The 288,358-nt window shown below is 40.6% G+C and overlaps 10 protein-coding genes across 18 annotated transcripts in view; 7 read left to right on the top strand and 3 right to left on the bottom strand.

Annotated features, from left to right (window-relative positions):
* Positions 1-6,684: 6,684 nt before the first annotated feature.
* tfap2a (transcription factor AP-2 alpha) lies at positions 6,685-19,321 on the bottom strand. 3 transcript variants are annotated; one of them, XM_073488603.1, is made up of 7 exons: positions 19,289-19,321; positions 14,244-14,663; positions 12,951-13,002; positions 11,138-11,363; positions 10,323-10,441; positions 8,378-8,519; positions 6,685-6,973 (listed from the first exon to the last, which is right to left on the bottom strand). In XM_073488603.1, exons 1-7 carry the CDS (start codon positions 19,319-19,321, stop codon positions 6,685-6,687), a joined length of 1,281 nt encoding a protein of 426 aa, XP_073344704.1. The 3 variants fall into 3 exon arrangements, with proteins under 3 accessions (XP_073344704.1, XP_073344703.1, XP_073344705.1); XM_073488602.1 differs by lacking the exon at positions 19,289-19,321 and adding an exon at positions 17,451-17,501; XM_073488604.1 differs by lacking the exon at positions 19,289-19,321 and adding an exon at positions 15,228-15,254.
* Positions 19,322-22,920: 3,599 nt separating this feature from the next.
* Positions 22,921-24,847, top strand: tmem14ca (transmembrane protein 14Ca). 3 transcript variants are annotated; one of them, XM_073488368.1, is made up of 5 exons: positions 22,921-23,002; positions 23,485-23,569; positions 24,250-24,351; positions 24,462-24,549; positions 24,634-24,847. In XM_073488368.1, the coding sequence occupies exons 2-5, from the start codon at positions 23,494-23,496 to the stop codon at positions 24,689-24,691; spliced, it is 324 nt and encodes a 107-aa protein (XP_073344469.1). In that variant the 5' UTR covers positions 22,921-23,002; positions 23,485-23,493; the 3' UTR covers positions 24,692-24,847. The 3 variants fall into 3 exon arrangements, with proteins under 3 accessions (XP_073344469.1, XP_073344467.1, XP_073344466.1); XM_073488366.1 differs by having other exon boundaries at positions 22,926-22,999; XM_073488365.1 differs by lacking the exon at positions 22,921-23,002 and adding an exon at positions 23,095-23,386.
* Positions 24,848-24,898: 51 nt separating this feature from the next.
* Positions 24,899-37,308, bottom strand: mak (male germ cell-associated kinase). Of its 3 annotated transcripts, XM_073488487.1 has the most exons (15): positions 37,213-37,308; positions 35,033-35,456; positions 33,697-33,751; positions 33,296-33,417; positions 32,637-32,716; positions 31,214-31,346; positions 30,886-31,057; positions 30,520-30,687; positions 29,623-29,892; positions 29,160-29,374; positions 28,683-28,822; positions 28,356-28,502; positions 26,402-26,521; positions 26,015-26,107; positions 24,899-25,733 (listed from the first exon to the last, which is right to left on the bottom strand). In XM_073488487.1, the coding sequence occupies exons 2-15, from the start codon at positions 35,134-35,136 to the stop codon at positions 25,573-25,575; spliced, it is 1,980 nt and encodes a 659-aa protein (XP_073344588.1). In that variant the 5' UTR covers positions 35,137-35,456; positions 37,213-37,308; the 3' UTR covers positions 24,899-25,572. The 3 variants fall into 3 exon arrangements, with proteins under 3 accessions (XP_073344588.1, XP_073344589.1, XP_073344590.1); XM_073488488.1 differs by lacking the exon at positions 26,015-26,107; XM_073488489.1 differs by lacking the exons at positions 32,637-32,716; positions 33,697-33,751; positions 35,033-35,456; positions 37,213-37,308 and having other exon boundaries at positions 33,296-33,372.
* A 903-nt stretch (positions 37,309-38,211) lies between these two features.
* plcxd2 (phosphatidylinositol-specific phospholipase C, X domain containing 2) lies at positions 38,212-46,373 on the top strand. Its single transcript, XM_073487793.1, has 8 exons — positions 38,212-38,757; positions 39,054-39,190; positions 39,377-39,496; positions 40,078-40,131; positions 40,242-40,397; positions 41,726-41,836; positions 42,082-42,212; positions 44,202-46,373. The coding sequence occupies exons 1-8, from the start codon at positions 38,655-38,657 to the stop codon at positions 44,359-44,361; spliced, it is 972 nt and encodes a 323-aa protein (XP_073343894.1). The 5' UTR covers positions 38,212-38,654; the 3' UTR covers positions 44,362-46,373.
* Positions 46,374-50,882: 4,509 nt separating this feature from the next.
* Positions 50,883-94,169, top strand: phldb2b (pleckstrin homology-like domain, family B, member 2b). 2 transcript variants are annotated; one of them, XM_073488733.1, is made up of 26 exons: positions 50,883-50,930; positions 60,073-60,129; positions 60,316-60,439; positions 62,280-62,378; positions 63,096-63,179; positions 70,889-71,008; positions 74,023-74,207; positions 74,594-75,829; positions 79,102-79,482; positions 80,278-80,439; positions 80,589-80,726; positions 81,952-82,080; positions 83,373-83,528; positions 83,756-83,866; positions 83,994-84,068; positions 84,195-84,335; positions 84,774-84,926; positions 85,079-85,279; positions 85,645-85,788; positions 86,015-86,114; positions 87,614-87,752; positions 90,418-90,508; positions 90,753-90,899; positions 91,276-91,495; positions 91,656-91,741; positions 91,829-94,169. In XM_073488733.1, exons 1-26 carry the CDS (start codon positions 50,898-50,900, stop codon positions 91,967-91,969), a joined length of 4,653 nt encoding a protein of 1,550 aa, XP_073344834.1. In that variant the 5' UTR covers positions 50,883-50,897; the 3' UTR covers positions 91,970-94,169. The 2 variants fall into 2 exon arrangements, with proteins under 2 accessions (XP_073344834.1, XP_073344833.1); XM_073488732.1 differs by lacking the exons at positions 50,883-50,930; positions 60,073-60,129; positions 60,316-60,439; ... (2 more) ...; positions 84,195-84,335; positions 85,079-85,279 and adding an exon at positions 65,516-65,720.
* A 2,140-nt stretch (positions 94,170-96,309) lies between these two features.
* Positions 96,310-113,788, top strand: tlcd4a (TLC domain containing 4a). The gene is made up of 7 exons (XM_073487920.1): positions 96,310-96,689; positions 100,002-100,171; positions 102,354-102,443; positions 103,645-103,703; positions 103,912-104,006; positions 109,907-109,980; positions 110,309-113,788. The coding sequence occupies exons 2-7, from the start codon at positions 100,017-100,019 to the stop codon at positions 110,625-110,627; spliced, it is 792 nt and encodes a 263-aa protein (XP_073344021.1). The 5' UTR covers positions 96,310-96,689; positions 100,002-100,016; the 3' UTR covers positions 110,628-113,788.
* A 4,172-nt stretch (positions 113,789-117,960) lies between these two features.
* bco1 (beta-carotene oxygenase 1) lies at positions 117,961-123,773 on the top strand. The gene is made up of 11 exons (XM_073488588.1): positions 117,961-118,018; positions 118,114-118,242; positions 118,408-118,537; positions 118,907-119,054; positions 119,163-119,313; positions 119,723-119,943; positions 120,066-120,317; positions 120,407-120,512; positions 121,119-121,213; positions 123,029-123,140; positions 123,354-123,773. The coding sequence occupies exons 1-11, from the start codon at positions 117,961-117,963 to the stop codon at positions 123,500-123,502; spliced, it is 1,551 nt and encodes a 516-aa protein (XP_073344689.1). The 3' UTR covers positions 123,503-123,773.
* Positions 123,774-126,864: 3,091 nt separating this feature from the next.
* pkia (cAMP-dependent protein kinase inhibitor alpha) lies at positions 126,865-130,636 on the bottom strand. The gene is made up of 3 exons (XM_073488895.1): positions 130,586-130,636; positions 128,131-128,308; positions 126,865-127,569 (listed from the first exon to the last, which is right to left on the bottom strand). Exons 2-3 carry the CDS (start codon positions 128,279-128,281, stop codon positions 127,493-127,495), a joined length of 228 nt encoding a protein of 75 aa, XP_073344996.1. The 5' UTR covers positions 128,282-128,308; positions 130,586-130,636; the 3' UTR covers positions 126,865-127,492.
* Positions 130,637-132,350: 1,714 nt separating this feature from the next.
* Positions 132,351-143,907, top strand: zc2hc1a (zinc finger, C2HC-type containing 1A). 2 transcript variants are annotated; one of them, XM_073488329.1, is made up of 10 exons: positions 132,354-132,422; positions 133,065-133,138; positions 134,350-134,466; positions 135,102-135,128; positions 138,012-138,153; positions 138,482-138,624; positions 139,835-139,940; positions 140,094-140,169; positions 140,636-140,740; positions 142,235-143,907. In XM_073488329.1, exons 1-10 carry the CDS (start codon positions 132,404-132,406, stop codon positions 142,368-142,370), a joined length of 945 nt encoding a protein of 314 aa, XP_073344430.1. In that variant the 5' UTR covers positions 132,354-132,403; the 3' UTR covers positions 142,371-143,907. The 2 variants fall into 2 exon arrangements, with proteins under 2 accessions (XP_073344431.1, XP_073344430.1); XM_073488330.1 differs by lacking the exon at positions 135,102-135,128 and having other exon boundaries at positions 132,351-132,422; positions 142,235-142,466.
* Positions 143,908-162,839: 18,932 nt separating this feature from the next.
* The window catches only part of ctnnd2a (catenin (cadherin-associated protein), delta 2a), a 252,245-nt gene continuing 126,726 nt past the window's right edge, over positions 162,840-288,358 (top strand). The window contains exons 1-6 of the mRNA XM_073488891.1: positions 162,840-162,994; positions 200,211-200,341; positions 246,885-246,997; positions 277,803-277,837; positions 278,612-278,716; positions 283,062-283,234. Of these exons, the coding sequence (XP_073344992.1) occupies positions 200,213-200,341; positions 246,885-246,997; positions 277,803-277,837; positions 278,612-278,716; positions 283,062-283,234 (555 nt within the window). The 5' untranslated portion in view covers positions 162,840-162,994; positions 200,211-200,212. The remainder of the gene's footprint in view (positions 162,995-200,210; positions 200,342-246,884; positions 246,998-277,802; positions 277,838-278,611; positions 278,717-283,061; positions 283,235-288,358) is intronic.

The raw sequence follows: 288,358 nt of genomic DNA on the forward strand, positions 1-288,358 counted from the left end.
TTCTTTGCGCACAGACTGAGTATAAGTCCTTTATCATGGGGAGGCACCGGCGTGGCCCCGAGCTATTGCTGGCCTGAAGCGAAGTACCAGAGAGAAGAAAAAAAGAGAGGGAGAAAAAGAAAGGGGAGGGGTGGGGGGTCTATCATCAAACTTCATAATAACGCTTGGGGTTTGCCACAGCTGCGCAGTGACCCTTTTATTTTGCTGTGATGGAACAGATAGCTCACTATGAAATAGTGTGAAATTATCATGTCTATTAATTCAGTCAGACATCCACGGCTCTCCGCTGCTACCCCCCCTCCATGTCCCCCCTCTCTCTGTCTTATCCCCTATCCGTGGAAATATGTGATTTCCCAGCAAATGCTACATTTTACTCGAGTGATTTTTCATCGTTGATTCGCAGAAAATAAGACAAAGGATGACATGGGGTGTCGGAGCGGCGGGTGGCCGCGTGTGTACAGAACACAGGCCGATGTGCACTTTCATCCGCTTGGTGCACTTGCAGGAGGAAACTGTGCGTGAGTGTGTGTTTGTGAATTCATCACAGGGACGGAGAGACTTTGTTTTGTTTTTTTTGTTCGCTTATCGAATCACCTTTGGTTATGAATCCAATCATTTAAAGTCGGATAGTAACAGTTGGCACAGAGAGAGAAGCTGTTTGTCCACCTGCTGTTTGAGATAATATTTCTCATTGGGCCCAGAATGACTTTTTCACACACTTTCAATCGATATTAAATTATTATTATTATTATCCAATCATTATTATTATTATTATTATTATTATTATTATTATTATTAGTATCATTGTTTCTTTAAATTGGCCCTCATCAGTTTAGATTCCTGCACAGCCTCCAGCTTTAACTGTGACTCTGTATATCATGCCATTTATCTAACCACATATGCACTGCAAAAAAAAAAAAATGTAAACAAAATAAAATAAAAGCAAGTTATCATCATACGTCAACTTTCTGATTCCGACTGATTAATGCGTGGTGCTCGGGAATCTGTGTTTGGGGGGGAATAAACACCTAAAACAGTCTGAGGCGCCGACAGAAAAGTCACCAAAAAGTCATTCCCATTCGTAAAGTCATTGCTCATGCGACCGTTTTGCCAATAAAGCCTGCCAACGTGCTGCACTGTCAATATTAATGAAGATGGTGCTCCAAATATGATGACCTGACAGCAACAAACAACACGAGGGAGGGAAGGGGGGATTTAAAAAAAGAAAGAAACGCTTTTTAAAGGATGTGTGCTGTGTGCTTATGAAGCGTGAGGGTCTGGTTTGATAAAAGGTCTGGGGTTTGATACAGAGAGAGAGAGAGAGAGAGAGAGAGAGAGAGGGAGAGAGTTGATTGAAATGGCGTGTGCCTGGCTGACGGGAGCCAGTGAGGGACAAAGCCCCTGCGAAGCCACGGCCACTCGAGCAATTATTCCTCCACGCTGCATTTGGATTAGTGCAATGGAAAGAAGCATATGTTTGGCCCGGGGCGACACTCCCCCCCTGGCTGACTGCAGAGGATGCAGGGAGAGACACACAGAGAGAGAGAGGGAGAGAGACAGGCAGAGAGAGAATGACTAAAACTAGAATATAAACTGCATTAACCAAGTGGGGAAACATTAACACAATTTTAATCCGCCCTTTTTTTTTTTCTTCATATATTTAGGGGCACACAGGCCCATGAAATTGGCAGACCTCAGCGCTTGATAGGTGGCCGGAGGACAGCAATGATTCCTGATAAGTGATGTCACAGCTCACAAACGTTGTTTATTGTTAAGGGTTTTAAATAGAGACGAAATAAAATTTTAAAAAGTAATAATTTCACAAATATAAATATGCTAAACAGGTGAAACACCTCCTCTCATTTTTGTGAATGAGAGTGTGAGTGCTGCTCCTCTGTTTATTCAAAGTCACTTAATGTTTTCTAATCGATTACCTAATGTCTCCAGTAATCAGGGCTGATCTGATGATTTGGTGGAGTCATTGACCTCTCTTGGCTTCTGAGCCCTGGCTCGCAGAGTGGGCAGAGGGGGCCCATAGGGGGTCAGAGGCGGGGAGGGGGGGGGGCCAGAGCCCCAAATGAGGGCTCATGTCAGAGTTGAGGACAATTAGCCATTTTGCGCTTCACTGCAAACTTTAAAGTCACATAATTCGATTGCACCGATAACCGTATCAAATGTCATTTAGAGGAACCCTGCGTCTTGTCCGAGCCACTTATTATTAAGCGCCCTCCGTAAAACATTTGCTACTAGAAGCTAAATTGACAGGAGTGTGTCTGCAGAAATTTTATCGATAAAGAACCATCTGCTCTCTGTCATTTAAGAATTTGTCCATCTTAGTGTTTCAGGAACATCAACATCTTTACTCCATCAAAAAAAAAAAAAGTCAGGTCAGTCAGGAAAAACTTTCCAGCCTTATGTGGACACTAATCCATTTCTTTTTCTTTTTTTAATTCAAAGTGCTGCGCAATGACTGCTCATCTTTAACCAATCACTCCAATCTCCATCAGATCCCTCTGTTTAAATGTCAGGGGGACAGCTGCGCTTAAATCAAATTCCAGTCATACCAGTGTAGCATTCGTGGCAGCGCAGCGAACAAATCTGGGCCTTGTAGCCTCTGTCGCCCTATATCTTCCCATGCAGCAGCGCCAAAGCTTTGCCTGCGAGCGTTCACAGCGCAGACTGTTGCAGCGATGGTGCCACAGGGTAATTAGGCCACGCAGACACTCTCCTCTCACCAAGCAATGACCTCAGCATCATCCACTGAATACTTTTCTGACCACAAACACTGCTGCTGGCGCGCGGGGCGAGATGGGACACATTTTGGACAGGAGCGGTGACGCGCAGCTGGTTGGAGATGAGAAGTTGAGAGAGTGATCAATAAAGGGCATGCAAAATAAACATGGTTTGGAGTATTAGCACGCAAGTATGAATCTATCCTGCATGCATGCACCGTTTCTTTAAATGTGCTGCTGCAGCTTTTTGATTTAGAGATTTGTGTCAGACTCCAGTGCGCGCGCACTCTATCTATCCACAGAGGTGCTTTAACCGAGTCTGTCTGTGTTTGTCCTTCATTACATCTCTGCTGCAAACTATAAATATCAACAGAGCCAGCGCCAGCCCACTGAACCTCACCAGCAGACAAATACAGTATGAAATAAACAGATATAGAGAAGCAACACCATCCACCTGAAGACGCTCAGACGCGCCACTTTCACCCCTCTTATATATTTTATTTCCGCGCGTTCTCCAGAATATTTGATAACAACAGGCCTCACACTTATTAATTACTATACGGGAATCAGCTGTAATTGCTTTAGTTGAGACAAGCAGCAGTTATGGATTGAATTAGACAAATTCAGCTGGGTATTGCTGACTGGCTCTTCAAATTTCAGACCTTTTTTTTTTCCTTTTTCTTTTTTGCAAATGACTTTCGCTGTGAGGCATTATGAGGAACCGGCTCTACCTGTTTAAGATCAAATTGGGGGTAAAATTACAATTTTGTATTAAAAAAGGTATGCAAATTATATGGGCTGGTATCGGTGTAAACAAAACGACAGACAATGGGATTTGGAGTTTCTTTAACACTCCAATTCCATTACACAGGAAGGGGGGAGAAAAAAAGGGCACAATTACAGGCCTCCCTCTCGATCCTCCTCATCTCACACTAATAATAACACGCACAAATATATCCACCATTGTGGCGGATACCACTATTTCTAATGCGTTCGTCTCACCCTCCAAAACCTGTTTTCATTCAAGCAAACCCCGATAAATTTATTAAATAACATTAGCATTAATGACACACGTGAGGGGCTTCCTTTCTCGCTAATACCGATGAATGCTGCTTTAATACGATTGTTTTCCCTTAAAGTGACTATTTATGCTTTTTTTTTTTTTCTTTCTTCCCCCCCTCCTCTCACATCCAACCATAGCAGAGCAGCCGGGTAGTCTCTCCCCTTTATGAGTGAGCTATTGTGCCTGAGGACAGGATCCCACACACAATCTGAAGACTGAGCCAACAAAAACAGGGCTGACAGACAATGCCTCGCTTCACCTGCTCCAGCACTGTGCATCGCAATTATGCCAAGGACATGTACAGTTAGGCTTCATTCACCCTCCTGCAAAAACAAGCGCCTCAGAATTAAACCAGGGGGCCCGAACGAAAAAATCATGCAGATAATAAATATGGCTGCAGAGGAGATTGGAGAGAGAGAGAGAGAGAGAGAGAAGGGAGAGGGAGGAAAGAGGGGGAGGAGGGGGAGGGGAGTGAGTCGCCCAGTGCTCATCCAGTGTTACAATATTTTAAACTGCATGGTTGCCAGACAGTGAAATGGGGAAAAAGCGAGAAACAATACCAGGATGCATATATCACCAGACTGATTCATGCTCCAGACGAGATTGATTCCGAGCTATAGGTGCGCCCCTCCATCAACATAGCTACAATCAAACTCAAATGTTATGCAACGGCCTGCTCTTTCCCATCCTCTCCTCTCCTCTCCCATCCTCTCCCCTCTCACTCTCTCTCTCTCTCTCTCTGCACGCAAAATAAAGCAAAGGGGTAGCGTGGTAGCCACATTCACAGACTCAGTCAGCCAAACACAACGAAATGGGACTAAATACCAGTAAGAGGCAGGAGATTCGTTATGAAAGTGTCGGGATTGTATCACGAAATGTGCGTTGTGTTAAAAAAACAACAACAACAAAAGGCACACTGAAGGCTGATTGTTCATTGATTACACTGAAAGGCAAATATCATAACAAATATTTGATGCATGTCTTTGAATAAGGCTCCAGCACAGAATAAACGGGAAGTGGGGGGGTGGCTGGGTGGGGGGGAGCCAAATATAGCCTATAACAACCAAACATTGCACACCAGGCCTATATACATCTCAGAGGGTTTTAGCTGGAGGGGTGGCGCTGCACACTTCAAACGCGAATATATCCATTGTTGTGAGCCATTTGGCCTGCATAAGATCCTGTGCTCTGAACTAGGGGAGTTTAAAGTAAGATTTTTTTTATTTTTTTTTATTATACTTGAGGGAAACAATGAGTTCAGCTGCTTATTGCAAGGAGCAATCGTCAGGGGAGACTTAAACTCAATTACTGTAGCCGTTCAGAATGGGAAAAAAATACTAAGAGCAAGAAAAAAAAACAGAAAAGAAAAAAAAATAACAGCCGGGCGAATCAAGCAAGCGAATAAAAAATTAAAAGATATGAATAAAAATCGAGATGAAGCGTATCAAATATTTATTTTTTTTCTGGGCAACAAAGGACTATAATACATTGACAGGCATGGGAACTATTGCCAGCACATGTCTATACAATACAGCTAAAACCGCCTCCAATTTTGGACATTATCGGACATAACAAGATATCAGGTGGTCCCAAAAAAATGTTTTTCTGAATGTCTTCCAACATTTAAAAAAAGACAATATTCCATTTATTGCTTTTATGGTGCTTCAAGGAGAGAACAAGAGGTGAAACGTATTCTGATTGGCACAACACATAAAAGCTTGTATAAAAACGAAAAATAGAAACACAACAAAAAAAAAAAACAGTTCTCCTCAGGGTCTCACTTATGCTCTGTCTCAAATTTAAAAATAAAAAACTGAATAAGGATGATATATATAGAGAGAAATGGAAGTTTATTTCTATTCAATTTGTTCACTTGCTTCAATGTCGCCTCAACATGCTACAAGAGGGCTGAATTGAAAATATCCCAGAGAAATAAAAAATACCCCAAAACTTCTGTTTTTCTAAGAACCATAAAATCACATGAAGAACTAACCGAATATTCAAAACCCACTAAAACAGGAGGCACCAGATAAATAAAAAAAAAAAGAAGTTTCAACAGACGCACCATATTTACAATTCCCATTAAATTACACATAAATAAATATATACATACATGAACACTGATTCCCTTATATAACCGTGAATCGTGTTGAAATTTCAAAAAGTTCAAGTTGGTCGCTTGGAGAGAGAGAGAGAGAGAAGTGAGAGAGAGTCTACAACTGAAGTCATGACATGGAGAGCTCTGTGGAAATTTCTCTTTGTTTTTCAAGTTTATTATTCACAATACTGATAAGAATTCATCCTCTTTTAGCTTCGCTTTTTTTTTCCTCTGTGTGTGTGTGTGTGTGTGTGTGTGTGTGTGCGCGTGTGTGTGTGTGTCACAATCGTAAAATTGAGATAGAGAGGGGTCGCTGGATTTCAGTCCATTCGTTGCAGCTCATAAAAAATAAGGGGAGTACATAAAAAGTCCTCTGGCTGAGGCAGTACACCTTTTTCCTCGCCCCTGGAGCTGTTCCTCTGCAGCTTTTTTTTTTCTTTTCTTTTCTTTTTTTTTTTAAAATAACATTTCGTATGGTTCAGGTGTTGTTGGAAGAAGAAGAAGAAGTAGAAGTAGAAGTAGAAGGAGAAGAAGAAGAAGAAGAAGAAGAAGATTCTTGCGTCGTTTTCCCCCGTGAATCCAAAGTGGGATGTAGAAACAAAAACAAAACAAAAAACGTGTAAAACCGCGCAAGATCAGGAAGTGGCACGTTTAACTTTATCAATAGTATTTATAAGGTATTTATAATATTTATATTGGATGGGTGGGGGCCGGGGCGAGGCGGAGGAGTGTGGGTCGGTGTAGAGGAAGGGCCCTGGGCTTTGGCCCCCGGTGAAGGTGGGATGGAAACATCACTTTCTGTGCTTCTCGTCTTTGTCTCCGCCTTTAGTGCCGTTATCTGAGTGACTGTTGGGGTTGTTGTTGAGGTACATTTTGTCCATGGCTTTGATAGCCTCGGTCAGATAGTTCTGCAGGGCCGTGACGGCCGCGCACAGTGCCGGGGTCCCGAAACCGTGCGAGATTAGACTGAAGTGGGTCAAACAGCTCTGGATTCCCGGTTCAAGAATGGGCTGCGGCCGTGAGTTTCCCAGCGGCGAGCGGTCCTGGGACAGCAGGTCCGTGAACTCTTTGCAGACTTGCCTAAAAACAGAGACAGAAATGTATTAATAACCGAGCTGAAACACCGCAAATCCCTTCCTGTTTTTTTAATGTCCGGATGAAAATAAATCAAACTAGGCACACTGCGAAAATATTCTAAAAATCAGACAACCCTGCTGCAAGGAAGGAGGAGGAGGAGGAGGGGAGCTGAGCTGTACATTTCTGAATCTGCTTAAAGCGAGCGTAAAGTGTCCATCCAGTGAGGTGAGACAAGTTTCTCTCTGCAAATCAACTTCTTTCAATCAGCTCTCCATGTATTAGTGAGCTCAGACCGTCCTGCTCCTGCTGCTTTGTTTTCAGAAAATTAACACTTGGCTGGAGAAAATGTCCTGCAGCTACAAACAGGTGGAAATTAATCTCTGAGCTCAGTGGCAGGATATTCTACTTTTTATTAACAAAAATTTAAAAAATGTAAGAGAAAAACATCCAAATGACTTCGATGCTGAGCGATTTTTTTCTCTCAGAGGAATCAAAACAGGAAACACCAACCAATGAAGCAACTGAGCTCAACTCCATGCAGCGTACATGTTACTTATGTGCAGTCCACTACGAGTTCATGTCACATATTTTTACAACATTGCATTCTACCGTTAAAAAAATGGGAGTCAAGGCGGGTTTACTCTCCGTTTCACGCCATGGGTATTTTAATAAGACTCAAGCAGCCTGTAATAAGCGGTTATAGCTGACAGCTGTTTGATTATAGCGACCCATCATCAATATTAAATGCGGGCTGCTGCGCCTTTATAAGGAATGCCCATGTCTCAGTTGACGCATTGTTAAAAAAATGTTTAAAAAATTAAAAAATAACCACCAATAGAAGCGCTGGCTGTGCACCAGCTATGTGTCAAAGTGACTGAAATCACAAACTAAATACTGCTGTGTGTGTGTGTGTGAGAGAGAGAGAGAGAGAGAGAGAGAGAGAGAGAGAGAGAGAGAGAGAGAGTGTGTGTGTGTGGACGAGGGAGAGGCCAGTCAACAAACAAACAGCTGTGTGTGTGTATTTAATTATAACATATATATAATATATAATATAATTATAATAACGTGTTTAAATGGAAAGAATAATCATGAGAGGTGGTCGGTAGCAGACCATTGAGAGTGTGCAATAATATTAATTATTAGCTGTTAGCTTAGCTCATAGCGTCAGTGGGCTGGTGTTGACATGGAGGAATGCTGACAACGTATTTTATCATGACATCTGACTATGTGAAAAAAAAATAATTGTGTATTTGTTTCAAAATGTCAAACATGTGATGAGCGTGAAAACATTTTAATAAAGTTGTCTCCGTGTGTGTGAGCTGTCAAATCAACACAAACAGTGACACACACGCACACACTGGCATGCATTTGCTGTGACACCCAGTGAAATGTGATAATAGCACTTACTTCGTGGCCAATAGCATGTTTTTTCTTTGGACTTGTTCGTTTGGGTCGGAATGCTGACGGTTTACATATTCAGCTACTGCCTTGGCTGGAAACTCGGTCTCGCATACATAACCGAAATCCCTGGCAAGATGTACCGCTTCGCCTGAGAGGAGAGGAAGAAGAGGAAGAGGAGGAGGGGGGGAAAAATTGTTTGCTTATTAAATATGGTTACATCAAATTCAGAGCAGTTCACACTCCCTTGCTTGGACTAAACACGTGATTAATCTGATGTGAGCAGTGGGGATGAGGAGGGGGTGATGGCACCTGTGCCCTCCCGACAACACTAATGATGATGATAGCAACAATCATAGCCCAGATATAATAATAATAATAATAATAAAGCAGCCCTGCGAGCTGTCAATACGCGTCTGGCTCTCTCCTCCATACCGTGAGAACTGTTAAATAGGCTGTGGAGGAGAAACAATAAGTGGATATGAAATATAGACGGAGCGTCATGCTTAACACCATGTCATTGATTACCAATGCCTGCACATTATTGAAAGTCCAGCGAGATCACACGGGGCATGGGGAAGCAATTTTAAAGGGCTATACCCAAATCTCACTCTCTCTCTCTTTTTCTGCATACTTGAGCGATGAGAATTACAGGTTTCATTCCGTCCGAGTCTCAGCTCGCCTCTCTTGTTGGTTGACATTTTTCCCCCCTCTAAAAGTCTTTGGTTTTAATTTCCTGAAGCAGTTGAGTTCTTCTTTTTTTTTTTTACTGCGGGGCTTCCTGCCCATAAGCCTCTGCTCCGGAAGAACGCATGCGCCAATTAGCATCAAAGCTCAAGTCCAGTAAACTCGTTTCCATAAAATGGAGCGGATCGTAAACAATGACAGCACTTCAGAAAACGCAGTGTCCCTTCACTAAACAACCGGCTGCCATCCACCACCACCACCACCACCTCCTCCACCACCACACACACGTGCCACCACCCCCTTATTACCCGGAATCATACATTTCTCCAGGCTCATTACAATACAGCGCCAAATCTCTCCGAAGCACAATGAACACTCGGCCCCTCTCTCCTGCAATAATGATTAACAGGGACCAATGAACCGTCGCACGCTTTCACCTTTGGAAAACGCGCTGCACACCAAATACCACTGCACTGAATAATACGCTTCAACTCTGCAAGCAAAATGGATTTATCCGGCGTAAAAGGCGTCTCCTCAGCGCGCCATAATTGACTAATTTATTCTTTAATAGGCCCAAAAACATATAGCTCCCAATAGGTCAGCAGCGCCGCGCCATTTGCATGCAGCGAAAAAAAAAACCGAGCATGGGAAGCTATTAACGCGAGAATTAAGTCACCATTAAAATAAATAAATAAATTTTAAAAAGTCAGCCCTTGCGCCGCCACATTGGCGTGTTTGAAACAACGCAGGGTTAATAAATCAATCGACTTCTCATCCGTGAGGTGAAACAGCTCAGCGGTGCCCAATAAACAAGCAGCACTCAATAATTAACTGGACTTCAACACAAATTCATCCAGTGTATAAACTAGGCCAGGCGTGGACCTGTAAGTGCGCTCCTGAAAGCGGAGGCCAACGCTGCAAAGCCACTAGAATCACCAGCACCTCTCTCTCTCTCCCTCTCTCTCTCTCTCTCTCTCTCTCTCTCTCTCTCTCTCTCTCCCTCTCTCCTCTCAGACACACACACACACACACACACACACACACATCCTTCATGCTTTATTACTTGCGAGGCAAAGTCGGTCCACATTACACGGATGAGCGCATATGCTGATTTCCAACACAGAGAAAGAAAGACAGAAAGAAAGAGAGTGAGTGAGTGAGAGAGAGAGAGAGAGGAGAGAGAGGAAAGAAGAAAAAAAAACTCCAAGCACCTGATATCGCGCGAGCAGCGAGGGTGGGAACGTGATTTAACGGCGACCAGACTTACCTTCGACTAGTGACGTCAACAAGGTGACGTTGGCCGCCTTGCGTCTGCCCGCAGGTAGATTCAAGCCGATTTTATCCAACTTCTCCCTTAAGGATCTTCCTCCATTCTTGGATTTGGCCCTGTGAGCGAGCAAAAACAGAGCGGAAACTCAAAAACAATGGATTTCAAAATAATGCACAGGCAAAAATATTTCTTTTCAAACGATTTGACGACACTTTCCATGATGCAGACTCCGATATGAAGCTAGGTGCGCCAATTTAAAAAGGTGAATGTGGCTGATGGGGTATGGCTGCCTCTACCCCTCCAATACAAGCTATAAATAAAAACCAAAGGAGCCCCAGCCTGTTCTCCAGCAGACAAATACTGTACAAAATGAATAAATAAAGCCCTACTTAATAGGCAGCACTATTACTGGCTGCGTGTCTGCAGCACTTCAGTAGACAGTTCACTGGAGACCAATGTTTTCATGTGTAATGCCTTCACTGGGCCTATAGAGCTGGGGTTGAAACAGACTAGGCCTACATTAATTTGAGAGAGAGAGGGGAAGAGAGAGAGAGATCCAGTGCGCTGGGGAAGTTAATATGGAATTTAACAGACCCCTCCTGCTTTAAATGCAGGAGCTAGGTGTCATGGTTGGTCGATTTTAATTATTCTTGGTACAGAGGAGAGAGAGAGAGAGACAGAGGGAGAGATGCACGCACGCACAGAGAGAGAGAGAGAGAGAGAGAGAGAGAGAATGGCTTGGAGTGGAGTGAGAGAGTTCACGCAGACGCAAACACGCACAGGTAACAACAGAGTGAGATTTCTTTGCTCACCTCCTCAGCACCCCGCCCAGCAGGGAGGCGTTGAGGCACTCGGGCGGCGAGAGGCGTCTCTGCACCTCCGCCACCGTGACCTTGTACTTTGATGTGGAGCTGAGGAGGGACAGGCGACCCGGAACCGAGCAGAACACCTCGTTGGGGTTTACCACCCCTCCGAAAAGACCGTCCTTATTTACGGGGATGGCGGAGATGTTGTTGTTCTTGGATAAAGACACTGGACCTAGCAAGGGGGGAGAGAGAGGGGGGGGGGGAGAGGAGGAGGGGGAGAGAGAGGGAAAGAGAGAGAGAGAGACCGTGCTCAGTGAATTTCATGCAATGCAGAGCCTTAACTAAATGAGAAGGGGGGATTTAGGCCCCGGATTTAGAGTTTAGCACCACATGTGTACACTTTCAGCAGGGAAGGGTGTGCAGAGAAAAGCGAGTAATGGAGGCCTATACATGGCAGCAGCAGTAATAATAATAATAATAATAATAATAATAATAATAATAATAATAATGTGTGTGTGTGTGTGTGTGTGTGTGTGTGTGTGTGTGTGTGTGTGTGTGTGTGCGTGTTAGAATCAGTCATTTTGGGCCATGATTCTCGCTCAACTCCAGATGTTCAACATTCAGAATATTTCCACTCGCCTGTTCTTTATTTAAAAAAAACACCGGTCAACATCTATATGTAGAGATCACAGCAGCAGACAGCGAGGAGCTCCTCTATCCCAGCGCCCCTACAGCCTATATATTTTATTTATTTATTCCTTTGCGCTATGGATCCACTCTGCACCGAGCAAAACCACCCCAACCGAGAGATTTAGGTTAAGTCTACCTATTTTGACATATCCTCGGTATCCAGCAAAACACCGTCGCCCGTGTGTGATTTCACACCGAGGAGGAGGAGGTGGTGGTGGTGGAGAGGTGGGGGTGGTGGTGGGGTGGCTCAGCACTACTGGGCTTTACACCGTTTTGGTGTGCAGTAACCGGAGACAAAGGGGACTGTGCGCCTTTGGATAGATCACTTGTGACATTAATGGCTCAGGGGAGCCTAATAGAGACAATAGGAGTTAAACGAACTCTTGAGATTACTAATATAAGAAGCCAATTATCATGTTGATACGCAGATAGGCAGACTCGAAAAAAGGAAAGAATGGGGGGAAAACGACAGAAAGGGAAAGAAAGGAAGCTCCATGTCTTATCGAGCGAGCTTTGATTTGACCTGACAAAACGCTTTGGGGGAAGAAAAGAAAAAGGGGCCTCGTCGTGATTTAATAATATAAATCACCTGATTTTTTCACAGCAGATCAAATACAAACACATCATCCAACAACCTCCACTGATTTTTTTGCGTTTTGATTCCCTTCTCCAAATGACAGGCTATCACCCTGCGCACACCAGGCCCGAGCTCCAGCTTCCATTTTAAAAAGGTTTGACCATGCAGTCTGATTGCAGCTATTGCCTTTCACCACTCAAGAGCCAGGACCCGTCTATAAGGCCTGCATCTTTGACCATCAATACCACGGGGCCTACAAAGCCCCACCAGCTCCACTCATCTTCTCCCCGCTGCCGTGAAACGCTGACAGTAAATTCCATCAGCGAGGGAGAGAGGAGAGGAAAAAAAAGGTGCAGCCAGTTTGATGCACTTGGAAACCATGTAATGAAAAATAGGCTACCGCGTATTAGGATCAGTCAGGCATTACCGCATTGCATCGAGTTCTCTCGAGCAGAATGGTGAATGGTGTGTGTGCGTGTGTGTGTGGTGTGTGTGTGCAGTGTGCGTACAGCTTGCAGAAACATGCATGATATCTCGGAGGAAATTGCTTACCTTTTTTAATTACAGTCTGGTCGGGAATGTGAACTCCTTGATCCTCAACAGGCTGTGACACAAATGCAAAAAAAAAGGACAATTTTAGCACAAAGGCACCTAAAAAAAAAAAAAAAGAGAGAGAGAGAAATACCAGTCCTCGGTGCTGTGTACGTGAACGCAACCCGGGGATGCTGCATGTGCACGAACAAAAGCCTGACACAATTAGCCCACAATCAGCCCAACATGGAGGCTCTCGGAGGCCCCATATACCTGTTATTATTGTCCACGAGTGGTTTTCAGCCGGGTCGCACGCTGACGGACGCGTTTACAGGCAGATCACCAACTCAGACTTAAATAACGAAGCTGTGTCGCCCCATAATCCTGACCTAATTTCGCCCTCAGATTGGCTCTACTCACAAGGAAACTTCTAATCTAGATTGGATAGTAATTACGGCAGCGCAGCCTATTAAAGGCCTATGAACTAATTAGAGGATTATTGGTGTTTGTTTCTGATTAAAAACTGGGGGGGAACACACTCCCGAAGAAGGACTGAAGGGGGGTTATTGGCAATTTTTAGCGCTCGTTCTTCATCACACCTGAACACAATCCACCAAACTCAGCAGCTCTCTCCTGTTTTGGTGCTCATGCAGTGTGTTCCAGTGTTGCAGAGAGCGGCGAGCCTCATCCGTTTTTATTTTATTTTTTAATATATCAAATAAAGTCAGCGGACGTGGAGAAATTTGTGGCACTACAGGCGCTTTGTTTACTTTTTTTCCACCCCCCCTTTTTAAATCTATTTCATTTAACTGGATTGGAGCGGTGATCTTAAGCAAAGGCACGTCCAATTGCTCGTTCATGAAAAATACATTTCATAAATTCAATCAAAGATGCGGAAAAATGGAGCAGATTCGTTCACAATAATCGGGACAACGCTGCAAACATTTTCTCCATGCCACAGTGAAATAAAGAAATGGCTGCGTTAGTGAGAGACTCGTTTAATGCGTCTCATCCTTCTGGCGTTTATGACACAATAGCATTCACAATAACACTTTCACACTAATGCTTAATAATATGAAAACAAATAGCAATTATAGAAAGCAGGCTGCTTCAACACATTGCAATAATAATTCCATTAATATAAAAAATAGCAGAATTAACCTCATTAGCATGAATGGTGAGATAATATTAGTTTTAAAATATATAGTCATGCTAAACAACAGTGCCAACAGCTATGGATGGAATGAATGTTAACCTTTCATTATGAACAGAGTAAAGCCCATAAAAAGAGACACGTACATAGGTAAACCTCACCTGAACGTCTTCTAAAGAGTGAGGTATTCCATGGATAGGGATAGAGTCCGAGAGTCCCGTGTCGATGCCGTGGCCGGACGGTAGGAGCACTTCCCTGCGGTACTCCCGGCACAGCTGGTGGGGCAGGCTGCGGTGCTGGTGCAGCAGGCCGCTCTCCTGACCCTGCCTCTGGCCCGGCCAGCCCGGGTGCTGCGGCTGCGGCTGGGCGTGCAGGGAGTTGAGGGAGTACGGGTCGTTGACGTGCGAGTAAGGGTCCTGAGACTGCGGGTAGATGGGCTGGTAGGGCGGGGGGAAGTACGGGGGCTGGAAGTCCGAGTTCGGTGTGTGGGAGAGCGGAGGGGCGCTCGTGTAGGGACTCTGGCCCACGCCGCCCAGCTGAGGTAGCCTGGCTGTCCCATTGCTGGTCCCGTCGTGACGGTCCTGGTGGAGAAGAACAGAGAGAAGAGTGTGTTTTAGATGAAATGTATTTTTTTTAATTTAATAATAATAAAAAAAAGACACAACTATAAATGAACGTGTTTCCTTTCTTTGTTTTAACTGCAGGATGCTCTGCGGGCATGAGCGAATATGGCCTGAGTGGATGACAGGAATTAGACCTGAAGTGTGGATTATTAAATTAAAATCACTCGCGCTGATTGCTTTTAAACAATAAAGGCAACAATTCAACGCAAACACTGCTCGTCCGTGAAGTCTTAGAAATAAAAATAAAAAATAACGTGATAATAATTTGACAAAAGTAAATAATCAAATTAAAACATCGAAATTCCGGAGGTGGAAATGCCCTCAGATAAATAACCGAGCCTCGCAGGATTTCGGCTTTTTTTTTTTTTTCTTTTTTTTTCTCCAAGGTGTCCCAGAATCTTTACGCATGCAAGCTTGTTTTACAAAACATTATTCAGCGAGGAACAAAAAAACAAATAAGAACAAAATCTGATGTGCAAACAAATTCGAAGTGTCTGACACGGTGAGGCTCCAGCAACTTACCATCGCGGAAAAACTGTGCACTAACATCTGAGAGGATTTTTGTATTTTCTTTTTTTGGTGCGACTCGAGAAAATAATCAGTTCGGGAAACACTTGGCGTGTTTGAGGGGGCGAGCGGAGGAAAATTAACCAGCAAAACAAAACAAAAAAAAAATGTTGAGCCCCCCAGAAAAAAAGACTCTTCTCTTCTCTCCTGCAAGCTCGCGATGGCCCCGGCGATCAGATATGTGCCACAGCAGCAGCAGGACGATAATCCATCAGAAATAAACGGTTAGATCCCCGCTGCCCTTCATCTGGGTCTAAAAATGTAGATATTCGGCGGTGCTGGCGGATTTGGGTCGAAAAGTTTCTCTTGGAGGAAGAAAAAAAAAAGCCCTCTTTTCTCCCTGCTCTCCTGGCTTCTATCACAGTGCTGCCGTCCCCTCGCTTGAGCTCATATTAGCAAAAGAGCCGCTTCTTCGTCTCCCTCTTGGACTCCTAATGGAACGCATTCATGACTATTAATATTACAGGAATACTTAATAATAAGGAAAGAATGGTCGGAAATCGGGCGTGAAGCGGAGGACGCAACTCAAGGCAGGAGTCTGCGCTTAAATGACGTCCATTGAAAGGAGGAATCAGTATATCTAATCAGAGATGGGGAGAGAGAGAGGGAGGGAGAGAGAGAGAAAGAGGGAGTGAGAGACTGTGGAGGGAGTGGAGAGAGAGAGAGACAAAAAGAGGGACATTCACTCTCGTCTGACGAATCAGAGCGAGAGGGGAGGAGGAGGAGGGGGGCATTTTAAAAGGGTCCCAGGGCCAAAGCGCAAAAGTGAAAGAAAGACATAGGAATGAAGGGAGGTGGACCACAGACAGGCGAAGAAGAAGAAGGAGAAGGAGAAGCAGCCATGGAAGGAAACAATGTGCACCTCTGAACTGGGTGAAAATCCAGCAGGCGACGCGATGGGCTCGTTTCTACCACTCGTCCCTTTGTTTTCCAGCTCAGACTCCGACAGCGAGCTGTCCTCCATGGGTCTCCTTTCTCTCCTCTGTCTCCGCCGAATTAATCCACCGGTTCCTCCTCGACTCCAAACCCAGAGTCACACCGGCTAACTTTTAACTTTGACCCGGAAAGACGGAGGAATAAAATAAAATAAAATTCCCAAAAAGTCTGTATCAGGGCCGCTCGGATCCGGCGCTCTAACCAACTTTTTACGCGCGGCTCAAACAGCTCCACTCCCCTTCCTGCTCAATCACGCATTTAAAAAAAAAGAAAAATATTACGAAACAGCGGGGCTGTGACCGGATTTCGATTGCGAATTTCATTTCCTTGCATCGACGCCAACGAGGAGAAAACATTAGCCTGTAAATTAAAACAAGCACCACAACATGAACACGGAGGTGGACAGCTTTTTGTTTTCCTGTTCTCGGCCGTCCCCATCCTCCCAGGACGCGGGCGAAAAACACGTCCGACTGGCTTCTCCACTCCTAAACAAGTCCCTGATATTACTGCCAAACTTTGCCTGTGCCCATAACAACAGTCACTCAGTGTATGCAGTCCACACACACCGCGCACACACGCACAATCTCACGGCTCAAATTGCAGAGATATTAAAATTGAAGGATGAATGTCCATGCCATGAATAAAAGGCGGCTGTTTGAGCGCTTACGTCTGCTATTTAGTTAAAATATTTATTTTTAATTAAATGCGTGGTAAGTGTGTGTTATTACCATCTTAATGTTTTCACGTGCCATTTAAAATTTGACTGTATTTTTTTAAAATGTGAATTTACAGAGAAAAAGAATAAATCACAGGTGTGATTTCACTCGTGCAGCTGACAAATCCATATTTTTATCTACTGTATATAATTATTAAACACAGCTGTTGTTACCTGAGTGCTATATAATAATGTTAATAACAATAATAATTATTATTGATGTTGGAACTATTGCCATTATCAAAATAATTTATTATCATCCTCTAATTTCACTCCACAAAAATACACCAGCAAAGAAGAAGCCTTTAAAAATGAATATAAAATAAAAAGCCATGGATCTGTTCATGCTGCAGTGGAACCACACGTGTTCACTAACAGTTGTCAGAAGAATGACACATTTGGATCAAAACAATACATCACATCCCTGAAAATAATTATCTGAGCAGTACTTTTCTTTTTTTTCTTCTTCTTCTTTTTTCAAGAAAATGAAATCAAATTAAAACAAATCAAAAGAGGAAGCCCCTTACCTCGCAATCTTCATATTTAATGTTATCAGTTAATTTCCAAAGCATTTTCATGGGTTGCTGAGGTGGATATTGAGTATAGGTATCGCCTTAGTTCTTGTTTTCACTCACTGAATTGTGCTCCCCCGCTCAGAAAAACTACTTTTATTGAAGCTGTGGGCTGCCTGTCTGTCTTGCGCTCTGAGGTCTCCCTCTAATGGTGGAAGTGAAGGGCTGGAGCAGCTCTGTAATAACACTGGCACAGGGCCTCATTAGCATATCAACAGCCGTTTGATTCCCCCCATCTGCTCCACACACACACACACACACACACACTCACACGCACAACACACGCAAAAAAAAAAAAAGCACAACACCAATGGACAGCAGCGCACAGGTAAAAAACTAAAGCAGCGAGACGCTACACATGCTTATAATTTCTACTGTTCACTGGGGTGTGTTTGTTGACGGGAGGGTACAGAGTCATGCATGGGGACCTTTTGCGCACCTGGGACGCTGTCTTCTCTCATTTCTACGCGTCTTCTCCAATGCTACAGGAAGACACGGCACACTTAACGAACAACTGCAATTTTAATTCTAAAAATCAGCGCGCGTATTTGCTCGGAAATAACTTTTTTTTGTATTGAATCGTGTGTGAGAACAGCATGTCTATGCAAATACGACCCTGTCACACACTATTTCTTCTTCTTTTTTTTTTTCTCACCACCCTTGATTTTTCTCCCAAACTGTTATTTTAATCCCATTGAGAGTGGAGACCTTGAGAGGCTATTCTCTCAGTGTTATGTTAAAAAGGTGAGCCATTGGAAGCGGCTCTACAGGTCCACCGGCTACCTGTGAGGGCGCAGGGGTTCTGGAAGGGGGGGGATGTAAATAATTAACACAACAACATGGCCTTGTTTCATCTGAATGAGCGGCTATGAGGGCCTGGCTCTGCCCTGTCGCCGGCCGAGCCTTCACCTCAGCAGGTCGTGGGTCAGCAGACAGGTCGCCAGCTCTTTAAGGCGTTGGCCCCTCTCGTTCCTTTTTTTTTTTTTTTTTTGTGAAACCCTGGATTACCATTTTTGGTGGAGTGGCCTTTTTTCGAGAGCGGTTGTTATTAATGAGAATGGAGCGATGAAACTGGCTGACAATGACAGCTACATGTATGCATGCCGTGTGTGTGTGTGTGTGTGTGTGTGTGTGTGTGTCTTCTGGAGGTTTTGGCCTGGTTGTGTGTGTGTGTGTAAGCTGCCTGACGAGTGAAACTAAAGTGTTAGTTTCAGCAAAGATCGTCTCCTAAATCACCCACAGCTCACAAAACAAGGCCAGTTTCTCAGAGAAGCGCAGACAGTCTCTTGGAGCGAGACTGTGGAGAAAGTCAGGATGGGATGCTCATAAGTTTAAAAACATGTAATCCCAATTCGGGAGCAGATATAAATATAGTTAATGCGATTTTTTTTTTTTACTTTAGAGACGCAACACAGGCTGCGTTTTTACACCACACCACCTCCTGTTTGTGATCACACACATCTGTATGTATGTATCTGAAATGCATATGCCTACAACAGCCTCCTCACGTTTTCATATCAAAACAACGAGGTGCACAATTTGACATGTAAGCTCGCATCACCGCAGAAGGGAAAAAAAAGACTTTCCAAAATAAAATATCCTCAACTTCTTCGTGTGATCTCCTGACGGATAAAAATCCATAAGCTTTAACACAGGAGTCCCTCCACAAGCTCCCTTATGCCAAAGATTGTACGGTGCCTGTGCAGCCTCATCCTACAACAAGTCGACACTTTGACAGTTTTCAAGGATTTTTTCCACAGCCGTCTCTTTGTCTTAAAGTAAGCAGCACGTACCTGCCATTCCCCCATTTTGCCCATAATTGACATTCTTTGTCTTCTGCTGCCTTTTGGTGGGGTTTTTTTTTTCCTTCGTGGTCGATCCCGATGCCGTGTCCTATCTCATCGAGCCTTCGGTCCCAGAGTAAACCTTTTGCTCTTTACCTGGACCGGATCGCCTCACCTGGCCATAAAAGCGGTGTGGGGCCACCTGGTGACGCATGCGCACTGCTCCGGGCGTGGACGGGAAAGGAGAGACTACCTGGGAAAAAAGTGAAATAGGCGATTTGTCTGAGGCCTGAGCTGCCATACTTTGGTCTCTAATGTCAGTGAGATGTGATTTAATCAAAGAAAAATAATAAAAATGAACAAACAAAAAAATATGATTTATTCTGGTCGCTTATTTGAGGAAAATGAAACATCCAGCACTCATCACAGCCATTGTTATAAATAAAACAATATCCAACAGTAATTATATTTGCAGGTAATTGTCTTTATAATCGTATAACATATAAAATACATATATTATATAGTGGCGAATTATGTGCATCAGCTGAATAACCATTAAAAATAATTAGTTATATAGAAAAAGTGGGAAAAGTGTATTGTGCACACTGAAAGACAGGTGAGTTGTGATGCTGTTTTCTCCACAATTCCTTGCAAACATATAATTATTATAATAAAGATAACAAAGATGACTTGTTAGATAATATCACTGCCTTTAACTGAAATTAAAGAGCGAAACCTAAATTGTTTAATTATTTGTTTGTCTTCAACAAATATCTGTTAGTCCTGTGGGTCAATTAACCTTTTTTTTTTCTTCTTCACTTTTTTGTCTTTTAAAAAACAACAACATGAATGCTCACTGCGAATGAAAGTGTGTCAAGTTAAAAAAAATAATAAAAAAACTTGAAGGTTAACTGCCAACATCATTACTTCTACACAGAGAGCTACCCCACTATTGTGAGGCTCATTATTTATTTATCCACTGTTTATTTCTAATACATACTTATGTAGACCCCTCCGGCCAGGAGCGAATGAGCTCCCCCTCTCTCCCTCTCCCTCTCTCTCTCTCACACACACACACAGAGAGAGAGAGAGAGAGAGAGAGAGAGAGAGAGAGAGAGAGAGAGAGAGAGAGCAACACGTGCGCTCACAGAGGTGATAATGGTCAAATCTTTAGTCTAAAGCCTCTTTTTCCTCCTCTCCTAAGTTTCTGACGCACATGCAGACTGCAGACAGAGTTGCGCTGCGTGGTTCTGTCACTACACCACACACTTACTTCAAACATATGCTTTTTAATGCACTCAGAATACTGGGCAAACTTTTGACTCTCCATTTTGCATTTCCTCCAATAAATCCTTCCCTACTTTTGTTTCTCTTTTTTTGTTTGCTGTTTTTTTTTTGCAATTGCATAATTCCACACAGAATCTATAGATTTTTTCCTGCTGTTAATATTTAAAACAAGCCTTCATGTTTTGAACTTCAAAGGCGAACACATTTTAACTGCACACACAATACCTGCAGCTATACAGACCTCACCAGGAACTGGACAAAGGAGAGGGAGGTGGTGGTGGTGGTGGTGGTGGTGATGGGGGATCAGAAATATTGTTTGGGGCTCTGCGCACTAAGGGAGGAGTAAGTTTTTAAAGCAGAGCTGTCTGAGAGTGGGTTACTCTCAGACAAGAGCGGGGTCCCTTTTGAATATCCAGCCTGTTTGTCTAGGGCTTGGTTTCAACCACTTCCACCAGAGCACCGGGCCTCCGGCAACGTTCAGCTTCCTAAAACTGCGAGCTCTCTTTAATAGGCGTCGGCAACGGCTGTACCTCAGGCCAATCCTGAGCAGCCGCTCATGTGGAGAAAAAATATTATTATTATTATTATTATTATTATTATTATTATTATTAATAATAATAATAATAATAATAATAATAATAATAATAATTTGGTGGTAGTGGTGTGTGTTTATATGTGGTACTGGTCACCAAGTGAAATTGCCGAGACACAAACAGACCTCCGTGCGTAATTTACGCGTCCCTGTCTTTGCCAAAAATGTTGTGAAACATTCAAGGAAGCTTTTCCTTGTTGTTTTCTAATATTGATCGGTGAGGGGGTTTATTCGGGTTTATTCGGCCCACAACTTATAGAGAAGTTGGACAATCATCACTGAAGAGAGGCCCCGATTGATTCGCAGCAAAGAATCCTGTCTGCAGACTCGCACCAGCTGGACGCGTCTGACTGCTGAAGACAGAAACTATCCCGTCACCAATGAAAGGAACAGAAGCCCTGTGTGGCTGCGTGATATTCATGACAGTGGTGTCTGTTTAGTGAGAAGTGGGTTTCAGGCCCATTTGAAACGAGGCTCTCCAGAGGGAGATAACTTGTGTTCTAGCGCCACCTTCCTTCAGGATGAGAGTCAGGACGCGCCGCCGGTGGGTTTAAGACAATATTGCAGGTAATTAAAACCAAATGAGAGCGTGTGAGCTGTGAGAATTCCTCAAAGTGAAACCGCCAAACCGATGCCAGTCAACAAAGCAGGTGTTCAGAAGTGCCATGTGGAAATTTGGCAAATAAAAATATCTGGCCCCTCGGGTCGAAACTGAGGAGAGTGTCAGGTTTGTTTATCACTTGACCATTACACAATTAGACGTCTCTCTTCAGCCCCTCTTCTTGACTGTTACCCCTCTTTACTTTCTCATAAACTTTAATCACACTTTCGAAAACTAAACCCGATCATTTTCATTGTAATGAAATAAAGGCTGAAAGCCTAGATCACATATTCCGATGCAGCGAGAGGCGAGACCGTGCATTTTTTCCTGCTTCTGTGCAGACTTTTTCTGAATGTGAAGCAAAATAAAAAAAAATAAAATGAAATAAAGCCAAGTTAAAGCTTTAAGATCGTCGGCACGTTTTAAAACAGTTTAATTATCCTGTGGTGCCATCTTGTGGTCGTAAAAAAAAAAAAAATCCAGTTCCTACTCTGGTGTCTGGTCCCTGAGGTGTTTATAGGCCATCAGTAAATTGAGTTTGAATCTCACAGCTATGTCGTGACTCTGGAGTTTGCAGGTGGGCGTGATGATGACTTTTTGGTAAACAGGGTTCATTGTCACCACTGGCCGTTCATCTCCAAACGACACAAGTCGTCATAGATGAGAAGCAAGTTACTTTTCTTTTTTCTGATGGGGATGGGAGACGGGGAAGCTTTGCTCAAGGGCACCTAATCAGTTTTTAGGAAGTGAGTGTCAAAAATAGAATGATCATTTCAAATGTTGGAATTAATTGATAAACGTTCACAGAAAACAAACTGTTCCTGACATAAAACATGTATCAAACACTACGTTTTATAATGAAATGTATCTTTTTTTAAATATAAACGATAATACAAATAATATAATGTAGGAATAAGAATAAGAACACAAGGAATCTGCTCTGTTGTCTACATTAAGAGCAAATGTGCACATATTTGTAACCTTTTTCTTTTTTAAATTAAAAACAATGAAGCTTTTATTTCCCCTTGCTTCTATGCTTTATTTACTATTATTATGTAGTAATTGTAATTATTATATTTGTAGAAATTCCGCCTCTCATGAACGCAGCACCTTGCTCCCGAACATTGGCGCCTACATTTCCCATCGGGCACCCCGCCGCCTGTTCTGTGCGCCAGTAATCTCTGCCCGGTGAGGAACAAGCTGCCGTCGCTCGTGACAGAGGACAAACTGACAGAGCAAGGTTGTATGTATCTACGTTTGTACATCAGGTTTTCATATTAGAGAGTTTAAGACGTTTAAAGCTGTTATTCTTACTCAAACAATGGCGTTTATTTCCTTAACTCGAGTATATAAATGCAGCAGTAGGTCCTTAAAGCGTCCTGCGTGTGTTGTGATGCTAGTCGTGCTCATGCTAAGGCTCTTGCCATCAGTTAGTCTTATCTAATAAACCAGACACAGACACACCCCCCTCACTGTGGCCACAATGTAACGATATATATTCAAAAACAGACCAGACGAGCTTTGTGACGGCGGGAAAATGTTTCTGTATCTTCTGTTGCCTCAGCTAGTTTTCTGTAACAGCTCTGTGCTGCAGCAGCCAGGCAGCCCTTTTGGTTTTTTTGCACCTGTAAGTAATATTAAGTCCATGACAGGAAGCTGTGTGGATTAAACAGGACTCTGTTCACGTTGAGTTTGTACCACACTCACACGCTGTGACCCTGACAGGTGTCCAACATGTCTGTGGATTGGGTCGGGTATGGATACGCAGCCCTCATCGCATCCGGGGGAGCCATCGGCTATGTGAAAGCAGGTATGTGTTGCGTCAGGTCGGTGTGAAAGGTTATGATGTCATGGTACCTGAAATCTTCAGTTAGTTCACATGTGTTGAGATCACAATGATATTGCCGTGGTGTTTGCTTTCTTGCCTCCTTTTCTTTTAAACATCACTGCATCCCTGATACAAATAAACTCATCCCCTTTAGAAATCTTCAGTAAGTGCAATTAGCATGATAACCTTAGTTTTTCAAAATGACATCATTGGCCTTCTTATTGGGCTGAAACTAACATTTACTTCCATTAATAATCTGCTGATTATTCGCATGATTAATTGTCAAAAAACTTTTTGAAAAATGCTCATCACGATACCCCAGAGCCCAAAGAGACATCTTCAAATTTGCTCCTTTTTGTCCAACTAACAGCCCAAAACCTAAAGATTCTTCATTTCCTGTCATAGATGTGAAAGAAATGCAGCAAATCCTCACATTTAACAAGCTGGAACCAGCAAATATTTGACCTTTTTTGCTTGACTGAAACGAGTTATTGATTATCAAAATAGTTGGCAAGCTGTTGGCAGCTATAATCTGAAGTATCCATGTTCGTCAAATTATTTTTCATGCACTTCTAACCTAAAATGTCACTCCCATAACACACAAGTCTATGTGCTCTTCATTCTTGTGGAGGTGTTGACCTGCTGTGTGTCGTTTCTTCCAGGCAGTGTCCCCTCGCTCGCTGCTGGTCTTCTCTTCGGCGGCCTCGCAGGTTTTGGCGCCTACCAGATCTCCAACGACCCCAAAAATATTTGGGTGTCCCTCGGTCGGTATACTAAGACTGTACTGTGTTTGCATGGGGATACACTAGGTAAAGGTTTCCTAATTAGAACAATAATGTGTCTCTTGGGTTAACATTTTCTCGGTGTCTTGCAGCTACATCAGGAGCACTGACCGGCGTCATGGGAAAGAGGTTCTACGGATCCAGGAAGTTCATGCCAGCTGGCTTGATGGCTGGAGCAAGGTATCCGTCTCCTTTTTCTTTTTTGGTTGGTGTACAATCTCAAGTGTTGTGTTCATGTAGTCTGATATTATTGTTCTGTTCCAGTCTCCTGATGGTGGGAAAGCTCAGCATGGCATTGCTCCAGAAACCCCAGGAGTCTTAACAGAGTGAAGATTCTGATGTGAGCACCCATCTTCTGTTTCAGGAGCTTCTTGTCAACGTTCGTCATTCACTGTTGAACATTAATCAGTGATTTTGTAAAAAAAACAAAAGTGTATATTTAAGGATGAAATACAGTACCTTGTTTATATAATAGGAATGGCTGTCTTGTCTTTTTTTGAATGAATGCAATAACAACTTTCAAGTATTTATTTGTATAAAATGTTTACAAAATGTTCAGTTATTTCATTGCATAATACAAAGAGGTGTACAGTTGTCCTACATCATCAGAATAAGTTGAAGTGATCCTTTTTATAGACATTACACAGATGTTTGTTTTTTTCATGAGTGACCCATGTTGAACAAAAGCAGAGGGATTAATGCATTGAAGGAGCTGTTAATAAATGACTATCATCAGTAGTAAAACAATACTTGACAATAAAAACTAGAGTAAAAAAAATGCTCGTATACTACATTTAAATCTGAATCAGAATATCCCAACACTAATTGGCTCACACTGGTTCCTTCAGGAACACAGTGGGATTGTCTTGCAGACAGAATCTTGGTTCAGCATCGTGGCAACAGTCATGAAAACATAGAGACTCCTTACACAATTACAGTTACATCCTACTTCTCTCAGGCTCTCTGGGAAGAAAACTATCCAACTGTGGCATAAAAACATCTCCTAAAAATAATTACACATCGTCATGTACTACATCTTTTGTGACCTTACTACCAGCCACCTTAATATTTTCTGAAGATGTCATTATTTTCAGGGAACATAGACTTTGAGTGTGGTTAAAACTCTGTTTGTCGTCCTCAGTCAGTGACATGTACTACTAGGTGACACAGTTCATACACACTTCGTACCATCTCCTTTCTGAACTACCGATTTCCACTATATTTGGATGTCCAGTCCACCCTGCCGTGGACTGGCTGTGCGGCAGGAGGTCTGGTCAGGAGATTCCCAGAGGTTTTCCCCAGGGCTGAGTAGCTGCTCCCCTTCATCTGAGTCCTGTCTGCCCTCCTCTTCCAGCCCTCGTAATCTGGAGGAACATGCCAGTCAGTCTGTTAATCTATCTCCAATACATCTATCTATATACAACCATGTGTCTGTCTTTATTTAGAGCTTTATTTGTATGCGATGCAGGACACCTTCACACCAGCTAAAAAATAGATAACTTTTCAAGTATCAAGATAAAACTGGTAGTGTAAGACAGAAAGCAATGGCCAAGGAAAGAAAATACAGAAGGATAGCTTTTCTTCTTTTAAAATATGAACACACAACTCAAAACCCCTAATAATGACTATTAGAAAATGCCAATACCTTCATTAGCTTCACTCAAAGATGAGCTGGATACGGACTTGGCCTTTGCAGATTTTGATTTGTCTTTTTTATTATCAGGAGAAGAAAGATTAGCTGAAAGAGTGAAGAAAGAGAAGAGACAGGCCCGGTGAGTTAGAGTTTGGATGGAAATATTGCAAGTCAGAAAATAAACGGAAGAGAGGAAAAGGGACTTAAGTAGTGGGAACGGTCGAGCACGGGATGACCATACAAGAGAGCGGCGATTCTGACTGGGTATAAAAACTGTGTTTGGTGAAGATGAAGATTTGGGGATAAGTGTGGCCTTTTGAGCCGGATAAGTGAGGATGTAGGGAGGCTATCTGTGATCTTAATTACTTTGGGCTTTACATGGATGGAATAAAATCTTACTTGTGTGCTGGCCAGCCAGAGGAGCGAGCTGGATTCTCTGTCCCACCGAGCCCACCTCTTTCTTTTGGAATGAGGGCATGTAAGCGCTGGAGAGGTTGTATTTGGTGCTTACAAAGTTCCCTAAAAGAGAAGGCATACATAGTTTATTATGTTTATTATTTATTTTGTTATGTGTTTCACTGTTACGCCCTCAAGACACCCAAACAGAATGGGCTTGTAGCTATGTGATAAAAGCTGAAATAATGTGCACCTTTTAAAACACAAAAACATACAAATGAAGAAAACTTCAGTAAACACACCTAATAGAAGTTCTCACACTTGGCTTTATTGTTTCTAATTATTTGTGTGTGTGGTAGCTGCTGCATATGCAACAGCTACTGAGGGCCCAAACAGATGACTAAGATCGAGTGATTGAAGTCATTCAACTTTCCCGGCGACACCATCGGTCTGCTCCACCAGCAGCCACAGATGGTTATCAGTATAATTAGTGAAAAGCCTCATTGTTCCCTCGTGAAGATGTTGTGGTTGTAGTGCAATTTACCATCTATTTAGCAACTGGAGTCCTTAGTTCTCTGCCTAAACTGTGTATTTGTACCCTTGTCTCCTGCAGAGCCTTAAGCAGCGGGTTGCTTTCACATGTTAAGTCGCTGGCTGAATACGTGAAGCAGCCACACTAACTACAGCCACAATGTTTACACACAAAAGAGCTTTAGCATGACAAGTAACTTACAGCGGAGGGGTCAGAGATACCTAAACATACATCATTGCTTCAAACTGTTAAACACAAGCAAACAGTTCACATGAAGCCATCTAAATGAAATACCTTTGGAGAGATCAATTTTCTCCAGTATTCTTTCTTTTACAACAGTTTTCTCTGGAGGGCTATCCTCAGATTTAGAGGCGTTCTCTTCTAGGCTCACAGCGAAAAAGCAGAAGACACGTGCAAGCAAGCAATCAGAGAGAAAGGAAAAAGAGAAAACAAAGAAATGGATGAGAAAATTGAGAGAAAAACATAAGCTGCAAAAAAAGAAAAAGTTATATTCATGAGTAACAGGTGAGTAGTATCAAAACAAACATGGGTGTGAGTGCTGGGACAAATGAGCAGGGGGTGCAGTTGAGGGGCCATTTAAGAAACACTTGATCTTACACCGATGGTCTTAATCTCATGAATAAGCAATGGAGAGAGAGAGACAAGGTGAAAGAAAGAGACGGAAGGAGGGAGCACAGCGGGGACCCATATTGTGTGTCTGTCTACATGACAAATGATTTATAGAGGTGTCCCATTTCTAAAGTCGCAGACGCTTAGGCTCACTCCTAGCAAGGCTTTGGTCAACGGCCCCATAACTACTGATCAGGAGGCATTAGGTGCATCATTAGCATGTGCGTCCCGTCGAAGAGGACAGGTCATATTATGTAACAGTGGGTGACACTGACAGTTGCCAGGTTTCCACTGCACAGCAAAATGAGGCGAGTCACACTGTCGTGATGGTTTGTGTCTCTGGATAAGCAGGTTATTGTCTAATTTTATTGCCAAATACAGTTTAATGTGCTGGTATGGATTCTCAAAAAGATGGAATTTTTTGCTGGAAGGCTGGAGGAGTTCTGTTTTGTTTTGGACACTGCAAGTCCGCATGTTTTATGTGCGATTCAGAAACTGTGCAAATCCACAGTGGGTACAAAGGGTTATTATGATGGAACATTTTGGTTCAGTAAAGGGTAAAAGAAACTTTGAAAAAGAGTTAATTATTCACTGAAAAATCAATACACAAAGACTGGTTAATATAACAGGACACTTGCACTCGTCTTTTTCTTTTCTTATGACAAATTGCTTTTGGATGTCATTTGCAATTCTCTATTAATCACATCTCATTTCGTTAACACGTGGAAAAAAACTAAATTCGATTCGCACTCTATCAAACCTCTTAACACCTCTTCATTAGACATCAGTCCTTACCTGCGTTGGCTCTGGTGACAGATAATCCGCCTCCAATAGGAGCTAGTGGTTTGTTTACAGTATTGGAGGAGTTCTCCCACAGGTCGCGCAGCGTCATACCACTCATCTCTTTATCTCCAGAAGAAGTTGGATTCTTGCTGATCAGCCCTAAAGGAATCGGAAAATCTGTGATTAAAAATCAAGAGTACGAAATACGAAAAAATCACCATGTTGCAATTTTATGAATGATACAATGACTTATTGCATTAGTTTGTATAACTCTACATTGTGGTGACCGCTGTCCAATGATAAAGATAACCCGATTGGCTGTTAGCCATGTAGTCTTACCTGGTAAGTATCGTGATTGGCTCAGATAGTGTTGCCGTGCAGCAGATCCTGGGAGATTGGAGTCCATTTGGCCAATTTTAACATTGTTGGGTAACTTGGTAACTGTGCTGAAGGAGTACAGGGGTTTCTGCTCCTTGGGCCTGAAAAGAGAAACCAGACACTTAGAGGTCCGTGCCAAAAAAAAAAATCATACAAATTCTTGAATGTTTTTCCTACTCCTGCTGATGCCTTGAGACAGATACGGCAGACAATACTGCATGTACATTCACATATGATTTTATAAACTGACAATGATAAAATGCTTCATGACTCAAATAACCTATTGTCATCTTAAATAATGCATGATGCATGAGACAGCTACATTTAACACACATTTTTAGTACTCTGCAATGCAGTAAAAAAATAAAAACTCAGTGTCAATGCTTAAATCTTTGTCAAATTGCCAATCCATTTCTGTTCAGACATTGCAGCACTTACTGTGGGCGGTGCTCCTTCGGGCTCCTCTCCTCCTCTGCGTTCCCCAGGCTGGGTTTCTTGGAGTTGGATGCGGCGGTTTCTGAAGGGTCAGATTCCTCCCAGCTGTCTGTGGTCTTGGCCACCGTCTGGCCCCAGCGACGACGGCCACTCTTCAGTGCCCCCATCCCACCACCACCACCACCAACTGTGTTCTCACCACCTAGCGATGTTGCCTTCTGCAGAAGACAATACAACAGCCGCCCACACAAACTGTTATAATTGATAAAATCTGTCTTGCTAACTTAACTCCAGCTTTCTGCTACTTATTGTCCTAATAGTTGAACTCCTTGAAAGACGAGTCTATTATTAAAAAAATAGGGGACATAGGGACTCCTTATTATATATATAAATATAAGTAAAGATGGCCTTCCTGTATAATATGGAATACAATAAAAAAGGTTCTGATTTGCATAAAGACACTCACTGCATGGCTGTGGCCTCCTGGTTTACTCTCAGTTTGAGGAAGGGGGATCTGCTGAAGAGGCTGATGCTGATGCTGATGCTGATGCTGCTGCTGCTGGTTTCTGGAGGAGGATGTGGAGGCTTTGGACTCAGAGGAAGACTGCTGGGGATCAATTTTGGGCTCTGAGGACTGCTTCTGGGCCTGAGGCCTGGTCTGGACCTTCTTCACCTCCTGGCTCTGAGGTCGAGGCCCTAAGATCTGGCCTACCTGGAAGTACGGGTAACGTAGGGCCTAAAGAGGGAGAAGACAGGAATGCAGATTATTATTCAGAATTTTCTGGAAACTTTCTCTCGTACTTTCTCTATGACCATATATACTCCGTAACACTTAAGTCAAGGAATTTAAGCCTTGTAAAAGCTCAAATCTTAGTTTTTTTTATTCCATTCAAATAATTACACATTTTTGATGAGTATGTGAAAGTAATCCAAACTCCACATGTGCATCCCACACCTGGGAGTTGTGTAAGCAGAGGATGGAAAAGCTTTGTCACTCGTGCCGGGAAGTTGTTTCCTACGCAGGGCCCACAGGGTGATTCATCCCTCTCACCTGGGTGTAAATTATATCTAACTACCTGGTGGCCACATGTTGTACATTGACATAGAGCACACCAGCAGAGGTAAAACATTTATCCATGGCAAAGGGAATGAAGCACTACTAAAAATAACTAGGATTATAATGCAATCTTTGTACTCGAACTGACTTGAACTCGAACTCGAACTCACTTGAGTGCTGCACTGTCATGGAAATTGCTTCTCTCGGGAAAGGTAAGCCTTTTTAGGTTTAAACTAAATATAGAGTCCAAGTACCAGCCTTGACCTCAGATCTTTAGACTCCACCTCGAGGCTCAATCTTGCCTACCTGTACAGCAGTCGGTCTTTTCTTCGGGTCCCACTGCAGCAGGTCCCTCATCAGGGCGATTGCTTCGTTGCTGGCATTAGGGATGAGGGTCTTCAGATGGGTCGGCACACACTGGGGGAAGCGGAAGTTCATGGCAGAAGCCAGTTGGTAACCCTCTGGCCAATCCGTCTAAGGGGAGAGACAATGACATGGTTATTCATGACTGTGTTTATTGATCAGGTCAACAGACTTTAAATAATCAGATTGTTGAGGATATCATTTCAATCAATTTCAGCACCTGACAAGTTTTGGGTAATAACAGTTAAAACCCTGAATAATGAGTAAAGTTGAATCATTTCCACCTCTCTACATTCAGTTCCTTCTCACCTTTTTGACAGTGCCCAGGACTTGACAGATCTTAAAGATCTCGTCCACCTCACTGTTCCCAGGGAAAAGAGGTCTGAGAGTGTAAAGTTCTGCCATGATGCAGCCCACGGCCCACAAGTCAATAGGAGAGCTGTAGGTAGACGACCTGAGCAGGACCTCTGGAGCTCGGTACCTGGACAGAGAACACACTCAAATAAACAAGCTAAGAACTCATACTGTGCAGTTAGATTGTGAATGTTACAGGACAAGCAATCAAGTGCACTGTTACTGATGCATAGGCGTTCTTCTGTGTTTTAGATGGCTGTTGATGCCTGGCTAATGCTCTCACCATCTAGTTGATACGTAGTCCGTGTAGGGAGGTTTGGAGCGGATCTCTCTGGCCAGTCCAAAATCTGCTATTTTGACCAGTTCTGGGCCCATGCACAGGAGATTCTCTGGCTTCATGTCTCGATGAAAGAAACCTGTGGAGAGGTTAATATCAAGCTGATGCCACCTTTTAATGGGGACTCTGAATGGCTATTGGCATATGGCAACTACTCTACATTAGTATTTAATGTACATTCAGTGCAAATGTTGCTTAGCGCAGCATTCAGATACTACGAGAGAAGAGAAACTGAGGAGCTGGTGAATGGATGTAAAGTATATTTGCCTTCCACAGCAGTGGCCCAGGTTTGAAGGTCTGTGTATTCAAGGCCTGACTATTCGACATTGACATTTTAATGATTTAACCATGGCCACATTGTTTTTCTAACCTTAAACAAGCTGTTTTATTTACCTGATCCTACATGTACTGTATTTTTTTCTAAATAAAAATGTAAGCAATGCATTTAGCGGTTGCAGTATTAACATTCTTGTTATATTTTGATTTAAAAAAAGTAATCCAGGTGGCATTATATTTCTCTAAAAATGTATTCTGCTGATTAAAAGTAGTTGCGCAAGAAGAAATTTGTAGATACAGCTTTAATGTTACATGATGAAGAGACTTAAAAACAACAGACTGCATCTTTCTTTCTTAGTGAAATGAAAGTTAAACATCTCTGTATATACAGTATAATAATGCTTAGATGTTTAAAGCTATTATAAAATAATATATCTAATAACTACTCCAGTAGGCACGCAGAAAGAAACAAGACTTTTTACAATATCAAACACACTCACACCAACAACTGGACGGTCATGCAACTTTTAAGCAGGTAAAGAATGATAGAGTAGAGCCTCTTACCATGCTTATGTACAAAAACCAACCCAGATAGCACTTGAAACAAGATGTTCCTAATTTCGTTCTCTGAGAACATCTTATTCTCTCTAGCAGCAGAGCAAAGAAGAGACAGAAAAGGAGGGGAAGAGGGGTGAAAGAGAAATGAAAGAAAAGCAGTTAAAATAAAGAGAAAGTCCTGGAAAGGACATGCGTTCTGGATGTGTGGAAGCATGGGTGGGTTCTGTGCATTTAAACATGCTCAAGTATGTATGATTGAGTTCCTGTAAGATTTTTCAAACACGCATCCCTACATATGAGTCATCCACACATCCGTTAATTATAGAAATGCAGACAATGAGTTACAGTAGATGAGGCAGGTATGAAAGGTTCACAAACTACAAGATTCGTTTCAATTCATTTGACTTTGGTTGCAATATTCCATCCTTCACAACTTTACAGTGTTCTCATTACTTGAATAATCATTCAGTGAATCTTGCAGCATGCAACCACTAGCATGCAGTTCCAAGGCTTGAAGGGAACACGGCACACCTACCATGTTTGTGAATAAATGATAGGCCTTGTAAAATCTGAAAGCTTATGTTTCGTATAGCTGATTCAGGGAACAACTTTTTTCTGTAAACATAGAATTGATAGAATTCTCATGAGCCTGCTAATGTTAGCATCGATTACATAAACAGCATTATGTTTTGTCTTTGTACACATACACTTAACGTCATGTTATTCTAAAAAACAAAGCACTCTTATAGTCACTAAACTGACTGGCTATAAAACATCGGAGCTTCCTCGACTTGTCTGCTTTCTGTCTTTCACATAAGACAAACTCAGGTGCGTGCAAGTGCAGTGCACACACCTGGGGTTTCTAAACTAGCAAAAACATTAGAGCTTCCCCCAGAGATGGTGTTTTTCAATGGCAGCTAGGTACAAGGGAGAGCCTGATGGAGGTGCAAGTGCAATCTTTTGAGAGCATGGTGACAGAAATATGATATATTTCACTGAAAACCATTGGATCCAATCAGATCATTCAAATTATATCAGAATATTACGTGTCTAACCTGGCCATGTTTCAAGGGGGAAGGCTCCTGTCCAGATGCTAACATCTGGAAACTTTGTGTTGTGGTAATGACATCAAACTTAACCACAGTGTTGTACACCTAGTCGAACATTTGCGTTATAAAGTATTAAGCGTCTCACCTGTCCTTCATAAGTTGGTAGAGGTTCTCCTTCATATACTCAAAGACAAAGTAGAGGTGATCGTTCTCCCTGATTACTTCCTTCAGCTTCACCACATTCGCATGGTTCAGCTTCTTCAGTGACTGGTGTGACAAATCATGGGAAAAAGTGTAATGTAATAACAGGAATACATAATTATGAATCAGGCAGTGCCAGAGAGCAGGAATACTGATAAGTTAGTTACCTTCAGTTTGTAAGAGGCATATTTGTAAGGTGCACATTGTTGCTTAAATCACACAGCATTACCTTCTCAAGGAAAATTTAAATTGATTTTCATCTCATGTCTCTTGTTGTTGCCAATTACTGGAGGTACTGCTGCAAAAAAACGTCCCATAACCTGCCCATAGTATCGCCATCCTTACCTTCACCTCTCTTAGGTTCATACATTCTTCCCATGAATAAAACTTCCTCTTCATTCTGCAAATGAAAAATCAAAACCACACATTCATTTGGAGCAAAGATCATAAATGCATCAACCAAAGAATAGAAGACAGCCCATTTGCAGGCCTCATATATCACCCCTTACATACAGCAGAGTCGCTATCTTTGCAAAAATTCCTTTGCGTCTCCATCAATAATTCAGTTTTTTATGAGGCGTCTCTAATTTCAGCTCATTTCATTAGAAGAACAAAACCAGCCCAAGCTGTAGATTTCAAACTGATAGAAGTTAATATTCTAAACTGGACAGGTTTTACAACTGTTTTTTCCTACTGGAATCAAGTAACATACATCTTGACTCAGCTGATGTATTAAACTGTCAGTTTTATCACAGTATGTGCTGCTACATGCGTTAAAACCACACGCCGGCTGGTATATGAACACCTTTAGGATAGCTTATCTTCTCTGATCGGCGTTACGTCTCCCTCCAGCTGGAATTATGAGTTAGAGAACTTGCACATATCTGTTTCTCCTCTCCGGGCTCTTGCCAGTTTTCAGTCGTACCTTCCACAATGTCAGCAACCCGACACACTCCTTCTACTTTCACTCCCTTTCACCGTCACCGCGTGTATTGTCTTGCATGGTAACCAAATGATCAACCAGTGGACGCATCTCCCCGGTTTCTCATCTATTATTGAGCCCTGCTGCCATGCTGCTGAAACAAAGGCGTGTAAGCTAGTTTGTTTGCCCTGGTGATGGCCGGAAACCAGGAGCCTTTAGTCCTATTTTCTTTTTTATTAGTATGATCTTTATCCAGTGCAACCACTAGATGCCACCCAATACCACACAATGGACCCTAAAAGACATGATATACTCTCTGCAGCAGAATTTTTGTTAATGTTGTCAAATACCAATAATCACAATATTTTTATATTATATTTTTATATTAAAGCATGTTTGTATTTTTATATTTTCTTGCCCTCAATAATGAGATGATATTTTGGGGATAATTATTGGTGCTTTTATATTAAGCCAGACCAACATACTGTTTGTCAGCTATTGGATTGGATCATAGAGATATCAGTATCAGTGTATATGCTGTCCAATATGGGCAGGTATGAAAACCTTTCTTCAGAAAGATTTAAATTCAGTATTAAATTCGAATGTAATGTAAATTGGCCTATAAAACTAGAGAAAGATGACATTGAAGCTACATCACAATATTAATATGATATCAGTATTTTGCTATACTCTAACAATGAGATACAATATTTTAAATCTTTAAGACAAAACAATTTTAAAAAATATCAATATCCTCACCTCTTTATAGCCACAAACTCTCCAGATTCGTTGCTTCTCCCCATAAGCACACTGCCATAGGTGCCATCACCCAGCTGCTTCAGGGTGGTGTAACGATTCATCATCTCTCAAGACGGTTTCATCAGCTTGTTAACTTTCCTTATTCATAAAAAGAGTTTTGGAAACACAGCGCTGATTCATCGATCAATTATCTTTCCTGTTTCCTGTCCTCTTCTGCTGAAGAGATGTCCTTGTTTCACCAGCCTCTCAGGAAGAGTTCAGTCCTTCTTTTCCCAGGAGGAAATCTTTTCAGCCGGCCAGTATGTGACGACGCTCACCAATTCTTGAAGTTCAAAACTCATCTTGAAGCAACTGATCCCTTGTTAGAAAGGTTGGATCCTGGTGATGTAGGTCAGCCAACAGCTGACACTGTGCCTTTGAAATCCTTTGGTGACAGAAAAGAAATACAGATCAGCGGCAGCAACTTCAAATACAATCAATCGGACAGCCTTTAGAAGCTTCACCCACTCCTGAAAATCCCCAAAAAGATTTCTAAGAGATCTGAGAGCAAAGATAAGCGAGGACCACTTCTTGTTTTTCCGTCAGTGAGGAGGATTAGGTGTGTGTCTCACTAGTAGGAGGCTCCAACATGACCACCCAAGGGAGATGACACAGCCAGCCTTAGGCAGATTAGGCCAACAGGGATGTAAATAGGATGTTACATCACCATCATGCTGACCGTCATCCACTACCTGCCTGGTGTTGGCAAGAGGATCTGCCTCAGGCCACAGCCATCACATTATTACATTGTACATTCAGCCAAAGTACTTCTTAAGAAATTATAGAAACAAAAACAAAGCAGTTGTCATACTTACTGGTATACTTGATTTTCCTAAATACATGGCTGTCCACTGTTTTGTTTTAGATTGCAACATGCTGCTCTAAATGTTTTCCTAAATTATACTGTATCATATCAACATATATCTCACATCGTGTTCATGTCTAATAGCCAGAGAGAGACAACAAGGTAAACTGAGAAGCCTTCCTGAAACCTTTTTAAGCTTTATCCTTTTGCATGGAGGATTAATGTTGGGTTGTCCAGTGCCTGTGCAGTTTCTGGAAGACCCAGAGAAAGAATGGGCCAAAAAATATGTATCATAATATTCAAGTAATTGAATATAAATCAATATACAGCTTTTTCCACATTCAGAGTTCCAATGGTAAAATCAATAACTGTATCCAAATGTACTCCATCCATTATATTTCATTATTCGTTCAGGTAAAATCTCATTCAATTCAATGTGAGCTAGTGTCAGCTATTTCCATGAGTGAGGTGAGTCAGTAGAATCTGTATCATTGAGTGTTGACCTGCTGTATTTAGGTTAAAGGAAATGCCGCTGCAGGTAAGCCAAGGGCTGCTAAACAAAATGAGATTAGTGTTTATATCACCAAACGGGGGCCAGGAACTCCCATCCAAAGACAATGTCCAGCTCCATGACTCCGACGTAATGAACGATTAATCAGTACAATTACAAATATGTAAATGTTTAAAGATTTGCCATCCTTTCTGCAAACTGTTTATAGACTTGTCTTTCTTTCCCCTCTCCTGCAAAGTAAAAATGATTTCTCTATACAAAACCCTTCTTGACTGATATCCAAGTCTCACTGAAACAATAAGCAACAGGACAAGTGGAGAGGCCGGCCAGCGGACTGCTGGCCTGCTCTCAGCTTTCACATATGGCAATCTGTTGTGGAGGGATTTAAAGGGAATTAAGATGCGGCCAGGCCACATGACATTAGGAAGCCATCCAAGGTTAATTAAATTGAAAACACACGTGGACACTAACCTGAGAGTGGAAAAACACAAAGTAAGATAAGTGCATCATCATCATTTATCAATGTAAATGTGAACTTAGTTACCTTATGAGAACTTATGAGTCTACTGTCATACACATTCAACACACAGCAGGCTATATCCATGAAATACAAGCAGTGACGAACCTAACTGTGAAAAAAACAGTTTTGGTGAACTAGCTTAGCTTCTATCAAACACACAGTGTAGTTTATCAGAAAAGTGAGATGAAACAGAGAAACATTTGTTGTTGACATGTCAGCTTTGACAGTTCAGCTCCTCAACAATGTTCGTCCAGACCTCCGTTTCACCCTTTTTTCCCGTCTTTCTCTTAAAGTTTTAAACTCACCATTTAGGTGTATAGCTCCTTTCCTCGTCTTGTGTCTGGGCCAGCTGACAGCGCGACGTTTGTTCCGATAAAACTCGCGTAATATCTGAACCCAGAGGCGTGTGTGTGTGTGTGTGTGTGGCTGCTCCCCATGGAAACGTACACACAAACGCGACGCTCGCCAGGTGACAAGCGGTGCGTGCGGGCGCAATGCTTTGTGGGAGTGCGGAAGTGTAAAACCTGCATTCAGTTGAGGCGAATTGAGGTTGAAATTTGAATTAATTCGAAGCTTTATTGACAATAGCATTGTATTCAGTAATTTTGCGCAGCTCCTTCAATATTTTCCTATAATATCCCAACCCCAAATAGACTGAAATTACAGCTGCAAGTGAGATTTTTTTTTCTTCCTTATGCTATTTTGCTAGTATGCTATAATACGGCAAGTTTGACATTTTTTATGAATAGTTGCTTGAATTTAAAGACGTCTGGCAACGTAGGTGTCTGTCACTTGTTTCCCACAGCATCCACAACTTGTTCAGGATGACAAAAAAAGTGACGGAGTGTGAGCTCTGTACTTCACAACCTCTTTGGACACAGTGGCAGTTCAGGTGCTGCACCGGTAGATGGAGCCATTGAGCTATGCATTTTTTTTAATATGTCGACCAAGAACCAGCTGTGGAGACACAAACACATCTCAGGTATTTTTTTGTTTTAAAAAAACGTTACTTGACTGTTATAATATGATTTAATGTAAGTGAATATGTGTAATAGGGAGCTCAAGTCTATAAAGTAGCTCCAACGTGCGTAATAAAAGTAATGAACTCACCAATTGGGTTTATCAAAGCACCTGACTGGACACGCAGGGGTTTTTGGAATCAGCCTTCTTGGAAAGCACTGACAGATAGTTGTGTCATTCCATCACATGGCTGAGATGATTCACATGAGCTGATTAATGCATCATAGGCATTCATCCGTACACTCTACACGTGACGGTTTGCTGACTGTAAGGCACAACAAAAGTGCAATTAAGACAACTTTGAGACAACGCTGTTATTTTTGTGTGTGTGTGTGTGTCCAGTGGGTGGTCTTCACACACACATGAGGCAGGTTAAGCCAAGAAGCAGCAGAAGGGGGAGATAACAAGTAGAATTGTGCTCTAAGAGGATTATCAGTGTCGTTAGTCACCCGCCGGTCTTGTCGATGGATGCCGGTTGGAGGGCAGCGCACCGCGACGCCGTGCAATAACCTACCAGTAACCGGGCGAGGCAACGGGTCACACTCGATCTGGTAGTCGGAGGGCCTTTTGAACCGGTGGTGTCTTATATGTAGATCAACAGCGACATTATAAGATGATCCGTGGTAGTTTTTGCCTGCTGGGAGCGCACGGGAATCTGGCACCGGGACTGCGTCTGCACCAGAGGGCAGTTTCCTGAGGGGGTGGTTGGTGACAGGCTGTTTCTGACATGAAGACCCGACCGGCGGGGATCGGCAATGTTAATGCAGACTGGATGGGTTCGCTCCCCTCCAAGCTCAGTGCCATGCCCCTCAAGCACCTCGCCGTGCCAGGTGAGGACGTCGCGCGTAAAGATGTTTGGCCTCTCCGCTGCGCATTCATCTGTCCATCACACCTGGATTTATACCACTGAAGGGATAACATATCTACAATTCTGGGAAGAATGTGATATTAATACTGCCATATATTGTACATGCAATTCTAAAAAAAATAGGCTACATATATTACTTTCTTCCGTACAGATCGAGCTCTTTATTGTCTTTTCCCACTGACCCCTTCCTTTCCTTTACTCTTATTATCCTTTATTTATTTATTTTTTCACTTGTCATCACCATCCTCTTTCTTCCAGGTTCTCACGATTCTTTTACCTACTGGGTGGACGTGAATGCTCCTGTGGGCCCCGATCAGAAGCCATATGTGAAGTACCTGGCCACCATGTTCAGCGTCGTGGCCAAGAAAGTCATGGTGAAGTGGTCCATGACCCAGGTACTGAGTTCAGATCAGTGCTGTGTCCAAACCCAACCATCTGGGGAGCCAGGCAGTTTAAAGATCACATATAAAATGACATATTCTGGGCAGATTGTTAATGTATGCGCATTTTGCACAGTAATAGAAGTGTTGGGTTTTGTAGCCAGTTGTAATGTATAATACACAATGTGTGTGTGTTCCTAGAATCTGACATTTAAAGAGCAGCTGGATGCAGGAATCCGCTACTTTGATCTCAGGGTCTCCTCCAAACCAGGCGAGGCTGGAAATGAGATCTACTTCATCCACGGCCTGTTCGGCCACAAGGTGAGAGAAAAATACTCTCTGACATTTAAATGCTTATCATTGTGGCTACGGTGCATGCCTGTCTGTACTTTATTATTGTGTATTGCAACCTACTGCTACAGTCTGACATCAATGGTGAATGTTCCTGTCTTTCTAGATCAGATGTCTCTTGTCCTGAAATGATCAAAATGTTGCTTCACATACTTCAGCGTGTTCAGCTGTTTCTACTTTAATTCGTCTCGTATAACAGCATGAACTTGAACAGTGATTTTGTTTGCTCAGTATTGTGTTCGTAGTCCCTGGCTGATGTTAGTCGTGGGGCGGAGGCGGCCGTGCACAGGGATCAAAGGTTGTGAGTTTAGTTGTTAACATCCCTCTTCTGAAATGGGTCATTCTGACATGCTCTTGTCTCTTAAATGACACAGTTTTTGACTGCACGTGTCGTGAGTTATTTCATGGCTGCACTGTGATGGGGTTTTGAATTCCACTAGTCAGTGAGGCATTTGGGGCTCTAAAATCGTGACGTGCATCAGTACATGAGCAGTAGACCTTTAGGTATAAAGCAAGTGACCTCCAACTTTTCTATCTGTTCTCCCCCAAAGGTTCGGGACGGTTTGTTAGAAATTAACTCCTTCTTAAGCAGACACAAGAAAGAGGTGGGAAGCCATTTTAAAAGTATTTTTTGGAAGAATAGATCCATGAGTGTTATTATAGATGGATCATTTTGGCCCACTAACTGATTGATTTGGATGTTTGATTGATTTAGATAGTGTTTCTAGACTTCAACCACCACTATGCAATGGACACACAGCATCATGTGTACCTCATCAGCATGCTCCAGGAGGTGTTTGGCAGCAAGCTTTGTCACAACTGTATGGTGGAGGCCATCACTCTGGACTACCTCTGGGACAAGAAATATCAGGTGACATCAGAATGCACGGATGAAAGTGGACTAACTTCAAATACTGCTCATAAAAATGTGTGTTTTAAGAGACTCCAGTGATCTCAGACCAATACAAGCTCATTAATCATTCCAGAGAAAGCTATTTCCATCTGGATTTTTAAGTCTTTGTAGGAGATAGAAGATTATAATCAGCATCTAGGGACTGCTCTCTATTGATTATGCAGCATATGTGCATATACATACTGTACACACAAGGCAAGTAAAAGCAATGCCGGTATGGGTTTATCCGGAGGCCCACTTAACTCCTGTGGTCAGGTAATCCCTGTCACCTGTGACTCTCCTGGACAGGAATTAGTGGTGAGCATCATCCCATTAACACCGATCCGCCTCCCTTCTTTCATGGTGTTTACCTTTTGTGCTTTGTTTTCTCTTGCTTTCCTTTTCTCTTTCCAATATATTTCTCTCTCTGTGCTTGAACTGTCTCTCTCATTTTCTGCCCTTCCATTACATTTCTTATCATCCCCTTATGTCCTGCTCTGATCTCACAGTCTTCATTTTGTTCTTTCTTCATCCTTCTCCTGTTACATAAACACATACTCACAAGATGCAAGATCTTTATTGTTCTTATACAACCTGTGAGAAATTATTTGGCAGGGAGGCTCAAAAATAGTAATAAAATAGTAATTAGGTAGGCCTGTATATAAGGCATAAAGATCTAGAAACCGAGTACAATAGCAGTAAAAGGTATAAAGCAATACAATATATGAACAGGAACATAGACATAGAATGTAAAAGAAATAAAAGGTATAAAGGAAATAAGGGTAAAAAGGAAAAAATCGTTAAAAAAGTACAACAGAATATATATAGTGCTATATTACATTACATTACATATAGTCAGAGAATCCCATGCTGACATGCATCTTGATGTTGCGGCTGCATGGTTCTAGGTTACTTGCCTGTGTCGATACTATCAGTTGAAGTCCTGTTCCTATGACCCTAATCTGTGACTGGCTTAGTTGGCAAGGGAGAAGGAGAGGGAGAGAGACTGCGTACAGTGCACTGAAACCCAGAGTCACTTCTCTCATTGTTTCACCGCTAAATACTGTGATAGAGAGTGGATGAATCAAATGTGTTTATCGGATTTAAGGAAAATCGTCACACTTACTTTATTGGGATCTTCAACATTGATGAAGAAGCTGAAAAGTCTGTGTTTCCACTTAGACAATACTGTTAAAATGCGTAGATATTACTGTAAATACTGCGCTGTGGATAATTCTACAGTGAGCTTTCATTTTTGCCTTTTGAATATATCTACTCACCATTTTTCATTATTCTTCGCTCCTCAGGTGATTGTGTTCTACCATCATCCATCAGCTCAGGACATCTCCGTCATGTGGCCTGGCAACAAGATCCCCGCTCCCTGGGCCAACACTACCGAACCTAACAAGCTCCTACAGGTCAGAAACATTCAAACCCCGGCTGTGATAACGTCTTACATACATGCATCTTTTATCTAATTCACTTCATTTCATTATCTCTGTCTCTTTATGCAGCCTATCCTTCCCTTTACCCTTTTTCCTCTTTGTCTTTCTCTTCTGTCTGAGACATCTCATTTAAAAAGTTATGTCTCCAAAGATTATCACACATTAAGTAGTGATTTACATTAGACTGGTGTGTTTGTGTTTGACATTCTACTGTCTAGTTCCTGGAATCTACACTGAAGCAAAGAGCTAAGCAGGGCTCCTTCCATGTGTCTCAGGCCATCCTCACACCAAGGGTTAACACCGTGGCCAAGGGCCTGGTCTGGGGGCTACGTAACTACCTGGTGGAAAGGTCAGTGACTAAGTATGGGTGTTTTATGGGGAGGTTTTGTCTGAGGAGGGTGTGGTGGAATATTGTAGATATATGGATATAGTTAGATAGTTAGTATGTCAACGTCTTTGGTGGTTTTAAAACATCAGTTTTACATACAACATGCTTTGAAACACATGTCTACGGTTTAGAGGGATCCAGCCCAAGTGTGTGAGAGTGCATGTGCTTATGCATCTTTAAATCTTGCCCTCTACTTTCATGCTCAACTCTCAAATCTGTGGCCAGTAGAGGGCAGTACAGTTAATGCAGCAAATGTCTGCAGGGTTGCCAGATTTGCTTATGCCCATGACAGGGGAAAAGGACAATTTGGGGACCTGTTTTCATGCCAGTGCTGAATGCACAGTAATAACAAAATAGGGCTTGCAATAAAAACAAGCCATTTTACCTGAAACTAAGAATCATCGTGTTTTATTACTTTATAATGAGCCTTTAATTTCTACAAAGGGAGTGGGTCCTCTTCCACAATGTCTGCCATGTTGCACTGCCATGCTTCCATGGTAGGCCAGAACAGACAAACCAAGCACTGGCTCCAGAGAGGGCCTTTTGGGCCTTTTTGTTGGTGGCCACCATAGGGGAGGGTGAGATGAGGGGTATTCAGTCGTTTGCAATCTGCAACCATGCCACTAGATGCCACTAAATCCTACACACTGGACCTTTAAATCCCTGCAGCCATCCGAAGCAAACAAGACAGTTGTTGATAAATCGGAAAACCATGATTAAGATGTGCCGCACTACAGCGCAGTGCCATTTCGCATAGCCACCCACTGTGTTTACCTTCATTAAATCATGTGTAAATAACACCTTGCTGCTACAGAATAACCCCATACACAACTACATACAACAGACTGGTCGGTTATGACTCTTTATTCTGTTGTACGTCAGAGTGAAGCATCACATCAGTGTCATTAACTGTCATAACACGAGTTACGCTTTGAACAACTTAAACCTACGAGAATGTTTTGTTGTAGCAAAACCAATGTGGATGAGTGTGTTTCATCTATCTATAACTTAACAGAACTACAACCTCTACAAAAAATGCCTAAGCATGCCTTATGTCTATCTTCTCTGTGACAATATTCTATCACTTTACTTCATTTCAGTAAGGATTAGCTTTAATCCTCTTTATCCATATCCAAACTATAGGGGATCAAACAGAAACACATTTCATCTCACAGATAAGAGATCTTATTTCCTAAGAAAGGACTAAATTATTTGCACAAACGTTAGCAGCCATCTAGCTTGCTGAGCCTAAGATTGAAGTGGAAATTGACAGCGGAAATCCTGACTTAGAGTACATACCCACCGAGCCCTTACATGTGCTGGAAACAGCCACCGATGCTGGGGTATAAAACTTGTGAAGGGGACACTCTGGCGAGACAGGAGGTGGCCTAATTTTGCACTTCCAAGGAAATGGGATTGTTTATCACCGCTGGGTAAACATTCTGACTTCCTGGTTTTGTTCTGCTGCCGGCTCAAGCATAGTGGAGAATTTTAGGGTGTTGGAAGTGATACAGCGACAGAGTCATGGCGTGTGTGTTCGCCAGCGTGTGTGTGCGTCTATGCCAAGAACCAAAAACAGAAAGTGTTTTGAATGCAAAGCAATGATTTTGAGACAATAGTGGTGAACCAGTCGACCGCTGACAGACAGACACAAACATCACTCCCGTTCACTTTTTTCCATCGGATCTGTTTTCTCCAACATCAAGATGCTGTATCTGAAAACCTTATCAGCATCTTTTCATGAAATTTGGTGGACAGATAGATAATCAGCCAAGGAACAACTGAGCAGAGTTTGGCAACGTTATAGCCATAACTATAAACCTCACAGAGACAGAAACTTGGCTTGGGATATTTCGCTCGCGAGGTCAGGGAATCAGTTCAAATTAAAATCAAAGTAACAAGATGTTCGTTTCATCGTCTAATCCAAACTTTCTTCCCTTTTGGCTCCAGAAACCTGCCAACCATCATGTCATGGGTCGAGACCCAGAGGCCGGGGGTGGACGGAGTCAACATCATCACCTCTGACTTTGTGGATCTCACTGACTTTGCCAACATTGTCATCAAACTGAACAACTTGCTGTTGTCTGAACAGGGCCACAAAGCAAGATGACACATGTTGGCACGACAGGACTAAAGTGTGCTGACCTTCGGATGGCAGATTCTTCCACCATTGTTGGGTTAGAGTTGTTACATAATGCTGGAGTACTGGGATTTGGTTTCTGGAAACATTCTATGAAGTTTGTTTTGATAATAATATATGACATGACATGACATTAATTTTACTGTGAACTCAGACAAAACATCAGGAAGTTTAGCTTTTTTAATTGAAAAAGTTGTACTTGAATGTTCAAGAGTTTTGTCTACATCTAACCTTTCCTAAGCAAGTTCCACGCATTTATTATAGGCGTTTTTCAGTGATAGCCCAGAGGAAGAAAACTACATGAGTTTTCTAGATGAATCGCTGCTACAGAACGTGATGATTTAATGATACAGAGCCCCTGAATGCCCAAACAAGACGTGTGATACCAAGCTGAGAAACTCCACTTGGCATGAGTTTTAAAGCACATGGATAGGATTAGCAGTTCAAAAGTTATTAAACATTTTAGAACAAGAGCTACTTTTAGCCACCTTCTGCTGTCTAGGTCTGTGAGGGTAGGTGTAGAGATAAACACTATATGACTGATAATTTACTGGATTTTATAGCTGCATACTGCAAAATGTCATGCTCCAAGAACGAATCAATCAATCAATCAATTTTTTTTAACTGTTCATTAGAAAATGGTTGGTGGGCCACCTAGCTCTCTTTTGTGGGCCAAATTTGGCCCACGGGCCATATGTTGAGCACCCCTGCTCTAGACACTTGAATTATAGGAGCTCATCAATTAACTCAGTCTCTCAGCCACAGCATCATGCACAACATTAAGAAGACGGAAAGAAGCTGCAGCTGAGATCACAGACCGCAGGGCATTCCCAGTGGCATTTTTTTGACCGCTGGGTATTTTTAAGGTCACATCAATCATACCACAGCCATGGCTTCATTTCTGGATTCCTTTTCCTACATTCACGTTTGGGTGAAATCTGGAAATATATCACATTGCTTCTGTCTAATTACAATTCAACACAGGTTAATCACAGCTGCCACAGCCCCAGGGATTTAACTTCTATGGTTTCAACATCAGATATAATAAAAGTTGAAGCCAGGATCACATATTGCACATTTTTTTCCTTTTGCTTTGTGAAATACTCTATGTACTGTACAGGTATTTAAGGTATCGCCTTCATTGGAACTTGCCTACACTATAGGTATTATAAAGAAAGGTGATTGGGACAAATCATTGGTGTACAGACTCCTAATAAATGCAATATTTTGTTCAAGAATTTGAAAGCTTGTACCAGAAAATATGCTAAATGAGCGAAAGCTGGGCTTTTAACTCTCGCACTCCAATAATTAAATGAACATAAGGGAACAGTATGGGCTGCAGTATTTTTGTTTCTATCTTAAGCAAAGTCAAGCGCCGTGAAAGAGGAGTGCCAACACTGTCTCTGTACTCATAGTCGGGTTGTATACTTTGAAACAGTGGCACCTTTAGGAGGAAATTGCAGAGTGAAAGCCAAATATGTGTGGAACTTGTGCCACAAATCCCATAAAACACATGCACCCATACATTTACGCGCTATGAATGTTTATGTTCACAGTATTTTTGCTCAGTATTTTTTCACTTCCATTGTTATCCAGAAATAGAAACCAGTAAAAAGTATGTGTGGGAATGTATAGAAGAGCATTCACAGTACAGTATATGAGCATGTGTGGCATGTGTCAAGTCTGCACCGACTCTTTAAACTCTGCATCAGTGTGTGTTCCTGTGTTTGTGGCTCCTCGTGGACCCAGTGATTACTATGCATGACACAAACAGTAGCGCAGTGACAGTCGCTGCTGCATTCCTGTGGTTGGGAGTGGAACGGGAGGGGACAGCAGAAGAAATGATTTACACAGGAGGGAAGAAAGAAAGAGAAAATTCAGCTAGAATCATAGAAAATAGAGAATGTAGGGAGAGAGTTATCTGAACAGCTGATTTATTTTTTTTCCTTCAGGAGAATAAAAATGTTTTCTTTTCATATCAACTCTGCCCTCTGCCTTTTTTCTCACTCCCTGACTCACTTGTGTGAAATTGACCGTTCCTTCCAGGCCACATTGTTGACATGGTTGAGCGTGGTCACCAAGCACACACACACACACATATACCAACACACACAGTAACAGGCACTTTAATTGTCGAGTAATTACACATACCACAGCAGGCAAGTGGGAGAGCGGAGAGCAGGAGCTCCTAGTGATGGAGAGCATTCCTTTGTTGTTTGGATTGGTCCTCTCTCTCTCTCTCTCTCTCTCTCTCTCTGTCTCTGTCCACTGTATCCCTGTTGGCTTCCCAGGTTTCGAAGGAGAAGACGACAACTCAAGCATGCTCTCTTCCAGATGTCAACAAGGTCATAAAGTCATAAAGCTGCTGATTCTGTTAATATTCCTCAAACACTCTCTGCCGAAAAATGGTGCAAATATTAACCAACAGCTCTCTAAAACTATTTTTGCTCCTGTTGGTCACCACACTCTAAATAGATCTATGACTGCACCTAATTTTTTCAACCTTTGTGATTTCTCTCCCCCTTAATTCAACACGTCACTCCCCTCCGCAGTTATAGCAAACGGTCCATGCACCGGGGATATTTTTTTGCTACATAAATCAGAGGCAGACTTCACTTGGCTGCATCACAGCCCAAAACACATGCTGCAGTTTCCAGTCTCTAATAAGGGAAAACATGTTTTGACATTTTATTGGCAGGACTGTCGTCTCACACACACTTGTGCTTCGCTTGCGTGGTGTGCTGGTGGTAAATAAAGATGTGCAACCTCTTGGAAAAACATTTATCACTGCTACTATTCTGCAAACACACTTGTGAGTAAACTGAGTTTGAGTTCATCTAACCACTGCTATATCCCTGCGTGTTAAGTGATGTCAGTGACCATAGTCGTCTAGGTCAACAACATCCATTACAGACAGATTAGTTAGTGCTCTCTTTTAGACTATGATGACTACGGCATTGACACAGCTGTAAAAACACATTACACTGTATCTTATGACTGTCCTACCTCTGCAAGAATGATGGGGGTGAGCAAAGAACAAGAAAGCGTGTCGAGGCACTGCACCAGACCACTGCAAAACAGATGAAAGAGCACCTTGCAAACCACAAACAGTGTCAATGTCCTCCAATTATCTGTCATTAAGATGTTACTAAAAGCGTGTGGGTTTGTAGTTTTATCATCTAGAATCCTCAAAGCCCTACATCAGTAATGATCCCAGAGATTCTCCTGAGATTAAACGAGCTGTCGTGTTGGTGTCAAGTGGTTCAGATACTGTTTCATTGGTTTTTGTTCTGAAGTAGTCTGGAATAATTACATTAAACCCGTAAAAAATTAGGCTATTAAAAACCTATTAGAAAAAGTAAGATGCAGGCTTAATCTTTTATGTCTTACACCAGGTGGGCTCCCTCTCCAAACAGCTCCAGAGTTCCCGCTCAGCCTCCTGGGATCACATGGGAGTTGCGGAATTCACCCGGGGAATGCTGTCAAACACTCGCCGGGCCCTCTGAAAAACCCACGGGCTCTGGGATGATGTCATTGGGAAAGCTTAGCAGTGCTCTCATGCTAGCAAGCAACCCATGGCGGCATAATAGCTTTATAGCTCCTGGAAACGGTTGACAAGAAAGGAGGTTAAAAGGAACAGCGAGACAATTTTCTGGGAAAATTATCCTGATAACATTTAGTGGTTTTCTTCTGAAGGCTTTTGGCTCCAGTGATGCATCTGTAAATGTTGAGTCAAGACCTAAAACCAGGAAAAAGCCCCTCAGATAAGGACCTGTTGGTTGCATTGGTTGACAGTAATGATAAAAACAAATGTATCATAATGGACAGCATTTGTTCAGCTTATTCCACCATGGGTCTGGCCTCTAACGCACGTCATCTCATTTTCCATTCCTGCCAAGCTTGAATGTTTATCCTTATGATAACAGAGTATAGACAGCTGGGTTTGTGATCTTGATGCAATTGGAAGATTCCCACTTCAAAACCTCTACTGACTAGCTTGGCTAGTAGATAACCACACATACCGGGTGTCATGGAGAGCTGAGGAGCGGTGGAGAAAGTGCACAGTCTCTCTTCCTGTTTATCCACAAGGAGATCCTTGCGGTGCCTGAGAGATAAGATAATCCTGCTGCCATGGATATGCATGTGTTCGCATGTGCTTTTATGCGTGTGGGTACACAAACCCTCCTTGACCTCAGTCCTTTACCAGAGGACCATTTTTTCAAGTGTCATACATAATTTTCCAGCCATAAGAAGACATCATGCATTACTCTTCAGTTGTGCTCAGTGTGCATAGCCTAAACAGAACTATGCATGAATAAGGCTGTTTTTTATAGCTCTGCATAATGTGTGTTGTTGTTTTGTGCAACCTCTGTTATGAGCTGTGGAGAATGCATGAACCCCTGCCAAATAAAATAACCCACCGATGCAGAACCACTGGCATCTACCGTCACAATGTCTTCAGACTGATGCATGACCATACACGCATGTAGCTGAGATTTTTCAGATGGTGCACATAACTCATGCAAAGAGCAGCTTGCCACTTTGTTCAGATACCCACAGTTCTACACGCACAGCATTAGAAAGAGCAACATTTTAAAGGATAAGCATATATAAGCATATATAAGTACTGCAGTATAACGGTGTACAAATCTTAATTTGTTTTCATGTACAACTAATCAACTTCACACTCTCGTGGGCAAATTGGTGTGTTCACGCTGGGTCTGTCAAGTTGCCCCTGGGGCTCTGAGGTATGCTGTAGGATATAATTACATAAATAGCTCATCCCGTAGAAATATAAAGGCTTTGCTTGAGGGAATTAAGTTATAAATTGCCATCCTGGTAAATAGTTGTGTTTTTATGTGTAGGTTGTTTATGACAGTCAATTAAATGAGAACCTAACTAGAACCGTGTTCTTACACTAATTCACTCTCAAATCCAATATTCTTTTGGAGCATATCCTTCTGCATTGGGTAGAGTTTTCATCTACTCCTGTTTATTACAAAACAACTGTTGGCTGTGGGTTTAACTACTCATTTATCAATCATCATAATAATCCCAGGGTTCTTTTAAAGTGTGGCTCTAATAGTGACATTTTTACTTGTTCGTGCAGGCACGGGCAAGTAATCTCCTGCCATCAAAGGATAAGGTCACGCAAAAATGAAAATTCAGTATCTACTCACCCACACGCTGATGGAAAGTCGTTTGAAGTTTTTTTAGTCCACAAAACATTTCTGGAGCTTCACAGCAAAACAGCGTTGCAGCATTCTCCTAAACAACTGAAGTAGATGGGGACTTGTTTTAAAACGAAAAATGACAAGGAAAAAAACATAAAATGGCTCCATACAGCTTGTCCGACCTAATCCAAGTCTCCAGAAGCTCCAAGATCCCGAATTAATTTGAAAAGACGATATTTACACCCTTTATGCGTGGTCGAGCTTGTGCACCCACTTCAGACATAGGGCATGCTAACACCATTAGCTTAAAAAATGTATTGAATAACTGCTTTTCAAATCACCTTTGGATCTCAGGGCTTACAGAAACTGAATTACTCTGAATGAGATACATGGAGCAAGATGTTTTTGTACGTTGTAAAACAAGTCCCCATCTACTTCAGTTGTTTGGGAGAATGCTGCAGCGCTGTTTTGCTGTGAAGCCCCAGAAATGTTTTGTGGACTACGAACGTTCACACGACTTTCCATCGGCATAAGGGTGAGAAGATATTGACTGAATTGTCATTTTTGGGTGAACTTATCCTTTAACCACCTACAGGTAGGCTCACTGTAATACTGTAGACTGATCACATACGGTCAGCTACATATCCTTTGAATAGCATCACAGGATTTGTTTTTTTTTCTCACAATGGAAGCTAAATACTTCTCCATAAACCCAATCATTCAAAACCTACAGTGTCAGGACTTGTCTGCATTCCTGTTGTAATATCATTAGCTAAACATGCTTCTTATCTGGTGTCTTATCACTGCTGCCAAGTGGGCCTGAAAGAATGCTCTCTTTCTCTCTTTGTCCGTCTCTCCCATTTTCTCTCTCTCTTTGCCACCCTAAAGGCTTCTTCTCTTTGAGCCGGTTAGAATGAGGGGTCAAGTGTAGGGTGGTCTGTACACACCTGCGCATTAGGCCCTCTGTGTGTATGTGTGTGTGTGTGTGTGTGCGTGTGTGTGTTTGAGAGAGTGAGTAAGAGAGAGAGAGAGAGAGAGGGAGGGAGAGAGAGACTCCCTCCCCTCATCCAGTCTCCAGCTCCAGGTCCAGCTGTTGCCACATTCCTCCACACGTCGCGATTGGCTGAGGCCGCCGGCTTTTTGTGTACGTTTGGAGTGTATGTGTGCGTCTGTGTGTGTGTGAATGTGACAGAGGGCTATAAGTCTTATACCCAGGCGTCCTCATGCTGCACAGGGAAATGTCAAGGAAGAGGCTGTGATCACAACACAGGGAGAAGTGACAGAAGATTTCCGGGATTTTCAGGATCTTAGCTGCGTCCTCTGTCCTGCACGATGACAGAAGTGGCCTGTCCCGCTTCAATAATGGTGAGCACGCTTGTCTTTGTATTCGGGTACATGTACAGCATTCCTATTTTTTATGATACAAACGCGCGTTGCTCCATTAGGACGTTTACTTAAAGTCTTGAGCGGTGTTTAATCCCCAGCTCAGGCTGTTCTTTGCTGTGTTTGTTTCTCAAGTGAGCTGTTTAACGAGAAGCTCAATCTGATCCGACTTTAATTCCAGATTTTCTTCTCAGTGAATGAAACACAGACAGTTCTGTTGGTTCTGGGCTACCCATGTAAAGCCCCCTGTATAGAAGTATAGACGTTTTATACTGTAAGTAAGGTTGGAAAATTACATATTTATTATTAAATTATGTACTTTATTCTGGTTATCATAATATTGCCCATTTGACCCAAGCATTCCCCATTCCAGGTACTTGTACTTTACTTGAATATTTCCATTTTAAGAAACTTTGTACTTCTACTCCACCACAGTTTAGAGAGAAGTATTGTTCTTTTTACTCCACTACATTTGTCTGACAGCTTTACTGACTTACTCAGATTACTTTTTGTCATACTGCTCAGTAAAAGCCATGTCTCTCCAAACTTGGTCATTTAAAAATTGAATAGTCCTTATGAACTGAAGGATTACAGTTCCATTATGGGTTGAGAAAATGATCCTAAAGTGAATAAACTACTTAAACAAAGCTTGGATTAGCTGGAAAATGCATGAAAGCAGGCGGTTTTTCCATTTCTTTTAATTTAAAGTGAACTTTTTAGAGATACATGGTAGAAAATGATGCACTGCTGTAGATACAACTACCTACTACTTTGTTAGCTATAGCTTGCAAAGTATTTAAAATGAGTGCAACCTTATGCACCAGTAATATGTATCCAAAAACATGATATAATTGTAAAAATCTACTAAGGATCTGAATACTTCTTCCACCACCGACCCAAAACAAACTGTAAAGTTTTATGAATGAGTAATGTCTTTCTAGTTGAATCAATGTTTCCAAGTAAATGATATCCAGATTATAACTTCTGGGTGTACAGAGGGACACAGTGTCTTAACAACATCAACGTTACAATGTTAGGCAAGGTTTTTCAAGATGGCAGCAAGCCAAATAAAGTAAAATAAAGGAGCCAAACTGACAATTAATTCACAAAGCTTTAGAGAACCCAGATTTCTTCACAGCGTTGTGAAAGAAGTCTTTGTTTTGTGTCCTTTAGTAGAGGCAGTTTGGCATGTCATTGTTAGCTGAGATAAAACTAATGATTAAATTAAGTTAACTTGAATATATTTTTGGTATATTTACTGAATCAAAGACTTATCTTGACTTAAATATTCTCCAGTAATCAGTTATGACAACAATCTTTGACCTTTTGAACTTGCTTGGTTTTACAGTGCACCAGCATAGTCAGTAGTGAGCACAACAGGGATGTTATACGGCCCATTTGAAGACAAATCAGAGGATTGTTTCGGTTGATTATGTGTGGTAGGATATTGTATGTAGGTGTGTGAATAAGAATGAGCCTCATCCCTCATTTGACACAAACTGAGAGAATATCTGTGGTATAAGTGGATCAGTCTGGTCCAGACAGTGCGCCTAAATTATTCCATGACTCAGATTTGGAATCTGCATTATCATTCCTGCAGCCAATGACGAACAAACTGAAGAAACCACACCGAGCGGCAACATCGGACATTTTAGCCGTACCACCTCCCACCTCTTTAACATCTCACCAATTCAAACTGGTTTCATGACAGCAATACTTCCATCAGAATGCTAAGCTAATGTTAAAACCATTATGCCTGTCAAGTTGGCTCGGGTCGTGATGTGGAAACCAGGAGGATGCAACTGCTCTGTCACGAGGACTCATCATACCAAAACTGTTATCAGCTACTAGACTCGTACCATAACGAAAACATTATGATATACAGTATGTGAGCATACACATGGATTTAGATAAGGGTTTTTTTTTTTTCACTGTGCAGAAGTTAATTTTATTTCTACTCTGTTGTCAAGATATCCATGTATATGTCCTTCCAGAGTGCGTACTGTTTATGTGTTTACCAGGTATATGTCAGCTGAAAAAGGTAAAGGAAGAAGTCTGGCTCTGTCACTGGTGGAGTATAGGATCACATTTTGTTTTGAGGCCAGTGGTAGGGAACTTTTTTCTGGTCCACCATTAATCTCTTTTCCTTCATCTCTGGATTCTTTAGTCTGCGTTTTTATCCATTTCCTTTTCTTTTGTCTCCTGTTTCCCCCCACACGCTCAGTTTGTCTCTCTTGTTATCTCAAAGCCCATCTCTCTGCCTTCCTCTTTTCTTGTCTATCCAGCAGCCACAGTTCAGTTAACCCCTGTGAGCTTTGTTTCTAATGTGGGTTTTATGTCCCTCTAACAATTCACCGTCCCTCCTTGTCTCTCTGTCATATCCGGCCCCTCAGAAACCCAAACATCAGTTGATCCCCTGCATCTGGCGGTGAAGGTAATCTGGGCTTTTCCGAAGACACACACACCCTAGATAGAAATTCAACTTAGATTTCCTCCAACTTTGAGTCAGCTGCAATAACAATAGACTTTCTTTCCTGTAAGGATCTTGCATTTCGGCAAATGAAAAAAAGGAGTGTGAGAGAGTTAGAGTTGGAGAACAATGCTGGTGGATGTTTGTTGTGTTTGAGCGAAGGTTTCAAGGCCAAGTTGTGTTAATCAGCTTGCAGAGTTTTCACCAAAACACACACACGACGCACATACACCCTGGTGTCTTATGTAGACCAGTGACAGAGAAGAACTGTATGTCCGAAAGCATAGCACTGCATGTGTGTGTGGGGAAATGGTGACGTCTATGGTGTGTGTGCATCCTTAAAGCTTGTATTAAACTAATTAAAGCTCTGTTGGAGACTTTATTGGACACAGCGTGGTGAAGAGAAGCGAGGAAGATAACCCCATTAAGCCATATGAATTGCTCTATAAGAGGGACACAGAGAGAGGGACTCCATATTAAACAGCATCTGTGATACAATGCTGGCTTTGTCAGGTGGGAGGAGGAGAGGGTAACGCTGGAATGTAAGGGGAGGGGATGTTAGTGAGAGACAGAGGGATGGAGGAAGAGAGAGATAAAGATGAAGAGAGAAGAACAGCGAGGCGAAGACAGATAGACTTCTTCAGTCAGTTCTTTATGCTGCAACTTTACATTTCTTTAGGTTCCATTTTTAATTTTATGTTGCAACATTGCTGTGCTGACAGCCTGGTTAGGTTTGGGCACAAAAAGCAGTTGGTTAGGGGCGGCTCACCTGGTTCCGTCACAACAAACACAGCTGGAAATTGTCCAGGCAATCTCGCCATAAATACCCAGTGGCCTCACGCTTACGAATATTGAAACACAACCTCAAACTATCTGGCTTGGCAGCCGACACCAGTAACGCCACCTTCATCCAGCCCACCTCACGACATGAAAGTCAGCTCATACACATGTAATAAGACACGTACGGTAGAAATGTTGATATGGTGCATATTTGAGCGTATCCATGGTTTGCAGAAATGTAAAATGCCGACATTTTATCCTGGCGACTGTGCTGTTGACGAACAAGTGACTCGATTTGGTCCAGATTGAAGAGCATTGTGTTATTCTTAACAGTGTGGGTAGTCAGATTACTGATTAATGAAGGACCTGACATGTCCAAACAAGTGCATTTACTCTTAATTAATCTTAATTAATTAATCCTCTACAAGCACGTATTTTGTACTGCATCACAAACAAAACATGGTAAACACTTCCCAAAACAGCATTTTGGAAATCATTTTGTTAGGCGATGCATATAGATGGAAAAAATATGCAACTGGAACCGGAAATATAAAAACATATTCAGCAATTCCAGCCTATGACTGTCCAAAGAAATGGACCAGACCAATATACCTGCACACACCCCAGCACCTGGAACTCATGTGGTGCTCTGTTGTATTTGCAAAAGTGTCTTTTGTGCATGAAACTGGCCAAATTTTACTACTGCCAGCTCAATAGTCACCTTGACTACAGCTAGATGCACCAGCTTCCCCACCCTTATCTACATTAGTTGGTTAATACCACAGTTCATATCATTTTGAGGAGCTGCATGCCTTGAAACATTCTCAAGCCTAAGGCCAGTGTAAGATATTTTAATAAAGCAGCCACATGCACTCAAGAAGCAGATGGCCAATATTTAATATATGCATTAAAAGTAAAAAAGGACAATCCTGATAATGTTATCTTAAATTTTAAATATCTTAAAGAATATCTCAAGCATTGCAAATGAGAGGATTCTGAATTTTAATTTGAAAAACTGACATATTGAAGATTTAATCCAGGTTTTGTTGCATCAAAATGGACATATGCAAGTGACGTAACCATCCCAACTAGCACCAACAAAATCTGTTCCAAATCAAATGCATTCAAAGCTGTTGGACATATGGTTATGAGAATGCAGACTGCAACAGAAACAGACAGAACCAATAATGTAGAGGATAATTGAAACAGAGAGAAAGACAAAACAGATGTAGAGGAAATACAAAAAGAGAAGGGACTCGACAGAGGGATGAAAGGCGAGGGTGAAGAAAACAAAAGGATGAGATCAAAAAGTCAGAGAACGAACGCAGGACATGTCCTTCTGGTTTTATGAGTCCTCTCTCCATCTTCCATCATTCTGTCTCTCTCATGTTTCTCTCTCCTTCTCTGTAGCTCCATGTCTGGCTCCAGATGCAGTGAAAACTGCGCATTTTGGGGGGACTCAGCTGTTCTACAGATGGGATCAAAGAGAGCGTGTAGTGCTTGTGTTTTCTTTTTATTGTGTCCTTGTGATTTTGAAAACATTGTGTTTTTATGACATTGTTTCAGCTAATCGTCAATTATTTAAAGGGCTTAGGACAACAGGTTTAGGGCAACAGATTTAGAATCAAAGTTACAGGCCTGCCCATGAGGGTTATCTTTCCATTGGTCAACTTTCCCATAAAAGGAAAAAAATACCTCTGAAAACTGTCCCACTCTTTCATATCATTCCATTTCAGGAGTTAGTTTGTGATGAAATGCTGAAGTGTACTTCCCCTCTCTCACTCAGTCTGCCTCATTTTTTTGATCACCTACTGTATATTTCCCAGACTGACAGAGACAGAGTTTTGTCTATTTTGTATTTAGATTTATTGTTTGGTGATAGTTCAGTCCTTGCTCTTTGCAGGTTAACAGCAGAACCTCATACTAATTATTCATGTAGATTACGTAATATTCTGACATCAAACTCCACTGTCTGCAATGGAAAAGTGACGTCCTGTTTACTTAATGTTATTCCACAAACACACTGTACACCAGGAGACCTGAAAAATACAAAACAACAACCTGCATTATTGTAAAAAATTTAGAAATGAAAAGAAAATCAGTACTCTTCTTACTTTTTAAAATCTAATTCTATACAGTTTCCATTCATTTTAGCATGCTAAAATGCTATTATTAGATGCCAGATGAATAATCTACCTGATTCATATGCACAGTTGTCTGGGATATGTAGCTTTTCTTACTCTCAATGGGCTGTCAGTCAAAACCTGCTTTACTGGATTGGGCAATCCGACAAACTATAAATACAATTTTAACATATTATCTTATTACCTCATACAGTTGTTATTATGAACATGTTAGCACACGTTACCTGTTTACACAGCGAGCAAACACAGAGCATTATTAGCATTCATGTGGAGTCCTGTTTCTGGCCACCTGATGAATACAAGTTTAGTATTTGCTCTCTTTTAGCTCAGTTTTGGTCTCCACCAACTCTTTAAAAAATATGTGACACTGCCTGATGTCAGTGAGCTGAAAGATGCAAAAAGCCTCCATGGAGCTGAGATGTATCGTAGAGTTAAGTGATAATTCTCTGTGGGTTTGCCACGACAAGCGAGCCCTTTCATATCAAACATAGTCATTCCATCCTCTATAAATATTAAGATATTGAAAAGAGCAGCCATAAAGGCTAGGGAAATAAAAGCATCTTTCTCTAAACTTTCTCTAAACCTGCAAACCTACCAAGACCATCCAGTAATCTCATACTTGAGCACTCTAGTCCAGAGGCCCTGATAGCATCAGTTTTGATGATTGGCGATTGTGTAGACCCCTCAGGATACCAGAGCTGAAATCTGAAAATCTAGATGGGGGTTGACACAGCTCACTGCTCTGCTTAAACTGGAGCACAACAAGGCCAAAGACTTGTCTTGGCCTGCCCAGACTGGAGCTCACCTGCTGAAAGAAGGAGAGGAAGGGGGGCTATGGAGAAAAAATGGGCGACAGAGTGAGACAATGAGAAGGAACAATGGGGGAAATAAAAAATAAACTATGTATGTGTATGGTGGAAGTGAGAGCCAAGGAGATGGGAAAGGACATACAGGAAGAAAGCAGGGTGGGAAAGAGAGAATAGTCTTGTGATTAAACTCAAAACAATCCTTCTCAGCTTTGAAATAAGACTTTGACCTCCTTTTTTCCTCTGAGCTCTGGAGCACCTTTGCATTTGTCCATCTGATGTTGTCATCATACACCGTGTGTTTGCTTTGTCTACACTAGTGTTGAAAAAAATCAGAGGAATGTGGGGCCTCATATCTTTGTGTGATAACAAAAAGAGCTGATGCGTGACTTTATTTGTGGATGTTTGTGTGTTCGTAGGGGTTACAGAGGTGACTGAATTGCAAATAATAGCAAGTGTGTGTGTGTGTGTGTGTGTGTGTTTGTGTGTGTGTGTGAGAGAGAGAGAGAGAGAGAGAGAGAGAGAGAGAGAGAGCGTGTTTAAAGGCACTAAGGGTGTTAAAGCAGCAAAGGAAGTGACCTCAGAGAGGAAGTTGGCGCTGAATTCGAGGAAATGGTATATGAGGAAATGGGCTGGCTTTGATTTGCGCTTCCTCTGCGGGTGACTTGAGGAAGAAATGAAAACAGAGGAGAGTGAGATTGAAAAGGCAGAAGGATGGGAAAGGAGAAATGAAGGAAAGACAGGCTGAAGAGAGGGAAGAAGAGAAAACAAGGAGGTTATAGAGCTGGAAAACAGTTGAAGAAGCAGAAGTGAGCTCTTTAGAGGAAGGAAGTGAAAAGTATGAAAAACAAATACGATACTTGTGGTAAAAACTGTGTGAGGTGGATCATGATTACAGGATTATAACAGGATAACATAAAGGTGGGGGGGTATAACAAGAAGAGAGAGGAGGAAGAGAGGAAGGAGATGACAGAATGTGGAAAAGGAAATGTGGTTGAGGTGGTTTCCCAAATACTGTAATCATCTCTGCTTTAGTGAGAAGCATTTCACTCATCCAGCTGGGTGTGTGTGCATGTGTTTGTGCCTTTGAATGTGTGTGTGCACACGTAAATAGAAGCGAGACTGTTTTTCCTGTATTGAATTGTAGGGTACTGCAGGGGTTGTCCTTGGCACTGGATCTGAGTGTGTTTACTCAAACAAACAGGCATCTTTAAAACATTTTTGATTTTGCTGCTTGTTATCTCACTCATTCCTCTTTGTAGTTTCTCATGGCTTCCTACTTATACCCGCCCTTCAAACAATTTTGACTTGATTTTTTTATCTCTATCTTGGACTCCACTGTCAACTACTAAGATGAGTCATCCCCAAGCTGCAACTTCTGGGTCTGAAAAATGAAGCCAACAAAGAGCCAAAAGCTGCAGTTCCGCTAATGGCCACTTGAAGCTCTCACTCTAAAAGCAAGTCAATCCCCATAGACTCCCATATTAAAATGTCCAACTTTACAGCTGAAATAAACATGTTTATAGCCTAGCTAGCTGCGAGCTGTCAAGCTAATTGTCAGCAACCAGACGTCATTCGGCTCAGTTCAGCTCAACCCACGTTCCACCTCTTTGCCCATTTTTCCATGAGCCGTGAGTAAGCGGAGCCAGGCACTGACAGGATGTACAGATATGACAGCTGGCGGAGCCGCCCCACTGACCTTAACAATGGGTCTTTAGAAACCCTTAGGTAATTTCAAAAAGTATACGTCCATGTTTTATAAAGTGTGTGGTCATCTCACTTAATCCTCACAGTTGATCATTTTTGCTATTTCTCCTGAGGTAGACACTTAATGCTAATGCTAAATGCTAAACCAAAGGGCTTAATGTCTTTGGGAGCATGACATATCTTTGACATTTAACCAATGGCACAAGATGAGCGCTGATGGAGTCTCCAAAGTGGAAAGGACACATCCTCTGGGAAGCATGAATGAACCCAGTGAACTTCATCAACTGCTGTCTATTAGATTTGGCCCTATGGTTGCACTAGAGGAGAGGTCAGAGGGGCTATCAAAATATTAGGAACCATCATCTGGGTACCATGAATGTCTAATTTCTGGGTAATCTGGAATAGTTGTCAAGATAGTATCTTACTCTGGACCAAAATATTGGACATAAAAGTCAAGTTAAGTCTACTTATTTTTTCGAGCCAAAAATCACAATCACATTGCCTTAGTGGGCTTTACAATCTCTACAGTGTACAACATCCTCTGTTCTCAGACCCATGATTCGAGTGAGGAAAAACCCCCATGCATATCATGCAACTGATGTTGACCGCTGTCAACTGCTGTCATTTAAAAAAAACACACGCGCACACACACTTTCAAAGCACCAGGCAGTGCGATCATTACCAACAAGTCGTGGGAACTCTGTTTTCATGGAACATTCCTCCCAGTTCCTCCCACTGCAAACCAGCTTGTGTGTGTGTGTGTGTGTGTGTGTGTGTGTGTGTGTGTGTGTGTGTGTGTGTGTGTGTGTGTGTGTGTGTCTGCGTGTATTTTTTCCTCCCAAGTGGTATTTTCCCCTTGGAACACTTTCACACGGAGAGTTCCTCTCATGTGGCAGCAGCTGGGCATGCAATGCACAGTCGATTTTTTTTTCTTTGTGTGCATTTGTTGATGTTTATGTGTGTGTGTTCGTATTTGAGTGTAGCTATACATATGAGGCGTAGTCATTTGTAGTCTGTTTTTTCATATTTAGCTTTTATTGAATACGTCAAGTAACGTCAAGATTCAAATCCCATTTTTATTGGAGACCTGAGTACATATAAAATTATACAAGATGCTAAAAAGCAATTATATATATTTGATACAATCAAATCATTTAAAGAATATTATTATATGTGTGGTCTGAGGTGAATTTCCCTTCTCTCCATCTTAACTACAGGACTCTGAGATGATGTTCCAACCAGAGTCAGATCAGATGTCTCCAATTGAACCCAAGGTGAGAGGTCTGAGCACAGTATTTCAAAACTCTTTATTTCAAGGTAATTATAAATTGGCCATATAAATCCAAATCAATTCAACATTCAAGGGTCAGCTTTTTCTAGATTTACCAGAATGAAGAATATACTTATATTAAACAGATTGTGTGTGAAAATGACCTTTCAACTCTGACTGATGCTTGCAGTCTCCGCCTCTGGACCTGATTGACACAGGGAAGGGGCTGAAGGTCCAGACTGCCGCGCCTCATCTGGTGAGCCTGGGCAGCGGGAGGCTGAGTGTGGCAATCACCCTGCTGCCATTGAAAGAAGGTAACACACACAGACACACACATGTATTCCATGGGTTAGGATTACCAGGTCATACAGTCACTATTCATCTTCCCCTCCCTTCCCAATGCCCAGGATCAAGGATGTAATTTCTCTCAGGTCATGTAAAACCGTCACCTGTTGAAAGCAGACCTTTGCAGTCTCCTCCCTCCCTTCCTCATCCCTCCCCGATTGCTTTGTTTCCCCCGCCTTTCCCCGCTCTACTTCTCCACCCTCTCACTCATGGCTTCATTTCCATGGTTACTGGAGAGGTGGGGGAGTGTGATAGGGGAAAGTGATACTCTAGGCTTGGTCACAATAGAGTCAAGACAAGGAGCCAACATTACTTCCTCCCACAGGACTCCTTCGAGCTGAAAACATATTCATAAAAGTGACTCGTCCACATCGTTGGTTATTTATTTTTATTTTCATCGGGGATTGAATGTATCCTTCTTATTGGCTAATGCACGGACTGACTGCGAAGTTAACCCTACAAAAATGAGGACAACACTGCGCCAACCCAAACAGCTATAAAACAGGAATGACGACTCACACAGCATGGTCTCATGATGCTGTCTACTACAACAGACAGAAAGCCACAATTCCATTAAACTGAAATCCACACTATTCCTTGGAGAAGCAGTTTTCAAATCAGTCCAAGATGTTTTTTCATTCAACAAATTGTATCCAGCAAACATTGGCATAAATGATGCACTGCATGTGTCCGCACACAGACACGGGATGATTATGGTGACATAATGTCAGTGTATTTATAGTTATTATTTATAGTTTCTCTATCATCAGCCACCCACAGGTGTCCTTCTCCCTCAGTCACTCTCTCCTTCTCTCTTATACACACACACACACACACATATGCACACACACATACATTCATCAGATCAGCAAACCACAGGCGCCATAGCTTGATTATTATTCCACTTAGTTGGCCAAACACATGATAGCGAAGAAATGGCAGCAAAGATAGAAAGATTTTACAACATGATAAAGTGAGACATGCTTGTACAACTGATTATAATTCAATAGCCTGCAGATAGTAGATGGAATACTAATACAAACGGACTGACATTAGATTAAAGGCAGTAAAAGTTGGTGAGTATCTGTCCTTTGCGGAAAAACACTGGCGACTCTCGCACACACTTGTAGAGTTAACATGTCCTGTGAAATTCACAGAGCTCTCATTATGCAGAAAGACAGGCACTTTTTTGTTTTGCCTCCTCTCAGCCATGAGAACAGTGCAGTGAAAAAATGTACTGGCCTTTAACTGGATGGATTTATTTGCTTTTTAAATTAGGCTCTGGTCAGTATAACAAATTGCAGACAAACTGCTTAGTTTCTCCTTTAGGTATAAGAGTGTTTTCAACCACTTATGAACACCATGTTTTACAGAATAACACAGTGGATGGCATTAAAATGATAGGTAAGCCTTTGGACTGACCTGGATTTTTCTAAAAGCAGCCCAAATGCCTATTATAGTTGACATTATTACTATTCTTTGCATAACCCGTAACACATTGCCACGCACTTTCACAATCTCCCAGCTTGGTGTGTCTTTCCATGAGGAATGCCAACAATGTGTACAAGCCAATTTAGCAGAACTGAGGGCCTATTTTTCTTCACAATGTGTCTACTGAAGAGGAAAGACCAGTTAGAATTCATAAAACTGAAGTTGTCCTTTAAAGTGTGGATCATAGACCACACATATGGTTCAAACAGACAGTTTAATCAGGTTTCCACAGCGACATGTAGATCAGTCTATGGTGCAATATATTTACTACACTTTCCTTTTTAATGATGATCACATCTGTATTGCTTGACGTTCCAGGGGTGACCCGCATAGGCCGAGAAGATGCTCCTATTCCACAAGATATCACTATCCAGGGGCCTGGCATCGAGGCAGAGCACTGTCTCATCTTCAATGAAGGTTGATGTCAGTTCACTTTTTACACAATGAATACATAATATTGTGAAGCCTCTGAATTAACAGTTATCTCATCTTTTTCACATTGAAGTGTTCCTTTAATCAACAAGGCTTTTAACCTTAGTTTGGTGTATAATCTAGCCAAAAATAACATAATTCTACTGCTAGCAAATCTGCCAGTGAAGTGAGATTACAATATTTGAAATCATTTTTCAAACTCCTACAGATTGGATCTGCTAGATTTCATCAGTACGTAATGAGTCTTTTGTTTTGTTTGGGAGTATTATTATAACAAAATGTCAACAGAGTCAGTTAGAATTACCAAATTAATCTTTCAATTGTTTCAATCAAAACAAAGTTTCGAGATAAATATGGAACTGATCCATTAAGCTGGAAATCTTCCGGTGCACTGTCAGTGTATTGTGTGAACGATAGAAAAAGATCTTTGAAGAGACAGAGAGAAGCTGAGTGATTGATTACGCTCTTGAGGTTGTTTTTGTTCCTGTGTGATTCAGCACATGTAATTACTACGCTAAGCATCCAGACCAAAGCCTTGTAGTGACGACAGGAATAGCACGGTTTTATGTGCATGTTATGTTTAAAATCTATTTTGTAGTTAATTAGTTCTTTGAATAGGGAGACTCTTTCCTTTAAGTGATGATGTAGCAAATCATAAGGGTATACTGATCCCATACTTTGTCATCATTACCTCCGACACAGGAGGGGTGGTGACCCTGGACCCCTGTGATCACCTCTGCAGTCTGGATGGAGTACAGGTCACTGTGCCCACACCGCTCACACAGGGTAAGATACACACAAACTCTCTCCAACACAAGCTTTGATATATTGCCACCTACTGGTCAATAAAAGAAGTGGAATGAAAGTTGATTTAATTGCATGGAGTGAGCATATTTTCACTATTTCATAACTCAAGTGTTTGTGTCTGTGTGTGTGTGTCTGTCTGTGTGTGTGTGTGTGTGTATGTGAAAAATAGATAGATAGAGAGAGAGAGAGAGAGAGAGAGAGAGAGTGGTTAGTTTGCGGTTTGGTTAACTTGCATTCCTTTCAGTGTGTGTATGAGTCATATGGGTACAGTTAACATTGTGCTGACGTTTTCCATAGAAACGACAGGGTGCGCAGTATGTTTGTGTGTGTGTATTTTCACATAAATGTACAGGTCTACTTGTGTGTGTGTGTGTATGAGCACTTCCACATGTTTGTGTATGTGTTTCAATGATGCAGTGCTCTGGTTCGGTTTAATTCGTAGTGGTTTTGGAACAGCGAGCTGCAAGTGAGTCACAGCTTCCAGCAACTGCAGAGGATACACTACTCATGGAGTCCTGTTATAGTCAGATACAAACAGAATAGCCTCCCAAACTCTCTTTCTTTTCTTATCTTTCTGTCCACCCCTGTCCACGTGCCTGTCTGCTCTCTGTCTGCCAATACCTTGATCTGTTTATCTCCTGTCTGTGTCTCCTCTCTTTTCTTCTCTCTTCTCCCAAATTCCCTTTTTTCAGTTGCAGAGCTCTCCCAGTTTCTCCTCGGTGTTCCTTCCTTTTTCTTCCCGTCAACTTGCGCTACAGTGGCTTTTCCTTCTCCGTGGGTCCAGCTTTCTCTGTGTACGCTTTTCTCCCTTTCATTGAGCCCTGTGTGGCCTGGCCATTTTAAGTTAAATATTGACAGGCCTATTTATCTTCCAGCTGTGCCTGGCTGATTCAAATATTGACCACGTTTGTTTGTGTCTACACACACGAGGCCGGGACATTGTGAAGTAGCAGGGGTTGGAGAAAAGGAGTGAAAGACAAAAAGGGGTTAAAAAAAGTCAAAAGGGCATGGTTTGGAAAATTATGGAGAGAAAGAGAGAGAGAGCGAACATCTTTCAAGAATATCCACTGGCCTCGGATGCTCTGGGTTGAGTTAGTCTAACCACACACACACTGTAAGGCAGCCTGGAGATGATTAGCTATGTTTAGGAAGTGATCTGTTCTGTATTTGGGACTTTTGAGCTTGACCTGGAATCACATCAGCGTCACTGTTAGCTCGCCAGAACAGATGGAAGTCACTTGTTGAATAGTAATATGTTCATACAGCGTAATAACAGCGATGATGACAGTATAAATCATTGTGTGGCAACAAGGGCAATGAGAAACAAGCAGTATAAGGACTGCAGGCTTTCTCATTCATTCTTCTTCTTACAAAAACAATTAATGGGATAACATCTGACTCTGCTCTTCAGTTCGCATTTTAATGGAGTCTGCATGTAAAACTCCCATGTCCCAGCATTCACACCAGTCTGAAGCAAATGCAAATCTTGCTGCCAAACAAAACAGAGCCACTATAACCACTCTCCCTCTCTCTTTCTCTATCACACACACATCAGCAAACATGATAAAAGACAAAGTAGCTGTAAGAGGGTTCATGTTGTGTTGAAAATGTCTGCAGTTGACAAAGCATCTGAAAGAAGCAGCCAGACAGACTGCCCCTGATTTAAGCTAAGGGGGCAAAGTATCACAGATTTTTTTTTTTCTTATTTGCTTAACAGTGATATCTTTCCTTTCCAAAGTCTTCTACGTTGTCTTTAGCAAGCCAGTCTGTCTGGCGTACCTCAAATCCCCTTCCCTCCCCTTTTCTATTGTTGTTTTGTCTCAGAAGTCAAATTAAATGCTTCCTAAATGAATTAGGTTGTCATTTCTATATAATGAAATCACCAGTTTTACAAGGTTTTTGAGTCAGCCCCTATATCCCTACTGGTTTGGGGTTTAACTGGTCCAAAACATTTCAAAGAAAGGAGAAGGAAAATAGGTAGGTAGACAAAGAAAAGCTAAGGGGGCGTCTACCAAATACCTCACCGTCTAATAGCCTTTGAACCTACCATCTGCAGATAGGGGTGATGCAGTTCAGCGCGGTTGGTTTACATTCGTTTTATTAATTAGTTGCACGTGTGTTTTTCCGTTTTCATTACTTTTGTGAAGCTATAAACCGTAAGTAGCGGCTTAACGTTTTCTGACAGTATTTAAGGTCGTTCGCCGTCGCAAATGTTGCCCCTTTTCACCCCTTTTTACCGGCAGTTGGTACAGTCCGGCACTCAGACTTGTGGATGGTAATTCAGGCAACTTTCTTCCACACGGAGTGAAGACGAGAGAGGAGGCTTCCCAGTGAGGAGGAGGAAGGAAAACAACAACACAGACACTGGCAGAAGTGTAGCTAGATAAATAAAAGTACTTTTTTTATTTTTGTTTTTTTAGGCGCCTTTTTTAGCCAGAGTTCTTGTCATGATAATTTGTCAGACGTTAAGAAGAAGACAACACAAGTCGTGATAAGTGCTCACTGAATGGGACTCAAAAGGTTTGTAACGGCTTTTTAAAATGTTTTTAAATTAAGCTAGCTCTTCTGGCCAAAGTAACATTAGCGTTGCATTTAACTTCCTCAGGCAGTCTGTAACTCTGTGATGTGAGTGTGTTTGGTAAGCTCCCTCCTCTCCCTCTTTCTTTCTGTCCCTCTTCCCTCTGATGCTAGTGATGGCCGATTCACCTTTAAACCGGTGTCCCTTACCTCTCTTGTGTGTTTTATGAACACATGCTCTTTGAACAGGTTGGCCAATGTTCCCAATCTTGGATTTGGTAGTTATCGCCATCAATCGATACATCTGTCTGCCGGTATTTTAAGCTTTGTCGTATTTGACATTTAAATGAGCAGATAGGGCTACTTTTGCATAAACAGCATATGATCATCAGCTGATATTGAGTTTCCTTTTAAAAAAAAAAAAAACACAAACCCCTCTGATCGGCTGCAATGGGGTCCACCAGAAATACTAATGAAGTGCCATCTGTTACTATAGATCAGTCAAGAATACTAATGCACTAGGCTGATATCACTGAACTGACATATCCTCTTTGCTTTTTTTTTTTTTTTTTTTTTTAAATAGTAGAAAACTAAAGCACAGCTCCACATGACTTAGTGTCAGCAGGATAGCAGATGTGAAATCAGTGCCTCCTCTCAATGCAGTCCAAGCCACTGAGTGGTGAAAGTTACATTCTTACATGCAGCCAAATGGTGAAGGCGTTCCAGCACAGCCTGTTTGTTTTAGCATATTGCCTGCACCTTTTTAGATGTAAATAACCTTGGTGTGCATGCCTCAGGGTCATACATTTTGCTGTCAAGTTCACAGACTGGTGTGATTGCATGAGACAAAAAGAACTAGCCCATGGCTATGAGGACAGGCAGGATACCTGACACCTGGACACAAAACCTGCTTCATTGTCCTGGATGTTATTGTGTTCACAAGCCTCTCTTCTGCCTGCCTCCAGCACATTTGGGCTTAGAAAAAAATCTTACACTATAAACCAGAGAAATAAGACATATGTCCTTTGTTATCAGTTTATATGGTGTTTGTCTTAAGCTTTCTTTCCTTTCTTCCTGGTAGATTAGAGCTTGCTGATTGTTTATACCCATTGTTGTCCCCAGGCTCGCAAACCTTCACTTGAGAGAAGTGGTGTGGGGGTTGATGAAATGATGCTTTGTGGATGAGGTTTGATTTATAGAGCAGAGAGAAGATATCTACTGACTGAGCTTCTGGTCTGGAGCCAGATTTTGCATATGGATTAGTGAAGCATGATGTATATTGTGCCGATAAATTATAGGAATTTTCTAAGTTATTTATTGTATCGGGAAATCAGAGCTGATAAATGGAGACAATAATACAAAGCCAAATTGCTTTCATTGACTCAAAGGGGCTCTCTGTAACAATTTGTTTTACATATGTTAATCACTTTTTTATTGGCCATTTTTTATGAGACCTTCTCTTTGTTGTCTGTACAAGCCTCTAGATGATTTGTTGAAGTTGTTTAATGCTGATGGATTGTGGATTTCTTCAGAATTTCTGCAACAGTGATGTCATGTGACTTTATGCAAGTTCTCGAGTGCCTCATCTCAGTGCGTCTCTCTGCTTTGCTAACAGACGGCAACAGTAGCTAACGTTATTTTAGAAATGGAGTCCGCTAACATAAACTAACGACTGGCTTCAAGCACAACACAGAAGTTCCACAAAGTGCTGCATCTACACACCTGGATACAGTAGGTGGCGGTATACACCTTTACCTTTAGTCGGTATGTGATTTCCGAATAAACGCAGAAGAGAGGAAGAACAAGAACAAGTGCAACACAGATCTTCATCAACTTGTGGAACATTATCTGTCTTTGCTCACTAAATCTTAGACTTTCTTACCCTTGTGTGTGCTAAAACTACAAGTTAGGAACAAAAATGTGAAGTTAATGGTTATCTTAATGGTATCAGCCTTGCGAAGAAGGTAATTATCTGTTATCTGTATCGGCTGAAAAAAATCCATATTGTGCGTCCCACCGTTTTCTCTACATTCATTCAAGAGTGGTGGACCGATACAGTAAGGATATTACCACTGCAGCAAGCTAAAATGGGCAATTATATATTTTAATCTTTTATTCATGATCAAATAACTAAATATAAACAATATTGTTGCAATCACTGTTAGCACTTTAACCATACCAGCAGACATGGACACAGAACAAATACCAAAAATTACGCCCTGCCACCACTGCTACAAAACTACTACAGAGGAAGCACTGCATCTCTAATCTGAATGTGTGTGTGTTTGTTCCTGTGTATGATATAGAGAGAAAGTGTGTGTGAGTGACTGAAACAATCTGCACCGACTCCCTTGAGAAAGACCAGTCTGTTTTTTCATGATGTGACTGCTGGACCCTTGTGCCCCAGAGAGGGTAATTTGTGGTTTTTGAGGCCAATTTACACTCCCACTGGGACGTGTGTGTGTATGCATCTTTTCATGAATGAGTAAATTCAGCTACTAGTACTTAGCATATTTAAGGGATCAAAGCAACAATTTGAAGGCAACCAGTTAAATAATTAGACATTTTGATAAAAACAAATGGGGAATCTTTTACCTGACTGTTTTAGATTGTGATTACTTGTCAAAACCTGACTACTTAGCAGATAAGTGCGTTTCATCGACACGGGATCCTTGTAATTGGTTTATTTTTCATTCTAACCTAACGCTCTCAATTTGGCAATTCCTCCACTTATGCTAACCAAATAAAGAAACAGTTTTGAGTTTCCTCTTCCATAACATTGTGGTAAGAGTGTAGTTTGGTTCGCTCAGATCTACATGGGAACAGAAATTGGCTCCAGACGTGATACAGGCTCCTACATCTGTGTCCTCAAAGGCTCTGAGGTCTGACTTTGTAGATGGCAAACTTTAAATTATCCTATAAATGTATATACAGACTAATTTCCAGCTTTGTTGCTGTTCTAGAGGGTCTGTCCATATGTGTGTGTGTGTGTGTGTTGGGGGGGGGTAGACCTTCGACATGGGAGGCAAACTCAATTTGCTGGTAAACAAGTAAACACGTGAATGAAATTAAATGTTTTTTGTTGTGGATGGTGTGTGGGGAGTGGGCATGTGTTTGTGTGCAAGTATTTAGGACAGCAGACTTAAATTTGGTTTGTGTGCAAGCAGTTAAGATTAGACATTTCTGATGGGATGTGGAGGATGCTGTGTGTTCCTTTGTATTTGTATCACAGATGGATTTAAGGAGAAAGGGTCAGGAAAAGGTTAGTCCTTTTCTTTAGAACTGTAATAACCGAGCCAGAGGAAGTTGAATCACCAGATCTTATCTCTTAAAACACAGTTTCTGACATTTCTCAATCTTTGTTTCTTTTTTCGCATCCTTTCTGTAAAAAAGGGCTTTCCCTGTCACATATGCTCACATTGTGCTTGTGTTTGTTTACGGTGAAGATGGAAGGAGGAGAGGATTAGCTCGTAGTTATTTGTTAGCTGCATGAGGAGCCCTGAGAGGAAATTAGAAAGAGGGAGGGGGTGGGCGCTGTGAACAAATCAGGCCGACACACTTTACCCTCCACTTTAAAGGTGGCACATGGTGAGGCTATTGAGGGTAGGAAATTAGATTTTTACAAGAGCTGACTGCTGCTTGCAAAGTGTGTGTGTGCATGCCTTTGTGTTCGCTGTTGTGCTAAATACTGAGTGTTACTGTGAGTCATTAGACAGACACTGTTACAAGACATGTCCCTCCACACAGAGATACAGTATGCACAAACTTTTGAAGAAATACACACACATTACTCATGTCTGGCAATGAGGAACACATATTATTAGCTCTTGCTCATGCTTGCCTTCATTTTGACCTTTGTGTCTGTGTGTTTGTGTATTTCTCTCCTTTTACACATAACTTTTGGTCTCTCTGTCTTGATGCCACTGCTTCACAGTTTGCGCCCAAACCTGCAAGATAGTGTTTACATGAGTATATATTTGAGAAGTTCAAAGTCCAGCTGTGTAGACTAAACATTTCTTACACTGTTTTCATGTGTGTGGTTTTCACTACACTTCACAGCCTCACTCCGGTCCCCCCCTGTGCTGAGAAATTACAGCTTTGAAGGCAAAAAAAAACCTCTGCTCTCTAGGCACTCTAAGGCAATGTCTAGACAGGTATGACACCTCTCTAAGATCAACCATAATCTCCAATTTGGCTATTAGAGTGACTTTTTAGTGGAGATGTTTGTGAAACTGGACTTTAGGTGAAGATTGAGTAAGAAAAGGGCAGAAAGAGAGATGCGAATTAGAGAGAAGGGAAAAGAAAGAAAAACAGTTTTGACATTTTTCCATTCAGTCTTTTTCCATTCGCCCTCTTGCTATCCCCCCTCTTGCCTCAGTGGTTGTGTGTCTCTGACTTCAGGTCCAAGGAATCTGATGGAGCTGTAATGGAGCTATTAAGGAGGTGCTTTTTTAGTCTTTTACACACATGCTAACATTGTGGGGGGGTTACTGTAACGTGTATCTGAACCTTCTGCCTGATGGAGGTCGAAGGGAAGGAGAGAGCAAAGATATGGTACATCAATAAGACAGAAAAATGAGTGGGGATCTCCTGGTTTTCCATCCGGTTCTCAAAATGTACATCAGTGTGGTGTTTTCATTTCTTGTCCTGCATCAGATGTCCCGTGTGTGTCAGCAGCAGCACTGCTGTCTCTCTCCCTTCCCTTCTGAGGTATTTGGACAGCTGTGGCTGGCTGTGTGTATTACAGAGGTTGTGACCCTGACATCTTGTTTAATACCTGGCCCTCTCAGCCTAATTGATGGCCAGAGCAAACACTGTGGTCTGGCTGTGCATGAGCTTGTGCAAGTGTGTGTCTGGCTGTGAATAAATATCCCAGGCTCATACCAATATGAAGCTGTACTTACTGCCTCTTCACACAATAGCTTATGATCTATTCCTAATATGTATACCTCAGTGGACTAGTTGTTTTTCTGCTCAGCAAGATCTGTTTTTCTGATGTTTGTGCCGCACTCACACAAATGCCAAGGAGTACTTCTTACAATTACTTTTTGATCCATGAGTAAGTCTATACTACTCTCCTTATGCTATACTCTACCCAGCTGTAGATTACTTACCCTCTACTGTTATACATATCAGTTTCATCTCTAATTTTATGTGTGTTTTCTTCCCAGGTTATTCCCTGTGTTTGGGTAAGTCCTATTTCTTCCGGTTTAACCATCCCGAGGAGGCCAGCAGAATGAAGAGCATGCTTCCTCAAAAGAGCCCCGTGTCCGCTTTGGCCTACAACACAGGTACACACAAAGGGGTTTGTGTGGGAGCTGGAAATCCTTGAAAACTATTCAATTTTAATTCGGTGTTTTCAGCATTTGAAAAGTGCTTACATTTTGGGGATGGTGTGCTTGAAACAGCTTGAAATTGTAACTACATTACTTTCAGAATAAATTGGATTTATACTGGCTCAGGCACTTTGTATAGGATGTCAAGTCTACTTACTGGTCACACATTCTGAAACATGAACCCCTTTTTTTGTTTAGTTTTTTATTTGACAGCCCTCTGTAGAATGCTTTCACAAAGCATAAATGCAGTTGTTTATAGCACAATAACATTGGATTTAACATGATGAAGTGAAATAATCTTATTGAGTTACATGTGCATATAAATATGTAACTTACCACATATGTAAGTTGGCGAAAAGCTTGAAAATGCACCCTGAAAATGCTTAAATTTGACTTTGAAAAAGGTGTTGGAACCCTGACACACACACACACACTCACTCACACAAGGTCCGGTGGTAAACCCCTTTCCTGACCCCTGAACTGCACTTGATCCCTGCCCTTTTTTCTTTGTTCCTACTCTCTGCCTTTGTTCTGCCACGTCACCACCTCCTCTTCTTCCTCCCTCCCTGCTCTTTCAGCGTTTCACCTATTCCCCTTCTATAATTCTTCATCAGCCTATTCCCTCGATGTAACATCTGTCCGGGTGAAAATATTTGCTCCTATCCCCTGATGGGGGATCTCAGGGTAAAGTTACCGGTAGATAACATGACCCAGACAGGTGTGTGAGATTTGGGTGTTAGTCTTGAGTGTGTGTCAGTGAGACTGAAGTGGAGGTTGGGGGCAGGTATTTCTTTCAGGCCTCTCATATGTCTTTCCTAAACATACGTTCTCACTGTCACACACATGCTAAAGCTTAAATTTGAAGCATAATGGAATGTTTTTGTCATCTGGTGCCTTGGTGATACAGCTGGACTCTTCTTTGTGATTGATCGGGCTCTGAGCAAGGTGTGTGTGTGTGTGTGTGTGTGTGTGTGTGTGTGTGTGTGTGGGTGTGGGTGTGGGTGTGTGTGTGCCATAAAACATAACATAATACCATAATGAGTGGAATCCTTGCTCTTTAAACTTCTAGACATAAGGAATGCACTCCTCTCTTTTCCAGCTTCTCTGATGTTTTTGTAGAAATTACTTTCATCTCTCGCGCACTCACATTCAAACACACACTCTCAGCAAACTCTCCATAACAGGCAGCCAAAATCTTTACCGTTATCCTCCCGATTGCCAAGACTCACACTCTGAAACACGCACCTAAAGTGAGGACTCCCACACAAAGTGAAAGGAGCGGGGCATAGAAGAGAATAGTCAGAGCACTTCAGGCCTCCGGTATAAATCTGCCCATGTATGGACACAAACACCCTGCATGTGTGTGTCTGTGTGAGTGCTTCTGGATCTTATGATGTCTTTAATTTTCTGCCCCATTTCTCTCCACCATGTAAGGTTTGACATTTACTCACACAGGCTTTGTTCAGCTATGACGTGCGCTGTTAGTTACTCTACTTTCTTTTATAATGTGCAGCTGAATATTCTCACTTATGCTTATATTCTTTAGCACATATGTACACTCTCGGCACATGTACACATGTGTGTGCTTCTCTCAGGCGGGCCCGCAGTTGTCAGTTATATGGAAAGCTTTTGTGCGTGTGTGTGGGTGTGTTTGACAGTTAAACACTGGGTGGTCTAAGCTGGAACATTGTAATAGCTTCTTTTCCACATAAAGCCACAGATGAATTAAAAAAAGGGTATGTTTCTCCCACATTGCTTTCTCCTAAGTGTTTTTACCTGTATTTTTGAACACAGGATAACATTTAGGGAGGGTTTTTTTTTTTTGGGAATTCTGCACAGCAAATTGGAACCAGTGCTATTTGTCAAATATAGTGCTGCCAACCTCAGCAATATTTAACCAAGTAAAAATAGTTTTGGGTCATTTGTTTTGGTAAGATTTAGCAGGAAGGAAGTCAAACCTGACTCAGTTGAGGTTTAAAAAAGAGACCCCCTTACTGCTGAAACTGCTTTAAATAAAGGCTTTAGAGAGGGCGGGGGGCCTCTCGAGGGTATTCCAGAATATCATGTGGTCTTTTTCATTTCCCCAAATCCTACTCTGAGGAGCTGAGCTAGAATTGGAGTTAAAATGTTTGTCTTGGATCTAATGGATGGTTTTGTGCAAGAGTGTATTTGCAAGCAGTGTGTGTTTGTGTGTAAGTTGAAGCCTATTCTTGGTGATTTGCTGCCAGTTGTGGATTGCTTGGGCTGGGTTTGTCCTGCCAAGGACCTAATCTATGAATAGCTGCAGCTTCAGGTACATACACAACTTCTCACTTTCTCTCCTCTGCCACCATTTATGACTCTATGCCCCTCCATTTTTTGCATCTTTTCCCTTCTTTTCCTGTTACTGATCTTTGTTGTTTTATACGAACAGAACTTAAAAAATGACATGCCCCGCCATCGCTTATCCTAGTTATACTGCTTCCCTCTTATTTTTCTTTCTCTTTACACACGGTTCCCTACATATTAGGGCTTAACAATTATGCAATATGGCCAAGTGTAATATCCAAATCACAGGAGCAGCATTTTTTTGATAAGGACAAATTTTTCACAATACATCATTATAAATAAAGCATTGTGGTGCTACATAGACCCCCGGCCTACAAATCAAATTTTCTAGACATAAGGAAACGTGTGTGTAATACCCCAACAAAAAGAATCACTCAATAATATTTTTTATATAAACCTAAATAATGCAAAATTATTGTATACACTAAAATCGTGACTCATTTCACCATCACAATATCCGTCAGATTAATTGTAATATGATTGTTGGCATATCGTTCACCCTACTCCATATCCCTCTTTGTTTCCCCATATATACTGTATATTTCGCTGTTTCTCTTAATGTTCACCTGTATTTGTGTGTCTGCACTTTCCAAAATTATCTATTTTATTTCTGCTCCATTTTTTCTGTTTCCCATCTCCAGACTACCTGAAGTTTAGCAGTGACTATAGCCATGCAGTGGTGGGCGGCACCAGCAGTGCTCGGGGCATGCGATCAGCCTCTGAGCTCCGGGACTTGATGGACACCCTGCAGCGCAAGAAGATTGCCCTGGAGAACAGCCTGAGAGCCAACGGGAATGCCAACCCCTCCTACTTCACTGTGACACAGGTCAGCTATCATTTTAAGATTTATTACTCTGCTCTAACACGGCTTGCAGAGTCTGTATTGTTAGCTAGAATGTTTGTCTTGGGCTCAACAGAGCTAATCAGAGTTTACTCATTATCCACAAGACCAACCATAGCTAACTAGGGTTTATCCATTATCTTGGGCTACTGCAGTGTTTAACTGGCAACATAAGATTTACTCAATACTCTTGTTTCTGTCACAACAGGAGTGGAGGAGTGCTTATGTGCTAAAGCCTCACTAGGCTCATTATTTTCTCCATATATTTCTCTCTGTATCTACCTCTGTCATATTTTGTATTGCATTAGATATGATGATAAGATAACACATTTAAGTATTTGAAGTTGTAATATATTTTTGTCCATTCTCAGTCTCCACCAACCACGCCTATCACAAGTCCTGCCATATCCTCGTCAGCCTACCAAGAACAGGCACGGCGTTTCTATGGCACAGATCGTCCGCCCATGTCTTTGAAATCTGCTCCCCCTCTTTCCCCTGGACGACGATCCGACCCTTCCTCCTCTATGTCCTCCCGCACCTCCACAGGTCGCAACCAGGACAACTTTAGCGATAGCCGACGGATGCACAACCCGGGCTCCTCTTCTTTACTGTCCACGTGGAATGGTGGAGGCTCCTCTGTTTCCGTTGATGGTAGCAGTAGCTACCTCCTCTCTCTTCCTCCTCCCTCCTCCTCCTCATCCCGCGCTCCCTCAGGTGGAGGTGCGGCCAGCATGCCATCAAGCCCCCGTCTTGGCCGTCGTAGCTTTGGCAACCAAGAGCCATTGCCCAGCAGTCGAACCAGGAAATACTCAGCAGGCTCGCTGAGCGGGATGACGGGAGGAGGCCACAGCCGCTCGCTGCCGCGCCTCTGCCCTTCTCCATCTCCCCGTGACAACAACAACGGAATCATGACTTTGTCTACGCTGCCCCCGCGACGGTCTGACATTGCTGGGAGTTACAAATATAGCAAAGATCATTACAACAGCCAGAATGCCAGCCCTGACCTCAACCACAACTCCAGTAACTCCAGCCAGCTCTCCTCCAACAGGAATCAAATCCAGGCCACAACCCAGGGAGAAGGTGTTCTGTCTATCTCCCTCTCCACCCCTAAGAACTTGCCCCCCACCACCCCCCCAATCTCTTCCACAACCGCCCCACCTGATGTGACCATCCCATCCAGGGCAGGAGGCTCCTCTTCACCCCGTGTGGCCAAAAAACTCAGCCTGACCTCCACTAGCTCAATGGGCTCCATCAGCTCCACAAGTTCCAGCCCCCCAGAAATGGAACGGCTAGCCAGCCGTGGAGTCTCCTCTGGAATGGAGCTGTATTTAGGGGAGAAGGAGAGGCGAGGGGTCGGCCTAGAACTCACCGCTGCCCCAGGGCTTGGACTTGGAGAAAGGAGGTCTTCATTTGGGAAGGCCGGGCTGGAACCTGGGATGGGGCTGGGCGAGAGGAGGCAGTCATTTGGAAAAGCAGGAGTTACCCCACCGGGGGGTTTCAGGGAAAGAAGAGGGAGTATCAGCTCACTGAGTGGGAAGGAGGAGCTGACTGACTACCACCACCGCCAAAAAGAGGAGAGACTCCGTGAGCAGGAGGTGGAGAGACTGGTGAGTTTTAGTGTGTTTGCACATGGGGGTTAAACAGAGGACATCAATTATCTTGCATGTCCTCAGCATCAGCTTATTTAGATTATAGCAACATATTGTCATTTATATCAAATGACACTGTATACATGTGTAAATATAACCTGTGATACTGACTGCATCCCGTGGTGTTATGTGTAAATTAGTTAAATATGCAGATAGACTATTGACAGGTTAACTTTTGGTCGCTGTTCAGATTACTGAAAGCAGACAGGTATATAAGTTTTTATTTGCAGTTGAAGATGGCTGTTGTTTTGCATAGACAAGCAATTACATAAGTACATACAAGAAATGGAATGAGTTAAGGAATGCCTCACACTCACTCAGTGAAAGTGAGGTTCACCATTAAACAGATGGTTCTGGCAGTTAGCCCGTACTAACAGGACTATTCTTAACCCCGCGCTTGGATAGTGTGTGTTTGTGTAAGTGTGCTGTGTGTTTATGTCAGTCATCTGGAGGTCCGCCCAGTGCGGTACGGGCCGCTGAGGAGCCACAGAACACATCAGTCAGATGTTGGTTACAGAAACCAAGAAGATTAGAGAGCAGACTCATAGTGTAGCAGGTGGATAAACACACAGATGCTCAACATATAATGACGACTGGACTCATAATCCCACAATCCTTCTCTCTTTATTTGTCTCTTTGTCACGCAGCCATGTTCTGCAAAGTGAACTGGTGGTGTAACTGTGAGAAATAGTTTTCTGGATGATGTACAAACCAAACTGTTTCCCAAGCTTCACTGTGGCTTTCAGCTAGCCTCCACATATTTTGGATTGCAGTTACATTTTCAAAGTGGAATATTGTGGACCTGCCTCTCCTGCTTTGATCAGAGAGCCAATCTTTTTACTCAACATGGAACATTGATTTAACCCAAGCAGTGTTGCATTTAATGTGGTTTGATTTACAACAAGTTTTATTTGTTTTTTGTTTTTTTGGTCAATCAGACATTGATTTAAGCATCTATAATTAATTGTCAAAGTAATTGTTTTGTGTTGTTCTGAATAATACATAACAAAACTATGGACTACTTTTAGCTGGACTTCATAAGTTAGTCACTAGCAGTATCTCCTAAATCCATGGCACAAGCTCTGGAAAACCTTGTCTTAACCTTGTCTGCCCTCTAGTGGTAGTACAGGAAACATGTAGTCTCATCGTGCCAAATTGCTGTTTGGTTGTGTGCATAAACAGCTATTTGGGGATGTTTCCAGCAACAAAAAGAAGAGAGATACAAAAATAATAGAGATTACCATTACATCTTTACTTTAGGATTTACAGCTTAGATGCATTTGGTGGGGTTTGGTTAAGTGTTGGTTATTATATTCCATCAGTCCACGTTTGCAAGTCTTTTTAGTATAAATAATTTGGAATCTGCAGCTGTAATGGTTGCTACTTATAAGAGACTGAGAAATCATAGTTATAGAGATAGAGAGGTCAGACTACTTTAATTTCATTGATTTTCTTTTTCTTCACAATGTGTCAGGCCAAAGTACCAGCTCCTATTACCCTTCTAGTTTCCGCTCTTCTATTTCCTCACACTCATTTCCACTGTTTTGTCTTTTCCTGGTTTTCTCTCTGTCTCTCCCACTGTTCTTCTTCGATGTGTCTTTTGTCTCCCTTTCCCTGTCTCTCTCTCCATCTGTCTCTCTCTAGTTGACAGCTGATTACTATAAGGGCTCCACAGAGGCTTGTGGCTATTAGAATAGAACAAGGTGACAAACTGACACAGGCTTGATTTGCCTCAGCCCCTGGTTCAAATTACACACTATAGATCGGGCGTGTATATTTGTTTGTGTTTATTCACACACATACAAAAGATCATTCCACTGATAGGCACTTTGCATAGGGATTAATTATTTATATATATTTAAATAAATAGCTTTTTTATATATTTTGATTTCCCCACACCTAGATTATCCTGCATTATATTTGATTTCTGAAATAATGGATTAAATAATAGGCAAAATATTGTATGTGTCATGCTCTGAGGCTTTTCCTAAATAGGATGTCTCTCTTCAGCCTTTTTAAACAGGCAGATTACTGTCTCGAGACTTTCATAGTCCAAACTTCACCTGGTTCAGATTCCTTCCTGGAGCACTATTCCCTGGAAAGTGTCTTGTTTCCGCAGTGGCAGTACACACAGACACATTCCTGTGTTTGAAGTCATGGCCTGTTCTCGTGCACACTTCCGATCATAGTTGACAGCTGTCCACCATCTCATTAGCTTACTGCCTCTCTTTCTCACTCACACACACAAACACATACACACCTCTGTCCCTCCTCTCCCTCTCTAATATTACTTACACAGGCTTGCTGTGCAGCTTACATACCTCTCACTACAGAGAAGTTACTGCTGAATCTATGAGAGGGTATTTTGACTCTGCGTAGCCTCCGTAGCTCTCCATATAGCTGTGGTCAGGCAGGCAGAACTGTGGAAAGGGGAACTCTTGCTCCAGGGATTTTTAGTGAGAAGAAATGTTCTTTCTAGATTACTCAAATGGTATCTAACCTGGAGCATGTTAATTCCCTACAAGCGAGGATGGTACAGAGAGTATTTTAGAACAAGGACATTTTAACTCGAGGGATTGACTTCTGCAATGCTTCCTCAGGTAACCTGAGCATTGGAAACTAGATTTTATGATGGAAAGAAATAATACTAGCTGAGCTGTTGTGTTCATTTCTTTCTAGTATGGAACATAACACAACATTTGATTTGTGCAATTATTTTAACCAACTAGAAAAAAAACACATGGATCTATGTGAAGACATAGAATGATAGAATAAGTATAAAAAATGTATTTACTGGTTTTGAATAGGTAGTGTGAATGATCTGTTTGTGGTCTGTTTAATATTATATCACCTTATAATGTTGTTATATATTCCGTAAACGTATCCAGCACCACTGTAGGGCTTAATAGAAATGTCAGGGTTTTATTAAAAAACTTAGGGTTGGACTGTATTTGTGTAGCACCCTGACACTTGTGTCAAAGAGGCAGTGGATTGACTGAGTTTAGACTAAAATAGTGGGGACTTTTGTGTTTGTTAGTCAGAGTTACTAGATTTACCCCTCTTTGAAGTAAAATCACAACCTGCTCACAAAGATAACTACACAACCTAAATTACTGCTCTTTTTAAATAACCACAAGATAACTCAAGAAAACAACATAAAGAATGCCACCTCTACATGATATAACTCATACATGTATGTGTGTGTTCCTATGCATTTGCGCTTACCACAGGAGCGACAGCGGCTGGAGACCATCCTGTCCTTGTGTTCAGAGCTTGGCCGGGCTGACAGAGATGGAGATGGCACGGCCACGAGTCCCAATTCAGCTGTGGCCGATCTCCAAAAGATCAACCAGGAGCTCGAGAAGCTTCAACTTAATGACGACGACGATGATGACACACCATCTGTCTTTTCGGACTCTTCAGCCATCAATGGAACAATGGGGAATGGTCACATGGCCTCCCCCGGATCAGAGAATGGTTACTACGATGATGATCTACAGGTACGACGGAGGCGTAGCAGCGGCCACCGAGACAACAGGGCAGAATCACCCGCTGTCAGTCTGCGAAGCTTCGCCCCCTCACCTTCTCCACGCACACAAAGGACCAATGAGGTACAAAAGAGTGCTCTTACTAATGTCACATCTTTAGTTGTTGTCAAGCATGTAACAGGGTACCGACTCTGTCACTTTTTTGGTAACCTGGGAATGAGACTCAACAGTTACATATCTCTCCAGAATGTCGGATGTCCGGGAAAGTCCCAAACACAGCAAAATACTTTATTAAAATAATAAATACAGTCCAAATGCAAAGTCTCTGCAGATACAGGCTCTGTCATACACTTCTATTAGGTCATAAGTGATTATTCATGTATGAGTCTATACGTTGTTTTGTAGGAAAATCCTGCACAGTAAACCTCTTTCAAATGTGCATCATATACATCTCCTGAATGAAAAGAGTACAAGACTCATATAGTAGCACCTTTGACTTTGGTCAGCTTCTTAAAAGATAAATCAGGATTAATGTGCGAAGTGTTTATGCTCCCAGTTTTTTTTTGGAAAATATGAGAGTGACAAGGATATACACATCCTTCACATACACAGATGGGAGATATTTACAGCCCATTTATTAGATTAGTGCAGGCAAGTGTTACCATTTAGAATCAACAGCTGCTGTTTGTGTGTGTGGGTGTATGTGTGCTTGTGTCTGCTCATGATTTGTCAGTGTAAAATAACAGAAATTTGCATATATGCAAATATTAGGAGGCTAGAATATAAGATTTAGATTTCATTCGATAAAAATGTCCAGCAGGGAACGAATGATGGAAGTGAATCTCCAGTGTAAGCTTTAACTACATCTTAACAGTGGTTCAATCTTTGATTATCTGTGTTGATTGACGTCGTTACCAGGCTTTAGATGATGCAGCTCGTCGTCGTGGACAGGAAGTAAGGCCTTCGGAGGAGGAAGTGAGGCGTGTGGAAGAGGAGAGGATCCAGGTGCTGAACAACATGGAGGAGGTGGAGCAAAAGATCAAAGAGCTGGACAACCAAGTGGAGGAATCTGCCCGAGAGGTAAAGAGAAGACAGACAGAAGCAGCAACAAAAATGTTAAAATCTCAACAATTTTGTAGGCTAAAATCGGACATTATTAAGTAGTGTTATGTATAGGTTTAAATAAAACTAAGTAAATGGCTTACTCATTGGTGTGTATTTTATTTTAGGTGGAGGTTGAGCAAGCTCTGGTGGAGGCTGAGATGGAGTCAGAGGTTGCTGCTCTCCAACAGGAAAAAGATGCTCTGGAAGCACTTCACAACAAGATGGCTGACCTAGAGACCAAGTCCCAACAGGAAAAAGAGAAGGTATTTAACAGGCTCCGCTTCAACGAGAAACAATGAGAGTGAGAGGGAAACCTCACAGGGATTCATAATGGCTGACACAGAGACTGACACTTAATAAACTTGTGGGTCAAAAAATGAGATGACACTTGAAATGCAGAGAGCATTAATTCACAGACCAAGAGGCTTTATGATGCATCTTCTGCAAATTGTTTGAGGTTCTTTGCTGAGGGGCTGGGAAGTGATATTGATATAGGGAAGAGTGGAGAAACGTACTGTGTACTCTTATAATATCCTCTTCAAACGTAAACACTGGGTTTCACCAGCAACATGCATTTCCCCTCCAAAGGTGTATGTGAGCATATGGTATTGAAAATACATACGCTGCTCTGAGACTGTCAAACATTTACGGGTCATGTGACTCACTGGTAGGTGTTAATCCTTCTCATGCTGTCTCTGGTCCAAATATATATCTGTTAATACTGCTCGGGGTATAGCGGTCACCAAGTGATCCTATCTTACACACACTCCTGCGGGAGGACCGTGGTTGTGGGAAAGTGTGTGTGTATGTGTATATATTTAAACCAATATATGGTATCATCGACAGGGTGGAAAGTGTAAGTGGATAAACAGACTGAATTTGTTCTGTGTATGTGTGTTTGCGTGCGCACACTTTGGTTGCGTATCAGGATGTTCTCATCTGGAGTGTACAAGATAAAACCGCATCATGATACTGAACGAAACAGAGGGAAAGAGAGACAGAACGATCAGATTGTTAAGTGTTGCCCTTAATGTTGAAATAGTCTGTTGAAGAGCAGGTGTAGTTGAGTGCTTGCACAGATTTTGGGTGTCTGTATTTGTTGAGGACCATTAATCTACTTGGCCATCCCTTCTCACCCATTCCCTCAATCATTTCCATTCAAACAGACAGAGGACGAAAGGCAGGAGAAGGAACTCATTCATACTACCTTCATGCCTCCTTTTCTACTTAATTCCTCCCCAGTTCTCCATCCCTTTTGATAGATTTTTTTCTCCAGCTTTGTCTCCTCCCCCCTCCCTCCATGCTAATCTTGCTGGTCGCCGTAGTGACTAACTGTGGCACCCCAGTCCCACTAACGCTGCCATCCTCTCTCTGTCCTGTATGTGTGTGTGCGTGTGTGCATTGTATGTACACACAAACAAACGTGTACATGCGTGTTTCTGTGGGCATGTATGTGCGTCTATGTGTATGCACATGTGTGTATGCCAGGCGTGTGAGTTGCTGCAGGCAGAAAGGGGCAGAGTAGAGAGGTTGGCTCAGATTGTGTGTGAGCAGCGCTCCCAGCTGGACAGCTGCCCTGAGGCCACCAAGGAGCCCCTGCAGGAGCAGCTGGCCAGGGTCAGTACACACACACACACACACACACACACACACACACACACACACACACACTTCACAGACACACACACAGGAAGATACAGTATGTACTTGAGTGTGTAAACCAATGAATCCATGATGACTAAATGCAACATGTAGACAAGCCTAGAAGCAAGTTTGCTCAACATAACAACAACAAATTTGCAAAGATACACTGATAGAGGAAATCCAGGACTAAAGCAGATATATGTGCACATATTTACATTGACACTCAAAACATACAATATATGTAGACGGGTGTTCGCCTAAACATGAACAGACTCACATAGAAAGAGACATGCGATGCTCGCATACTTGGACTTGCATGTGAACACATTTTCTGTCCTGAGCTCTCTGCCCCTTTGCCACCTTTGATCTTTACCTGGTTCATGTTCTCTCATGTCTATGTCTAGCTCTGCACATCTCTTAATTTCATCAGAATGGTTGAGCCTGTAGTATTTGGGATGCGCACTGCCATGTAGAGATGGACAACTATTCACGCTCAAAATCACACCCACGGGCAATTCAGAGACTCAAGTTAACCTAACATGCATGGGTTTTCTCTGGGTGCTCTGGTGTCGTCCAACAAAACATTATGTTTATTATTTGAGGAGGAAACACTTAAATCATTTGTATTTTGGGGGAATGCTTACAGTATGCAACATGTTGCATGTTTATTCGGATCCTGGTTATGCATTGGTGGAACAGTCCGCATGACGTTTAAGTGGTGTCGAAACATCAGGGAACTGTGTGTCTGGTTTGCTTTGTCTATGTCGGTGTATTCTGGGATGACCAAGTGTCTTTGATACATAATTGCTTGCATATTTCTGAATTTTTACAATGTTATTGTCACCATACTGGAAATAATGTGCAGGTTGCTCATGAACACTTGCATGTACACGTTATCTATTAAATGTTGTCTATTGATTGTTTGTTTGTTTAATTAATTGATCAATTAAGCATCAATCACCATATGTTTGAACCAAATTACCTAATATATTACTATGTCATTTTGATGTAAATCTTTATGTTTTGTTAAACTGGTGCATTTGCATGCATTTAACTGCAATTCATTCCCTGTGTATGCTCTGAGTACAAATCCTCTGGTCTTGTATACTGGTATTTTCTTACCTCCATGTCTGCATCTTGCATGTTTCTGAAGTGTATGACCTGTAAAAAGTATGTGTAGATAAATCTGTCCTGTATACATGCAGTCCTTTGTCCTGCTCGTTTACCTGGGCATTGTTTCTTGTGTTCGTGTGTTTGTTTGTCAGGACTGTGAGGTGCTTGAGACGGAGACGAAGCGTTTTGAGGACCTGGAGTTCCAGCAGCTGGAGCGAGAGAGCAGGCAGGACGAGGAGAAAGAGACCCACACGCAGCAGCTTCTCCGGGAGACCGCAGACTACCAGCGGAGCACCGTCACTCGCAAGGTAAAAGCCTGGAGCAGTATATTTTGCATACAGTATGTGCAGCCTAAGAGGTACTGGTTTATGGTGAAACAAACCCTATTTTATCTGCTACTTCAGTTGATTCACTGCTTAAAATGGTCGAAAAGGATGTAAACGTTATTCTCTTAGTAGCTTTTGCACTAGTGTTATCCTCATGATCAATAAGTGAGACAGAAACATGTAGTAAGCTTGTTTTGCATTTTCTTCAGGAGCGACTCTTAACTCTAAAGAAGCAGGCAGCACAGATTACCCAGCAGGCTCAGCGGGAGAAGGAGAGCTTCCTGAAGGAGAGGAGCAACCTCGAAGCAATGCTGCAGAGGGTACGTGGATATTCATGTTTGCATGTGTGTGCATGTGGCCAACCTTGCTTCTGTGTACGAAGCCGACACAAGAGGTTAATTCTAATTTTTAATATTGTGTTTCATTCATTTCTTTTCCGTCTCGTAGGAGAAAGAAAACCTCACCATGCTGGAAAGAAAATATGCTGACCTCACTGGTGGACGGGGTTTCACTTTAAGAGAGGTAGGTTTGATTGACAGCTTTCAGGTAACAACATCAGAGCTGTCCTCCTCTTTGAACTCCTTTAGACTGATGTGGGCAGGATTTTCATCATTCTTAATCGCTGGGGTTTCCTTCTCTGCTCACTAGGATGCAGCCTCTCTGGCTGATGTATGTCAGTCTTTAAGCGATCGTTGCCATGACTCTACCTCTGCCACAATTTCTCCTCCTCCAGTCAACTTGTGCGCCCTCTCCTCCTTCTTTTCCTCTGTTTTTCTCAAGAATGCTGAGGTACTCTTGTCTTGTTTTACTAAAACATCCCTTTCTGTTTTCCTCTTTGTCCAGATAGTCTGTTTCAAATCCATCTCATCCTTCCTTCCTGTCCTTCGTTCCTCCTCTCCTCTTCAGTTTCTTGTTGTAACTACCAGTCCCTTGGACTTAGACTTAATTGCAAAGCTTACACTCACATATATTAATACTGAGGTAACATTTTAAGAATGTCTATTGTCTTGTGTACTTCACTCATTGAATGATAACAGTGCACCGTCTGAGTAACTTGTGTATATGTGAAGACTTTTTTTGCTTTGAAACTTATTAAAATCACCAGATGTTGCATCATTCTAACAACTAATTCTCAAGTTTGTCATAACATCTTCGTATGGCTGACTCATTTCATGCTATGCCTCACCCCTTTCTCTCTCCCCCATTTCTCCACATGATACTTTCCAGGGCTATGTCACAGTCAGTGAAATCAATGAGCTTTACTCACAGCTTAGGGGGGAGCCTAAACCCACCCCTCGCCTCACCCTGGTCAATGCCTCTCCTGAGTCCGAGACAAACCCCTCCCCTGACGGCGACAAACCCAAACCACCAGAGGATGAGGTGTGTGCGTATAGTGGTGTTAAGGGATTGCGTGTGTAGTTTAGCAAAGTGTATGTGTGTGAGGAAGAGTGTTCTTATTTTCTCTCCTTTTCCCTCCTTCCTATTGCACTATTTCCCGTTTTCTGACAATGTTCCTTTCTTTCTTTTTTAAGCTCTGTCATTCTTCTTCACCTGCCGACTGTCACTCCTCTTCCTCCTCTTCTTCTTACTCCCACCTTAATCCCCGCCCCCTCCCCAAAACACCCTCTGTGCATTGGCCAGAGAACATGGTGTCATATCGAGACCCCTCTCCTCTCCCTGACTCTCCCCCACCTCCCCTTCCTGTCAAAAAACACCATCACCGACACAGGCAGGTAATGTGTGCGTGCGTGTATCAGCAACTATGTGCTTGTCTATTTTTATGTGACGAACACATTATGTAGAAACCAGATACACATTTCACACAATTGCTTTTATTGACTGTGTTAATTAGAATAAATAATATATAAATAAATATTGACTTATATGACTGATCTTAATGTAAAGGCTAATTAATAAACATAGATAAAATTAATACATTTAATATGCGTAGGCACGTCAAGTCATTACATTTTCCTTAAAGAAATGGGACAGTGTTATATGATTTTAATTGGATCATTTTGATGAATGTTTATGTAATGAATAATCAATTAACTGTCTATATCCTTTGACCCTGTTTTGGCGTTTGTGTTTTTTTCAGCAATTCCGCTTGCTGGAAGAGAGGAGGAGGTCTGAGAGAGATGGTGGCTCCCATCTAAGTGACACATTACCCAGGAAGAAAACCACACCTGCCATGACCCCTCAGTTCATGTGTGCAACACTTGGACGCAGCTATCCCAACAAGGTACACACATGTAGATGGTCATGAATGAATGAGTGACACAAATCAATACAAATAATGTAATGTGATACTATTGTTGGTTTAGAGTAGACATTTAATTGTATTGTATATTATAAATTTTATATTAATAGTATACATTGCTTTAGTTTAAAAAATCACGTCAGAGTCTTTTTTTTAATTATTAAAACGTGGGAGTAAAATGATTTGGTCTCTTCTTGGTCGTTTACAGTCCCATCAGCCGCTGGTACAGAGCACAAGTTGTGGCAGCATTCTTCCAAGAATTTTCTCCTTATCCAACAAGGACACTGAACCTCGACGTTTGCATAAAGGTACAAACACACACACTCACACTCATCTCTGGACTGTAACGTGAAAATACACCTCATTTACTACAGGTTTGTATGGGTCATTGAAATCATTGAAATTTAGTGAAATTGAGGGTAAAAAATCAAGCCATTTTTGAAAATAGACATAAATAGACTTTGGTCATTGAAAGTTCTAATGATATTGTACATTCTGCTGTCTGCATGTGAGTCTCCCATAGTTTCCTGCCATCACTGTAGCACAGCACAGTTCACACATTCAAGCCTCTTTCTCTTTTTTTAATAGTTGTTTGAGAGCTTCTGTAAAGCTTCTGCTCTTTCTCATTCTAAAAATTCTCAGTGTTGTAAGTAATTGACTTTGACCTGTGCCTTAAACTAAGCAGTGTTGGGTTCTTGAATTTAAGGGAACTGGACCTGGAAAGTCACTGTAATTGATGTTTAAGAAGGCGTGGGAACACTGATGCTAACATCTGTCCTTGTTAGAGGTTTGGTGTGTGTGTTTCCCATTTGTTTATCTGGTAGTACAGATAGTACAGGAATGTAAGTGGAGGAGGGCTGCTCCATCAAATGCTGTAGAGTATTGTGTGTGTGTCTGAGTATTTGGCAGAGGTGCTGGTTTGAGTATGAACAAGTTGAAAATTGGTTCGTTAGTTGGTAAAAGTATTGTTCCGAAAAAAAACACTTAGAAGTAAAAAATGTTCAGCTTCCTATCACAAACGGCAAGAAATCTGCTCTTTACTCAGCACTGACTATAATCCTTTTGCCCTCTGTTTGGGTCTTTGCTGACATGTGGTTCTGAATGTAGATTTAGCTGAAAGATGAAGAACGGAATTATTTCAAGGATGCTCAGCCTTTTTTCCATGTGTGTGGTCTTTTTTGAATGAATAAATAAAATGTAATCACTTATGTGCAGACTAATCTTTCATATCTAACTGTTGCACTTTTAAACAGTTAAACTCAGTATTCTGAATATTGTGCGCCCTGTGTTGTGATAGCACTGCAGTTTTCCCGGACACTGGCACGTGTATCTGGTCCCTCAGTCCCTTTGGTCCCTTGATCTGGCTCATCAGATGGGTGGGTCTGCTGTGTGGGGCAGATGGTATCAGGGTTTTTTGTATGTTTCTTCCTGTACCCAGAGGCTCGGTTAAGTCTCTCTTTTAAGTATCTGCACTGCAATTTTGTCAACATTCCTTCTACTTCTGAGAACATCTTTGGACTCTATCGTGCTACGTGTACTCATTTTGTGGAGCATTGTTTGAAAGCACTACTATTTGGACACGTTTTTAACGAGAGTCGGCGTGGATTTATTTTCACTGAGCGTGTAAGAGCGTTTCACAGTGGCGGGGGTTTGTGATCCAAAACTGAAGCCCCCTGGGCAAACTGTTGTCCCAGATGGAGCGACACAGACAGGTACAACACAACTGTGCACATGTGGATAAGAAGAAGAAGTAACGTTAGTCGTTATTGAAGCTCTATTCTCTTTCTGTGTGTGCTTGTGTTTCTAGGTCAGCCCGGCTCCAGAGCAGCCTCCCAGACCAACGTCTACCTCGATTACCGTGACCAGGCCTTTGACACAATGAGTGTGGACAGCACTGACTCCATTGAAACCAGTGTTTCTGCTTGCTCACCTGACAATGTCTCCAGGTAAGCACCGCCAGCATTTGCATCTACACATGTGTTTTGTGTTTCCTACTTAAGTATACAATTTGTTTAGCTTGAATATTTCTATGTGAAGTATGTGCTTGTGAACATTACTCAGTGCTACTTTCATCACTCCTTTAGATTGATTTGAAAAAGGAGTGAGAGAAAACTGACAGACAAATAAAAAAGCAAATGAAAGAAAGGTTGAAAAGTTGAAATGTGACAGGAGACAGACAACTCGAAAACCCACAAATGTCCCTTTGTGTTCATAATATGAAACATTGACTGTAAGGAAGGGGATGTGGAGGGGGAAACAAAGAGAGTAGAAAGTAACTTAATGTAAAAAGTGTGTGGAGGTTTCCCGCCTTTCATGCTCCCTCCTTGGAGAATAAGATGTGTAGAACTGTGTGTGTTATATGAGTTAAGGGGGACTGTTGATTAGTGTTGTAAGGGTCAGGTTACGGAAGACTTGTGTGCATGTGAGCGCATATGTTCACAGTCAATCCCCTCAGGTTCATATGACCTGAGCAAAGCGGTAAGAGTGCAGAGGTACATTTGGGGGTCCACCCCCCGTCCAGACTGAAACCATGTGTGCTCACTTTCCTTTTTCCCCTTTTTTCCAGTGGTTGCATCTGTCTTTTGTCTCCCCTCCTCTTGTTTCTCTGAATGGTATGGTCTTGTTTCTGCAGTACCAAACCATTTGCAGATTGACCTCTCTGCAGTGCAAGTTTTCCTGGAAACAGACTCTCGCCTCTCTGATCCTCAGTATGGATCCAGTTGGATTGTGTTGTACCGGCTCAGATTTGATTGGAAGGCGCATGTGGTGGAAGCTGGATCAAGTGCAGGACAAATGTAGTTTTATAATGGAGCTGGATTTTTTTGTCATCTTGTGAGCAATGTGTCCTGTTTTCAGGAGATGCAAGTGTTGGAGAAAGATCAGTACAGTTCTTCCTAAGTAAAACTTGAATAGATAGATTTGTGCTGGGCTGGTCTACAATGACTATGAGTGCGATTCCCTCTCGTCGATTGAGGTAAGATAATGGCAGAGAGAAAAGGATGGATGTTTCAATGAGGTTGGAGCTAGGCTGGAGTAATGTTTATGTGAGTAATCTAATGTTAGTGTGGTGCAAGATTAGCCCTAGTCTAAATTAGAGCTGCAGTGATTCTTCAATTAATCAATGAGTCGATCAAGAGAAAAATTAGTTTCAAACTAATTTGATGATCACTTAAATGTTTCATAAGGGTTTTCAAGCAAAAAAGTCAAGTATTTGCTGATTCCAGCTTCTTAATTGTGAGGATTTGCTGCTTTTCTTTGTTATTTATGATAGTAAATGAGTAGTCTTTGGACTTTGGACTGTTTGTTAGACAAATGAATGAATTACATGACGTGCCCTTGGGCTCTGGGAAATTGGGATACAAAAAGATGAATAGATTTAATAATGAAAATAATCAGTCAGGTAATCAATAATGATCTGTTGTGATACCCACCTGTTAAGTTGGATGGCATGTTGATTTTCATCTCTGCCTGGGGCTTTTATAATAAAAATGACAAACCACTAGTATGTAAACTGATAATATTCTGTTACAAAATATGGCAGAATATTGAGTGAGAGATGGGGTGTGATTTTACACTCCAGAGAGCGGGAAAGCATTTCCACTCCTCTGTTTTCTCTTGTTTCTTCATCTTTTCATACCCTCCCTCCCAATCCTTTTTTTCTCTTTTTGATTACCCGGGATACCGTACCTCTTTCTCGCGCACCCCCTTCCTTCCTGATTTGTTTAGACTGAGTCTAATGTGTACCATTCATGTTAACAATGTTGTGACATCATCACAGATCACCACTGGGTATCCATTTCCTCCTGGCTCCGGATAAGAGAGAATTTTTGTCTGTGCCTGCCTGCATTTCAGGGGGAAAGATAGAAAGGAAAACTGAGCAAGAAACATTTGAAAAAAAACATGACAAACATATCCACAAGTCTCGTCCATGCGATGTCAGTAAAGAATGCATATCATGTGTAGACCATCTGCAGTCTGGGAGACCTGAAGTTTAACTAGACCTGCTGCTCAAACTGAAGACAGGCAGTGATACAGCAGAGAGGGAGGAAAGAGAGATGGTCCGATCCTTATATTGGCTTCCTTTCCTAATGTGTTTCCTCTTTGATTCAGTCAACACACACAGGCATAAACAGTGTATAATTAGGAGTATCCTCAGGAGAGTGTAGCCTTTTTGTTGGAATGCTAAACAGAACACTTAAAGGCAGGACTGTGTGCATATCTTCTCTGTTTACACTTAACACTCATGAGAGGCTTGTTTCTCAAACATGGATTAATTTTAGACGATTTACTCCACCACCTCAGCAATAGCTCTAGTACAAAGTACATGTATACATCCATTACTGTGGTGGCACTGACTGATTTTCCCGAAGATGTAACACCTGCAAAACATATGGACAAATCTGGATGAATTCAGTTTGTCATGCTAGCTGACCCTTGTAGCAGGTTTAATTGATTAACTTGGCAGCTGCTCACTTTTATTACATTTTCCGTTTATTTGAAGCTCAGCCACATGACAGTTGATATGGTGTTTGTTTCCAAAACTGTGTGCCAAGTGGTTCTTTGCGCGAAAGAAAACATGTGATGTGTGTTGTGTGTGTTTGTGCTCTGCAGTGCCAGTACTTCAAATGTGGCCAAGCTAGAGGAGATGGAGCGTCTGCTGAGGGAAGCCCAGATAGAGAAGAGAAGTCTCCTCGAACACAAGGTCTCTACGAAATTAAATCATAATCACAGTGATTTTGTCCTTTTTATCCACTGTTTGTACAGTTTATTAACAGTTAACACAGACCAAATGTATAAAACAATGATTGGTGTGATGAATCCCCAAAACTAAAGAAACAGAGACACAAATTTAGCAAGAAAAATTGGCAAACAATAAAACACATTAATTTCCACTTTTCTATGAGTGTGTGTTTTAAAACTTTGCAACAATTGCAATGATTCCACAGGAGCGAGAGATGGACATGCGAAAGCAGGCGCTGGAGGATGAGCGGAGAAGAAGGGAGGAACTGGAGAAAAGGCTACAGGAGGAGACGAGCAGACGTCAGAAACTCATCGAGCGCGAGGTGAAACTGCGAGAAAAACAGAGGGCACAGGTAGGACAGAAAAAATCTTTCTCTCAACGAAAACAAAAATTTGATATGGAGTAATTTTTATTGAAAAAAAATTGAACTTTATGTCACCTTTCACTTTTTTGCCAAAGCACTTCATCTTGTTCCTGTAGCTTATGTGTACATTTCATGCGTACTTCCCTGCATGGTTTCCATCATGACTGTGCTGACTGTTCTAAGTATAAGCTTCATCCATCAACTTTTGTTCCCCTGCCTGCTCCATCAACTGTTGGCAGCTGAAGAAAGAATCTTGAATCTATTTTAACATATGATATACATCTGCATGATTATATAAACACAGAAGAAATTATAAATACATTCCCTCTTCAGTGAACCCATTCGCTCTTTTTGTTCTCTCCAGTCCCGGCCACTGACACGGTACCTGCCGGTGCGAAAGGACGACTTTGACTTGCGGGCTCACATTGAGTCGGCGGGCCACAGCACAGACACGTGCTTCCATTTGTCCATCTCTGAAAAGACTTGCCGTGGCTACTTGGTCAAAATGGGAGGCAAAATCAAAACCTGGAAGAAGCGCTGGTTTGTCTTCGACCGCAACCGACGCACACTCTCCTACTACGCAGGTAGGGCAAACATACGTATATATTTAAGATTATTTAATATGTTAATTTCCTATGTTATACATGTATTTAAAATATAAATTAATGAATATAAATAAAAGAGAGCATACAACAGTACATTTAAACACATTTGTATAAATAACTTCTGTTATATCTTCTGCAGATAAGCATGAAGCCAAGCTGAAAGGAGTCATCTACTTCCAAGCTATTGAAGAAGTGTATTATGATCACTTGAAGAATGCACATAAGGCATGTAAACAACTCCTGTCTTGAAAGTATGATTTTATTATCTTCAAATTGAATATCCTCATTTCTAAAATTCCTCTGTCTCCTCAGAGCCCAAACCCCTCCCTGACCTTCAGTGTGAAGACTCATGACAGGGTCTACTACATGGTTGCTCCCTCTCCTGAGGCCATGAGGATCTGGATGGATGTGATCGTCACAGGTGCTGAGGGATACACCCAGTTCATGGTGTAGAGAAGAGGCAGGATTTGCCGCCGTGCTTCGACTCTTTGTGGCTCTAAAGACTACATTTTCTATTCCTTCTTTCTCTTTGGACTTTTTTAATGTCTGGTGGGATGTTATCGCCATCTGTGCTGAAGAATGAACTTGGTTCCTGTTGTTTAGGGACAGCCACTTTCATATAACTTTGTAACCATTTATCTGCGTCATTTGCAAGAAGGGCAGGTTTTACAATCATACATGGCACGTTCATGTAAAATTGTCAGCAAATAAAAGATAATAATTTTGATCCAAGAGAAGTAATGAAGTTGGTAAGATCTGAAACATACTATGGTGCACCACTGTGCCCTGGAGTGAGCTCTGGTGCACCTCATGGGTTTTGCTCAAGTGTAAAAGGACATAAATGTTTTTTAAAAATGTTTACTTGACTTTAATTTTATGTGAGCAGAGAGAAGAGCATGATCCAGCAGCGCACCTCTAGACATAAGAAGCTTTTTACAAATGATTTTTTTTATGTGGAGGAAACTCTTTCTATGTCATTAACATGTCATGATAAACATCAACTAAGAATACATAACAGTGGATCAGTAGTTGGGTTTAAGTGGCATACAAAGCCTAAACAGTTTATACATGTCATGAATGAACTTTAATTATTTTTAGACCATTTCCTGTGTACAGAATAAATAATGTATATTATTAATTTAGTAAAGGTAGTTAGGCAAATACATTTTAATTTTCTTTCTTTTTTTCATCTTCATTTACAACCCGATTCCAAGAAAGGCTGTGTAAAAAGTAAAACAGGATGTGATCATTTTCGAATCCTTTTTCATATTTACTGAAAACAATAGGAAGACAACATATTAAAAGAAAACACCTGAATTGGTTAATTGGTAGTAGGGAATAGTATCAAGATTGGTTATGAAAGGGGCATCCACCTTGTGAAACACATGATTGTATAAAGGATATTATTACATGGGTTTGGGAACACTTTTTGTAAAACAAGAGTTTGCAAATGATTGCATTTTGTTTTTATTCATGTTTAACGCAGCGTCCCAACTTTTTTGGAATCCGGGTTGTAATTTCATGTATCATTACTGTGGCATTCTCAGGTCTTAAGTGTGTGCATGGATGTGCATGCATGCATCCAATGATCACGTGTGAATTTAGACACATATGTGCCGAAGAAGTGCCTGTTTTGTGTGCATGCTCTGTACCCATCTATTTACTGTGAGCTTCCAATGTAGCTCCGAGGTGCTATTCTTACATGGTGATTGACACTAATAAGCCAAGCCACACCTGTCATGTAAATCTTTTAAATGCAGTGTAATAATACACTCCATCATCAGTGAGTATTCAGTCATTTTTTAAAAATGTTTTACTGGTCTGGGTTTACAATGGTGTCACCTCAGGCTTGCAACTGTGCAGACATGGTCAGTGCCAGGCGACTTGTTATTTTCCAATGTAAGGAGTGAAGTAAGCACGAGGAAAAATGGCTAAAGGCACAGAATCGTGATATTGTACATTTTGTCTCTAAGCTGTTAGTTTTAAAATAGCTCTGACAGTTATGGTCTATTATCAACTCCAAAACTCCTGTTCGTGCCTTTATATCATATTTTGTGTGACAGTATTTTGACATGCATATTATCTATATTTTTAAGAGCTATGTGTATCTATGTTCTACATACCAAACTGTCTGTCTGTGGTGAGTGAACACTAATGTGGTCCTGGGTGGTTTATGAGAAAGAGGATTAAGTTGTCTTTTAAGGTGTCAAGAGGAAAAAAATCTATGGTACACACGCTCACTTAAGAGGCCTTTAGTCACCAAAACTGACTGATTATTGTGCTGCTTTGGTCCACTAGCTTTCATTGTATTGCTTGTATTACCACTAATTCAGTACTGACTATCACTAAAGCTGCTTTTATATTGTATATCCACACTACGTCTGAATAATTCAGTCCACTGATCAGTGCATTTATCATCTTGTTTTTAGTTTTGTTTTATTGACCAAAGTACGTGTTTATGTGGTATAATGTATATGTGGTTTTCTTTGCTTTGACCTCTCTTTGTTCAGTACAGTAAGATCAAAATTAAAATCTTTTTTTATATATAATTAATTTTTTATGTTGATCCTACTGTATTTATGCCATTACCAATGCATGTATCTTAATTTTGTATTTCCATATGAACAATAAAAATATATTTTACCTTTCATAATGTTTGTGTTTTGACTACGTTCTGTCACATGCTCTGGTTGTTACATTTCAACTGTTGTGCCAGACCTGTAACATCTGCAACAACACAACAGCAACATGGAGACGTGGCACCGCTGTGTGGCAGAAGGGAGTATTGTCAGCCGGCTCAGATGTCACACTGCAACCTGTTCTAGCTGTCGCACGTTGCTACTGTATATGTGCAATGTCATGCATAGATACGGTTGGATGTTTCAATGACGCGAATGACAAAGACACGATAGAAAGTGACTCCTCCTTGGATTGGGCGGATTCATATGCTGGCTGGTATATCCCGTCATGCCTTGCGGTTTTTAGTAAATAAAATATTTATTGGAGAATAAAGGGTGGGGAGCTGGGGGGCACATTCAAATATAAACCACAACGAAATTTTAATTAAAGTTGTATTAACAAAAAAGAGGCCACTTATAATGCAAACATAAACGAAATTAGACCCCAATTAGACGACATTTATCCAAGTAAACGGACAAATAATACCCAAATAACACTCATAACTACCACGCTTTCATAATTCATTAATAATAGACCTCATACAGCTTTTATTCATTGAAAAACGTGTCGTTTCTGCGTAGGTTGCTCCTCTGACTGCTCTGAAGAGCTCACATTTTACCCAGAATGCACTCCGAGGACAGAATAGGACGGAGGGGCGGTCAAAGTGACAAGCAAGTGTTTGTTGCAACTTTTCCCAGTGCGGTTAGCAAGTACATACGTTTTTGGAGTCCTCTACGACACATTTAATGTAGATAAAATTTGCCAACACCCTTACTGAAGGTCATATGCTGATGAGGTGCTTCATATAACTTGTGGCACAGATGATTTCACCGGCTGGTCCGATGACAGTGAGGTTTCAAACAAATGCTTCAGACAGTCACAGTACTCCTGTTTCTCCTCCCTCTCTCACTGTCGGCCACGACTAGCCTTTTTCTCAGCTTAACAAACTTAACAGAGAGTTCAACAGGTTGTCACTTTTTGGATGTATCGATAAAAAAAAGATGAATTCATTAAATTGTATGTGATGGTCATTTATGGTAAGCTTTTATTTTGAAATTTAGACAGTCAATGATTTAGGCAATCAATGCTCTGTAAATATACTGTATGTTTTGAGTCATGCTTGCTTAGCTGCCAGAGCAATGTTTGCCAGCAGTGAGGAGCTCAAGGTTAAAGGGTAACTCCACCAGTTTTACACATTAAAGTGTGTTTACAGGTCTTGGGATGTACTACTGCATAATATGTGGGGCGAAAAAAGTTGTATAAGACTTTTGTGGCTTCTGCGAAGGCTGCATGTTATCTGATAAATTTACCTCCAGTGATGTCACTCAGTGGCGAAGTTGCGTTGTGGGAAATGTTTGATGCATATAAAGCCATACAGCATTAGTCTGCAAATCAGCTCATAATGATTTACATCTCTGTGCTGCAAATACGCCGGCCTTGCACATTCAATTTATAGGAGATGTAATTTTATATTGTAGCCACTGGTCATTTGATCTATCATCTGCCCTCTGGGAGGGTTCATGGGTGGACATTGCACTATCTAAGGAAGGGCTAAGCGCCATGCTGTCTTTTTTTTCTTTTCTGCTATCTGATTTGTTTTATTTTATTTCCTTTTACTGAACCCAATGAGCATGTTTACAGCCTCTGATGCTTACTCACCGCTTCTTATAGTAGCCTAATAATCTTGTGCATCTGGGAGAATAAGCTGTGCAGAATGTGTGTGTGTGTGTGTGTGTGTGTGTGTGTGTGTGTGTGTGTGTGTGTGTGTGACACATATTACATATGGCTAAAAAAAAAAAAAAAAAAGATTAATGCAAAGAGGGAGACAGAGAGGGATTCATTCATACAGTATGAGACCAGTGGGCTGCAGTGTGGGCCTCGCTCACTGGCTATCTTGTCTGATTTAGCCTGGATCAGTTCAACAAGCCTCGGCTATAAATAGACACAGGCGAGTGGTTCTTGGGCAGACCACTGTGGTGTGTGTGTGTGTGTGTGTGTGTGTGTGTGTGTGTGTGTGTGTGTGTGTGTATCTTTAAGAATTCAGCTGTAATTTGAGCCCTATAGGAAAGAGAGAGAGGGGGTGGAGAGAGAGAGAGAGAGAGAGAGAGAGAGAGAGAGAGTCAGCTCACACACCAACAACACCCCCCTCTCTCTCCATCATCCCTGTAATCGAGCGTCGAGCTGCACGATCTGACTGCACCTCTGCAATTATGCACGTTCGGCGTTGGATGGGATTCTCGGTAAACGCCGCAAAGCAGCTGGCACAGGCACAGAGCTCCAGCCCCGCTGCATCCCCCACAACTTGTTAGCGTGCGTGTGTGTGTGTGTGTGAGTTGAGCAAGCAAGCAAGAGGCGGGCTGTCTTCTTGTTTATCCAAAAATGACTCGACATGGCCGTGGCTCCGGCTCAACGTACGCGGCGTTGCGAGCGACCCCTGCCAACCACAACCAGCTGAGGGAGTGAGGGCGCAAATCATCTTAATGAAAGTCATAAGGTGAGTGCATCTGGTGAGCTTGGATCGTCTCTGCGTTCACAGCCGCGGCTGGCACACACAAACACGAGCAGGCCAGTGTTGTTTTTTTTGTATTTTTTGACCCCCCCTCCTCCTTCAACACATTTCACAGCAGCTGGCTTAGCACTGCGGCGTGAACTGGCCTTGCGTGCGCCGTTATATTCCTCATGGCTCTCGGTTGGTAACATGTTTGCTTCGGCGCATCTCTAAAACGCTGTCCGGTGATGCACATAGCGAAGTTATTTTCGTGGGGAGGGGGTGGGTATCGTTTCCCTCGGTGTAAAAACAAAAAAAGGAGAAAAAAAAAAAAAAAGAGGTCCACCCGTTTTACGCAAGCGCGTTTTATCCTAACGTGCCACTGGTTATGGAAACATAAGCTGGCAAAACAATCTGAAACCTGTTTCAGCTCAGCTCTGTGGAAATGGACTCCACTTCCTAGAAAAATTAAGACCGGGCCTATCCTTAAGGCGGGCCCAAACATGCTGCTCTCAATCTGAATGGTTGGGGCCATAATAAATCAATGGGGGTCTGGATGACACTGGAGTTAGAGCTCAATCTTTCCACCTTGTAATTGCCATTTACTTTCACAGGCTGGCATCTGCTTTTATGCCTCATGAAAAATGTGTTTTTCAAAATAATTGCATGTGTTTTGGGTGGAGCTTTACGTTGTCTTTATCAGCAAAGATCTGTAACAGCCAGACATCTTAAAGCTTAACAGGTTTGCCAGGAAGTGTGTGAGCAGGTTGTTGTGTTTTACCTCCTGCTCTGTGGTTTCACCTACACTGACTTCATGTCACGTCCCATTCAGCCTTCACTTCGACTTTCTCAGCTCATTAGAACCATGGCGAATCCGCTGTTTATTACAAGGTGTTTAAAATTCATAAATATCTGCAAAAGAAACACACCCAACTCGACAAGTGTGTATGATTTTCATGCGAGCAGTAGTGCTTTGTTCTCATTTATGCTTCAGCTGTTTCCTCTCTGTATCCTTAAGTCGACCTTTGTAACCATTTGCCCTTGGCAACAGGGTCCGTCATGGGTCGAACAGCACGCAAACGTGTGTGTGTGTGTGTGTACCTAAAACAATCCTACACTGTGCTTTGTAAGAATGGCTAAAGGCAGCCCCTGGCAATCTCCACAGTCAAAGTCATGGTATGGACTCTTTGAGTGTCCCTCTACTCACAAAAAGTCTTTTTGCCTTTCAGCATGCTACATTAAAGTACTGGTGCTCATTGCCCACTAATGCATCACAGGCAGGACTCTGTAGAATTGGCCTTTTTGTTCCCTGGTGACTCTTTCTTGGCTACAGTGCTTTAGTGAAGTGCGCTGTTTGTCCTCAAGCATTTCTGTGGCGCAACAGAGGAACAAAGGCAAGGTATAAAATCACCAAGGCCACAGCTCCAGGGACTGTGTGGTTTTTGTGTGCATGTGCTGGGAGACCGATCTATTGCTCAGGAGATGTAAATATGCCGTTAAAGTAAACTGAGTTTGCCTCTTACACAGTCAAATCAGGTCAATATGCAAATAACTCATAAAACAGTTCAGTGGTGTGTGCTGCAGTGAACCTCTGTCTCTGACATACATTTACTGGCTGCATGCCGACGTGCACGCAGAGCCAATCATTTTGGATCTTCTCTTGTCTCACAGAGAACACTCACTTTTCAGTTGTAATTAATATTGATATGACAAATGGATTTTTGGGAACAGGACTGTAGCACAGTACCGGGGCCTAGATGTTGGATTATATTGTGCACATATATGAAATGGATTTTATTGAACCATTCCATGCTGATCACCCTTCATACCGTGTGCCCATGCTCCACTTTCATTTTCCAACACAAGGCTGACCCGTGCCCATTTGGGATGCTCTAACAACAAAGCTGTGATACCAGTCTCCCACAACCCCCTTAAAATAGAAAAAGTAACTGAAATGTTCGCCTTTTATTATAGCTGTGCAATAAATCGACTTATATCGTCGTCGTTAAATCACACACAAACTGGACAATTTAACAGAAGTAAACACAGGGTAGGGTGAAAAGCACATTCTTCTGTTGCAGTTAACTGGGTCTCTATGGTGAGCATAGATACAATAGATAACGGTTTTTGTTGCAGAGCTTCCTGGGAAAGTAGGTGTGTGTGGTTTTTTTAGAAGCTGTGTGAGCTGAAACCACAATAACTAGTCCCAGCAAACATATTGACACTTGATACTTTTTTTCTGTCAGAAGAGCCTCATTTCCTGTCACATCGACCCAGGAAACGATACGTTTACAGGACAATGTTTAACTCCAGTCAGACAGTGGAGTTAAAAATTGACTGAGCCGTTTGTGGCAGGTGTGTTTTTTCCTGACGGATTGTAGTTGTTGTCAGAGGTCGCCGGATAGCTATGACACCAGCTGGTTTGGTTTGGCTGACCTGAAAGTGTCAAGTGATACCGAAGGAATATGGAATCCGTGAGTTTGTCTTTGTGTTATAATTGCAGAGTAGACTGAATCTACGCTTATGTGATTGGCTTAAATGAAAGGAGACGTCTGATAGGTGACAAAAAAAACGCATTTGAGCATCTAGTAGGGCTGCAAATTATGAGAAATGTCTGCGATTTTCAATATTGTTCAATATTGTGATGAAGATATGACTAGCAATAAATAAACATGAATTGAAGTGCCCATTTTAGCTCTTCACTCCTTCCTCAGCCATCGTGCTGGCTAGCCTAGCAGTCACAAGCCCAGTTAATCAGAGTGTAGCTGATGGCTAGCTGGGGCTTCGTTTGATTGGCTAAACGTGTCCATCTGAGTGTGAGTAGATGGTGTGCAAAAATGAATAGACTTTTCTTATGCGTCGCATTTCAGGCAGGCTTTTGCAGTGTGTCAGTCGCACTGAAAGATGAAAATGCAATTTATCGCTCAACACAAGCGTCAAGCTGTGGCAGGAAGTCTCATGAAAACCCACACGTAAATGCAATAAGGTTTGTGAATGCAGGTTCAACAGTCTGTGTATAAATGTAACACCATAATGAAAAAACATTTAAATTCATATATTTGAGAATTTGTATCACATTTGTTTAAAACAACAAATATTTCTGTGTATTTTCTGTGCATTGAAAAATATTTTTGTGCAGTCACCTATATATAAATCACAAAATGCGTTTATAAATCTTTCTGTGCGCCTTCATTAATATGGAGACCCATCGGATTCCATAAAGTAAAAAACTACAAAATGTTGTGAATCTGGATATTGAGCTTCTTTGTTGTTGTCTTCTTTCTAACCTTTCCCCTCCTTCTCTCCATCCTCTCACAGTGGGGTTGGGTGGCCATGGACCCATTCAGCCAGCTTATCCTCACCATCTCGGTGACCAGTTTCTTCACCTTCCAGTGGCTCTTCCACAAAGTCAGCCCCTGGATGTCCACGCGCATTAGCCCCGGCTTCCTCGGCCTCAGTGACAAGCAGAAGGTGGAATGGAACTCAAGGTGACCTGAAACGAACTTAAAATCACGACAAGTCTGAATCTCTACATGCTTATGTACAGCAGGGAGTGTGACGCTGGTGTTGCCCGGAGGGGCATTGTTTCAGCTGGCTCCAAAGATATGCACTGACAGTCAGCCCACATATTTCCTGTGACACTAGTATCTGACTCACTAGTCGGTTGTGTTGTGTATTTTGCAATGTTTGTGCCAGCAGCATGGTGGAAACTGAATGGAATGATGTTTTTCTTTTCAAGCCTTTTTATCATTTTATTATAAGAGGTACTGTGTCTCTGGCTGACATATTAAACCTTGTTTAGTTTTTACATATTGTAAACCATCAGAAAATCCTGGACTCAAAACTGTTCATCTATATTCCTGTACTTAAAAAAAAAAAAACACCTGGCCGACAGTTGGCTGTCTGCCATAGTCGGGGCCGTCGGTGAGCGTTTATGAGTCTAGTTGTTGAGGTGTGTCCCGATCCTTTAGCATTAGTTGCCCCCCTTGGCTTTTAAGCTGATTAAACGTAGCCCAGAACCCATCTGAGAGAGAAATCTCTCTGATTGGCTGTTCAGCTAAGCAAATCAGTTAATGAGAAGAGAAACCTAAAAAGAAAGGGAAAGCGCCTGAGCCGGTTGCTGTATTATCCATGATTTCACTCGTACAGTGCGGTTTCTCCTTATTTTATGCATCCGCCTTTTCACTTGACATATTCTCTATTAAAAGTGGCTGTATCAGCGAAAGACGTGTCAAAAAATGCCGCTTTATTAAAACAACGGTTTGTATATCCGCAGTCGTGAGTCTTCCGGTCTTCCCTTTTGAACAGTGACTATACACTATCACTACCTGGTGGTATGGAGAGTTATTATAAGTGCAGAACATATGAGTTGGCCATCGGCTGCAGTCTTTGGGATGTGTTCAAGTGCAGCTTTTTGGCCGGGAGCCTTCGTCGCCATTTGATATCAGCATGTTGTTCACAACTCCATTTTCATGCCTGTTGCCGTCATTCCTCTTTAGTATGGTGTCATCTTAACCACCAGCTTCATATCTGACATCATGTTGCACAAGCAGTCAGACTAGTATAAAACAGATCCCCAGTTTAAAGTTGTAAGAGTGAAGATATCGTCGTTTTTTAGCAAATTATTCGATTTATTTGCTCTTCATATGCTCTTCTCCTCTGATTGTGGCCAGTGCAGGACATTGCAGGATACAGCTCATGTCAATCTGCAACAATGATACGTTTATAAAAAGTAAAGTTATCTAACCTCAACCTTTAACAGTCACATTATCCTTGTCACATTTAATCAACTGTATGTTTTGTCATCACAGTTTATCAGTCAAAATGAACAGACGAGCAGGAATTCTTCAGGGCCACCGTGTTCGTGCCGATGACTAGACCGTTTGATCAGACAACAAGCAAGTGTCATCTGCTGTCATCTGCGAACTTGTTGTGGGAATAGCGCAGATACTGGCAAGAACAACTAGATCGGAACAAAACGATGGAGTGTGTTTGTGTCGTCGGAGGGACAGACAGGCTGCTGTGATCTTTAAGCACCAGGGGAATGGTGAACGCTGTAGTGTAGATTGAAGGCCATTGGATGTCCAGTGGGAGAGAGTGTTCAGAGAGATCCAGCCCGGTCCAACTCGCATCAATCGCTCATTTTCATTTTCTCTCATATTCCATTTATTACTCACGAGAGCACTTGTGAAATTGAAATGGTCGTATGGTTTATGAGCAAATGAAAATTGACGGTGGAGATGGATCCAGGCTATGTGGCTTCCTGTTGAGGCCGGTGACTTTACGGATTCTGTTTAAACAGTCTTACAGTCAGTGTGGCTGTCATTCTGTCTTCCTGACTGATCGCTGAGAACTGTTGGACTGTCTCGCTGCCTTAATGACTGACTGGGACTCTGTGCCGCTCTGCCTGACCCTTCAGCAGTGTTTAATCTCTTAGTCTAATTGGTCTGAATCTGTGTGCCTCCCTGACAGGCAATCAGTTGATTCACTGCGAGTGCTAAAAATCCAGAGCAGCTCCAAGGCACTTTTCATGAATAAAGATAAATGTCCTCTAGTCCTTTTTAGCATGCTTATCATACAGAAAAATCTCTGACATGTGTCAGCATCTGCTGTTGCATGACAGGAACAGATCGTCACAGCTGTGTTTTGTTTTTTGCGTTTTCATTCCAGGACGGTGTCGACGTTTCACGCACTGCTGGTGGGAATCTTCTGTCTCCACATCTTGTTGTTTGATGATGCCGTCAATGAAGACCCCGTCTGGTGAGAGCTTGGTTACAACGCATGTTTTTAACCTTTACTTTCAGTACTTTCGGTTCATTTAGTACAGCATGACAAGTCTAACCTAGCATTACTTCCAAGGCCAGGGTAAATGCTAGATGGTAACTTTAGATTTGGAAATCTCTTGTTAGACATGTACATGTTTTTTTTCTTCTTTATCGTGCATATCGTACAAACTTATTATGTTTTATAATGTGAGAGCTAACGTTAGCATATAGCTATCTTCGTTATTATGTGGGTTTAGAGGGCATACTAGTAAAAAAAACCCAGTTTAGAGCCGACATTCACCGTGTGGGGGCCGGGACTTGTCTCTATCAGTGTTGAGGATCACAACAGCAGCCCTGTCCTGCTCTTTATCAGATTTAGGGAACTTTACATTCCATCAACTCCAGCAAAGCCTGTTATCAGAGGTAGTGTTACTTTTTTTTTTTTTTGTCAAAGCTCACATCAAAGCTTGTTCCCTTGTAAAGTGAAACAAACATGTAATAGTTATATATGAGATAACATTTTAACTCATTTTTTGTAAAGAATACTTTCCTTACATCACTACAGCTACAGTACAAGAAGAGTGCTGCTCTTCATTCCCATGTCATCCTATGGGGATGTTGACATGTAGCTTTAGCCTCTACATCATACCTGTAGGCTCGCCAACAAGTGCATAATTAAAATCCCTTTATCGTTTTCATTTTAAAACAGGTTAACTGGGAATATTATGAGTTTTCAGCTCACTTGAGGAGTTACCTTCAGCTGGTGTAAAATCACCTGGAAATGAGAAACCTGCTTGTGTGATTCAAACAACCACTGTTTCAAAAATTACCAAGGATTTTGAGCAGTAAATGTTCCACAGTTGTCAGTTTAAACTGCTGATGTGCTGGGCTAGAACGCTACAATGGAGAGATTGACAGGAACAACCAAGAGCACCAGGACGTTAGTGACAAGTGCATTTGGCCAATTCTGGGACAAATTTTGGCACATTTGGCTCTCGGCGTCTTCTTGACGTGAATGGGAAATCCCCTGGTAGCTTGGAAGCGCTCTACTCATTCAGGTGCTGTCTACCTCAGTTTCCGTTTTGATACCAACACTCATCACTGACGTCAGAAACCATCAACACCTACACTTAAGGACTTAATTTAATCACACAAACCAGTCAAACCAAATGTGCTATTTTCTTTTTTTTCAACAGGGGAGATCCTACACTGGTGAAGACTAATGTTGCCATCACAACAGGCTACCTCATATCTGGTAAGAAAAACGCACTGTTAACACAAGTGATGTTTGTGAAAGTGAGGCCATTAGGACACACATGTAACTGGTAACAAAATGTGCTTATCTTGATGCTTGGATGACTAACTTTGATTTGGGACACTCTGACCTTCTTATTTGTGCTTTAATTGTTTTGATTGCAGCAATAACATGTTATCTCTCTTTCCTCTGTACTTTTGTTTTCCAGATCTGCTGCTAATATTTTACTATTGGAAGGCGATAGGCGACAAGTTTTTTGTAATTCACCATCTGGCAGCGTTGTATGCTTACTACTATGTACTGGTGAGTGCCCTATTGTCCAATAGCAGAACGTGCAGGCAAGATGGGAAGGAGACAACCAAGGGTGAACAGCTGTGTCCTGTCAAGTTGAGTTTTTTTAACTAATGCAAGTGTCCTTGACTGTCCCCCTGCAGCCATGCTGCTCATATATACTGTAGGCAACGTAAATATGCACAAGACAAGGTCAGCAAACACAGCAGGGAAGGAAACCTTATGGGTGTTTAAAATCCACTCTTTTTGAGTTGATTGCTTTCAGTAATAGCAGGAAAAAAGCTACATTTAGTGAGTGATCAGTGTCCATAAAAGATTGTACATTCCAGCAGGTGTCATTGTTTGCCTGCCCAGTTTTAGCATCACCTACATGTATAAGTATCACTTGGTTGTATTTTTTTAATTTTATAAGTCTCAATGGTGTGGTCATGATTGCGGTAACAACGTTGGTAAATGTAGGTTTCAAGTAAGTTTGTCATTTCACTCAGGTTTAGAGCTGCCCTGCAAAGGCCCTGTCACCATAAAACATGGTCACTGACCCTCTGAAGACACCAACTCAGCTTCTAGGTTTGAAAGCTGTGGTGGTGGCCTGTATAATTTTTGCAAAAATCATCTGAGATATGGCCTGATTCTAATTTTGCAACTGAACTGACGTACCAATTAGTGACTGATTACTTATTGCTGCACCGCTTTTATACAGTTGGCTCTTATCTTTGTATGGACATAGTTTAATGTACTCAGCGTTTATGGGCAGTGCTGTTCACTCTTGGTTTAATCTGAAACCCTCTAGGTCGCCAGGATCTGTGGATAATTATTATGGAAATGAATGACTATGGTATTTTTTGCATGGAATGCTCAATGATGGTACTGGCTGAGAAACCCCTCCCTCCCCCCTCACCTTGCCCTTACAATTTCTGTGCTTTCTGTTTGTTCTACTGACCCCCTTCAATGTTGTGTGAATCTGACGTAAGCTGAACCTCTCCAAGCTTAGCGCAGCTGAATGCCTAACTGTAACCACTGTGTGCATGCTGGCAGTTCTACACAGACAGGGTTCCTTTTCTTGTTACTGTGCATGCCAACAAACAGTTCTAATTACTTACCTGCCTATCTACAGTACCTTCCACCTGTCTGTTTTTGTGCCAAATTCTAGTTTTGCCTCCTCTTTCTCCTCCTTACACTTGTCCTGACACTCATCGATGAGGGAAAACTGACAAAGCCACTCAGATAATGTCAACCACATGAGCCCAGGTGCATCACCAAATAGCCAGGCCCTTGTTGAATGTACTCTAGACTTACTGCTGTTAATGCCCTCAAAGTCAGTTTTTATTTTAGTTAAGCAAACTGAACTCCCTACAACACATGTTCTGTATTTTCTATAAAGAAAGAAAATGCTAAAGGACATACAGTGTGCGTTGCTCTGCCTCCGAGTCCCCATACTGAAACTGATCTTGGATTGTTTTTTAAAAAATGCTTCCCACTGACATGCCAATACTCTGGCAAATTATTACACAATCTTGGCAAACAGCTGTAAAGCACTTTGGACGTTTCGTTCAACTACATATTTAGTGTTAACCACTTGCTGCCCAGATTTACATCTTACCCCATCTACATCCCTGTTACTGGCTGGATTTACGGATTTGTTTTTCTCCTTTTATTGTGACACAAAATCATGTTGGCATCCATTATTATGTCTGTCTTCATTGCTTTGTTAATGAGGTCCACCTTTTCTGTGTCTAAACAAAAATGATAAGATTAAAGCAGTGTCACATCTTTGTAAATAAAGCTATGGATTATAACTGACTGTAAATCCAGCCTTTCAGTGAGAGAACCAGAGCAAGCACCTGTATCGAACATGTTATATTAGGTAAATGAGACGAAGTAGGCCATACTGTTACTGGACACTCACGACTGTTTCCTCAGACTAGATGTGAATTTCATGTGGGATAACAGAATGATTGCTCCTCGTTAGTCACCTGTGGTAGGAATAAGAAGGCCACGTTACTGTAGCCACCTTACATCTGCGGTGAAAACAATCAAATTGGCTAACCCTTGATGTCATTTTTCATTTGATTTAGTCTTGTACCCAGTCGAATTTTGTCGTATGTTGTCAAAGTCTCTTATTAGTTAATGTGTTGAGTGTGTTTATGTGGAAGTATTCATGTCAAATACACAATGAATTCTACTTACTCGATATTAAACACTGAGGCACGCAGCCAAATTAAGAATTACATTTACTCAGATTCCGTGTTTTTAAAAAAATAAATGCAAATCAGCTTAATTTCGTGAGCTTGTTGGTATGTTTTGATTAATGATTAGTCAGTCACTAATGTCTTGGCGAAAACAGTGTTCAAGTCAGTGTCTGATTTTTTTTTAACAGAACAGTAATATGTCTTTTGTGTGTGTTTTAACCGTCAAGTATAGATTAATCAAAAAAGAATGGAAGCGTAATGTAATAACTGCTGTGTAAATACTAGATGCATGCTCTCTTCTAAGTGTTGTAAGTGTTGCTTCTTATTTGCTTCCAATCGTGGTGGCATCTTTTATTTTGTTTTCTTCTAATATATCTGTCTGTCTGTCTCTGTGTCCTCTGCTGACTTTAACATAAATAGCCCCTTCTTCAAACCCTACATGCAAAAACTACCAACATCAAGTCGGGTTCTGTCATGCAAAAACTACCAAAAGGGTTGTGTGTCATTTAAGAAAACCCAGAGCAGGTCTCGATCTAGATGGGGAACTTCTTTATTCCTGTCTTGTCTGCTGCTATTGCTGTTGTGTTGCACTGAGCAGATATGATGCCCAGTCACAGTATGGACTTACCAGTTCCTAGGGGTACTAGCATGCTCATGCTAGGTGTTCACATCATATGGTAGAAAAAGTGAAATGCAGATGTACCCTGTTTGTATCACATAGTAAGTATGTTACAATGACCAGCTCTTGTTTCAGCTCTGACGGTAAGTCTTCTCTCACATGCTGTAAAAGTCAGGCCACTAACCAAATAACCTTGAATTATAGTGAAGTTGAATACTGTGATTTTTATCTTAATTTTGAGTTTGACTGAAGTTCTGATGGTCTGGGCTTAAACACAAGATCAGTTTTCGAACACATGAGTCAAACTACCTCATTGCAGTTAAAATTAAGATAAACATCTTAGCACTCTGACTCTCTGTGAGGCTCTTTTTACAGAGAACACTTAATTGAAATTTATTTGGCTAATGGCAATTTTAACACCATTATTTCAGTCTGAGTGCTTGATGTTCAAAGCTGATTTAGCAAGGCTGGCTAGGTCAACAGTGTTTAAGATGGGGTGTCCTGAAAACGTCTTGGTCATAAGATCATCTTCACTGTATTTAGCAGAAGCTGAATAACGTGCGGTTTTGTAAAGCAGAATGGAAATAAAGCCATGGCTGCTTATCTTGTTGTAGGATCACTTAAAGGCTCCAAAGTGGCTTCTATCAAGGTCCAAAATTACTATCAGTGGTCTCTACATTTTAAAACTGACCAGGCAGTATTACAGACATTGTTAGTTGCATTATTGTTTCAAGCACCCATGATTCAGCTCTGACTTCAAGGTGGGAAAACCTGCTGAAGATGATCTCACACCTAAAACAACATGGTGTTCAGGCCCCGATCTTCTAAACAATTACTGGTCTTGCAGTTAAACACTGTGCTTTTTATTCTGCATGGCTTTTGATTGCCCCTTTAAATAGTGGCTGGCTGAATGTATGTATGGTTGTACAGTATGTATAAGCCTGTGCTGTGTTGGTATTTGCTCAATTACCTTGCTATAGTATATTGTCTAACAGTATGTTTTGGGTTTTTTTCAAAGTGTGAGATAGCAGTAGTTTGTATATAGTGTGTTGTAAGGATGCATTAGTGATTATTACCTTAACACTTGGGTGAAGTGATTATTATATTAATAACTGCAAAAATGCTTCATGTTATGGGACATTTTTGCACGTTGCCTCTTGTGTTTTGGGGTTTTTTTAAGAGGTAGATGAGAAAAGATGTTCTTGCCATTTACTGTAGTATTTAGACACCTTATGTGAGGCGAAGCCATTTACTGTCTCACCAGAAGTCTGCCTTGTGTGTCGCCAAGATAAAACGTTGGCAGTTTAAGCTTCTGCAAGCCTGCGTATGTTCAAATTTGTATGTGTCATAGGCTACGTACCAAATTGACCTGCCAAGCCAGTGACCGCAGTTCGAGACTGCATTTCATGCGACAAAGCCACGTGTTATTAAGGAGACCTCAACATCTCCAGCCATGTTTGTGGTGAGCAAAATGGGTATTGCCACAACATGATGTTTCAGGCCTACAGGGTGCTACTATTGCGATCGACATGCACCCAAAAATAAAGTTTGAAGTGTAACTCAACATCAACAACATTTCATTTGTTGCATCAGGGCACCTCAAGTTCAGCAGTTTATTTTTTAAACATGACGAAAAACATGTATTTGCACCTTTTATACCTGTTTACAATCATTTACATAATGTTTTAAAGAGGTCATATTATGCTTTTTGGGTTTTTGCCTTGCAAATTGAAAAAGCCCAAAATCCACGCCAAAGGGAGTTTCTCTCTCCCACAGAAAACACTGCTCCTGCACTGTGTAAAACGCCTGGTTTGCAGTCAAGCCTTTACTTCCCCAACTTATGTTCATCACTATGTAACAGGAGTTATATAAATATACATATTTGTATATATATTATTAAATATATATATGGCTCTACTGCAACCATGCTTACCAGCTGTAGCAATGTTGTTTTGGATTAATTATAAGGTCCTTGGATCACACTACCTTGCTTGGCATGAATATGCACATGTGCAACTCTCATCAAAGATTGAACAGAGGCGAGATGTCCCACTCCACAGCTAAAAACGGAGCATTCAAGACACAGTGTGAAAAGATGCTGAAGCAATGCACCATATAAGAAAACCAGTGCACCAGTGTTATTTATTTGTCTAAACCTAACCAAACTATGATCACCGCATTGTCACAACGTAAGATTGAAAATTTCACCCAAATAGATATTAAGTTTGAACATACCTGTGTTTTACAGAAAAATCCATTGCTAACATTTATTCTGGTGCCGGGGCAGGTTTTTGTCTGTCAAGTGCTGAGAGTTACTGGTCGTATAGCCATTAAATTTGATGTTGATACTCGTGGTTCCCAGAGCATGATTTCTTGAGATTTTTGTAAATATTCACACCTTATTCTGTAACAAAATACTTAAGCTTAAAAAATCTAAAGTTTGATTTCCATTAAATTTGCTGTAGATAGTCATGGTCTCCAGAGGATAAAGAGGGCTGTGTGCCATACTTGAGCCAAAATTTCAACATACAATATATCAGATAATCAAACTGATTTATTTGTGGTCAGCATATTCATGCTCCCCAGAGAATGAACCCTTTTGATTTAAAGTCAAATATGTCAACAAGCCTTAAAGGTGAACAAATGGCTTTGATTAAAAACATTCTCAGGCAATACACCTGCTCTTTTACACATCACCAGTTCTTTATGCTCTTCCCATGGTGAGGATGAGTCTCTGCTCCCGATAAATGAAGAGAATGAATCATTAGGAAGTCATATTAAAGACCAGGCTAATTTTGGCCCAAAAAACATGAAGGAATAATTGTGTGCCCTGAAGGAGAAGGCTCTTTTGTTAAATCTGCCAAATAGGTCTATATTTGGTGAGGACCTAATCTAATTTTAGACCTGAAATCCCCACACTGTAAAAGCATTTCTTGAAAAATGAAGTGTCATTCAGTTATGTCCAAAGATGCTTTTGAATTGTAGACATACTGTACTTTAGTTACCTAGTTACTCCGAGGAGCAGGCGGATCTAAATGACTTGGTGTCTTGTTTTTGTCCCTTTCATGTTTTGTGGTCTTCCTGTTCTTACCTTGTTCTTCCAGGGCCAAGGAATGTTGCCTTATTTTGCTAACTTCCGTCTGCTTGCTGAGTTTTCTACACCATGTGTGAACCAGCGGTACGTACCTGCTTACGGATGAGCCGGGCTTGGGGTCTTTAATTTCAGGGTTGAAGCTCAATTTACAACATTTCTTAAGATTATATGTCAGAATGTGTTGTTAGGAATTTTAATCACACAATGAATCCACTGCTTGATGCATGTTCTCTTTGTGTTAAACTGGTTCTGGGAGATTATTTTAAGCCGTTTATCTTGATATAGCTGAAGTTGAACATATCTTAGAGAACAGTCACGTAACAGCTTTCAAGTGTCAAGTTACTCGTGATTGGCTTCAGCTTTTCCTTTAATGCTGCTAGACCCTGTTTCTTAACTATGTTTTGTGTTTCAGCTGGTTCTTCGAGGTACTGGGTTACCCCAAGTCCTCCCGGCCCAACATGGCAAATGGGGTTGCCATGGCAGTCGTTTTTTTCATGGTCCGCATCGCTGTCATGCCAGTCTACTACACTCGTATGTACGCGGTCTATGGCACTGAAGCCTTCTACCTGGTGCCCTGGGGTGGCCGTGTAGCCTGGATCTGCTCCAGTATCTGCTTGGACATCATGAACGTCATGTGGATGCATAAGATTGCCCGCGGCTGCTACAGAGTGCTTCGCTCGGCACGCCGGAGCAAAGCCGGCACACCTCAGGAGAATGGGAAGACGGATTAAGGGAACCAGGGTGTCAGTGGTGAGGAAATGCCACAACAGAGACAAAATGATGTCACTCTCAGTGCGTTGGCGAGCAGCAGCTCGGACAATTGCCTGTCAGACGTGGGACGAGTGATATCACAGGACCGAATGTAATGAGGGAAATTGAGAATTTTTTTTTGGAAGCGGGCACAGTCACTGAAATGTACAGATGGACCGTTTAACAGGCCATCCCTAAGCCATGAAATGACCTCTTAGCAATACTCTGTGTGCATGGCCAATTATTTTTCTCTCGAACAATTTATCACTACACAAAAGAGGTCGTCCTGGGACAATGGACTGTTAGCCCAACCACAAATTGTCAAAAAGTTTACCTTTCTTTACATACTTAGTGCTCAGCAAAAGACTTTAAAATGTTTTTTATTCTATTATTACTGTTGCCTGAGTCCCGGAATAAAAAGTGATGAAATATGATGTTGATGACGCAGCAAAGACCTCGAAAGCATTCAGTGATCCATTGATGGTCAGTGCCATAAAATCATTGTCACATGCCTGTTGAGGAGAGCGTTTTTTCCTCAGTAGATCTTGAGCTAAATTTGCAGGGATTGATTGACACAAGATGAGATTACATTAAGTGCAATCACAGAGAAGAACAAGTACAGATAAATCAGTTCAACACTCACCCGCTGTCATTCAGTTAAGAGGTTCATTTAAAAAGCCAGCCTTTTAAGACGTTTATCAGAATATTGTGATTCTTGGTTTCCTTTGCATTTGAATGATTAACTTAGATAATGTAGGGTTGAACGGGCATCAGTTGGCTGCATGTAGTCCTTTTTCTTTTGTCTCGCTGGCGTCGAGGCAAATAGATTTTTAAAGATACAAACTATTAAAGATACTTGTGTACAGAGTACCTTAGACATGCTAAAAGGGAAACTGAATGTCAATGCTGTGTGTCCACTGACATTAAACAATGCAAGAACGTTAATTTTCCTCAGAGAAATATTGAGGCGACGGATGGCAATAGCTTTTTAAGTCCCCCGTTAGTTAATGTGTATACAACCTGATATTTTACAGAATGGGGAAAAATGTTGCAAAGAGATGTTGATGCTGTTTGATGGGAGCTGGCATTATATTTATTTCACATTGTGCAATGTTTGTTAAGGGGTGAAAGTGACCTGAAGACAGAGTTCAGACAAAGAGCAGCTGCTTTGAAATGTGTATTTATACAGGGTTGATGGGAGATGTTAATAGGATTCGGACACTCATCTAGTTTTTGCAGCATCAGCTGTTGACCTTAGGTTCATAGAATATCCACAATATTTCTATTTATGATATCTTTTCAGTCACAAACTGTCAAATTTTACCCCTGGGCAACATTTGCCAACCAGCTGCATGCTGCTATGTGTGTTTTCAGTGAAGGAATTTTAGCCAGCCAGTTCAATTCAGTACAAGTTTTGAGTACTTTCATTTGAAAATAAAATGAGTTCGTTTTCTGCAGGTTTGAGTTTAATGTCAAATCAAAGATAATAACCAGTGTTTCAGATGGTAATAGTTCTCTATCTGTTCAAAATACTGTGTAACTGTTTGAGAGCATTGTGACAGATTCCGTCTCATATTACGTATGATTTCCAGCCAGCTGTTAAACGGAGCACTCTCCCATATTTATTCATCAGATGGATGTGAGAGTACTGTAGGTGGACAGTGGATGTGACAAAGCAGTCACGATCTAAAAGTTCAGAGGTTTTTAAAGACAAATATATCACTTGATCAAATTAAAAGTCACAATTCATCAATGATTTATGAAACATCTACTTGAATTTTCATTGTAAATGTATCTTTTGAGCTGTACATCAAAAGCTTCTGTCAAATGTTTTGTGAAACAGAAACGGGGATGGCTAGTTTTTGAGAGTACGCCTTTCTACGTTCAGCATTTGATTTTGTTGCCTTTTTAAAAAAAAAAAAACAACAACTAATGACTGCACAGTGAATATTTTGTTAAAACTCCTCACTGCACTGAAAAATGTGTCATTTTTCGGTGATTTACTTTGTGTGTTTTTCCATGTCTGATGCCTGTCTAACGTGATAGTTTGGCCTTTGTGATAGATCAGTTTCAAATGTAAAACCAAGAGGCTTTCTAAGGCTGGTTGTTTTAGTGCTTTTGTTTTGTTATGGCTTTAAAATGTCAAAGATTTATGTATTTGTGCCAGTGCTTAAGCCATTACTTCCATTTTTAAATCCACAAGCATTTTGCATACAACAGTGCCAACTTGCAGCTATGATTTGATGGTTTAGATGGATTCTGTTCGCATTCACGCTGTGGCTAGTCACTGCTCAGCTTAGTTTGGCCTGGTCACACAGTGTGAAAGACTGTTTTCAGTTACACCTTTGACTACAGGCAGTATGCTTGACACAGGGTGGACCTGACATGGGTGCATGTCATCTACATTACATGTGGATATCACTATCTCACACCTTAGAAACGAGTCAGGATGTTATATTGTATTGATGTAATATTTCACTGGAGTTAAATGGAAATCATGTGATGGTGTCAGGACAGCAGGCCACTTCTGGTAGAACCAGGGGGGGCTCTGTGTGCAAGGTCATGCATGGTCAATATTCTTCTTCATGCACCCTCTATAATTGCATGTGGTATTGCATGGGGATTGCACTGTAAACAAAAAAGCATATACATTTTGCAAGACAAATTTTGTTCTCTGTTTTTCTTTTTCTTAGTACACGTACATAATGTTTACATAAACGTTATTCTTGTACTATGCCACATAATGTAACCCACAGATGATGATGATGTGATGTGAACATCATAAAAGCAGATAATAGTATAATATCCAGCACAGAAATAATCAGTAAGGGAATACTTGAATACTAATCAACACAGTTTGCCACAGTACGAGCATCTTGCGTTATATGCGTACCATTGTCTTTAATTTATTAATCAAAAAGAGGCAGACATAAAACAAAGCAGATGCTAAGGTAACGGAGAGAGCACGGTGCTGCTGTCAGCTAGTTAAACTGCTGTTGGTGTTTCTGTTCTGAATGTTGTATGGTGGAGAGATGTGAGTCGGTGGAGTGTTAAGTGACATTCTATGAATGTAATGGAGAAGAGCAAATATTTGTCATTTACATTTACATTTGTTCTTTACAATAAATGCCAAATTAACTCATGTGGTGGGCATCATTCGGGCTCTGACTTGTTTCGCTCATTCAATCAGCCTTCAATGTCTTAAATATGGATTTCTTTATGCTCTCAACCAGGTGGAACAACCAATTTTGGGTTACAGTATCTTGTCCAAGGATACTTTGAAATGCGTATCCTTGGATATCCTTGGATCCTTGGTCCAAGGAGATCGAACCGTCAAGCTTCTGATTAGTGGATGACCTTCTAATCTGTGGCTCTACATCCTGAGCCACCACTGGAGACAATAATCAAACTGCCACTTTACATGGTTACATTGTTTTCACAAAGTGTGTTTTCCCAGTTGTCCAGAAAAGTAAAACATATTCAACTAACACTCAAAAGCTTTGGTTAACAAAAGACAAAGCATTCATGACTGCACACTGTAACCAGTGCAGTCTTGTCCAACAAACTGTTATTTCAGTCAACAAGTTCAACTTTCAGTCAGTTGAAGGTGTTTGAATTGTTTGAATGTTTCAATAATTGGCTTGTATTCCAGCTGCTCACAGTTCCTGCCCACAGATATGTAAGTGCTGAGTGGAAGTGCTTAAGCCTTCAAATGATCAACAGTTATTTTATTTTTGTCATAATTAACTAGTTATATAAAACGAACAAGAACACTTTAGCATGACTTTCAATCTCTATGAGATTTTTCATAACCATAACAGGTAATGCCTTACATCAGCCACTAGAGGGCAGTGTTATCACGTACGGATTCTCTGGCTCTGCTTTGCAGGTCTGACTTGACAAAGAAAAAATAAACACTCAGATTGAATCTTCATTTAAAAAAACAGGTCACAAGCCAAACACAGTCCTTATGGACACAGTGGAGGAAGTCCCAAACCCCAGCCACAAACTCTTCTGCCCTGCTGGAGCTTTCAAGCGAATCAATCTGACATGTTTTGACACCGCTATCCCCTGACTTGACTTCCTGTCTAGATTCCTGTTCTCACACGTCCATAATCTAGTCTACATTACAGTTGTTTCATTTTATCATAAGTGTACAGCTGCCTACCACAGTGTTATATTTTGTATTTAATTTTATTATATTTTACTTTAAATATATTACATTCTTTTATGTCTTGTGTCTTAGAATCTCATTTTTTTTCTTTTGTGAATTTAATGTTGAAATGTAACAACCTTTTTTCATTCGAGTTATTTTAACATTAATCTTGTTAATACATTTTAACAGTCACAGTGTTAGTCAGGAATATTGTGAATAGTGTGATAGAATCCAAGCCGTGGCTATGTGAGTGCATGCTGTGGTTATTTAACTGTAGCAGGGGACTTTGGATTCAGTGTCTGATTGTCAGTCACAGACAGCCAGGCTCTTTATCTAATTGAGTTTCAAATACTTTATAATGAGAAAGTATTTTTTCATAACTTTGCCGGTCGGACTCCACAGAGTGATCAAAGTGCAAAACTATTATCAGAGCAGATGCTTGCTCTCTGCTCTGTCATCTCTGGTTGAAGGGCACTTTTGTCGTCAAGGCTCCCTTATCTACCTGTGGACAAAATCCTCTCACTCTCTCTTTCACACACAGACCCACACTCACACACACATACACCAAGAGAGGTAATTTTATTAAACATTGTTTTACTGTCCCCCTTAAACATTTAATTGAAATATTATCCACTAATACTTTGTGACGCCATACTTATAAATTGTTCCTGCCACTAGAGTTGTGTTTTCCCTGTTGATATCTTGTGTGCTTGCTGAAAAAGTTGTCAGTGGACATAACACACAACTTTTGATTGTGGAACAAGACAGGGCAGTAACTTTTCAACAAGCCTGAGAGGGACATGTCTGGGACTGAAATGTTCTCATTGCAACAGTCAAGTACTAATTTCAAAGAATCTCAGACAGGCTTTGAACAAACATGCCACTGCAGTAATCATAAAAAGGTGAGCATCTGTTGTTTAACAAGTTGTTGATGACATAGAAGAAATTAATGTTTAGTGAAATTCTCACAAGTGTCATGTCTTGATAGTTGAGTGGGTGGAGATTTGAGTTCTGAAAAGTGCTGCTGTTATTGTCAATGCTTGAAGATGATTTGATGGAACGTGTGTGGTGTTGATAAGAAAACTGAACCATGAGAGCAGCACTGACTAGATTTAAGATAAGAGGTGAGACGTGACCTGCAAATTGCCTCTGGCCATCTCAGGACAGGCACACTTACGTCAAGGTTATGCTGGCTATTCTAGGAAACAAACAGACTCTACCCCGCCACCGCTACATTTACATCCCACATCTTTCCAAGAAAAATAATTCAGCACAATAAAACACCTGTACTTGATAGTGAAGGATATAAAGCAGAGGGTTAAATTAGGTTAGCATGCTATCCAGTGATGTAAGTCTATAAAGTAACATTAAAACCTCGATCACCAAAGCAGATAAGAGAAATTACTCAAGATCTCAGATCAGGTCAGTTACAATTTTTCACGTTATGTATTACCAGGCTGTTCAACAACACAATATCTATGCAGTATTCAACTCAACAAAACTGATACACATCAATAAAAGTGAATTGCACATTATAAAATGTAGTCAGAGAAGCCAAAGGTGCAGGAAGTAGTAAACACAAAGCAAAAGTAGTTCAAACTATTTTGTAAAAAAATCCAAGACATTAATTTGACAATGTATGTGTAATATACAATTATACAAAAACTCGATACCCCGCTATTCATGGCATAATGCAGAGAATATTTGCATTCCAGAAACTTTCAGGTGGGGCTTATGCACCGAGGGGGATTATGTCCTGTAGGCCTGAGTGATGAATGCCTGGGCATGCCTTCACAGCAATCAGTGTCTTACATGCTGGGTTGGCACAATGGGTACCGTTTTAGATTGTTTTTTTTAATACCTTTTGAGCTCATAGAAAGTTCTGTGTGACCATTGGTGATTTTAGATCTTCCACCTCCCATTTTTCTTGTGGTGTACCTCAAGGCCGAGTCATTGGCACATTATTATTCTCCAGTTATATGCTACATCTAGGTCAGATCTTTTAAAGGGAACAATAGTTTCACTTTTATGCAGATGACTCCCAGATTAATTTCTCATCTGATTCCAACAACATAGCACAATTGGTGACCATACAATCCTGTCTTACAGATGTAAGAAACTGGCTCTCTCAAAACTTTCTTCAGCTAAACGCAGATAAATCAGAATCCATTATCATAGCTCCAGACCCCTCAAGCAAACTTCTCACTTCTCACTTAGGTTCTCTGTCCAGTTGCATCAAATCCAACAACCTGTAAAGCATTCTAACTTATTTTTGAAAAGTGTAACTAAATAAAGTGATTATTATTATTATTATTATTATTATTATTCAAAAAGGGTAATCATGTTTCTTAACCATATTTTCCAAGCACAAATTTACATATGAAAACTAAGATATTAAAGAAAAAAACAAAATAATTCTATGAGATCCCAACCAACAGACAAGGGCCACAATAAAAGCAATGGTATCTAAACTAAAACAAAACTAACAGGAGAAAGTACAGTTGGTGAAGTAAACCCATGTAGCCCCTAAAATCAGACCAGCATGTATTACAGATGTGGTTTGTTATGAGATGGAACATATTTTTTCTGTTGCCATGTACAAGGAGATTCATGGAGACTGGTAGAAGCTCTGCACTTTTCCAGGGCAAGACAAAAGGTTTCAGCAAACCATGACCAGTTTGATAAACCACACATTCTGTCTTTTGTTTGCTACAAATTATGACAGATTTGGAGCGTAGTTTAGCTGAACAGGGCGAGGCTGATCCTATTTTTTGTAAAATGGCTCACACAAAACGTGATTTTGGTGAAAAGTCAGTTTTCATCTCCTGAATAAATTAAATTGCCAAGTAACCTCGCAATCTTTAAGAAATTATCAGTCAGCAGATGACTCAAATTACGACTGTCAAAGTTGAACCTTTTTCTCTGAATTGAGCTGAGCTGCATAATTTCAATGAAATCTTCACAGGGAACAGTCACCTCTGTGAACAGAGAGATATGTTAATATGAGAGATAAGATACTAACTACTCTGTGACCCTCCCCCTTCCTTCTCTAAGAAACAGAAGAACTATAAGGGGAGTGGTTTCCACTGTTGTCGGCCTGCAGTATTTATTCAGACACCTTCTGCTTGTTCCTCACAACTCAGTCTGCAACCATAGCCATGGACTTTTCCAAGAACGCAGAGGAGAGGCCAGAGCCCTCTAAGGCAGATGTAAAAGGTAGGTCGAGTTTTTACTATTGATTGAACAAGAAATGCACTGACTTGATAACATAGCTGAATGTTTTATGGTTTTCTATGTTTCTTCTCACATAGGGAATATTCCTAGCTGGCTGCAAGGCACACTGCTGCGTAATGGCCCCGGCATCTTTTCAGTGGGGGACACCAGCTACGACCACTGGTTCGATGGGATGGCCATCATGCACAGCTTCAACTTTAAAGACGGTTGGTTTTGTATTTCTAACTTCTACCTTTTCTCACAAAAATAAAGAAACTGACTGTTACTATAACATTAGGTCTGTTACAGTGTCAGTGAACAGAGCATGCTAAAAGACAACTTATACACATAGAAATTTAAAGAAATTTAAATGGTTTTATTTTTCTTTACAGGTGAAGTGATCCACAGGAGCAGATTTCTCAGAAGTGACACCTATAAAGCTAACATGGCTGCAAACAGGATAGTGGTGTCGGAAATGGGGACAATGGCATACCCAGACCCGAGCAAGAACTTCATTGTCAAGTAAGCACGCTCTTCATTTTATTCAGACCAGCTCTTTCATATTATATATTATATGTTATTTATAATTATTTTATTCCTCTTATTTAATCACTTAGATTCACTTAGATTCACTTAGCAAACTTAGAGTTGCAGTATTTGCAAAACAGTTCTTTACACAAAAAAAATGTTAGTCAATTAACTTTTCAACAAGTTTCTCTAGGTGTTCTAGTATTAGCATAATCAGTCTTTTGTGATGGACTACCCCCCCTGCTGTTTACCTTCCTGACTGCTGTGGCTTTACAAATGACCCACACATTTCTAGGGGACTCTGACTGTGAGTAAGTCATGTTGTTTGTGTCTATATTATTCCTAAAACTGTCTTCTTCTTAGGGCTATAACCTTTCTCAACCACACGGTGCCTGACTTCACTGACAACGGGGCAAGCAATTTCATGAAATATGGAAACGACTATTTTGCCACCTCTGAAACCAACTACATCCGCAAAATTGATCCTGTGACCCTCGAAACTCAGGACAAGGTAACGTCTTCTGCCGATCTTGATCACTCGCCAGTGATCCTATTGACACACATCCAAATGAAACATTTTCATTTTAGAACTCATGAGTTGCTGAATTGTTTCACACAGGTGGACTACTTGAAGTACCTGCCGGTAAACTTGGCTTCATCCCATCCACACTATGACAAAGAAGGCAATGCCTACAACATGGGAACTTCAATTGCAGAGAAGGGCAAGACGAAATACCTGCTGTTCAAAGTCCCTGCTGTTGCAGAGAAAGGTATAAACCCCATGACCTGCTCTACTTTGCCCCCTGAGAGCTCTCTTCTCCAATCAGCTGTACTTTGTAAAAAAACACAGCACAGGATTATGCAAATGTAGGTGAACCACAGCTGGGCCATGATAAAATGTGCCTGTTGCCATTGGTTCCTTCTGTGAATGTGAATAGAAATATATAAATGCATCTTCATAACAGTATACTTTTCAGACACTGACACATGTTGCATACCCTTTAGGTTTTAAATAGTCTAAGTTTTTATAGAGGGACAGAGTGCCCTGTATTAATGATTAACTGAACCATTAAATGCATTTTCTTTATATTTACCACAAATTAATAAAATGCTTTGACAAAATAAGTGTTTCTTTTCTTTAACTGATGTCTTGTGTTGTTATTTTCTTTAAACCTTCAGACAAAGGCAAGAATGTGCCTGTGCTGAAGAACGTGGAGGTGGTCTGCTCCATTCCCTGCCGCTCGCTGCTCACACCCAGCTACTATCACAGCTTCGGCATGACTGACAACTACTTCATCTTCATCGAGCAGCCTTTGAAACTGGACATCCTCAAGATGGCCACTGCATACATGAGGGGGGTCAACTGGGCGAGCTGCCTGAAATTCTGCCCTGATGAAAATGTGAGGGGTCACTGCTGTCTGTTTCTGTTTCTGAGTCTACCAATGTGATGGACTGTAGATTTTAATTTCTTCTTCTGGCATCACACTGTGCTGTCTTTCTTAATGCTTTATTTCTTCAACAGACTCTGATCCACCTGATCGACAGAAAGACGGGCAAAGAGGTCGAGACAAAGTACTACACTGGAGCAATGGTCGTCTACCATCACGTGAACGCTTTCGAGGATGACGGTCACGTGGTCTTCGATGTCATCGCCTACAAGGATAACAGCCTCTATGATATGTTCTTCATGAGCAAGTTGAATGAAAACACCCAGGATGATGCCTACTCTAAACCAGGCTACAAAAGATTTGCACTTCCCATCCACTCAGACAAGGTAGGATTTTTTTTTTTTTATGAATTTATTCTCCTTGAAATTCGAGAAGATGTTCCCTTCAATGCTTAATATTTCCTTTTTGTCTGTAGGGCATTGCTGTTGGAGAGGACCTGGTGAAACTCAAATACACAACAGCCAGTGCTGTGAAAGAGAAAGAAGGCAAACTAATGTGCCAGGCAGAGGTGCTCTGTGAAGGTAAAACCAATGCCACTCAAACAGGAAGAGATATCTACTGAAGATAGCATGCTAACCAGCTAGCCACAGGCCTGAAAACCTCTCTCTCCCACTGGTCCAAAGCTCTTGTGCAAGTGGTGTAAATTTCAACACTCCCTTGGAAGTCCAGCTAGCTGCCTGGCTAACTTAGCTAAGAAGCTAAAAGTAGCTACGTTCACGGATGTATAAAGTGGATATTCATACTCAAAACAAATAGGAGGTAGCATATTAAGGTTAAACGCTAACTGCAGCCAACTATAGGTGTCGTTAACTAGTTAGCTCAGTCAGCCATGCAGCCAGCAGTATGGACTGGGAGCTCGGAGCACCAGAGAAGTACAGGTGTTTACACTTCTAGTACAGGATATTTGGACCGGGACAGGTTGTGGCTAGCTGGTTAGCATGCTAACATGATGCGCAATACAATACATGGATATCATTATATCAAAACTGTTAGTTCTTCACATGCTGTCATTAATTTTAGTTGAGTTTTGACTGTTTTCAACCAAAATTCTTACATATTGCACCTTTAAGAGTAATTGATTTGTTTGTGCACACACAAAACCTGTCTTTTTTTTTAATGTCCATCAGGTTTTGAACTACCCAGAATAAATTATGACTTCAACGGCAAGAGGCACCGGTTTGTCTACGGGAGCAGTGTGGAGGACTCTGCACTGTCAAAGCTGGTAAGATTACCTATTGTTTTAAATCTGGCTTTTGCAAAAGAGAATTAGTGGAAACATCCGTCCTGTGATTTCTTACAGTCTCATTATGGTTATTAGCCAAGAGAGACCCGAAACGTGCAGACTGTTGAAGAACAGATCGTTCAGATGCAGGGCTATTGGGAAACAGATGTTCCTGGTTGCATTGTTTTTTACGGAGGTAGGAAGCAAATTGCAGAACTGAGAATTACCAGTTGGCAAAACAGAAGGACACTTTGTTAATGTCTGAATCACTAATTGCACCAACAATCCATTGTATGGCTCTGGCTCTAACACCCACACATCCTTTCCATTGGGTACACTTATACATTAAGGGATCGGAAACAATTCAAAGAAGCAATAAGTTAAGTGAAGCTTCAAAGTATTGAGCGACAAAGCTCTCTTACTTAAAAAGAAAGAAAGAGAGCTTCCTTTGCATCTCACGGCATCCGGTCCAGAAGTGCTGGCAAAGAGGAAGGAAAAAGGAAACATCTTGGTTTAAACAATTAGATATTGTTATTTATTTCCACTTGACACAGAATCCCGACAACATAAGAGAGCTTTGAAATTTTTAATGGTGTTTGGATGTGCGCTTTACGCAGTTTTATACCCATGTGAATAAAAGGCAGGATGAGCAAAAGGAAAAGGTAAACATCATGCTGAGGAAAGTTATTGCTAGGATATCCTTTAGGAAGATGAGACCTTGCACATTTACGCCTGGCCTAGAGCATGTTTATTGTTTATTTCCTCAACAACAAATTAAGTTTGAAGTAGATCCTGCTTGAGGGGACACCCTGACCTTATTTTGAGCCCAGACATTTGCTATAGGAGCTAAAATATTGTTTTTCATACATGCTTACATACACAATAATGTCACCCACCACTTATTATACTTCTCCTTTCAGCCGCACCAATGAGGAACATAAATATGACTGTAATGTGATCAAATGTGCTGAAAAAGTAAAACTGCAGTCATTTGATGATTAAATTTAGCAAAGTGTGGAGTCTGCATGTTATCCCTGTTCCTGTGTGGGTTTTTTTCTTTTCAAAGAAGTGCATCTTATATTGATTGACAACTCTAAGTGGTACTGGGAAGCACTGGGATCCTTCTGATAAAAAATTCCTTGATTACCTAATGAGCTGACCCAACACTTCGACTAAAGCCAGCCAACCTAATACTAAGAAAAGAGGTGGCACCAGTTCCTGAATTACCACAGCTGACTGACAAGACTGTTTTACAACGTCATAACTCTATTCCAAGTATATAGTGTGCAGATTACTGAAATTACTGCACGGGCAATTGACATCTACAAGATAAGCTCTTTACATGCCTTACTCATTTGTTTTTCTCACACTGTCCATTGCTGCTGGACCTCTATTCACCCTCATCTGAGCGTTCCTGTCTCCTTAAGGCCCCTTTTCTGAAAAGCTCAGTCTGCTCTGATTGGCCAGCTCTGACAGGCCTGAGCAGGCAGCACCTATCATGTTTTGCATCAACTCATTTGGGGTTTTTGCAACCAAGGCTGTGCTGGGGAATGGCAGAGGGCGGTGACTATATAGTTGGGACATAACAACCTTACAGAAGTCTTGGCACTGCATTAAAAAGTACAGTTTCTGAATGAGGGTATCAGCATTTCTCCATTGACTGAGCATTATGATACCCTCAGAGTGTTTATATAACACCTAAGATGTCTCACTTTCTACAACATGGGACCCTTAATGCTTTGTTATGACCTGTTTGTACAGACTAAGTTTAAACATTTCTTAATTTTTTTCCCCCAATCTATTTGGTTACTGTAGGTTGCAAAGTTGGACACAGAAACCAAGGAAAGGGTTTACTGGAGTGAGGACAACTGCTGGCCATCAGAGCCGATGTTCATCCCCAGACCAAATGGAGAGTCAGAGGATGATGGTGAGAATACCGTGTGGTGTGCATGCACAATGTATGACATGTACATGTACGATACTATATACCAGCTAGGCTACAAACTCGCAGGAATCTTTAATGATAAGACAGTATGTTTCATTGTGTATTTTTAGAGAGCGTTTGATCTGACAACTTGCTGTGATCTGATGTGATTTTACTTTGCACTCTAAACAGTAATCTCTTCCTTTCCATTTGCAGGTGTGGTTTTAGCATCAGTTGTCAACCCAGGCCAGCCTGGTTTCGTCCTGGTTCTTGATGGCAGAACATTTAAAGAAGTAGGACGAGCATACATTAAGGCTGAGCTGCAAAATAGCGTGCATGGATTTTTTATCCCACAAGGAAATTAGCTAGTTGTGTGTACGTAACATCTTCCCAAAAAACTGTGCTGTCTGGCACGGGAAGCTGTTTGAACAGTTTTAGACAAAAGCGCGATGAGGGTGTGCATGGATTCATGGATGTCTCCTCATCTCTTTCATAGTGATTGTATCCTAACAAATTTTTCTTGGAATGTTTATTAAGAAGCATGCAGATTTATTGATTTCATATGGATCAAAATGTTGCTTAAGCTTGTATATATATACGACTGTTATGTACTCTCCATTATTCTATTGTACTGCTCTGGTCATTATTGTACCTGTGCACCTCCTTTTCATTAAAAAAAAAATGTAACTTGAAGATGTATTCCAGTTCTTAAATTAGACAGGATTATAAGAATGACTCAAAAGATGTTATGATAACCAATCATGGTTATAGTATGTAAGTGAGACACATGAATGTAAAATGTCTTTCAGTTCATTTTATCATCTGTTGGTAAAGCACGTGGACACGTGTGTCCTCTTATCACTCTTAACGTATTTATATAAGTAAGTTCACTCTTAAGCAAAGTCTATTTGATACGCTCCTGCGTTATCTTAGGCACATTACAGCTTTGTGAGCTTTGTGATGAAAGATTATACAATACACACATGCGCAATATACTATCATTTACATCATATAGACCTATAACCACAGTATCTATTTTAATCAGGAAAGGCTTGATAAAAACAGATTTAAAGAATGATCAGAATACATTTTTTGTCGTGCTCAAAACGTATGTGAATATATCAATGGTGACCTGGTGCAGTCAGAACAACTTGGAGGTCATTGCTATAAAAACACATTAGTAGAGATTATATGTATTTCTTTGATCATACTTCATTGTCAGTTTTCATTTTTTAACTTTTCTTGCATTTTCATTTTTATTCTATATTTTCTACTCGCTATCCCACATGACGAAATTGCTCTGGCCCAGTGACAAGCCACACAGCCTACTTACATTTGGCATTGAGCAATGAGTTACAGTCCACAGATGGTCCAGATCTGGTAGCCAGAACACGGGACACATATAGCCCATGACATTGCCATATCTCAGTCAGCTGTATGACCATAGCTGTCCCTATCATGTCCGTTCTATGTTGGAGGCAAGACTCATTTTAGTTTATTTAGAGAAAAATGAAGAAATTGAGAACGGCTGGTTTCTTTAAAGGACAACTCCACAAAAATGGTTGTTTACTGTTCTGCACCAAAACACCAGGTCAAATTCCATGAGGCAATAAACCTGATATGATGTAAGGCTGCCCTACATGCTAGAAAATGAGTTAGCCTCATTGTGCCTCTAAATGGGTAACTAGCTTGTTTTGTACTAGTTATACTTTAAATATGGGTCACGTAATAAAATAATTTTAATCTTATCCAACGTTTGGGAATGTCTGCAACTGGATGAGACTGTATGAGCAGAAAAAATGAATAAGAGCTATTATAACTTATTATTTCATTGTATTTAGTGTGTATTTGTTATAGTGTGAATCTTTTCTAATATGGTTTTGAAAAGTGTTACATAAAAATGAATAGTTACTTACCATCATCTTCAGACAAACAGTAGGTCTCTAATGACAGTATTTATCGTCTGTCATAGGCCTAATCACTATCTAATCACCAACACGGGCATAATCACTACCTTTTGTATAACATCGGCCTATAATTGTAGCGCACCAATCTTATCATATGGGTCAACATTACCAGTATATATCCCATCCAGCAGTAAAGAGCAGGAATGACCTAACAGTGTCTATTAACTAACAGTTAATTACCTATCATTTCAAAATTCAAATTTGATGAGTACTTCTAATGTCGTAGGTTTACTGTTGACCACTAGAGGGAGACAATGACCTTGTTTACGCAGCCCTATCCTCTGTCGACAGAACACCATGCATGTCCTGACTCGATTTTCATTTTTCACAGGTGAGATTTAATTGCACATCAACACTTACAAAGATCACAAAACTTAATATGGGGACATTATATAGCAAAGTCATTGACAACAGGGTGGCATGACTCATGAATGAGCTGCAGAAAATAACAACGATACAACATAAGATACAACATGATCGTTGGTGCTCTAGGTCACCTACAGTGCAAATAGTACTGGTCATTAAATCACACTGTACCTGATTCAGTGTATGAGTTCTTCTGGACCTCTAACTACAGTGTAGAAAAGCCCATTACACCTTTACTTTCAATGTGCCATTATGCCAGTGTTATATGAATCCCAGATTGTCCCAGTTTTAGAGTGCATTTCCATATATTTGACTGGTACGACAGGAACAGGCAGTGTAACATAGCAACCATTATAGTAGAGGGGTGGTTCTTTGTGAGGTTTAAAAGGGAAAGGTTGACTGACAAGAGAAATGGGAAATGCAAATTCATTCTAATGGACACCCCATAACACAGAGACGTATAAACACACCTCTGATAAGAAAAAATATCATTAATAACACACTAGTGTACTTGAGTGCAATCAGTTCTCATTTCCAAAAGCAAATCAATTATTTACCTCAATATCCGCTGTAAACTAATTAACATTTGAACCATATCTTCACACACACACACACCACACACACACTCAGACACACATTTGGATAAGCTGAACGGTAGTGCATCGATCTAGGATAACCAGGAAACCGTACAATATGGACACTTTTGAGTTATCTGAAAACTTTACATCTTGCACTTGAAGAGAACTCCAGCGTCCCATCTCCATCACACACTACAAAGGCTGAAGACTTCCACATGTCGCCAGCTGCAGACGAGTGGAATGTTTAAAGGTGAAATATGTAAGAGTTGGCCACCTTGAATTCATCCTCCACTCAAATAGGGGCAGCATATCACCAGAGAAACGTGTTTGTTTTACACATCCATGTCTGTAGCTTGTTAGCTCAGTTAGCCGTGCAGCTAGCTGGCCTACGAGGGGAGTGTTGGTGTTTACACCACTTGCACAGGAGCTTTGGGCCGGTGGGAGAAAGAGGTTTTCAGGCCCGCGGCTAGCTGGTTAGCATGCAAACAATATATAGATGTTATTCTATTGATTGAAATACATTTTTGAATGTTCTGAACTAAAAAACTGTACATATTGCACCTTTAAATATGATTTACGATAATATAACCAAACAGATTTAGTTCCTGAATAACTGCAAGAGTGAAAGTCAACCTCATAATGAAGGTTTAAATTATTAATTTAATGACTTACTACATACAAAGTTACAAAACGTTCACATTGTAAATCAAGCAGTACGACGCAAATCTGCTATATCTCACCTGACAGTATAAACAAAACATACAATGCCATCCTCCCGCCGGATGTTCAGTTTCACTTTAAAAACAGTGGAGTGCAGTTGTGAGATAATGTCCAGCAAGCTCACACAAAAACCAATAGATGGATAGAGCTAGATCCAAAGGGGATATTGAAAAAAGTGAGCACTGATTGATGTAAGAGGAGCAGAGGGAGGGTAGGTATCCAATCACTGTCCCCAGTTCCCTGGAAGTGTTTCAGCCACATCAGTGGAGATTGATTCAAGGCGAGGATGGCAGGGGGGGAGACCAAATCTTAACTCAGTGGATACACTTAAGCTTGCCCCAAAAACTCTGAACGGCCTCTTTTCCCTCCTCTCCTTTCCTCTCAGGACCAGTCAGTCAAACAAGGCTGGTTGTGGTTGTTGACATCAAGCCGCGTTCATCGTGCATCACACCCAATCCCGTGTCAGCAGCCATGACGGAAAGTCAGCAAGAAAAGGAGGCTTTTTAAAGAAATTGGAACAACCCCAAGTGCAGAAGGGAAACTGCGCTGCGGTTGCCATAGGGATGACTTCCTGATGGCTGGATGGTGGCAGGAGAGGATTTTGCTGTGTCTGTTCACAGTGATTAGATTAAACCGGCCGGTCAGAGAGGCCTAGCATCCAGGGATCAGGTGGAGGAGAAGAAGGGGCTGTTTGAGTTCACAAATGTCAGCAGCCCGTTGCTGCTTAGCTACCCTCAGCTTGAGTCTCCTTTTCTTCAGCTGGAGAGTCCTGGCTCTTCTCAGCGTCTTCACTCTCATCACCTGACATAAAAGAGAGAGGCAGACAGTCAGTTTAATGCACAAGTTACTGTGTACAAAGTCAGCGATGCAAAAGAGGACGGTTGATTCAGCGAGTAAGTCACCAGGAAAACAGCATGAACGGAAGTCACCAAGGTGGAAGAAGAAGAACCATAAACTGATGGTTTTCAGACATGTTTTAAGAGAAATAAAAATATCAGTTTATAAACAATTAGTCTGCTTTTAGTGCACGTACATGACTCTGGACAGCGAAAAGAATTAATATTAAGCAAAACATATTTTTGAGTGAAGTTGAACTCATTTTCAGTATACCTTTTCTCCCTTGGTGGCGATTAAGAACATTTTTTGACTTCATACAATAAGTAGTTGTTTTAAAGTAACAACATGCAGACATTAAAACTTTCTGAGTTTGGCACCCCCTGGTGGTAGTATTACAAAAGACAACGCACTGTCCACTGTCCATCCACACTCCATAGTCTACATAGATGTAGACACCAGACAATATTAAGCTGTTTGCCGTGGCACTGTGAAAATATGTGCTGTTATTACCATGATGCCTCTCACCTGACTTGTTGATGTTGAGCTGTGCCAGACTCTGTGACAGGTCAGCTGGCTCCTGCCCTCCAGGGCCTGCTTGGATGTCATGGATGGCATTCCTGCGGCCGGACCGTCGAGAGGCGATGAAGTCCTCATAGGTCGCCTCCACATCCGTCATCGCTAACACACCTCACCATAGCAGGGCCTGGCACACACAGCGGCACACACTTACCACAAGTGCACACAGACACACATGGACACAAATGAACACATTCGCCACATTTTTTTTAAAGGAAAATGACAGAAACGCTGAGAATTTGTGCGATTTGTCCAAGGCAGCTTCACACACATGGATGCATCTGCAGTTTGTGTTGATGTGAAGAAAGTGACACATGCACTCATTCAATACATCCCTCCCTCCTCTTATCTTATGACCTAATCCCCGATTAATCTATTTTAATCTCAGTCTAGGGTACAGGCGACACCAGTGACACGGAGGAAACAAAATTCTGCAGGAGGAATACTGGGCAATGGAATGAAAGCACAAATGAGGGTGCTGTTGAACTGATGCAATACAGCAGCCAAAAACACACACTCAAAGGGGTAATTATGGCACAAGGGAGGACAGTGCTGTATTCAAATGTCATCCCACTTAGAGCAAGCATGGAGCGTGATCAGAGCTGTGTTGCCGCAGAGATTTAGGTTAAACCCCTCTGTTGACATTTAACACTCTGTATCAATCTGCCCTTCAGCACTGAGCAGGTTCTGACTTCCCTGCCCCATTTTCACTAATTAAAATCCATCAGGCAGAGATTTTTCACAAACTTTATCCATTTTAAATATGTGCACTTGTATAATGTAGAAGAATACAAAGAAAAACAAGCCTCTCTGAAACTCAAAAGTCTAAATTTGGGGAATTTTATAGGGAAATTTGTAAAAATGACCTCAACTCCCACATGCATCTATAGTTATTTCCAGAGCTGTGCAAGCTGTGATTGACCGCGGCTATTTTTGGACTCCTGCTCTGTCATCATCTGAGCACGCTCCCACTCAGCTGTCATTCTCAAAATGGTGTCAAGACGGGCAAGACCCAACAGATGTTGTCCATGCACGATTGTCAGACTCAACATGGGGGAGCAAGAGACACAAGATGACTGTTTTCCAATATGAAAACGTAGAATGAGTGTTATCATCTCAGAGTCAAACAGTGATGCTGAGTCATCGTCAATAATGTGTTGCTGGGATTTGAAAGTGCCCTTACAAGCACTCCAAGTCATGTGTCAACAGACATATGAGGCACAAAATCTTTTATATGGAACATTTGCAGCTGAAAGTGACAGAAGATTCTTGACATGTGTTTCCTGTGCTCATATTCTATGAAATATTAATTTGACTGTTTACATAATTTAGTCACACTGTTGCACCCATGATGTGGAACATCAGCAGTGCGTGTGTGCATGTGTGTGTCAGTGTGTGTGTGTGCATGTGTGAGTACATGTCCTGCTCTTGTAGAGGCATGCTCGAGCTGTCCTTGTGGCTTTGCTCCCATGTGGGAACCAGAGCTCAGCTGGCCTGAACAACAAAACATCTAGCACACAGACTGCAAGCAAACAAATGATCAAATCGCTGAATTATACATCAGGCCAGGGGGCTCTGCCCTCTCTGTCAATGACTAAAAAGTGAAAAGAAAAAAAAGCAAACTAGGCCGCTCCTGGTCTGCAACCATTTGATTTGTTGTGCTGCCAAACAGAAAATTAGCAGTGAGTGTGGCAGCGGTGAGAGGAGTGCAGGAATGGAATCCAGTAAACTTATGCCAATGTTATTCTAGGTGGCCGGGGCGTAACTGGGAATGATGCCCAACACCCTCTCTGTTTCTCTCTAATGCACAAACAAACACTCCTTCACATCCATATAGCAAAAAGTACAAAAAATATTCTTAAATATAACATTACCAATATTTCAAAACCATTTCTATGTGAGTGTTATGATTTGTGTTATTTCCACAGCACCCTTAATCTATGGGCTACGGGATTATGACAGGATTAGTTAAGCAATTTATTAAACGCCCTTGCCTTGTGTCTGTATGAGCTGTCATTAGTCCACTGAAAACCTTTATTAGAGAACAGTCTTAATAATTGATGTCCTCTTGCATTTATCATATATTAAGTGCAAAGTGGAGGCTCTACAGCGCATCAAGTATGTAATCGTGCGCAATGGAGTCCTCTAATAATTTTCTTTTGTTGACACAGTAAAGACCCAGCCTAGTCTTTAAGACATGCCATTAATGGTGCAGTAGGATCGACATGCTCACACTGATTGCAATGATAAATCAACAGCCATACTGTATGCCTCTCTCTCTTGACAGACCCCCACAGAGCTCAGTCAGTGCCAGTAAACGCAGCCTGCATGGATATTACACAGAATTATGCTACCAGACACGCACACTCTAGTCCTACAGTTATTATTATAATCAGCAGGGTACCTGTTTGGGTTTAAGGGCTTCCGTACATTCGCAGGGGTCAATCACATCAGCTTGAATGCTACTTCGGTATTCCCCGTTGCACTCACGAAAGAGGATTTACCAACATCAAGCTCATGCCAGAATAGGCTACTACAGCTTCCGGGTACACATTTCAAAATAAAGCCCTTATTTGTGAACTAATACAGTTTGTCACTTATGTCAGCGTTTGAAATGAACTTTTTGCTTATTCAGCTTTTGATTTATTTAGTTTAATATTATAAATCAGATTGGTACTTGCATTGTTTCAATATATTTATTGGTGAAAATAAAAGAACTAGGATAGTAAAATACATATGTCGCAGTGGTATCCAGAAACTGTAGTGCCAACTGCACAGTTTGCATATAAGAAAGATAATAGGCTATTATCATTTCGTTATATTAAAGCTGCCAATCACGTGGTTGAGGAAAACATTAGACTGTTGAATAAGAAGTCTAAAAGGAGCTTCCTCATTCAGATAAACCCAGAAGGAATACTACCCTAACAATTTTCAATGAAAGCTAAAAGGACAGATGAACAGACAGGGCAGTTGTTGTTTATGTCTGCTCTGTGTGTGTGTGTGTGTGTGTGTGTGTGTGTGTGAGTGTGTGAGAGAGAGAGAGAGAGAGAGAGAGAGATCACAGACTCAGTGTGAGAACAGTGTTCTTGTTGTGATGAAGGCAAAGAGGCTATCCATTCCCACATTCACTGTGGTCTCATAGCATCTGGCTGTGAATTACTCCATTCAGAAGACACATGTGCTCAATATGCCAAACTGGGAACTTCCTCTGGGCTAGTGTTTGAGCAAACAAAGGCAACAAGGGGGCACACTCTAGTTAAATTGTTGTCAAAGTTGAAATAGAAAGTAAAAAGTCCTTATTTGATTGGCCACTCCTTGTATTGTGGGCGGAAAGTATACATACTGACTTTACTAAACTCAATAATACCATCATAAGTAGGATAAAATGTGTTTGTTATCTGTTTCATCAGGAAAATCATAAATCATTACTCGTTTTTATCTGGGGATGATAGGCTATTACTTCATTTTCTATTAATTTCACTATCTGTTAGACCCTTGAAACACCTGAATTGACTAGATTTCCCTAAAATGATGTAAGAGTACTTATTAATAATATCAAAATGGCAAAAGTGATGTCCTTATTGGCCATATTGGGAGATCATGATGTGAATGGGAAAACAGGGGTTGCCTCCCATGCCCCACCACTGTTCAAAGTACACACTGCACTGACACGACCCGCGCAGTAACAACCAATGAAATGCTCGGATGTTAGGACATGAAGCGGCATCAGACAATCAAGTTGCTATTGGTTGCCAAAGATCAGTAATGTCAAGATAAGTCATTTTCAATCCCAGCCTACGAAAACCCTTTGTCTGTTAGACCTGAATTATAACGTCGCACGAATACAGGAGCCTACAAACAGAATGTGAATCGTTCATTATTTAGAATAGCAAAAAGCTGATGCATTAATGAGGGAAATGCGTGAGAAAATGCTCGTAATATAAAGCATATAATATAAAACATAGCAACATTGCGTACATAAGTAAAAAACCTGCCAAGCAAAGTGTGTACTTGTCACAACACTATCAGAGAGCCTAGATATTGCTGCCTTCTATGGGTTTTGTAATGTTTTTTAAGAAATAGAGGAAATGCCACAGATTTTGAGACCTTCTCGTTTGTGTTTTTGCGAAGCCGGAAGTGCACAGCGATGAGTGCTCTCACTTCCTCTGTCATGTTTTGCCGTCTGTAACAACAGCAGCAGCATCAGACAAGAGATAACCTAATGATGGAAGAATTTGAAGGTGAGAGAAATAACTGTTCAGGCGTTCATTTGAGCTGTTTTGTAGCCACGTCGGGCTCACAACTTCTCTGTATTTATCTTTACAATTTGGCGGAATCATGTACTGTTTTAGCTAACCAGTTTTTGTCAGCGACCTCCCTTTTTGTTTGGGATTTAGCTTAAGTAATGCTAGGTAACGTCAGGGCCAAGGATGAAGCTAGCCGCTGACTGTATGGGTGTGATCTCTGCGTTAGCCATAGAAGCTATCCAGTGTTAGCATGCTGCTATCGAAAGAACATGATTTAGCTTCACGTTAGGACGGCAAGGAACAGTTGGATATTATTTGTTTTGAATAATGCCTGTGGACACGAATATTTGAATATCTAAAATTAGCTCACATAATGTTGACTGACTTGCATGTTTCCAGCATTTGGAAATTATTGGTGGAATCCGTGTAAAATTAACTAATTTGATGACATTAACGTTCGGCCATTGTCCCAACAATGCATAAACATAGTTCGTGAGAGCATTGTTTCATGCATGTTTGACTAAATACGACAACTGTATCAGTATGACAGGGGTAGTCAGCTGATGTCTGACTTTTCTGCTTTCCGTGACTTAACCTCCTTCACTAATATCAGAATTTCATCTCTTATTATTGCAGAGGGCGAGGCTCCTCCTGCTGAGGATCTGATTCAATGCCACATCTGTAAAAGATCTTTCTTCCCCAAAGTCCTGGTAAAAAAAAAAATCTCTCCTCTGTCATTTCTAACGTATCTTAATTGAGATATGAAGGGATATACTGTGGTAACCAGAAGAAACGTACAGGGTTGTATGAGCAGATGCGTTTTGAAGATGATTTAGTTCAACTAAAACCTGAGACTTGATGGCCAATATTGTTCGCTAATATAGTGGCTTTGTCGTGTTAAGCATGCACTAAGACTTTACTGAGGTTGCTGTGGTGGCAGTATTTCCCACAGTTACTGTCAGCTGACATGATATCAGCTGTTTGGTTGTGTCATTGACTAAAATCAAAATAGCCAGTAGGGCATTGTGATGAGACATTTGTGAAAGGTAATGTGAAAGATTTTAGACTACCTGATTTAAAAACCGTGCTGTTGGACTGAAATGTGTTCTTAAATTTAAACCTGGGAATGCAGATTGTAGATAATGTTTGCTATATAATAGAATCTATTACCAGGGTATGAAACTGAAAACAAATGCTAGGTTTGTGCATTTGAAGCTATTTCAAAGGAGCCTCTTATAACACTGAGATACACTGTTGCACTATTGACTTATTTATAATTGATTGATAATGGAGTAAGGCATTTTGTACAAGGGGTTGCCAATGTAGTAATATTACAGATGGATAAAAACGATTATAACGCATATTTTTATTAGAAACAATGTATTCCCCATCATCACAACGTTACTATTTTAACATGACTAAACGTAATGCAGAGTTGGGTTTTGCCACATCAAAGCTACATTGATTTCAATAACTGGAACATATTGTTTTACAGTAATGCAAATACACACATTAATGATTTTATGTAAGTACTCATTAGTTGACAATGGCTACATTGATGTAGGAGCATTATTTTGCTAGCGTCTGTGTATTATGTGGGTATATGTACTTGTGTCTACATTAGGAGGTTTGAAACAATTGGATGCAACATTCAGTAGATTACTGAAAGTAGTTTCTCAGTTAGATTTCAGTTGAAAGAAGGGTTTGCATTCTTTACTTTGCAGCTGAAGCCACAGAAAGTGTGTTTTTCATGCTATCTGCCCCTTACAAAAACAACATTTTTGAAACGTGATTGAATGTAAATGAGAGCCACGATATTGGCAATAGGATGACGGCAAGTGTTTCCAAAACATGTGGAATTAGATAAGGTTTTATGGTGTATAGTCCTTGTGCATTGCATATTGTTTTGCTCTTTTTACAGGAGAAGCATGCTAAAATTTGCCAAAAGACAGTGACCAAAAGGAGGAGAGTTTTTGATTCCAGTAGACAGAGAGCTGAGGGCACAGACATCCCCACACTCAAGCCCATCAAACCAAAGGTAAGACTACACCTTTGGAGGGGGTTGGAAATCCAACACGAAATTCCAAGAGAGTTCAATTTGACTATTAATGGGAGGAAAAAACTGCTCAAAGTTATACATGTCAGTCTGGTAATTCTGTTGGAAGATTTGATGAATTTAAGATGCATTTTACATGTTGTCCAAAACATTGTTGTCACTAAACATTTTTATACACTTATGGTACTTTTCATCCACTTTCATGATAAAAATAGCCCATCTACCTTTAATCTGAAACCATTAATCCATTCATCTATTCACTATACATATCTACACTAAAAGACTTTGAGTAATGCTTTGGACAGTGCTATTTAGAAATAAATATTACCTATCACAATTGACAAGGCTGTAGATTTTTAGGCCACACAGCTCAGAACAGCAGAGCTACTGCCATATTTATGGCCTTGTTTATCATCAATCATCTGAACAATCGCTATAATTAAATTCAACTTAAGTCACTGGAACCCAGAAGAGAATCAGCTGTTAAAATATACTCAAGCCTATGATCATTACTGTGGTGAACAGCTCATGTTTTCTTTGCTGTTCCATTTAGGTAATTTAGTGTTCTGTGTTGGCAGATTATTCTCAAATGTGAAACACTCTTAATTGTATTTCAGTCACAAAGTTCATCTTCTTCAGAGAAAGTAAGTTGATTCGACTTTTTTTCATTTGTCCTTTCTTTCTGTATACATGATTTTTAGTTGGCACAGTTAAACCACTGATGCCCAACAGGCACTCTCTCACTGTTTCTGGCTTTATAAATACTGATTTTCCTTGCTTTGAATCATTGGCTCAAATAGTCTGGAGGTGGTATTAGTTTAAAAGTCACTGAAGCTGTGTTTTTTTCCTTATCTTCCCACAATATACAACTGACAATAATCAGTTGTTCCCTATTGTAATTGTATTTTCATTTTCTTTAACCACTGTCTATCGTCGAAAGCTGCATGGATTCTTTTGAACCTGTCGTAGACTCTCTTGCTCTTTGGCAATTCATCTTAAAATCACAGAGCTTTATTAATGGCACCACCTTCATATAGGTTGTCAAGAAGTCTCACAGCACTTTAGGTGACTCTGAGTAACCAAGACTTGCTCATCCTTTTTGTGCCCACTTCGAAGTTCGTTGCCAGGCAGTAGTTGAAGGGTGATTAGGCTATTTTTTTAAACCTGGGCCCTATGTTCATATATTTTGATATGAAAATGACTAATATACAAAAAGTTTTGGAATTGGTCCAGGTGATCGCTCAGCCAACAGTCGCAACACTGGCTGCAATGGCTGCAATGCAGTGAGGGCAATTTTAAGCACCAAAGTATGTCCAATAAAAGTGTTTTTTTTTTTTTTTTTGCCACTGACAGGCTCAGACTGTTATTCTGAGTGTCTGACACAATTACAGAAACGATTCTCTCACAGATAGACCTTTTTTGTTGAAGAGTAAGATCCCTTTTTGTTTAACCAACAGCTCCTATTTAACCAAATCCAACAGACTCCATTTATATAAAGTCATTTTATCATTGTCAAACACACTCAATTCAAACCCAATAGAAACAAAAAAACACCTGAGAAAGAATGTCTTTGTTCGTCTTTCCAGTGTTTTCACAATCAGCTCTGGTATGGTCAAAATAAACCCTTAATCCACTGTGTTAGATGCGAAAATATTCTGGCTTTACACGCTGTTCTCCCTGCTGGTTCTCTGATGTCCGCACCTCTCTCAATGTTTTCATGTCTAATACTATAAGCCAAACCAGAGTTGGTGATTGTTGGAACAGTTTGAAGACGAACAAGCATGGTTTTGGTGAGTTTTATTTTGTTTCTGTCAAGTTGGAATGAAGTACATGATAAAGTTATTGTTTCTGTAAATGGAGTCTGGTGGATCTGACTGCCAGCAGCTGAGGATATCTGCTTTAACAATACTGGAATTCCCCCCTAAGAAAATACAACCAGAAAAATAGATATAATCTTTCTTTTTCTTGGCTTCAAGTAACTGCAGCACAGTCACTTTATCCTCTCACTGGAGGCATTCACAGAACATACATCAAGTTGTTTTATGATACTCTCCGTATCACATCATTGACATCATTAGGATTTAATATTCTGTGTATGTGTGTGTATTTATTGTAGCATGCAGTCAAGGTCTTGGAGAATGAGGAATATACAGTAGATAGTGTGTGGTTAGAGGGAATAAAATAAATAAGTTTGAGTACACTCAAAATGATCTGTGTTTGCCAGACAAATGGTCTCAATGAACTTGAGACCAAACTGAAGACGGTAACCGTATATCGGAGGAAGTAGGAAGTAAGCAGGGTTATCATGTTGCCACAGGAGCAGCTCAGCGGACATGCAGTGAACTAATTCTGTCAGAAGTCATCAGCTTTAGATGACACACAGACTGCCACAATGGAAAGACAGGGGGCTTGTTTTGTTTTTGTTTTTGTTTTTTTCAACATATCAAGGCTGAACAGAAATAAAGTTCATTAGTTATGAAGCAATGACTTCAATAATAGGAATTTCCAGGCCCTAATAATGGAGAAATAAGAAAATAAACAATAATGTTTTGGAGCTTTAGAGGCACTGAGAGGGGAAGTGACCTCAGTTGATATTTGTGTTTTTTTTTAAGGCGTTTCTCAGACTACAAAGCCAAAGCCGTCATCTCCTTGAACGGTCACCAAAACCCGTAACTTAAACATTGTAGAGCTGGTCCTGTATATTAGCAGCTCACAAAACTGACTAACTACCCTTTCACATAACTGCAGTTGTCAATATGACCAGATTTATTGTGATTTGTTGGTGTTGAGCAAGACGAGTGGTTTAACACAAAACTAGATGGTGTTTTACTTTATTTACGACGAACTGTGACTTTCTTGACGTGAAAAAAATATCTTTTAAATTGAAAAACATCATATGTGTTGTTCATGGCACAATTCAAGCGGGATCAAAAAAATGTTTGTTTTTTTCTCCATTCACTACCATACATATTTTTTCTAAAATAAGGTCCCATGAGGGACACCGGAAGAGGGGTAACTTCAGCACTCTGTAACGGTCTCTGTCTGGCTCTCACTCGTGGAGAGGGATCGGAGAGGAGAGCTATGACTGCTACCACATTACTGTTGTTTGGTCCTGTTATGTTGCTTTGTGGGTTGAAGTGTGGGACATTTCTCTTTTATTTGATAAGTGAAGGATCTGTTTATTTGTCAGACTGTACGCCATCAGACCGACACACCCGTCCCACGCTTCTGGTTTACACTTTCACACGAGTCAGCTCGCCTCTGTTTAGGCTCTGTTACTACCTCTGCTGGTGGATCAGAGGCGGAACGAAACTGTCCCATCATTCATTCATTCATTCATTCATTCATTCATTCATTCATTCATTCATTCTTTCATAAATACGACGAGGCGGAATATCAGCACAAGCATCCTGCTTTGAAAAAGCAGTGTGAATCGGGGTAGTGACAGCGGCAACAGCTGTCCAAAATTTGTTTAAAAAAAACAGGCTGGTGTAACAGGGCTTCTCCTCTGTGTTACCTCCTGCCAGGCAGAACCTCCTAAGAAGCAATCCAACTGGCGCAAGAAACATGAGGACTTCATCGCTACCATCCGGGCTGCCAAGGTAGTCACTCAGGTCATTAAGGATGGAGGACCATTACCCCCACCCCCTCCTCCTACTTATGACCCAGGTAATGGGTAGCTCTATAGAAAAGTGGAAACAAGAACCAAAAGAATGTATGAATGTAGAAATACAGAAAGAATGTAGAAAAAACTACTACTGTATTATGAGTACTGTTAAGAAATGTATTCATTTTATTGTGTTACAAAACAGCTGTTTACAAGGGCCACAGTTAAGTAAAAGTAGAAAACATTATTTACAAAAAGGAAATGGTATAGTCAAATCTTCCTTATGCAACAATACTTCAAATTGTCTATATGCAGGATTTGTGTCACTGTAGCAGTTTTACAGTAGATGCAGTTCCCGGTATATTTTCTCACCACCTGTTTTGTCTCTAGACTATGTCCAGTGCCCCTACTGTCAGCGGAGGTTCAACGAGAATGCAGCTGACAGACACATCAAGTTCTGCCAGGAGCAGGCTGCCCGTATGCCCAGCAAGGGCAAGACAGGAGATTTAAAAAAGCAACCTGCTCGCACACAGGTACACACATGCACAGGTGGTGACTGTATGTGTACACTAACAGACAATTTGTGTTTTTGTGGAAACATAATCTGTGAGTTGACTTTGGTTGAACATTTGAGGGCTGACCACAACCCTCATTTAAATCTGGTTGTCTTTTGAACATAAGACACTTTAACAGTGTTAGCACTTGATAGTATGAAAAGATTATTTATGATATGTTGAGTACACGCACACACATACGTTTTTGGTTCTAGCTTCCCTCCAATCATGAAAACAGCTTTGTTAATCTACAGTTTTCATAACTGAGTGTATGTATAGATAGATACACAGCCACTCTCACCCAAGTACTGTACTTGGCCAGGCAATTCTTAATTCCATGTAATGCCAATTCTTTATGGTTAAGAAGCATTGTTTTTAATCCATGACACTTCCTTGTCTGTTATTACCATGGTGAGACACCTACTTTGCAGCAGGCATAGAATTACCACCGTCACTTAGCAACAGTTAATTAGGCAACCAATAAAAGCAGCAGGGTCCAAATGATTTTGGTTTTAGACGTCTGCTTTTTCCAATTTGATGAGAAAAACATTTTCCATTGCCAATTTCCCAGTGTGCCATGTAGGAGTACATTTTTATATTTGCTATGGATCAGTCAGTTTTTTTTTCTATTTTCGTTTGTAAAGCCAAACCACGTTTGGGCATTCACACACACACACACACACAAACACACACACACATACAGCTACGAGCCATATTTGTTAATGCTTTGCATCTCATGCTATGAGCACTTGTTTAGTGTTATATACTTATTAATTATTTATTTTCAAATCAAATCAAATCAATCTTTATTTATATGGCACTTTTCATGCAGTTTTGCAGCACAAAGTGCCTCACAGAGGGTAAAAACAAACAAACAGTGCAAGACAACATCATAAAAAACCCCAAGCCTCCCACACCCATAAACATACACACAGATACACAGTTACATACACACTCACGTACATACATAGACATACTGACATACATACACCCCCACACACACAAACATACACACACCCACAGACATACACTAGTTATTGCTAAGGAGACATGGCTCGGCACAAAGATCAGAGGTGAGGAACAGCTACCTTTGGGGGCCGTGCACACCGAGAGGAATCAAGGTCCATGACTGCAGGGGCGCCACCAAAAGGACCGCCCCAGCCCACTCTCTCTCTCTCTCTGTCTTCAGTTCAAGCCTTCTACTCCTGCAAAGAAGGCTGACGCTCCTGCTGTGTCAACCATCCCTTCAGCCTCCTCTCGTTTACCCCAGAGATCAGGCCTTGGACAGCCCAGTGGTGAGGCCACAGCTGTGCTGATTGTGCATTCTGTGTATTTGTGCCAGATTTTTTTGAATCATGCAACACTGGTTGTGCTACAATTATACATGGACCACAGTGACATGTGTATGTATGACTTGCTAATTTTTTTTTTTCTCTTTCTTGCTCTAGGAATCCCATCTAGTAAGACCTCTTCTGCAGGTTCAATGAGGAGTAATCCCTCCGGCCTCACAAGCCCTCCATCAGGGTCATTACACGCACACGCACACATACACTACAATGCCAGATAGCCGTACAGACAAGTCATAGGCATTTTTGTTTGCTGCATTTGCACATTATTGAGGAAAGTATAATGTTATATGTATATATGTTTGAGTCACTGTAGCCCTGTTATGATCTCATAATTACATTTCAAAGTCCTACTAACTGTATATTAGGAGGGGGAGAAATGTATATTAATGTAGTATCCCCAAGCCATTTTATATGTAGTTTCTGTGTTTCTTGTATTCAATAGCGACTACTTTATGATAGAAAGACATTATCATAAAACATTAACACTATATTTGACTTAACTGATGGCATTATAAACATGTCACATCTGTGAATATCATGGGTCAGTGGCAGCTTAAAATTTCTGTCTATGAACCCAATCCTCCAAGTGGTTTGCATTTGACACGTACTTGTCTGGATTCTCCCCACATTTTTGCCCTCAGTGTGGGAAATAAGACCCGAGCAGTGAGCTCTGGCTATGGCTCTGTGAGGAATGCTCAGTCTGGAATAGGTCTCAACAAGAAGAAAGTAGACACCTACATATCTAGGTAAGCCACTTCACTCACACATTTGCTCCAAAAAACGCAATACTGCAAGAATGAATGAAAAGCACAATACAAGCACCATACAGTCTAACTAAACTAACCTGACCTCTTGTGGTTTGTTGGTGTATTACATACACTTTCTGCTCCCATTCTGTAAGCTGTTGTGTAACTGTATGCAGTTTTACAAAATTCAGCTCTAATTTGACTTACAGATATTGTAAATTTGGCTATAGTTGATTTGAATTTGCTTTCTTAGTTTCTTATGTGCATGGTCTAGCAGAATGATGCCTTAAACAAAAGAAACTATGCAGCTTGCATAATTATTATGTAAAACATTATGCAAGCTGTACAGCTTAAGGTTCTGATTAACATAGGTGATACTAAGAAAACACTCTGATTAGTGTCACATACAATCATCATTGATGTGGAAAAATGTGTACACCTGGTCAGTCCTCACTTGGATGAATAAGGGTGATTTCACACCTGTACTTCGGTTCATTTGGTCCAGACGAAGGGAAAAATATTTTATTTGTATCATAACATATGTTGTTTCTCAAAAATGTGTAACTCTAAAAATGTATACGTATGGACTCTCAGAGTTGTGTTTTACAAGTTTCAGTTGTTAAAACTGTGTTGAAAAAATAAGATTGCCTTCTGAAAGGTTCACGATCACCAGATTAATTTATTATTATTGATTTAACCCTATGAAATCGTGCCAAAATCACATATCTATTATCAAAAATCCTGTGGTTGCTCAGCCTGTGTAAGAGTCACCTTTTTGAAGCGGTTTCGGTTCGGTGGGCACCAGTCCTATTCCACTTTCACATCTGTCTAAACAATCTGCGCTAATCAGGAACATGCACCAAGGTCTGTTTTATCCAAACCAAACATGTTAGGTGTGAAAGCACCCTAAGAACATATTATCATATATATATAGCTTGTATACATGGACACAGTCAAACTTTACCTAAACGTAATTGCTTTTACTCAACTTTATACAGCATATCCCAGGTCTTACAGAGTCACGTATAATCTCACCACTTGGCAGGAGGCAAACTGAATAACTCTCAGTCAGTGTTGTTTCTTATTTAATATAATCAAGGGAGAGAAACATTTCCAAGGTCCCATCTTATCTTTAACCCTGAGCACCACAGCTTTCCAAAACAAAGCATGCCAACTACCACAACCATGAATGAATGAAGAGCTTGAAGTATCCCTTGTAGGACAGCTTGAAGTACTTAATCATTAAACTGAAATCCCTACCTACTATTATCACAAAAGTAAAACATTTACTTCCATCCATTTTAAGGGGTTTGAGGTAATTTTTTGTTTGCATGTTTTATCACTGTCTTATATTGACTTATATGATACACTAATAATAGTGAGGTGTAAAGAATCTATTAAAATCATCAACACTGCACTGTAATATCATTAATAACAACTCAATGTACGTTTTTCTTAAGCTTGCTGCTTGGTCAACTTTGTTACATTTCTCAGGAATGATGTCGATAGCGTGAACGAAGTTGGAAACGGCGGGATGAAGAGCAAGTTCTGTCATGCTTGTGGGACCAAGTACCCTGTTGAATCCGCCAAATTCTGCTGTGAGTGTGGGATCCGGAGGATGTGTATCTGATGGAGGTCGGAAGGAGGAGAAACCAGAAGAACGTAGGGATGCTCCAGTACTCAAACTAGCATCAGAGGGTTTCACAAAGCGCTATTAAGAATTTTTAAAAAGTCATATACATCTGTACTTTCACACTTGGGTCTAATTTCACGGCAGTAAAGTGGTTTAATCGGCAGGAAACCCTATGATGCTGTGTTTTCTTCTTCTGCTTCTTCTTCTTCGAAATGTTTGTTTAGCTGTTTAATTGCTGTACAATTTCGGAGTAGTACAAATTGATGGATCTCAGCTGTGAACTGATCTGGTATAAAGTTATGCGAAACTGTGTGATATGGTTGACACAGGAACAACCCATCCAGTTAGCTTTTAATTAGCTTCCTTCTTATTGCTGAAATTGCCCACATCGCTGCTGTTTTCACCATCTCAGACACATGAACATCATTGCCGTGAAATGAGTCTGTTTTATTACAAAAACTTAATTTAATATTGTCACTGGACAACAATTAATATTAATAATCCTATAGAGCAGAGACAATATCAGCAAGGGAAAGCTATTGAGGCATCTTTAGACAAGGTTAGGGAAGAGAGTAGATACAGGCTCAGAGGTGGGTTGTAAAAGAGTGAAAAATGTAAGATGACTCATTAGCGGTGCATGCCATATCTCCCCTATATCTCAGTCCCTAGTCAGACGTGACCTGAAATGCATTCCCGAATCATGTTGGCTTCCGCTTAGTCACAAACAGAATCTGTTCCCGATGATGTGCAATATGATAGACTACTGAAGAAAACAGTGTGGTTTCTAAAATTAAATGTTTTGGAATTTTTGGAAAGATTGTCATCTTGTTTTGACAGGGACCAGTCCAAAAACGAACTAGCTGTCAAAAGGTCAGTGCTCCCTTTAAGGTCACTTTACAGTCAAAGTTTGTAACTATCATAGGCCTGACTTTTCTAGACAAATGTAGCATTTGCTCAAACCTTTTTAATCCCATATACAGTGTAATGAGTTATTTATTTTCTTATGCCCTTTTTACTCAATGAACAATGACTGCACCTTTTTTTGTTAATGCTCTACAGAATTACAATGTTTTTATTTGGATTTGCATGAAAACCTAAATGCACCTGGATGTGTTGCAGTTGCTTTTTCCATGTCAGTGTTTCTATTGAGTCAGTATTCAATGCATTACGATATTTAAAGTCAATAGTACAGGAACACTGACCTAATTTTACATGCTCTGTAAGGGGAATGGTTTATTTCTCTGCTTGATATAACAGACACTATTTGTGACCCCACACAGTTCAGTTACAGGTGGAACACTAAGAGGTAAACCGTTAATGTTCATTAACAGTGATTTTGTTTGATAATCTTTAAGGTGTAAGGGTTTTGTTTCAAGTTCCATGAAGCAAACTGTATTTATTTTACATGGCAAGAAATGTTGAAACAGACTGTATTGGTGTGTTTTCCTCTACTGATTGCAACATTTGTTAGCCTGGATACGGTTGTGCACTTAATTCCATGTATATCCAACATCAATAAATTTCTATGACAACAGCTGTGACAGAGTTGTGAGAGTGTCTGTTGAAGAGAGAGGAAGTATACAGTCGTGTAATCGCATATCTGCAGGTCCTTTTAAGTCTTAAATTAAATTTAAAAAATATTAAATCTGACGTAACTCACTGTAATAAACATAAAAACTTACCTCTGCACAGAACCACATATATACCACTTATGTACATTTTTACATAGCTGCAATGCTTTAGTAAGAAAAAGATGGATTTGTCTAAAAATTAATTGTCTTAAATTTGGTTAAAATGATCTTAAAAAGCATTTAAGTGTCTGCTAACTGTAGATGACCTGGTAATACTTTCAATCACATAAAAAACTACGCCTTTGCTTTGTTATCATATAAATACATTTGCAATATGTATGCCATGGGTCATAAACATTTATAGTTGCTTTATGTGCTTAAAAGCAAATATACATTTAACAAAAGAAAATTAAACACACTATAATGCATGTATGTATTTGTGATAGGAAGAGAAAATGGCTGCTACACTGAACGTGGTAGCTGGAACCAGAGAATTGGGAACCAGGAGTCAAAGGCTGCAAGCTTATGTGTTTGTGTTTTTTTGTGTTTCTGGTTCACAAACCAACAAATGGAATTATAAAAATGAAATAATGTAAAAACAAAAAATGTGGCTTTCTTTGGCTCACCACGCTACAGTACATTCCCCATAAGATCTTTCTTTTATAATTAGGCAGGCATCATTCATCAAAACCCCACCTGAATGCTTCTCAGATGTATCCCAGAAAGGAGTCACTTGTGCAAGCTAAACTCAACCATCTGTGACAGAATATGCTTTCAAAGTATCAATCATGCTCAATGATTAATCAGCATAATGTCCTCTAAAAGAGATGACTTGACACAGAGCCTAAAACAACTCCCAGAAAAAGAAAAGAAAAAAGAGCTCTAGATAACTAAGATAACAACGATGTGCCAGGGCTAGTCATTCTCATCCAAAGTGAAAGCAAAACTCTATTTGAGCACCTCAATATTTCCTGTTCATGCTTGAGCAGTCGTCACTAAGTGCAAGTAATGTCGAAACAAATTTTTTTCACAATCTAACCGCTTTAAAAAAAAAAAAAGTTTGCAACTTAAAACCTTAAACAGTTTCCCTTTTTAAATACACCTTCCCAAAGAGCTTCTTTGCATTGTACCGTGTGCACCTTTTATGTCCATAAGAGATTCCTGTGAAATCTGCATTGTAGTGGGTGATATATGCTGCACAGCACTGTGTGAGAGTCAAGTTCGTTCGGCAGCCTTGGAACTTTTCCAGTTGGCTTAGTAGCTTGTGTCTGTGTAGCTTGGAAACTTATCTGAAGAGTCAGTAGTCATACAACACCAAAAACAGCTGCAAGAGATATATACTGGTACTTGACAGGATAGCTTAAATGAAGTGGAAGCTACCTCTTGCTTAATCCGATGAAGGACTACATAGGAGAGACAGGATGTGTAAGTTTTTTTGCTTCACAACGTGCTGGAGCTTGGTCTCAGGTCGCCAATAGTGTATTCAGCATCTGGTAGCATCCATTCATGGTAGACACGATTGCCTTAGCTTTGCAAAGTTCCTTCCTGATTGTTTTCCGTTCGTTCCTCTTTTGTCTCTTTGCCATCCTCTTCGTCTTCAACCTCACCTTGGGTTCTGTAGTCTAGTCAACAGTAGTCAACAAACAAACACAATGTACCAATTAGTGTTGTGTTTAGTTTTGTAATCTCATGAACATCAGTTAGGTTAAAGTGCATATTTATCCCTTATCAATTTAAGGTCAAACAAGGCCCACTCCTTTTTCAAAATCTGACTGAATTCATCTGAAGGTTCAAAACAAACCATGCGTGAGACAGTATTTTAAATCTATGCTGGTCTGGTGAGGCCTGAGGCCCTACAGTGGTGCTGGTTTGCTCTGCTGTATGACTCAGACCTCAACTATGAGCATGAATCATCAAATTTGATTCTGATCCGAAACTGTTCAAAATTAAATATGTCACTGAACCAGGATTGGAGTAGAGTGTGGCATCCTGTGAAATCTTTGGAAAATACTCATCACTTAAATTCCAATTTGTTTCATTTCTACAGCATGTTACAGAGCTAACAAGCAAATATGGAAACATTATGTCTGCACAGTTTATGACATTTCAGTGTGACTCAGAAAGAAACTTGAAAACCTTGAGGGGAATATGTTACCAAAACCAAAAGGCTTCCAAATGACTATGTTGATTTCTAGTTCCTCGTTCCGATAGTCCCTTCACAAATGTTTTGTTCCTTACAGTGCACAGAGGCATAAAGTCGACCTCCTGTTTTCTGTTGTAGCTTGCCTCGCACCAAGTTGTCTTGTGTGAAACAAATAGACTAATGTTTGGATACTCACACAATCGACCGGCTATGTTCAGTGAGTCACCCACTACAACAGCCTGCCAACATTCCACTGATCTCCCAAATAATGCCAAAGTCTCTCACATAGAAAGTAAAATAATTTCATAAGAAAAGTACAAAGAAGAAACTACAACTACACATTTAGATTTATATTAACATGCTCAGACTTACCGGCCTCTTAGGACAAGGGCAACGTATTGAGTTTAGGACGGATCTGGCCAGTGTTTCTGTGTTGGGAAGCCCTAAATTCTTCATTTTGCACGATAGGCTGTGCAGGTTGCTCACAATAACCTGAAAAACATCGGTATATGAGTCATTTGCAACATGTCACTCAGAGTCTACACCCTTTGTGACCACAAAAATTCGACCCTATGATTAGTGGCACAGTCAATGATCTCTATAAACAGATATCTGCGCATGAATGTAGAAAATATGTTGGTATCAGAAGTGTTCTGTTCCCGCGTGTAGTCTGAGTTGTATTGACCAATCATGTTTGAGCTGGTTTTGGCTGCATGCAGGTAAACAGATGAATACAGAGCTAAAGAGGTGGCTGACTGTGTGGAAGACAGTGTTTCACTGGACGAACTTGGCCAAATGATGGATGGATGCTCCAGGGTAGGCTTGCTGTCTCAAGCAAATCCATCACACAGGTGTTGAATGAGATTAATATGTGCTTTTCTTGTGGTCTGGAACAGTGAGATCGTTGGACTTGCCAACCCTTATGGGCCCCTTTGAGGTTTTGAATCTGCCTATGTGTAAAGAAGTTTTGGAAATGGAGTTGCTGCTGCATATACAGCGATGAACCCCAACATTAACAACACTGACAGGTGGAGTGAAAAACTGGATGATTTCGTCACAATGCAATGTGCTCCTGAGAAACTTTTGAGAAACTTCCTACTGAACATCCTCAGGATGTGTCAGAACAAGTCCGGTCCATGGAGGCCCCACCTGGCTACCCACAGGACTCAAATGATCCACCGCCAGACACCACAGGACACCCACAGAGTCCTGTTGCCATGCCTCAATGAGTCAGACTCAAGTCTGATCCATGGATTGGACTTGTTCCAGCACATCCCAGAGGTGGTCAACTGGGTTGAGAACTGGGGAAATTGGGGGGCCTTGAGCTCTGAACTCAAGGACTCCCCCCCCAACTGAACAGTTTTTGCAGTGTGGCAGGGCACATTGTCCTTCTGGGGTGGGTAGTGCCATCAGGGAACGCTATTGCCACAAGGTAATGAACTACCACAAGTATTTGGGTAGGTGGTGCCAAGACCCAAGCTTTCCCAATGAAACATTTTATTGGATCAAGATGATCAATGTTAATCATTTGACTTGTCAGTGTTTGTAATGTTGTGGCTGTGTATGTACATGCCAAATAAAGAGCAGGGGAAGGGTCTCTGTTTTTATGGTCACCTAGTATAAATCTTTGATAACATTTTAGGCTCAAAAGCATTAGAAATGATACCAAGCAAATGACTTAATAAAAAGGAAAGGAAATACATGTACATAAAAAACATTTTAGCTTACATCTACAGAATAATTATTACTCACCACCACATCGTTGGACGTGCAGTTCTGTAGCCTGTATATCTTCTTAGGGCAGGATATGGTTTGCAGCAAGGTTGTGATATTTTCTCTCTTGAATGAATGGAAGTATTACAGTGGTAGATATTAGTCACACAAATACAGATTTTACAGAATAGGGCAGCTAGTTTCAAGTCTAAACTTTTGTTAATTATTAAATTGTCACCCACCATCCACTATCCACTATCAGTTTTAATCTGATTTACTTTTGTTTGTTTGCTTGATGTCTCTGTTTATACTCAGTATCACTGAAAATAAGGACCTCCCTCAACTGGTTCCCAGAGTCTTTGAGGTCCTATCTGTACGAAGGCTGATTGTTGAATCTCACTCCCAACTTGTCAAATATTGACACTTTGGAATGACGCCCGACCCGACCTACAATCCCAAAGCGTGGGTATTTGACCCGTTGGGAATGAGACACAAAAATCAACTGTCTTACAAATTGGACCTTTAAATAAAGGTTTGAATGAATGAATTATCTTTGAGAAATCATTTTAATGTTTTGAGGTCATGTTGAAGGTGTTAGGTGCTCTCTCTCACAAGTTTAGCTTAAACCTGCATGTTGATGGGAATGATTCCCCATGAGAGTATCTTTTTCTGACTTCATGTAAACGTGCAAACCAGCTTGTTTCTTTGTTTTGCTTTAGTTTCCCTTGAAAAAATGTTCAAAAAAAAAAAAAACTAAGGAAGGGGAAAAAGTTAACTAAATGCACAAAAACTGGTAAACATTTAATACCTAATATTAGGTTGCAGCTGCTTTTGCATGATGCTGCTCTAACTTGTCTGCTTCTTTTTACAGTATTTACGTCCCCTCCTTTAATGATGAGATTTCAAACCAGACATGATTCTGAATCTATTCTCTGCTCAAAGTCTGTGGTGCATCTTGTTCTCCAGTAGATTGGATTGATCCCATGAGCTGTCATTTCCTGGCCATAATCCCTGCCTCTTCTCGATAACAATAAACGATAACAATAAAAGTAGATTTCCCTAGATGGCAAATTAAATATATAAATGAACTTTATTGGTGTCTTACTTACGGTGTTTTCAAGATCAGTGTGGACGGTTGCCATGTAATCTTTCTTAACGTCAGTCGGTGGCCTTATGGTGTCACAGGACAGAGACAGAGATAGAGGTAGAAGCAGAAAAGCAAGAAGACTGATGCGAAGAAGAGGCTGACAGTTTGTGGTCAGGGAGAGAGAGAGAGAGAGAGAGAGAGAGAGAGAGAGAGACAGAGAGGTCAGTCAGCGGATCCAAAACATCTTTGCATTTAATACAGTCTAACTTTTTTTTCATGTAATGAACTCTAATAACACTTGGGTTCTTAACATCCATTCATTCCAGTGCAACTTAGTTCCTGTGGACTGCATGGCAGCATGATCAGAGCAGTCTAAACCTCCCTCTCTCCACTCCCACTCACTCTATTGCTGAGACAGTTCTAATTATTTTTTTGATGATCTCTGCCCACGTAACAGCTAAAAGGAAATTACAATGTTTTTCACTTTGTCAACTAAGTCAGTGCCCCTGCCATGTCACAATGCTATATGTAACTCTAGTGATGGAAAGTAACTTAGTACATTCATTGAAGTACTTGTACTTTAAACAGGGATGATTGAAATTTAACATACAAAACACATTATCAATTTATAAAATGTGATGCATGATTAGAGAACAAAGCACCATGCAGTGCGTAAAGTCATTGGAAACTATGTTGCTTACACGTGAACGCATCAGCAATTATAATCCAATAATAGTCTAAACTATAACACCCTGAAAGTGACTGTTTGTGTGTTGCACTATCACCTCTGCACCTCAACATTACAAGTACATTACAAGTGGAACTCAAAGCAGTCTCCAACACGGATGTTTCTATTCCTGTAAACCAGAAGCCAATTCCCGTAAATCTCAAACCTATTTCAGTTTCCATCTGACTGGGAATTATTTACGCGGAATTCCCCTACTTGGAAAACCATTTAAGTCTCCGACATACAGCAAATCAGCCAGTCGCTCGGCGGAGAAGGCAGTGGGACGGATGCGTGTGGAGTCGACTCCGCGGTAAGTTTGGAAAACACTGCGTTAGACAGTACAGACCGTGCATGTGTGCTTTATCCGTCCAACTCTTACACTGACTGGACTTTGGCTTTAATTCGGCGCGTATTTGGTGTCGTTAAAATCAGTCTAATTCGGTGCGTCACCGCTGTTAGGCCACTTGAGTTAACCTACGGGCAGCACTCTCACTGTACTCACCATTGGTCATTCTTCATTCATATTGACCGCGGGCTGGAGCTGGAAACCTCGCGCGTGTCTTCATGGCTGCCCAGGTGCTCGGTCAGCTCGGCTTCCCACCGTGGAGACAAACACACTGGTCCTCTCACTGTCGGTGCGGTTCTGGTGGCTTTTCGAGCTCGGGCATTACAGTCCTTTCCCCACGTCCTGCGTAACACAGCCGTGCAACCACAGCATGTGATTTTTACTTCCGTCCTCCCCACCAGAGGTTTCGCTTTACATCCAGATGAACTAACGTGTGAAACGTGTTACACCTGTGGTCAACCCTGAGATTGGATTTTTTTTTAATTATTATTATTCTTTTGCTGGCATCCCTGGTTGTTGTGATGGACACTTGTACCTCACAAGTGTTTTGTGGCTCATGTGGTGGGCACCATGTGGTGAGCATATATCAAATGCCCTCAGTGAGTTTAATTCATTCATTCATTCTCAGTGCCCACAGCCTCATTTTGTGGACCTTGGATTGTTCTTTTAACTAGGAAGGTAGTGAGTCAGTGTGGATGTGTCACTGATCACATTACTGATTTGCTCCATGTTTGGAAATGGATGAGTTTGAAGACAGCCCATGGTGCGTCACAGCTAGTACGGTCAATAATGAAAAATGCCAGTATTGAAATGTAACTCAGTAGATCTCCTCAAGTTTTGTACTAAAGTACCACTTTGACGAGATACTTTTACTACATTTCCATTTTATGCAACTTTATACTTCTACTCCACTACATTTCCGAGGCAAATATTGTGCTTTTTACCCTTCCTGTCCAGTGAGAACATGTATTGTTGAATGTTTGTGATGAGCTGAAGGATGAAGTGTTCCTTTATGGGTTGAGAAAATTCTCCTCCTTCTAAAGCTAAATAATCTATTTAGAAACCATCTTGAATTAGCTGGATTTGCATCGTCACAAAGCCGAAAACAATGTGAGAGCCTCACATGACAGTGAATCTTTGTACAGTATGATTATTTTACAGAATACGATGCATTGCTTTAGATTAAACTACACAACAGTCAAGTAGTTAGCTCAACTATAAACGACTTCAGCAGTAAAATGCAACATACACATGAATGCAGCAGGAATATTAATCCAGAAACATCAGAGGTAATAGTAAAACACTGACAGGGACTAAGTACTTTTACTTTTGAAACTTTAAGCATTCTCCCAACGTGTTATTGCTACTGTTACTTAAGTAAAGGATCTGAATACTTCTTCACTTCCACAATTAAAAATAACCCCTCAGATTTTCACTCTGCTTTTTGGAGCAGTTCTGTCACTGAAACACTTTTACAAGACAAGAGTCTGATTTCCTCAGTATGTCACCACCTTCTGAAATACAAACCAGTTTCAGGGACACATCAACCTAATGGACCTTTTCGGTAAATGTTCGGCTGTAGTTGTGTTTTTTGTCGTACCTGCCTTTTGAAAAAAATAAACAAAATAAGGATTTTTTGAACTTTCAAATGTTCAATTACATCCTCAACTTTATCTACATACATACACGCACACGACAAACGTTCAGTCACCTTTAGTCTTTAATTTGTCCTTTGGAGCAATTAAATAGTTTTGTCTCGCCAGTCTAGTACCACACCTATGCACATATGAAGATAACAGCTCAAGCAATAAAGGTCATTAAGAAACATTAAACACACTCTCTAGGCAGAGGCTCAGCTTATGCATGCAGGCTACTGGCATCATTAAGATTTAGCAGCAAGTGCAACTGTGCATTCAGTGAAACCGGACTAGAATGAGGAAGTATATCGAGAGGAAGCATTAAAAAAGAGAAGAGAATGCAAATGAAGACAGTATTGATGTAATTTATGAGTTCACATCTGGACTGAACATTGATGGTTCGTCACTACCGCTGTAGATAAAATCAAATGTTTTTCAGTAGGCTTTCCTGTCTAAAATCCTAAATTTCTTTGTCCAGTGTCAATTAACCTTGTAAAGGTGTAAATTCTTCAGATATTATCCACCCAGAATGTTATTTTCTATTCGAAACAGGACAGGTGGGGGACGAGCAGGACAGAACATCTGTAGCTGAGGCACAGATGATAAATATTAGAACCATGCATTTCACTCACACCTACAGATAACAGACTGTCACTGTTTGCTGCCAACTTTGAATTCACACACAATAAACTCAACTTTTTGCTGCGTAATCTGCATAGTTGCTGTGCTACAGCTGATCCAAGGGGCTTTAGGTAGTTTATTAAGCTTGAGAAGAAGGAAACATTTCTAAACCCATACAGGAACACTTAATCCCTCAGTATATCAGAAAAACAGTCAACAAATTTGGAGATACATTTTTTTCTCTCCACTAGACGGGAACAACTGTACTACTGCTTGTATCCTTAAATTTGAGTCTGTATCGTCTAGTATTGATCCTCTGCTGGCATGTTTAAAAATCTGCATAGCAATAAAAGTATTAAAACATGTGTGTGTGCATGTGTGTGTGTGTTACAGTGCTGGAGCCCACAGTTATTAAAGACATCCATCAGATTATGACAGTGGTGTCAGGAAGCAGTGCGGCGTGGGACCCAGAACGTGATCTGATTAACCATGACAACAGCAATCAAACACACAGATGATGTTTCTGAGCAAGATTCCTCTTGTTTCCTGGTGCTTAGTGATTCACTTACAAAGTATGTGTCAGGTGTACTGAGACGCAGATCATGGAAGGTGGTAAAGTTATTACATTATTTTTCAGTGTGACTGTGATTCATACTTTTCCAATTTTTGTATTATTCTGTAACGTTGAGGACACATGTAAATCATCGGAACAAGTGCACGAAACACCGCAAATGGTCATCATTGTTTGTTTGTTTGTTGTGGCAAGGGTTCCAGTTGGGCGATGTTTGCTATGTGCTGACAGGAATGTAGTCAAGTATTTCTGGGTTGCGGTACGTACAGTACTTTGTGTCTTCTTTCTCAAGACAAAGAAAGGTACAACCACCAATCATAGGATAGATACTGGAATGCCTTTGAAAGTTTTATTTGACCTCAGGTATTACAGTAAATGTAAATGTAACATGACAGATACTGTAACCTGTCACTCTAAACAGGTTGAGAATACATTTTTTACTAAAACCTGAATAATAAAATAAGTAGTAACTTTATTTATAAGTTTTTAAAAAAGACAAATAAATTAATCAAGGCACAGACCAAGCAACAAGAGAAAGAAAAAGCTGTGCTGACTCAGGTTGCATTTTTGCTCAAGGTCGTTCATTTACTCATTTGACAAAAAATAGACTAAAATAAACATTTTGAGGATAGTTGGATGTGGTTTGGCCAGTGATGAGAGGAGGCATTGATGACAGCTGCTGATGGGAAACAGGTCTTTCATAATGCTGGGAGGAGATTCAGTGCTGGAGGGTTTTTCAGTGAGAAAAACCATCTCCTCTCCAAAATAATAGGTGACAAGTCAGACAATGGTCAGATAGATTTGTGGTTCGTTGTTGTTGAGTTTTCTTGGATCATTAAATGGCCACATCTGTGTTTTGGCTTGTTTTGGCTCAAGTCATGTTTACTTACATGAAACGTGCTGACCATGATGAATGTGTTTTCTCAACTATCCATCCTGGTCAGCGGCAGCGTCTAGCAGATAAATCTGTCGAAAGAAAATGAATCGCCAACAGTTTTGGCAATTGGTTAACCATTTCAGTAATTTTTCAAGCAAAAACATCCAACTTTTGAACAGGCTCCAGCTTCTTGAGGTGGAAACAGTCAGCTTTTAGACTCAGTGCTATGATGAAGGCAGAAACAGCTGGAAGCTTTAATGAGTAGCCATGTTTTGGTACTTACTGATCTCGTTGAAGGAATGCAAACTGAATGTCTGGTTTGAACCCTCTGAAGTCCTGTTGGTAAGGGGAAACACATATTGACGGGGGGAACAGACTTCAACAAAATGTGGATAAAGGAGTTCTCCACTGCCGCCCAAACAGCTGAATACCAGTTGAAGTCAAGCCGGCTACATTATTATGCTCATTTGTGATTCTAATAAAATATTCTAAGCGCTGTATCGTAGGCCACTGGACTTGAGAGGAGTTGCAGGCTTTTAAAACTCTGCTGTGCGCTCTGCTATGATTGGCTGTCACTCATCAGTTGCCTCCTATGAAGAGTTTCTGCTGACGTATTCAGATCGTTTACTTGAGTCAAAGTACTAATACATGGGAACGTCCGGTCCAACTGATGAGGACGTGTGTCTGGTACTTCCTCTACATAAACAGAAGTGGCAGTCACACTCTCGATTCCCTGCCATAACTGATTTTGCCTTGCCCAACTCAGGAACCATACCAACCATAATGATAGACACTGGGGCCTTAAACAGCTAATTTTTCACCATGCTCCTCCAATCCGACTTAAACACACAGTGTTTTTGTGACCAGAGCTGCAACAATAGAGAGACACACAGCATCTGAGTTGTCAACAAGTCAGTAACACACCCTCTGAATGGTTAAAGGCTGAAGTTGGCTAAGCTCCGGAAACCTAACCGGCAAGTTTTTCCTTGTCCTTGTGAAAAGCCCCGATGGGAGCTCTCGCCATCAGGTGACTCCCCGTCCGTTCACTCCTGTTTTACCTGGGTTTCTATCACCCTCCGTCTTTGCCTTTTTCGTCAGCAGGGTTCCTTCTCTTCTGCAGGTAGAGCTTCCACAGTTACTACAGTTGTTACTAATAGCAAACATGGAAAACAGATTATCTTCCTGTTTTGGTTGCGCAAATGCAGGCGCACTTCCTTTGTGCTGTAAGTGAATTCTAATTTTTTTCTGGGGAAGAATCTGAGATGGTAGCAAGCAGAATGGCACAGTGGAAGCAAAACTTATAGGGAAACCATCTTGATGCATGTAAGCAAAAAATTTAGTCAGTTTCCACTTTAAAAGTAAGGATTTGCTGGTATTCTTTGTCATTTATGATGGTAAATGAAGAGTCTTTAGGTTTTGGATTGTTGGCTGGACAAACGAAGCAATCGTAAGATGTCTCTATGGACTACCAAAAGAGCAGTCAGTTTATCAGGAAAGTAATCGGCGAGATCAATCGATTATGAAAACAATCGTTAGCTGAAGCCCTTCTTTTCAGGCTGTCAGTGGTTTCCCTTTTTTGTCAATGCAGTATAAAACTCCAATCCATCACAATGACCATACAAATGGAGCAATGCACTGGAAATCATGGATTGTTTATTCTTGAAAGATATACAAAGGAAACACCAGCACACTGACTCCATGCTACAAGAGTTTAATAATGACAACATTTCACTTGTACTTGGAGCTTTATCAGATCAGAATTTTTCTTTGACAGCCTTGCACCTACGTGATGTGAATATAATTATTTGTGTAATTGTTGTAGAAAGGAAGCAGCATGACTGTACCTGTCTCAGTGCATTTGATGGATATGTTGTTTAAGTAATAAAAAAATCAATATAGATAATTCTGCCTGTGTGTCCCTTCATTGTTGGCTAGTGAGCCGGTCATAATACTCCTTACCTATTTATATAACAATTTCATTAATCACATGGCCTGTGCATTTTACATTATTGTACATAATTTTACATATTATGTGACTTGTTACATATAATTTTATAATTCTAATAAACACTTGTGTGTTTTTGCGGTGAAAACTTCTGATGACATCGTGGAGGGTCTAACTGAAGTAGGAAACATGACAGTTAGTCATTTGTACAATTTTGCTTTTGTAGTCAAGTTTGGTTTTGGGACACAGCCAAATACTGTGCAGCTTCACATATTCACAGACAGACATGAGGGTGTGACTTTGAAACACATCCTGGAATAGATTGTTGCTTCATGTTCTTGTGTGAAAACTGAATTACTGAAATAATTTCCCATAAACTGAGTTGCAACACATTTTTTGAATGGGAAGGTTTTGACATTTGGTAGGAATTTGCTTTAACCTCATGTAATGTCACACATTTTTGGAGAAGTTGTGGCGTTGAATGGAACGGACTTGTTTCGTCAGCACAGTCCGCATTTTTTCGATGGGGTTCAAGTCTCTTTGGAAGATCATTCCAAAACCTCAATTCTAGCATGATTTAGCCATTCATTTACCACTTCTGGTGTGTGTTTGGGATAATTGTCCTGCTGGGAAACCCAACAGCCCCCAAGAGCCAATCTTCTGGCTGATGATTTTAGGTTTTCCTTGTGAATTTTGATGTAATCCTCCTTCTTCATTATTCCATTTACTTTCTTTAGAGCACCAGATCCACTGGCAGCAAAACAGCCCCACAGCATAGTACTACCAGCACCATGCCTGACAGTGGGTCTGGTGTTTTGGGGGTTAAAGGCCTCACCTTCTCCCCTCCAAACATATTGCTGGTCATTGTGGCCAAACGACTAATTTTTTGTTTCATCTGACCACAGTTTTCCAGAAGGTTTTTTCTTTGTCCATGTGATCAGCAGAAACTTCAGTCGAGCTTTACGGTGCCGCTTCTGGAGCAAATTCTTTTTTCTTTCACAGCAGCCTCTCAGGCCATGTTGATGCAAAACACACTGGACTGTGGACACCGTCACCTGTCTTCCAGCAGCTTCTAATTCATCGCACACTTGCTTTTTGGTTGACTCTTGACCATCCTGACCAATTTTCTCTCAGCAGTAGGTGATAGTTTGCATTTCCTGATCGTGACAGTGACACAACTGTGCCATGCACTTTATACTTACAAACAGTTATTTGCACAGTTGATCCTGGGACCTGTAACTGCTTTGAAATGGCTCCGAGTGACTGTCCTGACTTATTGAAATCAATAATGTGCTCTTTCAATGATGAGCTCTTCTACGCTACGCTAAGTCTAGTGGGTGTATCAAACAAGCCCTATTTAAATTGGCCCAGGAGAGCTATCAGCCATTATCAATCATAATCAGTCAGAAGAAGTTAAGAGGCCATGCTACAAAGTGAATTTGATTCACACAACTTTCTATAATCACCTAAATTGATTGTTCAAGTTACTGTATGTATATTTCTGACCAAGCAGATTTGGTCACATTGTCAGAAGACCCATAATAAATTCAGATTTGAACCAAACTTCATGAACGTTTTTTGTGACAAAGTGGTTTGTGTTCCACTCACTCCATCACAGAAAAATGAGAGCTGTACAAAGCATTGGAAGTGAAGTCTGCCATGATATACATTTGCTTTACAAGTGTATGTAAACGTTTGACCGCGACTGTACCATATGACCTAAAGTATGTAGAGTATGTGCTACAGTATAAAGTTATATTTTAGACAATAGTGCACTCCCAACTCTGTTTATTGTACTTTGTCTGGCCTGGACTGAGCGCTGACGTTCACCCTATCTAAACCTCACTGATGCTTTATTTATGGCTGAACGGGAGGAAATATCTGGAGCCAGGTGCCAAAATATGCTGGAAATCCCCTCCATTGTTATGTAACAATTTACACCCATGGTTTTGGGATGAGTTGTTTAACAGTCACATGTGTATCATGCGTTGTCCAAATACTTTGGTCAGGTATCAACATACCTTTGGCCATGAGATGTTCATCTATTACCCTGACAGTTTACTGTAAATGTATCCGCTGGGCTTTCCCCTGCAGCTTGGTGCTTCATGCTCATTAATTAAATCGATGGCTGTGAGATGGTTTTATTTCTTGCTAGCTAATACACACAACTCTTCCACCTGCCCAGCATCCACCTGTAGGCTCCATTTTTAAAATATCTCAAGGGGGATCGTTGCATCTGCTGCTCAGTATGTTTGCATAGGGAGTTACAGGACACAAAACCAAATAGCTTTTATCTGTTTGTTCAAGAAGGTGATGCACAAATCACTCTCATAACTCAGCCCAGACCACCTCCGCTCTTGTATTCCTTCCAAGGTCATCAAGTCAGAAATACACTGTCTTCTTTCAGCTGTCTGAAACTATTTCTCTGCAGCTCACTCGATGAAAACCTCGCATGAATTAGACCAAACTTTGTTTTCCTCACCCGATGCTGTAACAATATCTGTTGCCATATTTTTGTGTAAATGAGACATAAAGAGCCAGTAATGTACTGTGACTTGTTTTGTATATTTTCACAAAACGGTTGCCAAATGAGGCGCCGCATCGGATGAAAGTTCCATTTTATGTGTGTGAGTGTGTTTGAGGGGGAGTCTGGAGTGACCTACCCCATCTTCTGAAAAACACCCAAGTCATTGGTCAACCATATTACATAAACATGCAATTAAACAGAATGAAACGGTCTCACACAAGTAAAGTGTCCAAGTTCAGCATGTGTGTTTAAGAAAAAACCTCCACAGGCATGCCAATGAAGTGACTGCACAATGTAGCAGCCCAGAGGGAGGAAACAATGATATAAGACATTATGTAAAACATCTCAAAGGACAGACTTCATCACAACTGTTTTTATTTTATTTTTAAAGATATACTGGTGCCTTTAAATCTGGATGGTTTTATCAACTGTTTCCATAAGTTGAATCTCAGCTCAGTGGCACCATCTAGTGGTTATTCTTCAGACATGCACGCTCACACCCTTACATACACCACATGTGCTGAGGGCAGGAGGAAGAAACAACTTCAACTACTACTTTTATGATAAGAAAATCATACACAGTGTTTTTACAGAGGACAAATCATTTTCATTACAATTCACTCACTTCACTTTAATTTTTGTTCTGGCTTTTATTACACTAGTATGAAATAAGTTCCCAGTCTCTAAAGAGGAGAATAAGCTCAATTCATCTGCAATATGGGAGAGATTTTAGTTTGTGTCTTTTTTAAATTCCCTTTTGGCTGTGATGCTATTAGAATGTGGGATGATGGAATAATTAAGTGAAAATATGTCTGTTTTGTCCATATGTGCAAGATGAAACAGCAAATACAAACAATTCCATATGAAATTACACTGAAGGAAAAATAAACAAAAAGAAAATTAGTCAAATGGGCAGTGATAAGCAGACTGCAAAACCTCCTGCTGTATATGAATAAAACTGAGAGACAGATGAACGGGGATAACTAATGAGATTCTTGATTTCGGTGCATTCTCCAGCAGCCATGTTTCGAACAGTGTCAATAGAGACTCTGGCAATAGAGGGTGGACGGTATAGTTCCAAAACCAACTTAATTATAAGCCACTGATGATTGAGACTGGCTGATGACTATGGTAATGTTGATTTCTTTTCTTTTCTTTTCTTTTCTTTTCTTTTCTTTTCTTTTCTTTTCTTTTCTTTTCTTTTCTTTTCTTTTCCAGTATCCTGTTGATCATTCCTTTTGCTCAGACGACCAATGTTTTGGAAGTCTTTTTAAAGCAACCTTTATTACCATTATTCAATCTATTTTAGTTGAGGGCCACAGTCTCAGCTGGTAAAAATATTATGTTTTGTGCACAAAAGGGGATTCACCATTTCACCACAGCATGTTACAAGTATGGTAAAGATACCAGTGTACACAAACATAGCTGAATAAAAGATAATCAAACATTTCAGTGTGCTATATACTTTGAGAGATTAAAAAAATAACTTTGTAAAACTGCATGTGCTCCTTCACCCTCATGTCTTTCCTAACAGATGCAAGCATGCGCAGTAAATCCAGAAAGGTTCTAGTGACTTTTGAGTTTCCCTGCAGCCACACTGGCTCTACCTGATTCTGCTCTTTACTCCAAACACACAGCTGTTTCTTTCATAACGTTGCTTTAGATTAAATTCCACTTAATGTGGCATTCATTTGCCAAACATAAATTAAAAACGTGTATACATGAATCACAGAATGGACATAGAGCTAATTCTTGTGACTGAGTGGAACAGGTGATTCACTTCTGCTAGCTCACGCATCTGATTAAGTTATGTGATGCACACTCGGTGAAAGGTGACACCGGTACCATAAATAACTGTGTGTACAAGTGAGGGTGAAGGAAGGTGACACGGCAGATTGAAAGAGTGTTGCTGGTATCAGTGGATCTAACACATCAGCAAACCTGACGATACTCAACCTGTGTTACTTTTATTAAATTAAATTTAAGCCATTTCATGTTCTACCTACTCATATTTATTTATCAACTTATTGTTTCTCCTGCTCAGTCCATTTCTAGTCTGTACGAATACAATGAAGTCCTGATTGCAATGCAGTCCTTCTATCCCATTCTATCAGTTTTGGTGCTATGGTGCAACATGGCATCAATACCACATTTGGAGACATTAATATAAATGTTATAATCAAACAAAGGGAGGTCATGTAATGTCACAAAAGAAATAGCAATTTGTCTTATACATGTCATTCTTTGTTAGAATTGAGGATAGTGCAATGATGGAAACGGTACAAGACGGGGTGTCACTCTAGGAACAGTTCTGGGCATACATTAAGATGGAATATATCCTCCTGTGACTATGCGATCCTGTAGTATGACTCAAGATATACTGTATATAGGGCATGTTTTCCCTCTGTTGTGAGTTTTTTTTTTAATATTTTCCCTCTGGATTTATTCATCTACATGTTTACTAGATTTCGGTACTGGAATCCTTCACCAAAATATACGATAGTGTGCCATGTGTTTCTGTATCCTAACCTTTGTGAGGCGGATGAATTTGCAAGATCATGTGATCATCAGGCGCATCAGGTTTCCTACATCCTGGATAGAGAAAGATATGTATTGCCATGTACCAGGCCCTTGGAAAAAAAGTATGAATTAAAACTGAAAAGAAGTGAGTGCAAAAATGTGTGAGGAAATATTTGATGAAAGAAGAAATGATCCTTTTTGACAGTCAAGATAAAAAGGAGACAGAAGGGACACAGTGAGCACAATGGCCATATTTCAACGTAATGAAGATGTTTAAATGTGTGCAAGGAGAGAGGGATTTCAATAAAGACAGAAAAAAGAAAGAAATACGTTCGAGCCAGCAGAACTGACTGTGCAGAACATATGACACAGGCACGTATCTGACATACTCAGCAGTTCTTGACCTTGGGAAAGCAGGTGTGTGTGTGTGTGTGTGTGTGTGTGTGTGTGTGTGTGTGTGAGAAAAGTGAAGGGAATAGGGGGTTGGAAAGATGATGGAGTGCAGGTCAGGTGATATTATCATCACCATAACCCAGTGGGGATATGGTTGCCATGGAGTGTATACTGTTTGAGTGTGCAGAAAGGGGAGCTGGGGGGATGGGGGACAACATGGGCTGGGTTGGTGGCGTTTGTATTGAGGGGAAGAATGTGTTCACACAGTCACATATGGGGACTCAGCTAGATCCCTAGAAAGTCAACTAAACTGAATCATTGGATTAGGACAGATTGAGGGTAAGAGTTAGAGTTAGGTGTGTTGTTTGGTCTCAAGGGTTGTGAAGAACTTAGGGTCATGCAATAAGGCGTTAAAATAATATTGCAATATTCTTAGGCTACATCGGGATACACATTCTAGTCTTATCTTGATGCTTTGAAGTCTTCTCATAAGCTCTTCATACATGCTTGGACTGGGTGACAAAATACAATATAATGATATTTTAGACCAAATGCCTCGGTATGGATATGGCGTCAAAATTCCAGAGATGACTATTGGTACTTTCACAAAATGTGAACACAATGACATTTTTGATAAATATTCATCAGTAGTGTGGACATGATGACTAAGTGGGTATGGGCAAGTATTAGAACAAGCATAAGGGTCTGGTCAATTCAGAAAATTACACCACTTCACTGTAATGCAGCCTTTAAAAACAAGAAAAGACAACACTTATTCCATATCAAGACATACTAATATCTGAAATCTATCTTCTTCAAGCAAAAATGGCCAACATTTGCTGTTCCGAGCGTCTTGATTTGAAAGATTTGCTGCTTTTCCTCATCCTGCATAACATCAAATGAAGAGTGTTTGAGTTTTGGACTGCTGGTTGGACAAATGAAGCAACTGGAAGACGTCACTTTGGGCTCTGGGAGATTGTGGTGAGCATTCTTTACTTTTTTTTTGACATTGTATAGTCTAAATGATTACTCATGAAAATTAACAGCAGCTCAATCAATCATTGGTCGCAAGCTTATCTTTGAGGTCAAGGAAATTGTGTATTTTTCACATTTATTTATTTTTTACATTTTAAACTAAACGATTAATCGATTAATTGTAAAAAAAAAAAAACCAAAATAAAATAAGAAAAAAATTATTGGCAGATTAATCAATAATGAAAATAATATAATAAATATTGGTGTGCATAGAAGGGGGGGTGTTACAAGGGACTCGAGTAATTGGTGTCATGGATGACTGTGGAAACTGAGGATTCAATAAGCCCCAAGGTTTCCCTACACAACTAATCTCACACTCTGTCAAAGTCAGAAATCACAACGTGAATATGCACATATGACACACATTAAACATCTGGGACAGCTCCCAACCTGCCGCATACCACCTGAAGATGGCGCTCCGTATCCTTGTATGATGGCGATGACGCACGCGCGCATGTGCGTGAATGTGCGTGAGAGAGAGGGAGAGAGAGAGAGAGAGAGAGCGAGGGATGCTGTCTGCCTCCTCTCTGGCGGTGTTGCCTCCCCGTCGCTGCAGTGCTGCTCTCCCTTCTTTCTCTCTCTCTCTCTTTCTCTCCCTCCTTCTTTCTGTCTCGCTTTCGTACCCAGCGCCTCGCCTCTTCCTCCTCCGTCTCCTCCACATCCTTCTGCTCCTCCTCCTCCTCCTCCTCCCCTGCGGATGCCTCAGCCTCGCAACCCCGTCCCAGCACACCGGCAAATGGTCGCTCCATCCCCGGCAACTCTGGACGCAGGACGCAGCGAGAAGGCGCACCGCTCAGTTCTGATCTGATCTCAGCGCGCTGCGGATTGACTTGAAGGAGAGGCGGACCAGGAGGCAGAAGGGAAACAAGGGGAAGCCGGTCGCTGGCAGTGGCCAGGATCTAATTTCGGTAAGTCATCGCGTTGTTTTAACCCTGCTGTAGACTTGCTATGATCGGACAGAGAGTTAGAAGGTGACAGGTCTTCAAAACGCCTGTGTTTTCAGTTGTCTGAACATGACTTCTGGATCGTGCATGGTGGATGGTTCTGGGAAAGTGCTGCTTTAAAATATGATGCCCCGCTTTTGCTGCGAAGCTCCTCTCAGAAACAGGCGTCCAACACACACAACAGATATTTGGCCCCAGCTGACTGCTGACCCAAATTCAGCATTGGTTGTGCGTAAAAGTGCTCCAAAGGTGTGAAAAGCACCTTGTAAACAAAAGGTGTATGGCTGCTCTTCCTCGCCAGCTGATGATTACTTTGTTTTGACAACTCCATTCACAACCAGAAGTGAAGTTGTAATATCCCTAAACATATCTGGACATGATGTTATGGTACAGCATGATATATGATTTATTACTGAGCCTCGGCTATATCAGAGTTTATTGCTTATAAATCTCATTGTCCACTGATGCCCATTAAGTTTTATGGAATTGCCTTTTGTCTGCGAGGCTGTGGAGTATGAGAGGTGACACAAGGATAAGAGTATGGGTAAGACTCCATACCTTTCCCACAGCCGTACTTGTGCTTTGATCAATAGACATTTGCAGGAGGGGGATTGTGCGCTGGCAGTTTGTCAAGGGCGCACAATATATCCAGCAGATGATGTGCTGGAGGAGAGGAGGAGGAGGAGGAGGAGGGCTGCTGTAAGGCATGCTGTGGCTTCATGTTCAGCCTTACTAACATGTCAGCACTTGGAGCAGATGCATGATGGACAGTCGTGCAGAGAGGGAAAGGGTATTAGTGTAAACCCTTTGTCTTTTGGTCCGCGTTGCTTCCAAACTCTAAAACTTGGGAATGAGATTTGCAGGTCTGCAGGCGGCTTCCTCTGTGGGCAGGTAAGCAGCCGTGTAACAAGGAGAACACAATCCCCTCTAATTCCCCTCAAACTGACCTCTGGTGCAGGAATATGGGCATATAGATTTTCCTCCCTCCCATGTCCTCCACACACAACCACTGCTCAGCATGTTATTCACTTTTTTTTTCTCCAAGCACTTGAAGTGATGACGGTACAACACTCTCCCGGCCCATCAGCCACACATCTTCAGGCACTCCAATAGATGTATTTTATTGTTGAAGGATAAGCAGCATTAGTAAAGACCTATCACTGTGGGAACTGTGTCATACACACACACATACACTTACTCCATCTCACTCTCTCTAAATTTCCTAAAGATTAGCTTCTTTTATGTCCAGTGAATGTCTCCAGTGGGCATGAAAAGCCTCGTCCTTCATCGCGGACACAGATTAAGCTAATTCACACAGCAGCACAGGCCTAATGCCTAATCACTATGCTGCGCCGGCAGAACAGAACAGTCTTTATACTGTGGTAGCCGAGAGAGGGAGAGAGAGCAAAGGGGGGAAAGCTAGCCGCCGGTGCCTATTGATCGGACGGAGGGACTACTGGCAGGCGTCCACAGGATGGAGTGCTGACGACAGTCCAAAGAGCTGCCGGGATGAGCTGGCCAGGCAGTCGCCTTATAGAGTAATGCTGATGAAGGGAGGGGAGAGTTTGAATTCTAGTTATCCTCGCTGGGTCAGGATGGATTTAAAATATACTGTAACTGTTATGAATTTTATTTTCATCCCAGAGTGAGAGCGGGGTGTGGTTTCCGTGCATTGTTAGCGTAACAGATCTAATACCATTCTGTGACTGTCAAACTTTGATGTTCATATTGTAGTGTGTATCTGATACAGCATGCTGTACCCCAGGCCACACATTCTTGACATGTGAAATGAGGAAAGACTGAGATCAAGAGGGGCTGGAGCTCCCCTGTCAAATGTCTGCTTTGAAGTTTGGGGTGTTTGGCCAGTCGTGTGCTGAGAGGATCAACGTCAGAATCATCTCTGCAGACTGTAAAGTAGCTCCATTCATTGTAGGGCTGCAACTAACAATCACTATTTATTATTGATCAATCGTTTGATTATTTCTTTGATTCATCGGTTAGTTTTTCTTTTGATAAAATGTCAGAAAATGGTAAAACGAAAATGTCCAATGTCCTTTTGTTTTGTCTGCAGCCTAAACCCATCCCGTCCAGATATCCAGATATCCATCTATCCAGTTTTTTACTTTAAAAAATGACTCAAACCCATTAATCGATTATCACAGTTGGCATTTAAATTGAAAAATCTAACTGTTGCAGCTCGTGTTGACAATGTTCATGTCAGAAATGAAATTCGAGCTTCTGATTTCCCTTTATCTTATGCTTGAAATAACAAAGACAGAAATCCTTCAATGGGATGAGACTATTTCCATCCCAGTAATTTTCATAATTCATGTGACATGTAAGACAGCGTAGTGAGCAGGGAGTCCTACACCAGCAGTACCTGGAGCAAGACACTGAATGAGCAAGACACTGATATATCTCTATCCCTATCTGTCCTACAATGAAACTGACCTTTGACCCTGCATCAAAGTCGACAGTGCCAAATAGTTCTTCCCCATACTGACACACTATGAATTTATTATTTTTAACGTGGGCACAATTAGATGACTGTTGGAAATGCACAAATGGCTTTCCTCCAGAGGAGCTGTGAAGCCTGGTGGCAAATATGGCGCCTCTTTGAGGTCTGAGACAAGCCCAGAGGCAACATCTGATGCTGCTCATTTGTCAGCATGAGGTGGAAGAAGAGCTATTGTTGTGTTGACTGTGTACTGTATCTTTTCAAGTAGTCCAGTCATCAGCTGATATGAACTTAAGCTCTATTTATGACTCTTTCTCCTTGAAAACACAAAAAAAGCTAGTTTCTTTAAATGAGAAGGATCTGTATGTAGGTCCATTCATGTGATTTGCTTCTACTCGACTCAGAGAAGAAGAAAAAATGCCAACTGTAGAGCATGAAGTGCCATGAAGATGAAAAACATTTTTATGTCCTTGAGCTGTGTTAGCTGCTGTATGCTGTTGATGTTTTCTTCTATACGTTCACAATAATGCAATGTGAATGGGCCTCAGGCAGCCGGCGGACATTTGATCCATACTCGCCGATCGCATTGATTGCATATGCATGGACACGGGGGAGGTGCTAATTGGCAGCTTCAGTGTGCTCATCAATCAGCTGACTTGATGCTTCTGTTGGTGACTAGATGCTTATGAGCTTGTTTAATGACATAAAAAACACTGATGCGCCGCTGCTAATGGACAATTTTACAATATCCCCCATTACTGTGGAATTGTTACAAGATTACAGACATGTTCTGCACCATTAAACCCGTAGTGTCACCCTCCTTAACCCCTCAAGGGTGCTGTGCAGTGCCCCCAACATGGCTATCTTATGGGTCCAGGTAATATTCTCTAGATGTTGTACTTTGTGCTTAAGTGTGAGTCAGGGTGAGAATGAACTGCATTAGCAGCTTTCCCCATCAGGAACATATTAACCCCTGCTGATCGTCGAGTCTTCATCATTTCTTATTTCATATCTGGCAGCGTTAAAGAGAAATAGTGGACCGGCAGTATGTTCCCAAAGAAGAGTTTGCAAACTCTTTCTGTGAACATAATTCACATTGCATGAGTGCGTTACCAGTGCTACTCCTCTCCAGTGTAAGGCAGGAAATTTAATCAATTTCTCCTTGAATTTCTCATTGAATCTTCATCATTGAAAAGTAATTACACTCCTGTAATTATTATTCATTATCAAAACTAATTGGTTACATTACTTATTTATTTACCTTTGTTACTCAGCACAGCCCTGTTATGTGCTTTGAAATGACCCCAAGGCCGCCGTGCCAGAGGTGGGAAGTAATAAAATACTGTACTTAAGTAGATTTTTCAGGTATCATTACCTTACTTGAGTATTCATTTTTCCAACAACTTGAGTGAAGAAATAAGTAAGTGCCTCCACCTACTTCCAGCCTTGAGCCAAGCTAAGCCATCCCAGACCAGTCTGTCTCCTAAATGGACAGTTTTGTAATTGTAAGCAACCCTCCATCAATCTCATGGTAGTACCGCAACCCCCAAAATGTCAACATGATGGAGCATTATTGGGATTTGGAGCATGTAATGCAGTCACTTTATTGCCCAACAGTGCTCCTAACAAGGCTGTATTGTGTCACAATATTCCAATGCACCACTTCATGATTTGATCTTATTGAATATTAAGTATGTATATGCAAAAATACTGCATATGTGATCAATTTTCATATGTAGACACAACTGATTGAGCACCATTTTGCTGGCTCTTCATAACCCACTCAGTGTGGTATCGTTGTTAGAGGGGCCCATTCTTCAACCGAAAGGTCTGGCGTCAAGGCCCCATTTTATTGCTGGGGAGTCCTTGAGCAGGACGCAGATTTCCTCGCAGCTCAGAGGTTGGCTTGCTGTTGGTTTGTCACTGACCCTTTGGCCTCTTTATGTGGAAGGGAAAGAAATGACAGATTTTCCTTTTCGGGGATCAGTATTAAAAAAAAATGTTATTAGGGCAGCACCTAACAATTATGTCTTCAGATTGCTTCCCCTGTCCAACCAACAGTCTAAAGACTCTTCATTTAATATCATATGTGACAGAACAGCAGCAGATCCGTCCATTTAAGAACCTGGACCCAGCCAGTGCTGGACATTTTAGCTTGAAAAGCGACTGAAACAATTCACGAGTAGTTGGGGATTGATTTTTTTCCCATTGACTAATCAATTGATTAACTAATCATTGCAGCTCTGCCATTTAATAACAAGAAAGTGGACACAGAGGGGAATAGCACTTGGAATGCTGCACAATGAACCTTCTAAGATAGTATCGCCAGACTTTCTGCTGATATGACACAACCTCTTTCATGCTTCTCAGCACCATCAGTGTATCATCACCATCTGCTGACCTTCACATTAAAGCCAGAGAAAATATTTGTAGTTTAGAGGTGAAAGGGGCGGACAGTGTGATCACATTACAGCAGCTCTAGTTTGCCTGTTTCAACCTGCACTTTAACCTGACAACAATGGCAGCTGAGTTTGATTTTGGTGAATAAGGTTAATGTACAATGACTCAGAGTAGTATGCTTCTTTTCCCCCACTTTGGGAGACAGACAGATGTTAAGACTGAAGGCACAACTGTACGTTTCTGTAAAACCCCTGATATGATGAAATTTTACATTTCCTTATGTTGCAACTTCACGTTTCTTTGGGTTCAATTCTCAGTTTTATCTTGTGACAATGCTGTGCTTTGGTCTGGTTAGGTTTAGGCACAAAGACCATATGGTAAGGATTAGGAAAAGATCATGTTTTGGGCTTAAAGTACTTGTTTTGGTCGCCACAAACATGGCTGGAAAATGTTCCTTTTCATCTTCATGCTTACAAACATTGAAACGCAGTGGTTGCCACTATTGTCGCCTGTAACTCCACCACCATCCCCTCCACTTTAAGACATAAAAGTTAGAAAAAAAGTTGTGATAAAGTTATGGTAATTAGCCTACAACACATACAAATGTGAGTGTATCAGCGGTTCGCAGGGACGTGAAGTGCCAACATTTTGTGTTGGCGACTGGGCTGCTTTGCGCGTCTCCAAAAGTAGGGTCAAGCTCAGGTAGCAGTTAGGGATTTAGCCTTCAGAAGTTTCCTTGAGCATTTAATCCATCTATCAGTGCTGTATCACTCTCCTTCTTCAAAGAAAGAATAGAAAGTGAAGAAGAAAAGTTGCCGAGCTTTAACAATGCTTTGGATTTATGGCTCGATTTCCACTGATGCCACATGTAGTAAAAATATATGGCCCCATTGTTCTGGGAGGTGGTAAAAGGTATAACCATTCAGCAATTGCTGTGTATTGTATATTGTTGTGATTAATGAGAGCAGGACTTTGAGGAGCGCAGCAGAAGGAAGACAGGGCGGGAGAGAGAGAGCGATGTGTCAGTGTTGGAATGAGTCCAGCGAGGCAGCAATATGTGTGAGGGAGAGACAGACAGAGGGAGAGGGCTCTGTGGATGCCTACTAGTGTGTTTCTGCCGCCGATTCTCCTCCCATCTTCTAATGAGCTCACTGCAGATGGGACTCCCTCTGTCAGCCCGCTGCTCACCTCCTCTCCCCCCACTCCATTATCTTCCCTCCTTCCCTTCAGTCTTTAGTGCAAGGGAAAACAAAGAACGGGGGGAAAAAAAATAAGGAACGGAGAGGAAATGAGGGATGTGATGAAGAAAGAGAGGGGTTAAGGAGGCAGGTTGGTGAAGAGGGGATTCACAGGAAGGGGTTAATGGTGAAAAAGCTTGTTGGGGAGTAAGAATGGCTCATAGGCGGAGAGAGAAGGAAGAGTGAGTGAGCGACCAGGAAGCATCAAAAGCGAGAAGTGACAGAAAAGTGTGAAGAAGAAACACAGAATGTGATGAGGAAGAGCACAGAGCGGAACCATGCTACATTTACCGGTGTCAAAAAGGAAAAGGCTGCCCATTAAAACCTAATGGTATGTATTTAGTGCAGGGCCCTACAGTGAGAGGAGGATGTCTGTGGTTGCCTAGCCATGACATCACTTCTGCGCCTGCCTCAATGTACTCGCTAAGCTGAATTAATAATTGGCTCAGCTAGCCAGGTCTGCCTGAGTTAATTGAGCATCAAAGAGAAGCCATAGCCGGAGCACAGATCATCTTGATTTCCCAGGGTGAAAATGAAGCCCAGAGTTGGCTTGAGCATGGCTGAGTGTGGAAGCGTGCCTACGTGTTCATCTTGTGGTGTGTGTGTGATTGTGACCTTTATTACATGTAAGGGGGTGTTTCATCAGAATTCATGCATCCACCTGCATATCACAACTTCGAGGTTCTTGTTCTTGCTTGAGTATTTCATGTTTATGCCACTTTTTACTCTACTGCAAACATTTACTTTGCAGATTGCATGCTGTATCAGACCCAAAGCAGCACATTTTTAAATGAACTTATTTTATCTGCAATCGGATAAAAAGAAACACTGATTCTGATAATAAGTAAAATGCTTAATAACAGATCCGATAATTGGCCAGGGCGATAACGGCACACCAAGTTAACAGTTAGTATACAGTTTACTAGTGCTAATCCTTTGAATACTTAAGTACATGTCATATCAGATACTTTAAGGGTGTTTTCACATTAGGTACGATTGTACCTACCATTGTACCATCGTACCATCGTACCGTGCCAGTGTTAATCATATGGGTGACTTCTACTTTTACCAAGGTAATATTTTAAAACGATATCTTTACTCAAGTATGACTTCTTGACGCTTTTTACAGCACGGCTTTTAGAGCGATTTTATGAACAATTGGAACACTGACAGCCAATCAAAAGCCATCTGAATCATCAGGGCGTCACATGCACAACTTATTTAATTCTTATCCAAGCTATTATTAGTGTTTGATTCTCCTAACTCCTAACATCTTTTTCGTTTTGAATTTTGTGAACCCACATCCCTCTGACCCTTTGTGGGATGTCTGAGAAAGTAAAGATGCTAAAAAGGGATTTGCAACAGGCACTTTCCTGCAGATGTGAGGACGTTAAATGTTGCCAGAAAGGAGAAATTGTTGAAGCTGCAGCGAAAGTGCGCACAAGAGAGAGAGAGAGAGAGAGAGAGAGAGAGAGAGAGAGAGAGAGAAGGTTCGCCATAATGACATGTTATGTGGTAGGAAGCAGGGAGGTATATTGTTGTTGGCCTCATCTATAGTCTATTTGCACAGCAACATGCTATTATCTTTCTGACTGATCAAGTGGGAAATAACATGTTTGGTAGGATATGAACACCTGCGCTTGGATGTGAGCGTGGGCAAGTATGTGTGTGTTCTTCTTTTGTTTGTTCTTTTGACGCTCACATCATTGTTTTTCTCTGTCAACACAAGGACACACATTGTCACTGATGTGAAGAACCTGAAATCAGGTCCAGATAGCATCATCCAACACTGCATCCATACAGCTCTTGTGTGCCGTCTACAAGGCAAGGGAAACACTAGTTGATTAAACTTTGACACTTGCTAGAAATGAGTTTTATAACTGCAGTTGTCATTGCTGCTGTTTGTGTGTGTTTTTTAAGGTTTCACTTGTCACTTTAAAGTCAAGTTTGAAGAAATGCCATCCAACACGCAAATGTTGAAATCTATTCAGACACACGCTACCTCGCTAAATCTTAAACTACGCGGTAGAAATGACGTGATTCCCTTCACTCGCAGATCCTCTGCTGCTTCACTTGAGTGACAAATTAAAGTTACTGTGAGGCAGCTGCATTTTAAATCACAGCTCAAAGCATTACCATTTTCCATATTTTTTTTCCATCTGTGGTGTTGAAGACAAAATCCTTCCACGCTTTGCTTCTTAGACAGTTTGGTGTCATGATTATCAGTTCAGCATGGGTCGCTGGTTTTCTCCATTTTGTGATTGCAAAGTGCGCAACATTAGCCTAGTTTGCGAGACAGGCAGTGGGTCAGAGAGAAAGCACATCTTGAGGTCACGCTCTCTGCCAAACAATGCACAATGCATGACCTGTTGCATTTAAACACCAATTTTGAGGTCAAAAAGTCAGCACAGATCAATTCAATTTTTCCACACTTTTGAATTTAAATATTATTCTTTGCACAGCAAGAGAGGTTTTGACCTGGAACTGTACACATGTCAGTGTTGTCTCCTACGGGCAAAGTGGGTCTGAGTGTTTATGTGAAAAGGAAATGTGAGCATTGATATTGGCGACAATAATGGCCTCGAGAAAACAATTATTTGCAAATAGAGGTTTTGTAGGTCATGTTGTCTGGCTGTATAGCAGAGTTTTTCGTCAGTGTACCAGAAGTGTTCACATGTTGTGGACTCGCCATGCAGCAAGAGGTAATTGAACTGAATTGAACTGTAATTCCTTGGAATTAGAGCATTTGCAGCTGGTAACCTGCACAGCATGCTCACAATCACCACCTGCCTTACAGTCAATACAATTTTCACTCAGAGCTTGTCATAAAGGGCAGCTTGGTCAGTTGCCTTGAACTTCAAAATATGACGCTCTACTTACCTCTTGTGTCAATTTTTTTTACGTGAAGGGCTCTGTCATCAAGTAAGCGATAATACATGTGCAACGTCTGGTTCGTCTTTTGTTTTTTTTGTTCAGGAAAAATCCTCACATTTGGTCACACAGGACTCAAAGTGCGCTCTCCTGGGGAAAAGTCCTGTTTATGACCCATCCAACCACCCTATCTGCTGCCTGACTCCTTGTTCTGCTCCACCAGAGGGGTCCTAATGTAGAAATGCTTCATGTGTGAAATATTTGCGCATCACAACAGACATCTGTGATTGGCAGCTACTTTACTTGCAGTAATTATCTTTACACTCCTAACATCTACTGTACAAAACCAACCACAGTTTTTTCAAGGCTAATACCCATGCAACTTATTAGTTGTCAAAGAGATCCAGAACAGATATTTTGAACCGATATATGTTTGCCGTAAAAATGAATCTCAGTGACAAACTTTAGAATATCCAGTTCACTTGACTGCAGATGTGGCCAAGTGTGACTCCAGAAAGCAGGCCTGCAGTACACCCTAAAGTTTGTGGAACATGTCACCATTATTCTTCAAAAATAAATGGGTTCATATATAAAACATAATCTATGCTTTCTGTGTATCAGTTTCTGTCCCAAACTCTTATTGCTTTTTCTTACTTTTCTCATTCGCTAGATCTTGGGTAATCCTTGATCCCCAACTGATACACACACACACAAACACACACACACACAGACCCACACGCACACACGCACACACACACACACACGGTGGTGTTTCTATCTTAAAAGCTTGAGGCCAGCCAAGTGGTATAAATGCCATACCCACTGCCTGTGGTCGGCTCAGCAGACAGGCCATAAGCAGCACACACTGATCCTTATCAGATGTGTATTGCTGTGGCTACTTCCACCTGTCAATCAAATGCCCTCTCACATCTGCAGAGAAGGATTTGATGGAAATGATGGCAAAGACAGAAACAGACAGAGATAGGGATCAGACCAATATGGCCCGTGTATGGATGGAGCCACCGTATTTTATTGCCATGGTGTGTGGGTGGATTTTTGTCCACCTCGATCAATGGAAAACGAATGAAGAAGGTATAGAGACAGAGAGGGACATCAGAGATCAGAAGCTGCAAAAAGAAGAGGGCAATATGAGAGGAACTTACAGCAACCACCTGTAGGACACAAACCACATTGTACGATATGTAAGGAAGAAGCTGAGTGAGGATTTTGCTGCAAGTGTATTCAGCGTGTCTGAAAGAAAAACGGCAGCTGAAATAATGTTGTGACCACGGGGCTTTTTATTAGGTTGTTTATTGATGTGTGTTGACACTGGAGAGCTGCATCCACAGTCGTGCCTCGGCTCCCGCTGTCCACATTATTCGATTTCATTTCACAGTCCCTGAGCTAACAAAGGCAGGTTTTTCTGTCTAGCTACACATTGTGCTTGTACCAAGTAAAGCTCATGTCAGTGCGGGCTGCATACGCTCTTTCCCGAAATTCAGCATTTTTTTATTTGTGCCCAGTTCTTCCTCAGGCATCCTTTGTTATGCCGCATCGCTGACAACAAAATGCTTTCTTTTAACGTAACAGGTTTCTTCTATTGGATGTCTTCAGATTAAAATATAAGTGGAACTCCCGTGGACTGTTGTGCTGCAGAGAGCCACAGAAATGTGCGGCTATACTGGAATAAAGAGTGATAAATATGAAGGTGCATGTTTTGTTGTGAAGCTGCTGGTGTGCCATGAATAATATATCACTGACATCAGGAAGAGGAATGCTTCATGTTAAGATCCGTAAGCATGCAGTGGATGCTGACGGTGCTTGGCAATGAAATTCTACAACCTAGATGGCGGGGGAATAAAACTTTTTTTTTCGTATTTTACTTTTGACAGCATGTGAGGTGTTACTGCATAACTCTTTCAGAAATGTTATTTTAGTGTTAGGGGTTTTTTTGTCGTTGTTTTTTCCCTTCGGGAGGGGAGGTCCATTCTATAAGCCTGTTGCTTCTTGACTTTTCCTGACATAGCTCTTATTTTTTCATGATCTGGATTTTATAAAATCCAGTGTTTGCAAAAAAATATAACGTCAAATTATAAATCATTCCTTTAAATTACTAATGATGACCTCTGTATGCTTTTTTTTGGTTCCCTTAGTTCAGTGATTTTTACCTTTAAAGCAGCTGCAAGGAACTTACATTAATGTTGGCGGCCCCTGTGGACAAATGCACCATCTCCACCTGTTGTGAAGATCTTGATCTGGATAGCTTGTGCATTTATTATGAAATTATGAAAGGTAAGCATCTATCTGCAGCTATGTAAGAATAATAACTGCTTAAGATTAAGAACAACTTCTTTCCTCAGGTTGGGAGAAACCTCAAATCATCCTCAGCACTCCACCATACATTTTTTTTATTTTATTTTATGATTTATCCAACCTGGATCTTCTTGCTTGCCTATGTAGATTGTATATAGGCACCAGTGTTAAACAGAGACTGTTTCATAACCACTTAAAAGTTACATGTAGCTCAGTTTGATTATTTAATTGTGTCCTGAAATGGCTTAATTAGTTTTTTTTAAGCCTAAGGGCTTATAAAAAACAGCAATATGCCCTCTCAAAGAGATGCTTAATACAACAGTGTTGTCTTCGACAACCAAAATATGTCCATATATCTGAGCCCAAGATCATAGTAAAACTATATTAACAGAAGAACAATTCAACAGTATTAATTTGAGGCCACATACAAACCCTTTGAGGGTATGAATCGTTAAACTATGGGAACACAATAACTATATTGAGCACACTAATTAGTCCTTTGGTTGAATTATGATCTTAAAGGAATTATTTATTTAAAACTCACCCTGTAATTTTCTCTAATTTTCTTTGGATGTTCATTTGCAAACAGGAGAATTCCTAACCCAACCCTGTCTCCTGTTAGAGCTCTGAAGTCAGTGTCTTGCTCAAGGATGCTCATGTTGATCGGAGGCACAGTGTTATACATGTATACTACATCATGCTGCAGTTAAATTCATGCTGAAACCTTGTTTTCCCCAGCTTTCTTCAAAATGTATAGTTTTTAATAGGGAACCACAGAATTCTGACATTTCTGTCAGCAAACAGAATGTTGTGGTTGCTCATTTGGTGTGAAAATGCCTCATAAATAGCACTTGGTGTTTCATCTTGATTGTCTGTGATACCTTCTGCATGTGTATACTGTAGGGATCCAAACTGAGGGCCAGGATCTAGAGCTGCGAGTGCACATTAATTTCACTCATCTGTCTTCTGTGGGTTGCATCTGCTATGTATAATTCATCAAGCAACTCTCTGTTGATATCCGCATATAAATTAAGTTAGATATTGTGCAGCTCATGAATTTCTAAAGGCGTATGTACACAGTGGCACCACAGTGGTACATCAGCTCTGCCGTCTCTTGCTTAGGAGAGGGAAAAAGACTTTGTGTTTTGGAATTTTTTCAATTGTGAAATGGGTAAAAGGAAAGAGGTAAAAAAAAAAAAAGTGGCCCGAAGGCTTTTCATGAAAAATGCTGGTGAAGCTGAGCCACCCCTCACGTTTGTGCGTACCAATTATGGCTGGAATCTGCTGGGTCCATTGGATATATGTGGGGTATTTTAGTGGCAGAATAGAGCTGCCTGGGCGTGTCTGTGTCGCAGAAGGTGCACGAACAAAGAGAAGATCAGAAAAGCGGAGGAGGTTTGATCGTTTTCACCAACAACTGGCTACACACAGAAAAGGAGACTGAAAAAACAGGTCATGCGTGGGTAACTGACAATGCTCCATTAAAATAAAAAATGAGCAAATTGATGGTGACTTGGTATTTTCAAATGCCATCCTGGTCTTTAACTTTAACTGACTTTAACTGTCATTTATTTCATAATTATGGTTAATTCATCTTGGGTTGTAAAGTATGTGCCGTATCTGCATGTGCTACTTGGATAATTTTGAGGTTCAGTTGTATTCGATGAAGGTTTTAAACAAACCAAACAAACGCTCCTCGCACATTCCTTACAAAATGCTACAGTCATTTGCAAAGACAAGATACCCCTCGCTGTTGTTTAGGCCAATTAGGCTCGAAATCTGCCGGCTTTGGGCCTGTGCCAGAGATTTGGAGTCAAAGTCTTTATGTTTCAGAGCGATGCCTTTGAATGGGATTGAGAAAAAGAGACTCGCCGATTCCCAGAAATGCACAGAAATCGCACACAGACGCACGCGCACCATTTCTGTCACTCTCGTCTCTCTTTTCTCCCCTCGCTTTCTCTCTGTGGACTGTAGATAGACAAGACGACACATATTCTAAAACCAAGAGACAAACAATTGATTATATACGCTGTAGTTGCAACAAAAATCCACTTTGCAGCCAGGGAATCTTACACACATACACATACACACAACACAGACACATAGACTGCAGGAAAGAGTGAGCTATTGCCAGAAAAGTGTGGAGGTGGGGGGGCTGAGTTAGTAGCTCCCTGCTGCACTGCTACCACCAGTTTGCTTATGTTTAATTCAACTAATTTGACCTGCACTGCAGACACGGAATGATGGAAGAGGTTTTCTCAGTGTGGCTCTGCACAGGAACCTTTGGCTCAGAGAGTATTTTATACTGAAATGGACTATATGGGTCTCTCCAATGGATAAAATAAAAAGATATTGATTTCACAGGCATAGCAAGCAAAGCTGGAGATTGCATTTACTGCAGGCAGGTTACCCTTTCTGCACCCTTATTTTTGGAAGGTGGTCAATGTTAGTGTTTCCAGATTCAAAAGGTCACATTCAAATGACATAGTTGTCCATTAAACTGGATGGCATTTATGAATCCCATTGTGTGCTGGGTCAGGGATAACTCAAAGGTGCTACATTTTTTTCACCAGGTAGATACAGTTTCCCGTGAGTTGGGTAGCCCAATCCCAGGAATACAATATTGGCATTTTACGCTTTTGGAAACCACGGATATGTTCAAATTGTGTACATGTCGTACGTATCATCAACATTTACTAAAAATGTACTTAACTCATAAATGTCATGATTCTGGTTATTGGTAAGATATTTCCTGTCTTATTTTGAAGTTATATCCACTTGTGTCTTGTTGTCATTTTCCCCTTCCTGGTCAACTGTGTTCCCAGTGTTCTGTTTGCATCCTGTGCTCCTCCCCCCACACCTGTCTCACATCATCCTCTTTAACATTGCCCTGTTCCCAGTGCCTTTAGTTTGTGTTTAAGCATCTGTTGTTCCCTCACTCTTTGTATGTTCGTCAGTCCCATGTCTCCTGTGTTCCTTGTGTACCAACCTGTGTTTCTACCTGTGTTCCCCAAGCTTCTGGTTTGTTCATCTTTTGGTTTTTGTGGATTTGCCCTGTTTTTTTGTTGTTGTTGTTATTTTTAGCTTTGTTGCTTGCTTTTAGGACTTTAGTTTTCAGGATTTTAGGAGTCTTGGACTTTTTGTTTCTACCTGGCTGCCTGTTTGTCTGCATTTGGGTGCTCATCATTTGACAGACCTTGACAACATCATGGTCACACTACATGTACTGTATATGAGCTGGCTTTCATGTCAGGCGGTGGTGGGGATGGTGGTTTTGTGACAGCAGGACTAGATGGCTGTCAAGCCTGAAGCTGCTGTTTCAATATTAATAAGCAAAAAACCACTGGATATTTTTGACCAGATGTCCATGCAGGCCAAAACATGATCTTTTAACCCCAACCAAGCTGTTTTTGTGCCTAAACCTAAGCAGACCTTAAACATAGCATTGTTGATTTGGTTTGAGCTGAGAGGCATCCAGCATCATTATCAAACTCACTTCAAAGGTGTGTACAGTTCATTTTTTTTGGAGTTTGAGCCCCTTTCAAGAAGGAGTTTCAGAAAGAGCGTCTCCCAATTTACCTGGAACCCCTTTATCGTTTCTCCAACACAAGCACCAAGTGTGCATTCATAAGGGAAAGCTGTCTTCTTTCCAAAATAAGAAATAAAGGCGTATTTCAGGGTTTAAAATTGGAACACTGATTTCAACCGCTTCTTTACAGGCGCGTGACAAGTTTGTTGAACTGTTGAATAATCTGGGATCACAAGTTCTAATGAAACCAAAGGCACACAGTGAGGTGTCTCGCTTTGATCTACTGGAGGTTCTCAGCCCGCCAGCACGCCAAGCCTTAAACTGTTATGACGAGGGCGCGAGCGTGGGGTGGAAGTTTTTAGATCCCGTCAAGTGTTTCAGAGCGTTACATCATTTCCATGTCTTCCACCAGGAGAGTATTGCAACTGTTTTAGAAGGAGTCAATACCTTTTTCCCCCCATACAGTGTGACGGGTCAGTGAAGTAACTTTAGTGATGCGACCACACACACAGGGATGTTTTATAGAAGCACACTTTAGTTTTGTATACAGTGTAGGATGTTCTGCAGTCATACTGTGTAGCAAATTGAATGTCCATTGGTGGTTAGTCAGTCCATGTTACTCTTTCTCCCATTATGGCACATTCACTAAGACAGCAGGAGGCCAGAAAGAGTGCAGAGGTCTCCACCAGCTTCTCCAGCAGAAGCTCAACGCCCTCAGCCTCATGCCCAGCGGTGGACACATTTTCTCAGCCAGCCCATCGGAGACGGCTCCATACTGTGTCGGGCTTGTGCACATACTGTAGGTGTACACTTAATGCACACACATACACACACACACACACTCACATGGCGAATGTATCCCAGTGCACATACTGTAAGGAGAAAACATACACCCACTGTCTTGTTTTTCTGTCTTTGTTACATACACTGCAGGATAAATCGAGGGTCAGCAGGTTACCGGCAAGAGTCCAGGGGGCCATCGAGGTCCGGTTGTAGAGAAGCCATGGTAGCTGTTAGCCTGGATGCTTGGTTGCTATGACAGCACAGAGATCACCTGTTCGCTGCAGTGATGGAGTGATATAATGGGCCAGCAGAGGGAGGGGGTTAGACTTTGTGTGGTGTACATCAAAGTACAGCAAGGAGAAGTACTGATTCTGTTTGATCAATAATAGACTAACATGATTGTAGATACTGTATGCAGCTGCAGTGCAAGTGTGAAAAATTGGCATGCTGTCATTCTGACAATACTAATAATGACTGCATTTTTTAAACTTTTTTTTGTTCCAAAAAATGCTATGATGTGATATCCTTGGAAGCTTCATGGCGCTCTAACTGTGTGAATTTGGGTTACTGAAGAAAAGGCACAAAGAAGGGATAGGTAGCTGTTCAAAGTAGTGTTAATAGCGTGTACCACAAGGAAATAGGGTAAAAAGGATCACCCTACAAAGGAACAATGTATAGAAATAGCAGAGGAAATCTACAAAATAGAAAAAAACAAAAAAGACACATAGTTTCAGATCACAAAAAGCACAGGAAGAAAAAGTGTGAGAAATGGACATCATTCAGGACACAAAACACGGTGAGTCTGTGAGAATGGATAGAAAAGGTAACTCCCAAAGGAAAACCTAATTTCATATTTTGTTTTTAGGTTTGCGTGTTTGTTCACATCTTAAGCTTTTGGTTTTACGTGTTTATAAATGAGAGACATTTTCTATCTATTGTATGTGTACTGTATCTGATTCTCATGGCTTGCCTCTAATCTATTTTTCATATCCATTGATCAAACATATTCATTTCTTTTTTTTCCACATTTATTTATTAATGTGACAAAGGCATGTGTAGGAATACCCAGACAGGCAAGATCTCATTACCTGTGGCCTCATGAGGAGGGAACTCATCTATCATTAAAGCAGGATCATTATGAGCCGTTTGGAGGGGAAATATGAATCTGAAATTCAAATTTTTATTGTAGCAGCCTGTTGTACCAGTGAGGGTATGACTGAATGGAAAATATAACAGAGTTAATTGCAGTTGCTATAATCTCTGAAGCAAACCTGCAGTCAAAGCAAAATCAATCACATTAAATATAAGGATACCAATGTAACAGTAACCCAACGATGAACCTCCTATTGTGGGCTGACCGTTGGACCAACGGACTGAATTTAGCAGTTGCATTCATTCAGACGTATCTCATTTCACTTGATGTTAAACAGATATAATGAACATCCTCCGGCCAGTCGCAATCGATTCCGCGCCGAGGAAAATACTTAGATATTTATCACTCCAAAAATGAACATGAAGGATACGTGTTAGAGGTTTAAATTAGTGCGTCAAACTAATCATGTTGTTTAATATTTTGCTATTGATTGATCATGCTGCAAAATGTTTTTCTGCAGTAATTCAGTCAGTGCATAGCTTTATGCTTGAGGGTGTGATGCAGTGTGTTCTACTCTTCTTATTTTTCCTCTTTATTCTCTGTGCAAACACACTGTGCAGCTGCAGTTTTGTTGACAAGAAAGAGCAAAAAAACAAGGACAAGTGGCTGAAAAAAAAAAAATGTTGGCAATCTGGATCTGCTTGTTTGAATCTCTCCCATCAATCAAACAGCCCTCTGATGGTAGCTGGCCAGTTCTCACCCTCACAGTCTGACGAGTTCGGTTCATGTGACAGACTGACGTACTGTTGGCATAAAAAAAGTGTTTGGGGTGATCCATATTGAGGCTTTTTGGAGAGTTGCAAACATTTATCAGGATAAGTAGCTTCAGACTGTGATTTATTAGTTTATTCGTTTCTTTTTTGTTGATTTATTCTTAATGCCACTTCACGACTGTATGATTTTACTTGTACAATTATTATTGTTTCTATCTCCAAGCTTATTTAACTTTTACGTTTTTTCATTCCTCCTTACGTCTGAGCCTGATTTGTTGTCTGTTTCTTTGGAAACATTGGTCACCAAATACAACTACTTACCGCCTGCAGTATATCAAGGCCATCACATGGGGGTGGCATGTTTTGTCAGTCTTTGTGTTGAACCCCTTTGTGTTAAAGCACTTAAAGAGACTCAAATGTGTTAGACTTAACCAGCCCACAAATAACCTTGATATCTCGGTTCTCTTACTTAGGCAGGAGGCCGAGCTGTACAATAGCTCCTAGGTGAAGTACATCAGAGAACGATTAGATAACGACACCTTAACTTTTCCCCTCCAAATCAAGCAATGTATCTCTCTGTTGGTCTCTGTCCATCTATCACACGCACACACACTGGAGGGCACAGTAAAGCCAGAAGGTTAACAGCTCACTGAGGTCCCATATGTCTCTAACAGCAATATAGCAGATAAGAGTCTGATCACACCTCTGAGGAAAGGAGGGCATGAAAGAGAAAGAATATCCTGACAGCTTTTTAATGAGCGACAATGGAGTAGCAGTGACTGGAATTGACACAGCATCTCCAAAAGTCACGCCACAAACAATACGCTCTGATCGTCTCTCTGTGTTTTGAATTTATGATGAATTGCTTTCGTGTGTCTTTGTTTTTGTGGAAAATTGTGTAGAAAGCGCGAGTCAAGATTCAAGCAGGGACACCTCCTAACCTTGATCCCTTTACTAAGATCAGACAGAGCGCTCAATGTCTGGATTTCAATTTTCAGACACACACACATACACACATTTTCTCCTCACACAGTTAGACAGACTAACCAGCTGCCCCAAGGCCCTTTGGCTTGTGAAAGGGGACAGAGAGCTCTATTGTTTTCTCTGTGATTCAGTTATTACACAGAGATTAACACAGTGGAACTCTTCTGTGACACCCAAGGGCTTTGGACCCAGAGAGAGCGAGCACTGAATGCCTTTATCTCTCTCCCTCTTTCTCTCTCGGTTACCCTATCTCCCTCTATTTAACCGTCTCTCTGACAGACACACACATACTTGCACATGATGTTATGCACTTATTCAGGCATTGCCAAACAAACACTCACAATTATGGCTAAAAAGGGTGAACACGCACACACACACACACACACACACACACACACACACACACACACACACACACTCTGCTTGTGCATTTGTCTGGAGGAATGTGTTTAGCGGCTGATAAGGAGGAGAACAGGACAACAACATTGGAACAGAAATGCTAGCACAGCGACAATTCTTTCACACACACACCTGCCGCACACATCTGCACACTGCATTCACATGCACACACACACACCTACACACACACACACACACACAAAGAAATATAGAATCCTGTTATTATATTACTGGTAATGATGGGACAGATGCTGCACGACGGGTGCAGCAGCAGTAAACAAGAAGATGTTATAGAGCAACGAGACAAATTAGAACTTTGATGCCCGTTGATTTACATCACAAACCGGCAAAAGCCATTCAAATACTGCACTTCAGCAGATCTACAGAGGATGATTATCTCCAAAGCAAACATATAACAACAGCACATGAAAGAGACGAACAAAGAGAGGAGAAGGAGAAGGAAAAGGAAAGATGGGAGGGAGGGAGGGAGGGAGAGAGGGAGGGAGATAATGACAGCGAGAGAGAGAAAGAGAGAGAGGATGACATCATGCTGCTTTGGTCCCAGTGGGGTCTCCCTTCCTCTGACAGATGTACGGCATCTCAGTGGGATCAAACACTACCAGCAGGAAGACGTTCTGCTCCGAGCAGCTGGAAGAGCATGAAAATAACATCCAAGCGCCCCGTGTCTGTGCCTTCACCTCCGTGTGTGCTCCTTCACATGGATGTCAACTGTTCAGCAGCACACATGACACATCAGATGGTAGCAGAATGTTTTGTATCTGTGTCAGTTCCCTTCACGACACGTCGAACAGTGTATATTCTTTCTGTTTGCACATACTGTATAAGAAAGTGACACTACTGTGGTACTACTACATTTGTATAAGGCCTTCTGTGGCTCTAGAGGAAGTTGCATTGTGGGTAATTTAGGTGCCAGGTTTTGAGGAGGAAGAAGAAAGTGAATCCATAAAATCCACTGTATGGACTTGTGACTTTTGTGGACTGCTTTTCAAAACCTGCTGTCTACATTACCCACAATGCAACTTTGTCACTGAGTGACTTCACTGGTGGCAATTTATCAGATTACGCACCGCTTCCTCTGGAGCCACAAAAGGCTTTATTCTGCCTTTTTTCACATATGCCATAGTACTCCGCAAGACCTGCAAACACACTTTAACGTGTAAATTAGTGGAGTTACCCTTTAAGAAGTGAGATCCCTAATGATCATCCATGCATTTACACTTTCTTCTTTATGTGGTTAGTTCAATTAGACCTATGATATGGCACGGTTAACTCTTTTGACAGCTTATAAGATTATTAATGTAATGCAAGCAGTTGATAAAGCCAGGTAGAGGCTCCTGATATATTTGAAAGCCAGTGATTTAGTCTGTCTCTCTTATCTTTACTTACAGGTGGTTTCACAGCTCTTATATGTAAATGCAGAATAGCTGTCATGTGTGCGTATGAGTGCTCGCGAGAGCTGTCACCTTATGTAAATTATATATGTATTAAATGTCAAGGCTGTGAAGGATAGGGATGGGTGGATGTGTGCTGATATAGCCATGTTCCCAACAGCTCCCTGGCCTCTTTCATCCAACTCTCAGGGGTATACTCTTCCTGTCATGCCACAGCTCAGCCTCTACACTGTGGCTTTATAGGCTTCATGCTGTGGTGAGCTCCACAGCCAACAGCCAGCCTTGGCTATAGATGGAAATAATAAAACTTTATATTGTGGTAAGCTACATTATAAATGGGAATGGAGTGAGGAGGCAATATGGGCATCTTCGGAGTCCCAGGCGAGGCTGTTGTGTACTTACAGTATCCTTTATATGAAGGTTTGATGTGTTATTTTCATCTTAAAATTAATCAGTGAGTTTTAAAATACCACAGATAATATTCGTCTTGGGAAAAAAATGTAAGTGAAATTGAATTTTAACAGAGTAATCTTTAGTGTGCACACCATTTCCTCTGACAGTAATTTCCTTTTATAAAATTGGATGTCAGTTTACAGTCTTTGCAAGAAAACTCATCTTGTTTCCTAGTAGTAGCTGTCTTTTTGTGATACTGGTCACTAGGAGGTATCACCAAGGAACTGATAAAGCAGCGTTTGGGGGGAGGGACAATGCTATGAATTTACTTTCCCACCCAGCATTTCCCCAGCTGGTCGCTGGATTCAAACTAGTGAGGCGGTCTATTTATACTGTATGTATCTATTTTGGTTTGTAGAACAGCTAGTTATGTAACCAATTTAAATACACCCTGTGTGTTTATGTGTGTACGCGTGAGCAGATTGTGTTTGAAACTCACGGAGGCTCACATGATTATCAGACTGCAGCGGGGCATGTGTGAAGTCCTCGCTCTCCCTCACTCCCTTTCCTTTTATCTCTGTCTTCTCCTTTCCTGCCTCTTTCCATACTTCCTTCTTTTTCTCCATGTCTATCTATCCGGCACACTTTGAATACCGACCCCTGTCAGTTTTGATCTCCTACTCTCCAAGTAGATGCCCTACTTATTTAGTGTGGGTGGGGGTGGAGGGTGGGGGCGGGGCGACATCACACTGTAGATTGGAGTGTGAAACGCAAACAAGAACAAAAACAACTGGAAGCGATCTCACGACGAGTCAGAAATTAGTCAAGAGGACAGGTTTATCGAAGATTCGGTTGGTGTGGAACAATTTCTGCTTGAATATTAACACTCTCACGTTTACTACAGCATGCAAAACGATAGAAATAGAAAAAACAGTCAGATATTAAATGACCACCCATATTTCTTTGGTCCTCCATCTCATTTTCCCCTCTTTGGTCCTGCCACAGAGGAATGCCCTCTGTCATTAGATCACAGACCGACTCAGGCCTGCCGTCTCAGAGATAACACCCAGGTAAATGTTGGGCCCCCATCCCCTTTGAATGCCAATCATATCTTCACTACAAGACAGCTCGTGATGACTATCACGGTCAAGGTTATCAACTGAACCCACTACACCCTCATTGCTCTCTGTCTGTAACGTCTTGTGATCCGTCACACACGTTCTCCCTCCTCCTCTCTTCCTCCCTGTCTCTCCAATAAGTGTTTAAGATGGGTGCTGCTTTTAGAAGCACTCCTTCTCTCAGTCCAGTCACGCTATCCCTCCAGTCAGAGGTGCTGGAAACGCACGTCACCTAATGCAGTAACAGGTTAGCGCTTGTCAAAAAGTCCGTGGCTCAGTTAATTATGGAAGCATCGCTGAGCATTTCCCTTGAATTCCAAGCACTTTAGAGGGGAAAACGTGCTAATATGATTTGTCTGGAGGTGCACAAAACTGACTGGTAGCAGGTTCCCTTTACTTAATTTGAGTTAATAGACATAACAAAAATGATAGAGTCATGAATAAGCTTCACAAGTGTACAGTGCTGATGTACTCTGAGTTTCTTTATTCACTAATTCAAAGGCTGAAGCTTAACTGAACATATCTCTGTCTCATGAGTGCAGGCAGAAAAACATTGGGGTAGTAGTGTGTTTCAGCACCACGGACAGCTCCAGGATGTCCCTTCATAACAAGTATCTGGTGTCTGCAGTTATATTTGGAGCTTTTATGTCGAGCGTTGGCTATCACCCGCCTGATTTCCACTACGGGGTCTCAAAGAGCCAGCCAAAGCCCACTCATTATTAGTGTCAATCAATTTTCCAAAGAGCAGAATTACCAAGGTTTGGTTTGGAACTGGATGCCCACAGCAGTGAAGCCAGACTCTAGCTGACATTAAAGGAGGTGTTTGAGGTGGCTCTAGCTTGATTTGGCAGTGCTTTCAGGCAAAGGGGTAATGATGCTTAATTTTTTCCAAAATGGCCAGCAGTATTGTCCTGAGGCATGATAATAATAATAATAATAATAAATGCCACAAAGACAAGAGCACTATCATGTTACTTAAACAGTAATGATCTCTTTTGTATCTCGTCCGTGAAGAGAGTCATAAAAGTGTAGACTGTTGCACTGGAAGACAGAAAGAAGCTGTTCAGTGTCACAACTGCTGCTGTGTAATTAGTATATTGTAAAGCAAGTGCGTCAGAGTCACGCTGACCGTGTTCCCTGCGGCTTGCTACTTAGTGTTAAGTTTTACTTTCACCCTGTTGGGACTGGGAAAAACCTTTACTTTGATAGAATCTTGGCACAAAGTATATCTAATTGGAGCAAACTGGGATGCCACATCTCAGGGACTAGATAAAGAACAGATATTCCTTTTTCTTGCAAGGTTGACCCTCCCCAAAGTCAGTGCATTAAAGGCAGTCGCAACAGATTCTTTATAGTGGTAAGTCTTAAAAGGTTTGCAGGCACTGTGAAATGCATATTGCCTTGTGTTCCCTCACAGGATTGTAAGTCAAGGACAATGTTTCTGAGACTTAAAGGAAGCTCTCAGTGACTGTAAAGAAACATTGGGAGCTATTAGTAGTCTTCCCTCAGGCGGCTGCTAGCTGTTAGCATTAACTCCCTGACAGACTTTACTTTCATTGCTATAAATGGATTTGGGGATACTGCACATCATTACGTGCATTTCCGTGCTTCGGGGAATGTATATGCTATTGTTACCATATGAAATGGGGTTGTGCTCATGCAATATGTCATTGCAAATACTGCGGTCCCTGCTTCACAAGAACATATAGCAAGAGTTTCTGTCCATAACATGTAAGTCAGACAGTGAGTCAGGATGCAGGATACCTATATGTGATATTTCTTTGAAGTAGAGAGGCAATGCAAGAAAATCGGTAATGTATTGTACATATGTGTGTGTGTGCATGAGTAAATGTGATTGAATTTCAGAGGAGGTCAGGAGATACATTTAAAAAGTAAGACAGAAAAAGACAAACAGAGTGGACTAATGCCTGGGCTGCTGGCTGACTTAGCTGAGGTTACATGAACAATATTTCTTCAGTCTAATTGAAGTCATTCTGTTTTCATTCTTACTCTGAGAGTCTAACTTAACTTTTCACACGGATGCTTAATAAAGTGGTCGGATATTTGCCTTAACATTCTCCAAAGCATAACTCGTGTAACTTCTAATCTGCCAAAAATAAAGAAGAAGAAGAAGAGATTTTCCTGTTGAACAGATTATGAAAGGTTTACACCACACTTCTCAACCCAAGTGAAAATTCCTTTCTGATCGGACAGGATCGTGACAGTCTCTTTTGATTGAGGTGGTTAAATGAGACATTTATATTCTATCATTGTGATTATTAGTGGGATATTTAGGTCCATGTAAATGCAGCCAGTGACAGATGTTGAGACAAATGATCATGGCTGATGTAAGTGTGACATGGCTGAAAAAACCCAACCCAACAATCAACAATATTTCACTGACAAATTGTTATATCTGAACACAGGAAACCAATGAGACTGTTTCATAACATGCAGACCACATTTCCCATAAACCGTGTCGCTTATTGTCACAAACACAATGCTGTCAATGCGCTTGTCTGTGCAAGATTTTCCGCTTGGTTGAAAAATCACTTTGGTTAGTGTCAGTCTGCAAAAGCAAGGAAGACTGTTTGTTTGTATCCTGTGTGTAGTCGGCAGCATGGTGATTATAAGGAGATTATCAGGTGCACATTGTTCTGACAGGTGTGAAGGGAGTCAGAGGGAGGTGTGAGACAAAAGAGAGAACTGAGACACAGGAAAAGGCCCGATTTCTTCCTACCTTCTCTCCTACTCTTTCCTTTGTCTCAGTGCTACCCTTTCCTTCTCTGTCCCCGTCTACTCTTTTCTTGTATCCTCCTCATCACTTGACCTCTCTTGCTCACATTCTCCACACTGCATAGTCTCCATCTTCGTTGCCGTGAGGGGGGAGCTGCTGTGGCTTCCTGCCTGTCTCCAATCTTTGGTTCCAGAGGTGACAGTGTCTGTATCTGTGGCACGCTGCCTTCCTGCTGACAGCTCTGGCTTTGGGAGGCGACAGCATTATTTCAGACGTGTTAATGAGCCACAGCATCAGTATTGGTGTGCCAGTCAAAGTGAGGAAACCTGCTTATTGTTTCCCAGGCACAAGGCACAGTGTTGCATTTGTAATCACCAAAAGTCACATCCTCATTTCATCCCCATCACCGGTGCTGCTTTGTTTCGGTTAAGTCACAGCTTGCATTGACCTGTCTTTGACTGCGAGGTTTGGAAGTCTGTGTTATTGCCAGAGGACTAATAAGGGTGCCATGATTTAAGGTCAAAATTTGTAAGTCAAATCTAGCGTCTCAGATCCCATTGGCCCAAATGTGGTGAAGCTTGAGAGAGATGATGCATCATGACACTGTGATTGGCCCAAGAAGTGTCTGCTGTTATGGAGAATGACACACTTCACAGCAATTTGGCAGTTACAGCACATTCAAGATCCAACTTCTTATTTTCATAACATCAAATTGATTTGCAAACAGATCTTTTTTTTTTTTTGTCAGATTGATGTGCGTTCTGCTTGTCTATGAAGCAACACATTCCTAATTGCCATTCAGACGTGTCTCTCCTGTACCTGTAGAGACTGTATAGTGGGTCTCGGATCAAATAACACCCCGGTGGCCTCCTCAGTCTGTCTGTATATCCCTCATTCCTGTCTCCTGTCCATCTCCTTCTCCCACTCTGCTTCTCTCTGCCTTTCTAACGTCAAAAAACAAGAATTTAAAGAAAAGACTATGGGGGGAAAGTTTACAATATTCTGTAGCAGAAAAAAAAAAGTTGGAATACTTTCTACCTCTCCATGGTTTCTCTGACTGTGGGAATAGAGATTTCTGACTTTGTATGCAGATGGTTCCTCCTGCATGTCTTCAAACCCTGCACCCAATCTAGGTCAACCATCTCACTGCTTCCCTGCTGCCTGACTGAGCTGTGTGCATATATGTGTGTGCGTGCAAACGCGTGCGCGTGTGTCTGTATGTGCTGCACTCTCAGTGCTCCAGGCTACAACAACAACAAGAAAAATTGGAAATATATTAGCTTTTTTTTCCTTTAAGAGAAACCTATTAAATATTAATGTTTGCCATGTAGAGGACTTCCAAATAATTGGTGTATTTAGAGTAATACAGTAGAGTATATCATAGAAATGCAACAGTCGCAATAGCTGGGGGTATTGATTGAAATAATCAATGCTGCTGTCTCTGTTGACTGCTTGCGCCCGGGCTTTTGAAAGCGAGCAAAACAGGCCTGAGGCATCAGATCACAGTAGTCTGTGACCAGCCTCCTGAATCACTGAAGCTGCTGGAGACATGAGCCACACCCAGCTCCAGTCTCACTTTGTGCTCTGGTGACGCCTCGTCTGGGGTTATCTGAGTTTGTTCATTTCTCCGAGGGGACATAAGTTTGAAAAACCACTAATACGCATTTTTAAGCCCCGTATATGGAAGTTCACACTTTTATTCCTTTTAGCACATTTATGAGCTCTGGGGCTACGGGACTACATGAGCACCAAAATGCTTAAAAATAACACAAAATTCATATTTGGGTATATTTGCAGTTATTTGTAAATTTGCACGAATTTGCACACATGCATGAATTTATGAATGATTTATATTTGTGGTGAACATGTGTTCTGTGCCAGAAGTGTACTGGTGATGTACTCACACAGATATGGAGATTATTTCTGATGGATTATTTTTTTATATTTAATCAATATGATAACATACTAGAACACTTGCTATAGTACTGCACCATGGTTTCAAATATCATATGAAAGATTAAGCCATGGATGTACCATCTTATATTTGTGATTGACATCATCATACAAAGACAATGCAATGCAATGACACCCTTTGTTGTAACATCTTTGAACTTTGACCACAGGAAAGGTTTGAACTTCCAGGAATGGTTGTCAAATATGGAGAGAGTGTTAAGGCTTTTATATCCCACTTATAATATCTGTCTTAGTTGTTATAGTGTTCTTCTTTTCAGATTTAATGTGCTTCATTTCAGTTCATGAAAATCACACATGCACATTAGAAATACTGTATCTATTTTTGGTTGTGGGTGTGTTTGCATACTTAAAAATGTTTTGTCCGCACAGGCGTCTGTTGTAAATTGTGATGTGGTGTGCGTGTTTCTCTCTCTGTGTCATTGTGTGTGTGTCCATGCCGCCTCGCCATCTCTCAGCAGTGCCGACTGAATTATGCATTATTCAGAGTTTAATATTACTTTACATGGAGGTAAATTGGAGCTATCAATCATCTCAGACATTCATATGTGGCAGACTCTGGGAATAATTTTTGAAAGGCAAAGCAGTCTTTGGAAATCAGGGGTGATTGGCTGGGGAAATTGGGTGTGGAAATTCTAATTATTATTTCTTCATTTTCCAAGCTTTGCCTCATTCTGATGACATTAGCATTATTAGCCTTATGTTAGGGATAATTATTATTTGAGCTCCTGAGGATGCTGATGAAGTGAACTCGGTTAATGAGTTACAATATATTCAAAACTCAGAAAGTCAGACGTTTCTATCAAGTCTAATTTGCATGTCCTTCATTTTGAGTTTCGAAAACAGGAGAACATTAAATATGAGTTACCATATCAAATGGAATTATACAGGTTTGATAGCTATCAAATTGTATTTGAAATTTTAATTAAATGAACATATTGACATGAGTCAATTTCAATAATCTATCCCAGCAATAGATAGACTACACTTAGGAATATGTCATTAACAGCTCCGCGCCATGTCACACTGAGCCATTTTAGAGGCACTTGCCTTGAAATGTGATACAGTGCATTAGTTCCCAGCCTATTTAAGCATGTCAAAAGAAAATACTGACTGAATACCGACTGTATACTGTGCATAACAGGATTTCTTTTATGTGTTTTTCTTAATAAAGCACATCTACAGAATATAGAAGTCCTACAACAAGGGCTGAGCTCAAGATCCAGCTCTGATTCTCAACTTATTCCAAATTTATGAGAAGTGGATATGAGATTTACACTTACTGATGCCTGAAACAGAATTTTTGACTATAGCCAGCTGCCATGCACACGCACACAAATGTATAGTGCTTACAATATGCCGACCAAAGCTAGTGCTGTCTTTCGTGTGGCAAAACACACGAAAGACAGCAGTGATACAGAAAACTGTAAGCACTGTGCAAGACAGGAAGTCTTCAGAATTAGCAAACAATATTCCTACTTGTGTATGGCAAGATAGGGAATATTCAAAACACTCACAAAATAACTAGTCAGTAATGAAAAATCATGATTTATGAAAGACTAAAGCTATCTTTTCTTTTTGTAAAATTGTTGCTAAATGTCTGTTTTTGCACTAATGGCCCATCTTGATTAATAGTTATGGGTTACATTTACATTCCTTCTGATTTCATCTGGAAAAGAGCCACAGCTTAATGATATACAACACTCCTAAAACACTCTTTGCAATTTAGCATGCATTTCTGGGCCGCAGCACAATGCTTGCTTTAAAACACTGCTACACAAAAACTGGCTGAAATGACAAGCCTCATATATCTAGCTCCATAGAGTCGAGTTTGATAGCAGAAAAAAAAAATCAGCAATCTGAAAACATCAGTGGTAAACGTCAGATTTTGGTGACAGCCTCTCAGGAGTAATCTGTTATAAAAGGCCTCCTGCCTCAACAGTTTAATGCAGCCTCAAGCATGTTACATTATAAGCAAAAAGACTGACTCTGGCTCATCCTTGAACATGAACCTCTATTTCTGCTATCCACGGACATGAATAACTCACAAATGAATACAAAAAGTGACCACATGTCGTCAGCCCAGACTCTTTCTGGATAATATATACTGTGTATACATGTTATTACATTATGTTAAGTGTTGTGTTTGCCAAATGCCTACCACACAGTGCAACTGAATAGGAATGGGTCCCTGCAATGGCCTTCACTCAAATTGCCACCATCATGTGATGGTCTTTAGTTGCTTCCTTGATTATAGTTGTTGCCTTTGTTGCAGGTTAAGAGAACTCCACAGCCTTCTACGCCTATGTGGCATTACACAGTCTAGTCAATAGATGGCGCTCATTCTTGGACAGTGTTGCCAGATTGGGCGTTTTTCCACCGACTTGGGTGATTTGGGCAAGATAAGATGAGACAGAATTTTGGTCTGTGGACCATATTAAAAAAAAAAAAAAACATAAATAAAAAGATACAGTGTATATACAAATACATTCATAAATTAAATAGGTTAGTTATGTGAGCACATCCAGTCTGTCAACACAATGACATATTTGTTGTTTGAGCTGCCCCTTTATTTTTTCTTCATTTTCAAGGCAGACGGCAGAAATGGAAATTAGTTATTTTGTTGCATTGTAAGATGAATTTCCTTAATTAGCCCTTTTATGTCATATTGAAAAACTGTGATGAACCACAATATTGTTGCTACTGTTTATGAATGCATTTGTTATTGTAGATAATAGTTGTGCAGTTTTTTTTTTGTTTTTTTTAAAAATTAATTTGGGCGGATTTTGGGCTGAAAAACATAAAACCAATCTGGCAACACTGTCCGTGGGTGGACAGGACGTCGCTAACTCTCCTGCATAAATGAACAGTTGAGTTTTGAGCAGGACAGCTACACCCGATCATCTTCATTAATCCACAGGTAGTTTAAAATTTATATTTGACTATTGTAGTCTTTCTGAACATGGCTTTTAACGATGTACGATGTGTTTTTCAGTGTTATATATGATGAAATGGAACAGTCTCTAGTTGCCTGTTTTAGCTAACTTTCTGAGGGTCATCTCGGCAAACAGGAAACGGACAATATGACTCTTGTAAGTGTTAATAAACGGTCTTAATGTTTCAAAGGTTGGGAATGTAGGTTTCTAGTGGTTATAACTGCATTAACCAGGCCAAATTTGACCAAGGTTTCGGGATTTTTAGGGATGTTATCTTATCATTAGCTTGCTGGAGTCATATTTTTTTTAGTGCCACCATGTGTAATAATTAGCCTTGTGTGAGTGCAGGTGTGAGAGCTAGCTAGCTGGCTAGCTAGCTAGTGTAGAGTCAGAGTTTTTCTTGGCCCTTCTTCTAATTATTTGTTAAAAACTGGCTTCTTCAGTGGGTAGTGAAAGGTTTGTATTCAGTATTATGTCAGGTGATTGTATTTTGGTTTAAATACAATATATTATATAGGCTGTATGTTATGTACAATTATATTTGAATAGGAGGTTTGATGAAATGCCAACATTTAATATTCTGATATGTCAGCGAAAAAGGAGGACAGGCTTGAGTGACACACTCTTTATTGATCCACAGTGCTGTCTAGCCTGTGTATCCCTTCCTGACGGTCAGGATATCCCCTTGGTCTGGAGAAGGTAAGACATTTTCACCTGTCACAGTAGGAAAAGCACAGGTGCTACTCATAACATTAGCGAGGGCTCAGCATGACAGTGATCCAGCATTCACAATAACAGGACCCTGAAACTGAAACAACTAAATTGAATTCAGCTGTCATTCATTTTATTATGTACACCTGTGCTTTTCCAGTGTGGCATGCCAAAATGTCTTTTGTGATGAATGCCAGTTGTGTGATAGCATACAGTAGACGTACACAGGGATTCAAGCCCACCTACAGTATATCACATCCCATAGGAACCTCCTCCTTTTTGTACATGCATTCCATCTTTGCAACTTAGATTGCATTTCAAAGCATTGTAAATATTTCAACATTGTCATTTCATGTGAAGGGAAGAGGCATGCTTTTGATTGTATACCTTGGAGAAGCCACCCACTCAAACGTGTCAAGGACAATGGCTTCCTGATCACGCCATACTTAGGATGTGGCCTGGGTTTGGACCAGGAGAAAAAAGTAGCAGCTAAAATGAATGAATTTAGAAAAGTCTTTGTTGAACATCAATGCACATATACAGTTTGAAGTCCTAAACAGCCCACACAACCTTGATGTATCTTCTGAAGACTACAGTGCTAGGGGCATTTAAAATCAGGTCACTTACTACTTTTCTTCAGGAGACACTTAACGCATTATTATTTAACCTGTAGATTCTCTTAAATAGATCAAAATGAATGATTAACCTGTTAGCATCATGTATTTACAAGCAAGGGACACAGCTCGCTGAAAACTGCTGGCCAGATTATCAGACCAGTTAGATTTTTAAAAACTTGAACAGTTAGAAAAAAATTGGGATGAAAAGGGGATAAAAATGGAATATAAGGTTAGAGGGGAGGGCAGGGCAATGCAGTTGAGCCAACAAGGCATGGAGTCAGACAGCTGACGGGTCATAGGGTAAAGGAATGGGAAGCACCAGTGGACCTCAGAGGAAGGTGTGTGTACTGAATGTGTATTTCTGTGTGTGTGTGTGTTTGTGTCAGACGCACATTTTCATGTAGGTGTTTTCTGCAGGAATGGGCAGGTGCAGAGTCCTGTCGGGTCATGGTGTGAGCATGGGTCAGAAGTGCTCATCCTGCCAAATCCTATGACTCAGGGTGTGAGTAACCCCTGTGCTTGTACGTGCATGCATGTGTCTTGGCCTGTGTGTGGAGCTGAATTACCTTTTCGGAAACTGTGAGCAAAACCCAAATAAAAAAAAAAAACTGATGAGGGAACGAGAAGTGCAAAAATGCTCATTCTTGGTTTTAGGGCTCATTCCTACAGCACTGTATAGAGTATGTGTCCATACCAAGTCTGATCTGATGGGTATTTTTTATAAAACTGTTAATTGAATAAACTGCTGAATGCTCCTAATGAAGAGGGAAGGTGCATCACTCTACTGGAGTTGTTGGGACTACAGAAGTCCATGTGGTTGTACGGTGTATTTACAGAATGATGCTTCTCTTCCCTAATAGACAGTCTTTGGCTGAGTACACATACTACTGGCTTGCATTGCAGAGAGCACAAAAACTAAACAAAACCTTAATTTTGGCCTGCAGAGTTACTCATAGAATTAATGTTAATTGGTAACAGCTGATGTGACCTGCCGCTGCTGTGGTTTGTAATTCTAACCAGTGAATGCAGTCTCAGATGAGAAGCTGCTAGCTGAATGTTTTTACACTGCTCTTTTAAGAGAGGAGAGATAACAACTCTGTACTGTTGGAGCTTAATGAGTTCATGTATTTTTCCAACCAGGGTGTCAATACAGAGTCCTCTAATTTTCACTTGCATATGTGAGTGTAATGCTGTACTGTAAAACACAGCATTACAGCAAGTCTCTCCGGTCATTAAGGAAAGCCGTGCTGCAGCATTAGCAGGCTGAGGTCGACAAAGTACAGTAGAGTATTGGATTTTGATCAGCTTTATTTTATCAGATACCAATCAATGAAAATATGCCCAGATCTGCCTGGATATTGATCTTAGGATTGGCTCGGGACATCCCTGTCAAAGAAAATAGACCACTGTGAAAAATCAACACTTAATACTCAACAGCATAATTCCACCGTGCAAATGCCAAGACAATTGTTCTGTAATTGAATTGTTTTCACATTGCTCCTAAAAATACTGTAGAATGCGACATATAACAGATACATAAACACAAATGCATTGAAGCATCGATGCAGGAGGTGGATAATGGATTAAATGATGGGAACGCTTCAGAAAGATACATATTAACAGCATAAGAAGCAGACGTATGAACAAAAAAATAGCCCCAGTTATTCTTAAACTTAAGCTTTGTCTCAGTTGGTAGAGTGCGTCGTCCACTAATCAGAAAGTTGGAAGTTTCTCCAGTCTGCACATAGAACTGTCCTGAGCCCCAAATTGTGTGCGAATGATGAGATGTCTGTCATTTAATTGTTTAAATTTATCTTGAGCATAGAAATATAGTGGGGCGCTTTGGGTAGAGAGGTCGGCACCTTGCACGACAACCTCAGCTATCTATGCATGAGTGTGTTTAATTGGGTAAATGTGGCATGTGTTGTAAAGGGCTTCGAGTGGTTGGTAGAGTGCATCATGTACGAGTACATTGTATTGTACATATAACAGATATAGCTCCTCTTCAAGGAGTACAGAGAAAGACACAGTATTCCTTGATTCTCCTTTGTAACTGTAAACTTGTGAAGAAAATAGTCATAGTAAAACTTCAAACTAGGATGTGCAGTTTTTCTTCTGTTGTTTACTCTTTGTTCCCCAAGGAACCCCCCTAAATGCTGCGTCCTCTACTATTCTGTCAAAAACAGGAGGCTTTGTCTGAGCTTTTCATGTCTTATCTTGGCCTGAGCCAAATGAAATGTCAGGCCATCATTCCTCCTCAGTTCAATTGGAAGCTGCACACAACTCAAATCAGCAAGAATGCGCTGCAATTAAATGTGTCCCCAGAGCTACAAAAGCCCCATCTAGGCGCATGTTCCTGTTATATTGTATACTGCAGGATGTAACACATCTATTCAATAGCAGCTCAACTCTGCCTGCTGACAATAGCCCAGGAAGAACATTTGGGTGGTGGAGTATTGTGACTTTTGATGACAAATGTGTTGGTACTGGGATTATCTCTAAAGCAGCCAATATACAGTGAGCCACCTTTGCAATTTTCTGAACACAGCACCTGTCTGGACACTAATCACAAAAGGTTTGTGCCTTCTCTATACATGATCACTGGTTTCCTCGGACAATAAACGGTGCACAATGATGTGTATTGTTGTATGCAGAGGCTCAAAAGTTGCATTGCTGCTGGGTTTGGATTCAGATTTATTTTCTTTTCAGGTGATTCCGTCTTTGACTACAGGACTGCATTTACCAAAATCACTCAAACCCTGCTTAGCTCCCTGATTGTAATTGCATTCATGCTTGTATTTGTCAGTTTACTGGATAATGTGAATATTGTGTCAGAAAGCAGTGGGATAATAGATTATTTGATGAGCCAATGCCAAAAAGCACTGTTCTTCAATGACAGTAAATGCAAAACAGCCACTTAGAGGGCAATGAGGAATCAAATGTTCCTCTACGTTTATTCAGACGGGGATTTAAAAAAGCGCACATCCAGTGGGTACGGACATTGTGACTTGTGAAAACGGGTGTATCTAATAATGGCTGCATTTCATTGAGGTGTGCCAGTGCAGGGTGCAGGGCATTGTGCAGGTTGGCACGCTGGCTTGGCTTAGTGGCACGGTTATATGGACTGACGCCATCATTAATGTTATTAGTCACACCTGTGAGTTTCCTGCCATGAGAAAGAACTGTCATGCCTATTTCATAATACAGTAGGTATTAGTGCTACGAACGTAACTGAGTGGTGTGTGGAAACAAACCCAAACAACCACAGCACACAACTACAGTATTGCGAAGGAGCCACAGATTAAATTATTGATGTAGCACATGTTTACGTAGATTCATTCTGTTGTGGCAGTTCGGGGCTCTAGTTCATTGCTGGAGGTGTTTACTGTAGACAACAATTGCAGGACTCCACAAAGAAGGTGAGGCAAGTCTTCCCTCTGCCCACTGACTTGCACATTTGGCTGTCTCATTCAAGAGAAATGCGGCAGTCAGCCAGCTGGTGTAATATGGTCTTTGCTGGGGTTCTGGTTGCTCAGGAGCCAAACTGTGGTGACTCATCTCTACTCAGGAGGGGAGATGCCAGACACAGTAGTGGTGTTTGTCAGTGAGAGTGAAAATAACCATCTGCGGGCCATCTCGCTAGCATCTTTTATTTACCGACACCACCCTGTCTGGCCTGCTGTCTGTCTGGTGGTGAGCTGACTGGCTGATAGACTGACTGGATGTTTGATTTGCAGGCTGTCTGGATCCTAAGTGACTTTGTAAGCTCACTTGCTTGATACTAATGGCTCACTTACCCTCAACGTCTGTCTGATCGACTCTCTAAATGACATTACTTTAAATAAATACTTGCTCTCAAAAACCCTGCTTGGAACTGTAAAACACTCATAAATATATGTCTGTACTTGCACTGCAGAAGTTTACATGCACCAGTATAAATATGTGTGTCAGTTTAACCTAAGCTAAACCAGATTTGCATCTCCACATCAAATGTTAAAACTGAAGGGCTGAGACAAGCAGCAAATTGTAAAGCAGAAGACTCCATGATAAAATTCCACACTCCATCAGTTCATTATTTAGTCTTTTACTGAAGTCAGGGCCGCTGTATTGACAAAATCCTGTCCCCATGGTCTGTTCTCTGTAAAACTTGCAGACACACTTCCTGATTTCTCATACTTTTTATTACTCTCTGTCTGTGCTCTTAGCTCAGACAGGAAAGAGGAACGTAGATTTTTTTTTCTGTCGATTTAAAACGATCTCAATTAATATAACAAAAGGATAAAGTTCTACATAATGTTACATTTTATAAGTGTCAAAAATGCATCTTTTTTCACTTCCACTGGTTCCATGTTCTATGATAAATTGTAGGAAAAACAAAAGTCAGACTTTACATGGAGGACTGTTAATTGTTACACTTGACAAGGTGGTATTCAAAGCAGTTCAAAGACCCAAATGTTAAGTGTTTTTATAAGACAAACTATAATAATTGAGCGAGAGTCTCTTCGCTTTGAAATTAACAAGTCAGTTAGAAACGTGTCACTTTCCTGTACTCTGAATAATGTAATTAAAATCACGAGATTTTTTACATCACAGTTTAACGAGTCTACAAAGACCCTATTTGTGAAGTGACATATTGGCAGTTACACAGGTGACAAGTGTGAGTCTGTGTGTGTTGCAGACGTATTGCTGTTTCTATTTAGAATCCAGGTTTTGGTATTAATTCACATGCCACAAGCGCCCATTATATCCACAGTACTGTAGACTCAGGTTTTTTTTGGCCCACCGACTGTCTGACGTGCTGAAAGGATTGGTTCCACCTGATATTAATTGTCTTTTTCTACTCAGTCTCTTATCAGTCAAACTTAACTTTGTATGAGATACTGGCATTTTGGAATAATGTAAAAAAATTACTTGCTGTGCAAGCTGTATTTTCTGCTTTATTAGACAATTCAATCATAATTTTTCCGTAATAGCACTACCCAGTGAGCAAAAAGTGGTCTAGATCACATCTTTTAGACGTCATTTATGGACATCCAAGACGTCTAAAAGACGTCCTCTGGGGAGCCAGAATGAAAGTTTTTTATACGTCTTTTCTGGATGTTGTATAGACGTTTATATATTGTTTATCGACTAATTCTGGCTGTCAGTGGACATCCAGATCATAGCCAGTATGAACGTCTATTCTCAACTAACTCTGGATGTCAGTGGATGTCTAGATTATGGCCTGACTGGACATCTTTTCTCATCGTCATTTATCGACTAATTCTGGCTGTTAATGGACGTCCAGATCATGGCCAGTATGAACTTCTATTCTCAACTAATTCTGGATGTCAGTGGATGTCTAGATTATGGCCTGACTATTGACATGGCCAGGCCATGATCTGGACGTCCATTGACAGCCAGAATTAGTCGATAAATGACGTTGAGAAAAGACGTCCAGTCAGGCCATAATCTAGACATCCACTGACATCCAGAATTAGTTGAGAATAGACGTTCATACTGGCTATGATCTGGACGTCCACTGACAGCCAGAATAAGTCAATAAACGATATATATAACGTCTACACAACGTCCAGAAAAGACGTATAAAAAACTTGCATTCTAGACGTCTTGGATGTCCGTAAATGATGTCTAAAAGACGTGATCTAGACCACTTTTTGCTCACTGGGTATTCCCCACAGCATAAAAGGTAACACATTGCAACAGAAATGGATCTTGTGCTTAGTAGGAGAAATACAAATTATATCATGAATAGAAATTGGTCATCAAATCAGGATATTGTTATGATCAGTGTCTTCCTCCCCCTTATGATTTTTAAGCTTTATTTGCCCATCAGAAATATTAATATTATACAATTATGTGTATTGCTTTTGTGTGTTCACATTTGACTCCTTGCACCTCATCTGCACTTCCCTGGGAGCCTTGAAAACCTTGAAAGAATCAGTACCAATCAGTTCATTTACAATATTTTAATCTGTATCTAAATTGTGGAAAACTGAATTTGTAGTTGCTTGATCTGGAATTCATTCAGTTGAATGAGAAATACACTGAGTGGGAGTAACTACATCAGAGAGGTGAACATTTAAATTCTTTTTATGGAGCTACAAGCAACAGTTTGCTAACAGTTAGCAAACTGTTGCTTTTAAGCACACGATTATTATGTAAGTGATGCGCCATGTGAGTAATAGACCATATGATAGTGATGCAATCATTGAAGAAGTCACAAGTCCTGCAACAATACTACTTTTTTGTTTCTCGAAAGTGTAAATGATTGACTAACCTTGCATAGATCTAAAGTAACGGCCTTCTGAACAATGTAGATTTCTAGAGCTGACTTTAGGCTTTAAAACAGGATCGGCACACATTGATTTGACACATTTTTACCTGCCCCTTGTACTTTTTTAACTGCAGACAGCTTCATTGTGTTTCTTCTTCTCATATTAGCGATGCCAGTGCCAGAGCAGCCTGCGGAGCAGGAGAAGGGGGCCATGGTTGCCCCTGTGATGCCAGCCTCCAATGGCGACAGATCTGAGGCAGAGACGACCTCTTCCATCCTCGCCTCTGTCAAAGAGCAGGTAGGAGCTCCCCCTTGTACATGTGTGTTGTACATGTGCCAAATCTGTATTGTGTTTAACTTTGATAAGACAGGGACATTTTTGATTTTGGTTACCTCTCTTTCTTGTGCTCGTGCCTCTTCTCTCCCCTCATAGCCCTTGAACAGCTTGCTATGATGCGGGTCAGAAGGTTGTCATTGTTATTCAGGAAAAAGGCGCTCCGCTGCTTTAATGTATTTAAAAGAAACCAAAAATTGATTGGCGCCAAGGGAATTCAAGAGTGTAATGGATGGAAATGATGGAGATTAAGGGGCAAGAGCTGTAGCCAAGTAGACATAATTGAAAAAGTCATTAAAATCAAGGCAATTACTCGACAGGGAGCATTGGAAGGTAGCTGCAGTGCCTCAAGAATGTCCATGATGCTGCCTGGGTTCAGGTTAGGGGACGAATGGGAATTAGAGAAGGAATGGTGGACATAGAGGGTAGCGTGGAAGAAGCAGATGGGATGTAAGTCAGGACAGGTAGGTTTCCTTTGTGTGAGTAAGGAGCGAGATGGGTGTAGGACAATAATAATTGACACGTTTTCTTTTGAAAGCTACTGAGATAAAAATGTCGGACTGTTAAAGGGAGGAAGAGAAAGCCAAGAAGTAGCTTTGTGGGTTTGATTATTACAGTTGTATGTGTCCAAGTGGGAGTAATGTAGAAAAACATCACATTCAACAGCCTTGGTTACTACAGGGCATGCAGTGTGTTGTGTAAGCTTGCCCAATTAAATCAGTAAATTTTGCTGTGTGTGTATCTTTACTTTATTGAAGTATAAAACAAACAAATCTCACACACGAACATGTGCACGACCCTTGCATGCACGATGAAAAGACATTCTCATGAATTGCATTTGGTGATTTGTGTTTAGCCTGGGACTTATTCCTTTGTGTAATGGAATGCTGTTTCATTGGGATTGAGCTCATCAACAAGTGCAATACACCATAGATATATCATTTTGCCAATCTAGAATGACTCTGAAGTTCTCCTTGATTTAATACCACAAAATATTCCATTTACCCTTACCGAGTGAAGGACAAGTGCTGCTGGCAATTTAAGCTTTTTTACCCCTGCAAATGGCATTCATTTGTGTGTTTTTCCTTCACCAGAGAAGCTCTCAGAGCTCTCACATTACTGAATCTCTGAAGCATGCTGTATTTAGTTAGATCCATGCTTTGGACCAGATTTGCACCTGCAGCCCTAAACCCCCTTCCGTTGGGAGAGAAAATGTACAGGAGTGGCTTGAAAGGGAAAACATCACAGATATGTAGCTATTGTTGAAGTCATATTTTCTCTGTCTGCTCTGCAATAGCTCTAAAAACTCCTCTCTTGAGAAAAAATGTTTTGAAAATTCAAAATGAGTTCCGTGTTTAGTCATCAGAAGGCAGGTTTTCGAGCAACATGAGTCTTATGTTGAGTCTTGCAATAAGCCTAATCAGCTCTACATAGCAGTGCTGTGGAGGGAAAAGGCTGCAGTGACTGCTGGAATGTATTTTTCCCCATCAGAAAATGTCATTACTGGATCACTGAAGCGTAGCTGATTTAGTGAGATCCATGCAGCTTTACTGATCCACACCATACTAATGCAACATTGATACAAGGTAGTGAGTTGAAAAAATAACCCCCACCGTATACTACTCTTTCATCCTTGGGGTTTTCATCCAAGTCCTTCAACATTTTTACATACTGTTCAAATGTAAGAGACACTTCATTTTCCTTTTTATTCTTTGGTGACATGCAGAATGCAGTGAGGAGATAAACAAGCCATCCTTGCTGACATATCTTTGATAAAGGTATTTGACCTCCAGCTGCTCTGTTGAAGCTGATTTGTTTTTGTTATTTATTCCCCGTTTTGTGCCAGGGAAACAAAGATCTTTTTTTATAATAAAAAATAAGTAAACATTTTTAAAGTCATTCTGCCATTCATGCCACTGTCTTTGAAAAAGTGCAAATTTGATCATACAAGTTTATGAAAAAATGTCTTATATAACCTTTTTTTCTTATGAAAAGTAACTGCTGCAAAAAGCCTTCTATACAATTACCTATTTAATGAGTAGAAGTAGAATTTTTCATCTCATCTCAAGAATTTTTCAGTACTTACATAGTCTTACAAACTGATGGCAGGGATGTTATGAGCTAGTGGCTCATGAATGTGAGAGCACAAAATTGATGTGACACAACAGATAAATATAGGCCACTGCTATTGGTGAATGGCATCTTATTTGCTGATAGGTCGACAGCAGTCAACAAGTTGAGTATTGGTTGATACCCAGCACTCCTGATTTTCACGGGAATCTCCTCATTTTCACTCTTTCTCCTGTTGTGCTACAGATTGGTAATTTCTCCATCTAATCTCACAATTTCAGAGTGATACAAATCAATTGGATGTTTTTCAGTTGGGTGGGAAATGTGTCCTGGAACCTGTTGTGCGTTTAATCACAAGTTGCAAAGAGACAATTTTTTTCCCAGTATGTCCTTTTACAGTTCTCCACCTGCACTCCCTATAGTATTTTTTCTCTGTCTCTCGTGGACCTACAGAGTTGCATGTAGATACGGTAGTGTATATGTATGTATATGATACACTTGCCTTCAGCAGGTTTATTTGCACGATATCACATGAATAATACATTTCCACACCAGGTACACATTAAAGTCTGCACGTAATAATTTATGATGTGTACCACACAGAAATGTGCTATTATGTGATACTTTTCATGTCTACACAGTGTATAAGAACATCTTATAAATAGAACTTATTTTTCATGATTTCTAGCCAGTCTACAATTTGTGACTTTTTTGTGCACAAAATATGTGTGCGTGTTATAGATGAATGATGTGAATGTGTAATAAAAGGTTGATTCTAAATATAGCTCTCACAATCTCTCTGCCTCACATTGGCTTTCTCTGTCCAGGTGTGTATGCCTCTGAGTGCTTGTCCCTTCATATGAACATATCGTTCCAGTAACCCAGCAAGCACACTCCCATTGCAGCACATCATCATGTGTAACACACACTGTGATGTCCACACATGTGAGGATACACACGTGGCTTGGATCCCATTTACTAGACACCATCTGTCTGCTTGTGAGTGGGTGTGTTTATGTCAGTGAAATCATTTCCTACCACGGTTAGCCCTGGGGTTTATTAAAGGATTTCAAGAATGAGGCAAATTAAAAATGGGAAGTAGTTTGACAATTAATACATGCAGTGTTCAGTAAGGAGAAGAAGGTGGTACTGTAGGTGACTGTCTCTGAGTTAGGCTTACTTGCTGCTGTCTTTGCCAGTTAGTGCACCAGAAAATCCACATTTGTGAAACAAGATTGATGTTAAGCATAGCTGAGGTGATAAAAGCTTGTTGCTTCTTGTGAAGATTACATTTTTATATCTGCACCCTTCTTTTATCTGAACTTGGCAGATGTATTGCCAGAAGAACAGGCATCAGATTTGCCCTGTCCATATTCACATAACAGTTGCTGATATGAGCATCAGCTACTTATTAATACCATGAGATAAGGCACAGCATTGAAAACATGACAAGACAACAGTAATTATACTTGCAGCTTAATTCTTGCTGTTTGCAGCAAAAACAAATGTCCAGATATTTGGCTGCAAAGATGTTTCATTCATGAGTAGGCTGCCCCTACTGTATATGTTAACACAGGACTGACAGTAAAATTAACTAATTTATCACTCTCAGGGAAACAGCAAATACACTCAACATTTAATGCCATTGTAAAGCCTAATTATAACTGACAGCATTAAGCACCTCTCTGAAAATACTTCTAAGTTTTTACACGACCTGCTATTTATCAATCAGAACTAATCAGAGCCTGCCAGGCTGTTCTACAACTGAACCAGGGTTACATTAACACACAGTAAGAATGAACTGTTTAACCATAAACAGATTTTGTCTCCCCATCCTCTGTGCATCCACTGTTTTATTGAAAGCCAAACTGTTTAATTTTCAATATCATAGACCTGAACATTTTCCTGATTATCTGGGACCTCAGCTTTGAAAAAACAAGCATTCTCCTTTTATAATTTCAATGACCATTAAGTATCTAAAAACTCACTGGTTTAGAAAAATGTGTTTGTGTAGCTTAAGCGTAACTTACTAGCCTGCTGAAATTCATTCTCTTCTGTATGCTGTCTGTTTATTCTGTGTTTTTGTGGAAAAACATTGGGTGGCCATTAGCTAACATCCTGTGGAGACCAGCCCAGTTGTCCTCATCCGCTCTGATCACAGAGAAAAATTGGAGTGACTCTCTGCACGTGGACCCAATCTAACAGCCACAGCAGCAACCTGCTAGAGGGCGCAAATACACTGCTATTCCAATGAGTTCCCTGAGATTTGATAAAGATACATGACATTGAGCAGCATATAGCCTGCAGTCATGTTACTTTTTTGTTTTGGTGGGCACAACACTCAGGCTTGGTGATCGTGGCCTCCTGGGGCATGCCTGTAACAACTCGGCATGGCCAGTTCTCTGTGTACTACACTCATCATTGCTGCTAACTCCCTTTGTCCGCCAAGGGTTGCTGAAGTTGTGCCATGTTTCTCCTCCAAAGCACATGAAGACCCAAGTTATTTTTTCCCCCAGTTGTTTTTGAGGACCCTCACCAGATAGGCACACAATATGAAGTCGTACTGTGCTTTGAAACTCAAATAAGTATGAACCTAACTGCAAAAATGTGTGACTAAAGTTGAAAATACAATATTTATATGTTCAAATGTATCATTTTATTACTGTCACACATTCTTTAGATTTAGATTGTTCTGTGCGAGTTATCCATTTAGATCGAAAAAAAGCTAGCGGTCAAATTTTATGTATAAAACTCAACAGGAAATCTGTTTCATGCTAAATCTCCTCATTCTAAGAGAAATGTCAACTGGCTATCTCTCTTGCTAGATTTCTCATATTTAACAGCTGTAATGCTACAGAAGGAACCATTTGAGTTTCTGAAGATGCTTTGCAGTATGTTGCATCATGTCTCAACTTGCCTCAGGAGAGCTCCACAGAGACCAATTTAACCAGGGCTGATATGCTTTACAATCTCAGTTTTCTGCATATTTTCATTTAGCAGGAGTTAATGTCCTGCTCTGTCTTTCTTGCTAAATCATAATCTGCATTTTATTTCATGTTTCCCTGATTGATAGTGTGATGTAATGATTTCACCTGTAATGAATTTAATGAAACCTGTTGTATGTGCTTTTCTAAACACCTAGCAGGCAGTTAATCTTTCCTGAGAAAAATACCCTGGCTTAAAAGAGGTGATGCATTACTTTGTATTCTTTATCTCCGCATTTTAGCATCTAGCCAATTTGTTTTCAGATTCCATTCTATTATTGATAAATCATGGTTGCCTTTAGAGCCAGAAACACACAAATAAACAGAGAGAACAAAGGCTTCAGTATAAAAAATGTAAAAATCGAAAAAAATATTTTGAAGGAAGAATATTTTTAGGATGCTTAAAAATTCTAGTCTGTTATTTTCTCTAAGAACCTGCTGACTGACTGACTGACTGACTGAGTGAAGATGTGACCAGAGCTCCAAATTTCTAGATACTGTGTTTTAAATAAAATTAACATTAGCCATGTGATTATTTTTTGGTTTTATTAGATCTTAATTATTCTTGCTGAAAAGGACTGACTGATTTTATCACTATATTTCTGAATGCCTCTACACAATATACATGGCGAAGCACAGTTTAAGATCTGGTGGGAATGAATTGAAGTGCGTCAGTACAATGTGTATTCTACTGGGCTGGGGAAGTGGTGTGCAGATGGACAGGGAAAGTCATGTGATGGGGAATGGGGTACTGTAGGGCAGGTGGGAGTGGGAGGGTCAGTGCATGGCAGGGGAAGAACATTTAACTTGTACAATATACACATAAAATCACACTTTGCATTAAATATTGTGATGAACCTTTTACTGGCAAGTTGCAACATAATTCAACACATACATGTTCAGTGTATCACTTTACAATACTCATGCTTGTGTGTGAATTTGTGTTTTATTTTGCCCGCATGATGGTGTCACCACTGTGAAGTGAAGTGAATTGGGGTAGGTGGAAGTAATAGAATGTATGAATGCGTCTACAGGGATGACTCATGCTAGGGAAAAAAAAACAAACAAAAAAACAGCCTTTCTTTGCATTTAAGAAAGTGGAACATGCAAATGTCTGACATATTTGTCTGAAAATGACAGAAACGATTAAACATTTAACAAAATAGTTAGAAATCAACTTTTATTTGATGAACTCATCGATTAATATCACCGTTGTGATCAGGGTCATAGTCAGAGTTGTAGTTGTGGCTATCACCGTCATCATTATTATCATTTCATCATATATTTCCTCTGCTCCTACTACATGTTGTTGAACTACTGTACCCTGTGTTCATCCACCTTCGTGTTTGTTGCATGTGAGCTGAAAGTATCCATAAAGCACTCAAGTTATCAAGGGTTCACATCTGATGGAGGCTCTTACTTTGGGTATTTGAAAGGAGCAAGGTCTTTTTCAGAGCAGAGAGGGTAATGTATTCTGTCCTCTAGCCGGCCGATGTATTCTCTAGACTCCGGAGCTTCATTGGCCTTTACAGTGAGCTGAAAACTTTCCTTTTGCTAATATGCTCTCACTAAGCTTGACTACTATTCTGGGCCTTTACTGTGTGCTTATTCTCAACACTTTGACACTAGTCTCTAACACTTATATACGTTGCTTTAAAAGTGATTTATAGGTGTCTCTGTGTCATTTACAACTTGCATTGAAACTCCATTTGTGTACATGTGTGTCATTTGTGTGTGTGTATGTATACTAATAGACTTTTCTGCTTCCCTGCTTCACCGTCCATCTCTGCCTCTCCTATTCTCTCCCCTTTATCGATACCCTGTCTATTGCTGGGGTTGACAGCTGTGTTTTGTAGCTGGTATAAATGAACTCTGTCTCAGGGTCAGAATGATGGCTAAGAAATGATTCCTCCCACACACACCCATGACTATCAAATACAGCAGCTGATGAAAAACCTTGTGACTCCTGAGATTAAACATGTCACAAACAGTAAAATTAAATATTTCCAAAACTTATTTTCCAGTTGATAGAAATCGTGAAATTATTGACAATGTTTTCAAGGGGTTCAAAGGTTTGTGAAACCTGAAATCAATGTAAGCCAGTTTATGCAAAAGCAATTGGAAATTGTAAGGTTCCTCGCTGCTATAACAGCATAATGCATACTCTTTTTACTATGGCAGCGGTTAACTCTGAAATGACACACCATCTTACAGTTTGAACTTTGAAAGCACATTCAGTGAGTGGATATGCTGGTTCTCTTCTGCCAGCCCCTCTGCTGGCGGTTTTTTAGACTGAAATTTGGGTTTGGTGCCTCTTTCACTCTGTGTGTGTCCTCAGTGTCCTTCAACATTGTCCCTTACATTTTGCCAGTGTGGGAACAGATCATTTAGCCGACAGGCATTCTGAACTTTGTGCGTATGGCAGGATTAATTACACATAATGTGTTGTATGTACATAATATGCTCATTCAGTGTAGCTGTGCGATATGACCAAAATCTCATATCCCGACAAAACAGAAGTGTTGTCAAGAATAGCAACAACTCAACAATTTTGAATATATAAAATAGTTTCAATACTGATTTTCTGCATTATTGATACACTAGCACTAGATGTACTTTCTCGCTCTCTCTTCTCTCTGACAGTGAGTTGACACACACTAGGGCTGGGTGATATAGTATGTCTTTAAATGAATAGCGCAATATTTTTGGGCAAATATACACAATATATAACTCACTATTTTGAAATGTTCTCAAAAGCATTTCATAAATGTTAGGACTGAGCAACAAAATCAAATATATTTTTTGACCAAATACCTCCATATCAATATTGTAGGGATGTCTGTTGGTACTCTCTTTGATAAATAATCATCACTAATCGGCAGTGATAGGTGGGTGAAGGTATGTATTAGAACAAATAGAACAGTATGGTAAGTTCAGAAAATGACATCAATTTACTGTAATGCAGCCTTTAAACCCGGGACAAGTAAACATTTATACAGGCCATATCACGATGTAATTGAAAAATGCTAGAAAATGATTATAATAAATAGTTTGCATTAAATGAGCACACGAAAAGGTCTATGTCTTATTACATTTTTGAATTATAATTTTTTGATTATTTAATTTTATTTCAATTTGATTATTTTCTCCTTTATTTTGAACCTTTGTGCAAATTTTGAATGAAGCATGTAAGAGATAAAAATATATAAAATATAAAAAGGTGAATAGAAAACCCTTTTTAACATTAGTTGAGAACAAAATAGATATAGGCCTAAAATGTGAATATGGGCAGAAATGTCAAAACCCAACACATCTCTAACAGTAGAATGTCTGAAAGTCAAAATTACCCTATTATCTCTGTATCATGTTTACTCTCCTTCTTGTTTGTTTGTGTTACCTTCGTGGGCGGGAAAATGCAAAGCATTGTCTAAATAATGAAAACTGTTACTGAAATCAATGTGATTTGTGACCCAACAAATTAATCGATAGAGCATAATATGAAATGACAGACATTTTTCCATTGTCACACGATATGTATCGCCATATCCTAAAGCCCTAGCATGCAGTATGGCTGTGGATGAGCCTGTGCCTGCTTCGGTACATGTGTGTGCAAGTCATGTGGATAAGTACGCTGTAATCTAAGAGATGGGTGTCTGTTTGGTAGGGAAGAAATTGCTCCGCTCTGCCAGTAAACACCCTCAGCAGGAAAGAATGGGAGACACGGATGCTTGTTACACACATGTGCACACATACACGCATAGAGACAGATATCAGATAACACTGTGAAGCCATACCTGTCTTACTGCAATAAAGCAGTTGCCCTCTCAGTCATTCATTAATTTCTGCTGCTGTTAGCTCACCTGATCCACTCAGAAATGCCAGGTGTAGTTTGAATGTCAGGGTCCTATTCCTGTTGAAGACTCGTGGCTTTTAGATGAAGCTAAAGACATCCAAGGTGACTCGTAAAGACTTTTTATACAAGCCTGTGTGGGAGATATGTCACTGTAGCAGTGGTATCCCCTTGCCATTTACTCACGGAGAGAGCATCTGTTGGAGACTGGGGCAGAAAAGGGTGGTGTTCAGCTGCCTCACCCTGGCTGTGGCTGGGGAAGAATTATTAGTTGGCCTGAAGGCTGTTGTGCTCTTTGGCACTGTTGTTGTCTGTGTGTGTGTGTGTGTGTGTGTGTGTGTGTGTGTGTGTGTGTGCGTGCGTGCATGTGCTCTGCCAGTGGTGCTGCAATGTTCCATTTAGTCAACATCACCCAGCCAGCACCCCCACTGTACTGTCACCATCATCATAACTGGCAGCTGGCAGGCTACATGCTACTGCAGCTGCCATGCTTTGGGCCAAAGTGAGAGAGGGCAGGAAGTGAGAGAAAGTGCAAGAGAGATGAGATGAAACATGAAAATCACGCATAGTACATGTGTGCGTAAGAGAGGGGAAAGGACAGAGGGCACAGGTAGATGCAGAGATTTGGAGAAGTTATTGGTTGTTGAGTAAAGTAAATAAAAATAAGGGAAAGAAAAAGAAGTAGAGAGGACATGAGTGAGATAGTGAAAAGAGGGAGCGAGAGTTTCAGTGGCAGCCATCCAAAACCCAGCGCTCTGAGACAACTACCAAACCAGACTTGCCAATTACCGTTTGAAGGTCAATCAGTGAAAGTGGAATCACAGTACAATGCTGTTTGTACACTCTCTGTGGCAGGGATAAATGATCCAATACAAACACTCTAAGACTGCTGGGAAGCTCACCAAAAAACTCAAACTTTCCCTGGGAAAAACAACCACAAAGAGAAAAGTTTTTCATCAAAGCTGCTGGAAAGTATACAGCTCTCTTGAAATAGTGCTCCTTCATCTGCAGTTTGTGCTGATAATTTAAGGGAAAGCCAGTTGCAGAACATGCTCTTTGCTTCTGTAATGACCTGCTGCAGGTCATTACATAAGGGAATGCCAGTTGCAGGACATGCCCTTTGCTTCTGTAATGACCTACTGCAGGTGCTGCCTCTGTCAGCAGTCAGGACTTAGGCACAGCTCTCGCACACTGGTGGAAACTCCCCGAAGTCAATTTATGTACTCATTATTGATTCTTTACTGTATGATCAAACTAACAATTGCGGCTAACTTTTCTTCCACTACTGTACATACGCCTTTTTCATTATGGATGTTGTTGTAAACTTTCTGTTGCTAATGTGCCAAAAACGTTATATTTGAATTGGTTGTTAAGCATTCTACATAACCTAAAAAGGAATCTGCTCCCAATTAGGGAATTGAATTGTTTTTTGCTGAAATGCCAATATTTTCCATCTCGTTTAGGCTGTTTGCTGGTACCAATATTGGCACATATTTTCTGTTACACCTAATTGCAGAGAACATCAGGTTACCTGGGAGCCCCTAGTCATTTGCAATATAAATTGCAGAGGTAGTCAGTGATCTTAATCGTGTATGAATCTGGCATGTCCATAATTTTGAAAATTAAAATTCCACCATATATTACCCACCAAATTTTACAAACTTGGTGGTCATGTTAAAATATTAGTCCCATGTGAACTGGCTTGTTGGCGATTTAAGGTTGTTGTTTTTTAAACATCTGTTAGATATCTGACCATGCCTCATAATATGTTTAAAAGTAGCCAACAGCTGTGCTGTAAGATCAGCTATATTGCGTTTAGAAGTGAAGACGGAGAAGGTCAGGAGCAACAAAAGGTTGTCATATATTTACCTACAGCCATAAAGCATCTGTCACTTGATCTAAATACATGTAGAAAGTGTGCATACCAACTCTTAAATATATTAATGATGTGGCTGCTAAAGAACAGACGCCTAGCTTTTAAATGTTGATGTTACATGAAGCCTTGACATCATATGCAGGAGATAATGCCAGTAAATATGAGTAAAATAAAGACTTTGCTAATCCCATGTGATTGCTCCACACGAAACACAAACATGGACAGTTCCCTGGTTATGTGCGAATAGGGGTAAAGAATGCTTTTTCAAAATGTACACATTTACTTGTCAAAATAAGAAAACTTGATGCCTTTATTTTATTGAAAGCCTGGCCTGCCTTGGCTGATATTGATACTGATATCGGGCCTCTGTTGTTTTACTGGGGTATGATGACTTCCATCAAAAAACTGAACGCAAGGCAAGTAAAGTAAAATAACTTTCTAAGTACTTGCTTTGAAAAATTTGCCTATTCCAAAATGGGAGCAACTGTTTGTCTATAGCAAATACAAACATCTGAAAACTAGGTTAAAAGTCTGCAGCCTGTCAAGGTTTCCCCCATGATGCAACGACAAGCCCAGACCCAATATTAATGTGTTCATTTGTTATGTGTCCACCGTCCCCTCCCAGAGTTATACCTGGTCATTTCTGAACGATGCAAAATCCTGTAGAACCAGGAAAAACAATGACATTGTTGGACAGAAAGTCTAATGAGGTGTGAAATCAATATGTACAATCCTGCCGCACCCGGGGCATGCTGGGTAATGGAGTGTCAGGAGCGCTTTGGAGCTGTTTTAATCACAGGGACCTCGGTTTATCCACTCGTAAACAGGCTGGTTACTGCCAAAATACCACAACCCCCTGAGATGTGTGTGGCTGTGTGTGTGCATCTGTGATGACTTTTTCCATAATTGAAGTAAACTGTGCGTCCATATGCCCGTACCTACATGAAACAAAAGCATAGCAGTGTATTTGTGCATCTCTGCTTGGATTTAGTGTGAGTAAGACTGTGAGACCCCCTTTCTAAGTATGTGATCATGCTGTAAGGATCACAAGTCCCCCCCATTCCTTCTTCCACACTCGAGTTCTGTTTCATTAGCCTTTACTGCTGTGACAGAGCCCGACGCTGATCCTGCATGTGAAGTAACAGCTCTTCCTGCTAATCACTTAGCCTGCATCCTTCTCCATCCCCACCACAAAGTTCCTCAACCATCTGCATGCTAATGCTACCTGAGCCTCTAGCTTGGGCTTGAATTTGCCTGCATGCTAATGAACTTGTTAGCAATATCTTGAATGCTAATATTGCAATAGCCAAAGGGCTAATGTGCAGCCTGAATACTAATAATATATTGAATTGGAATACCTACAGGTAGCACTGTAACTTTGATGCTAATAGCAATGATTTGCAGATAGCCTTTGTTAACGCTTCCTCCTTGAGCAATAACGATCTGTTGGATAGCTGCCAGCATGAGACAATAAACAATACTTTTTCTGATTCTGTAAAACCTAGCCCCAGCCAATGTAGTAAATAGTGTAAGATTGACTTAAAATCAGTTTAACTGCATCAATATTAATTTATCCTTCATTATTACTCTAACTGTCTATGGTGTGATGTGCTCTCTAGGGCACAGCAGGTCTGAGGCGGTACAGCCATGCGCTCTGGTAACGTTTGGCATAAGCTAGCACCCTGGGGCTATGATCGAGGCTTGGAAAACTGCACCGTGATGTGTGAAAAAAGCATTGATTAATTGAACGTGTCTGTCAGGGCCCTTTGTTTACAGGCAAAGCTAAGCGTTGGGGTCCGACACGGGGGAGATGTTCGTGTTGGTTAGAGGTGGAGGAGCATTTTTGCTAAGTCCTTAAGTTGCACCCGTTCTCTCCCCATTACAGAGAACCACTGCAGACGCAGCAGATGCTGTTGAGTGGGTGTTTGAAGGGTACCTTTCCCATACAGGTTCCACACTGCTTTCACTTTTCATGCTCCATTGTTTCCATCAGTTTGTGTGGGTTACTACTTCACAGAAGGTACTCTCTCTGTTGACTGTCCCTCCCACTCTGCCTTTGAATTTGCTCTGTGCTAATGATACAATGTTATTTATATCCCTTAAACAACGATGGCTCTTCTTTTTTTAGCAGACTGGAATCATTTTAACTTTAGTCTGTGTACTACAATTCAAAGATTGACTTTTTCTTTGAACTTGATGCCACTTCATCTGGTCCTGTAGTCTGGCTGACATGATTAGAAAACATGAGACGGCCTCATGTGGTTAAGCTTTATCCCTATTTGAGAGGAAATAGGCCTTTCATTCTCCCTGAGTCCCTATCGATCTGAAAATGAGAAAATGGAAAGATTACTGTGTGATGGAAAGAGCCATTAAAGAACTGGGGAGGCAAAGTGCTCAGAAAATGCCCAAGTATTTATCAGTTCACTGGCATTTTTTACCTTATTTATCCAGGGAATTCCTGCTGATTGTGCAAGGTCTTTTGAACAGTGCTCAAATATAGTCACTGTTTTCTAGTTCAGGTGCTGGATCCTTCAAAGGCTGCAGTTGTACAGACCAGATATGTCATAATGAGCTGACAAGGCCTGAGAGAAAAATCCTTCTTTTTTCTAAATTTGGAGGACTTTCTTGGTATATCATTTGCAGACAAGTGATTTTTTTCAATCAATTGTGCACCAGTTAGTTCCAAACTTGTAGAGCTGGTAAATGTAATGAAACTGTGTCATACTTGCCAGGTATTTTCAGTAACTTGTAAATATATCACTCTCTTCAGACCAATTTAAAAGCCACTGCAGGGTGTAAATAATTGCAGTTTACCATTCCTGTTGACATCCTGGGCATGTTGCTAATCACAGGAACCACAGAGAAATGAAAGTTAAATTGATGTATTTACCATTCATTTTGTGCTCTATCTATCATTTTGCAATAGTTATTATTTTTTCTCAACTTTCCTAGTGGTATGGTAACTTTGGCCATTTAAGGGTAACATTGTTTCATAAACTCTGAAATATTTGGCTCAATGAGGAGGCAGAGGAGCTTGAGTGCACCGATTTCAGCTGTTTTAGTGTCTGTGAGTATAGACCATCTCATTGAGATGGACCCAAATTGTGGACCTCCAGCCTTTGAATTGGGACACAGAGTCACACCTGGGAGTTCTACAGTACAAACAGTCCTCTACAGCTGGATACTGAGCAGATCCACTGGGCGAGCTGGGGATCAAGTACCTCGCTTAAGGGCACTTCTGTGATGATTAGGGATGCCCAATCTTTTTCTTTCTTACACCGATAACCCGGTAATTGCCTGCTTCTCATGGCCAATGCTGAAAAGATAACCAATAATTCCTATTTTTGTATTTTTAAAAGATCTTCATAAACTGTAGTTTATGCACACCTGAGGGTAAGAGAGTCTAAGATGTAGTAAGTAAACATGGATGATTTTATATTCCATAGCTCAAATGAGATTTATCATGTTAAAACTCTTGACTCTCTAGTCTGCACTGCGTGGCTCTACACAGGTACAGTAGTTTCACATCATGAGCCTGACAGCCTGCTGTTCTTCTTCTCCTTCGCCTTTTCTGTGATAACTCATAAACCAACTTAAAAGGTGCAAAATGCCATCCACTGTATTGGAGTGTGTAGATGCTGTGCTTATTAAGCTGTTGAAAGCAATTGGGCTTCGTATTATTGGCTCTTTTTATTTGTTATGATAAAATTATAGCAATATGTATCAGGCCAATAACTTATCCTAAATGATAGTTGTTTAGGGAGCATTGAGCCTTGTTCATTTGCTTTCTCGTGTCAAACCTGTTTATGAAAACCCTTTTTTTGACTCCAATGTGCTGAATTTAATGTGGAGGATACACTTGAAGGGGTCTGTGATCCTGCCTGTGGATCGCAATCATCATTTACTGGCCATTTTAATTCAGTACTATTGTAAATAAATATTTTGCCCCACAGCCTATAGGAGTAGTTGCTGTCAGTGTACTGTCCAGTGAGTTACTGCTGCACAACATGCTACAACATGGTGACTGTTCAGACTCATAGCAATCTCTCTTGAATTAATTCTTGAGGTCAGACTAAGTTGATGACTCTTTTCTTTATTTGTCACATTTTCCATTAACTTATTGAATGAAAAAATACATCAGTACACACTTTAATGATTGAAGCACAGTCGTGGTGATTTTTTTTAATTGCAAAGGACTTTTATCAATGTTATTTTAACATAAAGAAATTGTAAAATCTAGCTTACTTTTATCAGCAATTTCATATTTGAGAAATAAAAAAAAAATACCACTGGTAATATGTTAATTTTCTAGCTTCCAAACTTTCTATCTCCTACATTAATTATCTGTGGCAGCAGTCAAACACAGTTGAAAGAATTGTATTCACTGCAGGAGTATATCTCTTGCACTGGAGCTGTTTTTATGAAGGATACATATGCCCATATTCCTGGTGTATTATATAGCATTATGTCCCCCAGCATATGATGTATGGCTTTGTGCCTACTATATGCAACATTACATCTCCATATGCTGTTCTGTGAAGTTTATTTTTGACTTCAGTTATCTCAGTAGTCCCATTCAGTGTAATATGTCACTGCACTACACTGCACAGCGCAGCAGGAAAGCTCAGCTAACAGCTTTGTACGGCACCGCAGCCTTCTCCCCTCGGCATTCTAAATAGATAAATTATGATCACACTTCTCTGCAGTTGTCTGGCCGCCAGGGTTGACATATACACTGTAAAGAGACTGGCTAATGAAGAATGGCTGTGTCATTGGAGTTGTCTCGGAAATAAGGCAGATCACTCCATCTCTCTTCCTCTCTCCCATTCTCTCAGTCTTTCCTGTTGTTTTCTCACTCTTTCTTCCTTTATTCCCTTATTGCTCCATTGCACCTCCACCCATCATTCATTCCTTTGTTTCATTCTCTCATTGCATTCTGTCTGCATGGAACAAATGAGGTTTTGGTGTTGCAAATGCATCAAACCCCTTCCCCCTCCTCACCCATCCCCACTACCCACAGTGCTTTGCGGCAGTTGGAGATGTGCATCTAACCATCTCTAATGAGTTCGCTTGCGTTCGTCACTGTCGTTGTTGTTGTTGTTTATGGTGAAGTAATTTGTGGTTGCCATAGAAATTGTCTCTGCTAAATGTGCCCATCATTACTTTGTGCTTAAATCCATCATTGCCAGTAGCCTGGAGGCGGGCAGGCGAATGAAATTTGATTAATATGATTTGATATCATTTTTCCATTAACTTCAGGAGGAAACTGGGTATTGGATGTCTGTTGTTTCTGTTAGTATCAGTATTTTTTAAACTCACATTCAGTGTTAAAGTCCTCTGATCCCAGAAGATATGCAGTTCAATTTTCACTATTTTTCACTATGTAAAGTTATGAAATGAATTGAGTTTGATTCTTACGTACTACATTGATTAACAAGATTAAAAGAGTTACCTTTTTCCAAAGGTACAGTTTATTTCCATACTCCTAGTCTGTGCGTGGGCAGCTGAGTTTTGACAAGCCGTGTCATCATACAGGAATTCCCTTTGAACTCTGTTTCTGGACTGACTCTTGAATATTTTAGTGGTGGTCGGGGGTGAAACCTCATTTGCTCTTTTTTCCTCTTCTTTGCTACCAATTTGGGGTGGAAATGTCACATTGTCAGTGGGATATGCCCATGGTAGCAGCTCTAACCAGTCTGGCCTAAATGTAAATGTCAGTAGAGATGTTCTAAAAAATGTGCCTTTCTATCTCTCACTTTTTTCACCCTCCTCTTGGGTATCTCTGATTCTTTCTCCTCTTCTCAACTCTTCATCTTTATTCTCTTCCTGCTTGTTTTTACTCTCCCTACCCATACTTATTTCATCCTTTCATCCCCTATTGCATTCCACCATCTATCTCTGTCCAGTCTCCATTCCATATAGTTTACTTTTCTACCATTTATTGTCCATGTTTTCCCTCTCTCTTTCTTCCTTTTTCTCATCTTTCCTTCCATTTTGTATCTTCACCCCCACATCCCCATTTGTAATGTACTGCTCTCCATCTGTCTTATGTCTCCTTGGTACAAGTCTGCCTGAGTGAGCTGCCAGAAACATGTCAATCATCAGTTTTGATGCTTTTTTCTTTAACTTAACCTAATTTCTATTTCTACTCCTTTATTTGCTTAATTTTGCACCATGCTGTGGAATGAGTTTTGGAGACTTTTCTGTACTTGCTTCCATGACCTTATCAAACTCTGCATTCCTAACCATTCTCCGCTACTTCCTCATCCTCATCTTTTCCAGCCTCTTCTTTCCTACACACTTCCTTCTTTCCATTCTCCTTTCATCTGTCTCAGTCTGTTCTTTTCGGGGCTTCCTTTGTTGCCATTCATCAGTCTCTTTTTCCATCTTTTTTCTCTCCTGCTCTATCTACCCACCACAGTGCTTTTCTGTCATTTTACCTTCCCCTGTTGCTTTGCACTCCCTCCCTCAGGTGGCACAGACCAACTTTGCCCCTTCACCTTGCGGTTTGGGGTGTAAAGGCTAACACAGCCTTCCTGTCAGGGGAGATTTATTTCCTCACCTTTTGAGCTCTCGATCAGGGTCTGTGTGCATCTGTAATCTGCCTCTGAAAGGTGAGGCATTCACCCTGCACCAGCTTCCAATGGCCCTCCCGGATGGATGGCTGGGGACTGGGTCTGTCAACGCGGCATTAAACATTTAAAACTCGGTCTGCAGATCACTCAAAGCATAGCAATGGAGCCAGCAGTCTCGGGTCTGAAACCACAGGGGGAAGTAGACAAGGCAAAGAGAGAAATAGAGGGAATGAGAGAAAGCTAGAGTGTCAGGGGATACTGATAGAGAGAAGAAAATTTCTTCCTGTCATTTTCTGGGAGACAGTGAGACAGAAGACTCGTAGTAGCTATCACTGTAGAGGAGGTGCACGGAGCAGAGACAATACCCTCTTTTGCTGCTCTGGGCCAAGCCAACCTATTTCAAACAGGTGTGAACACCTATTGTGGCAATACTTTTGTCTCCATCTCAATAACCGAGTGGCATAACTCTGTAACAAAATTCATAGATACATCTTCCAGGTGCTACTTGTTGTTTTGTTGTCAGAGGGTGTCCCCTGGCTTCTCATGGATAAAAAACAAAATCTGTCCCTAGAAAACAGTGGGCCGTATAATAATCTTCCCTTAATCCAGTAGACCACCAGACTCTATCCAATAGGCAGAATTGTGCCAACATGTAGCATTGCCATGCTGAGCCAGAAAAGCTTGACATGTATTGCTGCCAAAGTCAATCACAGTGCAACAATTTTTTGAAAGAACGGTCAGGTAAATGAAATAAGGGATTCCGAGTGAGAAGATCACATCAAAAGAAATTGCTCTAAACAGAATTGGAATAAGGCATCGCAGTTATTGTTAGTGTTAAGATTTCTTGCAATCAAAGATGGACATTTCAGAAATGTGTAATTTTCCTCCAAAAGAGTCCACAAATACATTGGTTTCAACAAGTGTCCGTCACAGCTGGATTATGCATACAACTGGTCCTGTCAGGACAAGCAGCGCTGAGTTGTTAATTGGCTTTCAATGCTGCCCAGGACTGATGATTTCAACAAGCTGTTGAAACTATGGCTGTGCTTTCAGACAGCTGTCTCTCAAGTTAAATAGTTCTGGTTAACAGGTGGGATGACATCTCTAACATTTTCTCACATTTTGTTTGTGTAAACCATGCAGAATAAAGGAGCTTTATTGTCAGATGGCATACTTTGCTGATGATACAGCTGTAATTGGAGGTCTGCCACTGATCAGTCAATAATAATTAACTCCAACTTAGAATTTCCACTGACATTTGCTCATTGAAACAGCCAATTATGGCACATTGAGGCAGTAGAGCAATCAATGGCATACACATTCCCTGACCATATGTGCCCATGCATACAAACACAAAAACGCACACAGATTGAGATGCAGAAAAAAGAGTGCAGGAGCATTAGCTGCGTGACCAACTTGACAAAGATACCGTTGATCCTAAAATGAGCTGAGGTCTTTTTCCAGCGGGGATGCTAGAATGGTGCTGTAACACCTGAGCTCAGTGTCAGCACTCTTTGCCTTCTCCTCGCCTTTCCTCACCTCTCATCCCGTCGCATTTCCTCACCTTTGCTCCCAAACTACTGCCTCTCCCTCTCTCCTTCCCTCATTTCCATCCTTCTCTTTCCTTCTCTATTTTTGTTAGTTTCTTTCTGCCTCAGTTCTGTCACGCACAAAGAGCAACGCCATGCTGTTACATGACATAAATACAGGCAGGGTCATAAAGCATTTTTTATTACAACCAGATCATTGCACAGACACAAAGAGTGCTGTAGGGATAATTAGAGGACACCGGCGCAGAGACAGAAACAGTGGCCCCCATAAGAAGAGTAGTGAAAGATAACTAAAAAGAAACAAAGGAGTTGAGAAGAGCATAGAGTAGAATAGGAAATTAGGCTATGACAAAGTTGAGAAAAGGACACAGTAGAGCATGATGTGATAGCTCTGATGTGAGGAGGGGTAGATAGATGAAGAATGAGGGAGTGAGGAGCTAAGGAGAAGGAAACAGGAGAAGAATGACAGAGTGTGACGCAGAAACAGAGACAGAGAGATGGGGTGGAGGTGCAGACTGAGTGTTTGCCCCGTGGGCCCAGCTGGCCAAAGGTAAGCCAGCAGACAGCACGACGTGTCACTCTACATTTTGTCAACAACATAGCAAGTTATTTCTGGAGGATCGGAGCTTCAACATGAGTGGCTTGGGATTAGTTTCTTCTCTTATATGTGCCTGTGTGTGTTTGTCAAGAGCGCATGGATGCACTCAGCTACCCACAGTGCCCTGCTGAATTATATCTCCCAGAAGGCCTTGTTGACATTTCTTTTGGTCTTTCAATTCTCAGTGTTGGATTTGCTGTATAAGAATGTTGCATGTGTGTGAGTTTGTATCCAGTTGTGAAATGATGCTGCTAACATTTTTGTGTGTGTGGAAAGGAAATGGGTTGCATGTCATCTTCCTCTTTCTGTTACACCCTAATGAAGCATCTGACTTCTATGGCTCATGCACTCTCAGGAGTCCCTGCTAATGTGCACAGTGATTGACACTTGCACACATACAGTATACATGCACACATGCTCTCTCTCTCACACAGACACATACACACGCACTATATTTCTCTGTCTAGAAGGCTTAGCCCCATTGTTTACATATGGATAATCCCCAGCACAAACTCTAGGAGGAAAACCTTTCAGGGACTGTATAGCTCATCTACTGCAGCATAGTGACATCTGGACCCAAGCATATTCTATCATTTTATAATTGGCCTCACAAAATAGTGGTGGTTTAGGATTAAAGAAGCAGTCCAATCTCGAAACAGTCCAAAGGGATTTAAAAAAAAAAAAAAAAGTTTTTACTGTTGCTGAGCAAAGACAAGAGCAATAAAAAAAAAAAGCCCAATAGGTTGGGTGGAAGGTCCAAAGAAGTGTGAAACAGAGGGAGGAAGATCAGGAAAAGATCCATGGATGGATGTATGGTAAGGAAATAAGGGTGGTCAGAAGGGAAATTAGTAGGAAGTGCCGGAAGAAGGAGCTCAGGACTTAAGATGGATAGAAAGTCGAAAGAAGTGTGACAGAAATAGAAAGCAGTTCTCAAGAGAAAAAACTATCTGAAGACAGGAAATAGAAGAGTGAATGACATGTAAAGGAGGCAAGGATGAATTTTGGAAGGAATGACAGATTGAGGGAAAGAAGGAAAGAAAGAAAAAACAAAGAAGGAAAAATGATGGAAACCAAGGATGGAAACCAAGGAGGGAAATAAAGAGCAACTGTTGCTAAAGCAAAAACAAAAAAGCAAAGATCAGTAGGCCTACTGCATTGTAAGCGGGTGACAAGTAATGTCGTAGGCCACCTCCTCTGTTCAAAGACAGTCGTTCCAGTTGCCTACGATACAGCACTTAGAACTACAAATAATTAATGTTTTTTTTGTATTTGTTGCATTTGCCATAAAAATACACTTTCTACAAGACAGATGGCACATTGCAAGGCAAAGAAAATGTTAAATATTTCAATACTTCATTTAAATAATGACAAAACAGAGTACGGAGGACTGTGAATGAATTTTATGTCCAATTGCTCTGTTATATTATGTGCAAAGACATGCACACACACATGCTCCAACCCTTATTGTCTACTCCCATGTCCTCTCCCATTATGTAGCTAATGCTAAAAGCTAAAGTGCTTTCTATCCAGCCGTCAATTAGATAACAGAGGTCTTAAAAAGCTGCTCTTTGCACCTAACACCACCTAACATGAAATTTAGGCGCTTAGTAGGAAAGGAGACGGGGTGGGGCATGGGATAATCACATCAGCCAACTCTTTAACTACTTTTTGCTCTTCAATAGGCGTCTTTTATCTATAATTTGAAACTGTGGCTTTGACCCTTAACCCCCATAGTTTTGATCTAAAAATATGACCAAGGAGTGTAATTTTATCACACTGTTATGTTAATTTAAAATTCAATAGAGGAAACAGAGTGAAGCACCTTCTCTGATATCGAATCAGATATTATACCATTTTCGAATAATTCCTAGAGCTCAATTTTATCCATAGTCAGCAGAAGAATAGATACCAGCACAGTACCGTTACGGTTGTCTTTGGTAATTTTGTGGTTCAAAACAACCCTCCTTGTGTGAATTTGGATGGAGTGTGCAGCAGAAGGATCATTATATGGAGCTATCAGTTTATGCAGTGGAACGGCTTGAAAAGACAATTGCTTTTTTGCAGCCTTTATTGTGTGCATCTAAATGTACCCAAACAAGACTAAGTGAATGCAACTTCTTAATAACTTTAGTAAACAAATCCACAAGCAAGTCACAGTAATATTGGAAACACGTCTTTGTATGGCAAGTTACTATAGCTGTAGCCTAGTTGCATAGATATTATTATCTAATTGTCTAAGACAACTTAGACAATAAACAGGTGTAATAATGTCACCTCAAATGTGTATTAATTTAAAGAATCATCATCATCTGCTCATTCTAGCGTATTTGGAATGCTGTATGTTAATATATGGGGTGATTCACAAAATCGGTACCCTCTGCTTCCAAATGCTCCGCTGGTTTTAAGTGGGAGAAAACAAACTGATTTGGTTGGACAGTTTGGACGGATGTGTTTAATGTATTCTTGCATCCCATCAGCTACTGCCAAGGAGACATTCAGATAACGGATGTCTGGACCAAGACTTACTTTTCCATGTACCAGTCATTGTTTACAGTCCAATTAACTACTTGAGATGCAAAAATGGAGTTGGAGTTGAGAAACGATTTCTAATTTATCTGCATATGAATGTGGATAAATAAAAAGAAGTGAATAAAATCGCCATCCGACAATGGCTGATGGGTTCAGAGATTGCATTATAGCTGGTGTGTTCCACCTCTTTTGCTCCTCACACGGACTGTTTACCTGCATGCAGCCAGAGCCTGCTCAGATATTATTGTTCAATACTACTTGGACTACAGACGGACAACAAGCGGAAACCAGAACACTGGTTCCAATACCAAAATCTTGTCCCTTACCCATAGATTCTGCATTCATACCCCGTGAATTATTTCCAGACAAAAACAAAAGGACCAAAAAATCAACACTAAAGATCAGAAGAAAACAGAACAGAAAACTGAAGGAATATAAGGTTATCTATAGTAGGCATGGCTCCTCATGAAAAACAGCATAGATCACAAGTTCATTCTCCTTGACAGGTGTTTTCCTTGCTATATAGGTGTTATGAGATATAAAGTTTATGATGTCCAGAAAGAAGTATTTCCAGGCTTCAGTTGTGGAGGACTGAGCATGGTTGAATATAACCATTAGGACAAGGAAATAGAGATGTTTTTCCCCAGGGCAGCATAAACAATCATGTGTTATTTTGAGGCACAGTAGTAGGCCACGGTTCAAGTCTGAAGCAAATATACTGTATATTGTACTTTCCTATATATGTTGTATTCCTGTCATCTTGCTTTATAAGATTCTTTAAAACCATCACTATGAATCATGTGTAAATTTCACTTTGCCCAGACATGCACATGAAATTGGTGTACGTACAGTACGTACAAACACGCACAATTAAGCCAAGTCATCTTACACACCTCTGTGTGGACACACAGAGAGTGTGTTCACATTCACAACTCACTGTGACATTTCAATAAACCTATCATTGACCTCACTCCAACTATTTCCATCCATTCCATACATCAGCTGCAAGGGTTTGCAAAGTAATAACCCAGCACATAGCACCAGACTCAACCATCCTCTCAGAATAAAACTGATTTTTTGCATTGCCTTTTGTTTTCTCTTATTTTTTTTCTCTCATGGAGCTACAGTATGCTTGAAGGTCATTTATTGGCTCATGAATGTTATTCTGTATTCATAAAGCTTTAGGATACTACATTTTAAAAAGCCAAAGGGGAAGAGAGTAACGTGAAAAAACACATCACCTGAGAGAGCCTTGCATCAGTTTTCAGGGTGTATGTGTTAGTGTGTGCATCTTTTTTATATCTATCTATAGTATACATACTTTATGTGTTCATATTTATGCAGTATTTTACCTCATTTCTGTACTGATGTTTTCCCAGTATTTCTGTCTGTGTTTGTCTGAGTCTGCATATGCAGACATTCTAATGTAAGTATGCATATTTTTTATTCCTTTGCGCTGTGTTGATTGGTGTATGTGTCTGTGTGGGTGTGTATACACTGTGTACTTTTCGTCTACTGTGTATACACTGGACTGTGTCTTAATTGTGCAAATATTATTTATATTTTCCAAAGCCCACTCCTGTCCCTATTCACAGCAGGATTAACTTGCTTCTGTCAATACCCACTCCTTCACGTTTTAATTTAGAGAGGATTTATGAAATTATATTTCTTTTCCTCACAGGCTGAACTGTTTGAACAAACTAGATTGCAGAGAGACTGCTAAAGAACCAAAGTATATGAAGTGGTTTTGCGGCTCACCTTCCCACAAGAGGTTGGTGGTTGAGGAAGTGTTCAAACTGCAATTTTCCTGGAGGCTTTTGACAGCTTTGATCAATAATGCCATAATCACTAAATGAAAGTCACAAGACATGTTAGAAGTCATAAAACAAAGTGATTAGATGACAGTTTGTTTAGACACTGTGATAGTGCTCCTCTCTATCTTGTCTCTCTTGCTGGTTCTCCTTTAGGTGAGGGATGAGATACAAGTGTACAGGTGATTAACATTTCATACTTTACATACAGTAAATACTATATATATATCTTTTTATTCTGTTTTATTTTGTTTGCGTGTAAGCATATTTCTATCTTCCCTCCGTATCCCCCCAGCTTTTTGTGATTTTACCTCTGTTTTTTTGGGTCTATTTCTAAAGATTCAGTGTTTTTTCACATCTTAGCTGAGGAGCAGAGAGCTCATTATCGCTGCTTGTTTGCATACAGATGCTTCATATTTTGTCTTGGCAGATAGTGTCTTGAACTTTGGCTTTCAATCAAAGTCTTGTTGTGGTCTACATGACCTCTTTCTGAGAAGCACTTTGGCCATGTAAGGGGTAAGAAGTTTTTGGTGCTGTATTCATTGTATTTAATAAATTGGGTGCTACTGACAAAATGTCACAAGAAGCAAATGCACTTTCATACAGTGAAACAAAAGCAATTCCATATCATTCCAAACAACTCAACTTGAAACTTTTGTCCAACATTGCGAAGATGCTACCTGTGCATTTGTGTGTTTGTGTGTGTGTGTCTATGTGTGCTCTCTCCACCTCTCGAGGGGAAGCACTCAGCAGTCCCTCTCCACTAAAAGTGCTGAGTGTGAGGGATGGTGTCAGATGACAAATCTAAGGGACAAACTGCATCTAAAGCAGACATTCTTTATCGTCTGTCCTTCACCCCTCCAATTCTCTCCCTCCAACCTTCTCTCCATCTCTTTCTCTCCTTTTCATCTCTCAAATCCCCTCATCTCACCATAATCTGTTGTGTATGGTGAGTAGTCTTGTTCTGTTCTCCCTTCTCTCCTTGATTATTTGTGCCTTTACTTCTTCTCAGAGTAATAGGAAGACAGAAGCAATGTGATGCTGTGCATCAAAGAGATGACAGTGAGTCATCAAGCCCCCCATGATTACTGACAGAGCTTTGCACTGTGGGTAACCTCCACCATGAACAACCCTCTTAGTGGGTGACAGCATTACGGCGAGATGCTGCACATACATGCACACGTGTGCACAGCACACACGTACACATTCACATGCATACTGCACATAGGAATACTCAAACATGTAAATATGGATACACATACATTAAAGTATGTTGGGTCTTGTGACAGAACTGATGAAAACTTTCTAAATCTTTTGGATAATTCTAAAAACTGGATGGTAGTGAAGCTAAGAACAGGGCTTATTTGTGAGATATTGTGGCTCAAAATATTTAAATATCCCCTCACAACAGCAATATGCTCAGACATACACACAAATACACACTTCTGAAAAAAACATTTGCTGTCTGTTTATTCTGTTTATTCAACTGTGTGCTACTGAATGAAAAGTGTTGTTTCTTTCAGAAAGCAGAAGTTTCAAAAGAGACAAGTCACATTATTAAAAATCAAAGGTTTGATTCAGAATTTAATTACATGAATCAATCATTTTTCCCTCTCTCTACTCACTCCTTTACCCTCTCTTTTGGGGTCCTAGTCTATAACTCTCTTTCGTATCTTGCTTTCTCGCATGTCATTTGTGTACATAACCTTCCTGCTGCCATCAACTGCAGCTTTTCCTCCCTCCTTTTTTTTATCATTCTCACTGTGTCTCCCTCTTTCCCTCCTCACGTCAGTCCCTCCTAGCCTTCATCTTGCTCAGAGGGGGGCCTGGAGCCATGTTTCTACCTGATGATGCATTGCCGAGGGGAAAGAAAATTTGACAGTTAACAACCTCCTTTCACTCTTTCTCAGGCTTACGCACACAAACACACACAGTGCTTGCACACACACACACACACACACACACACACACACACACACACACACACACACACACACACACAAACACACAGTTGTGAGTTGTCAAATATGGGCAAAAATACACTGGAGTCACACTCAGTCTGGTAATGCAGCAGAGTTGAGCCAGCTACTCTGTAGAGGCCTCTGCATGTCATTTCACAAATCAAGCAAGAAGAATAAACAGTCAGATGTAGGCAATGCATAGACAGTATGGTTGTTGGTTGGTTGGCTTACACACAATCAAGCCAATATTTTATTAATAGTTAATGCTCATTGTCACTTGGATTGAAGTGATCCAGACAATCTTGTGGTCCACAAACCTTTTGCCCTGCGAGATCTCCTAATGTGATAAAAATCTTTCTTCTTCATGAATATGGACCTTTGAGACTTTTCACCAAGTACGAAACAAGTTATAGTCCAGTATTCCCCATCACAAATTTGCCTCACTCTCTCAGGATGGACAGACTTGCAATAGATACTGTATGTGCACAGAATAGGTGTACATAATAAATTATAGTACAATCTTTTAGCTGTAAATTCAAAATCAAACAGACTACATCCTAAAACAGATACCTCTTGATTTTGAGAAGTGAACTGACTGTGACAGCGTGAAGACAATTTAAAATCTTGATTTTTCTTACCTAGGATGCCTGACAGTATTGGATTCTCTGCCTAGTTTGCCACCTGTGTTGACTCAAGGCTACAATTCATAAATCCACATGAGAGATATTGGAGCCCACAAAGAATTTTCCACTTATCCTGCCTCCACCTACCAATATTAAATTTGATCTGATATGAATCTCATCACGTCGATGCAGTTAAAATCGATCTCTTAATATTTTTTTTTTGTCTCCACAAAACTGGCATTGAATGTATGTACTTGTTGTGCAAATTTGTTTCTTCATAAGACCAATGTACAGGTGCAGGGGTGATCAATGGTGATGTTCTGTTACATCAATTTTATTATTTAAGCTCTGACAATTGTTAGGTGGAAAGCTTTTTTTATCAGGAAAACAATACAAAGAGAAAACAGAGATAAAAATGTTTTGTATGTGGTATCAAGACAGTATGGAGAAAAAAATAACATTTGCCATATTTCATACTTTGATTGACTCAAACAAATGCAAATGCACTCATTGATTTACAGACTAATTATATATTTCTATGCAGGACTTGCATATGTGTGTATGTATTTACGTGTTTGGGAGGGTTTGTGTGCCTTTAATTTGCAACTAGATTGTCCCAGCTATCTCATTCCCTGTCTCTCTTCTAGCTTAACCCTCCTGTCCTCTCCCCTCAGTCCCCCCGTCTCTCTCTCTCTCTCTCTCTCTCTCTCTCTCTCTCTCCCTCTCTCTCTCTCTCTCTCTCTCTTTCTCGTTTTCCTTCTAATGAGATGACATGGCTACAGTGGTCTTCTTCCACTCAGTGACAGCCTCTCTGTTGCCAATTAGCAGTGAAGTCGCCAGCTCTCTGTTTGCCTTCAGAGATTACATCTTTGTTTGTGTACACAACCCACAAATGAGATGATCCACTCAAAGGCGAGAGATCTAGTCAACAAATGGAATATATGGAGAGGTGTGTGTATGAGTGTGTATGGTTATACAGTAAATACTGTGTATATATATATATTTTCACACTGTGTATATATACAGTATATATAGCACAGAAAGCATAGAAATGCATTCTTTGCAGGTGTGCATTTGTACGTGTTCATTTTATTATTGCTCTGTCTTGTTTATGTATGTGTCTTTGTATGAATGTGTCAAGTGTTTTTCAGCATTGTCTTGTTCTCCTTGAATATAGTGTTTATATCAAACAAGGAGAAAGTGGGAGAATAATATACAGATATAGCAGTCCTATAAAACAGGAATTATGGAAATGTTTGGGGGGAATTTGTGTGGCTGCTGAGGTTAAAGCACTGCACACTATAATCATACTTGTTAAAGCTGTTGAATGCTCCCGAAAAGGACATGTCGTATGTCAACAACACTTCATTTGGCACCAGGTGTGTTAAGTGTTAACACAAACACATATCCCCGCTTATGTCAGAGATGTGGTCCTGTTTTTTCATTTTTTTACTGAACAATATTTGAGCTGTGCTGTAGTATGTATGTAGACCCTTGTGGTACCTCACTGCCAAGCAATGCGAAGTTATACATAGGGTCTCAAACATATTATGAAAATATATAGGGCTAATGTATTTTAAAAGACAATAGTGCTATAACACTTTTACATTCAAGTTTAAAATCTTAATATAGGCTTATTTTCCCTTTCTTATAAACACTATATATTAGTTACTTTTGGTGTAATTGACCAATCAGGTGGTAAATTCAATTCTTCTGCCCTACAACGATTACTAATTACATTAGCCATTTTCACCTGAAGCTAATGTCTGCAGCCATAAATAATAACTGTTACAGCAAGCCCAGCTTATCAGCCAAGGTCTGAGGAGGCGCTGTCAACTTTGCCGTCCAACTCTGAGAGAGGTGTGTGCAGCAGTCAATAAATGCCTTATCTTAAAGCTGCCATGTGAAAACAATATTATTGTAGATTACAACAAATGTGTAAGGCATTGCCGATGGATAAATGTTTTGTTTTTTTAATGTTTATGTATTGAAAAGATGCAGCTCTTATTTTGTAGACTTCTGAAGTCTGATTATTGGAAGGACTTTCTAAATAAAAGAGGAATTTAAATGAAGAAAAAGTAGCCATGTGCAGTAATATAGATCATTGAGGATGCCATACACTGAGAAGATTCGAGATGCACTGTGATGCATCGAAAATTGTTTTGCATTTGAATCGCTGACAGCTGAATCGTAATCGAATTGTGAGGCCAGTGAAGAGTCACACCTCTAATATTGAGTGAAGTCTACATGTGTGTTTTTTTTAATTAGTTTGTACTGTTTTTATTCTTATTTTTGTTCCCTCTTTGTCATAACAGAAAAACCGAAACTGTTTTGAAGCAATTCAACCCTTCATGACTCTATCTTTTGAAGAGTAAAAATCCAGTCATTCTAATTTGTAAAACAACCTTTAATATAACCTTCTTTCACTTGAAAAATAATCTTTTTTTGAAAACAGTTTCAAAAGCCTTTTCAGCCTACTATATTACTACCTACTCAATGAGAAGAATTTTTCAATATCTCCATAGCCTTGCAAACTGACAGCTGGGATGTCACGAGCCAGTAGCTCATTAATGCGACATGCAAAAAAATTGACGTGACACACGGATAAACTGCTATCTGTGAATGTCATCTTATTGCCAGTGGGTCAGTGGCAGTCAATAAGGTGAATATTGGCCAATAAATCCCTGATGCATCCGTAAAAATCACCATGTTTTCAAGCTCCTGGGTAAACTCATGTCCTGATTAGTAGAATAACAGATAATAAAGATATCATTATCTTATAGTGGGGATGCCCAGAATTATAGTGCTTACATCTTTCAACTATTTAATCTTCTGAGTAGTTATTTAGCTAATTCTTATGGCAAATTGTTTATGTATCTACAGGGGCATTTTTGATTGATATACAGTATAATGTCTCCAAACACCTTACTGTGGATATGATCCATAATCAAGCCTTTCTTACACCTCCATTTTCTCACACCCACAGCCTACTCCGGTTATCTCAAGGCCCCAAACACACCTGTCTGTCAGTGCCTGCTAGTAAGCTCATCTGAGTTTGTTTAAAAGCAACAATAAATCTCTTGATATATTTAATTTGTTTGATTTAGAGATGTGTGAGGGCAGTGGCAGCCTGTTGCAGATTTATGAGAGCCTGTTCACGTGATGGCAAATGGCAATCTGTTCAGCGCTGTGTCCCAGCAGAAAAATAATGCCTCTCATGGCGGTGAATCATCATAGCTTCAGATTCACTGAAAACAAGCAGTTAATCTGATTCCCCATTCAGTTTTGTAAAACTAAATGGTATTACTTTGCCAGGGAAACACTATAAGGCTCAGATCATAAAGGTTGCACTGTGTGACTCATATAGTATATTTAATATAGAGACACGGTTCAATGAAAGCAAGAATGAAAATGGCCTGCAGACACACACTTAAAAATATACATGAGGTGAATATTCTCTGTAGATGCCCTATTTTTCTGATGATTTGATGAACATGTAAAATGTTTGAATTACTGAATGATAATGGTGTAGTATGTTTATCACATAAACATATACTTTGAATGCAGTTAAATTGCTGCCTTAATCTAATGATAATGTTCTGTTTAAATGCATTTCAAAGAAAAACAACAAAAGCCACCATCGTGTGAAGTGGCTCGCTGCCATCGTTGTCATTAAAAAGGCAATGAGATGACCGGTCAAATAGAGCCTGAGGAGGATTAAAGCTTGATATCAGTGACATTTTTGTTGACATAGAAGCGACTCCTCGTCACGTGGTGGCTACCCTCCAAACGAAAACAAGCACTTGACAGCCATCATGTTATCTGGACGTGGAGCAGAGAAGGTAGAAGGAAGCGCTGAGGGTTCAACAGAAGCAATATAAGGAAACATTCTGCCAAAAAAAGCTGCAGCTACTTACTGTATCTCATTCTCACACACACATATACATTTGTGAACACTTTATTTCCCTTCAACTGTATGTCTCTGTTTGCATGTGGCATTGCATTGTGTGTGTGTTGATTTACTTCACATTAAATAGACTGCACAATTCTGCTTTGTTGGAATTGTGAAAGCTTTATTTTAATGTTATGAATGAACTCCAAAGAAAAGAGCTGGCAGAGAAGCTTGTTAAGCCATTTGCCCGTCATAGAAAACTGTGCCGAAGGGCCCGTCCGCGATTTTATCATTGTCATGCTTGTCGCTCTGGTTTAAGCTGAGGGACTATATGGAACTGTCATACACACACAATCACACACACTCAAATGCTTACATGTACCTGCACACACACAGACACACACACATACTATTCACGTGTTCATGCACATGCATGTATACAGTACATGCACTAGACCAATGGTCCTCAATAGGCGGCCCCCAGGCCACTTCCGGCCCGCCGGCCTCCTATTTGTGGCCCCCGAACTGCTATTCCTTCATTATGTGTTTTGGTTGGGTCAGCACGTTTATACCGGGACTTGTCTCCATGCCAACGATACACAGACAGCCTGTTACTGGGTCACTCACTGCTGCATGCGCAATTTTTAACTTTCACGTTTGTTTTTGGAGCAGTTCGCATATTGACATTTTGCTGGCTGTAGGAGCCTAGATTGCACGAAAATGGCGTGTTCCAAGTTCACTGCTAAAAGAAAAGTGGACAGTGAAAATCGGCAATTCAAAGAAGAATGGACTGAAAAATTTGCATTCATTCTCCCTTCAACCAGCACAAGACCCATGTGCTTAATATGCCAGGAGACTATAGCTGTTATGAAGATTTCCAATTTGAAACGGCATTATGAGACGAAGCATAGGAATTTTGAAGAGACATTTCCCCAAAATTCAGAGGTAAGAACAACAAAAATAAATGCACCGAAATCGTCATATCAAGCTGCAAGCAGGATTCTTGTCACATCTATGACACAACAACAAAAAGCAACAGAGTGCTCACTTAGAGTGCCGTGGATTTTGGGTAAGCACAAGAAGCCATTCTCAGATGCAGAAATAATAAAAGAATGCATGACTGAAGTGATGGACACAATGATTGAAGGCAAACAAAAAGAGGAAATGATAGCTAAAATTAAACAAATCCCCCACTCAATAAATGGACCTTTGAGTCATTGAAAAAAATCTTTGTGGCCCTTTAAGATTTGTTTTTGAGTACCCCTGCACTAGACTATACTCTACACCGCAGAAGACAAACATACAGTATACAGTATACTTCAGATTGCAGACACATACCACACCACTTAGCCAGAATAAGGAACCCACACAGACAGTCTTGCACACCTATAAGATTATACAGACATAGACACACATAAACATGAAACAGCTATCTACTCTTCAATAGTCAGTGACCTGTTCGCCTTCCTTAGCTTTTCAAAACCAACATCACGACAGTGCTGTGGGATAGACCCACTGTCTGAGTGGTCGTGCTTTTATTTTTTCACTTGAGTGTTTGTGTGTGTGTGCTCTTACTCTTCATCTATACCTTTTTGAGTGGACAGTATTAACGGACACATGTCCAACATGTTCCTTTGTTCCCTTTACATGCTGATAAAAAACTTGTCACCTTTTTACTTTGTTTCTCTTTTTCTCCTCTTCAAATTGTTTAAATAGAAAAGTGGTCAACTGCTGTCTCTATAAAAGAGAGAAGTGAATGTATAAGCCTTCAAGTTTATTAGCTGTAGCTGCACTTATGTCTGCAACCTTGCCTGTCAGCAGACAGACTACTTGTCTTGTCTACTTAGACTCTGTTCAAAGTTAGACAGAACGCTTTGTTGCTTTTATAATTTCAGCTGAATTTCTGTCTCTCCTTGCTTTAAACAGTGCTTATGTTTGTGTGTTAGACTTGTGAGTGTATGTATTGCTGGAGCAAGCACTTGCGACTCTGTCTGTATATGTCTGCCCAGGTCTTTGTGAGCATGCATTGGGTTTGCGTGTGCTTGCACAGGCTAATCTATCAAAACAAGTGTTTGTGATTGCCAGCGGACGGATGACCTTTGGGGCCTCTCTGGAGTCCCCTGTCACATCATGTGGTGGAGATAGAGGGCAGGAGGGGAAAGAGCTGACAAAGGAGGCAGGGAAGACACTTGCTAGGTGAAAAAGTGTGTGTTTTTAATCCATTGTTCATGGAAGGGTTTTGCTGAGCATGCTGGGTCTTTTTCAGCACCCCCCTACTTCATATTCATGCACTTGCACTTACGTGCTCTCACCTGGCAGCTGCCCAGTGCAGCCACAGTCTACAGCTATACTGCTGCTCCACTGGAGCCAACATAGAGAGTGCCCTGCTCAAAGGCACACTGCCAGTAAGTGTTGAGAGTAGGGAGAGTGTTTACACATTCACTTTACTTGCCCAGAATTTCCCAGCTGGTCTGAAACTCAAAATTGCAGCTTTTTGATCACAAGCCATCTCTAATCTTAAATCCACCACAATCCGTAACTGAGTGAATAAATTGTCTCTTGAATATCAAATGGAACATATCCATTTTACGCACAAAAACACTATTTCCATTCTCAGATTATTATTATAATTACATACTTATAGTTACTACTGTAACCTATTTTCTATGTGGCACAATGAAATTCTAATATCGAAACACTTACAGAAAAGATAACCACAAAGACAACAAATTAACAATTCTTTCCGGGTACTTATTTAAAATGCATGCCAAAATGTGCAGTACATGAGCTCAACAAGATGTCAATTGAAGCCAGATGTTGTGTCTCTCTGCCAAAAATACACAGCACTGCAGATTCATCAGTAAATTTGGAAAACACTTAACCATTAGTACATCGTTACATTGCCAGACAAAGTGATGCTGCCAACTAAGCAACCCCAAGTTTGTAGATAGCTTGTAGACACCTGCTTATTGGATGTGCTATGAGGGTATGTGTGTATGTGTGAGAGTGCACCCACCCACCCACACACACATAGAGCTGTAATGGCATTTAGGCAGTGACATTTTCCAAGTGACATTTTGTCCTTGGCCAAACCCATACTCACTGAACCCATCATCCACATTGTCATGGAGCCAACAGCCAACACGCATACATGCATGCAAACAAACACACATTCTTGTGGGCTTTGTCAAATGTTTTAGACCTAATTAAGCCAGAGATAGATTTAGATGATCTCAACCAGTGTAGGAATTTCACTGACAACCCTTTGGAGCAATAATCCTGATTTCCTCGCCTCCAAGCTGCCTTGGGCTGCATGATATCAGAAAAAAAACGATATTACGATATTTTGTTTTTCTGCAATTTATATTGCGATATGAAAAAATACAGAAATCTTCACCATATAACTAGCCCTACTTGACATTGCACTTCATGCGGTGTGACCGATGTGCATGTGCACATTGCAATGTCAATGCTGAAATTATATATTGTGCAGCCCTATTGTCAACCATCCTTTTCCTCTGCCCACATTTAATATATATATGTTCATTAAATCACTGGCCGTACTGCTATACCTTCACACATTAATTAAATTGTATTGATTTACAGTACAATCATTTTAAAAGGATTTTCTACTTATCTACCAAGGTCTACACGATTGTTGAAGACAAAGTGACTGACTTGCTCTAAAAAGGATGACTAATTGGACATTATCTTATTTAAACAAAGACCCTGTTTTATAGATCTGTTTAACAGCTGCAAACCTCATTAAATCACTCTGAGATAATGTCTTCGGAGAAGGCTGAAGATATCAAATTGACCAACTAAAACCATTGGAGGAATTCATTCCTTGATTAATATAATTTAAAAAGAAGAAAAACATAACTAAGCTTTGGGTTAATGGTAGCTACTGAATTTAGTACTTAATTATCAGTGGAATTTCACAGTTGTATTAAGTATCACATAAGACCTTGATCAAGTGTTTGCTATGTACTTTTTAAAGTTATTTTTTTATATGAAACTTCTTGTAGCCTGCCTGAGCTTTGTTAAGGTTTTGGAGTTCTAAAAAAAACTCTTATCGTGGAAGAACACCCGCACACTTAAATCAATGCAGCTTTCACATTCACTGGCTAAGCATTCATTCTGCAAGACTTCATCAGAGCATGCTGTCTCCTCAGTGTTACAGGTTAGATTTGTGTTCATTATAAGACAGCAGGTTCCAGGTCCAAACTTTTGATTGTCTGTTGAGCTTGAAAAAGAAGAACCAGATGGAAGAAGAAGAAAAAAAAAACAAAACGCAAACATTGATTTCTTTTCATGGATATAAAGTTCCACCTACAGTCCATCAGGCTGTCAGATGTGATGTCAAACTATGGGAGAAATAACATGGACAGTGCCTTGTGCTTCTCTCGCCGGTGACATTTATTCAGTCTACCAATAACGGTGGTCTTAATAAATGCCACGGAAATGAAAGAAGTGGTTTCTTCATTTTATTTAATCAATGTACATTACCTCACCATAAATCCTGACACTAGCAGTAAAGTGTAGTTTAAATGGTTCAGTTGATGGCAGGCAAGTTACTGAAAGCTATGGAACTTAACTCATCTGTACATTTAGATCTTATTTAGCATTAAGTCCTGCTGTTATAGCACTGTGGGGACAAAATAATGTTTGCTGCTTTGTTCGATTACTGCACAGTATTGCATGTGTGTATTTTTTGTATTCCAAGTGCAAGTGCACATGCAATACAGAGTTTTATCAAGGGGCTACAATATTATGTTTGTTCCTGTCTGCTTGCCTATGTGGGTATTATTCAATTGTCTATTAAACAGAGAGCAAGCGTAGGAGAGAAAAAGGGATGAAAGTATTTACAGTGGGGACCGTGTAGTGGATAGCCTTCCCTGTACAATGCACACTAATTAGACAATTCATCACAAGTTAAATACAGTAGAACTTTTACACAGTATTTATGGAGAGAGAGTTAGAGATTAGTTTGTGTTCCACATGTCAAAACTAAACAATCTGTTACTCCAGACAGTTAATCATGAAGGAGTTAATCACTGTCGCACTTCACCAACAGGTTCACACACGTTCAATCAAACATGCACCAATGAACACACACAGGCATTGAGGAGCTGGGCAAAATAGGCTGAACCGAATGACATTAACAAAGACAGGCAATTTTTCAGGGGGCTGCCAATTAGAAGTATGTGTCTGCTCCTACAGAGGTTTGACAATGGTCTTTTGTGTATGTGAGTTTTCTAAAGTGCCAGACTTTCAAGGCCAGAGAACAACAGGTGCAATCAGCTCGGACTGACAAAAGATTTGATTCTGCAAGTAAAACACTTACAAAGTATGACAACCTAACTGTGTGCAAAGACAACAAAGACACTTTTATCTTTTGTGTGCATAATGTAAAGACATAAGAATACGAACCTCATATTCTAAATAAATATGATAGCCTGTATAATACATAATAAGAGACACATGTATTGTCATTCTTATAACATGCCATGATTTGACAATCATATTATGATAAAGTCTAGGGTGTATTACTATTTTTGAACATCATTAAAACATTGGGTATACTGTAGAAGTTGTATCGAAAAAAAATATTGTCTTCGCCTGTCCTACCATATCCAAATTTTGCCTTCTTTTTTTTTTGGTATTCCCCCCTTTTTTTTTTTGCTCTTGTCTTATGTAACATTGACAGACCAAAGCTATGCTAATATGTGGCCATGTGCGCGTGTGCGTGTCTGCATGTGTGTGTCAAACAGGCTGATGCAGGGTTTACTAGTTTGCAGCACACAAACCCAAACTCACAAACACATACAGTAAACTTGTGTGCTCACACACACACACGCACGAGAGAGAGACATTCTGGAACAAGGAGAGATTGATAGAGTGACAGAGTGAGGGAGCGAAATTGGAGACTAAGAGAGAGAGATGATTTTATTTTGCCCACTGAGCCCTTAAATTATTTAACGAGGGAGAGATCTGTCAGAGTATTGCTGTGTTTGTGTGTTGAATATTTATAATGCATATAAAACTGTTATGGCCCAGCTGTTGGCAGCCATACGTCTCAGGTCTGTGCAGTTTTTTAAAGGAGCATTTGAATCCAAAATCTAAACAGATACAGCTGCTTCCTCTGGTCATCAACAGTGGTTCACTCATAACTTGACCAGAGTTTGGAGGTATGATTTATAAAATTATGGTAAATATTTTCAGCATGCCCCCTGCCTCATGAATAGCTTATTTTTGACTGTTCAGTGATGTGACTCTTTGATTTGGCTTTCTTTGAAGCTGTTTTCCTGAATTCCTCTTTGCCTGGACCAGAGATATTTTAATCCTGGGCTCATATTTATCAAACAACTCAGAATCACTCCTAGGACTCGCACTGAAAGTTTGAGTAGAACTAAAAATACTCCAAACTCAGAGCAGATCATGTGAAGTGGTTCTGAAGTTTTCTCCACTGCTTTGAGTAAGGATTACAAGTTTTCCTTTGGGAATGAATGACATCATTTTACAACTTTAATACCTTAAAATTAAATGATATGGTTTACATACGACAGTTTGTAGATCATTTGATGCAGGAGACATTGAGTAAATCACATAAAATACCTTCAACTGTGGGTATGTTGTAAGTTTTTGCCAAAACTTCCTGTCAACTGCCTCCTTAGCAAAACACACTGCCAGTATAATGAGTCACAAAATTCAGATGGTAATAATTGGCTCCAAAGCTGTCCACACCAGACAGAATTTAAATGAGCATCAGTTATAAAAGAGGGAGACTCATCTATCCCAAAATGTGACAGAGGACCTTTTTAAATAGCTCCATGTACAGTCAAATGTTTTCTCCAACGCTGTTCTCTAGAAGCCCCTTCATTCGCCCCTAGAGTCAATTAAGCGGAAATCTACCCCAAACCAGAATTGACAGGGATTTCCTCTATGATTTGAGCCAAGTCAGTATTTGCATACATCTTTGACTTCCTCTTCCATAAAGAGAACCAGCGAATCTCATCAGCCCACAAACTCCAAGTCACTTTACTGACAACACAACTACATCTGAGGTTTTTTAGAGAGATTGGAAGAATGTATTTTAGCTGTGACATTGAAAAATTGGAGCAGCTTCAGCACTTCTGTCTTAATATTGTTCAGTCTTGCCTCATCGTTCCCTGTTTTTGCGAGACATTTGCTCTCAATACCAATGAACTTGGCTGTGAAAATTACAGGAATAAGATGATTATTTGTCTTGAAGTGTATTTTTTCTTACATTCTGTGATGTTTGTTGTGCTCTTTAAAAGCCCCCTGTCTCCTCTTAGCATGGATTGTGACAGTTGCTGTTATACAGTGAGTCTATTTGCTTCACTCATTCAGTCATTGAATTAATTTGGAAGTATTTTGCCACAAAACGTAGGCTTTATTCACAAAGCATCAAAGGACTACATGTTAATTCTTCATGTCTAAAAATTGTGATATTTGCTCAATATTCCCACTTAAATGTCTTGAATTAATATCCTTAGGAGTGGTAGATCTGGCTCAAAAATGATATCATGATCTTTTCAATCACAGACTCAGTCCAAGAATTGTAATCTTTTTTCAAAATTTTGCAGTGCATTTCAGATTGCCTTCTAGACAGCCAAATTTGCAATAGCCTATGAATTTATGAATTTATTCATTTGCACGATTGCATCACAATATTGCATTCAGTATATTTCTTTATTGGCACAAGCTCCTCATCCACCAGGCTAGCTCACATTGCATTATTTACAATACGTCACTCAAGAAAGAGTCATGTAAAGAAATCCATCCTATGAGCACATTCATCTTGTAGGCTGCTTCACTCTGTTGGTTTGTTCACACAACGCTCACCTGTGGGTTAGTGAGGTTATCAGAAGTTTGGAAAAAGAAAGTAGATTATGGATGCCTTCATGATCGATCAAAATACAAACTTGTATGATCACCCACCCTTATTTGCCATGTAGTTTTAGTTGCCTCACCAAAATATGTGTGATTTGAGAGTGAACTGACAAATGACCTATTTTGTGGTTTAGCAACTTTAGCAGACTTTTTTTTTTTTTTCCAAAATTCTGTCAAATTTCTTTAAATATTTATAAAAGATAGATTTTCATTTTCTACAGTATCAACCACACTTTCTTATTACAGACTGAACAATTACAGTTTACAGCTCCTTCCTCAATCTTTGTCTTTTCTGTTTACTTTGAACAGATGTCACGGAAGACTTTACTAGTAATATCCCAAAGAATTCAACTATGATTTCTTCTTATTGATGTTATTTCTTCCCTCCATTCGTGAGTCCTCCAACCAGGATTAATGAGACCCTCAGAGCAGTGTCCTAATGGTTGTTTTTTTGTGCCTCCCGTGTAGTTGTTAATTAATCTAGTTAGTGTTGTTAGGTCAATGACATAAATGCAGTGATTGTTTGATGTTCCACAAGAGCAGTTTTGACTTTTCCTTTTTCCCTCTTTGTTATTGTTGTTATTGGTACTAGTAGTAGTAGTTGGATTAGTAAAAGGAGTAGTAGCATTGTTGTTGTGTGTGTGTGTTTTGTGTTGTTTATGAGCCATAATCCCTTCAAGGGAAGTCCTTATTGTTATTATCAGTAGTGATGTGCTGCCCATTGTGTTACTGTCCTAGCCATAATCACATTAAAGAACGCCCCTCAGGTATTGCTGTTAATGTAAATTAAATTGCGTTAGAAGCAGGCCGATACAGAAAAGGCCAGTCATCACTGGGATTGGAAGGAATAGCATCTCTGGTGTAACAACAAAAATGAATCATGTGTTATGGAAAAAGATAGGTGTTAATGAGCAAAGTTGATGCAGAATGAAGCCAGACCACGCTGTGTAATATTTCTTTGTCTACTATCACCATTTGCCAGATGGCAAGAGCACCTGCGAACACACCGACACACAGATGCACACACGAGCAGTCATATACAGTCGTGCAGGCGCACACATTATGCACGCAAACATTAATTTTTGTTCTGCACTCTGTATGAGGACCACACACTGGCTGTACATTCTTTACATTTATTCCTAACACTAATATTAACCCTAAGCACATGATCTAAAATCTATTGCTTTAATCGTTCATTCTTGTTTCTTTCAGTGTGGATCCTCTTATTTGGAGGAGAAAACAAAAGTGTATAATGTATAATGGCTACCCAAACTGGTTGGAGTGATACAGATACAGGGATTCTGAGTACATTATTCAGGACCTGTTTCATCAAATGACTGATCAAGGTTCATGCTGTCTCGTCATTATCTTGCAATAAACAGGATTTATCTTTAAAGCAAAACCTAAACTGAGTGACTTCACACAAAAAACAGCCTTACTCAAAAGTCTACAACCAGGTGTTTGATCTCACAAAGTTCAAGAACAGGAGCACACATGCCCCATGGCAGGTAACAGTAAACCTTCGTGTTCACACTCGGACATACAATACCAATATTGAGGGGGAAAAAAGGCATTAACATGATCAGGGTATTCTGGTAATCAGTTTTCCTTTCTTCTTTCTCTTTTTCTTGTTCACTCTTTTTTGCACACTCAGAGGGAGTGGATCAGGTAACCCTCCCTCAGCCATCATCTCATGTGACTTTCATCAATAGAGACATCTCAGTGTCCTCTGTCTTTCTTCCCTGCTGTCTCCTTTTTCCTGCCCTCCAGTTCTTGTTCCCTCCCACCCTCCTTACTGTTCCTCTACTGAATTGTGGCTGACTTTTCACTCTCATTAAAGTGACAGACAAGAAAAGCAGACAGGGGAGGGAGGGGCCGAGAAATGAATCTCGGCTAAATTGGAACCATACCTAAGTTACGTGAACCGCAGCTGTAAGTTTAGAAAGGAGTAAGAGGGGAGATTGCAACTGTGTGGGCAATTTCAATATGCATGGGAGTGACGGAGTAGAGGAGAGTGACCTTTTTACCAGCTCCTATTCACACTCCTTCATTCCACTCATCCCATCACAGTTTTTTTCATTCCTCTTCTCTGATTGAGGAAAGGGAGAGAAAGAATGAAGGAGCGAGAGAGTGTTACTTCTCAACTAGAAGGTCATAGCTCTGTTTGATAGCCTTTTGTCTCCCGTCCAAAAACAGCACTGTTAATAGCTGCCCATAGGCCACTTTATAATGATTGGGCCTTATCTGTAGACACACACAGACAATCACGCACAGACAGCACACAGTGTCTTTATGGTGGCACGTGGGAAAATTAAGCTTAAGTGGAGGAAGAACTATACTGCTGTTGGTTCTTGAACATTGGTTAAATTGAATGGGACCGTGGCTGCTATGTAGCCCATTTAAAACTCTTATACATGGCCCACTGGCCTCATATTTATTGCATGTGTATTGTTAGGTGTTGCTTGTGTTTTGATTTGAAAAAACTTAATCCGAACATTATCCAATAAAAATAGATTATGTTGATCAAGGTGTGAAGTTTATACTTTTCATTGATGACTTAAACACTGGTGTGATTGTCAAAGAGTGCTTTGGTCTTGATTTCCTCAGCAATTTGTCCTATTGTTTATTATTACCTGACTAACAGTAAGAACTTTGTGGCATTTTATACTGTTTACCAATGTGGAATGTCACATTATCAAAAGCGCTTCATAGTAATTTCAGTGCTACCAAGTTAACATAGGATTTCGAAAGAAATTGCCTTTTTTTTATCTATTTCATTTTCACCCTCTGCTTATTTTTTTATTTCAGAGAAACTTGGCTCAGAGGCTTTACTCTTGGATAATGTGATGCTCCCTGGATCCCTGTAGGGGGATTTCCTTTTCTGTCGTCCTCCTCCACCGGGAGGTCAGATATCGGCTCTGTGTTGTGTCTGTGGAGCAGGTCGGGTTTAGTGCCTTGCAGAAAGACAATGGAGCAGAGTAGAGGATTTTATATGAGCATATACAGGTGCATATACAAGTACAAATTTGCTGGGCCCCAGGTTTGCATATACAATAGGTGCCCATATACAATATACAGTATATTACTTAATACTGTATATGCATGTGGGATTGACTTAGCAAATTTATGTATCATTTTTTCTACACCAGTTTATATTTCAAATGCAGCTCTGTGTTCGTTGTAACACAGACAGCAAGAGCTGAAAGTCCACAGAGCCGTACCATTGTTTTCCTTGCTGTGCTGCTGTCTAATTAGCATTAATTGCCTAATGAAACATTCTTGAAAATGAAATGGAAATGATTGCTGAGGTGAAACTGAAACGGACGAAAGTGAAGTAAATATTGCTCACCAAGAAACCTGAGGAGACATCAGGTGTTGGTAAATTGTTTTCTCTGTCTGATGTTGACTTTGGCACCCAGGGAGCACTGCAAAACAATGTCAGATCAGACCACTGGTAAATAACTCAAATGGAGTAAGCATGTTCCAAAAACTGTCACCTCTCGTAACCAGAAGGAAGCATGTTCGAAGCACACACAGTTTGTGTAGTTGCTACCACTGTTGATACAGTTAAGTTTCAGAAAACTGAGTACAAATGGATTTTGGCGCGTATATTTATAGAAGGGGGAAAATAGAGCTGCTTAAGGTTGTACTGAATCGTTGTACTATTATATTATACTACTATTGGTAGTGTTCTTCGCTGTTGTAAATCAATGTCAGTATCCACACAGAGTACACTACACACAGCAGTAGACAATATACATTATTTCACTCTAAAGCACTTGTGGCTAGCCACCAGCCCACACCCTCTGCTTTTGTAGGAGAAAGACTCAAATACATACACAGACACCTCTCTAAGAGCAGTGTAGGTATGTGAAAGGGCAGGGACTGCGTGTGGGAGGAGTCAGGACCTAATTTATAATGCTGGGGCGGTGGATGGGAATCTACAGTTGCCATAGAGACCTTTGTGGCTGAGTGCGGGTGCTGCTTTCTGCCTCCTATTCATATCCTGAGAGGGAGGCGGTGACACAGGAACACAACACATGCACAACATAGTGGAATCCAACACCTTGTGCATTTTGATAGAAACACACAACAAAGCACAAAGAGCGCCTGATGAAACTCCCAGCTCATCACTTTTGGATCTGTTGAACTGTGCACGGATCAAGGTAAAATATACTGCTGTGTACAAAACAAATTGTTTGGTAATTAGGTTACAACTGATGAAATCAACAGGGGTTTCATGAAATACGCATCAAAATAGCAGGTATGGCAAGTTTAATGTTTTGATTTGTACGCTGATGAGATCACATGAAAGTGATCTTAGCAGTGATCAGAATTGTTGCACTGTTCTTATCGGGTTTGAAATTCAAAACATTTTAAAGCATGGTAAGGAGGATAGTCGTCTTCATCCTAGAGACAGCTTGGTTGTCTTCCTTAAATGTATAGCAAGAAAACAAAATTACTGCTTGTCTCCACATATACTTTCCAGAGTTATAAGGCTTTTGGCAGCTGTGTAGTAATATGACACACCTTTCTGTCTTTGTGTGTTTCGATATTTCAAATAATTCACACCAGTCTAGTTTTCTTTTGTCTTTGGTCCTTCTTCAGACCATTTATTTTGGCATGCCAACTTCAATTACTTGTATATGTAACTGTAATTGTTGTATTGCAGATGTGTGTTGTGCTGAAAATGTAACTCAATCAACTAAGTTCTGAAAAATATTACAGACTTTCTTTTAAGTTACTTAAGTTAGTTAAGTTACTAATCATTTCTCAAAGATTTCTCATGTGTAATTACTGTACGATCTTAACAAGTGTTGTGTTATAGCTATTTCTATCTCGATTTACTGCTGTTCACAACTCACAAGACAATACAAAGACAGAGGTGTAGGTTTCCAAATCCCACAAGGGGGATGATCTTTTAGCATCCTTAATTATAGATAAAACACAAAGCTACAGACAGAGCCCCTGAACTACTGAATGAAGCATCCTGTTCCTACATTAGTTATGATGGCTTCAGATGTGCACTTTACTGTCTTATAGTTTCAGCTAATCAGAATCCACAGCTGCATATAATTGAACAAGTCAGTTAAACTCACTCATCTGGTCGAATTGCTGGTCCTGTCCCTTGGCCGGTTTATAAATGTGCATTTGAAAGTGTTTGTCAGTAGCAGTTCAACCTAATAGGCATTATTTATGGTAACATATCAACAGCAAACCCCTACCTTAGGCAAAGGGGTTGGAATAAATAAAACGTGTGACAAAGGGTTATGCATAATTTAACAAATATCACCCCGAACTGGCCTAACAGGTTTCCCATCTGTTTTGGCGTTCAAGCATTACCATGTTACCTTAGAAGGCATTTAAGATACTTTACCGTTGGGGCATTATACATCATCAATTAGCATAATGCTACTTTAGGTGCAGGGATTTGCATTTTTACACCTTGAGGATTTAAAGCGGTTGCAGCTGTGGCAAACAAGGTGACAAAGCAGTCTGCTGTGGGAGAGCCGAGCGGGGCTTTGAAGCGAGGTGCCTCACTGTAAAACAAAGCTGTAATTTAGTATTACGGGTCCAGAGGGTTTAATAGACCCTGCTCAAATTCCTAGCATCACCCCGCTTTGCAAATCATAGGGGTGGCTGAACCTGCTACTTTGTTGTTCACATGTATGAGATTTATTCTGTCGCAGGTAGAGCAAGCAAAATCTAGAGAGGAAGAGGCTGCTGACAGGAGGGAGAGCTGTGAATGGGAAAAGCAAGGAGAGTAGAAAGAAGCTTTAGAGAAGAAGGTGGGATTTGTGTCTGGCTAGTGATGTAATGGCACAGGTTTTTCTATGTGAGCTTACAGCATATGAGCAGTATACTGACGCGTTTCCATATATCATAAAGTATGTGGTAATGCCTCACAGATAAAGGAATCTCCGACTGTGAGATCAATGAACTACTACTTCTTGTTCTACATATGTATGTGTCAGGGGCTTGCTTTTGGCACTTAAGTGGATGTGTGTGTATGTGAGCGAGAGAGAGGAAGAGAAGAGAGAGAAAGCAACAGCATAAATGTGTGTAGGAGAGAAAGACAGGCATAGAGGGAAATAAAGAGTGTGCATATTTATGAGCAACTGGTTGCTCTAAGCGTGCGTGCAAAAGGGGTGAGGGAGATGAATTGCATTGTGCTCTGTGGTGTTGGGATGGAGAGGGGATTGAGATTCGAAACTTGTGATAGCGACTGGGGATCAAGTCATTCAGCACTTCAAATGGCTTCGAGAAAAAACAATTGAACCAGCACACACTCTCCACGTCTCGCTCACGCGTCTCCCTCTCTCTGGGTCTCATACACACATGCACTCAGTCATACATACACAATATTTTAGGTGGGGTTGAGTTCACTGCACTATTGATCCACTTCCATGCAGTTTGAATGCAACACACACACTCATGCATGCACATACTTACATTGATTTCTGGTTTGAAATCTCATCTGTCGGGCTCATAGCTTGATGATTGATATGGAACTGTCAGTAAGTCACTTAAATAGCCAATGCATCAACACACACACACACACACACACACACACACACACACACACACACACACACACACACACACACACACACACTAATCGTGTTGGATTAAGAGTGATGCATTCAGGGGTAGTCAGAGTGAAAGGGACACACTTATGCCTTCCCTGGAATCTGTCATCCATGCAGCCTTAAGCAAGCAGCTCCCCAGTGTTTGGCATGGGTGTAATGTGGCAGGAACATGTAACTTGCCAGACTGTAGCCGCACATAAAACCATTTATAGATGTGTGCAGACCGACTGAAGCACTGTAGCAAAACAGCAAAAAATAAAAACAACATTTTTTTATTGGCTTATAAGATCTCCATGAGTTTTAATGCTTGCCACATGCTTAAATACAGTACAGCAGATTATAAAACCATAAGACTGGACTAAACAACTCTGAAAAGTTATCATGTCAGTTGTCATGTTTTTTCCAGGGCTTGTGCCAACAACAACAACAACAACTAAAATATAAACTTATATGATGCAAAATTTTAGTTTTGCCTCCGCTGTTAACACATGGAGAGATTGTTGAGCATGTGAAGCATTTTTTTCCCTCTCACCACACAAGTGCCTCATCGCACCACACACACCATGGGGCCATGAAAATGTGGACTGATTAGAGACAGTTTTCTACACTATTTGTGAGAGGGCAGGTAGGACACATCATAACGAATCATAGTGTTTTTGCGTTTTAATGCTGTTTAAATGTAGACTATATATATGCTATTAAAACCTCTGTCTGGTAGTTGTTCAATATGGCCGGAATTCTCTAGACAAAAACAAGCCTAGCGTAAATTCTTAGTAGAACTACATAATTTATAAATCCAAGTCATTTCTGATGTTCTTTGTGTTGCAGTGACCTGTAGTCTGTAGTTTGTATTATCCTCCCTTGTCACATGCAGTTTACTATGTGATTTGTGAAATCTTTTAATGCAAAAAAATCTAAAAGTTTGTATTAAGCGCCATAAATTCCATTGCTCAAAAGTTATATTTGATTTTAAAAGAGAATTGAGCCAGTAAATGTATGTCACTTTTCCAATAAGCACCTTTCTTTGTTGAACGAAGCAGGAAAACAGTTCGTCTGGAAATAACAAAAGCATTTCATGAAGAGATTCCACAAATATCTTCGTTAGACAAATTTACAGTTTGTAACCCAGTTTCTCATGGAGTGCTTCAACTGCTCCAGTTGACAACCCTCCGCACCAAACAGCGGATAGGATTAAAGGGCTTTTTTGTGCATACATTTAGAACACTTTCAACCAGTCACTCTGCCTCACGCCTTTTCTCACCTGTCAATCATGCTCATGTTAATGATCACACTTCATTTTAACTGTCGCAAAGCTGTCTTCCAGCCCTAAGCTGTTTCCATGACCTGCGGCTGACAATGCTTTACTTCTCCTATGACAAGTGCAAAAGCAACTTATTATTCACATGGAAATACTCTTCCGATTCTGTTAGCTGGCTCTTAAAGGTTACTATCACTCATTAGAAAATAATATTTATTGTTTTAACAACTTTAATATCCCACCTCCTCCACTAATGACCAATCAGATGGGAAAGAACAAAAACGATTTTTGAGAAAGTAAAGATAAACTTTAGCATCACTTCCATTCTGAGGAGCTTCCCAGCAGAATCTCAGCTCTCTCTCTTACACTCTTGCTCTCTCTTGCCCAGTCTAACATACATTTTGTCTTTCTCCTTTTCTTCAGGAGCTTCAGTTTGAGCGCCTGACCAGGGAACTTGAGGCTGAGCGTCAGATTGTAGCCACCCAGCTGGAGAGATGCAAGCTGGGATCAGAGGCAGGCAGCATGAGCAGCATCAGGTAACGTGCACACCCTGTTTTTCTGTGTGTCTGGTGTTGTAGGGAGGGGGTATCACAGTTTCCCCATCTTGGTTGGGTTTTTGTGCAGACAGGATATTGTTTCGTGTACGTGTATATGTGCTTGTGTGTGTCCTTCAACACATGCACAAGAGTGTACATCAATTGTGAATCTTAGTTTTGTGTGCGTGTGAGCATGTGCCCCCCACCGACACACGAGTGTATAATCTTAGAGCATGATGGAACACGTTCTGGGTCCTTCATGACACTAACGCTGACTGCACCATTATATACTTTCACCACACGTACGTACACACACACACTCTACGGCATACACACCCTGGGTGTTTTCTCCTCAGTTCTGTGGAGTGATGTTACTGGAAAAGAACAGTGTTCCCCCTGCTGTGGTGTGCATTTATCAGCTGGATGGATTGGAACAGCACTGAGGTTGCAGGCAAAAATCACACACACAGATAACCGCCCAAGTACACACACACATCGATGGTGTTACATGGGGTAAAATAACACTGAATTTGCAGCAAGCTTTACACACACTCTACACAGACAGACGCATGACATAACGATGTGAGATTCTGGTAAAACACTTCACAACATGCACACTCTCACATACTGCGCTGATACACACAGCAATGATAGTTCCTGAGGGCTTGATATAACAGACACATCAACATAACTCTTGGCAACACACCTTCACCCACACATATACAGTACATGGTCACAAGAAGTCCTCTTAGAGACTTAGATTGCAACAGAGACTCGGGTCAAGCATTAGTATTACATTTCCTGGGACCCCTTTTGTCATATTACAGCATTAATTAGCATATTAGACACAGCCACGAAACCCCTTTAGAATATTTCATTATGTTCCCTGTTTGTAAGTCTGACCTTTCTGCTGCCAAAATAATTTTCAGATGAGGGAATGAGAGCTCTTAACAGAAAGAGGGAGCAAAGATGAAGGAGGGATGGATGGAGGAGAGGAGATGTATGCGAGTAGCATGCTAATTTAGAATTTTATGCTAACAGCTCAAACCTTGAGCTCAGTATCAGCACCTCTCCTTTCACTAAATCACTGTCCCCTCACATTCGCTGTCATACAGGCGTTGTCTCCCTGTAAATAAAAATCCTGAGTAGAAGTAAAGTTTGTTGGAAAGTTGGGATACATTTGATACATTTGTGTGTATGTGTATGTGTGTTTTTGTGTTCTGCATGAATTTTGCCATGATGTCAAAGAGTCAGGTTCATATAAATTCGGCATCCCTCTGACTCCCTCAGGCAGCTGATTGCATAAGTACACAAACCCTGAGGGGGGCGGCCAGGGAAACAGAGCACACTAGGAAAAAAAGACACTTTTGAACAATCCCAATTCATTTTGTTTACTCCACCTAAGTTCCAGATGAGACTTTTTGGGGAAAGTTCAGAGATTCCCTTCCTGGGTTTGTGTTGAAGTTTCAATACATGTTATTATAGCTGAATAGTGATTTAAAAATAACCTGAGCACCAGCATCACAGACAGAGCTACATACCGTAACTACACTGTATGTATTTACAGAATTTACCCGTGTCCATTTGGGTTGTTCGTTGGATGGTTTGTCAGCAGGATTACACAAAAACTGCTGAAAGGATTTCAACGAAACTTTAATGGAGGATGGAAAACTGCCGTATTTAGGTGGCTGGTATTTGTGAGTGATCACACTTTGATGCAGATCTAAGTAAGAATCTGGATCTAGAAGGTTTTTGTTTGATATTGGATTAGGCAAGTTTGAACTAAAGCGCATACCTCAACCAAGGCCCAACAGTCCCATGTTCTTACCTGAGATTCTTACTTACTTCTTATTCTTACTTACTCCGATACTTATAGCAAGAACTCAGTCAACTGTTTTTTAAGAAATGTTGCCACAAACCTGCAATCAATTTTGCAGAAAAAACGCCAATGAGACCTAGTAATCACACTTTGGCTATTGTCACCTTAATCAAAAATCTGTTAGTGAGCCACATATGTTTATTAGTGTCCTGTTGTGATTTTTGATATATAGTGGTATCTGCTGTTTCAGTTACCCTGTTGTTTACATGCCAATAAGACATACAAATAAGTCATCCCCCCAGTGATTTTAGCCAAAAAATGTAAACTAAGATGAATTTATTATTAGTTAAATTAGTTGGCTCTATATGAACTGAAGGCAGAGTTATCATAAATATGTACACCTCCATATATATTTATATATTTGCATTGATTTGTCTAAAGTTGCAGCTCATCTTTCAAACTCCTCCACTTTTTACTCTTGACTCTATGATTTGTTAGGCTTATTAGCCTGCTGTCAAGCTATCATAATTCACATATATTATTCCTATGGTTTTGGACAGGTCCGTCAATATTTTTGAATGAGGCAGCTATGAAAGCAAAGACTTCGTGGTAGAGAGATGTAGATGGCTTGTTTGGACCTGAATATATTTTATATATATGTATATATATATATATATATATATATATATATATATATATATATATGTATATGTATATGTATGTATATATACACACACACACACACATACATATATATATATATATATATATATATATATATATATAAAATTTGTGTTAATTTTCCTCACTGGCAATATCTTTTAAGGTCCTCATGTCCTCAGCAGAGGTTCAAAATTTGATAAACGTGTTATATGTTGCAACACTTTGCCACGGTTTTATCTGAACTTGTGCATCTGTTTGGGTGCTTTTGCTTTATGCTTGTGAGAATATCTGCTTGTGCATGTGTCTGTGCCAGCAATAGCCCTGTCTGCTGTCAAGTCTGCTGTCTCACAGTTGCATCATCTTATGATTATCACATCAGATATGGAGGATTGGCTTAGCTAAGCTTTTGTCTGCTGACAGCTCACTATATGCCACTGAGTCCACATCCATCCCTGTGTGCGCTCAAATTTGTCAATGCGTGTCAACTAAAGTGTGTGATGTGCATTTGTCTTTGCTAATGCATACACTCATGTGACAGCTCACCTTTGAGTTTGCCCCGTTTTTATTTATTAATTTTTTATTCCATTTTGATTGACATTATCCTTTATGCAGGTTCCACTGCCCCCCCCCCCCCCCCCCTTTTTTAAGTTCCAAGCCTAATAATAGATAATAGTGTCTGCAATATAACTGTGAATGATCAGAGAGAGTCTGATGCTATTCAAAGAGACAGCGTTAACCTTTCCCATGGTCTCCACCATCACCACTCATTTTCCTCTCCTTCATCACGGTCTCAGTGACAGGCAGTAGCTAAATATAGAGTGTAGTGGCTGGCTCTGAATGAATAGGTGTTATAATAAAGCACAGGGTAAAAATGAAGGTAGGAGGATGAGTTAGTTGGATTGGGTGGGAAAGGGGAGGCAGTTAAATAGATAGACAAACACTCAAAGTCTTTTATATATTCTACAGAGCATTTTTTGACATTTCATGAAAAACCTAGTCTCATCTTATCCTTCTAAAGATATTTTTCTCCTTTCATGACAGTCTATATACTCTCAGACAAGGTTTCCTGTGGGCTTTAAGCTGCAGCTACCATACTCACTCAGCAGTGGGTCCATTACTCTGTTAGAAGCCTGTCAGGGTGAAAGCTACCCGGTAACCTGTAGTTTTGTGTGTGTCTTTGAGTGTTAATGGTCCAAATGTGTGGGTTTTTGTATACCTTCTGTTTATGGGTTTGTATTGCACATGCTTTGAGCAAGGGCTGTGTTTGTGTTTGTGTGTCTATGTGTGTTCTCGGCATCCGCTGCAAGCTTGCGTGTCCTTAGTTGTGTTCCGCTCGATAAAGCAATTCAGGCATCTCCACGGACTCCTTCTCAGAGCTGAGGACCCTAAAAAATGCCTGACTGTGGTGCAGAAACCCAGGGCATTACTGACTAACATCTGTTCACGCTGTGAGCTGTTGGCATGCGACACACACTTTACAGGAAGGAAGCACACACTGGCACACATACACAGTCACATGCAAACACGTAGACTCCAAACGCCATGCAGAGACTAATTTATCATTTTTCTAACATTAGTGGTAAGTGGCAGCCAGTGGGAAACATTTGCTCCTGCTGTCTTTTCTGCCTGACTTGTTGTGCAGCTCAAGCCCTCAGTGCTCTTTTAAAGTGGTATGCTACTGGAGTTATGGTTGACATATTCAATTAGTATTCATCTATTTTTTTGCCATTATGCAGATGCCAAGACAGTGATATAGCAAAAATGATGCACAGGTAAGAATAGAAAATATGGACTCTAGCCAATGAGAAGTCTTTCCAACAAATGAAGAAGATAATGAAGATAATCACCCAGATAACTCGCTGCATATGTCACACTGACATTGGAGAAGGTGGACCCAAATGCAGGAGACAGCAGGCAGGCAGCTCAGTGGCAGAACTTTATTTCCACAATTAACAACAAGAACAGGTAACTGGACAAAAGGACAGGCAAACACAACAGATGACTTGACAAAGACTGAACTAAATACTGGACTTAAATAAAAACTATACTAACGAGTTAATGAGGTGCAGGTTGAGTTGAGGCAGAGAAACACAGGTGAGGGGAATCAATAGCGTAAAACAGAGAGCAGGGAAGGAGCTGATAGGCTGGGAAGAACACTTGGAACAGGGCTTGGCTAACGAAGGTGATGCAGTGCAGGTGTGGAGGGAAAGCAGACGGGGAGGAGCACAGGAACACAAACAGAACACTGGAAACAAGGCAAAGACACTGCAAAAACTCCCAAAACACATAAAATACAGAAATGACGGGATATTCAGAGGGTGATTTCAAATTCATTTTGGCATGTCACTTGCCTTTGATGTACAGTATACTATATCTTTAAGGATTGAATTTGATATATTGGTCAAAACTGGGAGAAGTCAACATATGGAGACACCCAGCTTGTTGAGTTTTAGACACAATAGAATAGTGTAAAACTTCCAGCAAGCCTTCATATCAACAATAACAGCATAACAGTAGATAACAATGACAGTATTCCATACATTGCTCAAATACACAGCAGAACGAAATTACGTTGCTCATGAATGTAATTGAAAAACTAGAACAACTGAAAAAAGTAAAATATAATGAGTTTATTAAAATCAATACAACCTACTTTAGTAAAATATTTGCTCTGTGAATTTTTTTAACTGTGCATGTTTTTCAGTTGTCAGATCGTTTTTTTTTTTTTTTAATGAACAATCAAATAAATCGTCCATAAAACTGAAACACATTTCTTGATGCACTAGTTGTCACAGAGAGAAACAGATTCTACATGTACCTCACTGTTTTTTTTTTGTTTTTTTTGCAGTTCACTGAGATATAATGCAGATAAATGTACAGTTCCTTGAGAGAATCAGATCATTGAAGCTCCCATGGCTTTTGTCTGCCTTGCAGTGACCTTGCTAGGCGTTCTGGGACGCATTATTGGCACATTAAAACACTGCCTGTGAACTGTTGAGGAAATAATGTGAAGCTGGCCACTAAGCTAATCGTAACTCGAGGCAGTAAATTATCAAGGCCATATATGAGATGTCACGTAAGCTTATGGATTCACTGGCTAAATTTAATTATGTTGTTGTCATATTCCATTGGCTACAAGCAAACAGTACCAGCTTGAAGCCTTGTGGCTAATATTATGGAGTATTTGTGCATATATGATGTGATAGATGATAACATTTAGATATTATAGCAATCAGTTCTGCACGCAACGTGAAAGAGACCGGGTGCAGTTTTAGTGAAGCCATGTCATTAAAGAAAAAGGGAGTAGCAGGCAGAAGTCCATCATTTTAAAGAAGAAAGGTTATGTCAGATAACAGGAATCGAAGCAGAGGAAGGCAGCCCCTCAGTTGGTATGCAGATGACAAGCGAAGTTGAGCGAAACAAATGTGACCTCTAAATGAGTGTTTTGTGGTGCTTAATGGAATTGTTAGCGTTTAGAAGAGAGAGATGGGAGTTATCAATGCTGGGGGCGGGGAAAAGCATTGCAGAAAGAGTGAGTGAAAGAGAGACAGAGAAAGAAAGGACAGAGGAGGAAAGACACAGAGAAAGAGATAGATAGCTAATAAATAGCTTTCATTACCCCGTGGCAGCCACAGAATACAGAGGGTTCATTGATTTATTATTTTTCATTTTTTCCTGTTCTCTCTCTCTCTGTGTCTTTTGCTTGTTCTCGTTGTCTCATTGTCTCTCACGTTTGTCTGCTCTCACTCTAAATATCAATCTCTCTATCCTTTCCAGTTTTCATCTGTATGTTTTACAATATAATTTTGTTATCACTGTGCTAATAAACAGAACTCTCTGTATATTCACTTCCTTGCAGCACAGTATATCTGGTACTTGATCATGTATGAGCAGTTAGTGTATATGTGTGTTTATGTGTGGGATAATCACTTTTGATGAGCTCTGTTGACCAGGCCTGATCATTTATGTTTCCTGCTGTCATGTATTTATGATGGTCATGGGTTGAAGCATGTGGATTATGTCTATTCAGTAAACAGACAGATCCTTGCTTCAGGCATCACAGAATTTAAATCTACTGCTGTTGATGCAGTTTGATGTCTTTTACGCAACTAAGAATTGCAATTCAGAGGGAAAGAAAGATAAAGACATTTTTCCCTTATAATGTCCAGTGGTCATGGAAGCTCTCACCAGCAGAGAAAATGCTGCTACTAGGACATTGGTGGTGTTAGCCACACCCCATGAGGTATCATACTGTATAGGTCATAACATAATAAGAAACAAAGCATTACCTTTCAGATGCCATGTCACAGTCTCCACTGATCTTAATCTCTTTGTTCAAGTGATAATAGGTGGTTGTACATAGGTGGATACATGGTATGTTGAGCGAGTGACAAGCACACAAATATGTACATTCAGTTGTTTGCACGACCTGATGTATATGCTGCAGAACTAGTGTACAATCAACATTGATGATAGTCATCAATCAATCTGATAGACAAAAAAGTGTGTGTGTTTGTGTGTGTGAAAGAGAAAGTGAGAGAGAGAGCGCGAGGGAGAGAGTGAGGTGTAAAGTTCATGTCCTACGGCAGTAACAGCTTTCTGATTGTGTTGTTCAGACTTACACATCTGCCCGAAGACCCCTCGGGTAGGTCAGTGAAAGGTAAAGTCTGAGTTTCCAAGAGTGTGCGTGTGCACTTTATGTGAGAGAGAAAGCGAGAGAGAGAAGAGGGGAAAGAGAGAGGGAACAAAAGCAATGAGTCACCACACACACAAATGCTTGTCCTGCTGTGTGTTGGTGCCCAGTCCCAGAGCCCGTATAGGACTGTTTATTCTAATCAAGCTGTGACATTTAGTTCCACACCAGCAGGGACTTGTGCTAGTCTTTGTGCCGCATGTACGTACACTACCACACACATCCTCACACATTTCCTCACCCCACGCCCAAGACTTTTCTCATGGGCAAACACATTTACTAGACTATAAAGTTGTCCTACCCTGAGGAGCAGACATTCACACCACTGGTTTGGGCTTAGTTTTCACACACTTTAGAGTTGATCACAGCAGCTAATACCCCACAGACACATGGTGAGTGCCAGAAACAGTTTGAAAAGTCCCCTGCTTGTCTGTCATTGAATTATGTGTTGTGAGATTCCAACTAATGTTTTCTGATCCCTCTTGTGTTCTTGTTCTCTTCTCTTCTCTTCTCTTCTCTTCTCTTCTCTTCTCTTCTCTTCTCTTCTCTTCTCTTCTCTTCTCTTCTCTTCTCTTCTAAGACAATTTAACATGCTAATATTTAGCAGGAATAATGTTTACCATAGTCACCATTATAATTTAGCCTACTAACATTTTCTAATCAGAACTATACACAAAGCCCACCTAAGGCTGATGGAAATATAATTAGTTATGCTGGTATTTTGACATAAACAAAAACATTCAATAAAATGCAATTTTTATCTGATGATGGTGCTGGTTTAAAGTCAGGGCAGTATGATTTATCTTGTGGGGAGCACGAATTGCTTGACCGGATTTAAAGAAAACCTCTTCTTTGGGAGTCAAGACATTTCACTAGAAATCTAAAAAGTCTACGTCATTGTGGTGCTCAAGTAAAAGTCAGGGGATCACCGTAAATGCTACATCCTCTGGGGGCCGTGAGTGTGCGTACAGAATTTCATGGCAGTGCAGTTGTCATTGAGATATCTCAGTCTAGAAAAAAGTGATAGAGTAAAGGACTGACTGACATTGCCATCCATAGTGCTGCTGCTAACTTTCTTTGCATTTTTTGCAATTACCCAATTAAAGTGCGATTTGAAATATAACCAATTTATCATGTTGCACTGCATGGACTCAGTATATTCAAATCAGTTTTATACTGCATTATTGCATCACATTAATCTTGAAATGAGTTTAGAGACATGCATCACACACATTACTGTTTTATGTTCGATTTAATTTATTAGACGGGTACATCACATTCGGACAGCTTTTCGACTTCACCATGCAGTTATCATTTTACAGCTTTCTCTGTGCTCTCTTTCTGTCCCTGACCACCCTCCTGTTTTTGCCATGGCTAAAATACTATCCAATTACATTCCTTTATCTCGCTATACCCCACTCTCGTCTCCTGCGTTGGGTGATAATAGAGGGATCCATCACACCATTAGCTCCAGGCGGTTTTATAAGCTCAGCAAAATGCTGCATAGAGAGAACTCAAATTATAGGCCGCTGCATTATACCTTAAAATACGCCTTGTGTTTGGGCCTGTGTGTGTGTGTGTATGTGTGTGTCTGTGTGAGTGATGATGATACTGCGAGTCATGCTCCCCCCTAATGACTGATGATGCATTTCCAAGAGGAGAGGAGAAAAATGGTTGCAGGTGGCGACATCTCTCACACCACTGTCGTCCCCACTGTCTATCTTTCTGTTTGCCTCTCTGTGTTGTTTCATCTCTCCCCCTATCTATCTGTCTTTGCTCTTAAATTACTTCTTGGCCTTTTCGCATTTTAGTGAGAGCATTTTTTTTTCTCACATGACACATTTTACTGTATATGGAGAAACCCTGCTGTTGGCTTTGCGTTTCCTTAAAATGACTTATAGCATTGCTCAGGGCCAGGTTATTTGAATGAAATTGTCCCATTAAAGGGCATTCAGACTTAATAATATTGGGAAAATGATGTATTATTGATGTTGCTGATAAAAAAAACACTTTTATCTCAGCATCTTCAAGTAGGAAGTCAGAGGTCAGAGTCAGCTAAAGAATAACACTCAAGTGTGGGCAGGGATTTGGGGATTGATTGTTGCTCAGGGACACTTAAGCCAAGCCAATGTATACTAAGTATACTAAGAGCTTAAATCTTGCTTGCCCAGTCGATGGCTGATCCCTTGAACGCTAGCCAGAACAGTGGATGCACTGCCACTCCTTAGCATCTAGCTTTGAGAAACAATCTGCTAAAACATGAAAACAAATTGGGTGCCACCTGTCTTTGTACATTTCATTCTTTCATTTTAATGGCATGCTGCAGCCAGTCGATTTTTCTGGTTCTTCTCCTTTGTGGTGAACACAGTGCCTGCTGTACATCCTTAGAACTCATCTCATTTATTGTAAATGATGGGTCACTTTCTTATTTTACTACTATTTCAATAAAGAATTTTTCATTTTCTCAACATCTGTTATCTTGTTTGGGACAAATCCTATCCCACAGACAGCTGTCAAAGTTAGCCCAGGGCAACAACTTGAGTAACAGAACGACAAGGATTAGTAACAAGAAAGTATCAGCTAAGTGAATAAATGTTCCTCTTGTTTTCATTAGAGTACCTAGAGGATTTTGAAGCTGGCTTTCTCTTTCTACTACTGTCATTTTCCAAGCTTTCTAAGATACAACAAAGCAAAAAAGAAAACAATTATAGAAAAGGTATTCACTATTCAGTACTTTAGCTTTAACTTTAGTAATTTATCCGAGCGAGTGATACTGATAGTTTTTTGTCGCCATTGTGTCTTGCTTACAGTCTGTTAGATTGTGGAACTAAGGGTATGTCTTCTTTATTTCATCAAAAAAACAAAAAAAAACCCAACTATTTTCTGTATTTTGTGCAGAGAAAAAGTGAGACTGTCCATCTAATTCTAACAACAGAGCAGCCTCAGTAAAACTACCCTTTGTATCCATGTTAGCTTGTGACATCCTATTTGTTTATACCCTCTCAAAGATTTTGACAGCTTTCTGTCAATGATGGCCATAAGGTATTTGGCAAGTATGTGCACCATTATGGATCACTCTAAAAGGTTAGCAACATGCTGACTCTTTATTAGTCATTATAGATCACTTAAAAATGCCTTACTTTGTGTGAACGGAATCTACAATTACTAGGTACTATTTTCCCTTAATAACCCTCTAATTACTGCTTATTGATAGTGAGTAAGTTGTACCATCCTTATAAAGTTGTAGTACCACAAGAATAGTCATTCTCCCTTAATAACAATTCATAAATGTGGGCCATTCCATTCTTTTGTAACAAAACACAAAGCTACAAGTGTTATTAATGTCTAGATAAAAATTAAGTCTTTTTAAGCCAGAATATGTTCCCCATTCTAAAGTGAGGTCTTGATCATAACTAATTCACTAGTACTTTGACAATTATTATCCCACATAGGTTGTACAAGTGAATTAGTTATGAGCAAGACCTTGAACACATTTTGAGTTAGAAGGACTTAATTTCAATTTAGAGTTAATTGGACACTAGTAAAAGCCTTTTCAAGGCAAGCATGGATTTGGAATGGTTTTCTGGGTCCTTATTAACGCATGCACACACAGCGGATTTCCACCTGTGGAAACACACACTTAACCAATGACATCCTTTGTTTCAGCTGACTTCCAGGTCAAAATGGGAGAAAACGGCACCACAGATAGTTTGCAGTGGATCCGGTGTGCATAAGTGTCATGTGGAAAAATCCCATGCCTTTCCGTATTGCCATGCCACATTTTTGCATTTTGAGATCAAACTTCATGTCCAACTTCCTTGCTATCAAGAAGCAGTAATTAGGACGTTTTTCAGGGAAAATTCTTAATTAATGGCCTGTAGAATATGGTCATGCAGAATAAAGCATTAATAAGTGTTTTATAATGACTGAAAAGGAGCTGATATGCTACTAATATGCACGTTAATAAAGCAACTAGCTAACGGTTAATATCTGTATATTACTAGAAAGTGTTTCCCAATACGTCATGTCAACCATTGCTCTAAAGGGATGTGGTTAGGCCAAATAATATCCCCCAGCCTGTCATTCCAGCTGTAGATTTGAAGGTGGATGGATGGGCCATGTTTACTCCTGTCGGAGTCAGCAGCTGGTGACTCCATGTCAGTGGCAAGGAGATGGAGGCCTGCAGGGCCAACAGGAGCAGTGTGTGTGTGTGTGCGTGTGTGTGTGTGTGACTGAGTGTGTTTGTGCGTATGTGTGCATGTAAGAATGTATACGGTATATGTGCACCCGTGTGTATGTGTGTGTCCTAATGCTGTGGGGAATTGGGGGTGTTTGGTTCATTAAACATGCAAATGCATGCTTATCTTCCCCCAACACCAGATAGTGGTGAGAATAGATAAGAACCAAGCAAACCATGCCAGAGAGGCAGACAGACAGAGAAAAACAGAGGGAGAGAGTGATAGAAAGAAACTGAGAGAGAAACACTGAAACAAAACACAGACAGAGAAAATAAAAAAAGATGCAGCAAGAAAGAGACTGATTCCAAAAAGCAAGGTGTGGGGAAAGAGGGTGGGAGCTACAGAGGGGCAGAATAGAAATGAGCTTATAAACAAATGTGTGGAAGGTAATATCTCCCCAGAGTTTATATAATAGGACACCTGATGGCTATTTGAACATGTGTGTTATCTGTTTTCTTTGTTTTTCACATCATCAGCCATAGTAGTCCCTAATGATATTATTTTGTGAACCTGTAGTGGGTTTGTCTGTTTATCTGTGTCACTCATCCATCACTTATTCATCAGTCAGCACTGATCACATTTTAACAAAATATGGAAATGTGATGCATCTACTGCTGCTTTTGGCATTTTCTAAATTACAATGATTGACCCAGGGGAGCGCTGTAATTACAGGTCACAGCAAGGTGATAAATATTTTATTGATTGGCCGTGAGGGATACTGTGTCATTGTTATTTGTTGATGTGTTTATTGTTGCCTTGTTTGTCACAGTGTTTTCTCTTGCTAGCCTACATGTTCAGTGCTGATGTGTTTGTGCCTGATCAGTGCTGAAGGGGCTCCACTTTGTGCTGAAGTTAGCCTGAATTCATTACATAAAACTTTCAGTGTGTGTGCATCATTTGGTTTGGCACTCCCTTTGACTTTGCAGCTTATAATTATTCTGAGGGAGAGTGTGTGTATGTGTGCCTGTGTGTGTGCCAGTGAAGGCAGTTATTAATATGCATTTATGTAGGATTATGGTCTCTGTTTTGCTGTCAGTTCAACAGGAATGCCTGAAAAAAGTGTGTGTGCATTCATCCATACAGAGATGCAGAGATGTTTTGTTGACCACACACTCAAAAAGCTCGACAGGCTATTAAAGAGCTTTTTAATATGCAGCGTTTGCGTGTGTGTGTGTGTGTGTGTGTGTGGTGCAGGTTCACATGTGTGACGCCCACCTGCCTGTCTGCCGCCTTATAGGCATGTATTTTTCTGTTTGAGTGTGTGTGTTGACAGTGTGATCAGTGTTAGGTAGAAAAGGTTTGCATTTTAACTGGATTAAAATAAGCCGGTTCAAAAAATGCCAACTGTAATTCAAAACAGCTATGGTGAAAACACAGTGATCACAGGGGAGATGCATGACAGAAAAATAGGTGATTACTTGTAATGTTACACATGACTGTGTTGTGTTAGTATTATGCATCTACTGTGATCAATAAAGAATTACGATGTAGTTTATTTCTACCCACGATATTAAAACCTAGTAGTAGCTGGAAATTTGATCATCCCACCAAGTATGGAATGTCTGGAGTTTAATGGAACTTTAACAGAATCTTGGGATTTGATGGATTTTCTTAAGATTCACAGAAATATAAATATAATTTAAAAGTAGATGATTTTACAGGGATTACATGTACAACTTTTCTCAAATTCACTGTGCAATATAAAGCCAACATATAATAGGAAATTACAAAACATTTGAATGAATGGGAGGCACTTGGGCTTCGTGTGTTGGCTAAGGGAATGATGTGAGGGGTTTAATACTCCACTTAGATAGATACCTGCAGACTTTTGTTGCGGGACTCAGAGATATTCTCAAAGAGTATTTAGGAAAAATGGATGAGCTGTAATTAGAGGCAGTAATTAATATTTGTCCCGGTGAAAGTACACATGGTCATTAACATGCAGGATGAATAAACATGGCTGCTTTCAAGTTCTTGTCCTTCTCCTGATGTCCTCAAAAGAGTTAGTGCTAGAGGGACTCAGAAATCTCTGCCTTGCGTGTGTGTGTGTGTCTGTGTGTCTGTGTGTGACAGAGAGAGACAAAGACTAAAAGGGCAAGTGAGAGAGAGCGTATTTGAGTGAGTTTGTCCTCTTGAGGCATCATACCCTGAGGCCAAAGGAATCAATGCCTGGAGCAGTTTGAGGAGAAGGTTTTATAGTGGAGGCATTGCAGGTGATAGGTGGTGTGCATGTGTGTGTATGTGTGCCATGGACCGGTTGCTCTTTGTTTTCTATCTGCGTGCACACATCTGTGCCTGGCCTCTTCTTTTCACAAGCCCAAGTTCTTCACTTTCACTTTGTGAACCTCAATAACACTTTGTCATTAATATGTACCGACAGTGTGAAGAGGACAAAAATCGACAGAAAAGACAAACTGTCTGTTTAGACTCCAAACCTTTATCCTGCATCGCTACCTCTGGTGCCTACATGAATACTGAAGCCTTCAACAGTCTGAAAACAAACAAAAAGACAGGACAATGATTGATTGGATTCATTCATTGAAACATAAAGCAATGTATGCACTATCCTGTGCTGTGCAGCGCAAAGCATCATATTCCTACAAAGACTGCATAGAAGATTTAGATTAACACAATAAAGCTAGCAAGTTTATTTCCTGTGGGCCAGGGGTTGGATGTGGGGGCAGAGTCCTCTCAAGAGCCATAACTGGATGCTGTGATTACACTTTTCATTGTGACTTTTATCACCTGCTCTGGAAGCTCCCAAATCGATTTTTGTTTGCATTGTAATCCAATGAGGCAGACAGTATCCTGAGTGGCAAGAGTCTCTCGATGATTTAAAACTGACATAATTTAGATGAATTCCTTTGGAGAGTCATAGTCTTTAGGTTTCCTAGTGTATATGGGCATTGAAATGGGAGCTGCAGGTTAGCTGTGAAATCCCATGTGAATAAACATTGGTTACATAATAACTCTAGGATGTCTTATAATTAAAACCACAAAATGATGTGAATACAAGAGGCGCTTTCCTTTTAGTCTGGCACTTCATTGACTCATTGAGCTCCAGTGTAATGCGTCAGCTTCTCTGCGAGGTTGTCTGACATGTGCCAGATGGAGTGGCTCTAAGAGAGGCACACACTGGTCTCTCATAGCCTTACCCATTTCCACACTTCGTTTTGTCATTGTGCCAGCCCTGGAGATAGGAGCGCACTTGATGACAGCATCTCCCAGTCAGCTCTGTTGAATTCACAGGTAGTTGTGAAGTTAACTTTTGTTTGTAAGAGCTGTCCTGCTGACATGCCTAATCATCCCATATATGACTTGTGTCATTATATCAGAGAAACCAACCAAAGCAATCATGTTAAACATTGTGGATATATATCAAAACTGATCTGTTCTGGGCTAAAAATTATGTTGGCCTGGGTGCTTCTTATTCCCTCCATGAGGCCAGCAGTGACATGGCTAGCTTCAATGTGCTGAGGTTGGCATCTTTTCTGAGGTTTTAGCCCTCAGGTGTCTCCCCTGGCTATTTTCCTCATAAAAGAGCCTGTTTCTCTGCTGTCCTCTCGAGATGAGATGAGACAAGATAAAAGAAGAGCAAAGTGTAGTATAGAACGAGGAAGTCAATCGAATTCTGTAGAAGGAGATTAAGTAAAAAGATCAAACTCTAGGTCTATCATTTTTCTTGTGCTGTTGTGTACTGTGAAGATGCCCTAGATTTTTTTAAATAGATTACATAATAGGCAGGAGGAAAGTGAAGGGGTCTTGCTAACTAAAAAATGTGACATTTAGGCATATTTTTCTCTCTGAGGTCTTCATGTGCCTTGTAAAACGCAAATTCAGGTAGAGCAAATCAGGAAAAAGTAGCTTAAAACGTAGTGTGTTCGGATGGAGAAACTTGGCATACCCACTTAAAGTGACATTTTACTGTTTTAAAACATATTGGAAACTCAATTTCATGTATACATGCAGTGCGAAACATTTATTTTCCTCAGGTACCACTATAATTACTACATTCTTTCTTACTAAGTTTTTCATTCTCTCAATATCAGAAATTTGCAGAGAATTTTCAGGGTATATTTAGGTGGTAGGTGTTATTTTCCTTGTTTGAAAATGTATTAGAGGCACTTTAATTCATTGAGTGATGTCACCATGAAAGTGTGGACTGAATACAAATTTTAAACCTTGATGAAACTTCACAATCAAAGCCGCAGAACAACAAAACACTGATTTTGCTGCAATCAATAGACTGTAGAGAAAGCTGTAGGCCTGTTATTTGCTTGCAGTTGTTACTGCATCTTTGTGTTTCTTTCTCTCTCTCTCTCTCTCTCTCTCTCTCTCTCTCTGTGTGTGTGTGTGTGTGTTTGCCTCTCTTCTTTCTTGCATGCAGAGAATCTTCTTTTCTGCTCTCACATTTAATGGAGATAATTTTAGAAATTTGATTGGGTATCTGGTTATGGAATGAATGTAAAATCGATAGAAGGTCATGCTTTCTGTATATGCATTGTGTTGTGTATGTGTGTCTGTGTGTGTGTGTCTGTGAGTGTTTGTAGATAAAACCAGAGAAACGGAAAATAAACAAACAAACAGGAAATTACCTAGAAATAACCTGCACACACATTTTACCATACAAGCCTCATATACTATTACCCAGTCACTAAATCAAATCTTAACATCTTTTCTGTGTCTCTGCTTTTTCAAGATGTTAGCAATTTTACACATTTGGCGCCTATTGACATCAGCCTGCAAAATGATTAGAATTAACAACTTTGCAATGCTAACAGAGACAGAGTTAAATCACTCGCGAGTTAACTGCACCCTGCTAGCCAGATGGCCTTTGTGTGTCTGTGTGTGTGTTTTTGTGTGTGTGCTCTTGGTCTTGGATTGGGAGTTGTTGAGTCATTGCGGACCAGACATGGTGATATATTGCGATAGCCGGACCAGCCAGCTCTTCTCCTACCAGTTAATTAAAACCTCAGCCCCAGGGTCCCACTGCATGTCACATCACATCATTCTCATCAATAACTCACACATACTGTATGCATGCATAGATTCCCACATGCTGTATGTATATATTCATGTAGACTATGTTGAACAATCATCATCTCACACACCCACGCACACACCTGCAGCATGCTATTTGTGTAATAGAGCATGGACATCATTTATTTTCACTCTATAAGGAGGCCATGTTACCCTCCCGTGGAACATTAGTTGTCTATAGTATTAATTACAGTGGAGGAATGTGAACCAGATGAGTGATAGGTCCAGCAAGGCATTAGTATACAGTACATGACCACATTATTATTTTCAGACACAACTTGATTGACTATGTGGGAATGGGTTGAATGGGTTGGGTTTGAGTTTTTCAAAGAAAATGATTAAAAGTGTCCCAGGAGCTTTTGCTATTTTGAGGAGAACAATGTGTCCACTTACAGCTTCTTTGAATTCAAACAAATGGCATATTGAGAGAATGAGTCAGCCAGAAATCTAGTCCTTGAAATAAAAATGAGGGCTGGCGTGTAGAGTTGTGCTAAGTGACCAGAAGAAACTCTATATGCAGACCAAATCAAACATTGTGAGGTAGTGTGGGAGGACACAACTGGGAGGGCCCAAAAAGTCTTCCAGAGAGGATTTCTTCATCCACAGCAAGTTAGAAGAGTATTTCTCCTCCCCTGCTGGTGCAGACTTCTGGCAGTACTATGTTATATTTAAAGGACCAAGCAACACAATTTGGCAGACTTTTAATTGTTTGTCTTTTCTTTTTTTCTTTTTTTTTTTGAGCCTATATGATAGTATCTGTTTCCAGTGTAGGGGGTAAAGCATTGCAAAGTTATCCGTTAGAGTACTTGGATTACTTTTTTGTCATGATGATGAGTAATGTAACTGTTAGTTCTGCAATTCAAGTAATCTGTTATTTAGCTAGTTTTTCACAAAGGTAATCTTTGCTTGAAAAAAAATTGCTGTCTTTTCCTTTCTTTTTTTTGCCACAAAATAAAAGAAAATCCCTTTTCTTGCACTGTTTTTGTTTCTCTCCTGCTGCTCAGCAGGGGGCTGCGTGCCAGCGGAAGGTAAACCTACAGTTGTGTCAGTGCACATGCGTAGCTAGCTAATTCAATGTAGCAAGATGGCAGAGAGGGCAGCATTAACTTTGTGGAAATTCACTCAACCTTTATTTAAATCTTGAAAAAATCATTGAGGGCAAGCCCTTATTTTCAATGATGTTGAGAGCACAAATATAGTATATTTGGGGAATATGATATATATCAAAATTGAGTTGATCGAAAGAATTAGATGCTAACTATTATTAAAAGAAATGTTTTTCTTTGCCATTTCTGATAGTAAATGAAGAGTTGGGTTTTTTGGATTGTTGGTTGGACAAAAGAAGCAATTTTAAGACATCAATTTGGGCTCTGGGAAATTTTTCATATTTTGTTGACATTTTATAGACTAAACAATGAATTGATTAACCATGAAAATAATCTGCAGATTAATCGATAATGCCCTAATTCTGGCCAACGCACTCTGACGTTGGGTTGTGTTTCTACAAAAGTTGATTCTGCTACAACTTTTTGCTGCAGGGCTGCTGTGTTTTTAGACACTCTGCATGTCTGGGAAGACAAAGCTCCCTGAATCTGTGACAAGATTAGTGTCCGTTTCAATGTAAATAACTAGGCAAGAGGCAAAAATTAAGAGGCTTCCTGTAGATTTGTTTGTTCATCATGCTGACCTATTAGTTTACACAGCATTAGTGTCATCGAACACGTTCTTGGCTAACATTTGCTCCGGTTTCCTCTGATTTGACATGTTGAATATTGCACTTAATTTGAGTTACGTCTTCTAATTTTCTCAGTGTGTGCTTGGGTTTTTATGTGATAACTCTTGAAGTGGTCTTCCCTGAATCATGAATATTGACAGTATGGAGCTCATGTAGAGCCATTATGCTGATCACACAGTCAAGCAGCGACAGTTCTTGTGTGGTGTAAGATTACAAGTGAGCGTGTGTGTGTGTGTGTGTGTGTGTGTGAAGCCACAGAGTATTGGTAATTGGTCTCATGGGGGCCTCAAAGAGAGAGACAGTGTAAGGCGAATAACCTCTCCCCCCTTGCTAGCTCACACATGTACTGTACACACACACACACACACACACACACACACACACACACACACATACACATACACATACACACACACACACACACACACACACACACACACACACTAATATATCCCTCCACTGGAGTGGAAGCTGCTGAGAGTGACTCGGTGACTCCCACTAAATCATTGGTTAGATTATCCTCCGGGGGATGAGTGATTTAGACCGTTGACTGCTTCAGCCCCCAAAGCTCTAAGATGTCCTATCCACCCATGACATCACACTACTGCCCTTGAGTGTGAGTCTGTGTGTGTCTGTGTTATATTGATGTATGCATATGGGCTTCACAGTGCTTGACGGGCTGCAGGAGATTACAATTTATTTAGCAGACAAGATACAGACGGTGGGGTGATTTCGCTTGTTGTCTAAAAGAAATATGATTTGGAAAATCACACATTTGCATGTGTAAGTGGATACACTTTAAGAACAGAACATACTGCCTTCCACTCAACTGAAGGAACAGATTTGTGTAGATGCAAATGAGAGGAGAAAAGTGTGGACTTGCCAAAACATAAAAGCTGCTTGAAGCTGAAAAGTGTTCCATCACTCCTTGAGAATGATGTCTCAAACAGTAGCAGACATATTGCACTTTTCCTCCAAACCTTTGTTTTGACAACATCAAATGTTGGTCACAACACAACACAAACTTTAAACGGAAAAGTTAGAATATATGATGGCAAACAAACTCTGCATCAGTTGCAGATTCATTCACTTTGTCAAAATCAAAACTTTTTTTAAAAAATTGTTCTGAATCGACTGCTCACCAGTACCAATGACAGCTCTACACGTAGAATAAATAATCAGCTGACTCCCACTGGGTGAGGCTTAACTGTTTCTGACTGTGAGCCAGCAACGCAGTTTACAATTTGTTATTGCTCTTCTGACCAAGTGTTTTCACCTTTGGTCTCTGTAATCTTTGTTAATCTCATGCCATTATCAGCCCTATCAGTTATACAGTGGTGTGTGAGCATACTTATCGGGTTGACATCACATAGAATTTTTGCATTAGGCCTTTCATCTGCTCATCTCCAGCTGGACACATTTGAAAATACATTTTCTGTGGAAATACAGTACTTTTAAAGTCTACAAACTGTGCTAAAATCTGTGATTTGTATTACAGCCACTGTGCTATAGAGGCATCGTGGATTTGCTGTCTGTCCTCTGTTTCCTGAATTTAGTTACGTTTTTGTAGGCCAGTAGTGTACTGATAGATCATCTGTCCTTTTGCAGTATTTGCTGGTGTACTTAGCAGCATGTGGTATTATTATTCATAATTAAATTTGTATTGTTATGCAAATATTATGGCTACTTTGTCACAAGCGATTAGGGTTTAGTCAAGGAGGCCTTAATGGAGCCAACAGTGCATGTCTTTCAATTAATATTGCAGATGGTTTTGTTAAAATGTCTTTTTTTCCCATTTTACATCATTTTATAAAAGTTGAAAAAATGCATACAATGGAGTACACAAATGGAAAATTCAAAATCTGTTACATGGTGAAGTATGAAAGGCAAGCTTATTTCAGTAGTGTGTATGTGTATTGGACCTACTGTATCACCAATTATATATCTTTGATCCTTTGATATAGCCATTACATTTAGAAAATCAACAATTTATTCCAGGTGCATCTAGATGCTCATTGTAGCAGCCTCCAGCTTGTAATGGTGGCTTTACGTACTACAAAACAGTATGGTCTTGATTCACTCACTGCTATGCAGAGGCATGTTATACTGTACATATTTCCTTTACAGGGCTCCTGGGTCTGTGCATGATCACAGAGCAAACTGAAAAGTCTCTAAACACTGCATTTAAAAATGCAGAAAACCAGCAAACACCACAAAGTTGTGTCTCAATGTATCAAAGCTAGAGAAAAGGTTCAATACTCCTCATTAACGAAAACTAACTTGAATAAAGAGGATCTCATTATTTATAGTTGACTAATCTGTCAGACTGAACTTCTTTATATGTCGCTCAGTCATAAGTCATCATTTAAACTTTTATTCTATTGTTAAGTAATACCAAACGTGAAACTTTTATTCAAACATTTCATTATGTGTGAGGTAGAGGTAGAGGTAGGCTTTTAATCTCTAGTTAAATAACATGTCATAACAGTCTAGCTGCAGTAAGCATCGTTATGAGTATAAAAATTAGACAGACCGATCTGTGTGGAGTACAATAATACAGGGCGCACCCAGTGTCAGGCCACCCGTCCCTGGTGAATTATGCATGGAAGTATTCTGTCATAATCTGTGCCGGTGCAAAACAGCGATAGCCAACCTATCATAATAACTATAATAGCTGGGTGATTTAGTCACACACAGCAGATGCCCCTGAGCTGAAATAGAGCAACCAGCAGGTGCCGCTCACAGTAGAAACCACAAGTAACTGTCGGAATGTGTGTTCACGAATGCAGTACATACACATACATACTTGAGACACATGCATGCCCTGTGTGCAGCCCTGCACAGTCTGTGCAAATAAAATATATGGTAGATTAATTGCTTGCTTGCAAGCACTCCATCGAACAATGGGCTATCCAAAACATTTCTGTCGCTGGAAATTGTTTCAATGTTGTGAACATTAATGAAAACTGAAAGCCATTTCTGAAAGAAACTTCTATGGAGGACACTCTTCCAGCAGCATGCACAGCAGATGTCCAATCTTTGGTAGTCAGGATTATCTTCTTGGCAAAGTAAGAAAGAAAAATCCTATTCTGGTGTGCTCTGTAAACAATGAGTTTTATACTACTTTTCCTATTATATATATATGTTCTATATAAGAAATTAAAATAGCATAGACCTGCACAGACATGCATTTGGGTGCATATAGTACATGTACCTGCAGATGAAGTTATGACTTAGGGGTTTTGTTATTGCGTCTTTGTTTATGCTGCCCTTGTCATTTATTTATTTTTTTACAGAAATAAACACATGTTTTGTGTTCGCAAGTGTGTGTGTGTACACATAATTAAAGAACATGCAGACACAGACTCATGCTTGTAAGCCAAACATCTGCACGTGAGTGTGTAGAGGGTGGTTGAAATATCTCTATCAGACTTGTCAATGCCATGGTGCATTGTTTTCTTTGTGTTTTTTTTGGTAGGAATAGCAGTTTTTGTTGCAGCTGTCAGTAGTCAGGCATTAGAAGTCATTTCAGTGAAACTTTGACTAGACAATTCTCTTCTAGCCTGACTGTTGAACTGTCATTCAACTGTCATATCCACAAAAGTTTGTCCTCTGCCTTGTTGTGAGCACAATAGACTGCTTCTGAATAGAGTATCAGAAAGTTATCACGTGGGTATGCACACACACACACACACACACACACACACACACACACACACACGCAAGCACACATGCATGCACGCACACACACACACACACACACACACACACACACACAAACAAACTGATTTATCACTCCACACACATTAAGACATATATAATGAAAGTACATATTCTGTGCATGCATCCACATAAACAAAAACACATTTTACTTTTCAGGCTCAATGTTTTGAAATATTTTTGCCTTCAATCTGAGTCTTGTGTGTGTGTGATATAGTTGTGTGTTAATTTCATTCTTTTCATTCATATTGTTATATCGCCCACTCCCAAAACAAAGCTCTCTCTACCTCTCTCACATGCACACACACATACACATGCAGACAAACTCCCCACCCCCGCATCCTGTGGAGAGCATAAAAGCCCAATCCTCTGCCTTGATTGACACATCACCGTTAAGGTGTCACACTGTCACGCTGACGGTGATGAAGTACAACACTGTTGTTATGACAACCACCGGTGGGTAGATGTGTATCCAGACAACAGGCAGATCTACAAAGACAATTAATTGGTTGCAAAACTATTTCCACACCCAAAAGTGAATCGGCACAGTTTTTCTTACCAATGCCTTGAAAGAATCAGCTATGTCACATGGGAATATCTCATAAAAAGATACACAACAACTCAGCAAAAGCTTTAGTTGCTTGTGAACAGTCGCTAGTGGAAAAAAGGGTCCTGCTGAGCGAGCGAAAATTAGCTTGCTCAGCAGTCAATGCATCTTAGTGCATTTAATTGTATATGAAAGAATAAAGATATCTTAAACTAAAAAATAATTTGAGAAGATCTGTATCCATCATTGAGCTTCATTGTAATGTACCACATTTTGGCTAGAAATGAATTTTGAATCAAAGAGTTCAAATACCATTACATGTGATTATTTAAATCAGTTTTCACAAAAATCTTTGAAACTGAAATGCTGGAATGTTAAACAATTAATCAACCAATGTCCAACTTCCAAATGTCTGCCATAAAAATTCTTTGAATGTCTCTCAGTCAAAACATGGGAATGATAAAACATGATTATATCAGCAGAAGCTCAAAGGCTAAAGGCATATATAATTAGTCAATATACTACAATATTATTGATTTAATAATTTTGTGCCATAAAACAAGACTTAAGTTTGTAATCTACAGGTCACCATCTATTGAACATGCGTGGAACTGAACAAATGCACAACTCTTCCAGGAATCCACAAATACCCTCTGGTTTAGGGGAGAGGCATTCAGTGGACCTCATTCCAAGCTAATTAGTAAGTTTATTACTTAAATAGACTGCGGTACTTTGTAATGACCAACTTACCCCTGTTTGGCTTGAATGGTTCTTTATCATTCCGGTTTATTTCAGGGTGGTACATTTGAGGAGGGGGATCACCCCCCAGCTGGAAAACTAGGGTTCAAGCTGTCATGTCCACAGTCATCCATTCTGCTTGTTTAGCTCTCCTTGAGCAAGACCCTGAACCCCTCCCAGCTCCCAGCTGTGCTGCAGCACCTCTTTGCAGGCAAAACGATGAATGAATATCCTCTTGGAGATCAAGTAGCACTGTTTGATTTCCTGCTTCACTTATTCTTGAGGCTCATATTAAAACCTCTCCAAGTCACAATGTGTAGAATTGACATTAATAATCATCATCTTACGTCATTATTGTGATGGCATTAGTGTTTGTTAAATATAAATTAGGCTAGCACAGTAAAAATTGGGGCAGTCTCTGTGATGCTTTTCCATTTCATTCATCCCACTGTCCCTACATGTAGGTCTGATCCAGAGTTAAAAAATTTCAAACCAAAAATTAGGAAACTGAACTCATTCAAGTGAACTTAGCTTTATTATTTTCTATCACTCTCTGCAAGGTGTTACTAATGTGTGTACTGTATGAAATTAGCCATGTTGTTGCAGGCCCATTGTCATTTTATGTCAAAAGGTTAAGAGTTCTTTGCTATCTGTCTCACACTTGCTAGATAAATGCTGGAAATTGAAACTAATTGAAATCCCCTGTTCCACGGGAAACACACACAGATAATGAAATATGGATTTATGCCGTGTAAATATAGCTAGTTTTCAAAAAGCTGGGATGTGTTTAGGGCAACTTCTTGCTGTGGCATTAGTGTCAGACAGGACATTATGGTCTATTAGGCATCTATTTTAACGCTGGCAATAATGAAATAGCTCAAGACCCGCGCCAAGCCTGCCATTTATTCCTCTCTCCAACTCAACAGGATAGCAATTATCACAGACGTGAAGTGCTTTCATTTCAGTGTTTGAATTTGACACTTAGTGTGTGTGTGGATGTTTTTGTTTTTTATCTGTATATCCATGCATACTGTATTTACTGTATGTAAATGTCTGTGCACATTCTTCATGTCAGTGTGTGGGTGTACGTAACACAAAGGCCATTAAAATGTCCTTCATACAGAATTGGCAGCTGAATGCCTTACCTGTGGGATATGTATATTTTTGTGTATAGTATGTGAGAGAAAAATGTGGATGTGTGTTTGACGTGCTGAGCGTAGGCCTACCTACAGAGAGGGATGGATATAGAATAAAATGGAAGATAACATGATTGCCATTTGCAATACATGGTCTGCAAGGAGAGGAGGGAAAAAGTCTACAAGTTGGTGCCCCAGTAGCTTAGTTGGTAGAGCGTGTGACCCATGTTCAGAGGCATTGTCTTCGCTGCAGTGGCCCAGGGTTTGAGTCCGACCTGTGGCCATTTGCTGCATATCATCCACCCTCTCTCTCATCTCATTTCCTGTCATCTCTCAAGCTGTCCTTTCAAAAAAGCCATGAAAAGACCAAAAAAATACTTTCTTACCCCTAGGTATGCAAAAACTACAGATTATGAACTGCTTTCTAAAATGCAAAAATATGAGATTATCGTTTTTCTTATTTGCTATAAGAACCAGATAATTAACAGTTATCGTATTGTCTAAAAAAATCCATTTTGTGCATTCCTCCCACCACACACATCCACACTGAAAGCCTTATCAGGACAGCCAAGTGTTCTTAAGCACTGCTATCTGTGAAGGGAGGCAGCCAGAGGATTTGAGCAGAACCTTGTGTGGTAGTGTGTAACTCTTTCAGAGTAATGCTCTCCAAGCTAAGGACTAATGACTCATGAAGGATGTGGCTGCTGGGATTCCTGTCTGGATGGCTGCATGCAACCTTAAACACATGTTTACCTGTTTTTTTTAAATATGTGTACTGAAAACTGCACTGTGACTTTCACACACCTTTTTTGCAAAATCTCTTCAGTAAACTTTACACATAAGTTATACTTTAAGTACTTACTTTATATTTCCGAAAACACATGAGTAGGCCTGTCACGATAACAAATTTTGCTGGACGATAAATTGTCCTAGAAATTATTGCGATAAACGATAATATTGTCGCTTTGAGACCATTTTTCAACTAATATAATGATAATGGCATAATAATGCAACTACACCCTTTCAAAGATCAATAAACCTTTATTTCTAAAGAATATTTAACATTGGAATGTGAAAAAGACATTTTAAATATCCAAAATAAATAAAGATGGAGGCTGTGGCCAAAGCAATTGAGCCATGGCCAGCCACGGTTCCTTACTGCAGCAACAATGTTAGCACCATTGTCTGTAGTGATGCGGAGGCGTGACGGTACACGTGATGATGATGACGTATGTGTTTTTTTCCAAGGTGTTTCCCCGTTGTCCTCCTGTTAATCTAAACATGTACCAGCTGTCTGTTTATAATCATATGGATGCTGTTATAATGTGTTGTAATTGAGATCCTGACACACCAAACATCCTGGAAAGTGACAAAGTTACGTTTTTCTATAATTTACATAATTACATAATCGCCATCAGTAAACTGGACGCTGTCTGACTATTTCACTCTCGGGGTTCATGAAGTTCACTGAGTCTTGTCGGGATGGCTGACCGTCAACACTTGGTGAGTTAAAGTTTTTTGCCGGGGACAGACGCTGTTTTTCGGGCAGAAATGTGACGAAGAGTCGGTCAGACCGACAGGCTGACAGACACTTGGTGAGTTAAAGTTTTTTGCCGGGGACAGACGCTGTTTTTCGGGCAGAAATGTGACGAAGAGTCGGTCAGACCGACAGGCTGACAGACACTTCTCCACGAATAACTGCGGTATTTTTTTCCTCACATAAGTTGCCAAAGACACGACCAGTTACTACGTTCCTGTTGTTTGGTCCTGTAACGTTGCTTTGTGGGACATTTTTATTTTGTTGAGTGAAGGATCTGTAGAGTTATCAGACACCAACGATCGACACGCCCTCGCTCCGTGCCGCCGGCTCGGTTCGCCTCTGATACTACCTCCGGAGGCGCAGCGAAATTTCACCCCTCACCGCATCTGAAACTTTCACACAAAGGCGGATGCGGAGAATTGGCGCAGTATCCCCGCATGCAAACGGCTGCGTGAATGGGGCTAGTGACTGACAAGAGGGTTCTAGTGAGAGACACGAGGAAAACAAACAAGCATGCAAATGGAAATTATCGAGGCCGGCAAAATTATCGAGCTCATTTTAATTTATCGTATGATTAATTGATTTATTGATTATCGTGACAGGCCTACACATGAGACATGAACAGATAAACTCATGCACAAATTGGGAATAGATTTAAACAATATATTCTATGCATATATTATTTCTTCCAAGCTATATGTTTGTGAATTCTAAGTAGAGTCTGTGGTTATGCATCCATGTGGATTTCACTGGGAACAGTAGAGGACGCTGTGTGTTGATTTAAGCTGTGTGGCTGTTGAGAGTGGAGTAGTGAATTTAAAATGTCTCTTTAATACAGGCTCACTGTTAGAAGAGAGGCACTGCCTGGCCGGTGTTGTGGCATTGCAGGCAACAGTGTGCAATGTGGTGGAACAACGCTGTGCTTATTAAATCTCTCCCGTCTATCAGCTCTCTTAGTGTTTCATGCAAACTTTTCTTGTTCCCTCTGGCTCTGCTCTCTTTCCCTCTCTAATCAAGTACACTTGGACACAGTGACATTGTGTTTACTACTCTTACCCTCTTGTATTTTCTGCAGGCACATGAAAGCACATTTCTTCCACGTGGTCATCATTTTACAGGAGTCTTTGTTGGTGTGTTAGTGTGTATAATTCCAGTGCTAAATCACCTAAGCGTAGAGGTGTTTTTTCATTATGATATATTTTTTCCCCCTTCTTAATCATATAACAAGATTCAGAAGCATATTTCAATAAAAACTAAAAACCTAAACAGTACCAACCCCTGTCGATAAGACAGGAACTATAACTGGCCCATTGCAGGGTACTTGCTATCCCACAGCAGAAAAGTGCTGGTCAGCCTCATGGGTATTTATTTTAAATGTTTTCTGTCAAGCAAAGATTTGTTGAACATAATCCTAATTCATATTCAGACAGTCAAGCAAATTCACAAAAGGAAGCTACACAGAGCAGCCACTCTTATATAATATTCAACACTGAGGAGCAACTGGAAATTAATAGTTATTAATCTTTTTTAAATTTCTTCTGCTGGTCCAAGTATTTGAACCAATGACCTTTTGGTCACAGTCATTGTTTGTATTATCCAGATTGTTGCTGCCCCCAAATCCCAGTTTTTTATTAACCTAGTAAGATACAAACCCTTCAGGTTTTTTTTGTATTATTTCAATCAACCTTTACTTACATCAGTCAAAGTCATTTGAATGCAGTCCCTTCTTCACAAACCAGAGAATATGGCCATTGAGCTGTTAGCTTATTTCAAGAAAGCATTACATTTTAATGTGTGTCTTTTTGTTTCAAAACACTGAAATAAAAAGAAACATGCAGAACACTAATCAAGTGATTCCATTTAGATTAAGTGGGCAGACAGCTGAAACGATTAAATGATAAAGATCATCTTCATAACAGGTAAAAGTTTTCTAGAAATAAATAAATAAATAAATAAATAAATAAATAAAAGAACTATACAATATAGCCAGTAGCTTATTTCAAGTGAATTTACCCATTTAACCTTTTCTCCCACATTGCTTCCTGCTAATCATTTGGTGATGAACAGAAATTATGAAGACGTAGTCAGAAACTGTAACACAAAAATATTGACAATAGGCTAAAAGTTATTATTGATTCCCACAAGATTACAAAGTAGAAAGATATTTATTTTATTATACCTCCCCACAGCAGGCAATTTAATGCCAAAATGCATCCCCTCTGTTAACCTGCAATCACTGCTCTCCATCCCCTAGTGGTAGAGAAAGTTCAGGGGCAGAGGATCTGGTATCTATGAGTGAGTACAATTTGATCCAGATCCAAATAAAAATCTGGATCTAGTGTACTTAGATTTGATATTGGATTAGGCTTGATTGAATAAAAGGGGACTGTTGGGCCTTGGTGGAGGCATGGGCTGTACTGAGTGGCATTTTAGTTGATACTTTACTGAGGTTTGTACAAGTTAGAATCTATGGCCCCGACCATGGCTCTTAAATAGTCAATGCCATCTCCACTGTCAGAAATAAACAGATCCCCTTCTGCCTCGGCGGCAGCAATAGCCATGGCTGGAGTCATTATGTTTTGGGGTTGTCTGTCCACCTGTCCATATGTATGTATATGTACCATTCCTCTGAATCCAGAATCTCAGGAATGCCTGGAGGGAATTTCTTCAAATTTGGCATAAATGGCCATTTGGACTCATGTGAACTGATTAGAAATTGGTGGTCAAAGGTCAAGGTTCTAACCTCCCTTTATTGGCCTAGCATGTCAACACATACAAGAAATTTGACCGTTTCTCTCATTTAACTAACACACTAATAGACATACAGCAGTAGTCCAACACAAGCTCATCAGTTTTGCTGATATGGAGCATCAGGTGATCTGTGCTCCTCTGTAAAAAAAAAAAAAAGTCTCTAAGTGAAGACGGCATGTTTGTCAGTGGAAATTATCAACTGGAATCATACATGTTAATATAGTGATAACTGCCATTTTGCCAAAAAATACATCCTATACCTTTTCATTGAATCATTTCAAAGTCTTCACTACATACAGTATATGGGTCTGGACAGAAATGGATGTAAACTAAAACTTGACTGGTACCCAAAGGCTTTAAACCCTTATACAGTAATACTAGTTATGATCTAAAACCACACTCACTTTGTGGCTTGAATTTGTTAACAAAGGTCATGGGATCCGGTCTTGAATGGTCCAACCAGAGAAAATACACATGGTACACCATCTGCTGTCACAGCCCTCAAGTTCAGATTTACTGTAATTTCAACACTGTTGCAACAGTTGCTGTTACTGTGTACTGGTGAAAGAAAACAAGAGAATTGTTTTTGCACTCGGAGTGCATTAGTAAATGGTGAAACCTGTTGTGTTGATGGCTGTGGTTTGGTTAAAACCAGGATTGAGATGTGCCAGTGTATGCAGTCTAAATATAGAAATTTACACCAGAAGTGAGATGTCAGTGGCTTGCCACTGAAGCGTCCCTCCATTCAGCCCACACCAGCGCCGTCCTCTGGTATCGTCGTCACGCTTCAGAAACCAGCTCTCCTGTTAGCAGCACAGGTCCTGTGGTTCTGCAAGGTCAGCAGCTGGCCAAACTCATGGCCAAACAGGCTGACTGAAAATAGAAGTTTATTCACCAAAAATCGTTTTTTCAAGTCAGATCATAGTTTTTACTACTAAATAGTTGCCATGATAGCTATGAACTTTTCTTTTACAATCTCTCTCCTCTCCTGGCCACATGGCAGAGTATTAACCACTGCTTTCTTTACAAGACACTGATGCTCAAGAAATAGTCTACTGTGTTGCAAATCAAAACTTATTCAACCAGTCAAATCAATCTATAAAAGCTATTTAGAAAATGCCCATCTCTGCGAGACCATTACCATATCAGCCAACTAGACAAATAGACAGATAAACACATGTAAATGTATTCACTGATTCTCATGTACCTCAACAAACTTGTACACACACGAAGGCACACAAACACTTTAGGCACAAATTGGACAACGACATCCAAGGTGCACATGCACCTACACTGACAGACATGCAATTAGAAAGGCGGGTATGTGGAATACCAAACACTTTGAATGCGATATACACAGACACAGGCCGACTAGCCCAGACAGCCAGTCTAATGGTGTGGATGAAGTCAGATGAAAGAGTCTATATGTATCAGTTAGTCTGTCCGTGTCTGCATTGATCACACAGCATGCAGCTCAATACTCGTCTCTAGCTTTCTCTTTCTGCCTGTCTGTTTCCGTCTACCTCGCTTTGTCTTTTTCTCTCTGCTCAACCCCCCATCAATCACCGATCAATTGACAGTCATCAAGAGAATGGAAAAGGAGTCTTATTTGCGTGTGTGAATGTGGGTGTTTTGTGGCTGTGTATGTCACAACAACACTATCCATTTAAGAATAAAAAGTGAGTGCACAGGGCCTCATTGCATAAAAGTTATAGTTTTGTAAATGTTTTGCCTTGGCTGACTAACAACTGAAATGACATTTGGGAGTTTTACTTTATTTCTTATTATTTTGTTGTTGTTTTCCATATTTCAGCAGAATAGAACATTAAAGAAATTTAGGCCATTAGCACTTTGTTTCATCACAGAATAATTGGCAGTTGCTTTCAGCACAATAAATATTTTACATATTAAAATACAGACATTTGCTGTGAATGTCTCATTTAAGGATGACATTCTCTTTTTATTGCAAGTGAACATGCTAGTGAGTGAATGTCTCCTCTCTATATAAACAAGAGTCTGAAGATGAACAATGTCTCTATTTTTTATATTCTGTTTAACATACTTTACTTAATATTTTGTAAAATGCTTTATTGAAAATGTCTTTGATTTAAAATTGTTGCTGCAGCTTTCATATTATGATTGTTGTTTCGAATTAAGTCTTATTAATCACATCCTTCTTTTGCAGTTCGACAGATGAGCAATTTCGCTGGAACGCTCAAGGTAAAGCTCGCCACGACCTGCCTCCTCAAACCTTTTTATTACAGTTTCTAAAGTTTTTTTCAGCTGAAAACCTTAGTAACACTGACCGAATCTGCAGGGTTTTATATGTGCAACACATCTTGAATTGAAGGATTAGATTTATTGCCCGACACCAACAAGGCCTGTTCCGCCTTGTGTCTGAGTGACATAGTAGGAAAATTGTGTGTCAAGGAACATTTGAAATTTATGCCAGCAGCCCAGTAATGTATGGGCAGAAGCACCCACCCACATACCTGGTGGATTAAAAGATGATTGTGAACACACACTCAGATACACACACACTCATGCAGAGACACAGTGACACATTCAAATACATATCAGAATGTCTAAGTGGTGCCAGGCCAAGGCCACTGTTGCTTTTGACAGTCTGTCTTAATCTGCATGTGTGAAAACTACCAGCATACATTCTGTGCATGTTTCATCTGCTGCTTACAGACACACACAAATTCCCACATGTGCTTAGACACACACTTAACATTGACTTGACTACAACTTCATTTTCAGGCAGGCAGTTCCCAGGGCAGACTTATCAGGGTCCTTTCCAGCATATAATCCAAATGTCCTACAGCTCATAACCAAGTCGTAATGTGTGGGGTTTTACGGACTGTGAGAGTATACGATTGAGGTTACAGCCAAGAGGGATCTCATTCATCTCTCTGTCTCCTTCCCTCCCGCCCTTTCCTCTCTCTCTCCCTTTGTCTTTCTGTGTCTCTCATCCTCTTTTCTCCTTCACAGCTGATGGACAAAAGGATATCGAAGATGAGTTAACAACAGGTTTGGAGTTGGTGGATTCTTGCATTCGCTCTCTCCAGGAATCAGGAATACTTGACAGTGGAGAAAGTAAGTGCACTCATCAGCATCGTTGTGTATGTGTTACCAAAGCAGTACTGTCACTCAAATGTTTTGTTAAGAGAATAAAGGTACGAACCGGATTTAATTAGATTTTCTAATTTTTATGTTTATTTACGTTTGTTCTTTCTTAGACGAGAAATTAGTTCGATCAAAATCACGCTCTGCTTAACTCTAGCAGGCAGTTCCGCAAGTGTAAACAAACCTGTTACTGCTTCAAATGGGATATGAATCTCATTTCTAATTGTCATGCACAATCACTCCTTAAACAGAATTACTGTGGTGGGAAGAATATCCAGGCAATCTTAATAAAAACTACACCTGTGGTTGTTTTAAATACAGAAGAATTATGGTGTGTATTGTTTGGTAATTATTATTGTTATCCTGAAAGGAAATGAGAAAAGCACTATTATTAGTCCTTCAGGCCATTAGATAGCTGGCACTGAGTGCAGTTATTCCCTGTGTTAATATTGAGTTCTCACTCAGATTTCCTTTCTATTCAGAATAAGCAAGTCGAGAGAGGAGTAGTATATATATTGTACATAGTTAAATAGCTATAGTTAGATGGAGCAGTAGAAGAGTATTTGAAGATGTGAATATAGTCTTAACACAAAAAAAGTTAGAGCACTGTTATATCTCACCAGGTAAGAATTCAGTCATAGACTGCCCATTCTTCCAAAGGCCCATTATTCTGAAACCCCAATAGTCCGAAAAATGTCCCATTGGACCAAAAGCCCATTTGTCTGACAGCTTGTTACAAAGAAAACAAAAGCCCACTGCTCTGAGGACTGTTGTTCCAAAAAGACACACTCTCCTTGAGTGCCTGTAATGTATTTGGTATGCAGGGAAGGACAGTGTTTTGGTGATTTTCATTTTCATGGTAGCAATTGTAAAGTGACCTTCAGCTGACCCTTGTCATCGTGGTAACAGTAATAAACATCTGATTACGTTGTGACATTGTGTCACAGTTTGGATTGGTTTAGGCACCAAAGCTAGGTTCAGGAAAAGATCATGTTTGGGTTTAAATAAGTACGTTTGTTATGTCAGTTAAGTTACATACATAAGTGGGTGATACCAGAGTGAGAAAATGTGCTTTGGATCAAATTTGACATTTTTCAGACTATTGGGGTTTTATAATCAGCCCTCAGAACAATGGCATGGCACCCTGAAAGGTTAGTATAGTTAACATAACAATGTAATAAATACATCTGACTCCAAAACCAAGATCCTTACAGCTAGAAGAGTTCTTCTACGAGCAGATAAAAATGTCATTGCTTTTTCTGATGTAGGGATGAATAACAGCCAGGCAGACAACACATAAACAGACAAGCACACCATGCAACAACAACTGTCCAGTTTCAAGCAGCCTTTCCATCCTGTAGCTTTTATTCTGACAATGCAATTCAAAAAATGAGATTGAATGAGAGGCGTCCTGTGTTTGCTAAATGTGCTTGGCATTTTCTTTGCAGGTCATTGGTTTTGGATCACTGCATTCCCATTTTATTTATTATCTGGTGACCTTTTTGATTGTTGATAGTTAATGTTGCTATAATGGATGGCATTTTAAGAATTTGCACTGTACATGTTGCTCAGTACATTGCTACATAAGAGTTTACTCTCATCAAAAGGTTCACCATTTGTCATTTCCAATATTACTACAATGGGCTGTGTGGAGCTCCTAAGTAAAATAAATGCATGCACACACAAACACACAGTTTTACACTGTTTAGCATATACATCTGCTTATACAGTGCAAACAGATCATGAGTTGTGCATGTATAGCACCAAAGCTTGACAGGGGACAACTGGAATATTATTCTCAAAATAGCTGTTGCTGGTCTCCTTTGATAAGAAACAACTTGCATGTTGAAGCACATGCAGAACTGGGGGAGACATGTCAGGTAATTTGATTCGTATCTTGCTTGTAGGAAGTGCCTGAGTCCCCGTCACTCCTGCTTGATTTGAGTCCAAATAGATGGCACTCTCATTGTGAGCTCTCTCATTGTGGGTGCTCCATACCCGGCTGTTTTTTTTCCCATTTTGCAAATGGGCTTCTACCAAAAGCATCACAATGTGTGGGTGCAGATAAATTCAGCAGAGCTCTTTGTGTGTATGTGTGTTTTACCCCAAATGGTAGCACTGCAAATAGCTTAGCGGTAAATACACAGAATAGTGACATGTCGCTGACTTCAGTGAAAGGTGGCACAAAACAGGGAGGCTTTTTGCTTTCAGCTGATACTGTAGTTGGTAAGGTGTCACAACAGAGCTACACAAATGTCTGTAGACATAAATAAGTGTTCAGAACTCTAAAAATTGTGAAATGAAATTTACTTCTCAGAGCAATTACTGTGAGGCTTTGGTGTATTGTACTACCTTAAAACCAGCCTTTTGAAAAAGGTATAACCAGTGTGTGTTTGTGTGAGTTGTGCGTGTGTGTATGTGCGTGTGTATGTGTGTCTGAACATTTCTAAGATTCAGTAAGAATATGACGCTCATAATTTGTCTGAGCTGCTGAAAAATTCATGTTTTTCATTTGAGAACGAAGAGAATAAGACTCAATGGAGACATGAAAGGACTTAAAGCCCTACTAGCGACAGTGTTTTTCATTTCACCCTCTCACTCATAGACACATAATCACACACACAACCATTATACGCACAAAGAGCACATACAAACATTGATTCTTAATCAGCTAAGGCAATGACGCTCCTATCATCTGACCATCTAGCGCGAACACACAAATCTTCACACGTATGAACACTGCAACAAGCGTACACAGTTTTTGTCGCACAGCACATGCAATGTAACAAACATCAAGGCTGAGTGATGATGAGTTTGGGAGCTCCCACTCAGTCTGCGTAACACTGAGTGCTGTTTAATAATTCATAAAAAGTAAGGGATGAATCGGGATGAGAAAAGACACGTCTTTTGTGGAGGCAAGCAGCAGAGGAGTTGATCTCGGTTCACAACGCACAGACTTGCAGGGAGAAAAGGATTCTCAGGGAAAAGAGGGAGACAGAGCGAGCAACCAAATAGATATGGGAGAAGAATAATACGGCACTTTTGTTATTTTGGGTAAAGAAAGAAACATGGCAGTGAGCTCTGGGGAAGACACTTACCGTAGACTTTATAAGGACATATTCATGATATTTAGAAATTTAAAATTGGGAAAGTATGAAAAAAAGTTTAAAAAAAAGACATCCTAGTTTTGACTTCCTTACACTACGTAACTTTAACTACAAACATTAACTACTTGAAATTTGTACTCAGAGGAGGAGAGAGAGTAAAAATAGAAACTTGGTGAAATATTCATACACCGCTGACTGAACATGTCACAGACCTAACTGTTCCTAAATAAAACCAAACCACACATATAAACTCACATACAGATAACCTATATAACCGGCGTTAAAGTGGTTTGTAACAGTTCCCCTAAGTTCACCTCATCAGTCCATACACAGTTTAGAATATTGTTCATCATAAGAAAACTGCCTTATGATGGTGTTATTCCCAATCAATAGAGGCTTTATGTGAACAGCATGGGAATCAGAGAGAGAGGATTATTATTTGATGGCGCAGTGGTGACTGCTTCAGGTGGTAGGAATGATGCTGCCTCTAAACTGGTAGTTGAAGTTGTTGTGTGCATGTGTGTGTGTGTGGTGTGTGGGTTGCTACAACTTATCGTTGTCTAAAGCCGATCTGATTCATATATGTTAATACTTTGAGGGTCTTAGGCTGTCAAAGTGTATGGAGGATGAATTGAGCTTACTGCTGCTATATTCCAACATGCTGCAAAGCAACAGAAACAAAGCAGCGTTAAATGATTTATCCTGATTTCCTTATATACACAGTGGGTCAAGTGAAGGTTTGCTCAAATCAGCAAGGTAAAAACTAACGTGTTTGGGGTGGTAACAAATCAAGTTATTAGGTGTTCCATCTATTACAACTTTCTTCTTCTCAGCCCTCCTCCTCCCATCCTCTCCATCTCCCTGCTCCTCCTCCTCCTCTCATTCTCTCTGTTCCTCTGTTTCTCTTTCCCTCTGCTAATAAATTATGTATGCCATCTCCAACTCACGGAGTGCTGCACTGCTGCACTATCTGCTCTAAATTGCTGCTCTCTCTCTCTCTCTTCCCCATTTCATTCTTCGCCTCTCAATCTTTCCCCTTCACGCCCCCTCTCTTTCTCACTCTTAATCTCTCTGTCCTCACTCTCTCACTCTCTCTCTATATACACACACGCACACACCCACACACACACACAAACACACACACGCTCACACTCAACTCAACCCCCACCTCCCACCAAACCATGCACTGCTCCTGTCTCTATCGGTAGGACCGGCTCTTCTTTCCCAGAGTTCCTTGCAGCTCAACTCCACCCCGGAGGCTTCGCTCCAGTACTCTGCCAGCTACCATAGCAACCAGACCCTCGCCCTTAGCGACAGCATCTCCGCAGCAACTCCTCAGCGCAGCGGGCAGGTTGGAGGAGCCGTGCACAGCTACAACCAGGTAGGAAATACTGATGATGGTACACAGATGATAATGAGGATGATGAATAGTGTTGATGATGATGAGAAAGACAACTGGACTTTCTAACATGTGCCATTTAGGAAAACTTAATTGTCTCTTCTTTAAAACTTTTTTGGCTGTGAAAGTAATTCACTTAAAGTGAGTTTTCCACAGTTTTCAAGTACAACTGCATTGTACTCTTTTGTCCATTGAAGGCTTTTGAGGACCGAGTGTCGAGATATACTGTATAAGCTGATTTTCAGATTCCTCGCTCCTCCGTTTTTCTGTCACAAGCTGAGCAAACATCGCCCCTCTTTTTTTCTACCCCCTTTTTCATGCACTACCTTACACAGCGTTGCTCCTGCTGCATGTTTCTCTGACTCTCACTTGGGATTTGTTTAACATCATAGTTTAATTAATTTAATCAGTGTATTAGTACATATTCATACAGAATCCTATTTTATTTGCCTTACTGAGAAGGTTTATTTCAGTGACTACAACTGGCTTTTTCGAGCAATCCGTAGCATTTTTCAGTATTTGGGAGGACTAGAGAGACAGGGTTAGACAAATTCATTAAAGCTGTTTTGAAGGAGACAGGTAATCACATACTCATAGACCAAAATGAGGAGATGATTAAATACAAACAGAGACATCTCAGCAAGTGTCTTGTTTATAAGGACTTAGAGATAAAGCTTGAGACAAAGTCACATATTAATCACAGCAGTGTGCTGATGAAGAGAGAAAACCCAACAAATTACTCTCCAGTCTACAGGAGCCAATTATTCTCAATTTTCAGGTTCCTTAACATATCGTTGGTAATACAAGACATGCTTACACACACACACACACACACACACACACACACACACACATGTACTTTCTAACCACCCACACATCTGCTAAATCAGTGAACAGCTGCAGAGCATCATTAAAATGTATTACCAGTGTGAGTCTGGGGCAAATGTTCCATTTGTGATAGATGGATTGAAAGTATGAGAAAATATTTTTGGTCAATAATTATAAACCAGATAATTATTTAAGGAGGGTCACAGCTCTTTGAGAATATCTTATGCATCTTTGCAAGTACCTGCATGTGTTTTTCAGTAAGGTTTCAATCTGTGGACTGAATGGATGTTTGTTTTGTGTTGTGTTAGTTTTTCATTTGCTGTGTGTGTATGTGTGTGTGTGTGTGTCTGTGTGTGTGTGTGTGTGTGTGTGTGTGTGTGCGCAAATCTGTGTGTCTGTGTTAGCTTTTTTGTTCATGTATGTGGTTCTCTTGAAAGAGAAAGGCGAAGGAGGTGATATCTGTCTTTGTAAACACATTCATTCATTTCCCCCCTAGAGTCACACCAAAGCTTATTTCAGAGCTTGTTTCAGAAAAAGCTTCCATTCCTTCCCTTAATAAGAAGTACAGGGGCAAAGACAGAAAGATAGCAAGACAGATATACTGGTGTAAAGATGGATGGACAGATAAAGCAAAAGGAGACTTTATTCTGTCTGTATTCTAAATTTTATAATATTTCTTGTCCTCTGGTTCTCTTGTACTGCAGTGTTCGTGTCCTCTTTCCCCTCCTCCCTTCTTTCTTCGCTGTCCTCTCTGCTAACCATCTCTGTCTATGTGAGCACGAGTGTTTATGTGTGTGTGTTTGTGTGTGTGTGTGTATTCTCCTCTCTGATGTTTTTGGCTTGTCAGTGTAATGGGGCCAGTGTTGTCAGCAGGGCTTGTTGCTCATGAATAGCTTTACACAAGCCCGTGCTGCCAGATAGGCAGGTGCAACTTTCATGCATGTGCAGTAAATGCAGGATTTGTCTGCATGCTTGCAGGCATGTGTAAATGCACATGCACATGGGAGGTTGGGGAGCACTCCTTCAATTGAGGGTGTACACCAATGCATTTGTTTAAAGTTTGCACAAGTGACTGTTTCAGGGAGAGTGAGAGCGAAAGTGAAAAGTCTAGCATGGTGCTGCTCTTCAGTGGGGTATTTATAACCCTGAGAGGCCCCGCTTTAATAATGCATGGATACATGGCACCTCAAACATCCCAGTGTTTTACTGGAGACAAGAAGAAGCAGCACTGCAAGATGACATAGAATAGTATCGAGAAATTGCTTTCCCTCAGACAGTGTGTCAGGCTTTCTATCTATTAGTCACCTCAGCCAACAATTCATCTATACTTATCATTTATTTACTTGGTGCCCATCAAGCTGTTTATCTATTTGTTCATACTCATCAGTCTATATCAGTCTGAAGTCCATTTCTGTCTCATTTTGTATCTCAATGACTGTAGCACGTCTGCAGCTCAATCAAGTGACATAAACCATTAATAGGGTTCTTAAACTCAGTTTTGTGGCCTGCATCTCATCAGCCTTAGATTTCTCACTTGGCTTCATAACCTACTAAACCAACACAAGGGACTTATATAGCAGGTTTTTATGGTGCACACTGTTCTGGATAGTGGCACACATCCCGATTAAGATGTCTTTCAGGCTGTTTATAGACACTTTCAATAATCTACTCTCTAATAACCCTTTATCCCTGTGCACTCAAACAAACAGATCAAGTGACATTGTGTACATAAAACCCTTTGACACATGCAATTAACGTAGGTTCCAATAACACCTCAAATGCTCAAGCATTTTTTAAAGACTCCAACTAATTGCTGTAATCCATGGTAATATGTAGTTCCAGCAAAAAAAGGAAGGATACATTACCTAGGATATTACTGTAAAATGATGTGTACTGTTAATTTTTTGTTTTAAAGGCCCAATTAAAGCTGCATGAGTGAAAGCATTTACATATATTGCACATGTCTTGGTAACGCCGGGCTTGCCATAGTATTGCTAACTGCTTCATTACTCCTGTAAAGCGTTGCTGTAAAATATGTGTTCATAGTGTAGGAAAAACAGTGAGCTGAAAAAGTAAATTTTTTTGTTTTATTTTGGAACTTTCTGGTGTCCGTTAACACTAGAGTGAAGTTGGATGGCGCTCCTGTTGCTTTGAGGCTCAAAGAGCAAAATGTTTAATTCTGGGATAGTTACAATGTTTGAAAAAGGGCAGATTTTGTTCTTTACAGTATGTAAATGAAGAGTGATAATTGTCGGAGGAGAGAAAATTTAAGAGAGACATTTTTAAGAAGCATTTCAACAGCTTAACCCAGCTCTGCATGTAATGTCCCACACTCTAATATCATTTTTACACCAAAATTAGTGAGTATATGCTGTTTTTTTAAACGCAGGTAAACCCTCTAAAAGTAGGCAATTGACTGTTTCCCATTGCCAGTAGATGCGTTTGCCATTTGTTTCTGTCCCATCTATTATGTCATGTTCAACGTCACAACGCGCCAGGAAACAGGGAACAGTAGAATGCAGCATGGAGGCCAGTGATAATCTTACAGTAATCGCTCTTATACATCTTTTACTTCAGATTTTATCAAAGTCAACACCAGCTGAACGATGATTGATTGCTGGTTGAACGGAGATGGATGGGAAACTACTTACACACCACTGTCTAGAACTTCAGCACATGTCAATTTCCATCACTGCTGATTGGAGCTGGAACAGATAAACACTCGTGACTACCGCAGAGTTATTTCAACCAGGAATGAATGCCGACTGTACACATTCCCACTGAAGCTAGATGATAGAGGGGCTTAGTGTTTTTTTTGTCCAGTGTGAAAGGGATTTCACTTTGACCATTTCATTCTTTTTGTCCATTTACTTGGGTGGGGGAAAAAAATCCAGAAAATTTTTTAGATATCTTGGAAAGTGTGAAAGATAGACACGAAAGATAATCCAATAATTACCTCAGTGAGCTGTTTTACATTCGAATGTAGTTTCTACTTTGATGATAATTTGATGAAGTAGTCAGTGAAACCTGGAAAGAATATAGGGAGGAATCGAAACAAAACCTAGATGCGTTGTGCCTTAATATCATGAAGGACAAGTATTCTTGGTTGTTTGGAAGGAGTTGACATCCAAATAGTGATTTATTTATGGAAGTTGTCAGAAAAATTTGACTCTGAATTATGGTGCTTTGTGGTTGACAGTTCTGAGGAAATCATAATATGTGGAGTCAAACTCATGAAAGTTGTGCATATTAAGTATCTTTAGTCTAATTTGTTTTAGTAGCAAGGTCATTTGTGCGTCATTTGTCTGTTTACTCTTACAGGTCTATTTAGGATCATGCTAATAAGGCTTGTACCCAGAGTTGATTCTGAATGGGACTCACATTTTTACCCATTTCTGTCAGTTTAGCCATTTTTATCTTCATTGCTACAGCTTTTGACTGTAGCAATGATTCTACTATCATATTTACCATCCAAGGTTTTTTGGTTTGAAAGTGAAATTCACCTCATCCTTTGTAGTTTAGCCAGGTTAAGTTACAGCTTCTGTCAGGATTTAGTTCTTGTATGTTGAGCTCAGGGTAGATCTCGCAACTCAAGACTGAATGCTGAACTGTACCCTTTCAGCACTTCTGCACACACACAAGAACATGTTGTCAGAAGCATAGTGTCATGTTACTGAGTCGAGAACATGCAAGAAGATTTATGGAAGCTACTGAACTGTAGTCTTACTGTACATTTTACCTGTCCCTTGGATTATGTAAATGTGTGTTTTTTCAGTTCTTATCTGTGTCTCCTTGTCTCTGCTACTCTGCCTGTTTGCCTTCATAAACTATGTCAGATTTTTAAGAAAGAGACAGCTAATCCACTCAGCCAGAGATAATCAGTTTTCATGACCCCTCTGCAAACAAAGCAGTGCTGGAACCAATGGCCTGTTGTTTTCAGCAGACACGCTGGAAAATATAACCAGAGACTTTGAGAACATAATAGGAGATTGTGTGCCTGTGCGTGTTGCTATATTTATCCAGGGGAGGTTTGCTGAGCAGGCATGCCTTTTTTTTCTACCAATCTCTCTGCGCAATTGTACAGCTGCAAGGATTCACACCTGGAAACTGTTACATATAAACGTGGCATTCTAATGTGTGAGGTGTGTGTGGGTGTGTGTTTGTATGACATTGGTTGTTGGATGATCAGATGATTAGATGATTGGATGTTTGAGGTCTTTTGAGGTATTTTTGCATAAGTGTATGCATGTGTGTGTGCCTCTGCCTTGAAGGACAATT

Source organism: Pagrus major, chromosome 19 (genome assembly GCF_040436345.1).
Source record: "Pagrus major chromosome 19, Pma_NU_1.0".
Lineage (NCBI taxonomy): Eukaryota > Metazoa > Chordata > Actinopteri > Spariformes > Sparidae > Pagrus > Pagrus major.

Excerpts from the sequence above, each read along its gene's own strand:
- tfap2a (XM_073488602.1), bottom strand. The coding sequence starts at position 17,501 with ATGAAAATGCTTTGGAAATTAACTGATAACATTAAATATGAAGATTGC. Across the intron at positions 13,003-14,243 it reads ACTCTTTAGAAGACGTTCAG|CCTGTTGAGGATCAAGGAGT; the intron begins GTGAGGTTTACC and ends TTTGTGTCACAG. Across the intron at positions 8,520-10,322 it reads GTTGACGTCACTAGTCGAAG|GCGAAGCGGTACATCTTGCC; the intron begins GTAAGTCTGGTC and ends CTCTCCTCTCAG.
- tmem14ca (XM_073488365.1), top strand. The coding sequence starts at position 23,297 with ATGTTTCTGTATCTTCTGTTGCCTCAGCTAGTTTTCTGTAACAGCTCT. Across the intron at positions 23,387-23,484 it reads CTTTTGGTTTTTTTGCACCT|GTGTCCAACATGTCTGTGGA; the intron begins GTAAGTAATATT and ends TGACCCTGACAG. Across the intron at positions 23,570-24,249 it reads CATCGGCTATGTGAAAGCAG|GCAGTGTCCCCTCGCTCGCT; the intron begins GTATGTGTTGCG and ends CGTTTCTTCCAG.
- mak (XM_073488487.1), bottom strand. The coding sequence starts at position 35,136 with ATGATGAATCGTTACACCACCCTGAAGCAGCTGGGTGATGGCACCTAT. Across the intron at positions 33,752-35,032 it reads GAGTTTGTGGCTATAAAGAG|AATGAAGAGGAAGTTTTATT; the intron begins GTGAGGATATTG and ends TTTCATTTGCAG. Across the intron at positions 31,058-31,213 it reads GACTACGTATCAACTAGATG|GTACCGAGCTCCAGAGGTCC; the intron begins GTGAGAGCATTA and ends TTCTCTGTCCAG.
- plcxd2 (XM_073487793.1), top strand. The coding sequence starts at position 38,655 with ATGAAGACCCGACCGGCGGGGATCGGCAATGTTAATGCAGACTGGATG. Across the intron at positions 39,497-40,077 it reads ACGGCCTGTTCGGCCACAAG|GTTCGGGACGGTTTGTTAGA; the intron begins GTGAGAGAAAAA and ends TCTCCCCCAAAG. Across the intron at positions 41,837-42,081 it reads AACCTAACAAGCTCCTACAG|TTCCTGGAATCTACACTGAA; the intron begins GTCAGAAACATT and ends TCTACTGTCTAG.
- phldb2b (XM_073488733.1), top strand. The coding sequence starts at position 50,898 with ATGACAGAAGTGGCCTGTCCCGCTTCAATAATG. Across the intron at positions 63,180-70,888 it reads GCCCACACCGCTCACACAGG|GTTATTCCCTGTGTTTGGGT; the intron begins GTAAGATACACA and ends TTTTCTTCCCAG. Across the intron at positions 80,727-81,951 it reads CCCAACAGGAAAAAGAGAAG|GCGTGTGAGTTGCTGCAGGC; the intron begins GTATTTAACAGG and ends TGTGTATGCCAG.
- tlcd4a (XM_073487920.1), top strand. The coding sequence starts at position 100,017 with ATGGACCCATTCAGCCAGCTTATCCTCACCATCTCGGTGACCAGTTTC. Across the intron at positions 100,172-102,353 it reads AAGGTGGAATGGAACTCAAG|GACGGTGTCGACGTTTCACG; the intron begins GTGACCTGAAAC and ends TTTTCATTCCAG. Across the intron at positions 109,981-110,308 it reads ACACCATGTGTGAACCAGCG|CTGGTTCTTCGAGGTACTGG; the intron begins GTACGTACCTGC and ends TTTGTGTTTCAG.
- bco1 (XM_073488588.1), top strand. The coding sequence starts at position 117,961 with ATGGACTTTTCCAAGAACGCAGAGGAGAGGCCAGAGCCCTCTAAGGCA. Across the intron at positions 119,055-119,162 it reads CCCTCGAAACTCAGGACAAG|GTGGACTACTTGAAGTACCT; the intron begins GTAACGTCTTCT and ends TGTTTCACACAG. Across the intron at positions 120,513-121,118 it reads GGCAGAGGTGCTCTGTGAAG|GTTTTGAACTACCCAGAATA; the intron begins GTAAAACCAATG and ends AATGTCCATCAG.
- pkia (XM_073488895.1), bottom strand. The coding sequence starts at position 128,281 with ATGACGGATGTGGAGGCGACCTATGAGGACTTCATCGCCTCTCGACGG. Across the intron at positions 127,570-128,130 it reads GCTCAACATCAACAAGTCAG|GTGATGAGAGTGAAGACGCT; the intron begins GTGAGAGGCATC and ends CTTTTATGTCAG.
- zc2hc1a (XM_073488329.1), top strand. Across the intron at positions 134,467-135,101 it reads TCAAGCCCATCAAACCAAAG|TCACAAAGTTCATCTTCTTC; the intron begins GTAAGACTACAC and ends ATTGTATTTCAG. Across the intron at positions 140,170-140,635 it reads CTCACAAGCCCTCCATCAGG|TGTGGGAAATAAGACCCGAG; the intron begins GTCATTACACGC and ends TTTTGCCCTCAG.